Consider the following 288,358-nt stretch of genomic DNA (forward strand, 5'->3'; position numbering starts at 1 on the left):
CAGAGCAAAGCACTGCCCTGGTGGTCTGCCCATGCCCTGCCTTTACCGCTGTAAATAGACCTGCTGTTAAACTCCCCCCAAATTCTCCTAATTCAAATGTATCCTGTGTTACTTGCTGGGACCCTTAGGAATAAAATATGAAAAAGTGTGATGGGGATGTTGTGTGATGGTGGGAAGGAAACAGAGAGAGAAGAGAAGGAAACCAGTTTAGAACATAGTTGAAGAGAATAAATGAGGTGGTCGCATGGAAGGATTATATCATCAGCAGGATTGCCAAGACCACAAGCACTTTGGCTTCCTCTCCTCCCTCCTTCAGGCACTTTTCAGGTCGGAGTTTCATTGTAGACCTGCAAGAAGAAGCAGTTTGGGATGGTCTCCTAGGTGGTAATGCCTCAGCCCTGGGAGTTTGGAGAGGAGGGGGATGGAGGACTAAAAGCTGGAGGCCAGTCAGCCTGCACATCCCTCCAGCAACCCCTCACCCCAGCGGGTCTGGGGTGATTAGCCTGCATTTCTGCAGTCTCTTATCTGCATCCTTTGAGGGGGGTATATTTAAGAACTCAGTTTTCTGGATTTTAGAGAAGTCATGCTGTGCATATACTGGGTAATACGTATCACTGAGCAGGGTTTGGGGCAGAATCCTATAATCAAACCTATTAATATTTTTCAGTGAAACATGAGTTTTCAGGGGAAGTCAGGTTAGTAAGGCCAGTGGGTTCAAATTCTAAACAAGGGAGCCCGACTGGTCCCTAGGACAGGAGATGGGACCTAATCTTAGAGGCTGAGCCAAAAGGGCAGGGTGGAGCTGAATGGTCCCCACATCCAAGACGCACGCTCTCCATATACTCCTGCCCCTGGCTGGAGGCTGCTGCTGCACTTCCGGTGCTGTCTTGAACCGGAAGTCTTACGGTGGGACCTGCTGGTGTTGGGGGCTGGGTGGCTCCCCAGGACTGCAGAAGGCATTTCAGATTTCCCGAACGGGGATGCACGATTTGCTATGAACTTGGTTTCTGATAAATCCCTGTCCACCCCACGTGTTGGGGTGATATCGGGTCCCTCATTTTTACAGATGCGGAGAATATCTCATGGTGGGTTGTGAAGCACCTAGCGCTGGCCGGGCACATGGGAGGTGCTCAGTAAACATTCTCTGTCTTTCCTCCCCTCCTTCCCCTGTAGGCGCCCAGTGGAATTAAATTTAGTACAACTCTCTCATCTGCCTGGAAGCCTCGCTTCCTTTCTTCCCAGGAATTGCCTGACAGTTGGCGTGTATTTACTTCCATCTGGGATTTTAAATTCAACTGCATAGCAACCACCATGGGGAAGACGCAGGCCGGAGGAAACCCCTGTGTAGGAGAAATCACGGCCGTGGTCCACGCGTCCACCTCAGCTGCAGGTGAGAAGGTGGGGAAATAAAACATCTCTCTTTTCTGAAGGGTACACACAGAGGAAAAAAAATAAAGTGGTGTGCGGCCTATCTATAATAATTTTCAATTTGAAGGGGTGCTGACCTGCAGCCGGCTAATATAATGGGAAAATTTGATTGTGCTGAATCTGGAGAAATAAGAGGCCCAGAAAAGTTGTAAGTGGGTGGAGGAGGGGCGGGGTGCTGCTTCCAGGGGACAGAGGTTGCTGTCATCCGGGGCACGATGGAATGAGGGACGGGATTTGCAAGTGGGGGACACACAACATTTTCGCTGCAGATCAGTGGCGTCAGTGGGTCGGGGCTCCAGGGACAGGACGGACTCGCAAAGCATAAAGGGAAAGGCAGGAGGCCGAGACTGGCACATGGCGTCGTGCTTGGGAGTCAGACAGACCTGGCTAAAACTCCAGCCTCTTCCTCTCTGGGTGACCTTGAGCCAAGTTCCTTACCTCTCTGAACCACAAATTTTCTTAACTGGAAAAAAATAATATTCTAAAGTCTACCTTGCAGAATTAGTTTGAGGTTCAATGTGATAAAGCCGGTAAAATAGCTTATTTGTTTGGAGCATTAAAGAGTCTCGAAAAGTTGTTCACGTTAGAGTTCATTTATCAGGGGAGCCTGGACACTGCACATAGAAACAAGGAGAGAATAGGAGTAAGGTGCCAATTATGGGGAAGGAGGTGCGTCTTAAGAAAGAGCCTCTTGCCTCGCGGTTAAAGGCCAGATGGGTTTCTGGGAGGATGCTTACTCTCTACAGAGTACGGTGTTATCACTGGACTTTTGTCTACTAGAGAAAGGTGAAACAAGCTTTTTTTCAGGCAGGTGTATCATACGTACCAGTCAAAGGAGAGGAATCTTGGCTCGCCTGCCCTGTAGGCTATTTCCAAGCCCATCAGAAGCTAGATTTAATAAATTCAGCAAGGCCGTCTTATGTATTAGAAAGAGCCTGGAGGTTGAGGTCAGAAAGACAGAGGTTCGGATCTGGCTCACCATCTTTCAGCCTTTAATTTAATACATATTCACCAAGGCTGGCTCAGTTCATGGTATTGGGGGGTGGGGCAGAAGATGGGGGAAGGCATACAGAAATTAATTGAAGCAGTCAGTATTTTCAGATGATCGTGAAAGGAGAGGAAGATCTATAAACAGATGCATATGACATGCTGTGCAAGTTCAGAGATGGAGGGATGCACAGGAGATTATGGGATGTGCCAAGCTCAGCTTAAGATGCTCTATACTAGAAGGTTTCCTGAAAGAGATAATACCTGGAAATAGTCTTAAGAGATGAAGAGGATTTGGGATTGGGGTTGGACAATTTAAACAGTCAGAGGCTTTATCTTCTTGGAGCCTCATTTCCCTGAATATGAAGTGGAGATCACATCTGTGTAGGGTCATTGAGGGTACTGAGGCATTAGTGCTTTGGAGATTGTGTTTTGCTGAATGTCAACAGCTGGGAACTTTCACTTAAAAAAACTTTGATAAGTGAAAGAAAAAATGGTATTTTCGTGTTATTGTATGAGTGCAGTTAAATATTTTTTATATAATTTTATCCATTTGTATTTTTGCCTTGTTAACTTCCTGCTCTTGCCCTCATCACCTAAAAGTTCAGGCTTTAGAAGGCATTGCCATGCCTAGGAGAGTGATAGAGAACATGAAATAAATGGGACAGAAAGAAGGAAGCATCAGGTCATACCTTTAGGTGATGAGGAGGCTTATATACATGGGACCAAGACACAGAACTGAGTTTCTGTGAAGTATCGTGAGTTCCTAAACTAAAGAAGAATTTTGGGCTCGTTTCCCCCTCACTCCGAAGACAATCTTTTAACTGCAGTCGTCGCACACTCACACTTGAATGACCTGCTGGGTCTCCAAATGCAAATGCTGCTGTGGCGCTGGAGACACGAATGGCAGCGGACAAGCCACTGCCTCTGCCTTGAGGATCATACTGTGATGGAGAAGACACACATATGGGCAGATCTTTTTAATATAGTGTCATGTCTGCCAAGGCAGGGCTGGGCCAGGGGCTGAGGGAGGACTTCTTAGTGCCCACCATGGGGGTTCAGGGAGGTCTTTTTGGAGAAGGGGCCAGCCTGGGTTTGCACCTCAGACTTGCAGAAGTTACTACCAGAAATGTATGGTGGCAAATGCTTTCCCCCAAGGTGGGACAGAACTCTGGTGAAATATTCTCCCCTGGAGGGTTGGGCTCTGTTGTGAATAAGGGGCTGGGGGTATTTCACAAGGATTACTCTTCTTTTCCACCTGCCAGGGCCCCAGGGTACCCTTTCTCAGCTCTACAGTGTGAGAACCCAATGGTGTTGTTGGAGGTAAAAGCTGCAAAGGTGTGGGGGTCTCCCTAAGACACTTAGGTTACTCCCTCTCAGCCTCCACCAATTTGTCAAAGTTATCATTTAAGTATCCCCACCCGTTGGTGGCTTCAGATGCTTCTGTTCTCAGGTAGGACTCTGCATTCACCCGTCTCTCCAGGTTTTAGGGCTGTAGTTTCCCAGTCATCCAGGTTCTCCGATCAGAGAAATCACTGATTTTCATGGTTCAGTTTTTTTCTTGTAAAGATGGGAGTGACAGCTTCTAAGTTCCTTACAAGTTGAGCTGAAACCCGGTTGTGCTGTATTTGCACGCTGGAACACTAGTCAGGAATAAAAAATAATGAACTGCTAATTCACTCAACACAGGGAGAATCTTGAAAACTTTATGCTCTGCAAAATAAGACAGATGGGAAAGAAAATATATTGTATGATTCCACTTGTGTGAAGTGTGCAAATAGGCAAAACTAATCTAGGAGAGCAGAAGTCAGACGAGTGGCTGTCTCTGGGAGAGGAGCAAGAATGAACTGGAAGAGATCATAAAAGAAGTTTCTGGTGTGATGGACATGTTTTGTGTCTTGTTTGGGATTTGGAGATATCAGTTATGCAAGCCCATGTATTTGTCAAAAATCATCTAACCGTACACTTAAGATATGTGCATTTCACTTTACGGCACTTTAATTTAAAAAAAACTTGGAAAATAGATGTCATTTGAAGTCATGGGAGTATCGGAGGTCAGCTAACGAGTGAGGGTGATGAGAGGTGAGTGGGTCGGAGGGTAGAGCCCAGGGGCATCCCAAGGCTGAGAGGTGAGGAGGAGCAGAAAGACTCAAGCAGAGAGCCCGAGAAGGAGAAGCAGCCCAGTTGCTTCCCCCGCAAAGTGATGCCAAGGCTTCTTCCAGATCCCTTATTCTCAGGTTCGATGAAACAACTACAGTAAAACTTGGAGCGGACCCTGCTCTAACGCAGTCCTGTGTCCACATCAAATCCCGCTGGTTTGTAGGTTCCCCAGGAAACGGAGCATCTGTGGACTGAGCTCTGTGAGCCTCCCTGGTGTTGTCTCAGCCAGTGTCTCCCGGTGCGGGTTACATGGAGCCCTGGAGCATGACCACACGTTGCTGGGGTTACGTGAGGAGGAAGATGCCGGGAAGAGAGAAACTAAGCTCTAACCCACGGCCCGCAGGGCTTGGGGGAGGAGGTGTGTGAATGCACCTGTCTTACTGCCAGCTCTGAGTTCGTGATCAGACCCAGTTCAGCCCCGACCCCGTGCAAGAGCCCGCTGCCTGATACACAGGAAGGGTGTGTAAGTGACTCTGATGAATAAGCGTAAGCAGAATGTGAATTTCTGTTCATAATCATTAATGGTGAGCCTCATCTAAATGTATGTTTTGTGTTGAGATATTAAGTAATGGTAATGATAAATCTATATTATACAACTCATAAATTATAGGTAGATATGGATAGTAGATAGGTAAATAGATGATAGATAGATGATAGACAGATACATAGATAGATTGATGATAGGTAAATAGAGATTGAAGGTGAGAGAGCTTGCTGAAATATTTTTTACTGTTGGGGTGAAATCAGATATAATCATAACTTAGGAGACCGTTGCCATAGCGAACGGGTTGGAGAGAGGTTAAGACTTGAGTGAGGTGATGTGCTGTCATCCAGGTGAGGCACTTGAAACGGGAATGGAGATAATGGTGAAGTTTCAAAAACTGTTAAGGAGGTTGACTCACGAGAGCAAATTGCAGAAAAATGTGCTCCTCTTCTGCAGAAACCAGGCTGAGTCTAGATGGAAGGTACAGACTAAGGCAAAATCCTTATCTGTAAGCAGATAGAGGGTTAGTGGATCACAAATAGATCCCATGTGTTAAGACCGGTCAGCAAGGATCCTTTTGATGTTCAAGATGAGATGCTTGGACCAAGAGTCTGGGAAGGAAGAGGGGGAGTTTTGAGTGTTCACCCTGGACCACATGGAGAGAGCCTTTTCAGGGGATTGTCTACTCCCTGATGACAGCATTGATGAAGGTTATATTACATCCTTTGATTAGCTTCCAGGGGAAAAGAAAATGACAAAGTACAGTTTGGGGAAAGAAAAACTTTATTTCGTAGAGTGGGAACAAACCCAGGCTTCAATAAGAGGAGCCTGGCACAGGCAAGAAAAGAAATGGGAAAGACATAGAACAAACTTTTAGTGATGCTTGAAAAAAACAAGAGCAAATCAAAGTGTAGAATAGTTACAGGCAAAGCAAGGAACAGAATCCACGTGTGGCGCAAAGGGAATCTCAGTTGTATACATTGCAAGGGTATGAATTAGCAGAGCCTGCAGAAGGGCTGATGCCTGGAAGTACACAGGGTCATGAGCAGACAGTCTGAGGTTCGGCGATGCCCAAGATAAAGCGTTATCATGCGCTCCATTGTCTGCTCCTCTCTACACACCGTCTAAGGATGAACCTCGGCTACTGCCTTTAAACAAGGATTGACTATGAATACAATTCAATTTAGCAGCTATTTATCGATTGCCTACTGGATGCGATGCATTGTACTTAGGGCTGTGGCAACTAAGGGGATGAACAAAGCATGGATTCTGCTCTCTACGAGCCCACAGCTGAGCTGGGGGACACATGCGAACAAGCGGCTCTAACAAAAACAGAAAATAAAATGACCGCTCCACAGAGCACCCGGCAGCCCACTGTGAGGGATCCCGCAGGTGGAAATCTGTAATTCCAGTTGGGTGTGTTAAGGAAGGCTCCCAGAAGGTTGTATCTGGACAGAGGGAAGGGGTAGAATCTGGGCAGAGGAAACACTAAGCAGAGGCAGGAAGGTAGGAAACTGGGGGGTGTGCCCAGAACACATCTGTCAGTGGCTGTGCCTTGTTTCCCAGGTCATCCCCAGTGACTGTCGGGAGGAGGCTTTCCTCCTTTTGCCTCCAACAGCACTTTCTCCCGTAAGGCGTCTCTCCCGTGGGGGCACCTATAGCCTGATAGTAACGTGCTCTGTTGACTGGTCTTCTGCATCTCCTCACTCAGAATTTTTGCTTCTGGACACAAGGACCAGGCTCCGCTCACCCCTTCATTCTCTGCCTGGCACGAGGCTGGTACTCAAGGACTCTAAGGAAGACTATGAAAGAGTTGATCTTGCACTCAGTAGGCAATTATGAACCATCAAAGGTTTCGCATACTTTTGAAGGATGTCTTGAACAAATTTGGTACCACTTCTATGAGAGAGGAGGTGGAGGAGGTATAGGATGAGTTGTCTGGAGGAGAGGGCAGTGATGGTGTCTCTGGGCTGAGGAATGGTGAGACGGTGTGTCACTTATCACTAGGGTTAGTCTTAGAGAAGTTGTGAAGGTGAGCCACTTGGAGGGTAGAATGGAATTTTGTCTGGATTTCTTGATTAGGGTAAGCCAAAATGAATTTACCTTAACAAAACTGATGATCTTTCTTTCCAACATGATTCAGCACATCCTCACAGGTGTTGAATCTGCATATGTAATCCCCACCCCCCATCAGTTATTGTCAGATGTGCTTGACTTTTGCAGGAAGCTGTTTTCTTTTCTAGGTTAGTTTCCACCTGGTACAGTGGTGATACCCAAACACGCATCTCCAACAGGAAGCATCCCACCACATCTTCATCTCTGTCAGAACTCCCTTTACACTCTGTCTATAACACGCTCTCTGGAAATGGTCTGGAAGGGAAAGGAGAGATCACTGGGCTAAATGTTCATTTTTTAAAAATTGGAGTAGAGTTGATTTACAATGTTTCGTTAGTTTCAAGTGTACAGCAGACTGATTCAGTTATACGTACGTATATATCTATTTTTTTCAGATTCTTTTCCTTTGTAGGTTATTACAAAATATTGAGTCTAGTCCCCTGTGCTGTGCAGTAGCTGCTTGTTGGTTATCTATTTTATATGTAAAAGTGTGTATATGTTAATCCTAAACTCCTAATTTATCCTCCTGCCCCCTCCCCTTTGGGAACCATAAGTTTGTTTTCTATGTCTGTGGGTCTATTTCTGTTTTATATATAAATTCATTTGTATCATTTTCTTTAGATTCCACATGTAAGCGATATTACATACTTGTCGTTCTCTGGCTTACTTCACTCAGGATGATAATCTCTAGGTCCATCCATGCTGCTGCACATGGCATTGTTTCATTCTTTTTTATACAGCGGAATATTACTTAGCCATAAATGTTCATTTCACAGTAGCAAAATGAGACTTTACTTTTTTAATTAACTTGCCTAAAATCTCACAGGCTGTTAATGGCAGAACTGAGGATAAAGACACAAGTGAACAGACCCAGTCATTCAAAACTTACTCAACCCAGTGGGTCCTCACTAAATGATTATAACAATGGTGTTGAATTAAATCAAGATATAATCTGGGCAACTGTCCCATGTGCCATCCACCATCAGAAAGGAGGCTCCGCACAGATGATTTTTTTATGTGATAGATTGTATATATATTTATCAATCACACAATATGCAAGAAGAAGGAAAAGAGGAACTGACATTTTCAACCACCTGTTTTATATCAGCCATTCTGTAAGGAAAGTTACAGGCAACATTTCATTCTTGCAACCACCCCGTGAATTAGACATTATTCCCATTTCCAGAAGAAGCGGATGCTTAGAAACAGTGATTAACTCCCCCTGGGTCATACGCTAGCAAGAAATGGGGGCAAACTCAGGTTTGTCAGATCCCCAAAGCCTCTGCCTCTCAGATCACAGCTTCTTTGAGGTGTCATCCAGGTGTTAAATAATAATCCTGCCTCATGAGGGTCCTAAAGAAGTCTCGAGAAGAGAGCTGCTGGCTCTGGCAGGTTCTGGTTTTGTTTTGAAGGTTGGCCCCGTCTTCTGCCATTTTCCACGCTCCCTTTTGGGATGTGGATCTCGTGTTGCTTCTGTCAGTTTATATCAAACGTGGGCTTTCTCCTAACAGAGCTGATGTCCCAAGAATGTAAAATTCTTCTTGGAATGATGTAAAGTTCAAACCGCACGTTTTGTGGCTGCATCTTTCTGCTGTCTTTCAAAGGTTCTATGTCTGTTCCTATTTGTGACTCGGCAGATCTATACAAATGCTGGGGAGGTGGTATTTTTTTCATTTTTGCCACGACGCCTGCAGCAGCTGCATCTGTTGAAGCCACAATCTGCCTCCTCCTCTGAGCTGATGAAGTGTGAAAAGTTTTTCAGTATCCTTGGCCTTTGAGGTAGGAGAATTACTCTCAGGCAGGGGAACCTGTTGCTGTCCCAGGACCCAATGGTGTTCCCCACGATGGCCATGCTGGGTCACGTTCTCCCTGGTGCATCCCAAGTGCCACATTTGGGTTTTGACGTATATATATGGGTTTTCAAAGAACCCCAGGCATAAATATTTCTGCCAGAAAACAGGAATGATTTAATGAGTGTGAAATTAGTTTATAAATGAGGGGGTGGTCTATCAAGTTGCTACTGCTCTCAAGGACAAGGATTCTGGTCGTTTGCGTTTCCCTCCAGATGTTGTTCTGTTACAGTGCACTGCTGGGCTACATTACTTTTCTTCGAGTGTTTCAGTGTATTTTTTGGGAGAGGGCTGGTCAGTGAGATGAGGGATGGTTAGTTCTTACTCGCAGAAAGGCAGGCTTGCCCCCAAAAGAGGCACTCTCCACTTCTGAATTCAGACTGTAAGTGCCAACGGGCATTTCATTGATCAGGTTTGTGGCCGCATCTGGCAGCGTGATACATGAGACCCCACGCTGCAATAAACGGGAAGAAGATGGCAGCTCGCCTGGTCACCTGAACTTGATGGTGGAGCTTGGCAAGGGGGTGGGGCGGAAGCAGCCAGGGGTCCGGGGGTGGTGTCAGGCATGGAAGCAGCAGGGAAGGACGGGAGCCCTGTTTGCTTTCCTTCTTCAACAGTAGACACTGACTTGAGAATCCCATTACAGAGCATCAGAGTCAAATCAGAAGGCATCACAGAAAACACCTCAATTTGCTTGTTGGCCAATAGGGTTTCACTGAGTCTTCACGTCCCCAGGAGGTGACTTGGGGATAATTGCGGGGTAAAGAGAGCACAGACAGAAGGGACTTCAAGTCCCACTATCTGTCGCCTGAACAAGGGATTTGTATCTGTTTTCTATACTGTGGTTCCAAAGAAGGTTTTGCTTCATCTAAATAATGATCGCTGCTTCTGAAGATAGTTTGGAAACTACCAATTTTGTCCAAAATAGCCAGAGTAGCTTTGAAACTCTACAGACACTTCCTGAACCTACAAAGCATTGTAAGACATTCATTGGAAGGGTGTTAGAGTGATAGGGTCTGTCTGAAGTCACTTTCTTCCAAGAAACAGACTTCAAGCCAATGATCTGAGTGCAAGGGATTTTTGAAGGAAAGCCTCTAAGCAAAAGAACTGATGGGGGTGAGGGGTGCAAGATAGGGAAGGGGTGGGAGGCAAGTAAGGTTGAAATTTCAGGAGGAGTCCCAGCCTCAGCGTGATCCCGCACGGAGCTCTGGAGCATAAGAGGAGGCTGGGTGACCTCCCGTCTGAGAATGGGGAGGCTCATTGTGTAGCTGTGGGAAGGCTGCTGCCACTCAGGACAGGCTCCCTCCCCTGCAGAGCAGAGGAGGAGTGGCTGGCATGACCTCCGAGGCCCCTGGGAGCCCTCACTTCCTTTGCCCTTGGGGTGACAGGGTGCCTCTTTTTCAGACTCCAGCTTTACACTCATTCCTTACTGTACAAAACTCGTCTGAGGCTTTCCAGCGTATAAGGTGCAATTCTGGGCACTGTGGAAATAAGAAGGGTGACGGGGGCAGAACAACCATTCACACCGAGATTTCACATCTTTTTTTTCGTTTAATCCTCACAACAGCTTGCACGGTAGGCAACTCTCCTCATGCGTCCGGTGCGGCTGGGGGCACCAGCTTGGGGCAAAAACACACTGGTGTTTCTTACATTTTTTGAGTCATTGCTCTGGGATCTGTCTACCTGGATTTGAAGAAGAGCTGGTGTTTTCCTCTCGAGGTCTCCCTGTGTCCTGATTTGCTACATGTTCTAAAATTCACAAAGCGCATCTTGCTCTGTCTTCACCACATCGCTGTTGATGAGGTGCCCCGGGAAGAGGGCCTTTCATTTTTTTTCTTTCATCGGAATGTGGACATTTTGGGGTCACTGATAACATTTGCTTCCTGCAGTTGGGGAAACAATTATTTTCAGAAAGTTACTGATGAGTGCCTTTAGTTACATATCAAGAAAACCCACCACCTGTGGTTCCACTGAATGGAGCACTTGGCTTTTTGATGTGAGTTGAGTGTGTCTTTCTCCTGACTCAGCCCTTGAATTACTCCTTCTAAATGTGAATTTATGCCGGGCTCTTGATGTTCTCAACCTGTGCTATTTACGTTAAAAGACAAATGCCAACAATAGCAACTACCCTGTCTGTTCCAGGCAACCAGACTCCATCCTGTGGGTGGAAGGAAGAGCAAGGTGTGTCCCCAAGAAATGGGTGGTCCCTGCTTTCTCAGATTCTGGGTCAGAAAAGAAGGCATCATGAGATGGATGTGGGCAAGGAGCTGGAAGGGACCTTCTTTCTGTGCACCAGGGAATGGCTGTCTGGTCTCTGAAGGAGGAGTTGGCAGGGGAGTCTCATTGGTGAGGGTGGATGCCTCCTCCACCAGGAAGCCCTCCAGCTGTGAAATGAAATCCTGAGTTTGAGTTAGCAGTTGTGAGACCCAGGAGCAACCTCGGGAGAGACTTACGCCACTCGTTGCTTTATTCTTTGCTACTCCTCTAGCATGGAGTAAGCTTTGCCAAACCCCAGGCAATGCTGAGACACTGCGGGGGAAGTGAAAGGAGAAGATTGTGCCCAAGTTTAGAACAAACCAGGATACTTTCTGTAAAATAAATTGTGGAGCAATGACAACTTGGAGTGTGGATGGCTGGAGAAAGAAGAAAAATCTGCAACAAGAGTGGATTAGTGGAATTTATAAACAATGTTTGGAGAGTCAAGTAATTTCGGGGAGAGGGGAACCCCAGGAGAAAGACTAAATGTTCAGTCGATTCATGGTCGTGGGGGTGGCAGTTTTTCTAATTCGAATATTAAAGGAAATATGTCTTTAATCTCTTTCCCAGGATAGTGAAGTGGAACAAACTGATAATATTTTTGAGTTAGGAGTAACAGCGACGCTTATTACATGCCATATATTTTGTTTTACATTTATTAGCTCATTTAATCATCATCACAATCCTATGGGGAAACTGAGGCACAAGGAAGTTAAATGCCTTGCTGAGAGTTGCAAGTGCTCAAGGTGGGAGTCAGTTCCGTATACAGCTGTTTTCTCCTTTTATAGTTGAGGATTCTGAGTCCTAACCCGTTTGATGAATTACCAGAGGTGAGCTGGGATTCGAGGGCTGATTGTGTCTTCAGATCTGCGCTCTTTTCTCTCCTTCTTCGTGATGAAAGGGAGTGGCTGGAGTCAGATCCTTGCAATTCTGTCCTGTGTCCACTTCATGGTTGGAGACTTTTCTGTCTCGTCTACACATCCCAGTCCCTATGGCTTCTCCGTCCGTAGGATTTAAACCACACACACACACACACACGCACATGCTTCCACATACACACAAACCACACGCATACATAGATATATACACGTGCACGGATGCACTCACATATGTGCCCACCCATGCCTACATACACACACATGTCCACATAGAGCAGATGCATATATTCAAATGCATGTACACACATGCATTCACACATGCTCCCACATGTGCTTACATACAGAGAGACAGATGCACATACACACATACCCATGCACAGACATGCATACACACACACATGCATATACACACGTACACATGCACACATGTGACCACACAACTCTCATTGCTGCAATAGCGCTACTCAGGCAGTGACAGGGAATATAGGCTGATCCACATTCTGGCTGATTTTCTTGGTTTTAGAGGATTTTGAGAAGTTTGAAAGGATGTTGTTGGAGACAAATAGACATTTTTAAAATGTCAAGTCACCCTCAGAATGGAGGCTCCTCCCTTGAGAGACTCATGCTGGTCGCTTAAATGCTACACTGCCTCCCACGGACAGGCGCCCGCCCTGCTCTAGACATTTCAAAAGGCTGAGGAGGCTGCTTCTCCCACAGAGGCAGTGCTCCAGGGACAGTGCTCACGGAAATGACATGGAATTAGGTGATGGGCAGAGGGAGAGACTTCATTACTCAGAGATGACACAATCTATGGAATCAGTCGCGGGGCTGGCATGGCCTGGGGAGTGGAGCAGGTGTGGATTTGGACCTCTCTTCTGTGCTGGCTGTGCAGCCTTCGCGTCTTTGACCTTGAGCATCCTTGCCCAAGACGCCCGGGGTCAGACGCCTGCTTTCCGCGGATGGTGCGAGGGTTGGTGGTGCTCATTGTTGGGTCTAACCTGGTGTGGAGGACGTAGTTGGAGCTGAAAAATGGCAGCTGAAGTTACTGCAATTTCTGCTTTTAAAAATGGAATAAAATGATCAGCATGCTCTTGACAGTTATTTGCCGAGTATCTTAGGACTGAAAGATTCCAGTGGTCTCCTAGAAGCCCTCCTAGTTCTTCCCAGGTTTCAGTGCAGCCAGCCTCCACTGAGTACTTATGACACGACTGAGCAGACATTGTGTGTGAGTCCTGTCTCCTGGCAACATGAAGCAAGCTGTACCCCCATTTTGCTCCCATCTTTTGCCCCGATGCTGGTGTGTGGCGGAATGTGGTCCTCTGGTCTTCTGAGTCTCTACCAGGTGCCGATGGCCCAGCGGAGCCCTGACAGGAACATCAGAACTTTGTTGGAATTCTGCTTACCCACTAGGTAGTGGAGGAGAAGCTTTGAGAATGTAGGACTCACACCCAGTCTGAGTTTGGGGCAGAGGTTCTCGACTCCGGCTGCATGTGAGCATCATTTTAGGGAGCCCTTAAACCACTCCCCCCAAAACAACAACAACAACAAAATCCCATTCCAACTTAATCTGATTTTCTGAAAAAGGCATCAGGGTGTCAGGGATGCTAAATTTCCTGGTGCTTCCCACGTGCCCAAGCTCGAGAACTGAGGGTCTGGGACCTGCAGATTCCACACGCCACCTTCAGGGCTACACCCCTCTATCCTGGCGTTTCCCAACCTGCGTGATCAGGAGAAGCCCTTAAGGCGTTTGTTTGTTAAGGGACCCCTCAGCCTCTTCTTGTAGATTATTGTTCTTTCCATCTGGGGTGGCCCCTGAAACGTGGAGATTTTAACATTTTGAATTCAGATAATTCTCATTGTGTCAAACTGGGAAACTCGACCTTTAACTGAAGGCTTTGGCTCTGTTTTAACAGCAGATACATGTAACAGTGAGTGTTGTTGCTGACAGTTTACGTAGTGGCTTAAATAATAGGACCATTGATGGTCTTTCTAGAAGGATCACCTAGTCCTATACTCTGATTCATATGTGAGGAAACAGGCTCAGAGGGAGGTGATGTCTCCCAGGTCACTTACCACGTTGGCTCCAGCGGAAGCAGGGAAGCCAGGCTTTGTCTCCCCTCTGTCCTCCCTCCTCGGGGGCAGGACCCGCTCTGCAAACTCACAATCACCAGGCAGCCAGAGGGGTCAGTGTTTCTGAGCAAGCAGCCAGAATTGCTTTCCCTTTAATAGATCCTTATGACAAGGTGGTCCCTGCGAAACAAAGTCCCCGTAGAAGCATAAAGCAGGGCTCCCCTGGGGGCCACACCTGCTGGAGGAGGCTAACCCATTTAGGTGGGCGGCTCCCTGCTGCTCAGGCTCCCAGAAAGCTTCATCTTCATTATTAACTCATTCATCACCATGACCAGCGGCAGCATCGCGAATCCCCAGGGAAAGCCAGCCTTAAAGCAAATGCTGATGTTGGTTTCCATGCCCTTTCATAAATCTGGTTTTCAGGCAGTCTCAAGCCTGATTGTTAGCACAGGACCTTAGGGCTTGTCCACCAGGATGCCACGTGGTAGGCCCACAGGTGCTCTATGAGGAAGGAAAGTTCAGGATAATTTGTGCCTTTTGACGGAAGAAGAATGCAGCATGGAGCGAGAGGCTCTGGGGAGGGGGATGAGAAGTGTCTCTGAGTGAATGGGCAGTGAAGAGTCCAAGTGTTAGGGCTGATGCTTCCAGCTTCGTGACGTGGGAGAGTCACTTCCCGTCTCTGGACCTCAGTTTCCTCATTTTGGAAAACTGGTCTATTGGACGCACCTTCTAGCAGTGACTTGGGAGGATGGACCAGCCAGTGAGGTGAAAGCAGTGAGCTTTTGTTGTACGTGGAAAGGCTAGACCAAGACCAGGTCCACCTCCGTGCAGACTTGTAACTTGGTTCCTCCTCCAAGCTGATATTTATTGAATATATGCTTCACAATCACTAAGCAATAAAACAGTTTGATAATAATAATAAAAAATAATAATAGATTATATTATTTATAAATAAAAATAGTAATTATTATGATTGTTATTATAGAGCAATATCAGTAAAAGGCTGGGTCTTGCATCCTAGAAAGGTGGAGGAAGAGGCCAGCCTACCAGGTGCTGCACTCAGATGGGTGGCTTGGCCACTGAAAACTCAGCCCAGCCTGACCCACTGTCTCTCTCTGCAGAACAAGTTCTACAGGGACTGGATTTTATTCTCGTGGGGAGACTATTTGGTGGCCATCGGGAGTTTCAAGATCTCTGGGGAGATCTCCATTGGTCCCCTAAATGCCTTACCAAAGTATTTCTTCCCATAGCATTTTGGTAAACAGTGTATTTCCAGTGATAGTTGCTGCGCTATAGATCGTTACCAGGCACTGGCTGGCTGGCTCAGCCTTTAATAAGAGCCCAGGCATTCAGTGTGTATAATTCTCTGTCCTCTTCACTTGCATTTTATAAACGGAGGTCATCAGACAGCACAGAGTCCCTCCCCGCCCCACGGACACCGCATTCTTCCATTTCACACGCCTATACCTATCTTGCTTCCCCTTCCACTTCTCTGGGTGAGATTTAGGATCATCCTTGAAAACCCAACCCAGACATCTTTTCCCCGGAAAATTTCTCAAACTTTCTCCTCCCTAAGAAGTTGTCGCGTCCCCCTCCAAACTAATGGGCACCCTAAACACGTCTACTGCGGTACTTCCCATGTTGGTAACCAGTAGCTCTGACTTTTCACTGTCCTCATTAGCACCTGTGCTGTTTGTCAGCAGAATCTTGCCTTACACGGCATCTGTACACAGTGTGCACAAAATAATACATTTCTGTGATGGGTACATGTGTGTGTGCACGTGTATGTTAGTGTGTTTTTTGCGCTCAATCTCTGTACAGTTGTTAAATTGTCCTACCACATAGCAATTAGTTAAAATGATTTTTTGCCTTTAGAGTAGCCCCTCTTTCCCCTGTTTTGAGGAATTTTTTTTTTTTGCATGTTGAAATCAGAGCTTCATAAGGACAAGGAATTAAACTTTTCATAAGCATAACCAGACTCATGGGTGGGTGGTACACGGTGGCTGATATTCCATTAGTGTGAAGCAGCGCCTTTCGGCTGGGAGGGCTGGGACCAGGTACACGTCCTGGGCTCTTCCACACTCCATTTCTCTTCTCCCTTTAGTATCTATTTATGGCCATTGACATAAGTGAAATATTTCTGGTTTTGAACTGGGGAAGAATGAGAAGTTCAGGTTATGGAGAAATAAGGCCAAAGGAGGAGGATAAAGGAAAGACGTCTCCCTGCCTTTGTTCACAGCTCTTCTCACAAGAAACGATACTGTTGCTCTTGCCTGTGCCTGCTCTCAATTATACACAACGTTATGATAGCAGCTTTAATATTCACGTCTGCATTATCATGTCTGTAATGTGCCATGTATTTAACAACTATTAGTGAAATAAAAAGATTTAATTCTCCCCCAGTGTTTATTTTTGCCTTGCTTGATGCCAACATTATGTATCATTGGGGAGTAGGGCGTAGTCAGTAGAGCAGCCCCTAGGATCTCTCTAGAGTCACGTGGAGTTGAATGTCGCTTACATCGCCGAGAAGAGTGATCTGTTTATGGCTAATTTCGCACGTTTATCTAGTCACAGAGGGAGCCTGTCAGCAGGAGGGGCGGTCGGCATGGCAGACAAGTGTCAAGGACAGCCCGCCTCTACTTGTGCTGATTCCATGCTCTGTCACAGTGACCTAGGCAGCCGTTGACTTTGGTCACCCGGGATCCTTCATTCCAGTGGTGTGGGTGGGGCTTGACTGCCTAGCTCTGGGGTCCAAGCACAGCTGGGCGTTACTTCTCCCTGGTCGCTTTGTCAGGCTCAAGGATGAGCACATGATACAATCAGAGACAACAGAATTTTGGGTAGACTTCTGGAAAAGGAAATCACGTTCATCTGCAGGACTTAATTTGAGAGGATGCCAGATCTGAAGCTGCCAAAGCCTTCTTGTGTCTAACGGGGGGCTCTTCTCTGAGGAGGGAACCAGGTCCTGCCCCTGGTCAAGCTATGCCTGAAAATGACCTTCTGAAATAATCAGTTACATGACACAGTCACATAAGTCATTTTGGATCAGTTTTTCTGCCATTTGCAACTGCAAGTCTTGAGTCATAAATCTTCTCATTATTATAGTGGCTTTCCCTGTATCTCAAGAGTATCCTGGGTAAGAAGCATAAGGATTCTGTTTGCTAAAATGAAGTCTTTATTGTGACTTAATACATTGTTATTCTTCTGCAAAACAAATGTACGTAAACACATACATGCACGCGTGTGTGTATGTGTGCACGTGTAGCTGGTCTCTGATGCTCAATGCACTTACCTTTGCTGTATCAGCATCATCTGTATTTGTATGAAAGTTTCATGGACCTTATTTGTAAAGCGCGAGTTCTAGTTCATAAGGTCTTGTGCCTTGGCCTCTCTGGTTCGGCCCTGGAAGTTGTCTCCATGGGAACCCCGGTGACTACAGCGTCTATGACTCATGACTGCCAATCCCTTGGAACACCCTGGCAGGTCATCAAGGTGCTCTACTGGACCCAGAGGATTTTTACATCTTGTGGAAAAGAGACCCAGGAAAGTTCCAAATCTTAAAGACTTAAGGCTTAAAGATGTGTATTTTGAGGCTCTTTTACACTCAAGGAATCCGGTTCATGTTTTCTTCCTTCTGAATTGTCAGTGAATAGCTGTAATGGCAGAAATATCTTCCATAAGTTCAGTCTGCTTGATACTAAAATATCTGTATAAAAGATGAGAAATGACCTGAGCTTTCACGTGATGGTGAAGCCAAGGACCCAGGGGTATTATTGCAAATCTGGAGCAGGATGACTCGATTTTCTCCCTTTTAATCTGACTGTTTGGTGCTTTAAAAACTGTCCCAGAATCCCAGAAGTGAGATGGTCAGGCTCCTCCACTTCTCTTCTTGCTCCAAGAGACCTTGTGGGTGGGCTTTTTTCCATTATTTAAATTCCGTCATGGAATCCAACTGAGCCCAGAAACTGTCAAGCTGAAATACTGTTAGCAGAACTAGTCTCACACTTCTTTCTTTTTGTTTAATGAAAAGCTTCAGAAGTTGAAGATTTGTAACTATCTCCCGACCTAAAAAGTTCAAATGTGGTCTTTGGCTTTGGATTTTCATCGTTGGTGTTGCCACTGGGCTCACACCGAAACATTTTTAACTGATTAAAATTGTACTGCTGGCACTTATACCATTTTTTAAAACATGCATTTGACGACTCTTGTGGCCAGGCACTGGGCTAGGTTCCTCAAAGATGCATAAGTAAAGGTCCTTGCTCTCAAAGAACTCACAAGACTAACTCAAAAATTAGTTTCATGGGAGATAGAATGAACTAAGTGCTAAAAGAGGCACAGGTCAAGGGTGTGGGCGCTCAGAGGAAGAGGCACAAACTCTTCCTGGTAAAATCAAGAGGGACTTCTCAAAGTGAAGTCCTAAAGGATTTCAGAGAATAGGAAAAGTAAGGAAGATTGAAAACCTACAGGGTGCCATAAACAGGGACATAAAAACAGACTGTAGATATAAGGATGAGACGACAATAAACCCAGACGATCCAAAAGTTCATGTCTATTAAGAGCAGCTTAGAGCAAACATTTTCCCGTCTGGGTATATGTGAGCTTTGGGAGATGTGTGTGTAGGAGAAGGAGGAGGCATCTCTGGACCTCCCCTCCATCCTCCGCTCCCCAGCAACCTACCACACATGCGCACTTGCCTGTAGACACTCATGTGGTCTACAACATTAAAATACCTGTGGTTCCCTGGACATTCCCTGTTCTTTCATGCCTTCAAGTTCTGTCCATTCCTCCGTGCCTGCAGTGTCTTCTTCTTCTGCCCCTTCCACCTGGCTAACGTACTCCTATCACTCTTACCAGCTCAAGATCGAGTTCTAGGAAACATTATTTTTCTACAAGCAATTGTATATCCCTCTTGCTCTGTATTCTCATGAATCTAGTTATATTAGGATCCTTCTGGATGTGATAGAAACCTGCTCAAACTTGTAGAGTCAGAAGAAGGCAATTGTTGGCTTATGTAACTAGGAGAAGGAGATGATGGAGATGATTTTAAGGTTCAAATGTTATAATTAGGGTGTTGATGTACTTTCTCTCTCTCTCTACCTTTTTAGCTGTGCTTATCCCAGTTTCAGTCTCACCAGATCTTTGAGGTGGAGGCAGGTTGGCCCTTGGCAACACTGAGCCTTCATTGTCTTTACAAGTCCCAATCCTGAAGAAGAGACACCCTCTCCCTTTCAGCGTATGTACGCTAACTCTCATGCTGGGGACTCGGTTGCCCCTGATAGATTTATGCGTCCAAATTTAAATAACCTTTGCCATCAGGGAACAGATTTGTTTGCTTATTTTCACCCAAACCACATAAGATGGGCCTTCCCCAGGAGGGAAAGCTTCTGTTCTCCAGAGAAAGGGGAAAGGGAAGCTAGATGGGCAAAAACAAACCAGCAAACAAAACATTCACATTACCACTCTACCCGTAACACTTATCACGTGAATGTAGCGGTTGGTTCCCAGTCTCTCCCCTCCACTGGACGATCACCCTTGACGGCAGTGATGGGAGCCTCTCCATCCCTGTAGCAGGGAGTTAGGTGCATTCAAGGAGGGGTCTAGTGGACCACGCTGAATGGTGGAATGAGTGAGCTGGGCCGTGGGCGAAGATGAGTAAACACACACGTGAAATAGAAGAGTCAGTTAAAATCATTTCCATATTATAGTTCTAGTCCCTCATTTCTAGCCTGGACAACTTTAATAGCCTTTTCATTAATCTTCATATCACCTGTCTTGGCCTCCTGTAATCCATTCTTTACACAGCACCCAAAGGGATATTTTTAAAAATGCAAATATGATCATTTTATTCCTCTGCTGAAAGCCCTTCCTTGCATTTGAGAGACCGAGGAAACATTTTTGCAGGGCTTCTAAAGACCTTTAGGATCTGGTTTTTGTCTGCTTTTCTAGTTCCAGGTCTTGCTAATACCAGTTACCACCTCCCATTCCCAACCCTAAATGCATGTGCACTTTAAATTTCAGTCATTTTGAGTTGCTTTTACTTCTTTGCTCTCAAGGCTTCGTTCCGTCCTCCTGGGGTACTCTTTCTCTCCCCTTCCCCTTCCCCTGGCTCTTTTTGACTCTTGCCTTGGACCCCTCATAAATGAGGATTTCTTGAACTTTTAACGACTCTCCTTCCCATGTGCTCCTGTGCGCCCCCCCCGCCCCCAATAGAGACACCTACAGCACTCCACTGCAACTGTGTATTTCCTTGTCTGTATCCCTGCTAGCTATACTGTGTGCTCTGAGGACGTGGGATCTATCTGTTTTATTTACTATTATATCTCCACTGCGTACATGGGACCTAACACTGATGAATGAATGAATGGGTGAAGGAACGCATGCCCCTGTTGAGTCCCAACTGTATACTAGGCATTTGGTATGACCTGAAGCCAGGGGTGATCGTGGCACGACCCCGGCCCCAAAGGCGTTCCCTGTCTTCACGCAGAATAACTGCAGTTCACAGAGGTTATAAGTGGCACAGCCTGGCGTGGCGCCAGCCTTGACTCCAGATTTAGGCTCCTCAGGTGTCTCTGTGTCGGTGCTCAGCCTGGATCCGTTTGGAAAGGACAGCACGTGCTGGGGGATGCCTGCACTGCTTTGGGTGGTGCGGGAGGCCGAGGATCTCATGACGGAGTCAGACCTCTGTGAAATCCTATTGAGGCCAAGAGCCGTGTTCCAAACCGTTGTTTTCCCTCCATCCGGAGTGAGGATGTGTTGGTAGTGTTTGGCTTTGGGAAGCACATTGGGACTAGCACTTTATTCCTATGTGTCCAGTAAAATACGGGCCTCAAAGAAATTTAGTGAATGATGAAAACTGCTATCCAAGTTGAGCTGTTGATTTGCTGGTGGTGTTTTATGGTCAGACGTAGAGTCCTGGAGCTGAGGCTGTGGTCACTGCTGGGAGGACTCGGGAGACCCAAGTTCTACCCTCAGCCTGACTGCCAGGATTTTTGCAGTGATTTTTAGGAAAGGTAGTGCCACTCTAGCCCCTGGAGAATCAGTCTTCATTGATCTAAAGCTGCTGTGGAAATCTCATATTCTCTGCCAGTGTTTGGTCTACTGTATAACCCAGTTCTGCCCAATGAGACCACGAGGAAGTCTGCTAAGGGCTCAGTTTCCAAATAAAAAGACAGACCTTAAGAGAGAAAGCATTTAGCATCTCCTCCCTTTTTCCTGAGAGAAATATCATTGAGAGGACCTGATGTCTGGAGTTGTGGAAGTTTTCTTGTGACCCTAAGGCAATAAACAAAGAAAAAGAAAAGGTCAGGGCCTTAAGAATAGTTGGCCAGGAAAATTAGAAAGAGTCTGAGTCTTTGCTAACCCAGTTAAGTCCCAGGACAAAAGCTCTGGTCTTCTGGTTCCGTGAGATCATTTAATGTCGTTATTGCTTAGAACCATTCTACCGCAGGTTTCCTGTTACCTGCAGACAAAAGCATTCCTGATGGATAGGCATGGAATCAATTAGGTCAGAGCTGTTATGTTATACCAAAGGCAAAACCAAACAAAAATGATCTGCTGATTGGAACAAATTGATGACCACTCTAGGCTTGTCTGCATTTGCTCATCTGTTAAATGGGGAAAATACCGTTGACCTTGGGAAATGCCAGTGAGGAAATGAACAATGGTGTTAACTTTTCAGATGCCGGGGTGGTACTTTAAACCTCTGGGGTGGTTTTTTAATCTGCCACTGCTCAATCTGTTTCATGTGGACCCTACTTGAAATTTATATTTCTGGACAACATGTCATGCAGGGAAAGAGCAGGGCCATTGGAGTTACACCTGGGCTTGTATCTTAGATCTTCTGTTTAACAAGTTGTGTGGCCTTAACATAGTTATTTCAATGTGTTCCACCTAAGTGTCTACTTAGTTTATGAGATAGCACATCTCATACCACATTTCCAGGGATAACGTGTTGCTCTCTCCGTTTTACTCTCTTGCCCATGAGGGCTGTCGCATGGGTAGTGATGCCACACTCACGTAACCTCATCTTTAGGCACTGATTTTACCCTCCCATTCCCCTAACCTCTCACATCCAATCGGTTGCAGAATGAGGCCTTCTTTTTCTGTGTGTTTCCAGAAAGGGAGTTTGGCTGGAGCTTTAAATGGAGGGCAGCGATGTGAAGTGAGACTGACAAGGTCAAATGGATGCCAGAGGGCAAGAGGCCTTTCATGCAAGTTAGAGCTGTGGTTTCATGCTGCGGGCACGGGAGCTGTGGAGGAGACTCCAGCAGCAGAAGGGAAGACAGAGCCAGGACAGAAGGAAGAGCAGCAGCGGGGCTGCGGTGAGCCAGTGCACCCACCTTTCTTCGCTTTACGGATACCGCCAGTTCAGTATAGCGAATCTCACAAAGTGGTTTGTGGTTACAGAGACCAAAGAACTACCAATAAAATACTAAAGAAAATTCCAGTGTCTCATTTGTATTTTGAAAACATAAAAATTTGCGGAGGGGACATAAAAGTAGTCAGCCAGGGCAAAATGGGGCTTTTGGAAAGTTTTCCCTTTTCTGAATCACCTCTCCTCCTCACACTGGGTGTATAATAAGATTTGGAGTGGGTTGTAGATGAAGGGACATAGACCTGTTGAATGTTATTACTGGAGAGAACAACCAGGGGTCAGAAATCAGGCACACTGAACCACAGAGAGCCATTAAAATAGAGATGGGAGGATATTAGGGCCAATGGGGATCGTGCCCTGTTCCTATAGATGGGAAGATGGAGAAACCCAGAGGGGAAGCGGCTTGTCCAGTGTTCAACAGAGCCATGTTTTGTGTATTAATTTGTCCATGTAAAATAGCAGGAAGAAACATTTAAGGAAAATACCAGTGAGTATTGATTTATTTATCATGAAGCTGTCCCCTGACTCTCTTTCTTGCAACTTTATTGAATAGCTATTATTTTCAGGGCACCGTAATAGATTCTGGAGATTTAGAAATCTAGATGGTGAGAGTCCTTCAGCAGCACCTTCACTGGTCTATGCCTTTGTGGATTCTAAGTTGGTATAGTTTCCTTGGAATGTGAGAGAGAGATATTCAAGCAATATCAAACCCCCACCTCTCCCCACAGCTGCCAAATGATCTAAAGTGTCACACGAGAAACAGGTGGAGGAGACTCTCTGAAAGAAAACATCACCATTGATGACTGTTTCCTGTAGGGAATTCCAACACACAGAGTTGGATTGGGTTCAAAGGAATACCTGCATGTTGCATGTAGTCCAACCCAGATAATGAAGGAAAGAGACCATGTCTTCTTTAGGCCACAGAGAGCTGTCAAAGGGCTGCTTGCTCCCCCTGGGACCACTTCCTGCTAGGCATCTCCGGGAATGAGTGAGGGTCCTTCTCCTGGTCTCTTATGCCACAGCAGATCCCAGTGTGGGAACAGAGGACAAAATACATCCTAAAGGAACAAAAGATGTCCCAGAGGGAAGATCACACCACCCACATGTAAGAGCCTTCATCTAACTTTTGCTGCTTACTCTAAAGTCCCTGCTCCTGTCCCACCCCCAACACCCAGCCAGCCATGCCCATGCCCCAGCTTGGTGGCCAGATAGCATCCTTGGCTTTGATCCATCTCCAAAACTCCTTCTCTGGCAGATGTTGGGAAGGGGTGTTGGAACTTCCCTAGAGACCAGTGTCACTAAGCATATCAAGGAGACCACCTTTGGTCACAGAGTCACGACAATCCTGCTAAGTGATTTTAGAGTTTTCTCTGGTTGGAGTTTTAAGAGAAGATTCCTGTGGATAGTTCTTTTAGTCGCATTTGCATATAGAATTTATTTATTCAGTTGCTTCATTCATTCCATAATAATGTATTAAATCCGGTGTGTGCCAGGCATGTCCAAAAAGCACAGCTCGTTCTTCGTTCACCCACCTTGGCGCATTAGGTGCTATCGTGGAGACTGGCTTCTCGTGGCAGAGATGCACAATAAGTAAGAAAAGTACCATCTTTCATCAAGTCAAAGGCATTATTGAATATTGATTGTAATTTGTGTTATTATTTTATGGGCCACTAAGAAAAAGTGATACCCAAGAAGTTAGGAGGGACTGTAGTTGCCACTTGTGATACCTGGGCAGCGGTGGTGGGTCACACCTGCACTTGTCAGAGGCCTGCATTCTTTGGGCACCATAGTGATTTTTAGGATGCTACGAGACGCTGCTTAGCAGAGACCACAGACATACCCCTGAATTTGGGGGACATGGGGGTATGGGTGTTGGCATTCAGTGCCTTAGGGGAACCCAAGCCAAGAACTCACCATCAATTGTAAAATACATCCTGACCTCAAAGATGTTAAAACAACAACAACAAAAAGTCATCTTAGAATTGACGAAGCATGGTAAGCCTTAGTACTTGGTGCTAAGGAGGAAAATTAGCAGGGGAAGACAGGGAGTTCAGAGAAAGCCTCACTGATAGATGGCTTTCAAGAAAAGCCTGGGAGGCAGCAAGACTTATGGATGTTTGTGGGAGGAGCCTTCAGGGAGGGGGGCAGGTCGGGCAAAGCCTCTGAGGAAGGGGCGCGCCTGGACTGTTGCAGGGGTAGGGAGCAGACCTGTGCCTCAGGAATGTGGCAGGGGAAAGCACAGAAAGAAGAGGAAGTCAGAGAGGAAACTGGAGGTGAGCTTGTGCAGAACTTCTGGTCATTCTGAGGATTTTGGTCTTACTCTGGGTGAGACAGGAAACGGTTGGAGGGTCCTCAGTGGAAGAGTGATATGAACGGACTTCCATTCTAGCAGGCTGGCTCTGCCAGGCTGAAGAGGGCGGGAGTGGAAGCAGAGAGACCCGTTAGGAGGCAGCTGCAGAGCCGGACAAGCGATGCTAAGGACTTGGGCCAGAGCCGCAGCAGGGAGAGTCCCGAGAGGTGGTCAGAGCACGGGATGTGCTTGGGGGTAGAACTGAGTGTTTTCTCGTGGACCACGTGCACGGAATGAAAGAAAGGGAGGAGGCAAGGGTGACGCCACCATCACTATTTTTATTATATTTCTTGTCACCTTTACATCAGATCACATGACTCCCTGCACACACGTACACACACTTTCACACCTTCATGAGCTTCTGGAACATTCCGTAAGTCTCTGAATCACAGACCAGAGAGCCTCCCTGTGCCTCAGTTTCCTTCTCTGCCAAACAGGGATGATCTTAACAGTGCAGACCACGTGAAATTTTCATGAGGGTTGAAACAAATAATAGATGCAACATCGGTAAAGTATGCTAGAGGTTTTTCAGTGCTGCTTCAGTACGTGTTAGCTGTTACTTCTATTATTTTGTTTTCTTACTTCTATGTATGAAATAGCTCACTGTTGCCTGCCTCTGGATGCCAAGTGTGGGGGAGGTGGGCTCCTAGCCATCTGCTCCTGCCAGCTGCCCACCCACTTCTTGGCAACCGCTTTGGGCAAGGGAGGAGGAAACATCAGATTGGTCGGAACCCAAGACAAACATTGGGCGGCCTTGGGCCGGGGGGCAGATCTCCTTTGCATGAGGGCAGGAGCCCTTGTGTTCTTTTCTCTTGTTCTTCCTCCCACTTGTGCTCACGTAGAAAGTAAGCAGACCCAGGCAGGGCCTGTTTCCCTGGGCCAAGGTCCGGCAGAGGTGCTCTTTCTTCCTGGTCCTTTGTAAATGAGGGAGACAGGCAGGGTTCAGGACCCTTTTGTTCCCCAACTATCTCTCTTTGGCTGTCAGGCACAAATACCACAGTTCTGAGAAGCCGTCTGAAGGCCCCATCTGGACACCCAGGAGGCTTAACAGGAGGTCACACTGAGCTCCACATAGCTGCCCTCCTGCACACCTCAGGGCCTCTGCCTCCCGGCCTCCCTTCCCCTCCCTGGTGTCTTCCTAACAAACTCTTCTCTCTCTTCTGATTCCATCCCCAAAACTTGAAATCATCCGGAGCATTTCCTCTTTGACACACAGAAGGGGTGAGCAGGGCCTCGTTTTCAAGCACATTCAGGGTTGCACACTTGGTTGTGCTCTCTGTTCCCCACTCACTCTCTCACTCGAGCCTTTGTTTCACTCCTGTAAGTGACTGGATTTTTTACCCTAGAGGAGAAAAGGCAGACTCCATCTGAGCTTCTGAGGAGCTCAGCCATGCTTTGCTTCTTAAATGGGAAGACCATGGGGATAGGACTGGAAATGCTTAGCTGATTGGTACGCAGAGGGACAGATGGCAAAGAGGAGAACTTGAAAGCCTGGGGAGATGGGGCACCGCTCACAGGGCTGGGGCAGCATTGGATGACAGCAGCTCCTTGGTGTCCAGTGAGGCACACTGAGTGGTTTACAGCCGAAAGATGCTGGCTCTACCTGGCTGGTGGTCATGTCAGGAACCCAGTAAAGGCGGAGTGAGTCAGTGATGGGATGTGTGGGGCGTTTGCTTAGGAGCCCACTATTTAGTAAGCTCTGCAGCTTCAATGAGTAAGACTCAGCTCCTTACTGTCTCTCCAGAAGTAACTTCCCATCTAGGAGGGGAGATCAGGTGTGTCTTTGTGCAGGTCCACTCTGAGTATCTCTCTGGCCTTCCCCTCATGTTGTTGTAGCAGCTCTAGTTGTGATGCAGCAGAAGCACGATCCTAGTGAGGTGAGCTCTGGGACCCAGGTTGGCAAGAATTAGCCCCAGACTGAAGCCTGGCGATCACTCCCCTCGTGAGGGTGAAACTGTCAAAAGACCTTTCTGCCCCACAGAGTTCTTACTCTCCTGGGCTTCCCTTTGTTCCCACTCACACCTCTCTCTCTGCTTTTTCCCATGGCTCTTTTGAAATTTAATTTAAACATGTTTTATTTTATATTGGAGCATAGTTAATTTGCAATGTTGTGTTAGTTTCAGGTGAACAGCAAAATGATTCAGGTATACATATATGTGTATCTATTCTTTTTCAAATTCTTTTCCCATTTAAGTTATTAGAGAGTATTGAGCAGAGTTCCCTGTGCTATACAGTAGGTCCTTGTTGGTTATCTAGTTTGTATATAGCAGTGTGTATATGTCGATCCCAAACTCCCTAATTATCCCTCTCCTCCCACCACCCCCGTAACCGTAAATTCATTCTCTAAGTCTTTGAGTCTGTTTCTGTTTTGTGAATAAGCTCATTTGTATCATTTCTTTTTAGATTCCACATATAAGTGATATCATATGATAATTGTCTTTCTCTGTCTCTTGTTTTAGAACATTCCGTCAGCCTGGGGACAGCAGAAGTTCTGAGGGGCAAAGACCCACTTCTCTGGGCCTTAGTTTCCTTACACAGGAAGTAGGCTAGTGAGGGGCCTGGGATGCGTGCGTGTTCACATCTCTCCTGGCCTTGACGTCTTGTGAGTCAAAGCCATCCTTTCGTTCTCCATGCCTCCAGGCGTATTGACATCTAAACGTTTTCTATGTTTTGGCTGAAGTGGACCGGACGCAGATGCCACAGTTTTTCTCAGCAGCCCGTTCTAGATTCCTGTTTACCCTCCTGCGCTGAGAAGATCAAGAGGTTCTTCCCTGTGTTTAATTAAGATCTCTCTTGTTGTAGGCAATTTCCTCCTGAGCATATTTCATAGATGTGGAGAACAATAACTAAATGCCTTTATCATATACAGCATTTATATGCTCACATATACAAGTTAATTTTCTTTTACAACCCTATATTTAGCCCCTTTGGGGCCTCATTTCCATGCATTTGCATGTTAATATTCATACTTATGTAGATATATTCCTGGATTCAATGGGAAAGAATATCCCACACAGAAGGTTGGAAATGACAATTTATTCACAGAACTTGATCCTAAGATTCAGGAGAAGTTCATTGGGCAGGATTGCCAAATTAAATACCAAGCTGCTTTTTCTGTACTGTGTGAAAATGGCTCTGAATTCTATTTTCTCGTTTGTCTTCTGCCAAAAGGAGAGCAGAGGTAGAAGCCACACGTGGAAGACATGTTCTGACGAATGACATAAGGTCTCTAAGATGTGACAGGCATCTGGGAGGAAATGGGCCACCTGGGTGCCAGAAATGTCAGTCCCTTTCCATGTGGATGCCATTCTGAAAATGTATTGTCCCTGGCAGCCACCACTGGTCTCTTGTGATATATGGCTTCTCTGTATGGAACTTATACAGAAAGAAGAAGCCAGAGAGCTCTGGTTTTAGGATATCCACGGTTTTCACAATACCTAGGAGTTAGGACCCCAAACTAGGAAAGATAATATCTATTGACTGCCTATCATGTGCTAAGTGTTATATTGGTTCTTTGTATATTGCCTGGCTGCCTTTTAAAAATGGCCCTATTAAACATATACAATTGTATCCAGTTTCTAGATAAAGATACTGAGGTTCAGAGAAGATAAGTAATCTTCCAGGTTAAGCAGATGGCAGAACCGAGTATTGAAATTAGATCTATCCATCTCAAAGCTCATATTTATTTCTGCTTAATAGGATCCCACTGGTTGGGAATGAAGAATATCTTGGATGCCTTCAAGGTGAAAAGCTTTGGATAACCTCTCTGATTATTTGTTTCGGGTTAGCCTCATTTAAGATTAATGTTCAGACGGGCGGTTTCAGCTCTGTTCAACACTAGAAAACAAAAGCTGAAATAAGCATTGCATGTTAAGACTCTATTGGGAGACTTCCCTGGTGGTGCAGTGGCTTAGAATCCACCTGACAATGCAGGGGACATGGGTTCTTTCTCTGGTCCAGGAAGATCCCACATGCTGCGGAGCAACTAAGCCCGTGTGCCACAACTAGTGAGCCCCCATACTGCAACTATTGAAGTCCTCGCACCTAGTGCCCTGCTCCGCAACAAGAGAAGCCACTACAATGAGAAGCCTGTGCACCACAACAAAGAGTAACCCCCACTCACTGCAACTAGAGAAAGCCCCACGCGCAGCAATGAAGACCAAATGCAGCCAATAAATAAATAAGTAAATAAATAAATGTATTTAAAAAAAAGACTTAATTAGGTGGTGCAATACCAGAGTAGTGAGAGAGGGAAAATGAGACACAGAAGGAGGGAAAGCATAGAAGGAGGTTCATTACCAACCTGGTCATGGGGTCACAGAAACACACAGCTCAAGAATGGCACAAGGGACATTGTTAGACAGACTAAACGGCATTACGTCACCTCAGAGCGTTTGGTCCAAGGAGGATGGAGAAATGTTTATCTCCCAGCTTCTTCCCATCTCCTGGTTTACTGGTCCGTGTGTGCCTTACAAAGTGTTAGCTCACCTACACTTCCAGGTGTGGCCATGGAGAAAGCCAGACCCATGTCTCATGGTGAAGTCTTTCATCTGAAATCAGAAGCTGTGAGAAGAGTCAGATGATCTGTGGGTCCAGCAGGGCTGGACCTGGATGTCGGGAGGAGAGGGGCAGGTGCGACAGAGGACATGCCAAAGCCAAGCCCTCAGCTAGGTTAGGATGGGACGTCCAGCAGAGTTAGGAGATGAGATAATGGGAGCAAGTGTCTAAACCTGGGGGCAGGTGGGGCCAAGGGTATCTGATGAAATATGTAAACAGGGTTATGTAAATCTACCTCCTGTGCCGCTCAGGGCCACTCACTATCCGAGAACACCTGGATTGCACGCTGTGAGACTAGGACAATAAAAACTCACTTATCTACTTTTTCAACATGATGTCCAATTGCAATCTCCTCAAAAGATGGGATTAACAAACCCAGCTGCAATCCTTGGTGCTGCAGCTGATCCTGGAAACATAAGTGACATTCTCTATCTCACTCCCTCTCACTCATTTGAGATTGTCCTCACCTTGGACAGCACTTTGGCTATTCTAGGTTGCTTGCTTAGTGACCCAGATCTTCATTCCGGAGGGATCTGAGCCCATAATTCTTAGCCCTTAATAGGTCTTGAGTACTCCAGTTGACTACTAATAGTACACAAGAGTATCAAAGGACACCAGAGTGAATGCTTGGTATCTGAATAAACTCTTCCCTTCCCCCATTGTGTAGCAACCCTGGAAATCAGGGTCAATTACATTCAGACATTTAATATCTCCTTTCTTTTCTTGCTGGTTTATTGGCACGGGGAGCCCGGAGTGGACATGTGGTCGTCATAGTTTCCTATCTAGTTCTCTTTCTTCGAACTAGGACATTAACTTGGGTTGAGGGACGGGAAGCATACATTGTTCCAGGTGGGTCATTGCGAGTGATGGCTTCAGGGGCCAACACTACTCTCCAACTTGTGGTTTCTAGACCCATTTATTCTAGCTGTTGAGGATGCAGAAGCACGTAGTGGCTATTTCCTTTCCCATGTTAGGGAAGTTTTCAACTATAATCTCTTCCAATATTTTCTCGGGTCCTTTCTCTCTCTCTTCTCCTTCTGGGACCCTTATAATGCGATTGCTGGTGCGTTTAACATTGTCCCAGAGGTCTCTTAGGCTGTCTTCAGTTCTTTCCATTCTTTTTTCTTTATTCTTTTCCACCTCAATGATTTTCACCACTCTGTCTTCCAGGTCACTTATTCACTCTTCTGCCTCAGTTAATCTGCTATTGGTTCCTTCTAGTGCATTTTTCCTTTCAGTTATTGTGCTGCATATCTCTGTTTGTTTGTTCTTTAATTCTTCTAGGTCTTTGGTAAACTTTTCTTGCAACTTTTCGATCTTTGCATCCGGTCTTTTTTCAAAGTCCTGGATCATCTTCGCCATCATTATCCTGAATTCTTTTTCTGGAAGGGTGCCTATCTCCTCTTCATTTAGTTGTTTTTCTGGGGTTTTATCTTGTCCCTTCATCTGGTACAAAGTCCTCTGCCTTTTCATTTTCTCTATCTTTCTGTGGCTGTGGTTTTCAGTTCCACAGAACGAAATACTGCTGATACTGCTTGATACTCCAGAAGCAAGCAGTAGTCATTGATTTAGAATAGGAGTAGGCACAGTTGTCCTGGAAAGGGCCAGCTAGTAAATATTAGTAAATATTTTGGACTTTATGGGCCCTACCCTCTCTGTTTCTCCTACTTATATCTGCCATTTCAGTGTGAAAACAACCACAGACAGTATGTAAACAGATAAAATGGCAGTTTCAATAAAACTTTATTTACATAACAGACATTGGGTCAAATTTGGCATGCAGACAGTGGTTTGCCAACTCTTAATTTAATGTATATACCAAATCCTGGAGGTCAGTATTCAAGCTCCATAATGTGTTGTCCCCAGGTGGTGTTTTAGCTATGCCTTTGAGCTTTTAAGGAAAGATTCTTTTAGATAATTGACTTCTGGGTGATGGGCACACAGTTAGACCAGGGACACTTGTGGCTGTGGGCCCTTTGTTACTTCTGTATATTAAGTGGCTCCCTTGGTCTGAGCAGTGTTGTGTGGGATAACATGGGTCAGGCATCTTGTAAGTGCTGGGAATGATGCTGGAGGCATCACAGTAGTCAGGAAAGGAAAACTGGTATCTGGAGTTTGTATCCGTTCCAGTGAGGACAAACCAATGTTCCTTCAGCATAGAAAGTGTCTACTGTTAATCAACCTCCCATTTAGGGGCTTACCTGTCTTCCTGAAGAATGATGCCACACAGAGGACTTGTGCTCATCTCTGAGGGCATGTCGGTCACCCGGCAGTGTCGGGGCTGTCATCCCAGGCAGAGGAGACCTGTGTCATTGAGCTTGTGCATGAACCCCATATGTGCCACCATAGACAGTGTGTTCCTGGGTCCGTTGCAGGATTGGCATATCCAAGGGGAGAGGTCGCTGTCAGTCGCAGGACAGGTTATCCATTCACTTGACTGTGTAGTGCCTCCTGTGTAGCAGGTGAGCTCTGAACATTAATTTGAGACATAAAGATCCACCTCATGTGTAGCTCATTTTATTGATCTGTTCACATACATGTTTCCCAGTCTTTTCTTTTCTCTAACTTTCTAATCGCATGCCTACTAAGCCCCTGAATAACTGTCTAAGCCGCTAACCACTGCCCAGGACTCAGTGTCTACTCACACCTCGCACACTCTGGCAGGCGCCTCTCACAGCTCCTGACATGTTTCTGAGCAGCGGGTGTACTTGTCCAAAGCATCTCCTCTTCTGCCGATCATATCACCCCTGTTTCTCCTCCCAGCCTGCAAATGGGGATTATTTTTCCAGGGAGCAGTGACATTGCCCCTTAGCTGTTGACTAAGGCCTGAGAGTTTTAAGTAAGAAGTAACTGTTTGAATAATAGTATTTGACCTACAGATTGGTTCTGTGTATTAAATGAGATAATACATGGAAAGTGCTTAGCTGAGTGCTTGACATATAGCAAGAGCTCTGTTCCCAGTCGTAGTTACTAGCACCATGGTTGTAGAAGTTGCCAGGAATAATTATTGAAAAGGGACAGGTTTTCCATTTTATAGAGATCTTGGCTAAGGCTTCATACTGGCTCGTAGGGAACTGGATCTTTGAACAGTTAACCAAACCTGGACACTGGATTGTAGAATGTTCTTTTTTAAATATTTAATTAATTAATTAATTTATTTATTTATTTTTGGCTGTGTTGGGTCTTTGCTGCAGCACGTGGGATCTTCGCTGTGGCGCTGGGCTTCTCTCTAGTTGTGGCACACAGGTTTTCTCTTCTCTAGTTGTGGTGTGCAGACTTCAGGGCGTGACGGCTCTATAGTTGTCGTGCTTGGGCTTAGTTGCCCCACGGCAGGTGGGATCTTAGATTTCCCAACCAGGGATTGAACCCATGTCCCCTGCATTGCCGGACAGATTCTTTACCACTGGGCCACCAGGGAAGTCCCTAGAATATTCTTTCGAAGCCGTTCCCCCAGTGTGGCCTGCTAGCATTCATGCGTGTTCAGATTCTGGGCTGCGTTATCTTCCTTCCACTTTGCAAAGTGTTCCTCATCCCTCAAGGCCTAGGCTGAGTCTGGGTTCCGCTCTGAAAATTTCCTCCCTGCTCTAAGGAAACTGAAGTTCCTTTTCTCTCTGGCCCTGTTGAATCCTATCCATCATTGCCTTCCATTGTATTACATTTATCTAAATTCCGTCTCCTCTAATTTTTGAACTTCATAGGCACAGGCATGTATATTAATCATCCTTAAATGCTCAGGGAATAGCAGAAGGCTTGACATAAAGTAGGTGTTCATTAAACATTCGTTGAATAAAATCAATGAATGAATTTATGATGTTAATACATGAGTTTATCTTTATGACATTCAGGCTATTATCTTTTCTGTTCAAAAACAGTCATGAGAAAGGACTTTATTATAATCTGGGATATCCCTACTCTATCTGAATAGAGTACCAACTAAATTAAAATGACAAGCTGAGCAATTCGGGTCCCGGGTATAATTTGACTCCAGGAAATAGAAGGGGAGAGGAGGAGGTACTATTTGTTTCTAAAATTACAGTAATTAAAACAGTATGGAACTGGCACAAAGACAGACATATAGACCAATGGAGCAGCATAGAGAGCTCAGAAATAAACCCATGCATATGTGATCAACTGATCTTTGACAAGGATGCCAAGAATACACAATAGGAAAAGGATAGTTTCTTTAACAAATGGTGTTGGGAAAACTGGGTATCCACATGCAAAACTATAAAATTGGATTCTCATCTTATACCACATACAAAAATCAACTCAAAATGGATTAAAGGCCTAAATGTAAGCCCTGACACTGTAAAACTTCTAGAAAAAAATATAGGGGAAAAGCTTTTTGACATTGATCTTGGAAATGTATTTAATGGATATGACACCAAAAGCACAGGCAAAAAAAACCAAAATTAGACAGATGGGACTACCACTAAGGAACCCAACTGCACAGCAGAGGAAACAAGCAAAAGAGTAAGAAGGCAACCTATAGAATGAGAGAAAATATTTGCAACCCGTGTATCTGGTAACTGGTTAATTTCCAAAATATATAAGGAACTTCCGGGACTCAATAGCAAAAAAACTAATAACCTGATTTAAAAATGGGCTAGAGACTTGAATAGACATTTCTCCAAAGAAGGTATACAAATGAGAAGATGCTTAATATAACTAATTGTCAGAGAAATACAAATCAAAATTACAATGAGATAGCATCCCACACCTATGAGAATGGCTTTTATCAAAACAAAAGACAACAAGCATTGGCAAGGGTGTGGAGACATTGGAGCCCTTTCACACTGTTGGTGGGAATGCAAAATGGTACAGCTGCTATCAAAAACATTATAAAATGTTCTCAAAACATTACAAGTAGAACTACTGTATGATCCAGCAATCCTACTCCTGGGTATTTATCCGAAAGAATTAAAACCAGGATCCCAAAGAAGTATATGTACGTACTCCCATGTTCATTGTAACATTATTCACAACAGCCAAGCTATGGAAACACCCGTCCACAAATGAATGGATGAAGAAAACGTGGTAAATACACACAATGGAATGGAATATTTTATTCAGTCTTATAAAAGAAGAAAATCTTGCCACTGGTGACCTCATGGATGAACCTGGGGGAATTTGTACTAACTGAAATAAGCCCGTCACAGAAGAGCAAATACTGCATGATTATATGAGGTAGCTAAAATAGACACATTCACAGAAGCCAAGAATAGAATGGTGGTTGGCAGAGGCCCAGGGGAGGAAGAAATGGGGAGTTGCTATTCGACACATAAAATTTCAGATACGCAAGAGGAGTAAGTTCTAGAGATCTGATGTGTCTATAGACAGTATTGTCTTGCACACTTAAAAATCTGTTAAAAGGGTAATATGTGAGGTGTTCTTACCGTAATTTGTAAAAATTTTAAAGTTTTAATTAAAAATAGAGAAACTGAAAGAAGAATTTTAAGTCACTCATAAGTGGCCTTTGTTTACGTGAACCTAGCTGAAATCCTTGCTACTCAAGTCACTTGGGATCTGGTTTTCTCATTGAAATTGTGACCTTTTAGCATATTCTGGAAGGAAGTGTAGCAATTTGGCAAGCAGCAAATTATGTGTATGTGGAAGTGGAGATGGAGGAGGGCAGGTATAGGTACAGAATCCATGCAGAGGGATATTTCTGAGATGCACAGAGGGAACTCCCAGTATTTCAGAGGGAACTCCCAGTGGCTTTGTATAGCTGAAATTTAGGATAAAAGGAGGGGGATGATGAGAGAGATGGGTAGATAGGTGGAGAAGGGCCGTATGAGAAACATCTTTTATCCTTATTCTAAATAGTTTTAATTTCATTCCAAATTTAAGCCTTGGGAATATATTCAAAGATTTTAACCACCAAGCGATATCTTGGGTATCAGTGGGGAGGATAAATGTGAAGAATTTGTGGATGCCAACCACCTACCGCTCCTTCCCACTGGTTTCTAATGACTTAAGAATTGGAAGATACGGTACATATATACAATGGAATATTACTCAACCGTATAAAAGAATGAAATAATGCCATCTGCAGCAACATGGGTGCACCTAGAGATGGTCATCCTGAGTGAAGTCAGTCAGACAGAGAAAGACAAGTATCATATCTTATCACTTATATGTGGAATCTTTAAAATATGGTACAAATGAACTTATTTATAGAATAGAAATAGAGTCACAGATGTAGAAAACAAACTTTTATGATTACCGGGGGGAAGGCGGCAAGGAGGGATAAACTGGGAGATGGGGACTGACATATACACACTATTCTATATAAAATAGATAGCTAATAAGGACCTACTGTGTACCACAGGGACCTCCACTCAATACTCTGTAATGACCTGCATGGGAAAAGAATCTAAAACAAGAGTGGATATATGTATATGTATAACTGATTCACTTTGCCGTACAGCAGAAACTAACACAACATTGTAAAGCAACTATATTCCCATAAAAAAAAAAAAAAAAGGAAATGGACTTGGAGGTAGAAGTGCAATATCACTTATTGGGCGAGATGCTTCCATTATACCCCAGTGTTCAGAGCTCCGCGATAGAACTAAACTCATGAAAGTACTTTGAACCCAAGTCAAAAAGAGGCTTCCTCCTCCCTCCCCACACCTCACAGAGACAGAGAACACATGGTGAGAGCATGATCTGCTAGGAAGACACTGGTCCATCCCTTGGACCACAGGTCACGCTATGGTTCACACCCCCAGTGTCTTGTAGAGCAGAGGGGCTGAGATAGTCAATGTCCAGGTCTGCACTGGCTTTTCAGGGCAGTGGCTCTGCCCTTAGCTCACGTGGTCCAGCGTGTGTCACGCCTCAAAGCTGCATTAAGCAGATGGGGGTCCTCCCTTTCACATGGGAGGACCAGGTGGGTAGGTGGGACCAGATGACCTGAGGTGCTCAGGCCCACTCTTCTCCTTCCTGGGAGTGAAATGAACATCTCTTCATCTTTCATATGGAAACTGAGCTGTGGGCAGGGGGCGAAAGAGGAAGGGTGGGGGATGGATAAGAGTTCCCACCTTACAGTGTACCTAGAATCAGGAAGGCCAGTCAAAAGATTATGACATCAATAGCCTGCCTAAAAGATGATGAGACCTCCAATCAGGAAATGTCACTGAATGGAGAAGAGGTTGTCAGGCAAAATGGCAGCCACATACATTCATAAAAGCATTGTGCTTAGAACCTGCTTTCCTGGATGATAATCCCATCCTCACCATTGCTTCGCCGTGGGACCACCACGGCTCAGGTCCCCACTCTGAGCCTCAGTTTCTTCATCGACACCACAAGCAGGTTGGAGCTGTTGCTCTGTGAAGTCCCCTTCAGCTTGTTGATATTTTTTTCCTGGAGTCACACTTTTCAAATTTTCTTCTGCCATAAAAAACTGCACAGCATAAAACTTAAATGACCAAGAGCCTGTTAAAAAATTAATAGTTGTAACCCCAAGGAAATTAGAAGTTTAACAAGAGTGCAGCCAGAGCTGGTGTCCCAATGGGGCGGACCCACTCACATAGAACCCTTAATTGGTAACTGGGGCAGCTAAGAGTTAGGCAGCTAACAAGCTAAACAATTTTGATGACATAAAATTAACACCAGGACAGAGGAAAAGCCTGTTTTATTTGCTATTTTATGCGTTATGTGACAATTTAATTAAACTCTGAAGGAATCCAAGCAGTTAATTCCCCAGAGAAATAAACCAAGAATGACATTCAGGCCTGTCTCCTAAGGAGTTAGGCAAAGGAGTCCTTTTGCATTTTACAGCGCTATAAACCCAACTTTTACCTCAAAGTTAATGAGTGTGATTCACTAGTCCTGGCCTTGCCTGTACCCCTTCTCCCCTCTCCTCTAGGGATTGACTGGAGGCCATTTGGGGTCTCCACGTGGCATATGGCAAAGGGAATTTGAATCACACTTCATGGTCTGTGTAATGAAACTTTAACATATGCAGTACGGCAGGCTCGCGCCGGGCATTGCTGTTTTTCCCTAACAGACACGAGTGGGGGTGGCAAAATATAATAATAACGATGACATCACGACAACTGCTACCAATGATAATAATAACAAACCAGCAGAAGCAGCAACAACAGAAACATTGGCCAAGAGAGGCTAGGTTACAGTGCAGTGACAAACAGCCCCGACGTCTCAGTGCTTCACACAGCAAAGGTCTATTTCTCACTCCTCCTTCTTGTCCATCCAGCGTGCTCCAGGGATCCTGACTCGCGTTGCCATCTCTCTGGTACCCAGGCTGATGGGGCGGCCATTGTCTGGGTTATTTTTGTTGTCAGTGTATAAGGAATGCAAGAATCCTGAAGGAGGTACCAACGCTGAGAGCTTCCCTCTGGAACTGACCTGTCAATTTCACTCACACTTCGTTGACCAAAGCCAGTCATGTGATCACCCCTAGGGAAGTACAACTCTCCCAGGAGCCCGAAGGAGGGCAGACTAGAAATGTTTGGTGGGCAGCACTTCCTGTGTGCCGGTCTTTGTCCTGAGAACATATGTATGTGTGTGTGTGTGTGTGTGTGTGTGTGTGTGTGTACCTCTACATCTCTTACATGTACACACATATAAATATATTTATACATAGATATGCATATATGTATTTATTTAAATAATCCAAATATTATAAAAAATATCTGTAGTGGAATCCAAAGATCTTGAATCTGGCATCTCAGTTTGGGCCAGCATTATACTTTTTCAGCTGTGTGTCTTGGACAAGAAATGCGCTCTTAGCTTCTCCACTTCTCATTTGTGAAATGGAAGGATCAAACTGCCTGTCTCAGGGCTGGAGCAAATGTGTAATGCATGTGGCATTGTTTCAAAATAATCAACAAGTGTTAGTTATTTTTATCTGCAAAGAAGTTTCAACACATTATCCTACCAAAAATGAGTGGAGACTGATTAAAATGAAAATCTTTCTACTCTGGTTATAAAAGGTTTTATTTGGATAAATAAATAAAGACTTTAATTTACTCTGAGTTTCATGGATGCTCTACTTCTACTGGCATCTGCATGTTTGCCATCTCAGCTTCTAAGTTCCTTCTGTGCTTAAGCTGTGCTTTTCTCCACAATTCTGTAGCGTTTACTTCCTGCCCCATGGGTTCTAACAGTGTATTTTTATTATTACAATAACCTAATAAATACTAGAATCAATGTATGGATCTCTAGTTCAGTTTTAAAGCCCTGGAGAGTAGCCACCAAGCCCAGGTTCATGGAGGTGGGAAGGAAACTGATATCCATGGAGTATCACCATGTGCTTAGTAAACAATGTGTTAAGCTTTATAAATATATTCTCTAATTTGATCTTCACAATAACTCATTGAATTATATATGATCACTCCCTTGTTATATGAGACAAATACTCAGGGTTCTCAATGTAATAATGAAAGCAGCTACTATTTATTGAGATCTCACAATGGAAGAAGGACCTGCTGTTTGTCAGATGGTGTCATAATCACACAAACACACACACACACATGTATATCACTGAGCACAGTGCCTACACATTAGCCTCTTAATGAATGCTAAGATCCGGGTTGGAAGAGAACATGAAGGCACTTGAAGAAGAGGTTAAGGAGCAGGTACTAATTTCAGTACCATTCCAGAAGCAGTCTGACACTTGGGCATCAGCCTCACAGATTGGCACCCGTCTGCAGGATGAGGGGTAGGGAAAGGGAGACACTGCAGACAGGGAGATCATTTAAGGGATTGTTGGAATAGCTCCAGTGAATGGTAACAAGCTGCAGGAAGGACTGGGGGTGATGATGGAAAGAGCACTGGCAGTGGTGAGGCCCCATAAGAGATGCTCTGAAGTCAGTGTTGAAAGAACTAAGCAAACTAACTGGTGTGAGGCCCAAGGAGGAGAGAGGCATCGAAGGTTGGTCATCTGTAGGCAGACTTTGGGTGCCCAGAAGGATAAGCGTGCTATTTCTAGCAATTGGGTGGTCCAGAAAAAGAGCTAGTTTGAGGGGACATAAAGGATTGATTTCTGGATGTACTGCATCTGAAGTGTAGAAAATGATCAGATAGAGCTACCAAGCAGATGTCGTATACTCCAGAGTTGGGGATTCAGGAGAGAGGACTGTCTGGACCTGAACATTTGTGTATACACAGCAGAGAGTTTGATGTTCAAGCGTGGGGAGTGGGGAAGAGTTCCCGAGGGCGGGGGGACTGTGTAGAGACAGGAGACAAGAGACGGGAGAGTGAGGTCTAGAGGAAATGGCAGATAGAAGATGAGAAGCCTTGTGAACGTTGGGAGGAATGTGGGAGTCGGGCTACTTAACCTGGACTCAGCTTGCCAGGCTCTGATGAGGCACTGAAGGTCTGCTGAGTAGGAGATGGTCGTAAGGATACTGTCAATGACAGATGTGCACTGAGGCCAAGGAAGGTGCTGATCAGGAAAGGTGGCAGCCAGTGAGGGGCATTCTTTCTAGATGTCTGGATGTGAGGTGAAAGGGACACAGGAGAGTCACTCAATAAATGGGGGTGGAGGATGGATCGGGGGGGAGAGGCAAAGGAGACGTGCATCTTTTAAGACAGGGAAGCCTGAGCACTTCTTAAAGCTGAGGAGAAAAGTCCTAACAAGAGAGAAAAAGAGTCCAGATGCAGGTGAGAGAGAGGCATAGACACTGCAGGTGGCACAGACAGCACTCAGGCTGGCATTGAGGTGCAGGCAGGAATAACCCCACAGGCTTTGTTAACAAAGGGGCAGAACAGACAGAGGGAGGTGAGTGGACACTCCTCATCACGAGGGGATGAAAGTTGAAGTTTCTCAAGTGTCAGAGTCTCCATCTCAGTGAAGGAAGGGTCCAGCGCTTTTGCCAAGAGGAACAGCCTTGGATTAAAATTAGGTTAACTTGACAATGACAAAATAAAGTTTTATCTGTCTTTCAGCTCTCTAAATTTTTTAATTAGTTGTTTTGGAGTATAGTTGCTTTACCATGTTGCGTTAGTCTCTGCTGTACAGCAAAGCGATATCTTTCAATTTTAGCGGAGTTAGAAGCACATAGAACCTGCAGTGAACCCAGGATCAGGGCTGGTGCATAGCAGTACTCCATCAAGGCACTGTCGGTAAATGTCTGCTTTTAACACATGCCTGAAGTTGAGTTATCTTCTCTCTAACCTTCCTCTCTTTCCTAACTCCCAAGCAGATGCTAAAGTGAGAAAAGAAAATTATTTCTGAAACACCTACTCTGTGCTACAATCTTTTATTTACAGTATCTTAGACTAGAGATCTCCCAAATTCTCAGAGTCACGTGGTGAGTCCTTGGCACACCCAAGGTTCAAACCATTACTCTCACGTCTCCAAAAAGCATGTATGTTCCTTCCAGAGGAGGAGCAATTCTACAGTATAGAATACTGTGCTGTTAGTCTTCATAATCAGTGCCCTGTCTCACATACAGTTAATCCTGATGCATGCTTTTCAACCGATTTGGAGCTCTTTTTCTTTTTCAGGTTTGTTCTTGGCCTCTCTCCCTATCCCCACCCCAACTCTAATTTCCTGAATTTCCAGGAAGAGCTGACCATGAATTTATTACTGGTGTTAAGAATCATACTGTGTCAGCATGTGCATCTCTCTCTCGGCTTATCGAAAGAAAACAGCTTTTATTTTTAATGCCGAGGCAAGATTGGGGTGGCAAAAAGAGAAGGAGGGGAAAAGGGTGGAGGGAGGAAGGAGATAAGAGTGCTGGAGAGTTGTGAGGGAGGCTGGGGAAGGAGGGAGGGAAGAGGGAAGAGGTCCAAAAGGGCAGGGGACATTGGGCGGGGACAGCAGGATGGGGGCGGGGAGGAGGAGAGGAAGAAAGGGGGGGGGGAGGGAGGAGGACAGGGGAGAAACGGGCGGTGGACAGACATCAAAGACAAGGGAGAAGACCAGTGAGGGTTGCTGGGGTTTTTTTTTTAAAGCTCTTTAATGGAATATAATTGCTTTACACTCTTGTACCAGCTTTTGAGGTACACCAAAGTGAAACAGCTGTTTTTATAAATGTATCCCCATATCCCCTCCCTCCCACGACTCCCTCCCACCCTCCCTGTCCTGGCCCTCTAAGGCATCACCCATCATCGACTTGGTCTCCCTGTGTTATGCAGCAGCTTCCCACTAGCTATCTGTTTGACAGTTGGTAGTGTATATATGTCTATGCTACTCTCTCACTTCGTCCCAGCTTCCCCTTTGCTGCCCACCTGGCCCCCAACCCCGTGTCCTCCAGTCCATTCTCTGCATCTGCATCCTTATTCTTGCCCTGTCACTGGGTTCATCAGTACCATTTTTTTAAGATTCCATATACGTGAATTAGCATATGGTATTTGTTTTTCTCTTTCTGGCTTACTTCGCTCTGTATGACAGTCTCTAGGTCTATCCACCTCATTACGTATAGCAGGATTACTGTTTCCAACTGGGTGAGGCAACCTCGTTCCCATCACTGTGAATTTTTGCTACTTAGGCACCCTGGCAGACCAAGTCTGTGAAGGCAGGAGACAGTCTGTTGGACACTTAATGATTTATAACAAGTACACGAGAATGCCATTAAAAACTAATTCATCACCAACAGGCTAAATGATTTGCAAACATCTGCTCTGCACCAGGACCCTCTTGGGAAGAGAATTTCCAAGGGTTGTAAAGTTCCTCTAATGTGGATACTGCAGATGGGAGTTAAGATACAGACGCCAACATTCAGGTCACCAGCTTTCCATCCAAAGTGATTAATTGTGGTGATGCTTAAGTGTTGTTTTTTGACCTGCCTAGTTCATGTGCTGAAACTTTCTCTAAAGCTGGGTCCTGTCCCGAGTGAGATGCAGCTTCAGATGTGGCCATCTTCCACCCTGGCAGTTCGGTTCCCTGAGATGATTGATTTTCTTAGAAATGGTAGATCACCTCCATTACATCTGCTGACCTGACCCTCCTATCAGACAGCAAATCCCAGTATGAATGAGCTCTCAGGCTAAATATGTTCACATCTTCTTGCTGGAGACCTGATGTTCTTCTGTATCTGGCCTTGGTTCTCCTCCCATCCTTCAGGTAATCCTTCAATTTACCATTCCAGGTAATAACCTATAGCTGTTGATACCTTGTCCTACATAATCCGTGCTTACCCCTTAGTTAACCTGTAATCATGGTAGAAGGTTTTCAGTCTAGGCCCACACATGGAATTATGAGAAATAATGGGCTGTTACTTGAAGTCACTAAGCTTTGGAGGGATCACTTGTGCAGAAATAGGTAACTCCACAGACACCCAGCAATCCTGTAGGAGCTTAGATATCCTCCCCAGCTTCAGGCTCTCACCTCACCCCCAAGTTGCCATGTGCTTGCAATCAGCTCATATCCCCTAGGATGAAAATCTGTTTTCCTCTTATTCTGGATGGTCTCTGTGTCACCTTCAGGGACCAGCTCCAACCTCCTAGTGTCCATGAAACCTTCTATAGAAGACATAGCCTCAGATACTCTGCGGACTACTGAGATCTGGTGGAAGATGGTGGAATTCAGTTGAGTCAGAGCAGCTCAGCAACTGGGAAATAATCACAACCAACCTCCCTTGTCTCACAGGTGAAAAACCTGAGTCCCAGAGAGGTGATGAGACTTCTGCAAAGTCACCTGCAGTGGTTCATGGATGTACAGAGAAGTGGTTAAATGCTCAAGTTGGAATCCTGGCTCCTTTGGGGACTATATGACCTTGAGCAAGTTACTTAAATTCCTTGTGCTTCCATTTCTTCATTTTTAAAAGGATATAAGGACAGGTAGCTTTGTTATAGGGTTGTTATACTCTATAAGATAATATACTTAATGATGCTTAGCTCAATGCCTGGCAGATGGTAAATTCTCAAAAAATATGAATTAATTACAGAATACCAGAATCTAGTCTAGGTGCTGGGGGTAGTACTGAGGAGAATAAGACAGATAAAGTCTTTGGCTCCGTGTAGGTTATATTCCAGCAGGAGACAGACCATAAACAAAAAAGAAAGTATATGTAGGATCTAATGTTGGTGATAATAACTGCAGTAAGAAATAAAGTAGGTGGGGCTTCCTAGGTGGCGCAGTGGTTAAGAATCCACCTGCCAATGCAGGGGACAGGGGTTCGATCCCTGCTCCAGAAAGATCCCACATGCCGCGGAGCAACTAAGCCCATGCGCCACAACTATTGAGCCTGCGCTTTAGAGCCCGTGAGCCACAACTATTGAGCCCATGTGCTGCAACTACTGAAGCCCACGCGCCTAGAGCCGTGCTCTGCAACAAGAGAAGCCACGGCAATGAGGAGCCCTCGCACCACAACGAAGAGTAGTCCCCACTCACTGCAACTAAAGAAAGCCCGTGCACAGCAAAAAAAGACCCAACACAGCCAATAAAATAAATAAATAATTTCTTAAAAAAAGAATAAAAGAAGAAATAAAGTAGGATAAGAAATTAGAGAGTGAGACCTGCCTGGGTAGGCTGGTTAGAGAAGGTCTTTCTGAGGAAGTCACACTCGATCAGGGACACAGATGTCACCATCACCAGCAGCGTCCTCGTCCTCACCATCACTCTCATCACGGCTGGGACTGAACACGGGCTCTTGAAGCCCAGGGCAATGCTCTCTGAGCTACATCTTGCTGCCTCCCAGTGACTGAGCAGAGGAGGAGAATGTACAAACAACAAACAAACAAATAACGAAGGCTAAAGTATAAAGCTAGAGTTGCTCCTCTCACCCCAAAGTCAGGAAAAAGTTACACAAGTAAGGTCCATAAACATAAATCCTCTTTTCAGAATATATAAACTATTAATGTTTGGACAAGTGGCCGTTTCTGATTTCTGCAGCCATTCAGCCTGATTGCAACTTGCAGACGTCACTTTGGACGTCTTCTCCTTCCTGGCTGACTGTGTGTGCGGAGATGAGGAGGGACGGGACCTCTCGTTGTGCGGTATCGTCACTGAGGACGATTAGTCGTAAGGCTCATAGTTGGAGAACTAAATGTTAATCCTAGTTCTACCACTGACCAGTGTGTAATTGCGCAGGAAGATTAACTGCTGAAGTGTGAGCTCCAGGAAGGCGGGTCCCACTCACATGAAGAACAGGGCGTGACACAGTGCGGGCACTTGGTGGATGGATGAGCGAGGGACTGCGTGCATTCACCTCATCCCTAAGACTCAATTTTCACGTATTTAACATGGAAATGACACTACACATGTCAGATTTGTGTCAATTAAATGGGATACTGATTATACAGCACTTCGCACGATCCTTGGCACGTGGCAAGCAGTCCATACGTGGGAACTGTATCATTCCGTGTTTTTAGCACAAATACAACAGCGAATGAACGAAGGCTCTTCATGCTGATGAGAGAATGTAACGCGCACCCCTCTAACGGACAGGAGGACCAAAGCTAGCACTATCTTTGGAAGTAAGTATAAAATAAAATGCAGACCACCGTCAAGGGTCCTCGGTCCAAGGTATCTGAGAAAGGTCCCTAGAATCTTCACGTGAAAATAAGAGTTCAGAGTCAGATAGCATTTAAAGTTTTCACCTGCTTGTGCCAGAAACTGTGCTATATATGCCTCTGTGTGATTTCATAAAAAATCTCGAAACAATCCAGTTGGGTGGGTATGGTGATGGTCAGGCTTACGGGTGGTTGGGAACAGAGGTGGGGGGTGAATCAGTTCCTTTACCTGGAAGATATGAGGGGGGCATTGACTTCTAGGGTAGGTCAGTTTTCACACCAGTGTTTCTGGATGAACCTCATCTCATGGACTTCAGCTATCTGCACTGCATCCTGAACTCTATTAACAACCTATCCTTTGGATTTTCTAACCCATCAAAAGGGGAAAAAAAAGGAATAGTGTGTACTATCTACCTCCAGAATTGTTCAGAGAACAGAGAAAAATCAGTAAAGAGTTATGAAAAGGCCAAATGTAATAATATTATTCTCAGTTCAGATAATGATGAGTGCTCCTTATAATTTTTAAAGAAATGTTGCAAGGTAATTATTGTCATGACAAAAGCGTACGTGGGACACAAATTTGAGACTTCCCAGAACCTGCCGATCAGTTGCAAAAAGTTCAGTTGTCCATCAACAATCAATAAATGCACATATAGATTTTGCAATGTCTGAAGTGCACTTGTATATGTTTTCTTTTTTTGTTGTTGTTTTGTTTTCTTATTTGTAATTCATAACAACATCACTATGGCTATTTCTATGAGCAGGTGAGGAAATCGGGGTTGAGAGAGGTGAAGTGACTTGCCCAAGGTCACAGGCTCCTAAGTGACAATCAGGGCTCACACACACCCCTTCTCACTCCTGGCACCAGGACTGCCACTGTCACTACCCTGTTTCATCAGCCTTTCTTAGGCTCAAGGGGCTTCATTAGGCTAATTGGTAATGCCTTTTTACATGATTTCATTTGTCATATTGTCCCATATTGCCTCTTTTCATTTGTTGTGCCATACTTGCATTTTTTGAGAAAAAAATTAGAGAAAATAAATCCATGAACCCTTTAAGGGCATATTGATCAGAATGCATCGTGGAATTATAGGGCTTTACAGAGATGTGACCGTGTTCATTGGACGATGAAGGATTTGCAGGGCTTCGTCAACTGGGTTAGTACCGTTGCTAAGATAATCCTTTACTTATTGGAAATTAGGAAAAGTTGGTCTGAACGTCACTGTAAGAAGCGAGCACTGGATTTTCTCCTTTACTACCTTCCTGCTTCTCTAGCCTGCTTTGTGCCCTGGGAGGCTGACCCCCGAAGGACCGCTTCAACCTCACTTCTTTGTCCTCCTGTTTTCGCTTGAATTCAGCCAGTGGAAGCAGAGGCAGGAGATGGAAGATAGAGATGGATAGGGAATTTGGGGCGTTTATACACCCTGGGCTGCGTTGGTCATTGACTGTTCCTGCCTGAGGCCACAGCTCCTACCAGGGGTGCTTCCCTGCAGCTGTAGGGCAGCTACAGCACTCTCTAGGTCCCATAACCATTCCCCGCCCTGCCCCTCAGCCCTAAGATGACAACCACGCCTGTCTCTGCTCTATCTGCCGTCATTAGACCAGAGTGTTTCATTACCCTTTGCTGGTTGTCCTTAACCTTGTCCGTGTCTTTGTAACAGTTCTGGCATTGAACACTTCCATTCTCCTTATTGATTATGACACGTACTTCCTGCTGGGCATGGGTAGTGATGGTAGATGACAGTTGTAAAATTATCTTGCCTCAGTCACGTGTGCGCTGACCTAGGAGAGGAAAGTCCCTTCCCCTCCAACACACCAATGCAGGTGAATAGGCGGTGGGGGTCATCGGGGCTTGATCCGGTCATCGGATGCGTCTGTGATGCACAGAGGGATCCACAGGAGACAGAGGTTCCAGCAGTGGGGCTCAGTGAACAAGATGGCAGGAAGAATGTCCACGAGGACATTTGTGCCCCAGCTGCTCAAGTCTGTCAGCCACTATCGATGGTCTTGGGACCCAGAGCTCTTCCATCTAAAAGCATAGGAGGTGAGAGAAAATTACAAGCAATCCCTGAATGTAGAGAAGCAGCCAAAAAGTTGGTTCAGTGGAGATTGAAAATAGAGTAGGAGACAAAATTTATGGCTCCCCCTAATTTTTAATAGCGTTTTTTATACACATCCTTAACTGTGTATGATGTTGTATATAGTGAAATTGTTTCTGTTGTGATTTTAATAAAGAATTGTGTTTAAAGAGAGAAACGATGACCACTGGTTAGCTTCTCTGGTGACTTTGTAATGAGCCAGTGGGGTCCAAATGTACCACATTGTCCAGAATCCTCTTTCTGGTATGTTCTAGGTGAGGGTGGTCCACAGACAGATTCTGGTGCAGAATTAGGAGGCAGGGTGACTGACCATCTCAGTTTGCTCAGGACTGAGGGTTTTCCCCGGTCATGGGATTTTTCAGGGCTAAAACCCGGACAGTCCAGGGTGAACAGGGAGAGTTAGTCACCCTGCTGGGGAGGGTGCAGGTCAAGCAGCAGCTCACACACTTGGTCACTTACCGGCTGGCTCACCTTGATGGTGTGGGGCAGTGGCAGGGCCTCGGGCTGCTCCACCGTCCCCCCTCCTTCTTCAGCGTCTTCAGCGGTTGGGCCAGGCGTGCTCTTAGCTCTGGGACGAAGGGCATCCCTTCTCCGGACACTCACAGCACCAAGATCAGCCAGCTCACTCTTGTGAGCTTGTGTTCCCCTAGTTTACATCCGTCTGCTCGCCTGACTGTCTGGTCAAGCTCCGGAATCAGATGGCGAAACAATAGCATTACCAGCACCTGCAGTGGCGTCAGTTCACACGTTTACAATCAATTCCATGTATATGTATTCTATATATATAAATAGAGAGAGAGAGAGAGGCAGAGAGAGAGACAGAGACAGAGACAGAAACAGAGAGACAGAGAGATAGAGACAGACAGAGATCCCTGAATAACATATCTCCAGGTTCTGCTATTGCTATTCAGATTCTGACGGATACACTTCCATTTCCTAAGTTTCATGCATTAAACACTCCTTGGGAAAGAGGCTCATAGTTGGACCCCCATGGCCATCCCACGCTGTTTCTTACCTGTTGCCAGCTGCCGGAATCACCACCTTTGGCTAAAGGCAGTCACCCACTAGATGCTCACAGTAACATTACAGCAGGAGAATCTAGGAGGACAAAGAGAATCCAGGATCCTAGTTGTTCTACTGCTCAAAGGGCAGCTTTTCCTAAATCTCTTCCTTTAAGAATGGCGAGGTCCTTGAAGACTGTGCCCTGACACGTCTACGGGCCGTACCTCCCCTGCTCTTGTCATCACCGTGCACCTCATCCACGAAGAATGATTTGCTATTTCCGTTGTGTCGACAACTCATTTTCTGAGTGATGTTTGGCAAAAACAAAGCAACAAAACGAAGAATCCCACAAGCTCTGCAGCCCTTAGCTGCAGTGTCTGTTATAACAATGATGGTAACCGCGTATCTTAGGCTGTTCTTTCCTCTCCCTGTTTATCTCCTCCACCCTGTTTATCTGCTAAAATTCCTTGATGTCTGTGAATTAACCTCCTCTGTTAGGTCTCCTCGACCCCCTCAGGTATACCACAGAGCTGCTTCCTCTGGGTTACCTCCCGCTGCTTCTACCATGGCTACCACTGAACGATACTGCTGTTACTAATGGCAAGGAAAATAATAGTGATGGTGATGAAACAGGATCAGGAATCACCATTCACTACCAGGATCTGGGATGAACTCTTTACCTGTATTATTTTAGCCAGTCCCCATAAAAGCCCTAAGGAGTGTAATGTGACCACCAGCATTTTATAGTTGGGGAGTGCAGGTTCAGAGAGGTTAAGTAACTGGCCTCATGTCTCAGAGTCTGGTAAGGGTATTCCTGGGGTCTGAATGTGGTCTCTCTGGAGAGCTCCAGGTGATGACCGTTACTCTGGTCTAGACCATGCAGGTCACCTGTGTGGCAGCTGATTTACATATCTGTGCCTCATCTACCTGGCAAGTTTTTAGAAAGCAAGGAGGGGCCGTGACTGTTGATTTCTGTTTCTCTCGTCTTTCCCATTGCATCTGGCACAATAAAGCTTTGCAGAGGGATGCGTGAATGGAAAGCTGGATGGATGGATGACTGCAAGTGACCTGAGATCATCCTGTCCCACCTGAGGTGCCAAGGTGATACCACTTGGCAGAGCTGGCCTGAGAAACCACATCTCTGGGCTTCCAATCCCATGTCTTTGCTGGAAGAGGACGTGACTGCTGGTTGACCCCCGAGCTGGACCAGGGCAAGTAGCAGCTCCTCGCCCCCTCCCCTGTCCTTGGAATGTATGCTCTGCCCATCGTTCCCACACTAGAAGCTGTTCCCAGGGTGCAGCCTTGAGAGAGTAAGGCTTTGTTGAGACCCTCTGGATGGTGTATGTGACCGAACCCCGTTAAGGTCTCTTTACAAACTTTTAGACTGTGGCGGGTGGGTGCGGAGATCTACTCACCTTGCGGCTCAAGGCAAGCCTCATTTATAAGTTCCGTCCTCATTCAGTCTGCCACCTACCCATCTGGAGTGGCCAGCTCTTTCTTCCATCTCTCCTTGCCCTCCATGTACGAGGACCAGTTTGCGAACCAACAGTCTTTGCCACCACAGCACAGCCTGACATCTTTTAGCAAAGGAGGGAACACAGGAATTTCACATACAGCACAATATCTGAGCATCACAAATGCCAACAGAAAGGGGTGAGCAGGCTAGTACTTTTCCCCTTCAGGTTAATAATTTATGGCCCCAAACAGCTCTCTGTTCTTACACATAATGCAAAAATATATGCTGACTTGGATAATTAACCTACTGCTTTTAGCTATGGGCTGTGCAAAAATATCAGAAGGGAAAAAGCATGCTGGGATTTTCCATTTTCTCTCAGCATTGTGCCTTTCTCTTACTGAAACCTGGGAATCAAATTATCTGCTTTTTTTCCCCTCAAACAACAAAACATTTGCCCAATTAATCTCTGCCCTGAATTTTGTTGTTCTGAGCCTGAATCCATGACATTATGCATCCTTCAAATCCTGAAAATGCAATAGAAGTGGAGACTAAAAGTGTATTTCAGCCTCCATTGATCAAAATAATGATTCTAAATGTGTTGGATATAAAATAAGGTACTAATTTTGCTTGCTCTTCGTTTTCCCCTCACAAACAGAGAAAAACCACAGTGCCTCAGCGGAACTGAAACTCTGCACACGTGAAACATGTAATGAGTTTCAGCAATGATTCCACACAGCCTGGCAGTAAGAGCACTGGGGCTCGTTCCTCTGCATCGGGTTTTGCCAATGACCATGTCGGAGCCAGGGACCAGACGCCAGCCAATCGGGAGCTGGTATAATGAGCTTGTGTTTATTGGTTTACTCTCCAAATACAGTATTTGTACCACGTAATTTGGTGCCACAGACAACACTCCATTAACCAACTGTCGGATGAATTTCTGGTCATTTGGTTCGTTGGAAAAGAGCACTGTGCTAGGAGTCCTAACACCTGCCCTCTAGAATTTGCTCCACCATTAAATGACTCTGTGACATTGGGAAAGTCATTCACTTTTAGAGTCTGTGTGTCTGTAAGCCGAGGTTGATGGTACCCAAGTGTTTTATACACTGTCATTCATGGATCTACTAAGATCGGGGAACATATTTTTGGAGTAGTTGTGTGTTCTGTGAGAATTTTCAAATTCTGTGTGTTTATTTAGATGAAGATGTGTGAAAAGCTGAAAGTGAGCCTCAGTCGTGTATATGAATAACTAAGAGCCCAGGTCTTCTTATAATTTCACCCCAGCGTTTGTATGTGAATTAACTACCTCAAGTGAAAAACTTCAGTATCAAAGTTTGACTTTTCTTGTCCCATTTTTCTTAGGGTTGCCTAAGAAATTTCAAGCTTGAAACTCACTGGACTAGATAACACATATCTTGCTAAAATTTGGTGGATTTTTTTTTAAATAACTGAGAGTGGTTGCTTCCATGTGTTTATGTATTTTTTAATTCACTCCTATGTTTGTCCCATGTTTTATTGTACACCCAAGACAAACCAGACATTATTCTAGCCACTGAGGCTCCCAGAATGAAGGAGGCTCCTGGTGCTTCAGGAATCTCACAGGCTGGTCGGAGAAGCACACATGTCCACAGGGAGTGACTAAACATGTGACTCTAAATTGAAAATACGTATTTTAAATTTTTTAATGTTTTTTTTTTTTTTTTTTTTTTTTTTTGTGTGTGTTGGGTCTTTGTTGCTGCCCGTGGGCTTTCTCTAGTTGCAGCGAGCAGGGGCGCCTCTCCATTGAGGAGCACGGGCTTCTCATTGTGGTGGCTTCTCTTGCTGCAGAGCTCTAGGCGCACGGGCTTCAGTCGTTGCAGCATACGGGCTTAGTAGGTGGCACACAGGCTTAGCTGCTCCACGGCATGTGGAATCTTCCCGGACGTGGGCTCGAACCCATGTCCCTTGCATTGGCAGGCGGACTTTTAACCACTGTGCCACCAGGGAAGTCCCTCTAAATTTAAAATATTTTTAAATGACCACACAGTAAATCAACCTGGATAGTTAGCGTCATGTAAACTCTAACCCTTTGGTCCACTCATTCTGAATCAACACAGACCAGTCAGGGTTTCGGTAACTTGAGAAATTTCCTCACCCACCTTCAAATGTGTCATGAGGATGGAATGAGTCATTCTGAGCAAAATGGTCTTCAAAACAAAAGACTTTATGCTTCGTTGCAGGGAGGAACAACTTCTGTTAACTATTTTTTGGTATTAAGTTGTATCTTTCTCAAAAACCATCTACTAATATAGAACTGATCACACCTGCAAAGGAAAGAAAGGGAGGAGCACTTGTTCAGGCTCCTGGCGAACTAGGTGTGAGATTGGTTGCAGAGTGCTCAACCTTGGAGTCCTACAACCCGGGTCTCACCTCCGGTCCGTTCGTCCACCTCCATGACTTGAGACATGCTTTCTCACCTCTCTAAGCCTCTGTTTTCTCATCTGTGGCTTGGTTTAATCATTTCTACTTCAGGGGACTCGTGAGGATAAATGGTATGTAAATGCAAAACCTCAGTGCGTGACGTTCACAAATCCTCATGTTTGTCTTTATATTTTCTTATTCCTGGACTCAGAGATGAGACTTCTCTGGGCTGACCCCCCGTGTTCTGTCCCGCTTATTCACTCTGACCCGCAGACCCCTGCCAGTTCAGTGCCTGTCATGGGCTTGCTCTAATCCCTGCTAGATAGGATGAACCACTCAGAATTAATATGAGGTAAAAAGGAATAAATGAATACACCTCTGAATATCCTCATGTTGTATGTGGAAAATTTGTGTCTTTGGGGCTTTATGCCAATCAGTGGTCAGATGGAGACTAAATCTAGGGACTCCAGTACCCTCTCCCCTGTCTCCCCCCCTCCTCCAGACTTTATTGGTCTTGTGGAAGCTGTCCGACCGGGAGACCAAGGCTGCTCTGCATTCCTGACACTCTCCATCTGCTGTAAACATGGAATTTCTCTTCTGCTCACGTTGGCTTTGGGATGGGACATGGTCCCCAAATTCTCTATTTCCTTCTTCTTCCTGATATTTCCAGAGGTAAGATAAGAGTCTGTTTTTGTTTAAAGGTTCTAATGATCCAAATGGGTAAAGGGACAAGATCAATAGGAAAGAACCAACAGCGTGCCTCCCTACCTCTCCAGGAGTGGAGATGACAAGGTCCTCGAATCTCACAGGATTCTCACCATCGTGGTCCCTACAGGTACCTTCTAGGAGCTACGTTCCTAGAATTTCCATTGAAATTTTCCTCTCTTATTCTAGGATGAGTCTTCACAAGCCTTCTTCCTTCTCCAGGTCATGGTGGACATTTTTACCATGAAAACCGAGTTTAAACGATAGCTATTTTCTATATGTCAGGCTATTTTAGACATAATTTCATATATTCCTTACAAAATCTTACAAGCCTGATAAAATCAGCCTTGCTTTAAAGGCAATCAATTATAACTGATTTATTTCTTTTAACTAAAGCTTTCATTTTTTTTTTTTTTTCTCATGAGCCAGTATTTGTTGGGTAGCAGAAAAAAAAGTGGTGGGCAAATTGCGTCCGAGCCTAATGCAGAGAAACATTTTAACAGCTTCTTTAGCCCGGATAGTGCTCAGGCTTACAGATGACACCCATCCCTTGCTTCCAGTTTAGAGAGGATTTGGTTGTAAGAAGGGGTGTGTGGCTGATGTGACCTTGTGGTTGTTTAGAAAAGGGGTTCGAGAATGTCTTCTGGTCATTGCAGCCCATGGTAGACAGAACAGCCCCCCGATATGTCTTTGCCCCCACCCCCAAATCCTGTGAATATGTGACTTTACACTGCAAACGAGACTTTGCTGATGTAGTAAATGTTATGGACCTTTCGATCAGGAGAGAATCCTGGGTTATCAATCTAATCACATGAGCTCGTAAAAGCAGAGAGGTTTCTCCGGCTGGAGTAAAAGAGATGTGGCAGAAGGAAAAGTCAGAGAAGTTCAAAGTGTGAGCAGGACTCGACCCGCTGTTGTCAGAGGGGGTCACAGGGGATGCATGAGGAGGGCTGTGGGCAGCTGCAGAGAAACAAAACCTGGCTCCGCTGACAGTCAGCAAGGGAACAGGGGCTTCAGCTCTGCATCGGCGAGGAACTGACCTGGCCAAGGACCTGAATGCAGTCAGAAGGAGGCTGACCACCAGAGCCTCTGAGGGAGGAAGACAACCCTGCTGACACCTTGATTTTGACCTTGTGAGACCCTAAATGGAGGACCCTGCTGAGCCACTGCATCTCCAGGCTTCTGACCTTAAGCACTATCACATCATAAATGGGTATTGTTTTAAGCGCTGACCCTCTGGTAATTTCTTCTGCCAGCAGTGGAAATTTAGTACAGCACCCCGGAGTTGGACATTCTCTCCTACAGTCTGGGGGCTGCCTTGTCATGCTTGGTCCCATGTGGCCTTTTGCAAGGAGGACTTGGCACCCACTGTGGGAACCCATGTTCATGACCGTTTTCTCCTGGACCTGCTGGCCGTCCTAAACCTCCCCAAAGACAGAAGCCTCTGGCGCAATAGGTAGGAAATCATTTCAAGAAAATACCAAAGAGAAGAAAGTCCCTTCATGTTTCAGAAAATATCACCCTACTACCCAGCTAACTGCCACGTGTGTTTTAACTGCCACGAGAAAAGTGACAGCAGGAGCACGGAGAAAGGACACGTGTGTGGTGGGCTCATGCACTGGCTTGCGTATTTGTGTTGGGCATGGAAGGGCAGGCGTCAGGGATCCAGTTCTAACATGAGACTGGAGAGAAGAGATCTGAGGGAGGGAATTCGGGGCGGAAGGAAGGGCGAGGCAAAGGCCTGGAGGTGAGAGCACGGGTGTGGCGGAAGACTGGCCATCATGAGACGGCGGGAGCAGAGCTGCCTGAGAGCTTCTGGGCTTTATCGGAAGCACAGGACACCAGTCAGGTGTTTTGTGGCCAGAGAGTGGAGTGATGAGACCTACGCTTTAGAACGATTACTTCGGTGACAAAATGGCCTGGAGGCGACAGAGGAAAGTGAAGGAGGACCATCATCTTTAGAGGATTCTTGTGTCTTGTTTAAAGAGAGAGCGTTTGTCTCAAAAAGGGGTTATTACGCCCAATTACCGGTATCATCGCCTGGCACTCAGGCCCCGCTTCCTGCAGGAGAAGCAAAGGGGCCAGATCGCTTTAGCTAAAGCTGAGGTCAAAACTTGAATAGCAGAAGGTGCTTATTGTTGTTTCCCTTTCTCTACGGTAAAGACAGCGTTGCAGCAGACGAGAAAGAAGGGAAAACAGATCTCAAATCACCCTCCGTCTCGTCACCGCGAAATGATGATTTTTATTCTTGCAGGTTCATTTCTTGGCTTGTCCAGATGCCTATATAATTTTCCGCTACCGCAGTCAGACTGTATACAGTTTTCCATCGCTCTTTGGGGACTCAACGTGGTAATTTTTTCACGTTGTCAAAAGATTTGTCTGTAGCCCCTTTGTAAGAACGTTTCCTGACGCCTCCCTAACGTGACACGGGCCTTAACGAGCTCTTCTCTCTCTGTTAGACGTTATGTTTCCTCCAAGAATTTTTGCATTTATGTGTAACAACGCCAGCGCCTAGCGTGTTTTATGGCGGAGTTGGTGCAGCGGGGGAGCATTTCCTAGGATAGATTTCTTCCCATGTTATCCCTAGGCTGATGGTGAGGGATGTTTTTGGCTCTGGATACCAACTGCTAAGCTGCCTAGGAGGCGCTTATTGGAAAAGTTGCTCATTCGCCCCACCCCACCCACTGGAGCTCACCGCGGGGTCAGGGAGAGGAATTAACTGCTTCTCAGCCCTCCCCACAAAGTCCCAGGCACTTTGTGTTCCTTTGCTCACTGCATCTTTACAACAACATCATGAGGTGTTTTAGTTATTGAGGTCGTATTTCATTCAGGGAACATTGTTGAATGCTTTTATTTCTTTACCTCATTTAATCATCAAAAGAGCTCAGTGAGGAAGATGCTCTGTCTCCACTTTACAGAGGAGGAAAACCGAGTTTCTGTTTTTTTAAAATTTATTTTATTGAAATTTAGTTGATTTACAGTATTCTGTGAATTTCTGCTGTATAGCAAAGTGATTCGGTTATATATATATATATATATTCTTTTTCATATGCTTTTCCATTATAGTTTATCACAGGATCTTGAATAGAGCTCCCTGTGCTATACAGTTGGACCTTCTTGTTTATCCATCCTATATGTAATAGTTTGCCTCTGCTAATCCCAAACTCCCAATCCATCCCTCCCCTCCCTTGTTGGCAACCACAAGTCTGTTCTCTATGTCTGTGAGTCTGTTTCTGTTTCGTAGATAAGTTCATTTGTATCATATTTTAGATTCCACATGTAAGTGGTATCGTATGATATTTGTCTTTCTCTGTCTGACTGACTTCACTTAGTGTGATCATCTTTAGGTCCATCCATTGATGAGGGACATTTTGAAATCTGTAAGAGGGACATTTAAAAATCTGTAGTCTAAAGCTTGCTGAGCAGGGTTAGTTAATCATTAATGAATGTATAGCGTGTGTAGGAATGATTCTCACAGAGTGAATTGTAATCGGCTGAATACTGGGAAAATGATCAAAATAGTCTGATGATTTTTTGTGTGCTTGTTCTGCTTAAATGTTTTGTACCCAATTTGCTTTGATTGAAGGAAACTATTACTCATTGTAATTAACTTGCCACAATCTGTAGCCACTGTAGCCAACCTGAAGAATATGGGAATTGTGCAGTCCAATCAATAGATGCCAATTGTATAGCCTAGTATGATCTACAAAAAGGAAAATCAAGTTTGTAACGGGGCGCAGAATTTCAGAGCGTTAGCTCGTCTGGGTCCGTCGACGTAAATAAACCTGAGTTCTCCAACTCTCTGAGTGCTCTGCTTGGTTTCTCGCGGAACCAGTTTTCCCGCAACACCATGTTGCTGCAAATGGCATTATTTCATTCTTTCTTACGACTGAGTAATATTCCATTGTATATATGTACCGTGTCTTCTTTATCCATTTATCTGTCGATGGACATTTAGGTTGTGTCCATGTCTTGGCTATTGTAAATAGTGCTGCTGTGAACATTAGGGTGCACCTATCTCTTTGAATTATAGTTTTGTCCAGATATATGCCCACGAGTAGGATTGCTGGATCATATGACAACTCTATTTTAGAGGAAACTGAGTTTGAAAGATGTTAAATAACTTCGCAAACCAAGTGCGTAGAAAATAGCCGAGCTTGGAGCTGAACCCCAGTCTAGCTGACTTTATAGTTTTTAATCTTTACCACCACATTGATAAACAACACGCCCTCTCTGTATCTGTTTATCATGAGGCTCATATTTGCAGGAGAGTCAAGAGGCATGAGTAACAAAAACAACCTAAAAATGGAAGAGTAGTGTCCTGAGCGCCAGTTAAAGCTGTTTTTAATGCGTCATAATTACTCTGTGTTGTCCAGCCTGGATCAAGAGGTTTCAGGACTGCTGTCTGCTGTTTATAACTTGTACCCTGGGGGGCTCATACACCCGGGCTGTAGACAGTTTCTACAGCATCTGCGTGAAAAGGTCATGCATCTTGGTGAGCCCTGGCAGACTGGCTCGTATGCCTCGGTGCAGGTGACAGGGCACAGGAACATCTATTGGTACTGGGAATCTCTGACCTCAGAGGCTGGTGGCGGGTCATGATGATTCCACGGAGGAAGATGAACGTGAGCATTTTTAGCTCGGGTGGGAAGGGTGTGAAAATAGCAAGTGCGTGTAATTACGCTGTGATTGGAGTTTGCACTGGATTCAGACTTTGGAGGAAGCAAAGGGTGCTACAGAATCCATCTGCTCCCGTTGAGCCCGCCAGGAGCAAAAGTGTGCACAGAAGGCGAGAGAAGGGAAAACCGCAGGGACTTGGGGTAAAAAACCCCTGTGGCTATTTTGCCTGATGTCAGGACACTTTGAAAAAGACGAGGTTGTCGTCTTTGGAAAAGATAGTAATTTTGTGACGATGCGAACTTGTGAGCTTCTTTGTCTATCTCATGGCTCTGTGTGCATTTAAGGCCTGTCTCCCCAGGGTATTTGAGGGGCAGAGTCTTCCTTCTTGCTTTCACGCACTTCAACAAAGTGACTGAGCACAACTTCCGTGCCCGCCACGTCTCTGTGTGGCAGGGACCCGAGGATAAAGACAACAGAGTGATAGGTGCGGTGGTCTGAGGTGCTCAGAACTGGGATGGTCAGCCCTTCCTAGGGTGGGAAAGGATGGAAGAGGTAAGGTATGTTTCCAAGGAAGTGGCAGAGATAGGCCTCGAAGCTTTGTAGAATTTGCCAGAGGAGGCAAGGAGGCCGTAACGTTTCAGAAGAAATGGCCTAGGTAAAGGCAGGGGTTTTTAAGGGGTATTGCAAGTCTTTTGAGGTGTTAAAGCCTAGCCTGTACAGTAGTGATGGTGGGAGTTTGGAAGAGGTGAGAGAGGGAGTTGGAAAAAGGATGGGCTGAGAGAGGTGGGCCGTGAAGGGGTCTTTGTAGGAGGGGCTCTGGATTGATGTCAGGCAAAATAGCAAAGGGGGTTATCGATCTCAAGTTCCCTTAGATATCCCTTTTCTCACCTCCTCTGTATCCTTGGAAGCGATTTGACCCTACGGTGCCGACCACACAGAACTCTGGCCTAGAATGCTGACCAAGGAGAAGCGGCATTAGGGAATCAGAGTGAAGACCAGCGGGGCCATCCACTAGCCATTTCTGTTCTGTTAGACAAAGTATTTCATCTCTGTGAGCCTTAGTCTTCTTATCTTTAAAACGAGAACATTAGTATTTATCTTACAGTGTTGTTCTAGCAGATTAAAATAAAATATCCAACGGCATAAAAGCATTTCTATGACCCATTCCTGGCATATAAGTGTGTCTTTCTTCCCCAGGCATACAGTTGTTGCCTAGTCAATTCAGACTGAATATAATTTCATGAAACAGATATACACAAATTAAAGATTATCGTGATCATTCACAAAGGAAAAATCGTGGAGAAAATTGTTATCATGGAAGAGGAATGCTTCCTACAGGATGGATGGAAGGTAATTCAAGGCGGAGAAGTGGAGGGACGGAGAGAGAAAGAGATGAGAGACAGGAGACTTGTGGCTGAAAATGTGGATTCCAAACGGGGAAGGGCTTCAGCTGGACTCTCGGCTCAAAGACCTAGTAAACAGAGACACGATCAGTAAGTGCCCTTTGGGATTGTGACCTCCCTGGACACTGGAGAGCAAGTCACAGCCTCTGTCAGCCTCCGTCACAGGTTCCTGTGTTCATTCTTTTTCTCTGTCCCCCTGAGTCAGGGAGCAATCATTCTTTCTAAGCTGGCCCCTGAACATGCAGTTAATTTAGATCTATTGAGTTTACAGGGATTACCTTGCTTCCTTTGTAGTAAATAAAGCTGTAAACAGCTGGTGAAATTGATTAATGACTCTGGGCGAGCAGCAGCATTTAATCAATGGCAAAAGCAGTTCATTGGCTACAATCTGGGGGAGAGAGGAGCTCGGGGCAAGGACCACAGCCTTGGGGCAGGACAGGTGTGCCCAGGCAGGAGCTGCAAGCTCGGCAGGGCGGGTGCTTCCCTCACAGAAGAAGGGTTGCTAGGATGTACTTATCCAATCTAGATGATGGCCTCATGTGTTTTCTTTTTGCATTTGTTTGGTTGGGGATAATTGAATTATTATTATTTTTTAAACTCTATAATTACATAGAAAACATGAAGAGAATTTCTAACAGAGAAAATTTTAAAAAATCACATCTCATCTAAAATGAATCAAAATAGTTTCATTTTATGTTTGTATCTTGTCGCTGATGGTACACGTGTCATTTTTGCATTTTCATTTTGCTCCCCTATGACCGGTTCTCCCCAGGCAATCGGAGACATTGTCCTAACACGTAAACCTGGTCATACTCTGCACCGCTTACACTCTTCAGAATCTTCTTCAGAGTCTTCAGAATAATATCTCAAGTCCTTAAGGGGCGCGGCAAACGCAGACGTACGCAGTCAGGCCCCGCTCATCTCTCTGACTTTTTCTCCCATCAACACGCTCCTTATTTGCTAGATTCCTACAAATGTCCCCTGGGTTTGCTCTGAAAGCTCAATCTCTGTCCTGCTTCATCTTGTCTGGGACGCTCTCCCCCTGTTCATTGCTTGACGATGCCAAGGCATCCTGCACATGTCAGAGAGCTTTTCTTGGCTGTAATCTAATGTAGATTCTTCTAGCTAATCTATACCCGAGTACCCTGTGCTTTCCCACTTTTGCTTCCTCCAGTGACTATAGGTGGGGTAACCTTTGTGCCATGTCCTTCTCCCTGCTTAGACTGTAAGCTCCTCGAAGGTGGAGAGCATCTGTTTATTTGTCACTGCAGATGGTGAATCTGCAGAAGACCTGGATCATAGTGGCATCAGTGTTGATGACTGAATTTAATTATAAAGACTCACTTTTACATTCTTCCCTTCACACTTAGCACCGCGTCATAAATGTTGGACGGCAGTGGTGCATTTGATTAACCACTTACCAGTCCGTCAACTAGACTTAACGGAGTTTTGTGCATTGTTTCATGAGCCTCAATAAGGCTTACCTTTTAACTTCCAGTGACTTGTACACTTAAGAATTATTTCTAGGGAAAATGGGTTAAATTGAACAGAGTATTTTCTTTGTTCCATAGGTAGTGAGAAACACAATCTTCAAAGTACGTGTCCTACAGCATGCTGAGAACTCCTGCATGAAGGGAGGAAAAGTGAGGTCTGACAGGCAGGTTTGGGAACTTGGCAGCAGGCGGGCCAGGTAGAGCAGCTCTCTCCTAAATGTGATGGTTTGGGACAAACTCAAATTCTAACCTATGTAGTGAAATCCACCATAGACCATATGCAAATAAAAGGCCGTGGCTGTGTTCTCATAAAATTTATTTACAAAAACAGGGCAGACAGCATTTGGCCCTTGGGCTGCAGCTTGCCAGTCTTTGTTCCAGAGTGTTGTATCGGGTGCTATTTGTAATATGCTCAGCTCAGTGTCCGGAACACAGAAAGTACCTAATAAAATAATAGTGATTATAGAGATGAGGAGGAGGAGCACTATGATTGGCATCTGTCTGTCTACTGGACTTGGCCGCCTGCCATTAGTATCCTGAGGTTTCTCGGATTCTGACATCTGTAACAACAAACACTTCCTGCCAACAGAGCTTTGCAGAGCCTAACACTTCCCTTGACAAAACTCAGTAACTCCCATCTCTTTAGGTATATTCCATGATCGTGCAAGAATTCCTAGAGCCCTTTGCAAATTCCAGCCCTTTCAATTGGACACATTAGTTTAAAGCATATAATTACTTCTAATTGGATTCACGGTCAATGTGCGGCAGTGCTATTAGAGGCATAATCGATACCCACTCCACGGAGCCATTGTAGCTTAATACCATCTCCTGCCCAAGCTTTCTGATGGGTTGAGATTTGGCCACATATTAGATAACACCCAACCAATGAAGTCTGTGGCCTTGCACTCAGCCTGTGATCACTGCTGTGTTTTCCATCTGCTTCGGTGGAGAATTGTTGGCCACACGCACAGAGAAAGCACCTCTCAGCGAGGTGTAGAAACAGGAGGGTTGATGCCCGCCCTTCTGTGTCCTCATGGCTCCAGGGGCAGAGAATAACGTGGGTGCATGAGAGAGGAAAAGGCCACCGTTATGGTTAATTATGTATTTAGCTTCAGCAGACCTTGGGGAGGCACTTGAAGGTTCATCTGGGCTAATTCTAACCCCCTCTCAGAAGCACCAGGATATACAGTCCTTTCCTCACTCAGAAAACTGTGTGTCCAGGACATGGATGGACGTAGAGACTGTCATACAGCGTGAAATAAATCAGAAAGAGAAAAACAAGTATCAGATATTAACACACATATACGGAATATAGAAAAATGGTACAAATCAACTGGTTTGCAAGGCAGAAACAGAGACACAAATGTAGAGAACAAAGATATGGACACCAAGGGGGGAAGCGGGGGTGGGGGTTCGGGTGGGATAAATTGGGAGATTGGAATTGCCATATATACATCACTAATAAGAAAAAAATTCAAATTGTACACTTAAAATATGTGCAGTTTATTGTATGTCACTTATATCTCAATAAAAGTTCTTTAAAAAAAAAGAAAAGAAAACTGTATGTCCAGGAAGAGGGGCTCTGGCTCCGTCAGCTGTGTCACCTACATTCCAGCGACCTTCTCACCAAAGGGCTTGAGGATGTAGCTCCGTGATCTTGTCCTTGGCTACTCTAGCTCTGCGGTCCTCTTACTTTTCTTTCTTCCAACAATCACGTTTGAAACATTCCCCACAGAGGGCTGGCACTTAAAGACAGAGGAGAGAGTTGAGGTCCTGACTCTAACATTCACCAGATCTGTGGCCTGGGTGACCCACCAGCAGCCCCTGTTTTGGGGGTTAGGTTAATGCCAAGGTCGCTGAAGCTCTAACCAGCTGGGTTAATGAGTGGTGCCTGCACTGCTGTGTTGGAACCTTCCTTGCATCCATAAGGGGGTTTATGTCCCTCCTTCATGAACTGTCCTACCTGGAGTGCAGATTCGGGATTGTCAAATGCTGTTGAGGCTAGTCGATGTTTAGGGCAGTTGGAGGTATAAATGGTTTTATACGTTAATTCATTCCTTTATATAAAAAATTCTTACATAAATAATTTCAATGAATTAAATGCAGGACTTCCCTGGTGGTCCAGTGGCTGAGATTCCACACTCGCAATGAAGAGGGCCCGGGTTCAATCCCTGGTCAGGGAACCGGACCCCACATGCCACATGTCACGTGACATTTGTGGGCTTTCTGACTTGCCTCACTTACTGTGATTATCTCTAGGGCCATAGGTACTGCAAATGGCATTATTTAAGGAAAAAAAGTTAAGTGGAGCCAGAAAAGTAAAGTAAATGAAAGATCAAGCCACACGTTCTTTCTTTCTTTTTTTAGTGCATCAAAAAGATTCTTTTTTTATTAAAGGATAGAATTTACAGATAAAATGATTTTCAGCTTAGTGTGCATTTATTTCTCTATATTAGATTTTCTCTTCTATTGACTTTTTCTCACATGTTATTTCTTAAGCTCCTAATATAAGCGTCCTTGCGGTAAGTAACAGAGGAGACAGACAAAGAATGTGAGGCATCGAGCTCATGTGAGTGCTAAAAGGTATACCCACCAAGTCCAAGTCTAACTCCATCCAGTCTTAGAATGAGTTCTGATCAAAGTGGAAACCACCGTAACGTTGCTGACATACGGCAGGTACCCTGCTAAGCTCTCTCAACGCACTAACTACTAACTCACTGTGTCATAGCTCACCTCCCATCATGAGATTGGTTCCATCCTTCTCATTTTACAGATAAGAAAATCAGAACTCAGGCACATTAAGTAATTTAAGGACACACTGCAGGAAATCAGCAGTAGAATCAAAATTAGGCTCAGAGCTGTCTGACCCTGAGGGCTGTGGTCTGAGCCTCTGTCCCGCAGTGCTTCTCTGCCATCTGGAAGCTTGACCACCTCTGTCTCTATGGGCCTGGTGGCTGACTTACCCCAAGGGATGGGGACACTTTCCCAGAAACCCTGCCATATGGCCTGGCTCCTGCCTTGGTTTCTTAAGTTTCTCTAGTCCTCCACTGGGACTGAAATTTTCACTTTGGATTCACTTAATTGTCTGGAGTCTTGAAAAATTGCCTGTTGCTTGCTGGTCATGTTTCTGGGTCTCAGACTCTGGTCCTTGTACCACCAAACCCTGCGTGAGCTCAGCCACAGAGACTGGTCAACCAGAATTGATGGGCTTGGGGAAGAGCCCCGCTCCTCCATGCCTGCTTCTCCATTTGCCTGCTAAGCTGCAGTCACCCTCTCAGGGCCACCTGTGCATAGGCCTGAGTCCCATGTGCCTCCCCAGACACTCGATCCTGGGCAGCTGTCCACCCAACATTGAGGCCATCTCTACAAGAACATCCTGGTAGGACAGAAAACAGTTTTGAAGTGACTTCCTCGCTGTGAGATCTTGAGCAGACCCCTCACCTCCCCCGAGGCTAATCGCCCATAGCTGGAGTGGACATGGCATTGGCGCCTTCCCCACTGGGGGCTGGGGAGGAAGAGAAGTCAGGGATCCAGTGACTGCCGAGTAAGCAGTGAGTTGGGTGTAGTGGCGGGTGTTGTTAATTGCTCCCTCTTGGGGTTCACGCTGCTGTGGTGGTGGTGGTGGCCATGACCTATTTTTGCCCCTTTGCTGTAAAGTCCGCCTCACTCTCACGCTTCCAAAGCTCCCCAGTTTACACAGACACAAGGACACAAGTCTGGCAGGCACATACGTTAATTAAGAAAATGAACCAAATCAAAGGAGGCAGAGGTAGTTAGGAAGAAAAAAAACAAGAGAACTGGGTTCAAAGTGTGGTTGTTAATTACTTGCTCTGGATTTATAATGCCAAGAGCCAGAATTCAGAATGAAGGAAGGAAATAAACTAACAGCGAAACCTCACCTTGTGTTGATACTCTGTCATAGGCCAGAGTCCTTGCCAGTAATTAAGAGCAAGTTAGGAAGCCAATTTCTCCGGCAATCGAAAGAGTCTTTGTAGAAACCTTTTAAGGATAAAAGCAGAGATGGTGGAGGAAACTGGGAGCTTCATCACAGGAATGAATCACTGTTACTAATTCCTGAGGGAAGTCACACGCTAACGTAGGAGTTCCTTGACATGCAGGGCGATTGTGGACTCGGGGGCAGCAGAGAACGGAGGAGATGCACTGAGTGGAGAGCGTCAGACCAGAGGCGGATTCTGGGTTCTTCTGACATTTGCTCTGTGACTGTGGGCAGCCTCCTAACCTCTCTGAGCCTCACAGTGTTACTGTGCAAGTGAAGGGCGATACAGACCCATCTGAATCTCAGGGCTCTGTGACAATCAAGTGGGAGAAAGGACTCGGTAAATTTTTAAGAGCCTTGAGATCTGAGCAGCCAGTGTGATGAAGATGGTGCTGATCATGGTGATGATGCTGATGAAAATGCAGAATCATGTGAGGTAGACGTTAACTCCTAGATGTTTTAAGCTAAGACATCCTGCCCCGAATGCCTTCCCTCTGGCTCCCGGATGCCTTCACTGGGCACTTTGTTATAGGACGTCTGTCGTCCCTGATGGCATGTTTTCTTTCTTTTCATTGCAGTGCCATTGTGTTTTCTACGCATTCACCAATATCCCATTATTTTGTTTACCAAAATCCACCCCAGTTTCTCTTGAGTGAGTGTCAGGGAATTAGGTGAATAGATCTATCGTGTGTTGTGTTGCTTCCAACGCCAGGAGCTATGCATTCTCCATGTTACTACATCTTTTTAGCAAAATCCTGAGATATATCTTATTAATTCAGTTCTATTGAGAGAAGGGAGGCATGTCCAGGATGATACAAATATTAAATAACGGAGTCCAGAGTTAAGACTAGATCTGTTTAATTCTTTTCAATATATAAACTCACCCTCAGTGTGTTTAACCTTGTTTGTTCAGCTAAGCTATGTTTTAAGCTTTTCCTAGGAAAGTAATCATGGCTGCTGTAAAAAGATCCTATTTCAAGGCCCAAAGCTACAGCGCGTGTCCTCAGGTAAAAGAAATTTTAGTCTAAGCTAAAGGTATGATCATTGTAGTGAAGGGTTAGCCCCCATTCCCAAATTAGCCACCAGTGCTAGTAGGAAGCTTCCAGGTTAACTGAAGAGCGTGTTACTCTGGTAGATGCTGGTGGTGTATTTTAAACCTGTGCTGTCTCTGTCACCCTACTGGTCACAAGGAGCAAGGGTGCTATTTTCAGAGTTAGCAATCGTATTTGAGTTGCGCTGTCTGCCAGAAGAAGTGGTGGCTTTTGGAAGCAGACTTCATCTGGATGTGTTTTGTAGACACACAATTGACACCTTCCCTCTGATAAAGGTACCACGCAGCTTCCAATGCCAACTGTATCCAAGACTCGGGAAATTCAGGACTTAAATGTGATTTTCAATTTCCGAAAACGCAGATGAGATAAAGTAACACTTTCCAGAGAGGAGAGAATAGAAAGATTTTTAAACGTAGTGATTGACAACAAAGGCTGAATGCAGTGTTTCCCCAAGCACGCAGACATTCTGTGGTGGGATTAACAGGTGTTATATGCAATTGGGGGTTCTGTATGCATGTGGACGTGATGAAACTCGTATTTAAACAGTGTGAGGCATTTTCAGTGCTTCAGGACTGAGAGTATTCCTAAATTCTTAATCACTCCTCATTCCCATCGCTCACTGCTCTCCCCAAAACATCCCTCTGCTGCATCTCTGCTCTAGTGGTCATGGGAGGTAATTGAGATGTTCTCTGTACCCAAGCTCTGCTAGGAGGGGAGAGTTAGCTGTCCCATTTGTTGTTTTAAATAAAATATGATTCAGAAAAGAAAATATCATATTTATGTGCCTGGATTTTGTGTTATTTCACCCCTTTTATTTAGGCATTCCTATAGTCAGCCTTAGAAACCTTACCCTATAACCTTTAGTTTATGGAGGACACGCAAAAGCACATATCCCCTGCACGTGTCCTTTAATTTTCTTTCTGACAACATTTATTAAGCAACTACGAAGTGCCGGATCTCTGATAGGGACTGTGATTTGAAAACAATAATGTATGATTGCTAATCTTAAGGAGCTCAGGGTCTAGAGTGTGTGGGGGCAAAACAGAAACAAGCAAAAACACAGTGTTTACGTGCCCTGATGGTAATAAGAGTAGAGATAGAGGAAGGCTATACAACCCACTCTAGGTAAGGATATTCTAGAAATGAGAAACTGCCTTCACCAGTAAGTTGAGAAAACAAAAACCAGAAGACAAAAAAATTATGAAATAGTTTTGAGGAAACTTCTAGATCCGTGTAATTATGTTCCTGATGTGCTATGTGAAACTGTGAGGTCTTCCTGATGGTATTCTGAAGATTCCGTGCTAGCCTTCAAGCTTCCCTGACTTCCTTCTCTGATTTAGGTCTTGCATCGTAGGGCACATAATTAAATTGCCCTTATGTGTAAGTAACTGAGTCTGGTGAAATAAACCAAATGCAAGCAGCTATTGATTTTTCTATAAAAATATAAGTATTTTAATTGTTGCATAAGTTGTTAACAATCTATAAGCATTAGTTTTGTTTAAACAATGAGCCAAGGAAGAGTAAGATTTAGACGACCACCATATCTAAGTAGAAATACATTTCCCTCTTTCCTAAATACCACTGCTATCAATCCCTGTTTGATATTATAATAGGTTTATTGCTAAAGTCTTCGCTGACTTCAGCCTGTCCATCTTCCTAATGATGAACTTCCTAGCTGTGCCTACACTGAGGGTTTCCAGAGCTGACTTTGTTTCCATAAAAATGAACTTGGTGCAGTTTACAATGGAATATAACTCATCCATAAAAAGAATGCCTTTCTGCTATTTGCGACATCGTGGATGGACGTGGAGGGTATTATGCTTAGTGAAATAAGTCAGACAAAGACAAATACTCTATGTTATCATATGTGGAAACTAAAAAATAAAAGAAATGAATGAATGTAACAAAACAGAAACAGGCTCACAGATGCAGAGAATAAACTAGTAGTTACCAGAGGGGGAGGGAAGGGGGAGGGTCAAAATAGGGGTAGGGGATTAAGAGTTACAAAGTACTAGGTAAAAAAATAAATATGCTACAATGATACATTGTACAGCACAGAGAGATAGAGCCATTATTTTGCAGTAACTTTAAATGTAATGGAGTATAATCTATAAAAATATCGAATCACTGTGCTGTACACCTGAAACTAATATTGTAAGTCAACTATATCTCAATTAAAAAAAAAAAAACTAAATTAGTGCAGAAGCATTTGAATTGAAGATGATGCCCGGGTGCTTACACAGAAATGTGAATGAATCCCACTTAGAGGAACATAAAAAAAAGTTCTTCCCATATTTTGTTTCCCAAGCAGAAAGTGATTCTCAGGGGAGGATGGGGCTGTGTCAGTAATATTGGGGAAGAATAGTGACTTGTGATACAATAGGAGTAGTATAGATGGAATATGTAACCCTCCTGGGAGTGAACATTCTACAACATATGCATCGCACATTTACAGTGTCTGATATAGACTAGGTGTTCAGTAATCATTTTAAATGAGTAAAGATGGATTGCATTTATAGTTCTTTGATGATTACAGCTGACTGTATTGCACCACTCTTATTTATCAGAGACATTCTCAGAGATTAACTCGTCTGCTCCTTTGGTGTTTTGCAGTTTGGGAAAGTGTTGGGGGAGACCCAGCTGCTTTCTTTTCCAGGCATTTCATTGGAAATCATTTTAATAATTCCTGTGAACACATTCAGGAATAGGTCATAGCTGTTCTCAGACCTCCTTTCCTTCCTGGCAGCTGTAATTACCTAACCGGTGCTACAAGGAAGCCAGCCTCTCCTTGCGCCTCTCACCACGGCGTGGCTTGATTCCCTGGCTGGGATCCCAAATATCTTTTCATCTGTCCTGGTGGCTCTGACTCTCTCCAACTCCAAACTCTCAGGCTGCACCCTAAACACTTGTGCCCTGGGTTGCACTGCATGTCACTTCTCAGCCCTTTCCAGGCCTTCTGTCATTCACTCTCTGTTTTTTAGTTTCTATCTACTCCTGAGAGCTGATATTTGAGACAGTGAAGCCACTTCTGAGTCTGCTCTGCCCCGCTTGTGGATTGCTCCATTGATGGCCCCCGATTTGTTCACACGTCTCTGTCCACACCTGGGAGTAGTTCTTGCCACACTGCCACTGAGCTTGGCTGTGCAACTTTTCAACCAATGGGATAACAGCAAACACGAAGGCTCCCAGTTTAGAATCTGCCTTTGGACTCACCTTCCTACGTCCACATGTCAGAGTCACCCACCCCTGATCAGCTGATTTTGCCACAGCCCTCACTTTTGCACCATCTTAAGTAACTGTTTGGACCCTCGTCTCCCAGCTTCATCTGGTCTGGTCCATCCAGCGGTTGCCCTAGCCTTGGTTCTGTCTTGGTTAGATGCTGCAGACAATTCCTAATAGCAGAGTCCCTGCCATGTGCGGCTGGGGTGGCCTCTGGGAAAGAATCCATAGACCGGTTAGGGAGAAATAGCTTGAGGAGCAGAGATGCCTCCACTCTCAGAACACTGAGAGGATGGTCTGGTGAAGAGTAGGTTAAGGGAGCAAGAGCAGAAATAGGTGTGGAGGAGGATGTGAACTATACACCACCGGTCTTAGAGTGAGAAGAGCCAGCCCGCTGCTGAATGCAGCCTCGCACACGGATGGACTCACAGATCCAGAAGGGGCAGGCTTGGAAGAGGCGTGACCATCACTGGAGACAGACTGCGGCACCCAGAATCACCAGACGTGGACATCTTGCACAGTCAAGCAGCATAAACTGGGTTAAACCCTCACAAGTCCTGGAAATCTGTGGCACAGGGGAAGCCAGTGTCCCCAGTGCCAGACGCCAACGAATGAGTTAATGCTGCTTAATGGTAATTAAACATATTAATATAGTTCAGCTGTAAGGGAAACGTATAGCTTCTCAGATATTCCTCAAAAGAGCTGAGAGAGGAGAAATTGCCAACTCAGAAAATGTTCCTGAAGGTAATTACATAACGACAGAAATCCAGGCGAGATATACAGCCATGAGTGTTTCATAAGCAACTTTAAAAAAAAAAAATCTGCGTTCATTGCCCTCCATTTTATTTAGTCTCACCCCCACATTTGTGGGGGACACAGAGACAAATACCAATTACATTTTTGGAGTAAATGGATTTGGATTTGAGGGTCAACAATGCTATGGGACAGCGTGAGGCACTGAAACAGCTACTTCAGCATCTGAAGCTCGGTTTTCTCAGAACATGAGAAGCAAAGTTATCTCACAGAGCACGTCTGAGGACTGAAGTAGATTTAAAAAAAAAATTAAAAAGCAACAAGTACGGGGCCTGGTACAGTAGGAGCACTGGCCATATGGTGTTACTGCTATTACCCTGAGCATTTTAAAACAGCTGGTCATTTCCCCATCATTTGCAGGAGAGGATCGTAAAAGGAGAGCAGCATTGTGACCTACCTGCCAGCCGTGAACGCGCCTCACCCTGGATGTCTATTTGTATGACCACCATATGGGTTCATTCTTTCTCATTTCTCTTGAGAACAAGAACCAAGATGATCAATCACCCTCATCTATGACAGAGCTGAGCGGAGGCAACTCGAAGATGAATGGCGGGAGGACATGAAGAATAATGATATTAGCATATATGTATATGAGGAACACTTTAAAATTGCTTTCAGAACAAAGGAGAGAGAGAGAGAGAGAAATTCTTCTATTGAAAGTTGTAAAACATGCTGACTCTTTTGTAGCAGAATCATCCCCGGGTTGATGCGATTCATAATGAATTATATGGTGGTGATTTATTTATACCAAGTGTTTAAGAAACTAGCCAGATTGATGAAAAATGCATAGGTGTGCACTTTAGTCTGACGCCAGACAGAAGATGGGGGAAGAAAGAATCAATTTGGAAAGAGAGGGAGATGGAAGGACCCGTAGGAGGCTTATGGGGTAGTGAGGTGAGGAAGGAAAAAGATTTTATTATCAAGACCACACACGTAACACCAGCAAGAGTTTCATTTGAATCTCCCTAATTGTCTGTTCCCAAGATCTTGATAAGCTCTAAGTCTCGAGGTGAATCCAGGGACAGACTGAAAGCGGCACCGTGTGAATGGGAAAGAGCACAGGGTTTGGATCTGTGCTGTCCTGATTCCAATTCCAGCTCTGTGAGCATCCGGTGGTAGGACTCTGGGGGGTTACTTGCCTTCCCTGACCCCAGTTTCCTTGTCTTTGTACCACTGGCCCTAATTATATTAGTGAAACTAAATGAAAGTTGAGTCAGAATTCTCAACACAAGCTTGGATTAGAAGCTTAAACAGCAGAAGTAAAATCCAAACAGAGGCCTTTAGGGACCCAGGAATCCATAGGGAATTTCAAGATCAAATCAACCAAGGGGTGACCTGGAAGGCAGAAAGCCACGAGAATTGTGGAAGAGGCCTTGTGTTTAAATCCAATTTGCGTGTTACAGCATGACTACCTCTTGCCCTCTCTTTCAGAGCTTATGTATGTGTGTGTACAGGGCAAAACCAAGACATGAATTAGCGAGCTCTTTAAATTGTACAAAATAGTGAACCAAACATTCTTTCTGACCCTGTCTAACCCCATACTGCTGTTTCACACCCCAATCAATCACTATTAGTGATTGCTCACGTACTTTTCAAAGATTTAAAATCGTATACAGAAAGAGACACATGTAGATGCAGATGAGATGTAGATACAGATGTATGTGTAGATATAGGTTCAGGTGCAGATTTAGGTGCAGGTGTAGGTGCAGATGTAGGTGTAGATATGAATGTAGGTGAGATAAAGACATGTGTAGCTATAGATGCAGTTCAGATATAGTTGCAGATGTAAATGTAGTTGTAGATGTAGGTAATCAATAGATGTAGGTGAGGTATAGATGTATGTGTAGACATGGGTATAGATGTGGAGGTAGATATAGATGTAAGTGGGAGATGCAGGTGTCAGTGTAGATATACTTGTGTATGTAGACATAGATGCACCTGTAGATGAGAGGTAACTATAAATATAGATGTAGCTGTAGGTTTAAGTGTGCAGATAGGTGTAGCCATAATGGAAGGTGTAGGTCTAAGTGTAGATGTAGGTGTACTTATTTCACCATATGCCCCTCTTCTGCATGCAGCGTGTCGCACACTGTTCTCTCTTTGCCACAGCTTTCTCTTCCCCTTTCATCTTGGGGATGGTTCCGTAGCACTTATACTTTCTAAGCACTCACAGTCCTCCACTGTGTGCATGAACTATTATTACTTTTTTCAGTCCCCTACTGCAGAACATTTCAGTTACATCTATTTTTGCTTTTATAAACAAGGTCACAATATTTTTGTTTTGTACTTGCATTTTTGGAGTATGTGTCTGTTAACAGATTCACTGAAGTAAAATTTTTGTGTCCAATAGTGTGAGTATTTAAAACTTTTACAGATGTTATCAAAATGTAAGGCTCCAAGTCAATGACTGAATTAGCTTGGAAAGCGCAGTACTCCAACCCTGGCACCTGACAATAGTCACTGCAAATAAGTCTGGGTCACCTCTTTTGTGTCAAGCTTTGTCTATTTCTACAATGAATTAATGCTTAATTACCAGAGACAGCCATCTGACCACAATCATCATTGAGCTATATATTCTCTCTCTCTCTTTTAGAAGGAGCTACTCCATTATTCTCCGTCCTTTAATATATTAGCTCTGTCTACATTACAGTCTAGAGATTTATAATGGAAAATAATGTTAGTTTAATCTCAAATGCAACTCTTTTTGAAAAGTGCAAATATTAAATAATGGAGATGTTAATTATATGTGGTAAACCTTGACAGAAATAATCACCTAGGTAAATATACATTTTTCACTAATTCTTAAAATGTCAGTGATATGGGGATTGAATACAGGTCTTATACAAAATAAAACTCCTTTCTAAATACGATTGTGGATCCAGGTGCCTTTCACTATTAGGATATAGCTCGTGGATTTTAGGCTGAATTAAATATAAAATAAAGCAATAGAAAACTCTTTAGAGAATGAGGTAGCCCATTTCCTTTGATCAAAGGAAGCTAGGGCCGCCATGAAGTGTGTATGACTTGTTTGAATTCATGCTGTGTAACTTCAGGTCGCCCTGGTTGAATGCCTACTTACATTGTAAGAACTTTTGAAAATGTGTTTTTAAATTTGTCTCTCACTCTGCGATGTTCATTGTAAGGGGCTTAGCGAGATGATGACTCCATAAGGCAGTGGTTCACAAGGTGTGGTCCCAGAAGTAGCAGCATCACCAACTTCAGCATCACCCAGGAACCTGGTACAGATGCAGACTCTCAGTCCCTGCTCCAGACAGGGGACTGAGTGAGTCTGAGATGCTGGGGTGGGGTCCAGCAATCTTTGGTTTCAGCAGCCCTCCAGGTGACGATCATCATAGTAATGTTTGAGAGCCAGTTCTCTAAAGCCTCCACAGGAAGATCGGGCAGAGGCTGGTCTCTTGCCTCCAAACTCAGAGCTCCTCCAACAAAGCCCTTGGAGATGCTGAGCGTGATCAGGGACGGGTATTCACACTTAGGGAGTCGTTTCTGCCTTACCTGCTGTCACACCTTGCAGTGACAGTGCTCCTCATCCGTGGACCATTCTTAGATTCTCACTTTTCCATCCTCCAAATTTGAGAAGATGAAGCAGAAAAAAAAATAGGCCCATACTGCACGTATACCATGATGATGTATATTTTATTCAATCAGAAGTATCCACTTTTTCCTTCTATTATTAAAAAGCACATTTTGTCCCCTACACATTTTTACACGGGAAGTTTGGTGTTGGCCAAAAGTTAAAAATGACTCCCTAGCAACAGCGGCAACTTTCTAGCTATATTTACAGATTGCCTTTGACACAAATGTTCCCAGGCACTGTTTGTTAATGTTCTAAAGCATAAATTCAAACAAGGACATCGATTGGAGCTGGTTTATCCACAAAAGCAAATGACACACAAACGGATGACATCGGGGTGGGGGGGGGGCAGAGTTTCTCCAGCTCACTTGGACATACCAGGCAGAAGAGGGCTGTGAAACCCAGATGACTTCTGCCTTAGACAGGATTGCCTTTTATACTTCCTGACATAGGAATTCGGAGGTGGGAGAAAAGGGAATAGAATCACGTACAGCTGGTCATGCCATTTCTTTGCCTGAGCTCCTCAATGGCTGCCTTCAGCATATAAAATGCAAGCCCCTCTCATGACATATGAGGTTCTCCAGTGTCTCAGTGATGCTTTTCTCTCTCTTCTAAAGCACTTCCACATCTACCTTTCTGAGTTGTTTGTCAGTTACTGGAGAGAGACCTACTCTCACGCTGTTCTCTTTGGAATTCCCTTCTTGCCTTGTCAGTAGAATGAACTATATCACTCACCCTGAGACGTGAGATAAGACATCCCACGGCTTTCCCCAAACTAGCCTGCTTAGCCAAGCCCATTGGTCCCATCAGCAGCTTCGCATGCTGCCCCGATTCCAAACTGAAATGGGTCTTCTATTGTTTGTTTTCTGCTTTTGGCAGAAGGTCATGTCTTTTTTTTTTTTTTTTTTAATGTGGACCATTTTTAAAGTCTTTATTGAATTTGTTACAATATTACTTCTGTTTTACATTTTGGTTTTTTTCACTGGGAGGCCTGTGGGATCTTAGTTCCCCCACCAGGGATGGAACCTGCACCCCCTGTATTGGAAGGAGACGTTTTTAACCACTGGACCACCAGGGAAGTCCCAGAAGGTCATGTGTTGCTTATCCTTGAGCTCCCAGCACCTCTGCCAGACGTATCACGTAGCAAGAGCCCAAAAACGTGTTTGCTGCACAAAGAAGCAGTTTCTTAAGTATGGGATGTGGAAAATACAATCAGAAGTCAGAGCGCATCCTTTATTACTATTCTCGAGGCGATTTCTCTAGTGGTTTCACTGCTGAGGGCCTACACCACATCATCAATAGGATGCGGCGGAGAGCCGACAAGTGATTCAACCAGAAAAAAGCTCATTTTTCTTTCTCATTCATGGATCCAACCCATTTGGAAGCTCGTCAGAGAGCAAAATTGGGAGACATGGTACCCAGAGCAGAAAGCTCAGTTTGTTGGGTTAGTTCGCTGAGGATTTCATGGAGGAGTAGAGAACTGTAAGAGGGGCCACGGGCCAGCAAGGAATTGCCTGGGAGCAAATTTATGAGCAAGCCCTGGGATCAGTGGGGCCAGGGAAGCATTTTATTTTCATTCCAGTAAATTCCACAAAGATGTGTTGAGATTTAAAGGCTTAAAATAAAGGGTTGATACACACTCACACACGCACACATGCACACACAAATACGTTCTACACGAGTCTGTACCCATCGCATCTCACTGCACCAGTGCAGAGCACCTGTGGTTTACATACGCGACACGATGAACAAACGATAAATATCCCATCTGCTTTGCACATCACCTGCAGGCCTCCAAACCCAGAGCCCACAGCCTCACCCCACACACGCATTCACATACGCACACCTCAAATTACACATGTGACTTACACACATGTATCACACCAGCACACCTATTTGTACTATACACAGAAGTTTCCCACACTACTCTTATCATACATATGCACTTGTACAAAAACACAATAAATGAACATCTGCATACCACAGACAGAGGGACCCTCACTTTCATCATGACCCCTCATCTCACATATTCATATTTCATCCCCCGACCCCCACGTTCCACACCCCACGCAGCCAGTCCCGCACCCCTCACTTGCTATACAGATCTATACGGTCTGTGCTCATGTCTCGTTCCTCAGTTGTGACACACACTCACATACACACACATACACTAGGGAACACACACACATGCTTGTTCACCCACAAGGATGCTGCTGGCAGGTTAACTGCATTGAAGAGAAGTCTTTTGATGCTATAACAAGCGAGATTTGAAAACAAAGGTTTTGAATAGCCACCTGCTTGAAACCAGGTGTGTGAAACAGCCACACATGTCCAACTGAAGCTTTTCTGCTGCTAGAAGCTCCTAGAAACACAAAGAGAACCTAATACAATAGGCATCTTTGTTGCCATCAAAACCATCACTGTCCCTTTGTCGTGTGTTATAATTCATGGAATATGTTGACACATTGTTACGCTCAATCTTTGTGACGTGTATTCAGGAGGGGACACTGAGTGTCTGAGGAAGGAGGTGACTTATAATGTGACACCATCCAGAGGGGCCAGAGGCAGGGGCAAAGGCCTCCTTGTTCCCGAGACCAGTGATTGTCAATTGGGAAGGGAAGGCGATGTGCCCCCCCAGGCGACATTTGGCAGTGTCTGAAGACAGTTTTGGTTGTCACAACTTTGAGGGGGTCACTACTGGCATTTAGAGAGTAGTGTGAGGTGCTCTTGAGAGCTTGCAATGCCCAGGACAGCTCCCTCCTACAAAGAATCATCAGACTCCAAATGTCAATAGTGCAGAGACTGAGAAACCCTGGGCTTGACCCCGGGGGCTTCCTGACAGCCGCGTGCAGGCTCTGGCTGGCCTGGGCTCCCTTCAGATAAACACTGAGAAGGGAGACACTTTGCTCTTCTCAGAGGGTCATCTGGGCATACACCCTGGCTGAGGTGAAAAGCCAGGGATACGGTAGACACAGAAATGGCTTCTTCCTGCGGACCTTGTTTCTAGACGTGCCTTCCAGAGCCATCCCTCTAAGAAACGGGAGACTTTTACTAAAACAGAAGGACTGAAACCTCCTGAACGTGGGCTATTGTTGAGCTGATGAATGGCTGTCCTTCCTCTTAAAGTGACACGCCTTCCCTTCAGTAGCAATTACAGGAGAAACCAGGAAGAGCAAATACGCGTTTCTCCTGGCGTGACATAAATCAGCTGGACAGGCCCTCGTGGGGCTGAAATCCATCTATCAGAGTCTCCCATTAAATCAATTAGCCAGCAAGAGGGAGGGCAGAGGGAGCCGGCCCAGCTCCCAGCAGCCTTCCTAATCAAAGAGCCTGCCATTCTGGAGTCCAAATCCTCCCCTTGTCCTTGTTTCTTTGGACACAGAAACTCCTGGGAGTTAGGGGAAATGAATCATTTTATAGGAGAAAAAAACCAGAAGCCAGCTGTTGTTTGATTCATTAGAAAGTCTCTGAACAATGAGAGTTGTTCTCAGGCTCCTACTTGAACCCAGAGCCTTCCGTGGTTTGCCGTGAAGGCAGTAGGGGTCTTCCTTGTCAGAAGATAAGTAGTTTGTCTGTGTGTTTATTTCTGGAAACGGGAATTATTTGCTTCAAACCACCCCCGTTCTTTCCTCTGGGCTTTCTGCTGATTGAGGAATCTCAACAGGCGTGGTTTAATAACACCCTAAGGTCCATGTAGCAGTGTCCTGTTCACAGAGACCATCCAAGTTGATCTCACGGCAGTCCAGTAAGGTAGGTGACGTGACTATTATTATTCCTACTTACTAGATGATGAGATGGACTGAGGCTGTGAGATATCCAGTGACTAGACCTCAGCTACTCAAAGTGACAGAAGAGGGATTAGAATGTAGAGATGTTACGGTTTTGAGAAGAGACCAGCTAATTTCTTATGTTCATGGTGCTAAATTAGAGGTTCTGAAAATAGAGGAGGGCTTAAAAAAATGCTCATGCCCGGGTCCTACCCCCAGACATTCTGATAAAAACCAGTGGGGTTAGAGCATGAGGGCTTGTGGAAGCTCTCTAGGTGATTCTAACGTTCAGCTAAGTGTGAGAACCGCTGAACCAGGTTTTTAGTGCACTGCAGGCTGGGAAAAGGGACTCTGGGCCTCCAGGGATCATTGCAGTAGAACGGTCAAAACTTGAGCCCGAAGAGTCTTACTTTAAGCTCATGTTCTTCCAGTCTGCTCATGAATAACCTCCAGCACCTGCAGGGCACCCAGCGATTTGCACAGGACTTTCATGACCAACATCTCTCCAATTCTCATGAGAACTCTGAATCAGGAGTGAGACGAGCATTGCTTTTGTCATGTTACTGATAAGGAGGTTTCAGCGTTTTTAATTTTCAGAAAGAGGTACTGACTTTAAATCCTATTCTTTCCATTCTTCGCTCATGAACTTTAAACCCCAGGCTGCTAACTACACAATGCTCTGAGGTCTGGCCACGAGCACAGTAAAACTACAGTGTGATCCCCAAGGCTTTGGGAAGAGTTGGGAGAAGATGCAGCTGTGGTGGTGGTGGTGGTGGTGGTGGTGGTGGGTGTGGTGGTTGTTGCCTGGGGCTATGGGACTCATGGTAATCCAGGGAGGCAAATGGGGGACAACTAGAGTCCAGTATCCCTGCACTGTGTCTCATACCACAGCTTTATCCTAAAGTGACCCAACAAGGACATTGATCTAGTTTGAGAAGGCAGGGGATGAGGGCAGGGCACAAAATTTCCTTTAATTTTTATTTTATATTGGCGTATACTTGATTTACAATGTCGTGTTAGTTTCAGGTGTGCAGCAAAGTGAGTCAGTGATGCATACACATGTCTCTATTCTTTTCCAAATTCTTTTCCCATTTAGGTTATTACAGAATATCGAGTGGAGTTCCCTATGCCATACAGTAGGTCCTTTCTGATTATCTATTTTAAATATATGTATATGTCAATCCCAAACTCCCAGTTTATCCTTCCCCCCTCAGTTTTCCCCTTTGATAACCATAAGTTTTTTTTCTAAGTTTGTGAGTCTTTTTCTGTTTTGTGAATAAGTTCATTTGTATCAAGTTTTTAGATTCTGCATATAAGTGGTATCATATGACATTTGTCTTTTTTTGTCTGACTTACTTAACATAGTATGATAACCTCCAGGTCCACCCATGTTGTTGAAAAATGGCATTATTTCATCCTTTTTATGGCTGAGTAATATCCCATTGTGTATCTGTACCACATCTTCTTTATCCATTCATCTGTCGATGCACACTTAAGTTGCTTCCATGTCTTGGCTACTGTAAACAGTGGTGCAGTGAACGTTGGAGTGCGTGTAGAAAGTGATGGGCTTCAGAATATGAAACATAAGAAAGAGAAGCAGAGAAGCTGGTTATGCAATTTACATTAAGAGTGACAGGTAGAACCTGAGTGATGGGTCGACCTTCCAGGTCAGAATGTCTTTGCTTTCCAGATCCAGAGGGAGATCACGCAGGATAAAGTCACAGGATGGTGCAATTATGCAGTTAGGTGGACCAACACATTTTACTAACTGATTGACTTCTTGCTTCCCATCTTTCTGTCTTAGAAACCTGGTGTGTCTTCATTTGAGTTTGGATGGAGCTTGGGGACTTGGGATTAGCATGGCAGTCATTGAATCCTTCTGAATCCTTGGACTGTTCTTTTGTGTTTGTATCCCAAGGGCCTACAGAATTCCTGATAGTCACAGGCTCAGTGCATGCTTCTGAGTGAATGAATTGCAGGACAGCCTGAGCACATACTGTGCATTTCCTTAAAAAACAAAGTTGGGGATAAACTTTCTATTGTTTGCTTTGACCCAAATTTAGTGTCAGCTATCAAGTACATCATATAGTGTGTTTTACTTTTTAAGGAACTAAGAACAGTTCCTGCTCTTCTACCGAAGAAAAGCCGTCACTATCATCATAGCAAGAGATGTTGGTCAGTTATGACATCTGTCTTCAGAGAGTATGTTCCTCAGCAGAGTCATCTCGGAAAGATGAATCAAAGGGTCAAGAGACATGTCATTGTAGCTGCATTTCTATTTTACAAAGCTAAAGACTGCAGAAAAAGGGCTTTTAGATTAAACAGCAATAATTAAAATGTGTGTCTAGCTGGGTGCAGGGCCCAGCACTGCAGTACGTGCTACTTCATGGATACAACATTAGGCCATTTCTTTTTTTTTTAAATTAATTAATTAATTAATTAATTATTTTATTGGTTATGTTGGGTCTTCGTTGGTGAACACGGGCTTCCTCTCGCTGTGGCAAGTGGGGGCTACTCTTCATTGCGATGCGTGGGCTTCTCATTGCAATGGCTTCTCTTGTCATTAGACCATTTCTACTCACTGAGTTGGAAATGATCAGTGATTTTTCTTTAAAAAAAATCTCTTATTACTTCATTGTTGATGATCCCTCAGTGATTCCAGGATTAAGTTAAGGGATCTTCAAGCTCTCATAAAGCACCTACCTGCCTTCTCCAGTTTCAGCATCTTCTTCCCCGGGCGGCCCTCATGCAGTCCCTCGCGGGATTACACGTGCTCTGATCTGCACAATGCTTGCACTTCCAACCTGCTCCTACATTCTTGGAGGTGAAATAACAACAAAAATGTTTATTGATACTGAATACGGACGAGTCCCTCTTATGAGAGCCTAACGTGCATTTATTCATTTAATTCTCACAGTAACCTCAGAATATGTATAATTTCACATAGTTTAGAGCAGAGGACACTGAAACAAAGGGTGGATAAGGTAACATGTTCAGGAGATGAACCCTCCAGTCCAGCTCCAGAACCCACAGTTAACAAGCAGACTCACTGCTTCTCTGAGAAGAGAGAAAAGAGCAGCTGGCTCTTACTCCCCAGCTCACACTTTGTGATTGCGTGCAATTCAGATGCAGTTAACATGTGCTGCATACCGACTCTGCACTAGGAAACACGCTAGGCGTTTTACAAACACGTTCTCATGCATTTCTCATGAAAGTGCTGGGAGGTAAGCATTATCTCCATTTTTTCTACTTCTCAAATCAGGAAACCAGGGCTTAGGGAGGCTCGGTGACTTTTAAGTGCTGTGTGGGCCACAGAGCTGGGATTCCAAGTCTATGTGCTCCTAAAACAAGTACTTGTAAATAGTAGTTACACTAGGAATACATGATAGATTTAATTTCGTTTGTGCAGATAAATTCTATTTACTTATACTCCCAGCCCTAAAATGAACATTAAACACATTTATTGAGTGCCTACTCTAGGAGATTCTAGTAAATCACAGTCTTGCCTAAAGCAGGGAGGATGGTCACAAGGAGAGACCCTCATAATATTCGTGGTCAGTGTCACTACAGAGGCGAGTGCCGGGCGTCACGCGCGCCTGAGGGAGGGGAGCCCAGTCCAGTCTGCGGCATCAGGGATATTCCTGGAGGAGGTAATAATTTAGTTGAGTTCTGAAGAAACAGTAGAAGATTCCAGGCAGGAAGTAGGACATTTCAAGAAGAGGAAGAACATACAGTGACGTGATTCAGTTATACACACACATACATCCATTCTTTTTCCTATGATAGATGTATAATACCATCTATTAATGGTAATAATCATATAGGTTATTAAAGAATATTGATAATCATATAGGTTATTTTTCTGCAATAATCTGTAATTATCTGTAATAATCATGCAGGTAATTATCTGTAATAATCATATAGGTTATTAAAGAATATTGAGTAGAGTTCCCTGTGCTATCCAGTAAGCTTTGGGAGTAGATAATAAAAATTCTTATATGGGAGGGGTTATGCTGGGAAATTCAGCATCTAACAAAGATATGCACACAGGAGGCACACAGTCTCTTTGTTGTTGTTGTCTTGTGCAAACACACTAATGGTCAAGAAGGTTTCTATATGGGGGAAATCCATGTTGTCCTCTCTCCTTCACTGATGCCTAGCACCTTCTTTTTTTATTTAAAATTTTTTTTTATTTTATATTGGAGTAGAGTTGATTAACAGTGTTGTGTTAGTTTCAGGTGTACAGCAAAGTGATTCAGTTATACATATACATGTGTCTATTCTTTATCAAATTCTTTTCCATTTAGGTTATTACAGAATATTAAGCGGAGTACCCTGTGGTATATAGTAGGTCCTTGTTGGTTATCTGTTTTAAATATAGTAGCGTGTATACATCAATCCCAAACTCCCAATCTGTCCCTGACCCCCCCCTTTCCCCTTTGGTAACCATTGTTTTCTATGTCTGTGAGTCTGTTTCAGTTTTGTAAATAAGTTCACTTGTAGCACTTTTTTTTTTAGATTCCACCTTTAAGTGGTGTCATATGATATTTGTCTTTCTCTGTCTGACTTACTTCACTCAGTATGGTAATCTCTAGGTCCATCCATGATGCTGCAAAGGCATTATTTCATTCCTTTTTATGGCTGAGTAATATGAAAAAAATAGAAAAAAAAAAAGAGGAGGAAGAGGTTGAACAAGGCTCAGAGGTGAAGAACAGAATGGAGAGTCTTCTGATGAAACATGGGACAATTAACTCATGTGCCCACTTACAATCCCTCCCCCAACCCACTAAAATTACAGAAAAAGGAATACTTCAGGAGACGTAAACCCACATTAATAGATTATCAGGAGAGGAGACATCAATGACACTTTGTAGGTTGAGAGAAAATGGATGGGGGACAATTTTTTAGTAGAACTGAGAAATTGGGGGAGCTGCAGACTCTCCAACTGATGTAAAATCTTCCAAAAAAACTTCATAATATACAGGGTCGGGTACCACTGTTGAAATTTCCTTTATGAAGCTATCGAATCCCCATATCTTCTCACGCCAGCTCCAATGGAAACTGCCTCCCCATCACCTGGCAATAAAGACAAAAGATTTATTCCCCCCAGGAAGGTTACTCTCTGACCCTGGGAGAGAGATTCCCAGGACTAGGGGTGAACCATGGGAGGACAGGAAAATTGAGTACATATTTGCACACAGGGGCTAAAACCATGGGCCTTTTCCAATCTTTAGTTCTTGAAATTGTGGCAACCAGGGCTTCAGCCTCCAGGAAGTAGATTGCAAGATTCTTTTCTGGAAAATCTGACCACTTCAGGTAGAAAGGCATAAAATCAGTGAGATTGTGCAAACGCCCAAGTAAGCAGCTGAAGGGGTGGAAGTTGTTGTCTCTGAGAGCTTGAGAAAGGGGTGCATTGGACACCTCTTTGTTGCTCTTCATAATCTTGTGAGGAATAGGTTGGAGGCAGGAAGGGCCATCAGAAAGCATTTGCTGTGGTCCAGGAGAGAGATGACAATGAGAGTCTAGACAATGGCAAAGGAATAGTGATGGAGAGGAAGAGGCTGACTCGAGGACCATCTAGAAGAGAAAACAAGAATGATCCCCACGTATCTAACAGGGGAGAACAAGTGTTCTGCCACCAGAGTCGAAGATCTGGAGAGACTAAGGGAACAATGGGGGAGTGACCAGTTAAATTTTGGACTGTTGCACTGCTTCTGGACAGAAGCACTGAATTTCCGGTGTAAGACACAAAGCAATCTCTTTATCCTGTAGTGATGATCGAGGAAGCACAGAGGTGACACGGACAACATCAGCCTGAGTTCTTGACTGGAACAAAAAGCCCTGCCAACTTAAATCAGGTGTGTTGTGAATGAGGTTTTTACCTTAGTTGTGTCAAGTTGCAGAGACTGGGGCGCTATGATCTCAGCCTATGCTAACTGCTAACCAAAGAATAAATGAAATATGGACACTCCTCTCCAGATTCCTGAGATCATTGGTTCTATGATCCAATCCAAGTGTTTTTACTTCTCTGTGGCTCAGTTGTTTTACCTGCGAAATGGATATACTTCTGACGTCATCACTTTGTTTTGAAGTTGAAATTCGTTACTACATATAAAGCTTTTAGAACAGTGCCTGGAGCATATTCAGTGTTTATTATTCTTTTGGTAGTAATTATTACCACTATTAATATTATTGGTGTTCTGATATTATGATAGGAACAAATGTGAGGCCATCTTAAGCAGAGTAGAGTGGAAACCATGAAGTGTGGAGGGGAGACCACTGAGCTTTCAGGTAGGTGAACCAGAATCAGGCCCAGTTCTATGACTGGCTTTTGGGGGGAAGGTACTCCCACGCTGGACAAGGAGCTCACCTCCCCATTCATCTGAAAGTGAGGAGTTCATCCTGATGACTTTTGCAAGGTCATGGTGACTGTTTCCCTCTGGCCAGCGCGGGATGCTGAGGAGGTGCTAGGTGAGAGGAACAGGTGGAGAGTACATGTCACCATGTACTGTTCTAGGCTGGGATGGTGGGCGGGGAGACGGGCCTCACTCAAGACAGAGTGTGGTGTAGGTGCCCCATCAGTGTTTGGGGACAAAAGGCTGCAGGCTCTGTATTCATGCTAAGGTGTTCCTTTTCTGTGATGCTAGGAACTGCTTTGGTTCTAGACACCTTCTCTCTCAGCTCTTCAATCACACACAAAGGTGAGGGCATAGACGTGGAGCACAGTGAGAGAGGGATTTGTAACTTCTTAAAATTTGAGTGTCAGTCCCTTTAAATATTTGTATTTTATTTAAAAAAGAGGTGAGGCCAGTGATCTTTTACATCGGATGTTCCCTATACAATCTGGAGGCCTTTCCAAGTCATAATGAACAATCGTGAACAACAAAGGAAGCAATTATGGTCCTCGCCCTGTCGGATACATTTAAGCTGTGATTTACTGCTGTCAGCCAACTCGAAGTCTGAGTCTCCTCATCTTCTACCCACAAGTAAAGGTGCCGTAAGCAGTTCTGCGCCACTTCTCCTACTGCCAGGTTTTACGTCCGAATATCGTTCATGCTTCATTCATACCTGGCACGGGTCCTGGAAGGATTTAAATTGGGAGGCCAAAACAAAGCAGCAGTTCTAAAAATAGCATCTCAGACAGCTCCAGGACCATCAAAACTTGGAGGACAGGGTGTGAACACCTCTGTTACTGACCTGGGTTCTTGGCCTTCCTCATTCAACAGAACTTCATAAGATGCCAGACGAGAAACTCGGGCAAGGCTTTATTGGGGCTCCTGCAGCCACAGGAAGGAGTGAAACCAAGTAACAGGTTCCCTCGCAGGCTCACCAAGGGGGTGAGGCGAGCTGGTTCCTCATATGGGGTGAGGGTAGGGGCGGGTCCAGGGGTCGGCTGGAGGGGTGGCTTGGGTGGTTTGCCCACCCCTTTGGTGATGGTGTGTGCAAGGGGCGTGCACAGGACCCTGCTTTTGCTCCCCACTCTTCAGAAGTGGCTGTTGGGTTTTTGGTCTTTTTGTATCTTGTTGTCCATAATTTGCCCCAACTGCCTGTGTATGCTCACAGCTATTTTTAGTCCCTTACAGTTTCTTTGTATTTTGTTTGCTGAAGGAGAGGTCTGTCCAGGTGCAACTATTGCAGTATTGCAGCAAAGGGTCCCGGGTCCCAGCTCCCAGCCGGTCTCACTTTGAGCTGGACTCTGTGCTCAGCAGACGGTGAACGTCATCACGTTGGTTCCCCTGGACCCCGTGGGACGTGAACACCCTCCATCCGTCTTTATGTGCAAAGAAACCAAGGCTCAAAGAGACGTTGACGGACTCAGCTTTGCTTGCCTTGGTTTCGGCTCTGAGTCCATTAACTGCTCTTAACCTCTCTTCTGTCTACATTGGATCATGTGCTATGGACATGGGCTTGACTTTGGGCAACTCACATGATGATTCTATGCCTCAGTTTCTTTGTCTTTCAGTAACCATTTGCAAGTGGATAGTGAGGACTAGATAAGTTTTGATAAGATATAAGAAACCCGATACACGTAAATACTCAAGCATCGGCTTTTATGTCTGTCCTTTCTCACCTCTCCCCCCGTGTCTTCCTTCTTTTCATCCACATGCATGGAGTCCTTATCTGTATAAGTCAGATTCCCCATATTACAAATGCATCTTTTTTTTTTCCATCTTTTGCCCTGGGACAGAGAAGCTCTTATTAGCCAGAGATCTGAGCAATTCAGCCTCTTCTGCTTGAGAAAAAGCAGAACTGACTGCATTAAACCTAACGCACAGAATTAGATTTTAAAAATAGTAATAGCAAATCATGACGTTTGTCCAATCAGCCCTCTTGCAAGGCACACTGCAGAATCAGGTGATCGCCTGTATTTCCTGCAAACAAATCTGTGGCATACCTTGGGTAATTTTAGCAGCAGAATTAACTTTCAATTTGTTGACAATTTACCGAGGAGAAAAAAGTGGAGAAAAATGAGACATCGAAATTAAATTAGCTACCGATGCTGATATTCTAACCTTAATATCAGGCACACAGTGTCCACACACCCACGGAGCCAAGAGTTAATCAAATTCCTAATAATAAAATATTTGCTTCAGGTAGGAGAAATACCCAGTGTCTTCAAATACACACAGGAAAATAGACACATACCAGTTGCCACTCTCCATTGCCTTCAGGAAATGCCCCTTTTTTGAGGGAGCAGGTTCTCTGCAGGCAAAGTCCTTTGTAGGTCTTGGACTTATAAAGATGTAACGTGGTGCCTGCCTTCAAGGTCTACACGGTATGTCCCAGAAACTGACGCAAGAAAAATTCCATCACGGAGTTTGCAAGCTATAACAGAAGGTCAAGGGAAAGAGGACATGTGTATGTCCTGGGCATGTAGGAAGTCTTCTCAGTGGAGGGGATGATGCTGTGAGGAAGAAAGAACCAGTTCAGGCAGTGAGAAGTGTTAGCTAGCTTGCTTTCCTGAAATCTAAGAGAGCGGAACTCAAAGGTTTCGCCTTCGTATAACAAGTCTCCTGGGCTACCTCCACTCCCTCCCAACACCAGGGAGAGGAACGTTTTACTCTTCTTATTGCTTAGGGCATCTTGGATAACCGAAGACTTTCCTATCTCAAAATAAAAATCCCTACTTGCCTTTCTGTGGTTTAATTGTATAGTTTCCTTAGGATCTGCCCTTTTGCTCTGCACCATTGCTGTCTCCTTAAACTTTACATCTCCAGAGTGGGACCATCCTAGACCTGGCTATATCAGGAAGCTTTCCTCCCAAACTACTTCCGTGAGCCTGGCTCAATTGGCTGCTCTTTCCCTCCTTCCAGAATTAAGGGCAAGAATGATGGCTAAGCTTTGAGGTTTTAAGCTCAACAGATATCCTGAGATTCACCATCACTTATCTGAATATTATGCTTTCCCTCCAAAAAATCCTTCTTCCTGGACTTCCAGGTCATCCAGACTCCAAACACGTTCATTCAAGGAAAGACTTTCTGAGCTGACTTAACCCAGTCTTGTCTTTCAGGAACTTGCTTCCCTGTATGCCCCACTCTGCCTGTCGTATTCTTTTATATTGCAAATTAGCTTATCAGTGCCTCTAGGAAACAAGAGAACTCACCTACTGAGTCTTAGGACACTGATCATTTTTGACATTAGTCTGATTTCATCTCCCTCTCCGAGTCCCAGATTCTTGACTTTGAAGGTCAAATCCATTCCCACATTTGCATGTATAATACGATCATCAATGAGCTAAAGGACTGGTCACGTGCATGAACTGATCACATAAGAAGGCTTTAATAAAATGACTCACTTCCACCAAAATATTTGAGGACTGTTCAGGAAACTCAATTATTCATCATTTAGTTTGTGTCCCAATTCACAGGTCACACTCTTTAGGTTAAAATGTTCTCTACTGAGACCATCACCCCATTCCCATACCATGACATTTAGACTTTCTCAGGTAGAGTCTCTCTTCCTTGAGAGCCGTACCTTAGTCAATAATTCATATCCAGGAATATGGGAAATCATCAGTCAACTATTGGCACATTCATTTTAGAATTAAGAAATAGGTACCACAATAATACGTTGGCTCAATGATGTCACATTCTGAACTTCATAATAATCCTTTTTATTGCAACTGTATCTGTTTGTAAAAGCACAGGTTCAAAGCCTGCGTATTTAAACTCCTTGGAGCCAGATGTACTCTGAAATTCTTTTTAAAAATTTTTTTGAAACTAATGAATGGGTATACTCTATCACATACACTCCATAGGGTCTGGGAGAGCATTCTGCCATTAAATACAGCAATATTCTTAACACAAACTCATGAATGTCGACAAGTAGGGTGAATAAAGATTATAAAGACCTCCTGCCAGGCCAGATTAGCTATTGCTACTACAGAGGCTCAGGTCGAGTTACATTGTTCATTAAATAGTTTTACAAAAAGCTTCAGATTTCAGAAATGTAGCTATGGAATTTTGGACTGTATTCTCATCACTGTCACTGCTGAAAAGCAATTATGTTGTACTGAGCTCTTTATGGTTGACGTATATTGTACTACTGATTCCTCTTGAGGTGGTGATGTTGCCATGGTACCGATAAGGATGCTAAAGTTTAAAGGATGTAAATGTCCTCATGCACATAATAACAGGCAGAGTCAAGATCTGAACTCTGGACTATTTGACTTCAAAGCCAGTAGTCTAGTCATTGTATCATAGTGCATAACCCACACTAGGGGAATCTCAGTTTTGAGTGGTTTTCATTTCAGAGGATCTTTTGTCCTAGGCTAGAGCTATTTCCTTAAGGTAAGAGGATTATGGTTTTCTCTTCTGACAAAGAAATGGAAGTGAAAGTCTTCTCTAAATAATCACTATAGTGCAACATTTACAGATACGTCATTTACAACTCAAAATCTGACCACCGAAACCTCATAGAGTTGGTTCCTTATCTGCCCAACTTATAGGATCTGCCAAAATATTCTTTAATATTTAGATAACCTCTCCCGGTTGCCATTTTGTTCATTCATTCGTTTGACAATTATTTATTAGGTATCTAATATATTCCAGGCATCATTTGAGACACTGGGGATGCAGTAGTAAGCAAAACAGAAAAAATCCTTGCCTTCATGGAATTTATGGTAGGGGGAGGGACAATAATTAAAATTAAATAAATGTGTGTGAGTGTGTGTGTGTGTGTGTGTTTGTGTTTAGATGTTGAAATGTTATAAAAACTTAAAGCAAGAAGGAGGATGTGGATGCAGAGGGCTCCTAATTGTAAGTAATGTATTCTTGGAAAGCCTCATGAAAAGGTAACATTTGGAAGAGAAGGAAATGCCCAGCCCCTAAGGGAGGCATGTACTTGCAGAGTTTGAGAATTAGTAAGAAGGCCAATGTGGATGAATAAAATGAGAAGCAAAGTCAGAGATACGGCCAGAGAGCTGAGGGACGATTCTGTAGGACCTGGTCAAATGTTGTGTTTCTACTCTGAATGAAATGGGAGTCTTTAGATGGTTTTGAGTAGAACAATATTGGCCTGCTGTGTTAAGAAGAGAGTAGAGGAAAATGAGGGTAGAATCAGAAGACAGCAGAGTGAACCTGTCCTGACCCATCTGCCTGACTCTTCATCCTGCAGGTAGAACATAGAGGGAGCTGGCTTTAAGTCTGGATCTCGGGTGAATGTTTCCTACCCGAGGTGTGCCCAGATATCCACAGCTGGAGAAATCAGATAAGTCAAAGCCACAGAGGACAGATAGGATTTAAATTACAGGAAAATCATTCATCATAGGAAAATGACTCAGAAATGACATACCCCAAGTCTTGGTTCATAAACAGAACCAAACTTGGATTTCCAAGCCAGCACTCAGGGTCAAGTTTGGATGAGACGAGAAGAGGTCTTATGAAGACTTTGCATTGTCAAAAAAAAAAAAAAAAAAAAGCAAATTAGAAACTAAGGGAAAAATGTTCATTTTATAGATTAAAATGAAGAACCCTTAATATGCAAAGGATATGAACAGAGAGTTTACAGAAAAAGGTTCTTAAACATGAAGGGTTGATTTAGCATCACTTAGAATGAGGCACATGGAAGTTAAAATTATACTTACTATTTTTACTCCCATATTGTCAAAGATTGAAAAGGTAAGTTAATTTACTCTTTGGCAAAACTGTGGGGAAACAGACTCTTTCACATATTACTTGTAGAAATGCAGAACCCTATACGAAAGGCAATGTCTATCAGAATTATAAATTCATATGCTTTTTGTTCCAGAAATTCTACTTCTGGGAATTTATCTTATAGCGTTAATTACTCATGTGTAAGGTGATTTAAGTATAGGATTATTCACTGCAACATTGTTATGTTGTACAACATTGTTGTACGGTAATTAATCATGATACTTTCATGCAACCAAATTCCTAGTTGCTATAAAAAAGAACAAGAAAATGTCTATGTGGAAGTATCTCTAAAATATAGCAGTACATTTGGGAAAGCAAATGATGTAGAGTGGTATCTTTTTGTGTAAAGATGAAGAAAATCAAGAATACATATTTTCATTTCCTTTTTTTATGCACAGGGAAACTCTGGAAATATACATAAGAAACTATTAATTACAGTTACTTGTTGCGGCTGGGACAGGGAAGAGAGAGAGATTTTTCACTGTGATACTTTCATATATTGGATTTTGAACAAACTTAATAGAAGACTTATTCGAAACTAATTATATAATTAAGTTTAAAATGCAGCACTCTATTCATATCTGCTATTATAATTATTAATATTAAAATTGATATTAATATTAGATACCCTGAATTCTAGTCAGATTCTGATACAAGCTGACTGTTGGATTCTGGCAAATTCTCCTAATTAATCTAAACTCTCCTAATTCATAAAATGTGAATTTTTGAGGGCACGTGCTCATTTAACATCATAGTGGCAAGAAACGAATGAGCATTTGAAGAACAAGATGGCATGTGTTGGGGCTTTGAAAATGAGCACTTTGGTAATGTAAAGTATTTCTTTTTCTTCATTTTAGAGATGAGAAAATCGCAATGCAAAGAAATTAAATAACTGTCATGGAGTCCCAAATCCCAGGGGTGTCAGAACTGGGATATGGACCCATGGCCTCTGTGATTCCAAAGCTCCTGGTGATACCGCTACTGGAGGGATACTTTCTGTCCTAAAAAAGTCTGATCAAGCATCAGAGGCCTGCACCAAGTAAAAGATAGAGGCCACTGTTCCAGGCTTCCTTCCTGCCTTGGTCCTGCTCGAATTCAAAGACGGACAACCAGCCCTGTTAGGTTTCTGTGTCTTCCTATTGGTCATGCCAATTTACTGACCATGTCATCAAGGGCAGTAGGGCATGTACTTAGAGAATGTGGATTTAGTGGGTTTTTTCCCCCTTGAATTGAATACCTGTATTTTGAGCGGCTCCCTGTTTCAGAATCAGACAAAACGTTCCTAGAACTTAAATGACGCCTTAACGGTGCCGGGCAATTTCGATGCACTTAGGAGTGACAACACCTGTGTGTCCAGCCGTAACTGGAAGGGATGTATCATTTATCAAAATGGCTTCCAAACTGCTCTGTTTTGTGTAAGCACAGCCCACAGGTACTCATCAGTGTCGAGGCTGAGTGGTGTGGGGAATGCTTCTGAGAGTGGCTGCAGAGAAAAGAGTTTGCTAAACTTCCACTGGAAACTCTGGAGTAATTTTCTGTTGGTGAGTGGGGGCCCCTATGTGCTGTGACCCTTTGTGGGGGCAGTTTGCTGGTGCTTTTTAATCTCAGCCTCCAGCATGTTTTGGAAACCAGCGTACGATTAATTTCCCGATTGCTACAGGGTTGTTTTAGGACTTTTTTTTTTTCCATTTTAATTTTATTTTAAAGCTGGGACACTGCAAGCCTCTGTAAACAAAGTAATCGATCAATTGCTCTCAGCAATTCTTGTGAGAGGGCAGCATAATTTGATGGATTCCGGACAATAGGAAAAGACTAGTGCAAGCAAGTTGAATAAATTAATGGACATTATTATCAGCGGAAATGGGGGTTCCCACAGGTGTTCTTAAAGGAGCACTTTCATTCTTGCTCTGAGGCTGCTACATCTGTCAGCCCACGTGGAGTCCATCATTGGCAGAAGTTGCTCATTACAGCCTCTAGTCCATTTCTGAGTCTTCTTGCTTTTGTGATGAGACTCTTCCCCTGGACTGCAGGTGGCAGAAATTTAAAATGGTTCTTTGATCATTTTTAATTTTCATCAAGCCACTGAATGTTAGTGCTGGGAGAAGATGTGTCTGTTTTCTCGTACCCTGACTCCCTTCTGCAAGAAAGACTCTGGATCCCAGAAAGGAGAAGTGATTTACTCAAGGTTACAATTGCTTGTTGTCAGAACCAAGCCTTAAGTTCAAGTTTTCTGCTTTCACGTTCAGTGCTCTTTCCTCCATCATTCGCGCTGCCCCCTAGGTGTTATTTAGGTCATTGCAATGTGAACACCACTGTGGTTGTGACCTTTTCCTGCTCCCTTCCTCTTTACTTCCTCTTTACTTCCTCATCCACCCTTCGTATTGTCTCATGTTCAGGTTTCCCCAAACACAATTTTTGTCCTTAACGGGACCAGAGAGTCTTGAACCAGAGTTCAAAATTCTTTGATATTCATTTATTGTTGACTACTTTGAATACTATCTATAGTCTGTCTTTTCAATACTACATATGGTGGTTCCAATATCCAGGCATTCATCATGTGTTTTCTAAACTCCAGCCAGAACTTTCTGCACCTGTACAGAGAGTTAGGTTGGCTAATGCTCTTACCATTGGTATTAATACCCACTACCCACAACATTGATTAAAATCTCACCTGGCTTTCAAGATGCTTTTGTTTTAAACTTTTTATTTTATATTGGAGTATAGTTGATTAACAATAGTATGTTAGTTTCAGGTGTACAGCAAAGTGATTCAGTTATACATATATGTGTATCTAGTCTTTTTCAAATTATTTTCCCAGTTAGGTTATTACAGAATATTGAGCAGAGTTCCCTGTGCTATACAGTAGGTCCTTGTTGGTTATCCATTTTAAATATAGAAGTATGTACATGTCAATCCCAAACTCCCTAACTATCCCTCCCCCCCCACACCTGTCCACCCTGGTAACCATAAGTTTGTTCTCTAAGTCTGTGTGTTTGTTTCAGTTTTGTAAATAAGTTCATTTGTATCATTTAAATTTTTTTTTAGATTCCACATATAAGTGATATCATAACAACATTTCTCTTTCTCTGTCTTAGTATGACAATCTCTAGGTCCATCTATGTTACTGCAAATGGCATTATTTCATTCTTTTTAATGGCTGAGTGATATTTCATTGTATATATAACACATCTTTATCCATTCTTCTGTTGATGGACATTTAGGTTGCTTCTATGTCTTGGCTATTGTAGACAGTGAGCGCTACAATGAACACTGGGCTGCATGTATCCTTTTGGGACTTCCCTGGTGGTCCAGTGGTTAAGATTCAGTACTTTCACTGCAGGGGGCATGAGTTCAGTTCAGGAAGTAGGATCCCACACGCTGTGCAGTGCAGCCAAAAAATAAAATAAAATAGGTACCAAAAAAAAAATCAAGATGCTTTGCTAAGTGGCATTTCCTTTATGAAGCTGTGACTGTGACCTCCACACCCCTAGCCTGTACAGAGTCTCATGTGCTTTTTTTGTTTCTGGGATGACCTTGGAATCCACATGTTGAAGATTCTAGAGCCACAAGATGGAAAGAACCTGGGTGCCTGAATGAGCACCACTTGAAGGAGATTCGCCCTTAGTCAAAGCAACCATTTAGGACTTTATATGAGTAAGAAGTAAGTTTCTACTTTGATAGCCACAGAATGTTCATGTTTACCTTAACTGATATAAGACTACACTAAACAATAGAACAATGGAATAAGAACTGAACAAGAACTGAACTTCAGAAGGCAGGGTAGGGGATTACCTGACCAACGACTATGACTTGCTCAAGAAATGGTGAATTATTCTCTTTATTCAGGGCATGGGACTGGACCCAATGATGCATGGTCCACATTTGACCTGCCATCTGTTTATAAATAAAGTTTTATTGGAAGGTAGCTACGCTCATGTGTTTACAGATTACCTGGGGCTGTTTTCCCACTACAACAGCAGAGCAGAATATTCATGAGGGAACCTATAGTCCATAATGCTGAAAATATTTATTATTTGGGCTTCTACAGAAAAAGTTAGCTACCCCCTCCTCTAGAGTTCTGTGAAGGCAAAGGAAAAAGAAAGGAGACAGGAAACAGGGCTCTTGATGCCACGAAGGGATTTGGATTTGACCTTTCTGTGCTCCTTTCTTCCGTCAGTGAGTGTGAATGGTACCTACCTCTTGGATTCTCTGAGGACAGCGTGAGTTAATGCATAGAAGGTGGTTACAACAGGGCTTGGGATGCCACGGGCAATCACAAATGTTAACGATCGATATTACCTCGAAGCAAAAAAAGAAAAATCAAATAATTTAGAGCAGATGAGTTCCAAATCATTATTCATCGTAAATCGACTACTTTGGCTTCGGCCAAAAGTGGGGTTAGAAATTTAGGTGGGGAGAACGTCCCTGGTGGTCCAGTGTTAAGACTTCGCCTTCCAATGCAGGGGGTGCGGGTTTGATCCCTGGTTGGGGAGCTAAGATCCCACGTGCCTCACAGCCAAAAAACCGAAACGTAAAACAGAAGCAATATTGTAACAAATTCAATAAAGACTTTAAAAATGGCCCACATCAGATAGACCCTCCCGGTTACAGAGGTCAGACCAGCTCGGGTCGTGTGTACCACCACAGAGGCTGCCAGTCGCAGAGGTCCAGCTAGAGCAGCCTGGAAAATGAACTCTTCAGGAAACAACAAAAATTGTGAGAGCAGTAACTCCAGACCTTTCTTTTACGTGCACCCCACGGCCCAACAGCCTCTCCTGGGTCCCTGGTACCAGAATCCCGCCTATAATCCACTCTGCGTTCCTGGGGCAGGTTTCACAAATGGAAGTCTGTACTTTCCATACCCTGTGGTCCTCAATGAATATCCTGGCTTTGTCGTCCCTCAGTCCCCATTGCCCACTGCTCTCAACCAAAGACCCCTGGTTCCTGTGTTTTATAACACGGCACAATTGCAACAATATGGTGGCTACTGGAAAGAAATGAGAACAAAAGACACACAAACAGACACTGAACCTCAACAGGCTGCCAACTTGAATGAAAAACAACACGTGCCCTCAGAAAGCAACAGCCATGACATAGGAAGGGTGACCAGTATCCCTGTGGATACATTCTCCCTTGAGAATGTGGGTGTAAAGGACGAGGTAGAGAGCATTAGCTACCCTGAGGGAGGTATTCCCTCCCCAAGCTGCTTGGCTCAGGTCAGCAGAGTAGATGAGGCCACCCACGGGGACATGGGTCAGTGCTGTGATGGCCAGCCTGAGCCATCGTCAGAGAGCAGTGAAGGACCCTGGTGGAAGTACAGGGACCTCTCGGAATTTGAGGATGCTGAGGCTGATCCTGATAGTTGTGAGGAGTATTTTTATGCCCCCACACTTCGCCCTGCCCCCCCTGCCGAATGAAGTAGGTGAGGGCATACAACTGGAGGAATACCCCCAGCAAACGCCCTCTGGAGGTAACTCTCATATCCTCTGTGAGGGGTGTCATTATTCCTCCCCTCCTTCCACCCTGTACAAAGTAGGTGAGGACATCCAGTGGGAAGTGAGAAAGGGAGCAGAGCAGCTGGAGAGTAGCAACCAGGATGAAGATGAAGATGGAAATGAGGTAGAGAACAATAACTGTGAGGGGCACGGTTCCTCCCCTACCTGGCTGGCCCAATTCAGCACAGTAGATGAAGGCATCCAGTGTGACATGAGCTGATATGAAGCACAGGTAGAGAAATCCCCCCAGCAAATGCCCTCCAGAGGTGAAGGGACCTCACCAGACTGCAAAACAAAGGGATCGTGGCAAAAAACAGTCGTGAATAGAAAATTAAGTGCAGATAAAGATGCAATGATCATGAATGATGAGATTGGGGAGGTGTATAATGAGAACTTCAAAGGGTATGCAAAGATAAAAAAGACTGTGAAAGGAAGGAAGCTGAAAGACCTGAGCAGCTTCTCAATGTTAAGACAGCCTATTTATTGAAGAAAAGTGCTGCCTTGACCATTGTGTTTCCTGAGGATTCAGAAGACTGAGTTGGAAGAGGAAGTTGAAATGGAAGAGGTAGGTTGCCTCCTTGAAGAAGCGAGACCACAGGGCCCTCTGACATCTTCCAGAGGAAGGTCATATCGCAAGGCTGGCAGCATAATCAGGATGCCACCTGAGATCTCTGTCCCTCCCCAACTTACAGTCTGGCCCACCAGAAATAAGTACAAGTTATTATGAGCTCATGGTGAATATGAGCATGTCCCTGTGGTTTACCAGTTGAAACGACAGGATGGCTGTGGAAGCACTGGTGTCAGGCTCTGAAAAAAACACACCATGGCCAAGCCGGAGGGACTGAAGTCCAGGAGAGCCTCTCACACATCATTGAAATGTGACTAGTGGGTTCATCATACGTGGTTGTCTGGCAGTTCCATACCAGGTCCTGGATACAAAGGCAGCTGTGAATCGATCGTATTTCTCCATTTTTAAAGTATGTTGTCACTTTGGTGCCCGTATTTATATTCAAAGAGACTCCTGTTAGAATTCCTGCATTCTAGGAAACTGCAATGTAATGTGAAACAAAGTGCTCTCGTAGAGGCTTGTAAAGAGCTGGGGGGTGGTGGTAAGGAGAGTTGGGCTGAGATAGTCAGGAGGACATTGATCCAGCTGCATTGCTGAGAATGGGCAGTCCATGTGGAGGCAGAGAATTTTCACAGTTTCAGTTTCTGTAGCTTGGAGATAAGAGGAGAAAGTTTGGAGTGGGAATGGAGACAGTAGCATGAGCTCAAATGGGCTGCGAGGGCAGGATTCCACTTGAGACCATCCTGCCAGAGGGAAGACTTGTGAGGAATCGGGAAGGAGGCCAAGGAGAATGGGGGAAAGTGGTAGTGTTTCTCTTCACTTAGAGATTTTTATCCTGTAGACAATGAGGGGCTAATCCAGACCGAGTAGAGAAATGAGACAAATGTGCTGTAGCAATTTCAACCAGCAGTATTTTATAGGAGAAATTAGAGTGGAGAGTGCCTATATGGCTGAAAACCAGTTTTATTCAACAAAACAAAGTGTTGAGGGTTCTGATTCACATGGGAGTAAAAGATATATGAGAGGATTAACAGAATTGAATCTTTAAAAAAAAAGACTGGTGTTTGAAGTGGGAAGAGAAGATGTTTTACTTTTCCATGTGGGCTGTGGGTGGGAAGCGTGCGTAAAATGGTGAGACTGAGGCACGGGATTAGCATCCCGTCCACACCTGACTGAAGCTTGAGTTTGGACCTATGACTGACAGGAGTAGGGAGGGAGGGCCCTGGGAGATGATTTCACCTGGGGTGCAGAGAATGAAGCAAAGCAGGTAAATGAAGAATGGGATGCATAAGGGCCCCAGGGAAATTTAAATAAGTTCCAGTCTTAGTCCTAAAGCCATTAGACTCAAGAAACGTTTACGCCTACCCTTCTACTTAAAGGTGGTGGTATTATCACATCTTAACTCTTGGCTGTTACCATGACTTTGATTCATGCTTAGTGATTTGGAAGGGATTTTTAAAAACAGAGTGAGTTGGGACTTACCTGGTGGTGCAGTGGTTAAGACTGTGCTCCCAATGCAGGGGGCCTGGGTTCAATCCCTGGTCAGGGAAGTAGATCCTGCATGCTAAGACCCGGCACAGCCAAATAAATAAATACATATTAAAGGGAAAAAAATGTGAGGCTCACGAAGGTCCAGGGAAGACTGAAGAACTGTTCCAGATTGAAGGAGACAACAGAAACACAACTGAGTATAGCTCATGATCCAGGAGTGGATCCTTTTCACTGTGGACACGTGAGGAAACTGACAAAACTTGAGTGGGGTCTGAGTGAGGATAGTAAAAGCTCTTTCTGATATTCTTGCAACTTTTCTTCAGTAAGTTTGAAATTATTAAACAAAATAAAATTTGAAAAATGTCCCAAGGGGGGGAAAAATGGCCCACATCAAAAACATATACATATTAAAAAAAAAAAAGCTGTCACTTGATTTAAAAAAAAGAAAGAAATTTAGGTGGAAGGAGACGCTGCTTATAGAACATTTTCGATGGCTTCTTTCTTTCCCAAGTAGTCTCTTAGATGAGCTTTACTTAATTATTTGCTGGTTAAACAGCACCTAGCTATTCTTAAAATGCAGTGATGATGTGTAGAGCTGGCTTGATAGGTGCGAGCTGGTCATCTGCTCTCCGTACACCTGCATACTTCTGCCTGCCAGGAGAGAGTTTGCGCTTCTTAAAAGCCCTTGTATTTGTATCAGTTGTTATTGTATTTATACATTGAATTAATTGCCGTGTAAATGACGAAATGTGAGTGCAAAGATGAAGAGAGTCGTTTCTATGAACACAAATGTAATTGCTTTGGGAAGAATTTGATGAAAGTGAGTTGTTTAAAAAATGATGGTTAAATCAGTAAAAGAGTGGGGATAAAAAGTAAAAAAGAATCCAGATGTCTGTATTCACATTGCTTTCAGAGTGTCTTTATATTTTTACTCTACTTTCAAGAAACTTGTATTGAAATCACAGGCATACATTATGAGTATGATTTACGCAGAAAAGACCAGGGAGATTGGAATGGATCAGGGACCCGTCTTCAACTCAAGGCCTTGGTGGTACATCCGAACCTTGGCAAACGAGGCCCATTTTTATGTTTTAAGTTAATGCAAAATGTTTAAAATATGTATGCATCATTTTTATGATTCTTTAACTGATTCGTTTGATTAATTAGCCCATGATGATAGCCTTATTTTATTGGCTACAGAAGCTTCTTTTCTTTTCATAAATTTATTTATTTATTATTTATTTATTGGCTGCGTTGAGTCTTCGTTGCTGCTCACGGGCTTTCTCTAGTTGTGGTGAGCGGGGGCTGCTTTTCATTGCGGTGCATGGGCTTCTTATTGCAGTGGCTTCTCTTGTAGCAGAGCACGGACTCTAGGCGCACGGGCTTCAGTAGTTGTGGCACTTGGGCTTAGTTGCTCTGTGGCATGTAGGATCTTCCCTGACCAGGGCTTAAACCCGTGTCCCCTGAATTGGCAGGCGGATTCTTTTTTTTTTTTTTTTTATACGAACTTTTATTGAGATACAGTTAACTTACAATAAACTGCATATATTTAGAGTGTACAATTTGGTATTCCAATCTCCCAATTCATCCCCCTCCAACTCTCCCCGCTTTCCCCACTTGGTGTCCATACGTTTGTTCTCTACATGGCAGGCGGATTCTTAACCACTGTGCCACCAGGGAAACCCTGGCTACAGAGGATTCAAGTGAATTTTGAGACATTTTTGAAGCCACCGCTTCTTTAAGAATTCTGCCCTCAGCAGGTGCTCCTTCTCTGTGCCCTGGGACCCCTCACGCAGGCACAGCCCTGCTAGAGCAGCTGCAATACCTCCTGTTCATTGTGAGGCACTTGGAAGCAGGACTCAGTCTTTTAGCTTTATTTTCCTAGTTCCCAGTCCAACGTCTGGTGCATTTTAATTCCATTCCTAGGGAAGTAGTTCAACTGACGATCTCCTAAGGGACATTGTGACCATAACTTACTTGACCTGCTCTTCACATGGTTTTCCCAGCTCCGCTAGAGCTGACTCCTGCCTTCCAGTTGCTCAGACTGAAATCCTTGAGTCATCCTTTGCTCTCCTCTCTCTCCTCTCCCTGACATTTGATCTCTTAGCTCACCCTGCCGCCTACGCTCCCTTCATAACATAACCAGATCTGACCTCTTCTCGCCGCCACCACTGGCTCCATAGTGGCCAAGACCCCTTCCTCTCTCACCTGAATTATTGCAATAGCCTCTTATCTGGTCCCTTTGCTTTTTGCTCAGAGTCATAGATTTGAGACGTAAGTCAGAACATGTCACCCCACCCCTGAAGCACTTCATTAGCTCCCCAGCCAAGGAACTCCAATTCATCATGTAACACCCAATCCATCGTCCATCATCTCTCTGTGCCTTATTCTTGTGTAATCTATGGATTGCTGTTCTTCAAAGACCCCTCAACAGATTCTGACATTGGGGGCTTCACTGCTCTATCTCCACCTGAACTGCCCTTCCCAGAGCTTCCTGTGGCGTGTTTTTTGAGGTCATTAAGTTTAAACTCAAAGACCCCGTCTGCAGAGAAGGCTTTCCTGTTCTTCCCCTGTCTTGGGAAGCACCCGCTTCCCATCAGTCTCTGCCATCAGTTTCTTTGGTGTGAACAAACATAAGTATTGGCTGAAATGGTATCACTTATTTGTTTGCTTGTGTTCCTCCCCCACTCAAGTAGGAGCTCCACAGAGCAGAGACTTTTTAAAAACATCTGTTTGCTGAGTGCCCAGCACATGCCCAGCACATAGTAGGTAAACAATGACTATTTGAGAATGAATACATTGCAGAAACAATGTTTATTGGATTTGGATGCTTTGATTTGAGTAGCTATTTTTTCCCTCTTTAAATGTATTCAACATATTCTTGGCAGGGGAACACAGGAGAGTGAATATAAGTCAGATGATATATGGGAAAATGAGAAAATAAAAAGGCAAAACTGCTGAGCTACTGAAGAGCCAATCTTAAGGGGAACTTTCTTGTTTTCAATATCTTTATTTCCCGGAATAGAAATAGAATATCTTCGTTTGGAAAGGAAATCCCAGTGGAACTTGCAAAACATGAAAGAGAATTGCTTTGCCTTTTTGGGGTTTGTTTTGCTTTGCATTGCTTCAGTGTATGAGAAGAGGTTTCTATGCATCTTTATTAGGTCAATGTTTGCAATAACATTATCCTCAGGGCAGTGGGAGAGAGATTGGAAACATTAGAAAAGAACATTGGGCAAGAAAAGCTACTAGTCTTTCAGACCTACTCTGTGCTTATTGCTTTACAGTAATTATCACAGTGGCTGAAACTGGTTGAGGAGTTCATCACTGTCCTGCGTTACATGCATTTTCTAATTTGGTCCTGTTTAATCTTTATGGCATCTGGATAAATTAGTACCATCATCATGATTTTGTTGATGATGAAACTGACTAAAACTAAGTCACATGGGTTGTGAGATCCTCTGCTTGGTGTACCCATGGCTTGCACCCTGGTCCAGGCTTCCTGTCCCCTCAGAGGTTCTGTAGCGGCTCCTTGAGCTGATTTACTTTTCCCAGACTCCCTTTCTTTCAACACTTTCTCAAGACTGGACCGACCGCATGTCACGGGGTGGTTGGTTGTGTTCTCTGATTCCTTCTGACCGACCAGCTTCAGGACATGTGATCCTGCTAACATCCAGGCCTCCACAGGACCTCTGCGGTGCAGCAGAGAGAGCCTGAGCCGTCTGATTAGAGAGATCAGAGGGCGCTCCGACAAGCTTGAGGACAGGGCATGGGCCTTGCACTTGACATGGTGCCAAGAACAGAAATTTTATCTTTCCCATTAACCTGTTTTTTAACTTTATCTCTCAAAAATCGGCTTATAAGCTAGTAATGGCACATATCGTGGCTAAAAATAGTGTGTCCTCTCTATAAAGCACTCACAGACCATAGACCAGAGGGTTAAACTCTCTCACTTTCCTCATGTGTAAAACGTAGATAAAAAATCATACTTACCATATGAGATTTCTGTGGGATTCAGTGAATTACTGTGCAAAACCCCTTAATGTTGTACCAAGAGTATAGTGAGTACTTGATAAATATTAGTAAAGTTATTAAAGTTCTTACAAAAACCTTGTGAAGAAATCACTATGCATATGCCCATTTTATGGATGCTATCACTAAGGCTTGAGAGGTTAAGGAAGCAGAAGTCCTTGGGTTTGCACTGGTATCTGTTTGTCTCCAACCCTGTAGTACATTGAGTCCTCCAGAGGACATTTGACAGTGCCTGGAGACATTTCTGATTGTCACTAGTGTCAGGTAGTGCTATTGGGATGCAGTATCTAGAGGTGTAGGATGTCCTGAGCATCCTGCAATGCACAGGACATACTTTACAACAAAGAATTATTCTGCCTGTATGTCACTAGAGCCAAGGTTGAGAAATTGTGCTTTGACCAATGATCAATTAAATTGATTCACCACAGCACTATAATCACAATCAATAACCACAGAGCAGACACCCATAGGCAGCACTGCAAACCTCTTTGCCCAAGGGATCCAGTCAACCTCAGCTGCTGGAATCTGGTGCTGTTAGCAAAGCTGATTCAATCAGGGCAGCCAAGGGCACCAGCTTGTGTTTCTAAGTAATAATGAAACTCCCAGTAACAGTGTCATCATTCGAGGAGAACATTTCTGTTTAGATCACAGCCCCAAGATTATACTTTGTGATACTCGTCACACCTATAATTCATTAATCCATGATATTGTCTCTTTACATGTCATCTTCTTTTTACAATGTAAACTCTTTGGTGACGGGAGCTGGGCTGGGCTGGTCCACTGCATCTCCTTAGCTCCCAGCAGAGGGTCTGGATGACAGTAAGTCTAAAATAGATCCAGGCTGGAGATATACTTGTATAAATAAATAAATAATCCAGGCCAGCAATCAGAAATATAAATTTATATAAATATAAATAGCAAGCGGTCTAGAGCCCAGGAGAAAAGCTTGTGCTATTTAAGATGTATTAGACAGTATAGAATGTTTAAAGGATTTGAAATCCAGTGTTCATTCATTCATTCATTCATTGCCCAGATACGTGTCGAGAACCCACAATGTGTTAGGCGTGATGAGATTGCAGGCATGTAGCCAAGAATCTGGAGATGGGCCTGGTCTGAACACTTCCTAGCCCTGTGAAGTTATGTAACTGTTCTGCACCTTAATTCTCCTCTAAAATGGGTAAACAGTCATTGCAATGAGCTTGCTAAGAGGATTAGAAAAGATATTATAGGGTTAGGTGTAGCTTCCGGGCATGGAAGATGTTCAGTGAATGGGTAATCATATGTGGTGGCTTGAAAACATGTCCATACAGTCTTCGACACACCATCCAGTAAGAGGGAGCATCTCTGTCCCTCCCCTTAAACCTAGGCAGGCTTGGGGGTCTCCTTGGCTAGTAGAATGCGGCAGAAGTGACACCATATGACATCTGAGGCCGGGTTGGGAAAGCCCAAACCACAAACTTAACAAGCTTGTAGAGAGACCAGCAAGGGAGAGAGACAGAGAGATAGAGAAAGGGAAAGTAGAGAGAGAGAGAGAGAGAGAGAGAGAGAGGCCCAAGAAGCCCCAGGTATTCCAGTCCAGGTGTGAATGAAGATGCCTGGGAGCCAGACACAGCCTGGCTACAGACACATTTCCTGCTCCAGGGACGTCAGATAGGGATGGCTAAGCAGAGGGGTGAGGTATTTTGGAAGCTGAGTCAAGAATGCTATATTGAAGTCAGATTTTTAAAAAGTATTCTGAAGAGTGTTCAAGAATTGGGATTTTTTCCAGGGGGTGGAAACACAATAAAAATTTAAGAAGATTCAAAGCACTGCAAACCATGACTTCAATATTGTATTCCGTAGAATTCGGGTTAATTACAGGTCGTAGAGAGTGAAGTATCATTACATGATCTACACTGTAGAAAGGCAGCTGGATGCCTATCAAAACCATGCACGGTTCATGCAGTGGTTTTATTTTTATTGTTCTAGAAATAGACTATCACTATACTCCTAGACTTTTTTTAATTAAGGTATAGTTGTTGTACAATGTTATATAAGTTACAAGTACACAATATAGTGGTTCACGATTTGTAAAGGTTGTACTCCATTTATGGTTATTATAAAATATCGGCTATAGTCCCCGTGTTGTACAATGTATCCTTGTAGCTTATTTTATACATAATCGTTTGTATCTCTTAATCTCCAACCCCTATATTCATTTGCCTCGCTTTATTCTTCCGGTAAAAATTTATAAAATGTAATTAGATAACATTTCAGACAGCCACTTTTTATTAATGGTGAAAGCAGCTATTTCAACCAATATGCAAAGACTACTTTCATTTTTAAAAAATGGAACATATTTCCCATTTCTTCTGTTGTAAAAGAGAACAAGAAAAAAAAAATGTCAAGAGATGGAGCCAAAGAAGATTTTCCTGAGGCCATGATCTTCTTCTCGACAGCAGTCAAGCGTTTGGTAGCATGTTAGGTATCAGGCGAGATCACAGATGTCTGCATCAGAAAAGCAAGATTTCCTCCCAGTATTTTGACATTTGGCTCCACCTTCTGACCTTTGGATAATGTTCCAGTGTGATCTGATGTCATCTACCATTGACGAGTGTTTATTTTTACTTCTTCTCTTGCAGGAGAGAAAATACTATTCCAGGTTTAAGTCTGTCTGCTTCCCACCTGACGGAGAAGCGGTTGCCTCGACAAGACCACAGAGGGTTGCAGGGCTGTGCGCCGCAGAATGAGCAGTTTTTGCAAAACAGCAGACACTCTGCTTCTCTGGCTACTTGAATTATTGATGGCAGGTTCGCCACGGGGCTAGCGATGCCTGGAGCTTTTACGGCTCTGGGCTAGAGGAGCTGGAGGAGCTATGTTTCAGAGCCAGGCACACGGTTTACTGCAGTCCGAGCTGGAGGTGCCTGTGCCTTGCGGAAAACCCTTGGGGGTGAGCAGGGAGAGCGCTGCATCTGAGAAACTCCTATGAAATGTGCGCTGTTGCGGTGGGCACATATAGGGCTTGGAGAAGCCAAGCGCTCTACATGTGTTCGTTCATTCATTGATTTATTAAATTCCTGGGGCACAGAGGACGCATATGGGCTCACATGTCAATTGTCACAGGTCAGCTGTGTGACTCGATCGGGGTCCTTGAACCTCTCTGAAAATTAGAAATGACCACCAAATGACTGGGTCACCATTGTATGCCTGGTATTGGGATTGGTAGGTCGGCAGATGCAATGCCTGTCTTCCCTGAGTTCTAAACCAGCCGAGGAATGAAAAAAAGAAATCTAGATTGGGATAGGAAAGTCAAAACATCCCCCTTACCACGTAAAATATTGCCCCCATCCCCGTGGAGAGAGACTGCAGGACTCAGCATTAGAGCCAGTTAGGCTTCTCACCCAGATCCAGGGAGTGAGCCGGGCTCATGGAGTGGGCAGCCTTCCTTAGACTTTACTGCCAAGTTTTCCCATGTCCAAGAGCTACCAAGGCCCCCAGCTATCTGTTGGCAGCCAGCTCTCAAGAAGAGAAGAGAAAATGCACGAGCTAGGCAGACTCGAGTTTCTTCTTATATATATGCTACTAACATGTCTCTAGACGTCTCTGGAAGAGCCATGAAGGAGACACTGGAAAGAGAAACCAGGGGTGTGACCCGTCTCCACCTGGAGGGAGGGAAGTGTCAGGTGTGGAAAGAGGCTTTCCCTTCTGCCCGTCAACATCTAGTACAGTAAGAGTCCCTTCATATCTGTTATTTCATTGGGATGTTAGAGGATTAAACACAATACTAATAGCCGTATGGAGAAACACTGTGCTTGCTAGAAAACCTTTACAACTATAAGATGGCATTGGCTTTATTGCCTAGAAAGCCCTGTGCAATAGCTCTTTGTAAAATAAAAAACTGCATCTAAACAGATTTATATCAAAGTATTTTATTGACTTTATATCTTCCCTAAGTGGGTGGTTACTGGAGTCAGATTTCAAAGCTTGGGATTTTACTTCTGCTACTTATAAGCTGTGTGACCTTGGGCACATTGCTTAACCTCTCTGTGTCTCAGACAATAATAGATTCTTAGGCGTGTTGTAAGAATTTAGATGTTAATATAAGCTTAAAGAAATACCTGTCATAGCAAGTATACAGTAAAACGTAGTGATGATGATGACTGATAATAGTGTCATAGAGTCAGAGTGGTAAAGGTTAATCAGATTATAACGTCCTGATGCTCGAAACCCTTCCAGTGCTTTCTGTTGCTCTTAGGATAAAATCCTCAAGAGAGTCTCTGCATGACTTAGCATCTGCCTGCCTCTTCATCCTCAGGTCACACTCCCAATCGCCTTGCTCAAGGTGATCTGGATGCATGGCTATCACATCTGTTCCTTGGTTAAGCCAAGCTTACTCCCATCCTAGAGGCATACTTGCTGCTCCTTCTGTCCGGAAGGCTCTTTCTCTGACTTCTCTCCTACTAGGCTTTTTCTCATCCTTTGGGTTTCTGCTCAAGGGTCGTGCCCTTGAAGAGGTCTGTTCTGTGTAAAGTGGTTCTGCTCACCAGTGACTAGAGCCTGACATCTTCATAGAATGTTTCACAGTCTGTTTTTTTTTGTTTTTTTGTTTTTGCCAATTTGTTGTCTGTCTCTCTTCTTAGAACATAAACATGAAAAGGGCAAAAACTGAGTCTGTTTTACTTGCTTCTCCATCCCCAGCATCTCTCACAGGGCCTGGCCACAGGAAGTAATCCAAACCAGCACGTTGGTTGAATGAATGGGAAGAACATGGCCTTTGGACTCAGGCATCCAGGAGCAGAGCCCGAGTCCTGCTGCTTGCGGCCATTGGAACCAGCAAGTTATTTCATCCATGTTGCTGAGACTCTGTCTCCCCACGTGAGAAAAATGAGGGATTGAACACCATGTTCACAGCAGCACTATCCACAATGGCCAAAAGGTGGAAGCAACTCAGGTGTGCATTGACAGATGAATGGAGAAACAAAACGCAGTCCATCCATGCAGTGGAATAGTATTCAGCCTTAAGAAGGAAGGAAACTCTGACACGTGCTACGACATGGATGAACCTTCAGGACGTCATGCAAAGTGAGAGGAGTCAGTTACCAAAAGCAAGTGCTGTATGATATGATTCTACTTGCATGAGGTATCTGGAAGAGTCTAATTTATAGATGCAAAAGGTAAAATGGCGGTTGCCGGGTCTGGAGGGAGGGGAAAAGGGATGCTGTAATTCAGTAGGCACAGAGTTTCCCTTTCGTAAGACAAGAAAGTTCTGAGGGTGGATGCTGGTGATGGCTGTACAACTGTGTGAATGCACTTGACATGACTGAACAGGACACTCAGAAATGGTGAAGAGGGTCAATTGTATTTATGTGTTTATTTTTTCACAATAGTTAAAAATAGGAAATAAAAGAAAAACTTAAAAAATAGAAAAGAGGGAAAAACACTTTGTCTTACCAAAAATAGAACTTGGATAATCAAAAACCTCATGGGGGCCTTTGTGTCCAGACAGGTAAGCAAGTAAACGCTCCCAAGGATGGAGTGAGTAAGTGCAGGATTTGAAATCAGAAGAGCGAGGCAATGAGAGTTGGGTTATGAAAACCATTGCTCAAAACAATGCTACAGGGAATTCCCTGGTGGTCCAGCAGTTAGGACTCTGCACTTCCACTGCAGGGGGTGCCGGTTTGATCCCTGGTCTGGGAACTGAGATCCCGCAAGCTGTGTGTCCCCCTCCCCCCCAAAATTAAAAACAATACTATAGCATACACTTGCAATTAAATACATGATATTAAAAACAAATGGATAAAAAAATGAGGGACTTGGATTTATTGCTCCTTCTGTATGTACACAAAGCATGGTTTGTTTAGCTTATTGCACATTTCAGATGCTCTTCCCATAGGAATCTAGAGAGGTCATTTGGCGAAGTTCCTGCACTGCAAAAAAACCTCTCTAACGCATATTTTTAAAAAGCTTCAGGGAAGAAAGCCCAACACCTGTTCCAACAAGTTGTCTCGTCCCCCAGTTTAACAATTCCTCTTCGTTCCCCCACCTACATGTTGAAGGTTTTTTTGTTTTAATGTGCGTTTTGGTGATAATATTTATAATGCAACTGTGGTGAGGCTAGTCTTGGCTTCAGTTTATGTCTTGCTATATTAAACTCACTTGTCACCTCATTTATTTGCAGCAGCGACTGCTGCTGTCTGGTCCCTTTCTCTTCCTCACTCACCATTTCCTTACCCTGAGGCCTTTCTGCTGCAAATACCTGGAACCCTTTAGCTGAGCCCTTTGCCAGCCAGAACTGCAAGGCAGAGGCAGCCAGAACGCTGGAGAGCAACTCCCCGGAGAAAAACCCTCAACGAATGACAGGAGTGATGCATAGTCACCTCAGTGTCCCTAGCTTTGGGTGAGATAACCCAGCAGTGGATTCTGTCCAGTCTTCCCAGGTCCTCAGTGGTATGGACCCCCTGACTTGCTTGCAAGTTGCAGCAGTGACTTGCTCATCAGTGCACGTGTTCCTTCCATCCTCACCTCAATTCCCCATTCATTTATGGTGCTTCTTGAGAACTCTTCCCTCTTAAATGAAATGCATTCAAATCTTTGTCCAGGGTGCTCTTCTGGGACTACCCAGCTGCAGACATTTGTCCCATTCAAACCTCTTCTGGCTTTTGCAGTATTTTAGGCAGATTGCCTTTTCATGGCAAGTACTGTTAGGGTCTTTAGCCTGACTAGGGTGAGGTTGATGAATGTGGATGGCGTGGTTCAGACAGACCCACTCCCTCCAAGAGCGGCATTTCTGCAAGAATCCCTGTCTGACTATCAAACCAAACGATTGTGAGAACAATGAATGTGTTATCTTCATTTCTCCTCTTCTCTTCACATGGGTAATTCTATTTAAAATTTTTTTTTGAGTTGGAAGGTTCTACCAATAATAGAGGTATCAGTTGTGAAGACTTGATTCCTCAGCAGAAGGAGGAAAGGAATGAATATTTCCCGAGTGCATGCTGTGAGCCAGAGACATTGCTTGGTGGTTTAGACTTAATTAATGTATATTATCCTCAGTCTTTGGAAGATATTGTTGCCTGGCGTGATGGTTAATTTTATGTGTCAACTTGACAGGGCTAAGGGATACCCAATAGCTGTTAAAACTATTTCTTGGTGTGTCTGTGAGGGTGTGTCTCCAGAAGAGATTAGCAGTTGGATCTGAATCTGTAGACCGAGTGAAGGTCACCCTTCCCAAGGTGGGTGGGCGTCATCCAACTCATTGAGGACCCAAATAGAACAAAAAGACAGAAGAAGGGCAAATGCACCTTCTCTCCTCTTGGTCTGGGACTTCCATCTTCTCCTGCCCACAGTTATCAGGCAGCAGAGGTCCAGTTTCCTGAGCCTTTGGACCTGGACTGAATTATATCACTGGTTTCCTGGGTTTCTAGCTCACAGGTGGCAGATTGCGGGACTTAGCCTCCATAATTATGTGAGCCAGTCCCCATAATAAAACTGCTCTTATCTCTCTCTCTCTCTCTCTCTCTATATATATATATATATATATATCCTATTGGTTCTATTTCTCTGGAGAACCCTGACTAATATACCTTGTTTTGCAGGCAATGGAATTGAGACAGGGTGTGTTACCCAATGCCTCGATATGTTCCTATGTAAAATGGAGATGTTATTATGACTTTATTGCCTTGTGAGAATTACAGGCAATAACACAAAGGTGCTGAGAACAATTCCCAGCACATAGCATGACATCAACACATCCCAGCCATTGACTTTCTTTTTACGATGACACGAATGGAAAGTGACAAGGGCAGGAATCTCTCCTGGGTCTTTCCAGAAGCCCTGTGTACTTTCATCATTTCCATGAGGGACTCTGAAACTCCAACCTTTGGGGAGGGAATGGTACTATCTAATGAACATCAAGCCAGATGTCACCCAGTCTTACAAGTAACAAGAAAGGGGTTAAAGAACTGTGTGTTGCAGCTGCTCCTTGTTTGTAAAGGACAGTGACATCTACATCTCAGGTAATGTATCCTGGGAGTGGTTTGTGTGTGTGAGCCGTGAGATACCCATGCACAGGATGAGCACATATTTACATTGCTGTGTGAGGGGACTCAGAATGCACTGATTTTATTTTTTGTTATTTTCTTTGTTTTTAAATTTTTTGAGAATGAGAGTTATTTTTGTAATACTGTAACTGCTAAAAGTGCTCGCCACATGAAGTTTGCATTAGAGACAAAATAAAATATTCTTTGGCTTCTATGTATGAGACATGCTGGCATTGAGACCCTCTCCTTGAGCCCATCTGCAAATAGATGCTATAAAGGGAAGATCCAAGTCACCATAGGGCTTCATGTTTTTATTAATACTGAGAAATACGCACCCCAAAAGGAGCCATTTTCCATATCTATAAGTGGAACCACAGTGATGCTTAAGATGATGTTGAAGTCTCCCAATAAATAATGCATTGAGCTCAATGACTTATTTCTAGATTCTGTCGAATAATTGGCCTCAGGCCACAACATAATTCCCATCTTGATCGGGGTTGGCCTAGGGCCTAGAACAAGCCTGGATGCGTGCATCCAATTCAGCCGTGTGTCCCTCTCTTACAGAGATCTGACTGTCAGCCAGCAGAGGCCTGGCACGTGTGTGGAGCTTCTCTGTGCCTCCATCCAGTCCACAGAGTGAATGAGATGGAGGTTCTGAGATTCTGGAAAATGTGGTGAACCAAGAAAAAGTGTTGTATTAAAATGCACACATAATTTATAATCCCAAAATTAGCAAGGAGAGAGAGAGAAAGAGAGAGAGAGAGGAATCTATAAATATTATCTATTGACAAAGATGCGAGGAAACTAGTGTTTTCCTAATATGCTATTGGAAGGATAAAATGGTGTCAATAATAAGGAAAACAAGTTGCCATTATCTAGTAATGGTAACGAGGTGAATAATACTTTAACAGACACAGACACATTTGCACCAATTGATGCACTGTGAGAGTGTTCATTCTTTATGTCTTCAATAATCTTCTCTTTTCCCAATTTGATTACATGGACTGATATTATAATCACTCCCTTCCAGGTACCCTCAACTCTTTAGACCTGGGGCTGGTCATGTGTTTTGTAAATAAAGTTTTATTGGAAACAAAGAGACATGCTGTTTGTTTACATATTGCCTGTGGCTGTTTCCATGCTGCAGTGGCAGAGTTGAATAGTCACTACAGACACCCTCTGGCACACGTGAGGCTTAAAATATTTACTGTATCTCCTTTTACAGAAAATGTTTGCTGACTCCTGACACCATCTCCTCCTTTTTCTGAAACAAAACTAAAATAAGCCTGGCTAAATCCGAGTCTTTGCCTCCTATGTCATGCAGCTCAGTATGTCTGAAGAAAAACACACAGGCATAGTTTTGTGTCTCCCTCTACATTTTCAAGCATTAATCCCAACTAAGATCTTTGTATAAGTTATTCTACTGAATTCTACTGTTTGTTTTCTCTCTCATTCTAGATGAATAAAGTATGTCTTCTTCTCACTCAAAAACCTCCTCAAAAGCCTGATACCTAATCCTCATCCTTAGTCATTGACCTTATTTTCTATTTCTGTGAACAAATAGAAGCAAACAGAAAGGATTCCCACCAACACATCTACTCTTCTTCATATGTATATCAGTTAGCTAATGCTGCGTAACAGACTACTCCAAACCTTAACACAATACTGATTTACTATTTTTCATAAGCCTACAGATCAACAGAGCAGTTTTGATTATTTGGACCTAGCTTGGCTTATTTCACTTCATGTGTTTGTGGTCAGCTGGTGACTAGCTTTGATGGCTTGGGCTGCGGTGACTCAATTCTCCACATCTCTCATATCCCTCAAGCAGGCTCAGCCAGGCATGTCAATATTATGGTGACCAGAAAGAAGAAATACATAAGCAGGTTTTCAACCTCCTGTTTATCTCAAGTTGATACTATCCTATCCTATTAGCCAAAATAGGTCAAATGTCAAGTCCAAAGTCAGTGTCAGAATGGACACAGGGAGGTATGAAAAATCAAACCTGCTAATACATCAATACACTACTGTATTTATGTAACTGCATTACTTCTTGCTATAGTGGTACAAGTCGCCATCATCCCTGAAGTCAATTTTCACAATACCCCTTCAACCAGGCTCCTTGATTCATCTCTGGCTTTTATAATGTTCACACTCAACACAGCAGCCAGAGTGACTCTATTAAATGGTAATTCACATCATGCCATGCTTTTCATCAAACCTCCCCAAAGACTTCCAGTCCCACTTAGAGCAAAAGCAAAGATCTGTATCTTGGCCATAAAGTCCTACATGTCTTAGCTTCCCTGTAACATTTTTGACCTCATTTTCTCCACTTTCCCTCAGTCACCCTGATCCAGGTACCATGGTCCACTTAGCATGCCTCAAATGGTCCAAAATCCTGCTTACTTAAGGCCTTTACCTTCTGTTTGGGATACTTCTTCTCCAGAGAGCTCCAGATTTAGATCTCTACACAAATGGTAACCTTATCAATAAAGATTTCCCTGACTGTGTGACATAATACATGACTAAGCTACCGTCTCCAACCGCAACCATCCTTATTCCCCGTATCCCACTATACTTTTTTCCACATTTGACATACCGTGCATTCACATTCATTTTTGTTTGCTTCTTTACTCAAGAATGTAAGCTCCCTAAGGACAGCACTCCGTTGGTTTACTGCTGTTTCCAAAGTGCTTGTCACTGAATAGGCCCTCAATGACTGTTGAATATATGAATGGATAAGTGAATTAAAAAAAAAAACCTGATATGTACTGGCTATAAATGGATTAATTAATCATGGTACACGTTTATGATGGAATACCATGCAGCTGTGAAACAGAATAAATCACCTCTGCGCATATCAACACGATGAATCCCATTATATGGTATTGAGCAGAAAATGTCAATTGCAAGAGAACTGTGGAAATTACCCACACAAAGAATCAGGTTGGATTAACAAAAGGCTTAGATTCCTTTCTTGACTGTATCCTGGAGGATGAACAGCAGATTTGCAGTAATTGTGTTGCAGCATCGGAGGTGGGGTGCCTGGGGAGGTGCAAGCCCCTGATAGAGCAGGGTTTGGGGCCTTACTTTCAGCTGACTGTCGTAGTAGCCAGTCAAAAAGTTATCCTTCAAATTAAAAATAATACATTCTCTTGTGTTTAAACGGCAATTAGTTTTAGATAATATCTTTCCTCTTGGAACATGCATAAAAAGGAAAGGTCAACAAACAAGGTCAGTACAGGAAACAATAGGTCAAAATCAAAGACCAGGGCATAATTCCTTAACCGTATCAGGCAGAGTTAGGCAGGAGATTTCTGTGTTCCTCTGAGTCATCTAATGGAAGAAATGAACAATATGTCTAACTACTTATTTAAAAACCACTTCAATAATGCACTACAGCATGACCAAAACAAAGCAAATAGGACAATTTGTCCCCCAAACACTGTGTAGTATCCACAAACCATGGATTTTTGGGTCAGAAAGACCTGGGTTAAAATCCCAAGTGTACAATTTACAAGCTGCATGTCCTTAAGTTGTCTAAACTCTCTGAGCCTCAGTTTTCAGTTTTTCTTCAATGAAAATAGAGACATTAATATTCCGTTAAAGGTTTTTGCCATGATTAATTAGAAAACAAAATTATAAAATTACCTAGTATAAGATTGGCATTAAAACTTGAATAATTGCATGAATAAATAAATAAATAAATAAATAAATAAATAAATAAATGAGTAAACTCTACAATCAAGTAGGGGAGACATGAATTAGCTATAAGTCAAAGTTAGAATGTGATAAAGGTACCTGCATTGTTCTCCTGGAGAGCAGTGCAAACTACTGTGTTAGGGAAACGAGGAAGATGTCAGAGGAGTGAATTTGGGATTTGCAATATGGTGAGACTTTTTGGTTATGGAGAATAGAGAGGTTTGCTATGCTGACACAGAAGGGAGCCGAGGTTGCCCTAGAGACCAAAGACAAGGCTGGGGTTTTTACCAACTTTGCAATTGGTCATCAATCTACCAATTGAATTCGGGATTTAACAGTGATTAAAACTACTTGTATATCTGTACAGTGCCATCAACATAGAGGCACGGTTTCTCAATCAACATCAGGAGGCTTTAGGGCTTGTGCTTTAGAATTCTCCCCATCCCTCCCCTCCTCCCTTCCTCCCTCCCTTTTTCTTTCTTTTTTCCTTCCTTTTCTCTCTCCCTCCCTCCCTCCTTCCTTCCTCTTCCCTTCTTTCTTTCCCTTAATTTTAGAAAGGTCATGTCCTTGGTGGGGTCAGGGACAATAAATATAAATATTTATGCAGTAACCAACAAACCCATCCACACTAAAGGGACAAAGACTAGAAAAAGCCTCATGTCAATTCAGGTTATGTTTTACTGCAAAATGCTTATAAAAAAAAACCTCCAGCATTTAGAATTTTGGATTTCAAAATTGCAGATAAGAGACAGTCTGTATGGGCCTTGAGAAAAGAGCCTGACCACATGAAAACACAGTTGGCCACATCTGAGATAAACATCTTATAAAACCACTTAGGGTAAGGGGTCATACAGAGGAAATGTTAGGACCATGATTGCTTACTGCTCAGTAGATTCGCTTCTCTTTGCTTTAAATAAGCCACAAGAATTGGGAGGCCCTCTGGAGAAATCCAAGCTGTCACATACTAATTAACACAAATAGCAATCCTCACATGGCTGGATTATGTCTGAAAAATCATCCTTGACAGTGCACATCTAAGCATCATAGGAAAGTGATGACAAATAAGTGTTTTCTCTCTCTAATGGCTTGAAATGCAAGATATTTCAAAAACAAGATCAACAGAATACCAATTTGTCTGACAAGGGAGAGAAAATGTGAGGCATGTTTTTCTGCCTATTTTTTTTTTTCTCTTGAGATGTCAAAGATTTAACTCAAATCTGCAGCTCCTCAGCTTATTATTAGTGTAATTCCAAAAGCAAGACTTAATGCACTGGTCTCTAATGCAGTTAATGTGAGGAGAGCAAAAAAAGCACCATCCCATCACACTCATTTCAAGAAGATTTCTTAATTTCTATTAAGAAATCTTTGCAAGCGAACCGGCAAGCAGGGTCTTGCCAGTTGCTGGCTCTGCTGGATGTGCCCATCAAGACATTGGATTGTCTGAGCTTCTATCTTTTGTATTAAAATTAAGACAGTCTGCACTTAGTGTAGACAACAAAAAACCACACGTGGACCCTGAAAGCCCATCAGTGAATGTGTCTTAGTAACTTGGTTTCACCAACCCAGTTACACAAACATATTCTCATGTTTTCCACTTGGAATGAGAATTAGAGTGGACTTGGTTTTAGGGCTTCATGATAAAAGTCAGGAGGACTCTGCTCAGGGTGGCTGAGAGCACAGGATCCAGATGTCAACTCCAAGCCACAGTCCTTGGGGAAGAAAGAGTGGGATGAAATGAGTTTAAAAAATTCCAGAAGGTAGTGATGAGCTGGAGTCCTGGAGATCCAGTCAATAATCAGGAAATGAGATAATCTGGAATAAAATGAGAGAGCAGGATTGCCTTGTGGAAAACACTGCCTTTGGGTTCAAGCAGACCTAGGCTTGAAACCCACTCCCCCACATCTTAGCTGTGTGATTTTGAACAACCCATTTGAATTTTCTGAGCTCTGAGCTTCAATCTCTCCATCTGAATAATAAAGAAAATGGTGTCAACTTGCTCTCATTGTGAAGATTAAAAAAGAAAGTGGCAGAATGTCTGGCACATGAAATGTGTTTGATAGAAGCAGCTATTATTATAAGATGGTGGTATTGTTTGTGTTGATAAAGATTGCTGGTGGTGGTGGTGATGGTGGTGATGATGATGGTGATGGTGGTGATGGTGATGATGGTGGTGATGGTGATGGTGATGGTGGTGATGGTGGTGATGGTGATGGTGGTGGTGATAGTGATGGTGGTGATGGTGGTGATGGTGATGATGATGGTGATGATGGTGGTGATAGTGATGGTGGTGGTGGTGGTGATGATGGTGGTGGTGATGGTGGTGATGATGATGGTGATGGTGGTGATGGTGATGATGGTGGTGATGGTGATGGTGATGGTGGTGGTGGTGATGGTGGTGATGGTGATGGTGATGGTGGTGGTGGTGGTGGTGGTGGTGGTGGTGATAGTGATGGTGGTGATGGTGGTGATGATGATGGTGATGGTGGTGATAGTGATGGTGGTGGTGGTGGTGATGGTGGTGGTGATGATGGTGATGGTGGTGGTGATGGTGGTGGTGATGGTGGGGATGGTGAAGGTGGTGATGATGGTGGTGATAGTGGTGATGATGGTGATGCTGGCAGTGATGGTGATGTGGTGGTGATGGTGATGGTGGTGGGGGTGGTGATGGTGGTGATGGTGATGATTAGAAACAGTAGCAATAACCAGATGAATTCAGACCCAAGATGGTCTGGGATTTAAAATGATCATAACTTCATTGTCTCGCAAACTTTTGGCTCATGAAGATTTAAAACCAAATGTAAAAGTGAACAAATCAACTTGGGAACCTAAATGTTGACTGGAAGATTTGGACGAAATACCCACTCAGTGGGTAACCAGACTAAAATTTCCTCTCTAATTTGTGCCATAAATTCTTCCCTGTGCTGAGGACGCAGAAGCAGATTAGACAGACAAAATTCCTGCCCAACGAAATTTAACTGCTAGAGAAGGAAAACAAATGACAAGCACGTAGACAAATGAATTCAGGAGGTATGTCTGGATACTGATAAAGTCTCTTAAAATTATACCAGGAATTATGTATAGAGAGAAACAATTTTTGTTCTGTGGAGAGGGAGGATCCAGAGCTGTTTTATACCTAGAGTTGTTGGAAAAAGTCTCCCTGAGAAGCAGGTTTTCAAATGGAAACTGAAATGGTTAAAAAAGGAGAATCTAGTTTATGTAGGACTGTGTAAAGCAGGATAAGGATTTTGGATTTTTTCCCCCTAAGTAGAAAGAAAAATGATTCGATGGTTTTAAGCAGGGGATGACATAATCTGATTATGCTTTAGAGAGATTACGGTGCTTGCTAAGTGCAGGGCGTTAAGCTGGTGGGGGTGGGGAAAGCAGTTTGGGAGGCTGCTGCAGAAATCCAAAAAGAGACTGTGTTCGGTTCACGGTCACGGAGAAAGAGGATATGGGAGAATTTGGGGATCCATTTTGGAGGTAAACTGTCATGACTTATACGCCTGAATGACAGAACTCTTTGAATCAGGAATAAGCCGCCTTCCAACCTTGGAAAAATCCAATATCAGACACCAACTAGATAAGGAACGTCTACAGCCTTTCAGGGACTTGCCTTGCATGAAGTATACATTCTGAAGTCCATAACCGAGCTTTGAATTCCCTTCATGACTTTCCCCCTACCTGCCTCTGTGTCTTTCATTTGCATCAATATTTTTGGTGCCTAAGTTATTGTTCATGGGATCCTTTCTCCTTGGAGTGCTCTAAGAAACATGTCCAGAACTCTTCACCTGGCTAATCCCCACGCTTTCTCCCGATCTTACTTGGGAGGCTTTCCTGACTGCACACGCTAGGTCTAGCCCTTGATATACCCAAGCATGACACCCTGGACTTCTTGGTAATACTAATGGCATGATTACTAGGTAACTTTTCCTGAGGGCTCACTAGCTGGCCTCCACTTTTGGCCATTTCTCATGAAACATCTACCTTAATCCTCACAGCAGTATCATAAAGTAGGTAGTCACATTAACTTCGTTTTACATAAAAAGGATCTGAGTTTGGGGGCAACGCACAGCTCATGGGGGGTGGGTTGGGGCTTGAGCAAGGCAGGCTGACTCAATATTGTAATTCTATACGACTTAACTCTCTCAGTCCCTTTCACAGGAAAAGCTGAACCATCATCTCCCTGCTAAGCAATGGGGGCATTTGGATCTGGAAACTCCTCACATGTGAGCTTTCCTTCCTGTGTACAAAGCTGGCCCTGCTGATGACCCAACGCCATGCAGTGCCGCGGACGCCTGATCTTCGGGGCAGAAGAGCTGGGAGGGATGGGTTGGGAATCTGGACTCCCCCGCTTAACCTGCTGCATGTGTACAGTTTTGAACCAGACTGTTAAATGCTCTGAAGCACAGACTCCTCACCTGCACCGGGAGATGACGTCATCCGAGTTGCTCTGAGTATTAAAATAGATAGTGTAGAAAACGTCAGCAGTTGCATTCAGAAGAGAAAAGCTCTTCACTTTTGCACATGACTTTTCAGCTTATAAAATTAAATCACAACCGTTTCTTCATTTGTCCTTAGCATGGCAACTAATATTCTAATTTTAGGATTCAAGCAATTATTTATAACACTTATTTTGACCTATGGGATTAATAAAGAAAAGGTAAACTGTGGTATAGTAACGACAACTACAACAGCAGCCTAAAGAAACATAAAACCTCAGTGGCTTAATACAACAGAGGCTTATTTTTGCTTCCACTGTAGTCCTAAGCAGGTTGAATGTGGTGAAGCAGAGACCCAAACCACTTCTAACTTGTAACCACCACCTCGGGGCCTCATTTCCAGTTTCATGAATGGGCGAGTGGAACAGTCTAGATTACTCTTTACCGCCTCTCCCCGGAAGTGACCCATCACCTCTGCTTGTGCTGCACGGGGAGGGCAGAGTCACGACATCACCTGGCTGTGTGGGTGCCGGTAAAATAAGGATGAGCATATGGACGTGTGTGGGCATTTGCGGCCTCTGCCATCCCTACTGTGTGCCAGGTGCTAAGAAGACAGACTTTCACGAACAAATCATATTTTCTCAGTAGAAAGTTGCACATTGTTTTCTGTCCTAATGTTACGAAATTGGAGTGTGTTTTATAATCAATGTTTATATTTCATATGGAAGAATTTTTTAATCAACAAAAAATTGTTATTAAACTCATGATGCATGTTGCCATTAGTGAGATATTAAAATTAAAAACATTTTTTTCCTTCAAGAAGCTCACTTCTAGTGGTAGGAACAGAAATGTAAGATTTTCACCACAGAGTTGCATAGAGTTTGCCCTACAAGAAAGCAAGGTGTTATCAAGGTGGTGTCATCTCGCATGAACCCCGTTACTTACCAAAGACATTTCACAAACCAGACCAGACCAGACCAAGGCCAGAGCCTTGTTTTCGTTTTTGTTTGTTAACACAGAATTGAAAGCACCATGAGCTAGCGATGCCTGGTCAGTGGCAAGCATCTGGGACTGTTGCTGAGACAAAGATGCTCGGGCAGGATCCAAGAGCTGCCATTGGCCAGGGGCCCACTTGGGACTGCTGTCCCTTTGTGTTGCAAGTTTACGGAACCAAGCTTGGGTCTACTTGCCCAAGCAGAATAAAGCCTATTGACGCCAGATTGTGGTGAAGGAAAGTGCAGCGTTTATCGCAGGTGCCAGGCAAGGCATGCAAGCAGCTAGTGCTTAAGTGACCTGAACTCCCTGATGACTTTCAGGGAAAGGTTTTTAAAGACAGGATGAAGGAGGGGAGTGGTTGGGTGCATGATCAGCTTGTGGTCATTGTTCTGACTGGCTGGTGGTGAGGTGACTGGGAGTCCGCATTACCAACCTTCTGGTTCTAACCAGTCTGGGGTCTACGTGCTGGGGGTCAGTGTGCAGTTAACTTCTCCCACCTGGTGGAGGTTTCCATATCTGCCAAACAGCTCGAGAGATATGGCTCAAAATATTATTGATAGGCCTTGAGGAGGAACTAAATGTCCTTGACTTTATTTAATGGCTAAACAATTATTATTTTGTCTTGCTTGACTGTTTTCCTTTGTTTTTGCATTTTCTCACTTCTCTGATTAAATTTATACTTTGGAACTCAGGGAAGGCCTAGGAGGCTAAACCTTTTCTATAAACAAGAGGCAGGATGAGGATGTGGAGGTGGTCTGTCCTAGGAAGGACATAGAGTCCCGCTAGGTTATAAAGGTGCAGCACGAAGGAGCTAATCCAACCTGGAAATGATCAGAGGGGGCTTCCTGGAGGAGGTGGTGTCTGAGATTTAAAGAACAAATAGCTATGAAAAAGAAGGAGGCAGACTTCATAGCCATGGAGGCAGGTAAGAGCACGGCTCATTTAGGGAAATGCAAACAATTCTACACTGTTAGAGAACAGACGTAGAAGTGAGGGAGTGTGAAGGATGAGGAGAGAGAGAAACAGAGACAGAGACGCTCAGAGAGAGAGAGACCAGCACACACAGTGATCTGAGTCTGGATTCAAAATGAAGAAATTAAGGGCTCTTATGTCAATATTATCTGAGACTGAGTGACAGGTCCTGGTCTCAGTATAGAAGAGATATATTGCTCCCATCCTAGGAATTAAGTCCTGGACCCTTATGTGATCTGAATTCCCTGCAGCCTGGGATGCGAGTAGGAATGGAGAAGGGCGGGTATGTTTGAGGGTGATGGGGGGTGATGGGGAGGGGGTTTCTTTTTTTTCAAGTCGTCTCACAAGAGCCAGAAACCCAAACAATCCACCTTTTTAGGGAAGCTGGGCTTGTGCATCAGAGCCTTGTTCTCTCCTTCAGGGGAAATGCACAGACAGTGGTGGAGAACGAGCACCGGTCCCTTGGTTTATAGCGATGCCCTTGCCAGTCCCCTTGGAGAAGGCAGCCCCCACCACCATCCCTCTCCTGGGCAGTGATGGTGGTCTCCACCCCTTTCCACTGCCTCTTATTTTGCCGCCTTCACCAAATTATGTCTCCACCCCTCTCTTTTTCTGAAAGCCCCAGGAATCACTAGGAACCATCTCAAGAGAGAGGAGTAAGCTCACATCCAGATCAGAGCAACAAGGGCTAGTGACACCACATGACTGAACCAGACCAGCTCACACACGTGTTGCACAGATGTCACACGTGCTTTTTTGGAGGCTAGATAGGCTGGGATGCCAGACTCACAAAGCAGCCGCACCACGCCCCGCAGGCACCTCCCACAGAGGTTCAGACGTCACTCCCCAAGCCCCTGTGCCGGGAGGCCAGAGCTCCGATGCCGATGGCAGGCTGTGCCATTAGAAGTTGTGATCTGCGAGTCCCCTGCAGGGACCTCCTCTCCCCCACACATCAACTAAGCTCACGCTTAGGGAACCTCAAGCAGGGCTCAAAAAAGAAAATGAGAAAATTTGGCTTCATTCAGGTTGTATAGAACTGCCCACTTTGGAAAAAACTTAGGCATTTTAATTGTACAATAGATGTAGGTTTTCCACTTTATGTCTATATTGTATTTATATCTACCTTTGAAGTATAGCTAAGGGCATGGGGGAATAAATAGTCTTTTCGGGGTCCAGGGACTCTATGGGAAGTAACCCTGGTCTGGTCCATCCATCCTCATCGATTTGCATGCATCCCAGTGTCTACAGGGCCCCTGCTCCTGTCTCACCCTTTTCCAATCCACTGTCTCCACTGACACCAAAATCACTCTCCTATAACTTTTGCCCAGTGGCGCTGCCCTTCTTCATAAAACCGCCAGCTCAAGGCTAGTGCTCCAGGTCCTTCACCTGGTGCACGGGACCACCTGCGTGCCTTTCACCTTCCTGTGCCTCTCTCACACACACCTGCACCACCCGGACGAGATGCCTTTCCTTCCTCCATCTCTCCTGGTCTCCCTGGTGAGAGTTGAGACCTCCTTTTTCTCAGCTTTCATGTAACATGCTGGGCACACCTCTGTTATCAGGCTCACGCTCTGTGATCACGAGTTTTGATGTACCTGTCTTGGGCAGGGAACTATTGGGCACTCAAGGAGAAAGGTAAGTTCTACTTACCTTTATGCTCCAGCATCTGGGTGCGTGACATAGAGTTACATTTACTAAATAAAAACAAGTAAAAAGCATGGAAGGAAGGAAGGGAGGGAGGAAGGAAGGGAGGAAGGGAAACAGCATCATGGCCTGACAATATTTAGCAAAATCCCCGCTGTCATCCCCTCTTCTATTAGGAAAGCTGGGGACTACACTCTGGCCAAGGGACCCCGAAAGAAAAAGTTCTTTACACTGAAACAGATGCGTTTCTGGCTGCGGCTGACACAATTGCCTCTGACCCGAGGGTGAGATTCCATTCTGACGCCAAATGGAAAGGAGACAGAAGGCAAAAATAGCAGTGCGGTTAATGAAGTGTGAGGACACAGGGCCACGCTCTCACGGCCGCTGTGTGATGACAACGCTGCTCCTCTCAGGGCACAGGCTGAGTCTGCCCAGCCGCCAGGAGCACATCACTGCGGCTCTGGGAAGGGCTCTGATTGCTCATGTCAAGAGCTAATGGCGTCAGCCACACCGTCTCCTGTTGCCTCCCCAGACCTCAGGGTGCAGAGTGAGAGCTTGATTCTACAAAGCCAACTGAGGAAGATACCGGGTGTCCTACAAGCCCAACTCTCACTGAGCCTTAAAACATCCCCTCCACATCCTCCTCCAGGTACTTGGCACCCGCATGTGTTCTTAAAATAACCCAGGCTATCTAAACACAAACACAGGACAGCACAATTGACATAATAGCAGTTTCTCATTGGCTTCCATGGATTGACTTTTTTGGATAAAAATCAAGGAATCAATTTATATCCTGGCTCTGCCACTTTAAAATCCTGTAGTCTCAGGAAATACCTTTCTACTCTCTGAGCCCCTGAAAATAACAATAAAAAAAAATATGTTCTATCTACCAGTCTCATAAGGTTGTGGTGAGAATCAAGATGGCAAGGGTGGGATTGTTCAGTGAAACTATAGAGGGCTACTCAAAACAGCCGTTATCACCTGATCTCTTCTCCTGTGTTCACTCTGCGTATTTAAAATCAAACTTGAAACTCGTCGATTCTGACTTCTCCCAAGCATCCTGGGAGATGGAGGGAGTGGTTTGGAAACCCACTCTGCTGTGGGAGCTTTCTTCGTAACTACCATTTATTGGCCACCAGCTCGGGTCTGGCCCGGGGCTCATTCTCTGGAGATCATTGGAGATGATCACACACAAACTTCAGATCAATATGCTTTGTCTAAAATGCTGTAGGCGCTCAGAGAATGTTCGAAAATTTAATGGAATCGACCTTCACCTGGAAATTTTAGGCATAGGTCTGCAGAGAAGCAAAAAGTTTTGCAGTAATAACACTTTATCTCACAGAGAAGTTGTACGTGAGTAGGGGTTGAAAGTTTCACCTTTCTTCCTCCCTTCTTTCCTGCCTCTCTCCTCATTTGTTTATGAATCCTACTTCCTTAATCACTGTCAATGCACCTGTCTATACTGCAAATTGAACCTTTGAACCCAGAGAAATGTCTTGGTCAAGTGGAACCTCTTATTAGCCACCTCCTAGGGCTGTTGTGAGCATCCTGTATAGAAAGCACTCAGCCCAATTCCTGGTGCTGAGTAAACACCCAGCCCAATTCCTGGCGCTTAGTAAACACCCAGCCCAATTCCTGGTGCTTAGTAAACACTCAATAAGTTGGAGGTGAGGGCAGCTACTGGCCCAATCTGCTGTCTTCACTGTCACCTTCCATGTGGCAATGACATCAAAATATACAGATCACACATTATAGTTCCAAAGAATAATTCGCTTGATTTTAGTGGCTAAGACAAAGCCACAGGCAGAAGCAGAACCCCAGAAAGAGGAGGAGGGGAAGGTTGGAAGGCAGACCTTTAGTCCGGCTCCAGGAGGGTTTACATGGCAGGTAAGAGAATACATCCTCTTTTTCATTGACCCACGAGGCAAAGAGTAAGAGAGACGTGCATGGTGGAATTTATCTTATTTTTTTTAGGCAGGCGATGGTAACTTTGTCCAATGAATTAAATGTTCTTTGTTGTCTTGGAGACCGTGGAGAATGGGATGTGAGAGAAAGTGGAAGCGCACCCTTTTCCAAAAACTTCAGCATCCTTCCCGGTACTTCAGTGTCTTCCCCAGTACCTCTGAGAGTGTGCAAGGGGTCAGAGAAGATCCCTTTTGTATTGGCCAAGGCAGGGAATGTGGGAAGGGGTAAAAAGAGTTCCCCTTAGGAAAAAGAAAGTTTGATTTCTGAAACAGAGCTGCCAAATGAAAAATACCAGGTGCACAGAAGATGTCCAATAAATTGTGGCTATTAGTATCAATTTCAACCTTACATTCCAGTGATTCATATCTCTTATCTCTCCTGCTTGAATTTAAGTGCCCGACAACAGGATGCATACTTGATTTATCTTTCTGTTGCCTAGGGAACTTTGCACATAGAAGGAACTAAGTAAATATTTGTGTGATATGTGATGTGTGCGTGTGTATGCACGTGTATAATCATAGGAAACCAATCGCCGCTTTGTTACTCATCACCGAATACGAACTAAAACTCTGAACTGAGACCTCACATGCCAAGCATTGATGGTAGGCATGACAAATTCAGAGTGATGGGTTTGGAGGCAAAATTTTAAATGACCAGAAATCTCAGACCTTAAGATTTGCCACCAACAGTTTGTCTCAGAGTCAGCTAAGATTTACTGAACTCTATGTGTTAAATGTTATAAGAGATTCCATATGATATTTACAGTTAAAGAAAGCTCTGAGAAAAAGATGTCACCACCTCCATCTTATAGATAAGAAAATTGAAGTTTAGAGAAGTGAAATAATTTGTCCAAGGTCACATGATTTGTCCAAGGTCACGTACCTAGTACCAAGTTGAGCTGAGATGCTGAACTCAAGCACATATGTTGCTTGGGAAAGACTACAAATTTGATGACTGTATGGAATTATCTTGTTGACTATTTTTTTTTAAATCAGGAAAAAGTGAATAGGCAAATATACATCAAATGATTATTTTCTGTGAAAAACAATTTCTTAATTTTCTTTTTTTTTTAGATACATCCATACATTTTTTTAAGAACTTTTATTGAGATACAGTTAACAGACAATAAACAGCATATGTTTAGAGTGTACAATTTGTTATCCCAATCTCCCAATTCATTCCCCCCCACCCCTCCCTGCTTTCCCCACTTGGTGTCTATGTGTTTGTTCTCTACATCTGTGTCTCTATTTCTGCCTTGCATTTCCTCTTTCATAGTTGTTAGCATTTGCCTTATATATTGAGGGGCTCCTATACTGGGTGCATATATATTTATAATTGTTATCTCCTCTTCTTGGATGGATCCCTTGATCTTTATGTAATGTCCTTTCTTGTCTCTTGTAACATTTTTTATTTTAAAGTCTATTTTTTCTGATATGAGTATTGCTACTCCAGCTTTCTTTTGATTTTCATTTGCATGGAATATCTTTTTCCATCCCCTCACTTTCAGTCTGTATGTGTCCCTAGGTCTGAAGTGGGTCTCTTGTAGACAGCATATATATGGGCCTTGTTTTTGTATCCATTCAGCCAGTCTGTGTCTTCTGGTTGGTGCATTTAGTCCATTTACATTCAAGGTAATTATCGATATGTATGTTCCTAGTACCATTTTCTTAATTGTTTTGTTTTTGTTTTTGTAGGTCCTTTTCTTCTCTTATGTTTCCCGCTTAGAGAAGTTCCTTTAGCATTTGTTGTAGGGCTGGTTTGGTGGTGCTGAATTCTCTTAGCTGTTGCTTGTCTGTAAAGCTTTTGATTTCTCTGTCAAATCTGAATGAGATCCTTGCTGGGTAGAGTATTCTTGGTTGTAGGTTCTTCCCTTTCATCACTTGAAATATATCATGCCACTCCCTTCTGGCTTGCAGAGTTTCTACTGAGAAATCAGCTGTTAACCTGATGGGAGTTCCCTTGTATGTTATTTGTTGTTTTTCTCTTGTTGCTTTTAATAACATTTCTCTGTCTTTAATTTTTGTCAATTTGACTACTATATGTCTTGGCATGTTTCTCCTTGGGTTTATCCTGCCTGGCACTCTCTGCGCTTCCTGGACTTGGGTAGCTATTTCCTTTCCCATGTTAGGGAAGTTTTCAACTATAATCTCTTCCAATATTTTCTCAGGTCCTTTCTCTCTCTTGTCTCCTTCTGGGACCCCTATAATGCAAATGTTGGTGCGTTTAACACTGTCCCAGAGGTATCTTAGGCTGTCTTCAGTTCTTTTCATTCTTTTTTTTTATTCTTTTCTGCATCAGTGATTATCACCATTCTGTCTTCCAGGCCACTTATTCGCCCTTCTGCCTCAGTTAATCTGCTATTGGTTCCTTCTAGTGTATTTTTCATTTCCGTTATTGTGTTGCATATCTCTGTTTGTTTGTTCTTTAATTCTTCTAGGTCTTTGGTAAACTTTTCAATCTTTGCATCCAGTCTTTTTTCAAAGTCCTGGATCATCTTCACTATCATTTTTCTGAATTCTTTTTCTGGAAGGGTGCCTATCTCCTCTTCATTTAGTTGTTTTTCTGGGGCTTTATCCTGTCCCTTCATCTAGTACAAAGTCCTCTGCTTTTTCATTTTCTCTATCTTTCTGTGGCTGTGGTTTTCAGTTCCACAAGGTGAAATACCGCTGATACTGCTTGATACTGCTGTCTTCCCTCTTGTCCTTAATTTTCTTGAAGTAATTTTTATAGCTGTAGGATTGCTTCACTTATTAGTATTATGAATTTGGGTGAGTATAAAACATTCATAGGATCATAATGATTGAAATAAAGGGATTCATTGACCTAGGCTGAGAAAATTTTGAAAAAAGCTGTATTGCAACGAGATATCCCATAACATGATGAAGAAACATTTGAAGCAAAGCTCCTTCAGAAGATCCTATTAGTGACAGTTGCTTTATGGTCTGGATTCCATCATATGTGAGTTTTCTCGCCCAATATAGGAGACCATCTTCTTGAATCATTCTCTGATTAGGTTTCTCCTCTCCCCATTCCGCCACACTTTGTACCTCCAGCAACCACTCCTAGCATCCTGGCTGACTGTATTCAAGTAAGACAGGATGTTTTTTAGACACAATCTCTTTACAGGATATAAAGGTGATACATGTGAAACAGAGGCAACTTACATAGTTGAGATTAAATGCTACATTGTAGAAAAAGACCTTTCTGGCTGGTACTGAGAACCAAGATTTTAGCTTTTGATGCTAAAGAGACCCAGACATAATCTCCATCTCACTCTACCTGGGGAATTTGCCAAAGTGCTGTCTTCCTCATCTATATGACTGGCATACTAATACCTAAAGAGCAAAGTGCTTGTCGTGATGATGTGAGAGCCTTATAAAAATATCTAGCTCAGAGTTTGGTTCAAAATAGGCCCATGAAAATACAAAGCTTCCTCATTGCTCTATCTCTTTCTGTTCTCATTTTGGGAAAAACTAGTCAATAGTTGAAGAGGTTTCTTGAAGGGAATCTTACAGAAGAAAGTTGTAATAGGTCGGAGAGATTCAAGATTAAATTATGAGAAGCTGGGCATTTGAACACTTAGCCAACGTAGGCAACACTAGTGGTTTGTTCACAGCCACATGTAACCTGTTTTAGAAGCAATTAAAAATATTTGGAACCATACCATATTCAACTCAGCTTAAGTATGTAATGAAGTATAATGTCTGCCTTGCTTTATTCTAATAACTAGTCTTGCTATCCCAGACCTAGTAAACATTTGATGACGTGGTCCTTCCAGGTCTGGTCCCTAGAACTGTAAGAAGGGGTGTGTGAGGGAAGCATTTTATTTATCAACTAACTCAGAGACAGCAATGGGTGTATCTTAGAAACTGAGATGAAACTCCAAAGGCAGCAAAGTGAGAAGGATGGTGTAGTTTAGTCTCTTATCCCAAAAGAATAGCTGCTGAGCTAGAGCTGCAGGTATAATTCGAGTCCCCCAGTAATTGGTAGGGCAGCTCAATCAGCTGACAGTGCCATTTAGCAAACTCGAGAAAATCAAGTTAGATGTGCAGTGTCTGTTGAAAGAACCCACAAGCGTTAGAGGGAAGTTGGAGGTAAACTGGAAAGTACTCTTTATTCCTTAAGTGACGTCATAGGATATGAAGTGTTTGACATTTCTCTTCCCTCGGGGATTAGGGAATAATAAAATTTAGAGTAGAAAAGGGCACCAAGAACCCCAATTCCAGTGACACTTTCTGGGAATCCTTCCGTGGCATTTGTGACTGTATCAGACCCATTTATCATGCCATTAAAACAGTACATTTCTCTTTCACTGTTCTTATCTTCCCCACTAGGTGCAGAACCTGTTTTAATTTTCCTCTCTCTTCCCAGCACCCAGAGGAGCACAGGCCCATGATAGGTGTTAAATATGTGTTTGTAAAAACAAATTTATTAAGTTATCTTTGATGGGGAATATGAAGCAGGGCTGTTTTTTTAAAAAAAATCAAATCAAGTGATACTTTTTTTAAAAAAACAAATGACGCAAAGCAAAGTAAAAATATATCAGGCAAAAGTATAATTATTTTGGATAAATTAATTAAAATCTGGAAAGCAGTGCTGCAGCTTAATGTTATCAGTAACCAAACTGGAAACCCAATGAGTAGCGATACTTTTCCTTCCTTTAATGCCTTCTGCTTCTTCCCGTAGAGGAGCCATGGCCCCTTTCTCTCTGAAGATGGGACAGGAAACCTGGGCACTCCCTAGGCTAAGTTATCTCTGTGTTGGACTAGTTCCAATTCTGAAAAATCCCAGGGAAGTGCTCTGGTTGGGAAGCATTGGGTCTTGAGTCAACACATGTTCAAGGCTTGGCCTTAATGTTTTCTGCCGTGAACTATAAGGTAGGAGGGAATAGGATTGCTCCCCCAAGGGAAACAGTTGCTGATGTTGAAGAGACAAAGAGTACTGGGCAGAAACAAAGCCAAATGAAGCAGTCTGACTGCTAAGTCAGCCTTAGCCAGGGGCATTTCCCTCCCTCCAAGAGAGAAGCTCCTCCGGAAATCAGGAGAAAACCTCCTTCTTCCTCAGACCATGTGTCTCTTTTTTACAAGTAAGGATTTTGTATGGTGCCCTCTCTTTGGTGCTGCCCTTTGGACTTGACAGCTTTTATAAATATATGTATGTATGTGTATATCTATTTATGTAACACATACACACATGCGTGTATAAATGCTCTGTCCGGTCCCCCTTCCTATGTGCTCACCATGTCCACGGTGCCTTACTTTACAGCAGTTCTTCTAGGCAGCACGTCATCACTCCCGATACAATGGGTCTTCCCTACGGGAGTATACTCCACAACAAGGATAAGGTAACAAAGACTCCGTGCAACTACAGAGTTACACTTCGGGTGCCATTGTAGGACCCAAGAGTCATTTTCCTGACTCAGTGGGAATTCCTTGAGTACACGGACTGTGAGTCCTTATCTCTGCATTTCGCACAGCCCTTAGCGTAGAACATAGAACACAGTAGATATATCATTAGTGTGTGAATGAATGAATGGGTAAAATATGTACAGCTAAAAGTCACATGCTTAAAGCTTAATAATCATGTATATCTGGTTTATGATTTTTATCGTCAAATCTGATCATGTTTTATTATAATTAACCTTTTTAGTTTCATAATTAACAAACTTTATTTAAATTTTAATAAAATTTAATAAACCTAATCCTTTTAATAAAGTTGATTAGTTTCTGCCGTTGAATTTGCTAATTGAATTAAAAGCTGATGACTCTGGCTTTTCTACAATACAATATTTAGAAGCAATACTTAGTCCATAGGAATTTGTTTCTTATGAACACACCTGTTACAGAGAATAAAGCTTGATCCGAATAAACAAAAATATAGAATTTATACTGAATCTTAAACTAAACATGGACTTGTTAATATCCTTTTCCTGTAGTTGACAGTGTCTTGGATTTTGACTTTAGAAAATATACTTCGGCTTCAAATGACCAAACTTTGGTGAAATTGATTTAGTTAAAATTTTAGGCAGTTTTTGATTGGAGATAAGGTCGTGCAAATTCACCTGGGACTTATTTTTCAGAAGACATGAGCTTCTTGGTTGACACTTGTCAGCATGAATGAATTCACAGAGCTGTGTGAACAAGATTGGCTGATTCTGCAGTCTTTAGAAAAGGAGTTTTGGGGGAATCAAGTGTCTGTCTCAGACGTAAGGGATGGTGAACAGATTCTCAGATACCAGTTTTCTGTCTACCTCCTATTCGCTCTTTGAAATAAAGAAAGAAATTTGGATAGATAGCCAGACAGAAAAAAAAAAAAAGAAAAGGAAAAGAAACAACTACTCAAACGAACTAGCAACCTAAATTTCAGTATTTGCTATTAAAGACCTGTGAGGTATTTTGTGGAGCTGAACAATGAGGGCATCCCAACTAGCCTTGGGATAAGAGCATTTGCATTAGCACCTATTTCTAAGGAAAGCTCACAGGATAGAAAACTGTAAGAGGTCAATGAAAGCATGCACATTTGACACAGTTTCTTTCTCCGAATACAAAAACTAATGTATTTATCAGAATCGCCAGAGCCTACCCCCGAACTCCTTGGATGGTTCTTTGAGTGTGAATGGGGTGCATCTCCTTACAAAGAGTGAGCACCAATATGTCACGCCTGGCGAGAGGACAGAGAAGGGTACAGCTGGAGTCTAGCATAATCCAGACACGACGGAAGATTAGAACCAAGGGAAAAATTTGAGGCAGGGCAAGAGAACAGCGCAATGCCTTAGGAGCTCGAGGCCTGTGAGAGGCAGGGTGTAGGAGGCAAGGACAAAACTAAAAGACTAGCAGGTGAGCAGCGGGTGGAGCAAACCAGGAAGTTCCTTTTTCTTGGGGTTGGCAGCTTGAACTGGGAGTTACTTAGTCTAATCTAAAAGCCAAATCTTACCCCCATCGTCATCTGATACAATGTGCCCTTAGTAAGTGTTTGCAGAATCGGATTGGACTTTGGTAATAGTTTGATTTGTACACTAGACACTTTACACTCACAATACTTTGGTTTAAACATTATTTCCCCCGTTTAATGCATGAGAAAGAAAAGACTGAGAGAGCTCATCTTGCTCAAAATCCCATAAGGAACCAGCCTTTCAGCCGTGATCAGAGCCCACTTCTATCTGATTCCGAATCCTAAGCCTGCTGCCTGCGCCGTGTTGACCTCATAGACTAGGAAGGAAGGGGCATGGGTCAGGGACCACAGAGAGTGAGTGGAAAGTGGAACGGAAGGGAAGGGAAGATGGAGATTACAGCTGGGGGAAATTGTGTGTGTGTTTCGGGGGTTGGGGGGAGATTCCTTTCCAGTTTCTGGGAAATGTTTGCTCTGTCAGGAGTCTGTGAATTCTCTGAGTGTATAATAGAAGGGCAGCTGGAAATTAGTCTCAGGTTTTATTTTCTCGGTGCCTGGAGTAAGCAATCTACTCTCCTGGGACCTGAGTTATCAGAGCTCAAGGTCCTCAGTGGAGCTGTGTGAGTGGACCCCGCAGTTACCAGGAAGTGGAGCCAAGAGTGAGAAGCTGGAATTTGGAGTCAGACAGATTTGAGCTCAAGTCTTTGTTCTGCTGCTCATTGCTTAAGGGAAACTGGACACACTTAAACATTCCATGAGCCTTAGTTGCAAAATAAATTAAAATGGATATAATTTGTTTCTTAAAGAGTTATTGTGATAATTCAATTAGATAATGTATGCCAATGAGCCCAGTACAATAACTGGTACATTGCAGGCTCTTAATATGTTAGCTCCCCACTCTTTTTAATAAAATGATGTAATTCTAACCTCAGTGCCTTTCCACCACACTCTCAGCTGTTCACATCACCTAACGCAGCACTCACATGCCAACTATTGGGCTAATAGGATAACAGGAAAGATTACCTAGATCAAGAGCTTGGTGAAGTCACAGAGTAGGCAAAGATTGATTCCAGTACAGTAGAATGCTTTTCGCGAATTTTTTTATTGTTCTTTCAAAGACACTCCCTCCAACCACCTCATTTGAAGAGTGTGTTTCTATCAGGCTCTGTCTTAACTTCCACCTAACCAAAACCACCAGAAAGACACACTTTTCTATTAGCCTTACACACCTTCGTTTTCTATTGTTAGTGTAAACAAGGACTGTTCCTGTCATCATCTTCTTCATTCTTATTATCTCTGTGGAAAGAGGCTCTGTCTGTAGTTAAGTACTTAATATATCTTCCAAAAAATTAGGGAAGCTGTGTGTGTGTGGGGGGGGGCAGCATACTTTCTTTAAAATAGTGACACACGGGGGTGCTCACCCAGCAACACTAAATGCTGACCCCACTCAGAGTGAATGCACTTCTTTCTGCACTGCTCTCTGTACCATTTCTCGTCCTTAAAGGCAGAGCAACCTGGAGGATCAGAACTGAGTGTAGCAGTGATAATGCTTTGAAAATCCCATGCCAATAAAAAGAGCAGATTTCCCCCTGTTTGAAATGAGGACAATGACATCTTCCACGCTTCTTTCATAAACTGATATCGAGTAACAGGTGTAGGAGCCCTCTGCACAATTGGATACATTCCCAAACCTGGAAGGAACAGCTTCTTCCTTGATGATGAGATTATCCTTCCCTCCTCTGACTTCTAGTTCTTGGACATCTGATTAAGAGTGGCCTCCTTCTGCGTTTGTTGGCAGGGAGTAGAGGTTAGGTATCACTGTCTACCTAGCTAACCTTATCATTAATTGGTTAACTAGCTGTTTGGCTTTGCCTTAGGACCCTCTATAACCCTGCCTTGATATGGGGAGGGTGGAAGATCCTTCATAGGAATTTTCACAACCTGAAGGACCCAAAGTAACTCACTGTAAAAGCATATTAAATGTACATTTTATTTTTATAAAGCAACTGGGCTACAGCAAGGATTTACAAAATCTTCCTGCGACAGGGAACATAGAGAAGGCTGAAGCATAGTCAAGGGTGGTGGGTTTCGAAAGGTTTAAATGATACTGCTGCAATAATTAAAAAAAAAAAAAACCCACTGCGTTCAATGATCCCTGAAATCCAGGATAGATTTTACTCATTTATTCACTCACTCAACAAATAATTACTGAGCTTCTACTATATTCCAGTAACTGTTTACCAATATCTCATGGGTCTATATCAAATTCATTGGTTTGGTTGAAGCCCAATTTCCCTCCTTGTCATTCTAGGGCTTATTTGAACAAGCTATTATGTCTTTTGTGCAGCGGTAACTAGTTCTCAGGAAGACTGTGGCCTCCAGGGCTGCACCTGAGCCAATCACCATGCACTCGGAGTGGCTGAGAGATTGATGTGTTGTATAAATAGAATGTTGAAAACACAATATGGGAATAGGAAGAGTCAAATGTCAAAAAAAACGGGCCCTGAAAATAACCATTCAAATGTATGCAAATTGCCTAATTAATTGACCTCATTTGTGTATGCAGATATCCTTGGCCTTTCCCTTTGTGAACTGGTTATTTTTCCTTGTGCTCCAAACAATACTCCAAGGCTAATTAAATCCTTTCAAGCTATAGGTTAATATTCAATTCATATGTAAACACATTTATAAACATTCATCAAATTCAAATTACTCATTTCAGAAATACTGTTTTCTTCATTTTCAGCTAATAGATGTGTTCTCTGTATTTATTCAGTGTTGGTCTTGAGGAGTTCATGTTGGGGGGGGGGCGGTGATAGTTATTTAAATGGCAACCTAGTGTTTACTTTCAAGTTAAGACTTTTCCTAGTTCCCAACTGTTTGTTTCTGTAAAGATTTAACACAAAGGCTTCATTTGGAGTGTTGGTGGGTGAGTAAAGTTAAATGAGGATTATCAGAGAACTATTCATCCCAGAGCATTTGCTTTAAGGAGATGTCAAAGGGAAGACTCACTGTCTGTTTAGGCTGGATTCAGGAAAGAGTAAAATGGATCTTAGCGGGGTCAACATAATCTCAGATCTAGCCTCAGCTTGGCACCGTATTTATGTGTCCATTCATTAATCAAATGGCTCATGGATGTGTTTATTCATTGGTACCAACCTGCCCATCCATCCACCTAACAGTGACCCATTCAACAAACATATGCAAGATATCTTTCAGCATCAAAATTTGAAAAATGCTTGATCCAATGCAAATTCCTGGGTGCCATCACAAATCCATGAAATCTGACACAACTACATTTTAAATAAACTTCCAGAGTAATTATTATACACATCAAAATATTTCTGTCTCACATAAACATATATATTACACATGCTTAGTGCCAGGTGCTGAAATAGGTGACGGGTTCTCTGGGTGCATTTGTGAATGAGGCAGACACTCCCTTCATGAAGACATTGACATTTACAATTAAACACAGTACATACTATGACAGGGGACATATAAGTAGTTATGAGACTGTAAAACCAGAGATCCTAAAGGAAGAGTCAGGAAAGGGCTCTCTGAGAATGTCCTATTTAAGTAAGTATAATCCCTGAAGGTTGAATGGGGTTTAGCCACATGGAAAAAGATTAATCAGATTGCACGGTCTATGCTGGTGTTTTGGGTGCAGGATGCATAATTTGAACCAAAAGATGACACAGACCTGGAGTTTATCATTTGCTCTGGAAGACTAACAGTGAGAATTAATTACATTTTTGTTATGAGCACTAAGTCATGATGAAACAAACAGGTTCTGGGGTCAAAGTAGGAAGCCAATTCAGCACTGTGTGACACTAGGAAAGTCAATCTCTTTGCACCTCAGTTTTCTTATTTTTACATGAAGGTACCATATTCCTTCATCACCAGAATGCGCTGATATCATCTTATGTAACAAATACTAAAGGAGCATGGAGAAACCTGGTCTTGGGGAAGGCTTCTCAGAGACCAGAAGAAAGTATATATGGTAGTACCTGCTTCCCAGGGATGCTGCTGGGATTGGCCACAGTCAGTGCTTCAGGAGTCACCTCTCTCCCCTTAAATGCCAATGGGGGACCAAACCTAGAGGAGGCGGAGCCTGGAAGCAACAGGAAGTGGCTTCACAGGGGTTTGGTGGAGCCACCTGAGCCCGTGGCTCCTTGAAGATGGACTGGGAGACAGCAGAGTCTCACCGGAGACCCAGGCAAGCAGCTAAGGCAGATATGAGAGGAAAATGGTGGGCACCACGTGGTTACGGAGAGGAACAGACCTGAAACTACAGGTGAAACGTCTCCAGGGAAGCTCCAGTGATGTGGGTGAGGTTAGAAACCTCCCAGCAAGGGTGGATCTACAAGATTTCCATGTAGCGGTCATCACCATACCCAGCTTTGCACAGTGTCTGGTGGGATCCGGCAGCACAGGCGAGAGTGCTTTGATTTGGAACCATATTGGACATGGTGGTGGTTCAACATTTAAATGGCATTGCTCCCGGTTTTGTGTGCTCCGTGACTGCCCTTTGTGAGAACATCAAAAAGTCAGTGCACCTAGTATGATAACCTCCAGGTCCATCCATGTTGCTGCAAATGACATTATTTCATTCTTTTAAATGGCTGAGTAATATTCCATCACATTGTATCTGTGTACCACATCTTTATCCATTCATCTGTCAATGGACATTTAGGTTGCTTCCACATCTTTGTTATTGTAAACACTGCTTCAATGAACACTGAGGTGCATGTATCCTTTCATACTAGGTGAAGTAAGTCAGACAGAGAAAGACAAATATATGATATCGCTTATATGGGGAAACTAAGAAACATGATACGAATGAACTTATGTACAAAACAGAAACAAACTCACAGACTTAATTTAGGATTACCCGGGGGGGAAGGGTGGGGGGATGGATTGGCAGTTTGGGATTGACATGTATACACTACTTTATTTAAAATAGATAACCAACAAGGAACTACTGTGCAGCACAGGGAACTCTGCTTAATATTCTGTAATAACCTAAATGGGAAAAGAGTTTGAAAAAGATACATATATATATACACACATATATATAAAACTGAATCACTTTGCTGTACACCTGAAACTAACACAACATTGTTAATTAACTATACTCCAATATAAAATAAAATTTTTTTAAAAGTCAATGCAATTGATCACTGAACACAAAGATTTTTAAGTGTATACTTGGTCATGATTTTATTCCAAACTTATTTTACAGACAAAACATTCAAACCTTTGCTCCTCTCCGTTGACTGCCTCCTCTTTCGCTCCCCTTTCTCTTCTTCTTTTGTTCTTTCTTCCTGTTTTCTTCTTTCTCCACCCAGAGTTCTGATCTAAGATCTTTCTTCAGCTTCTTACAATCTGTGCATGAATGAATTCCTTACCAATCTGCATAAGGCATGAAGAAGGAAGGGTTATCTGCTACCAAGGCAGACCTTTTTACCCATCCTGAAGTGTTTTCATGGTCTTTGTTTATATTTCGTCCAAGTTGTGGAGAGACGAGAACGTGGTCAGGCACGATTTCTGGGTGAAGCCACCTGCTATCATTTCTAGTGTTGAGATTTTTAAGAGCCAAAGCTTTTTCACTCTGCACGCATCAGTGTGTCAGCAATAAACACTTAATTATTTGTTTGGGTGTCAGGCAAAGAGGCAGGCCCAGCAGGGGACAAGAAAGAAGAAAACACAGATTTCCTGTGTGAGAATTGCTTAGCAACTAAGGCTGGGGAGAGGGTGAAGGCTGGGATCACAGACACATCATAAGACACGGGAGAAAACCCAGGCACGCGTGTGTGGGTGCGTACGTGCATGTTTGCGTACATATGTGTGTGTGCATATGTGTGAGTGACTATTTGTCACTGTGTGTTTTCCTGCACGGGCACACGAGTGTGGGAGAGTGCACTTGTGTGTGTGTGTGTTTGCAGAGTGCCTCCAGCAACTGCTGAGTGTGTACTGAAAACTGAGGACTCCAAACTGCATTTTGAGGCAGGAGAAGACACTCCAGTTTTTCTTTCAACGGTGAAGTATAATATATATTAAAAATAGTACACAGGGACTTCCCTGGCAGTCCAGTGCTTAAGACTCCCTGCTTCCACATGCAGGGGTGCAGGTTCAATCCTTGGTGGGGAAGTAAGATCCCTCATGCCATGCAGTGCGGCCAAAAAAAAAAACCAATTAAAAATAAAGAGTAGTACACAAATAATCAGGATGAATTTTCACAGGTTGAACACCTTTGTGTAACCAGTACCAAGATCAAGAAACACAATATGATACCAGAATGATAAAGGCCCTGTTACCCCCATTCGATCTCACACCTCTCCCAAAAGGTAACTATTTTCCTGATTTGGAATAGTACCTATGTGTTTTACCTGTTTTTTAACTGGATATAAAGTGTATACATATATCCTGTACTTCTTCATACCTGGCATCTTTCACTCAGTATAATTTTTGTGAGATTCATCAATGGTTTGAGGGAAGTTACAGGTTTTTAAAACAATTCTCGTCATTCTATAGTCGTATTGTGTGACTCTACCAGCGTTTCTCCATCCGTCTGTAGCGGAGCCTGTGGGCATTTTAAAGCTTTCAGTTAGTCCTGCTCCCATGGATGTTCTTGTCATTATCTTTGGTGAATAAAAGTGTGAATTTTTTGGGCGTAGAATTGCTGGGGCATGGTATACGTACATGTCCATCCTTAATACATACCGCTACACAGTTGACCCAAGTTATTGTACCAATTTATATTTCCACCAAGAATCAGCTCATCAGTATGGGATTGTAACTGGGATTGCATTGACCCTATAGATGAATTTGGAGGTTCCAACGTGGAATCTTATAACCCACAAAACAGTATCTCTCTCTATTTACCTAGATCCTATTTGGTTTATTTCATTAGGAATTTGTAGTTTTCAGCCTATGGACACTGCCTACATTACGTTAGATAAATATCTAGGTATCTCCTTTTTGGATGCTATAGCAAATAGTACTTTTAACATATTTGACCTCCAATTGTTTATTTCTAGCTTATAGAAATATAATTAACATTTTGTGTTACCTTTGTAAAATGTGACCTTGCAAAACTCAATCATTCATTTTAGGAGCCTTTTTTGTAGATTGCTTTCGATTTTTCTACATAGGCAATCATGCCACCTGTGAATAACGACAATTTGCTTTCTTTTTCTCCCTCAATGTGTACACTTTTTCTTTCTTTTTCAAGGGTCACTGTTGTTGGTCTGGGTTTACGGCATCACCTAGACTTAACCTGTCCCTCATGAGTCTCAGATGATGGCTGTGGATTTGTCCATTTCTCTTTTTAGTTCTACCAGTTTTTGCTCCATGCAGTTTGAAAAGCTGCGTTTCTATTCATGCACATTTAGTATTGTTACGTTTCCTTGAGGTTATGAGTTGAACTGTGTCCCCCCAACCACCCCAAATCCATGTGTTGAAGTCCTAGCCCTCAGCATCTCAGAATGTTGCCTTATTTGGGGGTAGGATGGTTGCAGATGGAATTAGTTAAGATGAGATCGTACTGTAGTAGAGCGTGCTTCTAACCCAACACAACTGGTGTACTTGCAAAAAGAAGAAACTTGGACACAGACATGTGCACGGGCAGACGGCTATGTAAAGAGGAAGCCAGAAATTGGAGTAATCCTTCTGCAAGTCAAGGAACACCAAAGATTGCCAGCACAGCACTGCAAGCTAGGCAAAGGCAGGAAACAGATTCTCCTTCAGCCCTCAGAAGGATTCAACACTGCTGACGCCTTGCTTTTTAACTTCTAGGCTCCAGAACTGTGAGACAATACATTTCCGTTGTTGAAGCCACTTGGTTTGGTTTGTGGCACTTAGTTACGCAGCCCCAACAAACTAACACACTTGGTGAATTGTCCGTTTTACCATTAATAATGTTTTTCTTGATCCCTGGTAAGCCTTCCTATTTTTTTTAAAGAAATAACAAACCCTTTTTATTTTATTTTATTTTTTCTACTTTTTGGCTGTGCTGCATGGCATGCGGGATCTTAGTTCCCCGACCAGGGAACCCACGCCCCCTGCAGTGGGAGCCCAGTGTCTTAACCACTGGACCACCGGGAAGTCCCACCTGGTAAGTTTTCCTGATCTAATAGTAATAACCATTCCATTTTTTTCTTTTAAAATTAGCATTTGCTTACTATTTCATTTTCCATCTTTTTACTTGTAATTTATCTGTATTATTATATTTAACAAGGGTATTTTATAGACAGAAATAGTTAGGTTCCCCCCTGACACAATTTAATTTGGCAATCTGTCTATTAATTGGTGTGTTTTGACTACTTACATTTAATGTAATTATTGATATGACTAGATTTAAGTACATCACTTTATTCATTTTCTATTTGTCTCCTTTGGTTTTTGTTCTTTCATTCCTCATTTACTTCCTTCCTGAATTATTTGAATAAGCTTTAGCATTTCATTTTATATAATTAATCTGCGGGCTTTTGGGTAATACTTTTTGGGGGGGTTTCTTAGTGATTGCTTTAAGTAATACAACATTTATACATGCCGTACCTTTTCACGGTCAGTTTGGAATGAATATGTCAAGTAAAATAGATATTTTTACCTCCCTCTCAGGTATAGTTCTCATATGTATTACATTAACATACATCAAAAGGAGACTAAAAATGACTGGAGTCTTATCGTGTCCCAAAGGCCACCTCTCAGCAGACTTGATCAGGTGCTGCTGCAGTTTTTGCCTACTATACCCTGGTGCTCATTTGCTCTGCCACTGCAAACTCATTACTATTGTCATTATTTAGGATTACTCCAAGACCAAGGGTCATCTATCAGGTGCAACAATGGCATTAGGAAAGTCACATGTGTTGTTAAGGAAGTCAGAAGCAAGTGAAGATGCTAGATTTTAAAAGGGCTATAGAAGTACCATCCCTTGTGCGAATGGCTTAGAATTTGTCAGGAATTCAGGACATCAGCCAGTCAGGCTGTTACTCATATCAAAACTCTATTCCCAATAGAGTTTGCAACACAAATCAGGAGTATAGGAAGGAGAACCACATATGTATAGACCAATGACTTGCAGCGGACAGAAGGGGAGACTACAGTTCTACAGGTAGGAAGTTTTCAAGGGGCTCAACTCTTGTCCACAGGAGCTGATTTGTACTGGGGGTCAGTTTATAAGACTCTTGAGTCCTGCCATGCCCACAGACACTTTCCTAGCCCAGCATTCCTTGGGAATCACTTGCTCATAAATTATACCTCATGTCATGTGACTTTTGTCCTGGCTACTTCTGACTAGACCACGAACCTGAAAGCACATATAAGCTAGACACAAGAAGAGCAGCACTGTCCTTGTCGTGGGCTCCCATGAGAACTCTGTTAGTAGGGATGCTCCGTATTGAAATATGATTGAGTCCCAATCAAACTTTATCTTGGGACGATTTGAATACAAGATCCCAAACAGGAGGCCAGAAAAGCAGGAACAAAAAAGAATCAGAGACAGGGAATTCCTTGGTGGTCCATTGGTTTGGACTCTGCACTTTCGCTGTCAAGGGACTGGGGTTCAGTCCCTGGTCAGGGAACTAAGGTCCTGCAAGCCTCATGGTGAATAAGAAGAAGGAGAAGGAGAAGGAGAAGGGGAAGGGGAAGTGGAAGAAGAGGAAGAGGAAGCACCAGAGACAAAGAGCAAATCAGATCAGAGTGGGAAGCTGGATGCAGACCCAGGCTCAGAAGTTAAGTAATTGTCAATTTAAACCTGACTCTTAGCAGGACAATCATGGGTAAGTTACTGAATACCTCTGAGCATCTGCTTCATTACTTGTAAAATTTGCATGATGAAAATAATACCCGATATAGGGTTGTTGTGAGGCTTAGGTTATGATACATTTGTAATGTGTTCACAATTCTCAGGAGAATCTCAGAGTTCACTGCTTTGGTTGTTTGATTTCCCAGTGCACTGTGCACGTAATTCAGGGTCATGGTGTGCTGCTGGCACCATTTCTTATCCATCTTCTCCACTTGTATGGATATTTCTCTGGCTTTAAGGCCATGCTCAGATGCCACTCTTCCCTTTGGTTCTCACTGATCTCCAGCTCCAATAGCAAATTTATAATGTCCTCATCTGTGTTTCCAGAATGCTTTGCACTTATCTCTCCTCTTAAATCTTTCTCCTGATCTTCATACTGTGAGTTCCTCAAGGACAGAGATTGGGTCCTTTTCATCTTTGTGTTGCTAGACAACATAAGTAAAGCTCAATGTTTTCTGTATTATTAACATGTATGAAATATTCCTACAAATTATTATCTTATCAAGGGCCCAATGTATGTCACTGCTATTGCCCATGAAATAGGCATGGTCTTTAGTCATGCAAGTGGTTTCCTTTATTCTACTCCCACGTTCCCACCTGGATCTTTTTCATTTTAATGTTATTTTTTTCCTTTAAAATTCTGTATTTTTCTCCTCCTATATATGTTGCAAGAAATCATTGAACAAGGCTCGATTCTGTGTCCTTCTCTGTTAAATGGTTAAATGATTGTCTATTCTGAGTACTGATACACAGCTGTTTCCATAGATACCTGATCATAATAGCTAATTAACCGAGCATGTTTTCTGAAGGCTTTGGAGTGACATTTTTATAATAAACATCCAGCTTTTATTCAATTAGTGCATTTCTCATTTCTCTTTGGAAACATTCAGAAATGTTCCATGATACTCCAACAGATATAATGTGAAAGGACTCAGGTAATTTTTTTTGGTCCCTACGTGGAAGCCATTCCTGTTCGCTGCTCCCCCTGGAAGTCACCTTTCTCTGCTTAATGAACTTCCAGAGCAGGAGTCTCAACAACGATGCACAGTTAAAAACCACTTTTTAGTTTACAAACGTGCTTTTGAAGTTGCTGTTTCATTAAAACTTCACAAAGAGCCGAGGAGTTCAGTACAGCCACCACCCTCATTTTACAGACGGGTACGTTGGGGCGCCTCCATCATGAAGCCTGGTGCACTACCTTGGATTCCTGGGGCATCGTGGATGCTCAACAAACACCGATGAGAACTGACTAACTTGCTCTAGGCTGTGCAGGTGAAGAGTTTTGTAAATGGCAGAGAGGAGATATTTTATAAATATCTCCCCTTCCTCCTGATCTATCACGCTTCTGGTAGTATCCCATCGCTCTTCACTTGTATCAAATTCAGAGTAGTGACCACCTTCTACTAATGCATTTTCTTCTAATGCACTTTTTTGCATTAGCATTTATTTGCACACCTGTTTTACATAAATGATAAGAATCAAGTTGAAGCCTTTCCTAGTCTGTTCATTCCAAGCATATTTATTCACCACCTACTGCCTGACGGATAATAGTGGATAAACACAGTCCCTACCTTTAAGGCATCAGTTCGCCCTTGTGTTCCCCAAAGTGGCCTGCACAGTATTCGCTAATGGTAACGACCAGAAACTGTTTCTTAAAACAATACCATTTGCAGAATGCTTCATCTAAATCAGCATTAGGTGAAAATTCTCCATCCCCTGCTTTTCAGCAAATGCATTCAATGGGAATTAACAATCTTACTTCTCCTTCTGTTGAGGTGCCCTCACGCGTTGACCATGAGGGTGATCAGACACTAACCACGCGAACCACGCTTCACTTGCTCTAAGGGTAAATACCCAGAATTGAGGTGAACGTTTATATAAGAAAAACTATTGGCAAAAGCTTTCCTCACCATATAGTCTCAGGTTTAATTCTCATGCTATGAGGTAGATACCAAGACGACATCTATTTTGCAGATGAGGAAACAGTATCAGGCAGGTTAAATAACCTAGCTAGGTTCACAGTGACTGACATGGCCAGAGGGTGGACTCCTTTTTTGCTGACACCCAAACCTATGCTCTTAAACGTCAGCAGGTGATTCACCTGTACGAGTGCTCTGTGCTTCATATCTCTTGTTCTGATAAAACCATATCTTAGTCTCTCAAAGATGTGAATTAAAATACCTGAGGGGACATCCTCATATATGGTTCCTTCTCTGCAACCCCACAGTCTGGAAGCCAGAGAGATGATGGATTCCTTGTTAAACCTGGCAGGTCCGAAAGGAAGATTGTTTCATATCTCTTTTTCTTTCCCACTGCGATTTCAGTTGCTTAGGTTGGAAAGAGGTGCCTTCATGGAGAGGTAGATAGCATGCCCAAGAGAAATAGCTGTGTAGGTCTAAAGATGCCCAGGACAACACTCTCAAAGGTAAGAGAGGCCAGTGTCAGGTCAACTGGGATCAGGACCATCTCTGAGCATCAGAGACCATGAATGTCAAATCATCATAAGATTTCCCAACGGTTCTACAGGTGCTTGACACCTCAATCCTTATCTTTGTGCCTAAAGATACTTGCCCTCATTTTGAAGCTGGTATTATTTAAACAAACGTTTGTGGTCAGATTTTTGGCCACTTCTGGATGTTCAATAGAATAAAGAACTGACAGGGAAAACAGAGGTGCCTCTTTTCTGGAAGGCTGCTTTGACCCGCCCCTCCCTTCAGGCTACATAGTGAGCACTTCTGTTCTCTCTCAGTTCTTTGGAGACACCTCTCTCACAGCACATTTACACTCTTATGTTACCATTGTGTCTGTGATTCTTTCCCTCTACCCCCACCCTCACTGTATCGTCTGCACTTAGTACTAGGGGCATTTACCCAATGTACAAGTCTGGTGTGTAACACAGGTTGTGGCTTAAAATCACTGTCAAACTGTTTGCTGAGTGCTCTGGTATGCTCATATACAACTGGGCGAGAGAAGCAAGAGATGTATAGCTCTGTGCAGTGTGATGTGTCAAAATGTCCTAGTACAAGAGAAAACAACAGCAGCAGCAAGACAAACATGATGAGTCCTAAACTGCAAAGAATAAGTCATACACAATTATTTTAAAGCTTTGGGGGTTTTCCTATGCATGGGTAGGAAAGAGAAAGAACAGTTCCAGTGAAGACCTGTCTCTGACAAAGGCAGAAGCCATGCAATCACATAAAAGTGTTTGGTTTAAAAATTTACCAATCTGCTCTGGATTGACTGGTCACAGTAGAGCTGGTGCTGCCAATGGCTGAGCCCAGAGTCTGTGTGTTGAGTCCAGAGAGCTCAGTCAACAAATTTATCAGTATGTTTTTCTGCTGTTTTTGGGCAATTTAATGAAAGTCTTGGGTTTCTTCTTCCAGAGTCACTTGGCCTATGCCTGTGTGAGTAACAATCTTGTGAAGTACTTGTGTTTACTTGTATGGAGTGTTCTGAAATTCCATATCTCTAAAGGGAAAGACCAAGACTAACCATTCACAGGTCACTTGCCAAAGCAACCACCCCACCACCGTGTATTAGAGATGCACCCATGACCATGGTCTGCTATCAGACCCATGAGTGACGCAGCACATGTTTCTATTACAGCAGTGATCCCCTCACTTCACATGGTACTGATAAAGCTGGATGGAGTTGGGTGGGAGGTGCCTGAGTCATGGTAGCTCTGTGCCTCCTTTTGGTTACTGTCTGGGTCCAAGGAACCCTGGAAGTCCCGGCTCTGTCCAGCACCATTCGGAAACCATCCCTGTATGGCTCCTTCACATCCTCTGGCATTCTGTATGGCTCTGTTGATTTGACTGGAAAATAATCCCAGGTCAAAATCCAAGACTTGTTAAGTTTAACTGTGCATAGCTTGAGCCTTTTGTAATTAACTTTGTTTTCCTGGTACTCTTATTGTTTAGTAGACTACATTTAAAAAATCTGAAATAGCACAAAGAAGGCACATGTTAAAATAATCATATATACATGTATAATACACACACGTATCAAAGATAGGACAAAACAGAGAGAAAGCATAAAATGTCCCTTAGAAATTGGACTTTGCAAATACAATGCAATGATCCTGTCCTCCTTGTTGAAACATCCACTGGAGGTTCCTTTGCACTAATGGAAGGTCAGAGAAGAAAGCAGCAAACTGAAAGATCTGACTTTAGGATCAGCCATTATTTTGAATTTTGTCCTGCCATTGGTTAGCTGTGTGATTTGGACAAGACTGTCCTTCATTGATTTAAATATCCAAGCCTCAGTTTTCTCATATGCAAATGACGAGTGCAATATAGTATATTGTATCTATATCACATCCTTCTTTTGACAATACTCCTACCATCTCCATTTGGTCCTGATCATGACCCTACTTCCTTCCCACCCTTAGATACCATCCTCACCACCAGTAGAGGATGACATTTGACCTCATCACCTTGATCATGAGAAAATGTTAAAATAAAGTCACCTGCTCTAAGCAGGGCCAATGAGTGTCCTCCTTGAGATTGGTCTATGGACACTGGGAAAGAAAAAACCCTTTAATTCTGGATTATGAGTCATGAGGGTCTTGGGGCTCCAGTGATGATGTTTCTTCTCCTGGGAAGATTTTGCCTAATGCCAAAGCCAACACAGAAGGATAAAAGGCAGAAATATTGAAAGGGAAGCAAACGCTAAAGTCAAATTCAAGGTCTCATTTGAGCTTCTGAATCCATCCATGCCTGGTTTTGGTCCCAGCTTTATACTTCACAGTCAGGACTTCACAAAATTGTGTCTTCTTGTGAGTTAGAGTTGAGATTCTGTCATTTACAATGCATGGAGTCCCAATAAAAACACTTAACTTTCAGGGTTATTTTAAGGATTTGAGGTATGACATATGAAGTTCAAGGCACATAATTATCATTCCAAAAATGGCAGGTCCTTTTATTGTTTCTTTAGGTAAATGAAGGGGAACGCTTCCTTGACTACTTTGCCTTGGATTCATCTTGATTTTTTTTTCTTTATTTGTTGCCATTATTAATCCTCAAGGCCCATGGAAATGGGTACAGTTTAGCATACTACTCACACACTGAGGCATTTTTTTTAAATTTACATATTTAAATGCATTTAATAGAACTCACACATATTGTGATGTTCAAATTTCTCTTCATACTCCATTACTCTAATAAAATGTATTTCCCTTAATTTGGAAACGAGGGCTGTGGAGTTGATAATAGCTCTGATAGCACTCTTGTTTATAATAGTCTCCAGCCTCTTTAATGAGGAAGGAGAATAACTAATATTTATGAGGTGAACATTATGTATCAGAAAACTTACTAAATTTTAATAAATGTTTACCTCCTTGGAGTCTTCCTTTAAATCTCTAAAGTTGAGCTCTTCATCCTTATTACACAGATGAGGAGACTGAAGCTGAGAGATTTTCCGTAGTTTGACTAAGTTGATAGAAATAAAAAGAGGTAGAGTTTATATTCAGACCTAAGCATGTCTTCCTCCAAAGCCTGGGTTCTTTCTAATGTACCAAAATGTTTCTCTAAGGAATAAAAAGAGAGGCATCTACTGGGACATTAAGAAGCAGTAATGTTCTTCTAGAAGAGAATTTTGGAAACAAGATCTAGCTTCTACATGGGTGTCCAAGACAATTTACCGCAGATTTCTTGCGTTTAGGAAAGCTCGTTCTCACCTTGGGGTGTCTACATTAATTAGCTGCACCCCCTGGCTAAAAGGCTTTTCCTACTGACCTTCTCAAGAAGCAGATTGACCCCGGCTATTTCAGCTCTAATACCTCTGCTCAGAGAGGTCTTCCCTAACCACTCTCCACCACTGCCTTTTATCTCTCTTTTTAAAAATTGAAGTATAGTTGATTTACAATGTTGTGCTAATTTCTGCTGTACAGCAAAGTGATTCAGTTATTATATATATATGCACATATATATGTATGCTTTTTTTATATTCTTTTTCATTACGGTTGCTCTCAGGATATTGAATATAGTTCCTTGTGCTGTGCAGTAGGACCTTGTTGTTTACCCATTCTGTATATAAGTTTGCATAACCCCAAACTCCCCTACTCCCTCCCTCTTGGCAATCTACAGATATAATACGATCCCTATCAAGTTATCCATGACATTTTTCACAGAACTAGAGAAAATAATCCTAAGATTTAATATGGAACCATAAAAGACCCAGAATTGCCCAAACTCTTCATCTCCCTAGGCTGTTTTATTTTCTTCCTAGAACTTAGCACTAACTGAAATTTTTGTTTGTTCATGTCCATCTTTCCCCACTAAAATTTTAATTTTAGGACCCAAAAGAAACCTTTTCCTCCTCTCCTCTCTGAATCTCCAGTTCCTTAAACAGTATCTGGTACACAACACGTGCACAGTGCATATCTGTTGCATGTTGAACAAACCACATTTGTTGTGAGGATTCGGTGAGACAGCGAGGGATACAGATGTTATTATTCTGCCCTCCTGGTGCCTCCTCCACGGGGCACAGGTACACACTGTGAGCATCACTTTCCCTTCACCCGCAGGGAGCATGGACACCCCCAGAGCAGTGGTGGATTGCGGGCTCTGCCGGGGCAGCAGAGCAGATTAGGTCCTGAAAACGTCCCTCTGAGCTATGTGGTCTCCAAGAGAAATGACCGTCCCATAGTCTTCAGGGAAGATGGAGCAAACACAAGGCCATTTGGGACATTAACACTGTGCACAGCTCTGGTCAGAGTCGCTCAGACGAGCCTGGGAGCCTGGCTGGTGGGCTGGGATCAGGTACCCCTGGATTCTGGTGCCTGCTAGATAGGACATCTCATACGAGGCAGTTCACAGCAAGGAGGAAGACTGGGTTATCCCACCTGGGTTCACTGAGGAGACGCAGAGTCACCAGGCAGAGACAACAGAAGCAACCAGGGAATCTGAGAGGGTGGGATGAGATGGGAACCATGAGATGGAGCCCAGGATCCGGAAGCTGCATGGGACCCCAGATCTGTGAGTAGGCAGGTCGTGAGCAAGTGCAGACGGTCCTGCGTGATGCTGGCCCGACTTGGTCACCATACACAACCTGGTCAGGTCAAGGAACAGTGGTCGGTGGGTCCTGATGTTCACATGCAGCCTGCTCTGATACAGAGAGCAATGAGTGCTGGGCTGGAAACAGTACCTTAGGGTTCTACACGTGGCACGAATGAAGAATACCATTGCCCTGGATACCTCTCTCTCTCTCAACACCCTTCACCCCAATGTTATCATTAATTATCAAGATCAACCTCTTAAAAGTTTTAATCTTCTTTCCCAAATTTCCACTGTCTCTGTCTTGGCCAGACTTGCCCTCCTGCGTTGCTGCAAAAATCTATTAACTTCCTTGCCTCCTACACCAGCCTTCTCCAACAATCCTGTAGTTTCCAGAGTGATACTCTCTAAAAACTTTGACCTTGTTCCTCCATGACCCTGCATAAATGCCTTCAATAGGTTACCACTGCCCACAGGATAAAAACTAAGCCTCTTACTTTGGCATAAAAGATCCTTCAAGGCCAGGATCCTCCCGCTTGTGCTGTGTCCCTCTCCCCACTGAGTAATAAATTGTCACAGTTCTGTGAGCACAGTGTATTTCGTGCTTGTAATTTTCTATGCACTGTTTCTTCCATGGGATATTCACTTCCCTCCACTTCTGTCTGGTACATTTCTAGCACTCATCCGGCCCAGTACAGCCATCACTTCCTCTCGGGCCTCTTTCCTGAAGATCTCCCCTCACTATCCTGGTTTACGGGTTCCTGCCTGGCCTTTCCAGAGTCCCCTGTGCACACCTCAATCGCAGCCTTTCTCACTTTCTTCCATTAATGCTCATTTCCATGTCAGTAGACCTCACCAGCCCATAGTCCACAGCCTGCAAGAAGCACGGGCTCAAAAGAATGTGGTTAAGTAAATGTGTGCTTATTCCAATTGAGAGGGTGGGGGAGATGGGGGAGTTATGGGCAAGAAGTGAGTAGGAAGCTCCCCAGGTTCAAAGTTCTCCACGGGACCTCAAGTCGTTACCAGGAGAAAGGGCGCTCTGAAATCCCACACTAGGGAATTTCATTAGTTTCATTAATTCAGTGTTATTAGCTTCAGTCGACAGCCCTGCTGCTCAAAAGTCTTGTCCTCCACCTGCTGGTTCCAGGGCTGTGATGGGAGTTTCAGTCTGTGCTGGCATCCATGCGATGTACCACCTCCTTGATTGACCAAGCCTTGTCATGAAAAAATATGCCACCTGCAACATGACAATTGATTGCATTCAGGCACAAACCCTTTTTCTCACTGCAGAGTGAAAACACGCTGTTCGGGGCTGGCAGAGTCTTTGGGACACACTTTTAGAGTCTTCTGACTGAGTTTAGTGACCAGGAAGGATTTTAGGAGGAGTCAGTTTTCACCCAGTATGACAGCTTGGCATAAAACGTAAAACTATCATTTGTTTACTTATTTCTTCCCATGGCCCAAATTAATATCTACCTCCAGGCTTTAAAAAAGTGAAAAAGAGGGGCCATGCCTAAAAATAAAAAGAATAACTCAAAGTTTCAGCCAGCTCTGCCCTTCTCTGTCTTTGTGACCTTGGCCAAATCACGTCCTCTCCTTTTTGCATTAGGAGGACTGATTAATCCCTGTCCGGTGTTCTTTCCTGGCATTTGTGAAGATTAAAGGTGATAATGGTTGGAAAAGTGCTTGAAGAACTGTAAATTGATGTACAAATGGAAGGGATTAAGGGATTAACTTCAATCCAGTAAAGATTTTCTCTTTTATAGAACAACCCGCTAAACATTGGTTCCTTTGAGTTGCCAGCGTGTACATGTATCGCACCCCCGAACGTCTGCCCTAATGTCCCTTTCTGTCTCCCTATATGGTTTTCTCAACCTTCCTCCCACAACACCCTTCCTGAACACACCAAGATCTTCATCCAACATGACTTTAGGGAAACTGTATAATGTTAAAGGCTTCTCATACCTGAGGACAACGTGTATGATGAAATGTTTTTTTTGTGTGTGTGTGTCTGCAAGTGTTTGTATTTTCCTTCATTTCTCGGCTGTTCGGGTTGTTCAGTGGAAAAGCAACCCCAAAGGGAAAACTCTGAGAGAAACAAGAAAATTTGCTCTTCTATTCTTCTTCACTAGGATTGTTTATAAACGGAAGGCTGATTACAAAATAGTATCCCCGTCCTAAGCTACTTTGTCATGTTCCTCATCTTTTTCAGAGGATAGTTATTAACTGACGCTTTTCAAAATTTTAACAATTTTCCTCCAAGCATCTTGCAAATTTTCCCTCTTGAAAGAGGACTGCTGCTCTGACCCATCCGTTTGACCATTGCAGAATGGGAGAAGACTTTTCCACCGATTAGCTGTTTGACCTCAGACATGAACTGGTCTAATCCTGCCAAGAAACGTGGGGGCCCCAATGGATTTGCAGACGGTCTGAGAAAACTCTTAAACTAGTTTACATCTTGTGTGTGTCCATCTGTGTGTTTATCTCCCTTCTGAAAAGTGAGCTTCTTGAGGGCAGGGACTGTGTCCTTCCTCTCTATATCCCACACCTAGTCCTGCTTAACATAGAAGTCTTCTTGTTTATTACGTGATTGAAGCAATAAATGTACCTTTTATTTACATACACCTAGTCTGTCCTTGTTCTCACATTTTCAGTGTTTATTTTTCATATTATATATGAAAAATTTACTCTGTAATAAATAATTCTATCAGTATTTTTCTATAGAAATGTGTACTCAATGCATAATTCAGAGATTATTCCTTTTACTCACATATGTATCTTTGAATTTTTACAGCAAAATATGCATTAGCTACAAGAAATGAAAAGCAGGAACAGTGCAATTTCATTCTCATGTGTTTTCAATTTAACTCTCATGGAGTAGACGCGAATTGATTGCACAGTGGATCCTGAGAAAGAACTCACTTTGTGTTGCTGCGTGACTTGACATTCTATCTGCTACAGTTGGGCCGGGCAGGATGGGGAGGCTAGAGGTGGAAGATGAGGTGGTAGGAGGAAAAATATTTGAAGGCAGCAGATAGGAAATCAACAAAATGAAAAGGTACATTAGTCATGGGGTGTGCATTCTGGGCAGCAGTCAGCCGAGAAAATGATTTTTTTTTCCTTGAAAATCCGGGGAGGGTAATTAAACTCCTCCCACTACAGTTACATAGCATTTCATAGAGGTTATTGTGATGTTTTTGCATTCAGGGAGAGCCACGCTTGTTGAATTTTGTCAATTTCATGGATTTACAAAATAGCTATTTGGGACAAAAATAACTAAAGGGCTAGGTAGACTGTTTATAAATTCTGGGTAATCAAAGCACAGTTCCTTTAAAGGCTAATGGTTGAGGAAATAGATCCTCAAAAACTAGCATTTTATTCAAGGCTAAGCCCAACAAATGTGCACTGTAAATAAATATAATGTTAGTATTGGATTACAAAGGTGCTGCCTTTATCATTCTAAGGTCACACCCAGTCTCACAGGGAGGTGAAATTGGTAAATAGTATGAACCCACACTTAGGTGATTCTTATATATTACCTTTAAATAACAATGATGTGACTTCATGTTTATGAAAGCCTGTATACACAAACCCTTATTGCATGTGTGTGTGTAAAGGCACAACATTTGTGTTCCACATACAGTTAAGTGTGTGTGGAAGTTGCTCATAAATATTGGTTGAACATCCACAAATCACAAGTTTGAGCAGAACATAGTTATTTCTATAGACTGGGTTCACTCTTCTTATCTTTAACATTTTTCAAGTAAAAAATGACAACGTAAGGGAGGCAGTGCTGCTGGTATTTGTACCACCGTTTTTCAGGTTCTGTAGAGGAGTCGGGGAAACAATTCTACTTGGCGTGTGCTAGGCTCCTCCAGGATGAGGACAGGGGCAATGTCTGCCTTTGATTCAGAAAACTGAGCCCAAATTTCACCCCATTACCAATTATGTGAGGTTGGCCAAGTCACAGATTTCTTTAGCCTTTATTTCCTTATATGTGTAAAGTGAGTAAGCTGACACCCGCACGAAGTTGTGAGGATTACATTAAGAAAATTTAGATGTTTCGTCTCATCTGCATACATGACAACCTATTGATCTGAAGCTCCAGCAAACCCAACAGCAGTAAGTACTTTAAGCCAATTGCCATTTGTCGTCCTCACATACACTCTGAGAGACGGACATTATTTCTCCCACGTATGAGAGGGAAGCGAAAGATTAGAAAGGTTGAGTGACTTATCAACACTCAGGTAGCTATTAAGGGGCACAGTGTAGATTTGCAGTAATATATCTCAGGACCACAGGAAACTGAACACTTTTGCCTTCTCCGCTTTCCTAGGTGGTACATACAGTTGTCATATCACCTCCAGATGTTCTCCCTAAAGGACAGATACAGGATGTCTGTGTTTCAGGTGACCAAGCCGAGGGTGTGTCAGCTCTGGAAGGAAGGGCGCGGCCCCTACTCTACTGGCCTGTGTGGTCTCAACGGAGGAGGCCTGACCTACAGGGGGAGGGATGGCTGGGTTCCTTGAAGTCTCCAGAGACGCTTCCCTTCTGCTTATGTTAGAGTCATGTTTGGGCTCACTGACGCAGGCATGTCATTTATGTGTTTTGAGTCAGAGAAGCAAATAGAAGCATGAAAAGAAACACATATGAAAAGTCACAGATTATATATGTATATATATAGTGTGTATATATCTGTAAATATATGTATTTATTTAAAGTCCTAATAGTTGCTCCTTGGTGATGTGCAAACTACCATTCTTCATCTCCTCAGAGTTCATCTGCTTAATACATCGACAGTCGCAGTCAAGTCTATTTTTAGAAATGCATTGTCATTCTCCTCCTGTTATGACTTTGTGTTTAGCACAGGCAATTAGGCACAATCTTAACTTATTGCAAGCATAAATTAAAAGCAGAATTACATAAGTTTTATTTTTTTCTCATGCTGTGCAGTTGCTTCTATACGTAATAATTAAGATGGGGAAATGGGCCACCAGAGATTGGCTTTGCAAAAGTCCCACCTGCTCCGGCCCATCTTACCTGGGGCTAGACTCTCTCTTGGGGCTAAAGGAGGCAGACTCAAGAATAGCAGGTGATATTTAAATCCATAAGTCAGGAAAGTGCTGCGTAAAAATTATAAACAGTGTAATAAGTTTACTCTGTCTTCAGTGTATCATCCCTAAATTTTTAACCATACTCTACAGTGTGGATGATGTGTAAGGATTTTAATGGGTAGAAGTCCCCACACAGAATATCCTGGGGATTTCTGCTTGCTGTTTGTAGGGGAAACTTAACTTGCTCCACACAGAGAAGGGAAATACAGTTAAAATAAACATCAAAATCAGAGAAACAGATTACGGTATTTAGCTGTTAGAATTTCATGTGACCACGAATGTCATATTGTAAAATATATACAATATATTGTGAAGTACAAAAGGTTATAAAACAATATTCAATCATGTATAAATTGTATAGATTACATTGGAAAAATACATGTATAGAAGACAGGGGAACAGATATTTAGTTAAATTCTGGGAAGTTACCTTTGGGCTGTACTCCCCGCAGATGGGCAGCAAGTCTTTATTTGAAAAGGGATTAGGACAGGACAGAGCCACGTCTAATATGGTCTAATCCTTATCTGCTAAATGTCCTTTTCCATATGGATTTGGGGAACAGGACATCTAATTTGAAGAGCCCATAGATACAGGAATGGGGAACTTGCACTTCTTTTGCGAGTGCCATGTCTACCCCTAGATTCCCTGACCATACAAGCGTCCTGTTGGTAACACAGTGCCACGTTGAGATTTTTGGTTCAAAACAGAGACTGTTTCCCAGAGGATGGCACCCAATGCTCCTCAAGTATTGCCTCCAAACTATTGTTTTCAGCTGTGTTTCATCAAGCCAGGTCAACCTTCTACCAAGTCAGAAGCTTTTAGGAGGTGTGATCTGCTACATCTGGGGGTTTCCATAGCCGCGCATCCACTCCAACAGCATCTTTTCTGTTAGGTGAATTGCCTGGATTCACATAACATGATATGCTCCATAATCCCTCGAGGCTTGGGAAAGCAAATCTACACCTGGAGTATGTGTCTATTACTGTGACAACAAACTGCTGGTCCTTTCAGGACAGAAGGGTCCCAGTGTGTCCGACTGTCACCCAGGGGCTTCAGGGTTTCTTTGAGAAACTGTGTCCCATCAAGAGTTCAGCATTGGTTTCTGCTGCTGGTGGGTTTAACGCTTGATGGTGGGACTAGACCAACCTTGGTGGGCCTGTCTTTGTGAAAGGATTCATGAGTCGCGTCTGTCTCTGCCACTGCAGCCGCTCCACCTGCGTGCCTTTTGTGGAAGCACTCGGCAGCCAGTGACAGAGGTCAGCTGACAGATGGCTGTGTCCTCTTGGTACTTGGCAGGTGCCTCTTCCATAGAAAGCGCTCTCTGATGGCCATTAATACGTGATACTAAGAACTTGACAATTCATTACCCCACCATACATCCCTCCCAGACTTTCTCACTACCAGCATTCTAATATTTTCTCTTGAAGCTCCTGAACAGGCAGTCAGAGCACTCACTGCTGCCCTGACTCCTTATTTAATCCACTTTTAGGCTACTTCTTTCCCCATACAAATTGGGAGATCATGAGAGCCGCCTGAAGCTCTGCCCATGGGGAGGGCATTCCCTCACCTTTACCGCTGTCTACAAGACCATGTCTGAAAGATTAATTTTCACATCTTTACGGGATTTTGTACATGAAAGAGAGAGAGAGAGAGGAAATATATTATAAAGACTGTATGTGGTCTGAAAATCCTAAAACATTTACAGAAATGTTTTCACAGAAAACATTTGTCAATCTCTTTTCTATATCCTTAGTATTTTTTGTTTGCTTGATTTATGATTTTCTTACCAAGATGTGTTAACATCTTTCTATTGAATATTCTTCAGTGAATCAAATGTCCTTTTTACTTTAACTTTTAGCATCTGTGTTTTTAAGTACTCATAAGTCCAGGATTATATTATCTTTCTGGTGAATTATTCACTTTATCATTTATAAAGGTCACCTTTATCCATATTAATGCTTTCTGTATTCACTTAATTAGTATCTTATCTTGCCTATATTAAAAGAAAGCTGATGTTTAAATATTGATATCAGAATAAAATTCTCATAAGGGGTATTTTTATTTGGGGTATTGATAGGAGAACCTTAGATTTTGGAAATGTTGTCCCAGAAAAATTTTGAGTTTCCTTCCCCTGGATGTTTCAGGGTGTTTCAGGTTTGAGATAAGTAAATTTGTTAATTTATTGGTTTAGAGATTACTGAGCATTTCAGATAGAGTAAAATCAGTGCTCCATGCAGGTTTGGGTGTTTAACAATTTCTCATGAATGTCCTTCCTTGTTTTCCCCCCGGTCAGAGCTCTGGCTAGAGACACACTTCAGTCCCTCTTTCCTTAGCTGTTGAACAGTATTTCTCTGGTCCCTCCTTCACTTAGGCATTTGGTTTGCTCAGGTCCTGAATCAACATAGAATACCCATTTCAAAATCTCTGGATACTCATTTCAAACTCTCTGGATATCCTGGCCAAATAGCAAACCTTCTTCCCTTCTATGAGGTTAGCATCCCTTAGCTCCTAGAACGTCCATTTAATGTGTATCTCTAGGCTCTGAAGACTTCAAGAGCAGGTCATGAACTGATAGCTTTGGTTTCCAGCACCTGGATATTCCCTTTCCCTTTTGGATTTTATGTTCACTTACATGTTTAATCTTTAAATTATTTTACTTATTATTTCTAAGTAAGATATAAGAGGGGCGTCTATGTGACAGTATAAACTCAATCCACCGTATGTCAGAACTTGAATCCAGCAGTGTCATGTCTTCATCCCAGCAACCATGCACATCGTTATATGTTTAACCACACGTTCAATAAAGGGACACAAGCTTTGCGATGTTAGATAATATATCCATGGTCACAGAGCTGTTTACAAATAAAACTCCTGTGTTCTTTCCATTTTACTATGTTGTAACTCTGACATATCGCAAGACAAAGAATCATATGATAAGGATTTTTGAATAAACATAATAGGTAGGTAGGATTACATTCACCAGGAGTCCTTAGATTGCATATGATAGAAATAGCTCAAACTATTTAATGGAAAAAATGGCTTATGTATCTGAAAATTCCATAATGAAGTGACTGCCTCAGTTCATCTCTTAGCCAGTCCTGATTTTCTATGCAGCAGCTTTGCTCTTGGGCAAGCTGGTCTAACACAGTAGAAGAATAACCATAAATTGACCTACGTCTGCATCATACAGCTGAATAGCTAGAAAGTGTCTCTTTCTCAACATCTCTAGGAAATTCCCAGGGATGTCCCTCATAAGATCAACTTTGCCCAATGAGCACTTTGATGGGTGATAGTGGAGAGGGTAGCTTGTTCCATGGATTTATTTGGAAACCCAGACCAGTGGAGAATCCAACATCATAAAAGTTTGGCTTTCGAGTTTACACAAATTATCAACATTCATCTGGCAATGAATGAGGAAGTGGGAGGATAGAGGGTCATCCAGAAGGGTGCTGAGCGGGGTCAAGCTAACACATGATTGGTAAATTGCCCCCACTATTGGCCAGAGCTTGATGATGAGTTCCTCCCTACAACAGAATCTATGTCTCAGAAACACCTCTCCATCATGGAACAGAAATACAGTTTCTTTTTTTCGCAGAGGTACTGATCTTTGTCACAATAAAATTTGTTGACTGAATTAATAATCTTGGCACACTTTGTTCCAAGTAAGATTGAGATATAAGAAACTCTGGAGAAAATTCTATTTCCTGCTTTTATTTTTGGTTTCTTTCCAACCCACCCCCACCTATTTTTTCTTTTTCTTTTTTTGGTTTTTATTCTCAGAATGAAAATTTGGATAATATTCTTGGATGTGGAGGAAACTGGGTGTCTCAGAAAATGTCAGGAAGAACAGGGCACTGCCAGAGCCCCTCTGTAGAATTTAAAAACTGCCTTAGGGTTGCTATAGTAGCCAGTACCATTTAGGAATGCTTTAAAGGGGCTGGTAATGGTTTCCTGGACCAGACACTTGTTTTCATCTATCGGTCATTGACATATCTTTCTACTTTTTGGAAGATGTCAGAAAACATGGGAAAGGAAGGGAAAGAAATGGAAATAGCTTTTATTGATCTTCTACTATGTGTCTAGTCCCATATAGTTACAATGCATAGATTACCTCATTCAATCACCTCCATAACCCCATGGAGATCCATTAGAAAAATGATTTACATATAAAATAAAATACAATAACTGCAACAATAATGAGTTAACATTTAAAGAGTTCTTACCATGTACCAGTGTTTTACATGCATGTTCTCCTTTAATCTCCTTGATAACCCAATGACTCTGGACGTCCAAGGGGTTAAGAGACATGTTCAAGATCATTCATGTGGTGAAGAGTAGAGAACAGGGATTTCCCTGGTTGCTCAGTGGTTAGGACTCTGCACTTCTGCTGCAGGGGGCATGGGTTCAATCCCTGGATGGGGAACTAAGATCCCACTTGCTGAACGGTGACAGAAAAAAAAAAAAAAAAAGAGTAGAGAACAGGCCAGAATGTAGGCATGTCTTTAAGAGAGTTAAAAACCAGACTTGGGATTCGGCCAAGTCCTGCCCCAAACAGGCTGGCATCTTTGGTCTTCAGTAACCACTTATTGTTACTCGTATGCCCCCAAGTGGATGAAAACTGCAGGCCACATGGCGCATGAGTGGAATTAGCTGCAGCAAAAAGGAGTAAATGGCAAGAAGGAGGCACGAACAATATAGGGCATGTGCTGGCAGGAAGGGTCCCTGAGAGCCGAGCAGGGAGGAAGAGACCGCCAGCTGTGAGATGCAAGGACAAAACGCTCTTACTCGGGTGCATTGTGCCGTGTGGTGTAGGAGCTCTCAGGTGACATATGTCTTTGTTTGACTATAATTCCACAACGTCTGTTAGAACTTGTTGGTGCCCTGGTTTCAGGGTGATAAATCCATGCAGACAGCTCACTAGACAGGTAGCTTCTGTGTATTTAAAGAAAAAACACACATCCTTAGGCAATGCAACACACTCACTCTCTAGTTTGGTTTCAGGGCTAAATGTGTATGTACCTATACAGGTACAGGTGTGTGTATATATATGTGTGTACACACGCACATAACTATGTGCACATATAATATGTGTGTACATACAGGTGTACATGTGTGCATAAGCCTTTATGTTTGCAAGTGTACACGTGTACATGTGTGTGTGTATAATCATTTGTGCGTGTGTATGCATACGTGTGTACACACACACACACACATCTTGCATCTCTCAGTTACTCTGCTAGGACAAAAGATGCTTTCTTATTCTCAGTAATAACATTCTTTCTGAGGATTGAGAGGTTTGGGTAGGTACTCTTGGCTCAATCTTATTTTTCCCCTCACTGTCTACTTTTTGACCTAAAACAGAAAAGTACCAGGTGATTGCCTTTTACAGTGCTTGAGGGAGACAACAGTAACCTTACATTCCTCCAGGCTTTCCGCTCTAGTAGTGTTGCTCTTGTGAGTATTAACATATTGTTAATCAGCGTTCTCCAGAGAGACAGAACCAATACTAGATAGATAGATAGATAGATGATAGATAGATAGATAGATAGATAGATAGATAGATAGATAGATAGATGATAGATTTAACAGGAGATTTATTATGGGAAATGGCTCACAGGGTTTTGGAGGTCAAGAAGACCCATCATCTGCCATCTGCAAGTTGGAGAAATAATGCCTCATCAGGTACCTGGGCGTCCCTTAGCCCAGTCAAGTAGACACAATAAAATTAACCACCACACATGCAGTCCTGGTCTGAGGCCAAACCCAATGGGCCAGGGAGAAAATGAAATTTTGTTGAGTCCTTACTACATGCCAAATACCAGTCCTTTTAGCTCACTTATCTTAATCCATCCTGCCAATAATTTTGAGAGGGTGATAGACTTCTTCCCATTAATATATTTGGGGAATGAGGCTCCAACAACTTAAGCAGCATGCTTTACATCACACATCCAGTATTTGATGAAGCTAGGGTTGAACCCAGCTCTCACTGTCCCAAAGGCTAGGACATTTCCATTGAGTCTATAGATTTCAAACTTTGGTTAACTTCAAAATCACCCATGCAGCCCTTTGAAAATGAAAATCTCTGAGTCCTGCCTTCACCCTGCTGAATCTCACTCTCTTCATAAGGCACCATGAACTTTTTAGAAAAAAACAAATGCACAAAACAAATATTGGCCATTAAAAATTCTAGTACATTAGGATGGTCAATTTCCATATTCTTGAAGATTACTTTCAGTCTTCAAAATTTGTATGAGTTATCTATTGCTGTGTAACAAATTGCCCCCAAACTTATCAGCTTCAAACAACAAGCATCTATGATCTCATGTGTAATGTGGGTCAGGATCTCAGCATAACTTCACTGAGTGCCTCTGGCTCAAAGCATCTCATGAGGTTTCAGTCAAGCTGTTGAGCAAGGCTGCGGTCTCATTTGAAGTCTTGATTTAGAGAAGAACATTCACTCCCGAGCTCAAGTATGTGGCTGTTTGCAAGCCTTGATCTCTTATCCTATGGGCCTCTCCACAGGACGCCCACATAGCATGGCAGAGAAAGAGATTTAAAAGAGTGAAAGAAAGGGCCTAAGTTAGAAGCCACCGTCTTTAAAACCTAATCAGGAGCAGCACCCTGTTGGGTCAGCTTTGCTGCATTTGTTAGAAATGAGTCAACAATTCCAGCCCATGGCTAGATGGAAGGTGTTCTACAAGGTCATGAACATAGGGATGGCTGAAGATTACCTTGGAGCCTGCCTGCCACAACACAGCTCGGGCTTCCTTTGGTGGGGCAGGTGAAGGAAGGATGGAGGCGGGGAGCAGTTTGAACTCCTCTGGAGATTGGCGTGGGGCCAATAAACATTTGGATGAAAATAATGTCTGATTCGAAACGTTTTATCTTTGCAAAAGCAAATTTGCATTAGAATTGGAGTAGATAGTCTCTGCTTAAAATATTAAAATAATAGTGAAAAATTGATTATTAATTATCTACATGCTACATTCTAAACTCTTTAGAGAAACACTGAAGATGTTACATGATGTGGTTCTGATTACTCTTACGGCCTATTCTTTCATTATTCCCCCCCTCCCCACATTTTATTTTGCTGGTTTGTAGAATACCAAAAAGCATCAGATTTGGGGGTAGAAAGCTTCCAGCTTTGACCCTGCCATTTTTGGCTCTTTTTCTTCAGCCTCAGCTTCCTCATATGTAAAAGGAGAATCAAATCCCTTGTTTCACCCATCTTGCAGGATTGCGAAGAGGATAAGAACATAAAATAAATTATCTGGAAGTGTTTCGTGAAGAACTTATCACAGTAGAGAGAGTGGTGTGTAGTGGTTGTGGTAACAGAATCAAACAGAGTCTCTCTTCTAGCAAAACTATCCCTTGGATACGAATACATCTCTCTATCCAGGAGTTTTGAGCTGGTTTCTTTACCTAGAGGTTCTTTTTCTTTGTTTTGCTTCCTACTGAAATTCTGTTTAATGTTACAGGCTGGTAGAAAAGGGCTCACCCAATCACATCCTACTCCTTGGATTAGAATTCACCTTGTATCAACTTTACTTTGTTTGTTTGTTTGTTTATTTATTTATTGGCTGCATTGGGTCTTCATTGCTGTGCATGGGCTTTCTCCAGTTGCAGCGAGCGGGGGATACTCTTTGTTGCAGTGCGCCAGCTTCTCATTGTGGTGGTTTCTCTTGTTGTGGAGCACGGGCGCTAGAGCACAGGCTCAGTAGTTGTGGCGTGAGGGCTCAGTAGTTGTGGCACACAGGCCTAGTCACTCCTCGGCATGTGGGATCTGTCCGGACCAGGAATTGAACCAGTGTCCCCTGCATTGGCAGGTGGATCCTTAACCACTGCGCCACCCTTTACTTTGCTTAGAAGTCTCATGCTACTTTTTTCCGGCAGGCTCACATCCTGGTATCCTATGTAACATCTCTACCTGACTGTATACATCCACAAGAGGGGCTGTCTCTTACTCATCTCGGTATATCCGTAATCTCTTATGGAATTAAGTATACCCTACTTCATTTCAACAAGCTTTGGGAGTAGATAATAAAAATTCAAACCTGGGAGAGGTTAAAGGAGTCATATTAATTTGTGAATTTCCCAGCATCTAACAAAGGTATGCACACAGGAGGCACACAATCTTTTGTTGTTGTTGTTGCCTTGTGCAAACACAATAATGGTCAAGATGGTCTCTGTTTGGGGGAACTCCATGTTGTCCTCTCTCCTTCACCAAAACCTAGCATCTTCTTTTTTTTCATTTAAAAAAAAAAGTTATATTGGAGTATAGTTGATCAACAATGTTGTGTTAGTTTCAGGTGTACAGCAAAGTGATTCAGTTATATACATACATGTATCTATTCTCTTTCAGATTTTTTTTACCATTTAGGTTATTACAGAATTTTCAGCAGAGTTCCCTGTGCTATACAGTAGGTCCTTGTTGGTTATCTATTTTAAATACAACAGTGTGTATATGTTAACCCAAATTCCCAATCTATCTCCCCACCCCCACACCTTTCCCCTTTGGTAACCATAAATTTGTTTTCTAAGTCTGTGAGTCTGTTTCTGTTTTGTAAATAAGTTTATTTGTATCATTTATTTTAGATTCCATATATAAGCAAAATCATATGATATTTGTCTTTCTCTGTCTGACTTACTTCACTTAGAATGATAATCTCCAGGTCCAACCATGTTTCTTCAAATGGCATTATTTCATTCTTTTTAATGGCTGAGTAATATTCCATTTTGTACATGTACCACATCTTCTTTATCCATTCCTCTGTCAATGGACACTTAGGTTGCTTCCATGTCTTGGCTATTGTGAACAGCACTCTTATGAACATTAGGGTGGCCTAGCATCTTCCCTTTGCCTAGTGCCCCAATTTCCATGAACTGATCCTGGCAAGTAGCTGGCAGTGATGTCTAGATGGGCATCAACAGCTTCTGCATTCCCTGTACTCCAGGGCAGCCAACTGAACCTGCTTCTTCATCTCAGGCTTTATTTAGGTTTGTTAATATGACTTTGGTTGCTTTCATTGATTTGGCCTTTGGAAATACAGCCTCTGTAAATTCTCCTTTGATTTTGCATTTCCCAATCTGCAGTTCGAGGCACCATCTTACTCCCACCACCCATTTTCTCCACCACTTCAGGTTCTAGTTCATCGAGGGCAGGAGATCCAACTAAGTGGGTATAGATTTTACAGAGGTACTTCTTACTAATTTGTTCTCTTTCCTTTCAACCCAGCTCTAGGAGTGGATGAAACTATTAGACTGTGAATGTTTTGAATTAACTTACCTAATTATGAAGAATCCCTTAAACTTTTCCTTTAAATCTAATTCAGGCTTCTCTTTCCAGACTGATTCAATTAAGATTCATTTTAACTGCGGAACCCTGTCTTCGTAATTGTTCTTTTTAAGTCCTTTAAAAGACATGTATCAAATTCCCAAGTGCTGTCTGGCTTCTCAGTTTTACCTCCAATTCTCTGCTTAATGAAGCTGGAAAGAATGGGTGATTACATTGTTCCTTTATTTTTATTGGACCTGCCCAGGAGAATTTGTCCAATTCTGCTGAAATACTACTAATTTGAAATTTTCACAAGGACTTAAAACACAGTCTGTGTGTATGTAGAATGTGGGAGAGTTATTTCCAATGATTTTTATATTCAAAATATATTAAGTGCCCATTATATGCCAGACACTTTTCAACATGTTGTTGTTTCAATGGTGAAAAAGACAGTTGTGGTACTTGCCTTTGGTCCTCACTTCAGTCCAGGGAGAAGGATGCTGGGGCAGGCTGTGGTCCTGTGATGTGTTGTGATAGATATACACCCAGAAGATCGTGTTGACAAAGAGATGGGACACATTTCTGCTTAGGGAAGAGGTATCATGAAAGGCTTCCCGGAGGATGTGACACTTAAGCTTTTCCAGAAGGAAGAATGTGAGTATAAAATATCCAGAAGAATTAATTGAACATCTCATACCTGGACATACCCAGTTGCTGGGTAGAGATACCGAAAGAATACGTTTAAGCACAAAAAAAGAATTTATTGGCTGTCATAAGTGAGGGGTTCAAGGGACAGTCCAGGGATGGATGGAACCCTGGTCTAGACTATGTCTACAATTCTCTTGATCTCACACATATATTTTCTTTTCTTATTTAAAACTTTATTCTATTAAAGTATACTTGATTTACAATGTTGTGTTTAATTTCTGATGTACAGCAAAGTGACTCAGTTATATATGTATATATATACATATTTTTTTCCAGCTGCATTGTGCAGCATGCAGGATCTTAGTTCCCTGACCAGGGATCAAACCCATGCTCCCTGCAGTAGAAGTGCAGAGTCTCAACCACTGGGCCACCAGGGAAGACCCTATTTTATTTTCTTGATGATTCTTTTGAATTTTTTCCCATTCAGGCAAGTGGAGTACCCTAAGCTGACCCAGGCTTGCCTGGTCCTCGTACAAGTGAGCACTCTGCAGGATCCACGTCAGTTCCCCAGAAAAGATTCTGAGTGGTCCTGTTCAGGTAAAATTCCTATTCTCTTGCTCGCTCATGTATTCGCTCAGCCACTGCTGTTAATTAGAGGCACGTTTCTCGAGTTTATCTGTGGACTCTGAAATTTGGGCACCCAGGTCAGCCTGAATCACCAGACTCCCATGAGGTGGGGGGACAGGCATGTGATTAGCATTCCCACTATGCTGGAGAAGGGAATCTCTTTAAAAATATTCCTGGGCAAATTAAAAATTATGCTACATGTATTACATCATTCAAAGATAAGGAGGGTACCTCCTGTATGAAGTCCCAGAGTTCGAGCCGGCGTGGTCTCCATTAGGGCAGTGCTTCCCACGACACTATGCGCACAGGAATCATCTGTGGATATTGACTCAAGGTGGATTTGGATTCAGTAGATCTGGGGTGTAGCCTGAGACTCTGCACGTCTAAGCTCCCTGTGATGGTGATACAGCTTGCCATGGACCGTGCTTTGCGCAACAAGGCGTTAGTGACCCAAGTCACTTTAGTATCGCTGGAGGTTAGGTGACAAGAAAGGGTCAAGTGGTGAAGAAGACTGAAGCAATGGGAAATATTACAAGGGAAAGAGTAAAGGCTGAACCCCAGAAGGCCTGGACTCAAGTCTCCTGTTTGGCTATTCTCCATTTGCCCGACAGGTCCATTTGTCACCTTACCTGGTGACCGGGGAGGCTGCCCCTGTGGAGTACGTCATCTGAGCAGCATTTCGAGTTTCTACTTGCTGGAGGGAGGCACCAGCAGAAGACTAGAGTAAAATGTGGCCACAGTGTTTGCTCTCACTGTTCTGTCCCTGTCGGACCAGAGTCTGGGTAGCAGCTGGTGCTTCTACCTATGGCCCCGGCTCCCAGGGGGGAATCGTTCCCCTGCAGCTCCCATCAGGTTCCAGAACACTGCATCCTCACCCTGACCCTGGGTCCAGGGGTGGTAGCTTGTTTCCCGCTGTGGCTGTTTCCTGGGTGGACGTCACCCCTTGACGTTGTCTGAGCCCTGCTGGAGTGCACCATGTGCCCTCTGCTGGGACTCTGACTGATGCGTCTCTCATTCCCTGTCTGTAAAATGGGTCAATAATGGCTGTGCTGCCTGGTTTTTGTGAGAATTATAGAAAACAGCTTATTGCATGTGTTTTCCATGGTGCCTGGACGGGTGGACTCAACAACTGAACACTAGAAATTCTCATTGCTCCTCAGTGTTCACACAATCCTTCCTAGATGACATCGTTTACCCTTCTCCTGAGAATGTGCTATTGGGACCCTTAGGCTCTGGCCCCCAGGCCACAGCTGGTTGGGCCAAAGGTGACTCAGTAGCCCAAACAAGGCCAATCGGCCTCTGCCTGCAGTGCATCTGGGGTCCAGGTCTTGGAGCCCTGGAGGACTTTGTCCTGCTCTTCATCTGGGAGACCAGGTGAAAGCTATGGATGTGGGGGCCTCGCTTGTTTTCAGAGCAGGTAAAGAAGTTGGGAAGAGTGAGGAGGAGAGGTGAAGAGGTGAGGAGGAGAAAGACAGGGAGAGGTGGGGGCGGGGGGAGGTGCCTTGGTGTCTGATTGAGTTCTTATTCCTATTTGTAGTCCCTCATGAGGCCCAGCCTCCTTTGCAGGATGCGAGACTTTCCCAACATCCTCCAGGCTCTGTGAGTGACCATCTACACAGAGAAGTGGGTGAAGTGGTCATTTCCCCTGAACCCTGTGGCAAAGGGGTAGCCCCCTGAACAGAGCCTCTGTTGGGTTAGGAAGGAATTAGTGTTGGGGGAAACACTGACTGAAATAGCCTGCCCCAACCAGGTTAAGACAGTAACAATTTGCATGAGTTATTTTACAGCAGGAGGTCCTGGTAAGGAACACGGAACTCACAAGCCACCACCAACTGGTAGAATACGGGAAAGGTCAAAAGGGGAGAAGGGACACTGGTCCACCTGTCCTACCTGCCTCCCAGAATCCCCTCTTTGGAATCCATCTTGGCTGAATGGATGTGTCCACTACCAGAAAGGACCCTGAGTCAGAATGATTGGCCAGAGACAACACGGAACATACTCCCCTCACCATAAACCCCGAGACTGTGAGCCACGTGGCAGGGCGTCCTCCTGGGCTCCCTCACCCTCCTGCTCTCCGCCCGGGAGCCCCATCCCAGCAAAGTCTCCTGCTTTGTCAGCACATGTGCCTCCTCGGACAGTTCATTTCTGAGTGCTAGACAAGAGCCCACTCTTGGGCCCTGGAAGGGGTCCCCTTCCTGCAACGTTAGGGGGTAGCTGGTAAAGCAGAAACAAAGACTGGTTAAAGCGAAGGGAGCACTGAATTCAGTGTAATTCAACACTGCAGCCGGGAGACCTGGGGAAACAGTCACTCCCCCGGGGTTTTTCCTGGGATGTTTGCTGGGCCCCAATTAGAATGGAAAAAAAAAACTAGAAGAATGAGTTGGCTGACTCAAAGGGACAGGTTTCCTGCAACTTGTCATTTCTCAGCATTCCTGTGATTCTGTGTTCAGCCAGCTCCAGTTCGAAGTGAGTCTGTCTTTGGAAACAAAAATTCAGCTCCAAGTCTGTGAGTGTAAATGTAGCTGCTCATCGAGCCCTGAGTGTCCATCACCCTTCCCGGCAGTGTCCTGGTGGCGTGTCTGGAGCCCCATCCTGGGGACCAGCAAAGCCTCTCAGCTTCTTCAACATTACTGAGGACTCTCAAGGAGAGAAGAGGGCTCACATCCTGCCTTCTGATTTTTCTCTAAAGATCTTTTTTTTCTTGATTTTGCCATCACTCTGCTTTCCATATGGGCTCCAGAAACTGCTCTCCACTCTGTGTCTTGCTTTTTTCCCAAATGGAGACAATTCACATCACTTACACTTTCCAATATTACTAACACGAAGCCATTGTATACCACAAAGTTTCCTGAGCACTGAGGATGATGGGGGATGATCACGGCTCAGAATAGAACAGGTGAGGCATTACCATAGGATGGGCCATGACTTAGATGCCCCTGTGAGCTGACTCTCATTGGCTGTCTTTTTCCATATGACCTGGTGATCATCCTGCCACTGGTGCCATCCCTTTGCCCTTTACCCTTTAACCTCCAGCCCTTACTGAGCCTGTACCCTTCTTGTCCAAATGCCCTTGGGATTTTCAAAATTCTTTGTTTGGGGAACTGACAGAGACCTTATTAATTTGTTATGCAGAAAAAATTCCATCCTAACGTACGTGTTGAATCAGCTTCTGGCTCTCACTTTGTATTTTGAAACAGACCTATTCATGAGTTTTCCTAAACCAATGAACAATTGTCTTCCTAAGAGAGTTCTTCTATCTTCCTAAAGCCAAGTGTCTAAGCTACAGCCAGCTTAAAAAATCCAACACATCCAGGGCACACAGACACACACAGGCTCAGGACATCCTGCTCTTTGCTTCACGTAGCATGAGTGGGTTCCAGCCACTTCCCTTCCAGCTTTAGTTTCTCATGAATTGATGCATGAAAAGCAAAAGTGCTGTTGACAACCAGTAACTATGCTCCGTCCACCAACAAAATGGAACAGTGTCAATCAGGCGATTGCCTCACGCCCTGGCCAGGACATATCATCCCCTAGGCCCCCGTATTTTAAGGGAAGTTACACAATATTTAGTGGGCGGATTCTTCCAAAGGAAGGAAGAAGTGACCTTGCATTCCTGGGCTTAGTTAGCTTGCTTGCTTGTTTTCTTGTCAGGCCCTAAATTTTCCCAGGTTTTTACATGAAGACATATCCCTGTCTTTATTGTGAGCCGATTATGAACCAATCAACTAGAGAGACTCAGGTGAGCAACGTGTGAACAACTTCAGCCTCACCGTCCTAGAGGGTCAGGGAATGGTTGTGAAGTGACCTGAGGGCCTTTATCCGGGATCCCAGGGTCTGCCTTCGGACGGAGGTGGGTCTCCGCCTGCTGGGTGTTCTCTGCTTCCTCCTCTCTCTGTTTCTCCCTCCCCAGGGTGAGAGCTCGGCCTCACTGTCCCTCCAGCTCCTCACGAAGACCAACGTTGTCTCTGAACCGTAGAACGGAGCCCAGAGGCCACGCTTAGTGCTTTCCAGATTCTACTCTCAGGACTCCTCCAGTCTCTACGGTGCCCCCACCCTTGCTGGGCACACACACCAAAGACCATGGGAAAAGGAATGAGTGTCCTCCTCTCCGTATTTACTCTCTTAGAGTGTACGTCGGCCCTGACCCACTCCTTATACGGGTTCCAGCTCCTCACGCCGCATCGTCACTCTTGCCTTTGCCCTCAGTGAACTTTAGTTTGGGTCATCAGGGCTGCCACGTAGTCTGGTTAAAGCTTTGACTATTTTCCACCCAATTTGGGTTCTCCCTTTGCCAGTGTCTCCTGAACCTACAGTGGAGTTTGATTAGTCCCCAGTACCCACTTACTTTGGTGTTATTTTGCCTCCGACGTGGGTCTCTCCATCTGTAGGGTCAGAACCGGACATCTGCTTCCTGAACTATCCAGATGTACTGAACTGTCCAAAGAGTCCTCTACCCCAAATGGAGAGATTATTAGAATAGCAGGTCAGCTTCCCTTCTGACTTCAGGTGTTACCTGTCACCTGGCCTTCTGTCACTGCCCTTCTAGGTCTGCCAAAGCATCTCTCTCTCTCTCTCTCTCTTTTTTTTTTAATATTTTGGCCATACCATGCGGCATATGGGATCTTAGTTCCCCGACAAGGGATTGGACCCGTGCCCCCTGCATTGGGAGTGTGGACTCTTAGCCACTGGACCGCCAGGGAAGTCCCTCTTTCTTGCTTTTATCCTCTGCTGGAATCAGGCCTTTCCTTGATTTCTGCGCTAATGTCACATTGTAATGTGGCTCCAGTTAACGTGGATTATGATATTTATTGCAATTCAAAAATATATCTGACTTTGTCCTTTTGAGTTCTTAGTAGAATTACGCATCCCTTCTCCCTCTGAAGTTAAACATGTGACTTGTTTTAGGCAACAAAATGAAGCAAAAGTGATGAGCATTGCTTCTTGGAGGAAAGTTTAAGACCCTGGGTACAGTTGGCATTGTGCTAGTCCTGCGGTGATGATATGGTAAGCCCCCGTGGGAGGAGAGCCTCTTAAGGCCTATGTACCTGGTTGACTATGGTTTGGATCATGTACCCTAAGAGAGAAATAACTCCCCCTTTTTTTTAAGGCACCGAAATGTGAGATTGCTTGTTGCTGCAATATAACCTTGCCTTAAACTGACTGATACAGTGGTCACATCCTCTCTCTAGGCTCTAGTTTATCCATTTGTAAAAGGATGTAGTTGGACAAATTATCACTTAAGTTTCTTTCATCTCTGACATTTGAGGACTCTTCATCTTATCTGACAGCATCCAGGCAAGAACAGTGACCCCGTTATTTGTTCCTCTTGGAATGTTTCCACGAAGCTCATGAATGATTAAGATATGTGTCTGGATAACACCCAGTGGCAAAAGAAATGAGACAGCTGGCTAAACAATTGTAAACTGTAATCAGGGTGTGTACTCCAGATGCTCAAATATTATTGTCAAATGTCCAAACAAATGCCCCTCACAATTTTGAGGCTGAGATTTTTCTTTTTCTTAACACGATTTTTACTGGCTGTCAAACTCATTTATGGAAAGCCCATAATGCAAGTGCCACATTGTTTTATTAGGGACATATGAGCATTGTGGGAAGTGCTTAGGAAACCAAGCATGCAGGATAGATAAATAATACACCAATAAAATACCAGAATTGCAAGAGCAATTTTTCAAGTGGAAGCGCCTTATTATTAAAACATCTTTCTTATAATATTTACAAGTATGATTGACTATGTTTTCCTTGCACTAATATTGTTATTATTTTTTGACTGAGGAAGAGTAACGTGGAAAAAATCTATTTACAGACTTCCTTGATTTGATTATTTTACAGCAGATTCCATACAGAAATTGTGGAATCAGACTGACTGACTTGGAATTTTGACTTTGCTATTGTTCATAATGTGACTGAAGCTCTCCGAGTCTTAGTTTCTTGAGTTGTAAAATGAAGATGCTCTTAGTTGTATTTCAAAACAAATTGTGGATGAAATTAGAGCAGGCATACAGTCACCAGCAGAGCCAGACTGTCATGGCCCGTGCTGTGATCACTGTCCCCATAGAAAAGGCATACATACTGGTCTCTGATGGCTTCCCTCGGCCTTGATAACATACCTTAACATTATCAGATTCCAGTGACATCAAACCGCCACAAGCTAAGATTAACTGCCCTTGGTGCCGTACTCTGTCATTTTCAGCGCGACTTCACCCGCAGATGTCACAGGGGTTTTCTCATAAAACCCAGCTTAGTGAGTTAATCAACCTTCGGGAGGTATTAGAGGACAGAATGGATGTACATTTCAAAGGAGCTTTATCCCTAAATCGTTCCAAATCTCGCGTCTGAACAATTCTCTTCTCTATCACAGTTAACTTGTTTGGTCACAATGTATTGAACAGCTTTTACCTACTTCGCTCCTGGGATAATCCTTGCATCCATCCCTCATCAATTTAACAAGTGCTTCCCTCTCTTCTTAAGGTTGTCTGTCTGTGAAAGGAGAAGGACTTCATCTCACTAGAGTTGTAAAGGTTTAAGTGTTTGAATGGTGATATCTTCCAGAAGTAAAAAAAATCGTATCCTTTGGAAAAAGAATCATAAAGTATCAATGCTTATCATGGCTAAATTTTATCTGGCATCAAAATAGTATAATAATAGCTAATAATTATTGAGTTCTTACTATTTGCCAAACACTGCCATGAGCTTTATGTAGATAAATCATAATTGCCCTATGAGTTTCAATCTAGTGATATCCTTTTTATTTAAAATTTATTTTTTACGAGGTTACATTGATTTATAACATTATGTAAGTTCCACACGTACAATATTGTTTTTCTACTTCTGTATACACTGCAGCAGGGTCACGACCAAAATTTTTGTTGTCATCAAGCACCGTATGGTGAATCCCCTTTACCTCTTTCACGCTCTCTCCCACCCCTTCACTTCTGGCAACCACTACTCTGTTCTCTGTATCTATGTATTTAGTTTTTTTTTTTGGTTTGTTCACTTAGGTTTTTTGTTTGTTTTTTATATTCCACATATGAATGAAATCATACGGTATTTGTTTTTCTCCCTCTGATTTATTTCGCTAGTGTAATACCCTCAAGATCTATCCATGTTGTCACAACCTGCGAGGTTTCATCTCTCTCTACATAAATATATGTTATCCATTTATCCATTGATGGGCACTTAGGTTGTTTTCAAACCTTGACTATTGTCAATAATGCTGCAATGAACCTGGAGGTGAATATATCTTTTTTAATTAGTGTTTTCATATTCTTTGGATAAATACCCAGAAATAGGATATCTGAATCATATGGTAGTTCTACTCTTAATTTTTTGCGGAATCTCCATACTGTTTTCCACAGTGGTGGCACCAATCTACATTTCCACCAACAGCGTGTGAGGGTTCCCTTTTCTCCACATCCTCACCAATCCTTGTTATTTCCTGCCTTTTTGATCATATCCATTCTGATAGGTGTGAGGTGATATCTCATTATGATTTTGATTGGTATTTCCCTGATTATTAGTGATGTTGAACATCTTTGTGTGTGCCTGTTGGCCGTCTGTATATCTTCCTTGAAGACATGTCAATTCTGTGCCTCTGCCCATTTTTTATCCTCTTTTTCAAACTGTGGAAACAGTTCAGTGGGTTTAGGCAACCCTTCTAAGATCTTTTAGTTGGTAAGTGAAGAGTTGATTTTCAGACCCAGATTGGCTGGCTTTACAGTTTTTACTTTAATCCGTGTGTATACATCTGTCCCAAATGTAAGCAATGTTCCACAGTGGAAGCAGTGGAAGCAGCCAAATTCAAGTCCAAATGCCTGGGACACATCATCAGACTTGGATTGTAATGAATTATGTATATGGTAAGATATATACTAATATTTTATATTATATTATGTGTCATGGTATATATATATCACTATGCTATAACTTTTTCATCTTAAGAAATAAATAGAAGACACTGAATGATTGGTACATCTCTGAACTTTTGAGTATAAGGTGACTCCCAGGTATTTTAGAGGAAGCATACAATTTATAGGTAATTCATTAGCTGCAAGTTCTTTCCTGGATGCTGACTTTCAAGTATCCTTCAAGGGTCTTTTCTTACTGCAATATAAATTACATGAAGGCAAAAATTTTGGGTCTATTTTATTTGCTTATGTGTCACTGTGCTAAAATAGTGCTTTGTATGTAGTAGGTGCTCAATAAATATTTGTTGACAAAATAAATACGTTGTCTCTAGCTCTTCCTGTTTGTAGCTTCTGCTGTCCCTCTTAGTGGTTACTGTCCTCTCGTGGTTTCTCATTTCTGACTGTGAGCTCACTTTTGGTGGGTGTTAAGTCTATTGGAGAATTATCTGGGCCCCCCGTGGTGGAGCATTCATTTAGACAGATTTGTATCTATACCTGCTCCAGAGAATTGGGAGAGTATGATTTCATTGATCCTAGAGCAGTTTTAAAATATTAATTTATTTAATATGCAGGCCATATACTCTCACAGGGCAGGCCTGAGTTTTGACCGTATTAGTCATGATTGCATGCTTTCTCTCTACCTTCTTTTGCCAGAGGGTAGTGTTTTAGTTCCCTATTTCACATAAAGACCGGACACCTGTGGGACAGCTCAGTGGTTAAGAATCTGCCTGCCAATGCAGGGGACCTGGGTTCAAGCCCTGGTCCCAGAAGATCCCACATGCCGCAGACCAACTAAGCCTCTGTACCACAACCACTGAGCCTGCATTCTAGGGCCCACGAGCCACAACTACTGAGCCCGAGTGCTGCAACTACTGAAGCCTGCGTGCCTAGAGCCCATGCTCTGTAACAAGAGAAGCCACTGCAATAAGAAGCTTACACACCACAATGAAGTGCAGCCCCCACTCTCCGCAACTAGAGAAAGCCCATGCAGCAACGAAGACCCAGCACAGCCAATAATAAACAAATAAATAAATTAAAAAAAACAAAAGACTGGACACTTGTGTTTTTGATTCTCTAGCAGGTAGCTCTTGTGTGCACAGGAAACATGGCCTGTACTTTATGACCTTTCCTGATGCTAAAGATCTCTCCCCCGGGCATGGAATTTTATATTTGGTTCTGATTCTCCCATAAATCCTTTAGGTTTGTCATCTTGCTACCAATGCATTTGCTCTTCATCCCTTTATTGGATTAACCTCACTTTATGTGTGAAAAAATAATAAATTTTGGCTAGGTTTTATCCAGCATTCTATTTGTTTTAACTTGGAGATAGAAAATTCTTCTGTCAACTCAGTCTGTTATATTGAATGGAAATCCTCAGCAGCATAGCGCATAATGAAAGTCTTGCTGGGGATAATAGTATTAACATTGTCAGTTTTCTTATTAGCTCCCACCTCCATTCAACCCTGTTCTCATGATGGCTGGAGCTGTGTTCTCTCCCTGGAGCACAGCACTGCCCTCGGCATATTATTGGTCACAGGGAACGTTGACAACTGGGTGAATCAGCATTCATCCACTCATTGTCTTTCAATTTTACCCGTTTGCAGATGCCCTAAGCTTCCCTCCATTAAGGCTTCAGTACCTACTGCCCCGCCCCCAATCCAGCAGATTCTGGGATGTGTTCCAAGGCCTTGAGTATTTTTATTCAATCTTTTCTATTTTACCCCAACCTGGTGTTCAAGATACCATCTACTCCTGCTGCACCATGACTGCACCTCCCTGACTCTTCGGGACCCACCACGTTGGTTCTTTTCCGCAATAACCCATGGCTTGGAATGACCTCCTATTTTCAGTGCTGTATCTTGGGATATCAGTGCTCACGGCCTGGTACTCTTTTGATGGATGGAAGCAAACTGGATTCGGAAGTACAGCGGGGTGCAGAGAATACAGTGTCTAGGTGGTATACGGGATACTAAGGGGAAATGGCAAAAGGTGAGTCCAGACATCAGTTAGAAATATACGAATCATGCCTAGGATGGAAATTCTAAGGGTAACGTATTATATGTATCTTGAGGGCACTGGGAATTTGGGGCTTATGCACAGAGAAGGAAACTGGAGTCTAGTTATTAGAACTGGGGTGTACACTTAAGGCTACTGTGGCAGAAAATCAGTTGACAACAGAGGTAACTAGAGTGTGTGTGTGTGTGTGTATGTGTGTGTGCATGTGCTTTAACTTCTTGCCTGAAGCAGAATATGTACACACACATAAGTATACACACACATACACATACATATATATACATATATAAATATGTATATATTTTTCTTTCAAGATTTTGATGGCCAGACCTTCAGGTGATGGTATATCAGTCTCACTAGTGGGAGTAGAAGGATGTAAAACCTGGGAACCAGGTGGGCCTATTTGCGCAGGGTGCTGTGGATAATTTAGTCAGGTGAAAGCACGGTTCCTTCCCTTCTCACCTCCAATCAAAGGTAGTTAGATCCACTTATGTGTGATTAGAGGAGGCCCTGGCTGGAAAGAAGGAGGAACTGCCTTTACATGTGGGCTGAAAAGAAGAAACTGAGGGTGCATTTCCCCTCCCTGTCTGCCCTGATTTTGCTGGGGAAACCTTATTAGGCTGTTACAGTCTTAGCAGATAAATCTGAGAATTCATTTTTATTTATATGTGTTTTCTCGGCATTTCCTGTGATAGACTTCAGTTATAAAGAGAGTTATAAGTGCTGTTTCTGTGGGCTGTTTTTACTGCACTGTATCTGTGTTATTTCAGAAGGGCCCACGGAGACTTGATTCCAAAAGGTCTTGTTGTTGGATAGAGGACTGCTCCTTGTTAGCTGCAGCCCAGAGAATTCCTGATTGGCATTCTGGAGCAGTTCCAATCACCCAGGGTGGTCAGGGAAAGCAACACGCTGGCTACAGCTCAGCTTGTTCACTTCCATGCGCTCAGGATCTGTGAAGTTATTCATTCATTCACTGATTAATAGGAGTGTGAATACAAACCTAGAGATATATTATATATATGTGCATATATACATATATACACATACACACATACACATCCATATCATATCACGATATGATCCAAACTGTTTTACAATCCAAACTATTTTAAGCCTCTGGAACATAATATAAAACAAAAAATAGAAACATTCTATCCTCTTGGAGCTTACGTTATTGTAGAAGTTGGGTGTGGAAGTAATACACTATCATAAATTATTATATCAATTGATCAATACATAATATAATTTCAGATAGAGATGATTGCAATGCAAAATAATGCAGAGTAGCGGCTTGAAGAGCGATGGGGAAGAGGAGAGGGAGTGGGAGGCAGGAGGCTGTTTGAGTTGGGGTGACCAGAGTAGGCTTCCCTGAGGACCTGAGATTTCCCTGGAAACCTGGGAACAGAGGGAGCAAGGTGTGCAAGAGAAAGTTCTAAGCAGAAGGGAGAACCAGTAGAAAGGCTCTGGGGTGGGAATGGGCTTGACATCTTTTAATCGAAACAAGATGGCCACCGTGGCAATAGTGCAGTGACACCTGGGCCTGGGTGAGGGGTTGTAAGAGGTGAGTAGGGGGAGAGAGGCAGAGACAAGATTATGCTGGATGTTGTAAGACCTTGTAACAAATTTTGTGGATCTTGAATTTTATTCTAATGGTAAATGTTCTGAGCAGGAAAATGACATGAAAAGATTTATGATTTTAAAGACTGCTCCGGAACTTGGCTGTAGGGGAGAAAAGTGCCAGCAAGGAAACAATTCAGAGACTATGACATTGATGCAGGTGAGAGATGAGGGCAGTTTGGGGCCAGGTTAGCAGCAATGGGAGTGAACAGTAGTTTTTTTTGTTTTGTTTCATTTTGTCATTGTTTGTTTTTGCTTTATTGGATGTTTTAAAGGTATAAGTGGAAGGCATTATTGGTAGATTTCTTATAGGTAGCAGATACACGGAAGAGCCAAGGATGATTCTTTGTTTGTTGCTTGGAATGCCTGGGTGAAATGTCACCACATGCAGAGATGGAAATACCAGAGAATGGTAAACTAGAGAGAAAAGTTGACCACCATCTCTGTAAATATGTTATTTAAAAACACATGATTAAAAATCTAGAAACAATAAATGCTGGAGAGGGTGTGGAGAAAAGGGAACCCTCCTGCACTGTAGGCTGGAATGTAAACTGGTACAGCCACTATGGAAAACAGTATAGAGGTTCCTTAAAAAACTAAAAATGGAACTACCATATGACTTAATAATTCCACTACTGGGCATATACCCAGAGAAAACTGTAATTCAAAAAGATACATGTACCACAATGTTCATTGCAGCACTGTTTACAATAACCAGGACATGGAAGCAACCTAAATGCCCATCAACAAATGAATGGATAAAGAAGATGTGGCACATATATACAATGGAATATTACTCAGCCATAAAAAGGAATGAAATTAAGCTATTTGTAGTGAGGTGGATGGACCTAGAGACTGTCATACAGAGCGAAGTAAGCCAGAAAGAGAAAAATGAATACCATATGCTAACTCATATATATGAAATCTAAAAAAATGGTACTGATTAACCCAGTGACAGGGCAAGAATAAAGATGCAGATGTAGAGAATGGACTTGAGGACACAGGGTGGGGGAAAAGAGGAAGCTGGGACAAAGTGAGAGAGTAGCATTGACATATATACGTTACCAAATGTAAAATAGATAGCTAGTGGGAAGCTGCTGCATAACATAGGGAGATCAACTCCATGATGGGTGATGATTTAGAGGAGTGGGAAGGGCGGGGGGCAGGGAGGCTCCAGAGGGAAGGGATATGGGGATATATGTATAAATGCAGCTGATTCACTTTGTTGTACAGCAGAAACTGCCATAACAGTGTAAAGCAATTATACTCCAATAAAGAGCTGAACAAAAAAGACAGACACGTGATTGAGTAGGATCTTCAAGGGTGTGAATATAAAGAGAGAGAAGAAGAGGTCCAAGGATTGAACTCTTGAGGTCTCCACTCTGGAGGTCAGGAAGGGGAAAAGGATATAGAAAAAGAGACAGTGAGATAAAGAGACAGCTGGAGGAGTGTGTTGTCCTGGCAATCAAGTGCTGAAAATGTTTCAAGGAGTAGAGAGATCAGTGGTGTGGAAATGTGCTTGTGGGCCAAGTTAAGGAAAAGGGGAAGCTCAGTCATCAGGTATGGCAACACAGACATCGTCACTGATGTTGAAAAGGCCATTTCCGTGAAATACTGGCCATGAAAACCTGAATGAAGAGGTGAGACTGGGAGGGGAGAAAGTAGAAACAGTGAGCACAGCAACTCTTTCACAAGTGTGTCTATGAATCAAAGTGGAAAATAGGAGAGAAACTTTCTGGTTTTCAGTACCTAAATTATAGACAAATTTAATCTCATTTATTAGATAATCTTTTTTTTTTTTTTTTTGAATGAGTAAAGTTAAGCTTAAGTTCTCAACCAGGATCATAAGGGGAGAAGTTGGTAGAACAGGATGGAAAGCCAGGTCTAGCAGACGGTTTTGTTTCCACTGCAGCATCCCTGGAAACCTAAGTGTTACCACACGGGAATATACTTATATGAGCAAAGACCAAGCATCCTGGTCAGTGTGGGCTGCTACAGCAAAGCATCACAGATCCGGTGTCTTATAAACAACAGAAATTTGTTTTTCAAAGTGCTGGGGGCTGGAAATCTGAGATCAAGGTGCCATCACTGTGAGGTTCTAGTGGGGTCTCTCTTTCAGTCTGCAGACTGCTGACTTCTCCCTGTATTCTCACATGGTGGAAAAAGGAGAGACAGAGCTCTGGGGTCCCTTTCATAGAGGACACTGACTCCATTCATGAGGGCACCACCCTTGTGACCTACTTTCCTCCCAAAGGCTGCACCTCAACACCAGCACATTGGGTGTTAGAATTTCAAACTATGAATTTTGGGGGGAGCAAAAAAAAAACATTCAGTGTATATGCCAAGGATGATATTATTTATATATATCATTTCATATCTCATTCAGCTAAAGGCTTACTGGTCACCTCTGGTATGATTGACCTGACAATGACATAGGTCAGTGTGGACACTTTCGATGTTTTTTATTCATTTCCTCTGCTTTCCTCCATCTCTCTCTCTCTCTCTCTCAGAAATAGTGCCATGCTTTTTCTTCCATGGTGGCTTTAACTCTGTGTCTCAGGCATGGAGCCCTCAGAGTTAGCAGGCAAACCCCCACCCTTTCGGGTGCTGTGGTTCCCCGGTGCTGTGCACCTTGGCAAGCTGCACCTTCACAGATGCTCACAGTACACTGTGCCAGCAGCTCATGGATCGAGTGCTCCCTGGACAGTATGTTCCCTGACGTGATGGATCATTACAGTTTCATTATAGTCTTTAGAGTCAGTGATGTGGGAAGAATGGGCTATGGTTTTTAGCCCTTTGGGAAAAGAGCGTTTTGGCCTCCCCAGTGGAACCACCTGCCCTGTATCCATATCCACCATGTTAGAGTTTCTCCCTCAGGCTCTAGTACCTGCACTGGGCTGTCACCCCCAAGGAGCCACATCCGTTACAATTTTCAGTGACATAACCGTTACCTTAGCGTTTTCCAGTGTATTTATGGTGTCAGGAAAGAGCACTAAACTGACAAGTCAGAATAGCTAGCAGTTGTTTGGGAGGCTGGTCATGCCATTTGCTCTCTTTTAGAAGAGTAACTATTTAGTATTTATTGATTGTTTTATGGGTAGACAGAGATGGACAGATATGCACACAAACACGTGTGCCTGTGCACACAGGTACACATGCACACACACGTATGCATACGTATATGTGTATATATGTATGTATGTACATATCTATCATCTGTATCTATCTACCTATCATCTATCTATATCTATCTATATCTATCTATCTATCTGTCATCTATCTATCATCTATCTAACTACTATCTATACGCAATTTACATCCTCAAACCATTAGTAGCATGATGTTTGACTCCTAGCAGGGATACAGATAATCTAGCCCTTTTTTGTGTGAAAGCGTGAATTGTATCATTGTCCCTGCCTACTTCACAGTGTTGGTGTGAGACCTGACAAAGGTAGCCATGTGAGAGTGAATGTAAATGTTTTTTAAAAAAGTACATACGTGTAAAGCACTGGGTTGTTCACTGGAAGTATTGTAATTCAGTAGAATCGTCTTCAACGCAACTTTCTGGTAATCTATTACCTGCCTGGAAGTACGCAGGGCCCTGAAGGTAGGGGGCCATGTGCTCAAGGTTCTTGAAGTCTAAATGACAAGTGCAAGACTTCCTCCATTGGGAAAGGAAGAAAACGTGGTAATCTCCAAAGCAAGAGTGGATTCAGCTGAAAGACCCAGAAATTCTGGTGACAGAGCCTCTTGCTTGCCATAAGAGGATATTTGGTAGTTTAGGGTGGCCTTTGAAATACAGCTGGGTTTATTCTTTTATCTCATTGGATAAATGTTTCTTTGAGTTCTCTCTTTTAAGAGTAAAAATAGAAGCTCTTCACAGTTGTAGAGTATTGTTAACTTACTGCAGTGTTTTCACATAATTAGTTCATACAGTGCTCATGATAACCCTAAAATATCTTTGTCGTATTTTTCACTGATGAAGAAGCAGTCTCAGAACCATGAAGAGCCTCACCCAAGGTGGTTAAGTCAATCGTGAAGCTAGAACTTGAACCTGGGTCTATCTGATCCTGTCTTGGAAAGCCATGCCCATTTGTGTACCTTCCCAGAAACTCCTAATAGCTTCCTAAACTTGCCTCATCACCAGACGCATCGGATGGGAGGCTAATGGTTGCTACTGGTATCACTGGAGCTGGGTCTGGACCTCTCTTGCTGAAGTGGACATTTACATGTCACTTACTAGACCCTGAGAAAGTCAGAGGGTTCAGAGAAGTAGGGTACTTGGGTGGGGAGGGGTTTGAGACAGAGGCTATTTACCAAATATCATGGAATAATTTCAATATCTTTACAAATAGTACAGCCACACCAATGAATTTCAGCTCTTCTTAGGGTAACTATTAAAAATACACATCTCCAGACACCTGCTGCAAAGGTTTTGATGAAGCAGGCATCCAGTAAAGCTAGGAAATAAATCTGCTCGTATGCTTATTTTAACACAATTCTAGTAGATTCCTGGGAACAAGCAAGTTCTGGAAACAGTGGCATCATGTTGAATGTGGGTCTGGAATCAAACTGCCTCTATAAATCCCAGTTATGTAACCTTAAGAAAATTGCTTAACCTTTGAAAATCTCATTTTCTTCACCTGTATATTTGGGATAATTAAAGTGAGTATCTCACAGGGTTGTTCAAAAGATCAAGGTTAACCAATCTAAGTAAAATGCTAAGTACAGTCACCAATGGATCCCTATGAGCATCCAATAAATGTTGGCTATAAAGACATCATGTTAGCTGTATAAGTGCCTGTCTTCTAATGCAGCATTTATCCACATTTATAGAGTGTCTTTGAAGCTGAGTTTCTCACATGAAGATGACTTGCTGTCCTTTCATTATTGTGAAATATTATGTGAGTAATTTACCAATGATGAAAATGATTTAGAGCCCTAGTTCATGGACTTAGATTATCTAGGGAGAAAGTGTACTGCTGTCATCCCCGCTTTAGAGAAAAGTACACGTGCAGCAGCAAATGAAACTCTCTGTACAATTTTGGGAGACTTAAAAATTCCTGAGTCTTTGATTTATTAGGTCTGAAAGGTACTTGAGAAGCCAATTAATCTCTCACATAAGTTGAAAGATAAAAACGTGAAGACTACAACAATTGGGAGATTGTTGGGTTCTGTGTACCACCCCCTGTGTGGTCACTTCCTCCACACAAAGTGGATAGAACCATGCCCTCCCAAAAGCTCTACCCATTGGGAAGACTTCATCATCACTGTCTACAAGACCATCTCTGTGACACAAACAGCGTCAACTTTTGACTTAGAACTACATACAGAGCTGTATATCTGTTAATCAAATTCAGGCTTTTTTCTTGCTACTTTCACAAGTCACATAGATATTTTATGATTTCTTGCTCTTTTATTGATCAGCCTTAGAAGTTTTATCAACTTAATTCATCTTTTCAAATAACTTATAGTTGTTGGTTTTTTCTGTTTTTATTTGTTTTATTTCACTAATGTCTACTCTTATTTTGATTGCCTTCTTTTTTCTATTTTGTGTCAATGTGCTTTGTTTGTGTGTATGTTTATTAAGTTACAATCAGACCTTTGCCTTTATACCATTCCTCTTTTATACTGCAACAAAGTCATTCCTCCTCCCTTTAAATGCTGTTTTAGAAAAATTTTACAAGCATTGATATTGTTAATATTGTTTTTTATTTTTTTAAACTCTTTATTGGAATATATTTGCTTTACCCTCTTGTACCAGTCTTTGAGATACACCAAAGTGAATCAGCTGCATCTACACGTATATCCCCATATTCCCTCCCTCCCACAACTCCCCCCACCCCTTCCCTGTCCTGGCCCTCCAAGGCATCTGCCATCATCAAGTTGATCTCCTTTTGTTGTACAGCAACTTCCCACTAGCTATCTATTTTATAGCTTGTAGTGTAAATATGTCTATGCTACTCTCTCACCTCGTCCCAGTTTCCCCTTCGCCCCTCACCCCAGTCCCGTGTCCTCAAGTCCATTCTCTACTTCTGTATCTCCACTCTTGCCTGTCACTGGGTTCATCAGTACCATTTCTTCAGATTCCACATATATGTGTTAGCATACAGTATTTGTTATGTAAGCTGGTACAGCTACTATGGAAAACAGTTTGGAGGTTCCTTAAAAAACTAAAAATAGAACTACCATATGACCCAGTAATCCCACTACTGGGCATATACCCAGAGAAAACCACGATCCAAAAAGAAACATATAGCATAATGTTCATTGCAGCACTATTTACAATAGCCAGGACATGGAAGCAACCTAAATGCCCATCAACAGATGAATGGACAAAGAAGATGTTAATATTTTTATCTATGTTCTGTCACTTATCAAAAAAGGGATGTTGAAATCCCTGAATTTGCCTATATGTCCCTTTAGTTCTGTCAATGTCTGCTTTGTAAAACTTTTTGAAACTCTATTATTAGTTTAACACAGTGTGATCATTACACTGTCTTGATTAATGTAATCGTTAACCATTGTTAAATGCATTTGCTTAGTAATATTCTTTTTGAAGTATACCGTTGATGAATATTAATAGTCACATCTGCTTCTCTCAATGTTTTTACAATGTATTTTTTTCTATCCTTTTATTATCAGCCTTTTTGAAGCTTCTTGTTAATAACCTGCAACCAGGTCTCTCTTTGTATCCGATTTTACAACTTCTGCCTTTTAATTGGGTTGCTTAGTCCCTTTATTTTTAATATAAATATATATGCTTGGGCTTAATGCTACTGTAATTCATATTTGTTTTTTATTTATCCCATTTACTTTTTGTTTCTCTGCATCTCATTCCTCTCTTCTATTTTTGAACTTTTAGTATTCCATTTTACCCCATTGACTTATTTACCATAGCTCATATTTTTCATTGGTTGCTCTAGATAGTACAACATGCATGCTAAGATTTTGCATTTCTTTTCAAATAAAATTATACTACTGCATGAAAAATGTAAGATTCCTATATAGTATATTTCCATGTTACCTCTCCCACTCAGGGTCAGGACAAAGGTGAGGTGAGGGAGGTACACGCATGACCCTGAGGGTGAGCGCCTCCTTAAATTTTGTGTTCAGGGTGCCTCACTCTCGTCACCCTAGTCTCAGCCCTCCTCCTGCACCGATTGTCTGATATTTTATGCTATGGACCTACAAGTTGCTATGATGCAAATTTTAAACCATCGATGGTCTTTAAAGAAATTATAAAAACACATATCTCTGTGTGTATATAATAAAAAGGTATATTGACCCTTTTGTTCCTTTTTAATTTTTCCTTTGATCTTTCATATGGTATCTTTTAGCATTGTTGCAGTTTAGGTCAGCTGCAGACAAATTTCTTCACCTTTTATCCAACTGAAAGTGTCTTTACTTTGCATTTATTTTTGAAGAGTAATTTCACTATACAAAAAGTTCTGAGTTGACATTTTTTTCTTTCAGTACTGTAAAGATCTCACAGTTTGACTATAAAGTGTGTATGTGTGATTTCCTTTGTATTTATCTGGTTTGTGATTTGCTGAACTTCTTGGATCTGTGAGTTGATGTTTTTCAAAAATGTTGGAAAATTACTGGAAACTTATCAATGCTCTATCTTCTTTCCATCTGATACACCATTTACATGTGTTATATTATTAATTTTGTTCCAAAGGTCTTAGATGCTGGAACTCATTTTTATTGAATCTCTTTCTCTCTTTGTGTCTTATGTTGGGTAGCATCTATTGACCTGTCTTCAGGTTCAGTGATCCTTGCCTTGACGTACTCAGACTGTTTTGAAGCCCATGAAAAAATATCGTATTTTTTATTTCTAGCATTTCACTAATTTTTTTTAATTGGTTTCACCTCCCTGCTGAAATTCTCCATCTGTCCATGCATGTTAAGTTTTCCCACTAGACCTTTTAATATATTTTTCATACCTATTTTGAAGTCATAATGTATTAATTCGAATGTTAGTGCCAACTTCAGATCTGCTTGTATTGACTAATTTCTCTCTTGTTCATGAGTCATATTTTCTTACATTTTCATGTTTCTAATTTTTAATCACTTGCCAGACATTCTATATGAAACATAGCAGATAAGGAAATAGATGCTTTTAATTCCAGGAAAGGGTACACTCTCTTCCATCAGACCACTCATGAGTTGGCTTGAGTCAAACTACTCTGAAGATGAACTGAGTCTGGCTACTGTGTGGAGAATGAATTAGGATTGCAGGAGGATGAGAGTGGCATCAGTATGGCCACATGAAAGACTTTTCTGTTCCCTGGAAAAAAAAGAGAAGGGTGGCTAAAACCAAGGTGTTAGCAGGGGAGCAGACAGTGGTCGAATTTTAGGGATGAACAAGTATGGACAGAAATGAGAGCACACTGTGAGTACAAAGCACCCCTAACCTGGGACAGAACAGATGTTCAAGTGAGAGGATGGAAGGATTGAGGAAGGATGACCTCAGGGTTTACCAGCTGGTTCTGCCTCTTCAGGACTGGTCACATGGCAAACACATCATCCATTTCACCCACAAACCCAGACACAAAAGATGGCACCTAGTAGGTTCACACAAAAATGTGAACTGAATAACTCACATCCAGCCTGATTTGCTGTATCTCTCAAGTCTACCTCAGTGTTCCCTGAGATGTAAAATTATTTCGAGACAGCGGAGACAACAGAGGGAGTGATTTTAATATCCTGTCAAAGAAGCTGCAGCCCAGTGAAACGCTATGGCTTGCTTTGCTTAATTCTGGGAGAAGAAAAGCCACAGTGACCTTGATGAATCCTCACCTGTAGTTCTGAGACATCTAAATATTTCAAACCCTTTGTGCACACCATAATCCTGCCCAGTAAGTAGCAAATAGTCCTCAGTATTTTCTTTGCTCAAACTGCATTATACATTTCTGGACTTACAGATCATAACTCTGCAATGACTTGCTACCTATGCGTGACAGGCAGGAAGATTAGCACAGAAAGGAACTGACAAAAATGTTTGCAGAGAGACATGCTCATTCTTAGCAAGGCAGAAGGCATTTAGGCTGTGATTTTCAGTGTCCAAAGATGGAGGGAGAGGCAGATGGAAACTAGATGGGGTGTACAGGGTCTGGAATTATTGAGCTGCTTTAAGTTATACACTCAGTTTTCCTCCATTTACTGCCATACCTCAAGCCACTGGGTTTCCCCTCCTCATCTTTTTTTCTCCCCCAGGTATTAGCAAATTACCCAAGGAAGGGCAGTTACTGGGCTCATGACAAAACTCCTTTAAAACCAGCAAAGCCGCACAATGAAGGAACTGCCACCTCTCTTACAATCAAAACCAACATCCTCAAAGCTGTCCACGAGAGACATCATTATTCGGGAGGTCTAGTGCCTCTACCTCCACTGGCCTCGGGGTAGGTTCAGTGTTGCTTTTTTGAGCCTCTGGACCAAGAATGGCTGTTCAGTATAACCACTTATATAGTAGAACAAAGCTGACACATTTAAGTGAGAGCATACAAAAGGCTTGGTGTTAACCAAGAAATGAATATCAAAAGTCACGTACCACTCAATAATCTGATCTTCAAGGTGTAGTTTGCTTTCTAGGGCTTACGGGCCAGATGTTTCTCACCATTTACAGACTCCCTCTCACTTGGTAGGTGTCATCTCTACACCATCTCCCCAGAGCCTAAGTATCTAAGGTCCTGGCAGTCTGGACCTAAAAGACAAGCACAAATCCATCGAGAGAGGCAGGATCTCTGTCTCCCATCTGCTGGAGGATTCCCTTCTGAAGTCAGCGTTATTTCTTGTGGTTCTGACCTCATTTGTTCAAGCTATTCTCATTCTTCACCAAAACTAGGTTCTTTCAACATGAGTATATCCAGAAAAACACAGCAGAAACCGGAAATTTACCCTAGAGCTACTACAGATGCTGCAAGGATGAGGATTGAGAGTGAGTCTGGACCTCTAAGAGTGGCTCTTTTTAATGTAACCTGCCCACATATTCATAACTCTCCACACTGACTAGCATCTAATGAGTACTGGTGATGGAGTGCATGTCCTCCAGCAGAAGACGACCGGGACCACTGGTGTCTAACAACGCTGGATTTATGAGTTGCTGAAAGATGGGTACCACACGCCTTAGGGAACCATGGGACCTCCGTAAGATGGTGTTAGGGGGCACTGTTATAGAATTTGGACTTGTGTTAGGTGATTTGGGGAAAGTTCAAGGGATTTTCTCTGTTGTGTCTTGCCGTCAGGAGCTTAGAGTAATACAAAGACTGGATGCCAATAATTTTTATCTAGGCAGTAGGAGGAATGAAGTGGTTCACAGATGAAAGCTGAGAGCTGTCACAACTCCTCTTTTTTTTTTCCTTAAGTTCCCTCTTTTGGACAAGTGTAGATCAGGCTGCAGGCATTTATTCAGGGTATCCAGATCTCATTGTTGCCATCTTCTGCTGATCGTGAATGTTTTAGAGAACGTTTTTAGGTAATTGGGCTGGAATTTGTTCCTCCTAGTTGTTGGTTGCAAGATAAATCACTGAATCATCTGGTATAAAAATGGCTTTGCAGTTGCATGGAAGTGTCTGAACAAGAGGCATTGACCAATCGTAACCCAAGTGATTACCAGAATCAAAATGGCTATTAGTTCTTGTTGGAAAGCCAGGAGCTTAGATTAGCAAACCCAAGCTGCAAGAACATGCTTCAAAGTCCAGCGAGGGGTGTTTTAGAGAGCCAGATGGCTTTGTCTTTTATCCTAGCCAGACTGTTCTACTTGACTGGCTATATTTATATAGGCGCAGTGAGACGTGTTTCTAGGACAAACTCCTTCTTGGCTAGCTGTAAGAACAAGTGTCTATGTGATCCTTCATCACAAATTTTGTTTGTCAAACCTTCAGGGAAGCTGCTGTGTCATGTATGACTTTTGAGTGGGTCAGAGATGACTTTTGAATCTCTTTTTTCCAATTGTAGTATTATTTCTATCATGGGAACCCAAGCTCCCCATGAGAGAGCTCAAGGTGAATCCTTCTTCTTGGACCATGGTGTTGTCATGGAAAGGATCAGTCAGCTATAGCAACATGAGTGATCCCATGCAAGAAATCTCTCCAGACTTTTCTGGAAATTCTGGTCTGTGCTTGCATAAACACTTTTCCTTTAAAAATACACACCTAACACTCAGCGCAAGCCACGGGACTGGTTGATCTCGACAAAGCTAAAAACGTGAGCTGGCACCTAACCAGAAACCTTCTGTTGCCTGTTTAGATAGATAGGAAAGCGTGAAACAGTGCATTTCATTTTTAAACAAATGAAAGAGGATGGACTTTTTGAACACCTACTCTGTGTTACCCACTGAGTAAGATAATTTGCAGTCATTTATTTTAATTCTCCCAACAACTTTATGAGGCTCAGATGCTAGATTTTGACAAAAAGAAATAGGTAGAATGGACTCTGCTCTTTGTTTCTGCCCTGTGAATTATGCCTCCGTCTTTTGGAAACGGCACTCATAATTCCCTTCAGGAAATTAATCTTCTCCTTGTCCATGGGATTCTGATGGAGTTAATCTCATCCCTTACTTCTAGGGGTGGGTGTATGGCCCAGAACTGACCCATCAGAGTGGTTGGTTTGATGTGGCACGTGAGACCCAATTTGGTCTCATCAGAATGAGTCTTAGAAATGTCTTTTTGAGCAAGTAAGAGAGTGAGGAATTTTTCCTTGTGGAATTCTAAGCAATTGGGATAATGTACATGTGGAGATACCAGAGGTCACCATCTAGAGAAAAACAAAGGGAAACAAAGCAGTGATGGAGAAAGAGTGACACTGAATCATCTCAATATATGGGAGTATGAAGACAGCTGTGCTCGAAGCCATTTCCCCCTTGACTTCTCAGTCCTCGCAAGCCAGTGAAACCTTTCTTTGTTTTCCCTTCAGCAATTTGGGTTGGGTTTTTTTTTTTTTTTTTTTTTTGCACTGAAAACCTGTAACCATGAAGTTGTTACAGGGGGCGGTGGGGAGGATTGACAAGGTGCAATTTCTTGCCTAAATCGAAGTTAGTATTAGCACAACCAGGGTCTGACAAATTAGTTTGACTCAGAGGCCCAGGTTCTGCCCGTGCCTGGCAACACAGAGAGTGGAGTGGATGCTCTGAAAATGCAGGAGAAAAGGAAGCTTCGTGAAGAAGACATGAAGGATTGGTAAAGCTTTGATGAACTATGGTGAGTAGAATGCCCTTTGGCATTTTTTATTGTGCGACACTGTCCCTGGTGATCACAATTAAACGTGTCTCTCTTTATGGCAGGAACACCATTCTAAGGACAAAGGCAAGTGTTATCAATAACTTGGGAGGCAAGCCACATTACTCACGTGTTTGCAACCCCTGGATTTCAAGATGGTCAAGCCTATTCAAGAGTCATTTAAAAAGAAAAAAGAATCATCCCAGGGAGAAAGACAGTTATCACAAACTGACAAGCTCCCCAACTATTCCGTTAATTTTATTTTATATCCCAGTATTTAGTATGTTGCCTGACATATAGAATATCCTCAATAAATATTTATCTAGTGAATGTATAGATTAATTAATTCTACCTGGGGCATAACCTCCAAATACCTGTTTCTCAGCTGTTTGCTCTCAGTTTCCTGAGTCCAGACAGTAGCAGCTCCTTTCACTGATCAATGGTCTCATTGTTCCTTCCACTGTAGATCAAAGGACATCTGTCTTATAGGAAAGCAGAGTCAGTCTCCTAACAGTCCAGGTTTCCTTTAAGCTCCCAAGAGCAAGTTTGGGTCACTCCCTAAAATGCTATGGATAACAATATGCTCTCCCTTCATGATGCAAACGGGGAGGGCAGCAGACTTAAAATATAAATAACGACCTGAAAGCCAGGTAATTTGGAACTATCTCATAGCTGATGAGCCATTATTCCTCCCTCTCATCAATGCCTCTAAAACAGGCTCTCCTATCACCTTGTTCAACCTCCATCATAAAATTAATTGCCTCTGGATAGACCCCATTTTAATTGCTCATAAAATTGATCTTACTTCTCAGATTTTATGGCAACTAGTATGTCATCAACAAAAGTGCCTGGAATAAATGGGACGCTCATTATCTACCTTGAAATAAAATAAAATAAACCCATGATGGATGTAGGAGCCTCTGACACCTGTGTCTCTTGTACTATAATGGGTAATTGTACAGCACGCCAAAGATCTCTGCTGGGATGCTTCTTCATTTTCAAAAAATAGTAAAAAGACATGTTCTTTCCATTAGAAAATTCAATGCATTTTATTCAAAAAAAAGAAGTGCTCCCAATGGGTTTGTTTGTCTCTCTATTCATTCATTTATTCAGTCCAGAAGCAGCGTGGTTACAGAAAGCGCGTGCAACTTGGAATGAGAAGAACCTGAATTCTAATCTTACTTCCTCCATGTAATAACCATTTACCTTAGAAAAATTACCTTCTCTCATCTGTAGGTTTATCCTCTGCAAATTAGGCACCATGATATTTATTTTATAGGCTGTTGTTAGGTTTAAGGGAGAGGATGAATACAGAACACCTAATAAAGGTCCTCATCCAAAGAAGACATTTAATCAATGTTACACGCTACTATATGACTATCGTTGCTATTAATAAACCAACCAGGAGACAAACACGTCTTCAGTGAGGCAGTGTGATACAAAGAGGATGAGTAGATCAGTGCTTAGATTCTGTGACTTATAATCTATATATCCTTAGGTGAGTTATTTAATCTCTCTTATCATCCACATCCTAAAATATAAGTGGGAATTTCAACACTGAACTTGCAGGATCAGATGAGATGGTGGGTGGGAGCGACCCCAGAGCAGTGTTTAGAGTTTGTAGAGACCCTACATGTGCTGTAGCCCTGGCCTCAGCCCCATACCTCTCCCGCTGTGTCCATCCTGAGTGGCACTGCGGAGGCTCCTGATATGCACCTGGAGTTTACTTAACTTGCTGAAGATCTGGGCAGAAGGGCAGGACTCTGACCTGCAGCAAAGATCCTCAGTGCCTGCAGCTGAACAGAGCTCATGAATCTGATGTTTCCTCCCCATTCTCAGTGAGGGCCCAAGAGGCTGTCCTGGCCAAGTGTCCACCCCTAGGCTGCTGGCCCAGGGAACATTTTCTTTCCTTTCTTCTGAAGCCTCATGCCCTGTTACTCAGCTCCTCAAACTACCTGTTTCAGTTCATGGCACTTATTTCTGTTCTAAGATCACCTCTCTCTTAGCTCAAAATTTACCCATGTGGCTCCATCTGGAAACCAACACTCTGCTTCCACGTCTATGTTCTTTCACTTAGAGGTTCCTGTTCACCCCGTAGTTTATTAGAGTCCGTGCTGTTTCCTCCTTGGGATCTTCTGCCAACCCCCAGGTCTGGGTTAGATGCTCTTCTCTATCAGCACGCATTCCCTTCCCATAATGCTTGCTGCACTGCCTGTTTGTCTAGCTCTCATTTATAAACAAACTGTAGGAACTTACAGATCTGTCCTATTCATCTCTCTACGTTCAGTGCAGGCTCTCAGTAAAGACTTGTTGAATTGTTGGATAAACTATAGGCCAACAGGTGAAGTTCTTAGGTCAGAGACTAGGTGATGAGTCTTTGAAGGGTACCTCATTCAGCTCAGCCCAAACCAGATCATCCAAAAAGCTTGGTCAAGTGAGTCAAGGGAAATATTCCAGCTAAAGAGCAGAAGTCAGAGAAGCTAAAGAGAGGTAGAGCAGGAAAAGCAACGGAAGCATCCTGGAGAAAAGACTTAGACGGGGTGTGGACCTCTGCTACCCATATGACAGAGTCTCCTGTTGGTCGTGGTGTTGGACAGATAGGGCAAGTTTTAGAGGTTTTACATGAAGGGCCTGAAGAAGGAGCTGAGAAGGAAAAAGAAATAGCTTCCTATTGGCATTTTCCACAGGAAATACATACACAGTATATTTTATTAAGGCCATTCATTATAGAGAAAAGATGGTGTTGTGACTAAATGAGTTTGGAATTTTCATTGACAGAATAAAGCCAAGTTAAGTGTAGTATCCCCAGACATCTCAGAATCTTTACAATGTTAACATGAATTTCTAAGCTCAGGCATTTTCCAAACTACATCATCATATCATCATTTTTTTAAAGGATAATTTCACTGGGCTTGTAACCCATGAGGAATTGGTTTAGAAAATACAGCTTTATACTGTTCTTGGTGGTTTGTATTATTTTTATGGCTTCTATCATATCAGGTATTTATTTATACCTTGCCTTGTTTTTATTTTTTAAATTTTTTTTATTTTTATTTTTTTTAGGTTGTTTATTTATTTATTGGCCATGCTGGGTCATCGTTGCTGCACACAGGCTTTCTCTAGTTGTGGCGAGTGGGAGCTACTCTCTGTTGTCGTGTGAGGCCTTCTCATTGCTGTGGCTTCTCTTGTTGTGGGGCACAGGCTCTAGGTGCACGGGCTTCAGTAGTTGTGGCATGTGGGCTCAGTAGTTGTGGTGTGTGGGCTCAGTAGTTGTGGCACACGGGCTTAGTTGCTCCGTGGCATGTGGGATCTTCTCGGACCAGGGATAGAACCCGTGTGTCTTGCATTGGCAGGCAGATTCTTAACCACGGCGCCACCAGGGAAGTCCCATAACTTGCCTTGTTTTAAGAAAAGATCTAAAGCAATGAGTGCACTAATGATCATTATAGTTTTGCTTTGTTTGGGACTTTTTACACTAATGGTTTTGTTTGACCTGGAATTTAAATCTTTCTTCGTGAATTCTACTGAATGAATCATAGGTTATTACTTCCCTCTGGCAAAAAGAAGTAGAGGGAGCTACCTCTGGAAGGCACAGAGTGTTTGCAGAATCTAGTCTGGGAGCTTTTGACCTAGGATGTAACACATCCATGTTGCCTCATAGGGCAGAGCTGGGGAGGAGAATGGACATAATGTGGGAGATTTTGAGTCACAGTGACTTTGAAAAACTTGCTTAACCTTCTGGGATCTCAATTTTATTGGGTGCATGGCTTAAGATAATAATATCTATGTCAAAAGGTTATTGAGAAGATTAAATAAGGAGAAGGTTGTGGACACCCTAGCACGGAGAAGCCCCGTGAGGGTGGGTAGGATGACGCTGTTGATAACCGCACAGATTCTCATCTCTAAGATTTCCTTACAGCAGAGCTTTGTGGCTCCTTTCTATTTTGGTCAATCTCTTATTCTTCCCTGAATATTCTCTTCCTCCATTTGCTAGTATAAAGTTTCCTACCTTTTCTCCAAGATGTTCCCCAAACCCTGAGGAAAAGTACAAATTTTGTCTGTACCTGTTCTGTTAAGGTAGTGTTCCCAATTCTTTAGCTGAGACAAGCTGAGTGTGGGGAGAGGGATTTAACAAAGCTGCCCCAGGAAACACTTGTGCAATGTACTGATGGATAGAGACAGCTTTGTGTCTGATCCCTGGTGTGGCAGGGAGAGGGAAGAAGGGGAAGGGACAAGGAGGAGTTTTCTGTGCAGAAATAAAAGTAAAATAGAATAAAGTAGAATAAAATAAAATAAAATAAAATAAAAAGTACATTCCTCCTATGAGCTGCACACACCCAACTGGTCTCAAGGAAGTCACAGAGAGACAGGTATTGCATAATTCTACTTAAATGAGATGTCTAAAATGGCCAAACTCAGAGAAGCAGAGAACAGAATGGTGGTTGCCATGGGCTAGGAGGAGGGAGAAATGGGGAATTGCTTTTCAATGGATATAAAGTTTTGTTATACAAGATGAAATTCCTGACCTCTGCTGTACAACATGGTACTGAAGGTTAATGATGTGCTCTTCAATGTTAACCAGACAGATCTCTTGTAAAGTATTCTTACCAAAGGGGGCAAAAAACACAATAGAGTTCAAGGGCATTTTTGGAGGTAATGGATACGTTTAGTACCTTAGTTGTGGTGACAGTACACGTATGTCCAAACTCGTTGAAATATATACATTAAATATGTACAATTTGTTTATAATATATTCCAATAAAGCTTAAAAAACCCCACGGATATGCTCACGTTTTTTCTAATATAAAAATAATATTCTCTATTCTGTTTCTCGCTAGTGATGTTGTCTGCCCACTATTTGAGTAAAAAAATTGATCAAGGAAAGTCTGACTCTGCATACCACCCACACTGCAGAGTTTTCTGCATTTACCCCCTCCTGGAGACACGGAACCACCCACCGGAGGGTTGTTAAGAGAAAATGCGAAGAGGTGTTAGCAGAGCATCTGGCATTCAGTTAGAGCAAAAGAAATGGCAAGAGTTGCTGTTACAAAAATGACATGGGATAGGGTATTATTTTCTATCACCTCGGGAGTAGAAAGGTATAGAAAGTTTGTGCATAGAAAAGAGAAAAAAAAAAGGGAAACTGTACTGCAGGACCCAGGCTGTGAAACTCAATGTACCTAGCACTTTACTTCTATTACCAGAAAGTTGAACTTACATGACTTGTGGAGTCAAATGAAAACTGCTTCATTGTTTTGCATCTAACCAACTCTTTTTAGCCTATCTGGTGTTGGCAACCTTTCCTCTGCCCTTGGATGAAAACTTAGTTTCCCTGACTTATTTGGGTTACCTAAAACCCAATGTCTCAAGACAGCAATTGAAAATGCCCAGTCCCAGTGGATTATAGCTTGGAAAGTTGAAAGGGGTCTAGTGCTCGCTTATATTCAGCTGTATCCTTCCTGGGCACATAGGAAGACAGCATTTCCCAGCCTCCTGTGCAATTATGTCTGCTACCGTGTTGATGAATTCTGGCCATTGGGATGTGGAGAAAAGCCATTTATGCCGTGTGTACCAATCCAGGTCATTTTATAAAAGCCCATGTGCAACACTCCAGCTCTCTCTTGCTGTGCTTCAGAAACCATTTGTTGAGATAGAAATGATGAGATTGAATCTCAATCAGTGAGATTTCCTGTGTGAATATGTGAAACAGAACCCCTGAACCCCCAAACATAGACATACACACACCCACTGTCATAACTGAGACTTGTGGGTAAGAAGAAATAAAAAATTTGTGGTGTGAATTGCTTGGACTCATGGACTTATTTGTTACCTTGTTATAACCTATCCTATCCTGACCAATTTTCTAAACCTGATTTAGTTTTAAATCTCTGCTCTCTACAAGCTGCCAATGGGTTCACGCTGCTCATTGAAAACAAGAGAGGTTGGTATAATCTTCCTACTCTTTCTTCTACCTGGAATTTCCCCTCCTCCAGACTCATGAAGTAATTTTCTGACCCCAGCAAGCAGAGGGTAGGGAGGAGACATAGGGGAACAAGAAAGTTCTTATCTAGTGTTGTCCTAAGGTTTTCTTCCTCAGCGGATGATGAGGGCTGCCCTTTGTTTTGTGAGAGCCATGGTGAGTTCTTCAGAATCTCCCCTGCTCACACCTCCACCACTGCAATTCCTATGATGTGACTTTCTTCCACTGTCTCCTCCCAAATCGCCTGTACTAGCAGAGAACTCCTTATCTCATTCCTGCTGAGTCTTATCACCCTGGAAGGTGGCCTTTTGGGGCAGGAGTCCTTTGGAAATTCCTCCAAGCTCCCATCCTACCTCATTTGGCCCAAAGCTCCTTGTCTGTTTGATTGACTCTCAGAAGGAGTGCAGTTACTTCCAAGATGTTGCTCTCCATCCTTGAAGCCCAAGGTTACTATAACTTTCTCAAGCACAGATCAGTACCCATCCCTGGGTACATATCAAATCTGACTGTGCTCCTAAAGCCTTCTTATCAGACTCCGAGGCCTTCACATTCCCATTGGCCCCAAGGTCTTTCCCCAAAGCCCCCACTGCAGAACCCTCCTAGGTCACTACTCCATCCACTCTTTTATATCCACATTTTGTGATAGTCATAGAACCAGTTGTTTTTCCATGGTGTTCTGTCTCCAATTCCCTTTGGAATGTAACATCTGTTGAATTCATGCCTCATGAAGCATGAAGAGCACCATTTTCACATCCCTTTACACATACATTGTCTCATTCAAACTCCATACATGCCTTACGAGTTAAACTGACCCTCACTTCATAAGTGAGAAACTGAACTTTCAGGCAGGTTAATCAGGTCACATATGTAATAAGCCAGAAAGTAAGTGCCACGAGGGAAAGGAATTTGTCTTGTTCATGTTTGCATCACTAGACACAGAACAGTACCTGGCACTTAGTATATGCTAAAGAATTTTTCATGTATGAATACATGATATCAGGGATTTACAAATCACTTGCTATTTACTCTGTACCAGGTTACTCGATGTTGGCACTATTGATATATGGGGAGAGTTAATTTTTGTTGCCGGGCAGGGGGAGGGCTGTCCTGTGCACTGCAGGGTACTCAGCAGTATCCCTAACCTCTACCCATGAGATGCCCGTAGTGGTCCTCACCCTAGCTGTCACAACCAAAAAGGCTGCAGGCATTGACAAATGTCACCTGGGATATAGTTGCCAGGTTGAGAATCCCAACTCCACACTAGTGTTTTGCCATGTGTGTCTGAGGACCATGGTGGGTAGGAGGGTAGTTTAAGGTGGGAGTCAAGAGAAGAGAGTAGATGATTGACCTCGTTATCTTTAGAGATATGGGTTACAATCTAAATTAGAATATAGCTTTTCAACTCATTCAATGTACGAGGAAGATGAGTCTCAGAGCAATTAGAGTCAGGATGAGAGAATTTTTACATCCTCTGTGTTCCACCAAGGTGGAGCTGGGGCTCAAGATTTCAGAGATATATCAAGAATTTATTGTATTTATCTTATTTATATTTATGAAGCGATGTTTGTGCCATTGAAGCTTCCTTTTTTGGGGGGCAGAGAATGTTAGTTGATCACCAAACCCACTTTTCTCCCTTCAATCCCCCCTCACCCCGCCGCCCCCTGCCATCTTCTTGAAAGATACTTAAGAGTATCTTTCCTTGCAATTAGTTTCCTTGCAATTATGCATATCCCTGGGACTAGTAAGAGAACTGCTTCAAGCCCTCATACCTGGGAACTTCTTACACATGATTCCTCATTCCCTTTTACCCACAGATTGGCTGATATTGAGATGAACATCAGGTGATTTTGGAAGTTGTATGCTGAAGGCCACTGAGATACAAGTGGGAAGAAATTGGATCCTAAATTAATGCGTGGAGACCAGTTGCACAAGAGAGTTTCCTGGAGAATATCCATCTTTGGAATGTTTCACAGGTAGAAATACACTTTTATTCTAAGCCAAGGAGATTTGAGGATTTGTCACTTACAGCAGCTGGTGTCACCATAACTAATATACTCTTCACATAGATTTACATAAGTAAAAATGTGAGTAGATATAAAGAGAAAATATTTATTTAATTATATCTTGGATGATCCTCGGAGGTGGCAAAACTCTCAAAGGTAATACCACAAATGGATCAGTTAGACTCAATCGAGACAAGGATGTGACCAAGACCATCTCACCTATCGGGGTTCTTTTCTACTGAAAACTATCCTGGTTGACTTCAGAAAATTAGGAAAAATATAATAAAACTCTTTTCTTTGACAAGACCCTCTTGATATATTTTTGCCACAAAATAATTAAGATGTGCCTTACACAAGGTAGCTATATTCCATTTTCTATTGCTACATAACAAAGTACCACAAAGTAGCAACTTAACACAAAGTGCATTCATTGTCTCACAATTTCTGTAGGTCAGAAGTCTTGGCATAACTTAACTGCACCCTCTGTTCAGGGTCTCCCAAGGCTGAAATCCAGGTGTCAGCCAGTCTGTGTCCTCACCTGGGGGCGCAACTAGAGTAGAATCCTCTTCCAAGTTCCATCAGGCTTGTTGGCAGCCTCATTTCCTTGTGTCTATAGAATTCACAGCAACTTGTGTCTTCAAAGCCAGCAGTAGAAAGTCTGCTACTTCAAGACTCTAACATCTAGACCCCTGTATAAAGGATTCATGTGATTAGGTCCTTCTCACCGAGGATAAAATCTCTTTTGATTAACTTAAAGTCAATTGATTAGAAACTTTAATAATTACATCTGCAAAATTCCTTCCCTTTGCCAAATAGCATAAATCACAGTCCAGTGTGGGTTAGGAAGAGAACTCTGCATCGCTAAAGATATTTGGGAACCAAACTCTTCCCATTTTTGGCTCCACTTACATCCAACTTCTTCAAAATTTCTAGCAGATGGAAACAGAGAATTGAAAATTATCTATGGAAAATTTATATGTTAATGGATCAGACCTAAAAGTAGAAGTAAACTATTTCAGTTCATATTCCACTGGCTGATTGCTGGGAGGGTGAAAAATGTAGTCTAGTTATGTGCCCAAGGAGAGGAGAAAACATGAAATTGTTTTCAGTCTACCCTCTGGTTACTGCCAAAAAATCTGTTTCATTCTTCTGTCACACAGAAAAGCTCTCACACCCGCCTCAGGAGAGCCAAGCCAGGCATCCTCTGTCCCACTGCACCCGGCTCAAAGTCTAGTGCATGCCCAGTGTTCCAGTGGTTCCCCATGGGTATGTCTCCTCATGGTTCAATACTTTACAGATTAAAAAGGCAGTTGTCTGTTTCTCCTCCCTTGCAAAGAAATGCTTAGTCAGAAAATGGAAGAATGGGAAGCTGCAGCAGGCACTGGTCTGTGTCACTGCCGAAGTCCTGCAGGGCAGGCTCTAAGAAGGTCCTCTAACTTGAACATGAGGATGTTTCTTAGTTAAATCCTGCTCTGCTGTTTTGGGAGAATCCTCATTTTCCCTTGTTATCCATGGATCTTTGTTCTGTTCTTTGGAAATTCTATTTCTGTTTATCATCCTCCAGGGTGCATATAATAGGTCTGCAAAGTTTCTTTTAAATCTGTAAAGCCCACTTCCGCTGCTGCACATTTGGAGTCTGAAAGGCCGTTTTAGGTCTCAAAGAGTCATGGGATCTTTGGTAGTGTTTTGACAATGTAATTTACCCTCAAACTTAGGAAGCTTAGGGTCTATTTGCCTCCACTCAGTTACATGTGCAGGTCATCACAACCTAGACACAGTTCTGAAGCTTGATACTCTTCCTTGCTTCCTTTTTTATGTCTCCCATCCTCCCCTTACTAGGCTCATACTCTGAGGCATGTTGCGTAAAGCTTCTCGGAAGGTCTTGTGGTGACTGGGCACCCGACACCCACAGGAGTGGCCAATATTCTTAGATAGGGTTTTCCTCCTTCCCTGCATGGCTTTCCAAGTCTTTCATTCTTACTCAAATAAGACAAAAGGACATAAAGCATTGTCTTGGGCTCTGCTTTCAAGACAACTAGGCTGAGACACTACTACTTTTTGCAGAAATGCTGAGTCTTGATGTGTCTTTGTCAATCCAAGATTTTCCAACCTTGTTTCCTACTGTTGAGAGCCTAGAAATACTCACTTTGCCAACTTCCGATGTTTCAAATTTCTGAACTCTCTTGTCTCTTTCTTTTTCCTCTTACATACCAGCCAACCATTGACCAACCTTATCACTTTTTTTAATCATTTCCCAATGTCGGCCTCTCACACTGACCGCTTCTAGCTACTTTCTCTAGAGCTCCGCCAGCCCATAGTCTGCCCCAAATTAGAGCAAGTAGTATTTTTCCTTGAAAGTTTTATTGAGAATTGTAGATTCACATATAATTGTAATAAATATCAATACTACACAGCTATCCCTTGACCACTTTTCCCAGTTTCTCTCTGAAGCAAAATTTTGCCAAACTATATTAAATATCATAGGGCAATGGCTTTAATACAATCCTCTGATCTCATTCCGATTTCCCCAGCTCTACTTTACACATGCATGTGTATGTTACGTTCTATACAAGTTTACCATCTTTGTAGGTTCCTGTATCGACCACTGCAGTCAAGATATTGAATGGTTCCAACTACTGCCTCACGTTGGATCTCTCATGTCGCACTGTTATAACTATGCCCATCTCCTACCACGGCTGCCCCACTCGGCTCTTAGCAGTCCTGACCACTAAAAAGCTTTCTGTTTCTAAAATCCAGTCATTTAAAAGTTATATAAATGGAATAATACAGAATATAGCCTTTGCAATTGACTCTTTTCACTTAGCGTAATGCCCTGGAGACTCATCCAAGTTGTTTGTTCCTTTTCATTGATGAGCAGTATTCCATGAAGCTTATGTAACACACATTGTTAACCATTCACCTGCTGAAGGACAGCCAAGCTGATTCCAGTTTTTTCACCATTGCAAATAAGGCTACTATGAATATTCATGTACAGGTTTTTGTGTGAACACAAATTTTCCTCACTCTGGGATAAATGCCCAGGCATGCAATTGCCTCGTCTTATGGTAATTTTATAATTTAGCTTCACAAGAAGCTGATAATTGTTTTATGGGGTGGCTGTATTATTTTACATTTCCAGCAGCATTGTGGGTGTGATTCATTTTTCTCTGCAGAGTCACCAGCATTTGGGGTTGCTGGTATTTTTTTGTTTTTAACTTCATCCATTCTGATAGGTGTGTAGTGAGAGCAAATTGCGGTTTTAATTTGCATTTCTCCGATGGTCAGTGACATTGAATACCTTTTTCATGTGCTATTTATTATGTGTATACCTTTAGTGAAGTGTCTCATTTTTTTTTACTGTTGAGTTTAGAGAGTTCATTATACATTCTAAATACCAATTCTTGGCCAGATATGAAGTTTGAAAATATTTTCTTCCAGTCTATAAACTGTCTTTTCTTCCTCTTTACATGGACTGTCAAAAAACAAACTTTTAAAAATTTTTATGGGGTCCAATTTATCAATTTTCCCTTTATTGGAACATATATTTTTCTTATTTATTATTTTTTTGGGGGTACACCAAGTTCAATCATCTGTTTTTATACACATATCCCCGTATTCCCTCCCTCCCTTGACTCCCCCTCACCCTCCCGGTCCCAGTCCTCTATTTTTAATGTCAAGTCGAAGAACTCTCAGATTAGCCCTAGTTCCTGGAGACTTTCTCCTTTGTTGCTATTGTTTTTGTTGAAAGTTTTATATTTTTATATTTTTATATTCATCTGTGATCAACTTTGAGTTAATTTTTATATACTGTGTTGAGAGTAGGGTAAGATAATTTTTTCTTTTTTTGCCTATGAGTCCACAAATGCTCCAGCACTATGTGTTTAAAGGCTATCTTTCCTCCATTAAATTATGTTTCTACCCTTGTCAAAAATCAGTTGAGCGCATTTATGTGAGTCTATCTGAAGGATCTCTGTTTTGTTCCATTGAGTTGCGTGTCTGTCCACTCATTAATACCATGCAGTCTTGACTGACAAGTCATTTCCACTTTACTGTTTGAGTTCATCTGGTGAGACTTTATTTCTGTTATTGCATTTTTTAGTTTCTTAACTTCCATTTGATTCTTTATATGTTTATATAAAACTGCTATTCCTTTTATGTAGTTTCTATTTTTTCATTTGTTCAGGAGAATTTATAATCGAATTTTGAAGCATTTTTTACAAGCACTGCCTTAAAATCCTTCTCTTACAGTTATCTAATCCCCGCGTCTGATTCACCCTCGTGTGGCATCAGTTGACTGTCTTCTCTCATTGAAGTTGTGATTTTCTTGGGTTTTAGTATCATAGGTGGTTTTCAGTTGTGGCCTGGACAGCGTCTGTGTGTTAGAACACTTTGGGTCCTCTTAAAATCTTTTATTTTAGCAAGAGTCACCCAGTTTAGGTTTAGAATGCAGGCTTTGGCTGACTTTGTGGAGTATGGTTCCAACGGCAGTTTAATTCTCGGAACGTTCGCAGTGTTATTTTCATCTGCTTGGTTTGGTGCTGCTGGGGCTTCCCTGTCCCGGCTAATGCTGCCGAGGGTGTGAAGGGGGTCTCCCCACGGCTGCTGTCAGATGTCTTCTTCTGGTGAGGGGTGTGGTTAAGGTCCACCTACTGGACCCCACTCCCACCTCTTCTGCTCGCCTGGTGTATCTGAGTGGGAAACGGGCATCTTAGGTAGGATGCTGTGAGGACAGAGAGACTTCCTGGATATGGTCACTGGTTTTACTGTATTATCATTGCTTTCTGCCTGACCCCTCAGAACATTTCAGCAGAAAGAGGGAGTCTTAGGCCAGTGGGGAAAGAGTTCTCTGCTTATCCTCTTGGTTACTCATGGTGTCTGAGTAACTTGACGTATTCAGAGATACTCCTGTTTGATCCAGGGACTTAGAATGGGTCTGCCTGCACGTTCTTCTGTTGGTGGGTCAGGGAGTGGTGAACGCCAGACCTGGGTGACTTTCTTCTGTTGGGTGAGAGAAGACAAGATGCTCTGTCAATGGGCTGTTCTTCCGGTCCTGGAGCCCAAGTGTACTGGCCTTCATCTTACACCTCTCGGAATTCTCCTTGATTGTTTCCTGCACCTGTTATAGGGTTTATGATGATGCTTAGTGGGGAGGGACAAGGAAAATCACATATATGCCACCTGTTCAGACCAGAAGACTGAGCAACATTTATACCAAGATGTCTCACAAGCAGATCTTCATTTTTCTATTTTATCATTAATTCCTCCCACATATGCACCTATGGAATTACTGATTTGCTGAACTTGACTTTCTTGCCTTTGTTTAAATTGTCCCCTCAACGTGGAATGCCCTGTGCCCTCCACTTCTTTAGAAATGCTTATAGGATTTCACAGAGGGTTTTCCCTTCACAGATTGGGGAAGTCAGGGCTGGCTTATTTAAGGGCAATGGATGCCAGGGTCAGGTATTTGGACTTTAGCCTATAGGTAAAAACAATCCCTTGCTGGCCTCAATCCTCTGAGAACTCTTATTAGTGGTTACTGAGGCTGTACTCTTCTGGGTTACTTGATTTGTAAAGAGAGAAGCACGCCTCACTGCTTTGTTGTAGAAGTTGGTTGACATTCAGTTATTAGACTAATCCAAACTGTGTTTTCCAATGAATGTCTCAAGGGAAGGCTTCCAATTCACTTTGGCTACTTAAAAGTAGTTGTCAGAGTAAATTAAGGGCTCTGTTCTTACTCCGGCAGTGGATGTCTCTAGAATAACACCTGTGTCCTCTCTTGATAGGCAGAATACTCTTGCTTGCAGTCTGATTTGGCCACATAACCATAGAGACAGTGGTTCTTTTTTGTTTTATTTTGTTTTGTTTTTTTTAAGCTCTTGATTGGAATATAATTTCTTTACACTCATACCAGCTTTTGAGGTACACCAAAGTGAATCAGCTGTATTTATACACATATCCCCATATCCCCTCCCTCCCGCGACTCCCTCCCGCTCTCCCTGTCTGGCCCTCTAAGGCATCACCTATCATTGAGTGGATCCCCTTTTGTTATACAGCAGCTTCCCACTAGCTAGCTATTTTACAGTTGGTAGTGTTTCTATGTCTATGCTATTCTCTCACTTAGTCCCAGCTTCCCCTTTGCGCTCCCCCTCAACCCCGTGTCCTCCAGTCCATTCTCTGCGTCTGCATCCTTCTGAGACAGTGGTTCTTTTGTAAGAAAATCACAAGCCATACAAAAAAAAACCCTGCGATGCATTTATGCACCTATTATAGTTAAGACACTAGATGCCAGGAAGTGAATGAGAATGCTCACGGAAAAGCTCCTTGCGCAGCAAGTGTAAAATGTTTATCCATTCACTTGTGTATTCACTTATTCAACCACCTTTGCATTTATTGATTTAATGTTTACAGTTAGACGCCAGTGATTTGGCTAAGTGCTAGTATCATGAGAACAAGATATTACATCCCTCTGAAGCTAACCACCAAATCAGAAGACAGGCTTCTAAAGAGATTCTTACAAAACCATGTGATCAGGGCTGTGGCTTACTGCCCTTCCCCCTGCCCCCAGTCACCATTGGCACATGGAATCCCATGAAAATATAGAGGAGATACCTACGCCAAAACGCAGGAAAATGGGGCATCATGGAAAAAGTTCTAGAGGAAATTTTAAAAGGTGAGCAGGGATGAAGTCAGAGAAGAAAGGACTCAGGGCAGAAGGAAAGAAAGGCATCAAGCATGTTCTAGGTATTGTATAGCAGATGCCACTGGGGGGTGGGGGTGGGGAAGAGTTATCTACAAACCTTAATGGCTCTGATTTGCATAGTGTTTTACTGTTTACAATTTGCATTGTTTAGCACACAAAAATCCTTGATGGTTAATTCCACTCAGGAGTCCCAATACACCAGCATAATATGAGGCTGCATTAGATCGAGTGCCTAGCTACCTGTCTTCTTTCCTTCACTCTTTTGCCATCTCATTTCCCTCTCATTTGTCCATTAGTTTATTTGTTCCTCCCTCGTTCACTCTTTCTCCCTCCTTCTCCTCTTCCCTCCCACCCACCTTTCTTTCCTTCCTTCCTTCCTCATTTCCTTATCGGTGTTGCTTTTCCCAAACACATATTTAATGATTACCTTCTAAGCACCATGAACAATGTTAGGTAATGAAGACAAACCTGAACAACAAGGGTAAAAGAAATCAATATCTGACTTTATATATTTTGCATTTTAGCCTAGAAAAAAATATGCAAGCAAACAGGCACATATTTATGCATTTAAAATCATTGTGAGCTAAAATACGTTATCATGAAGGAAAAAATAGAGGTTGAAATGGTATCCAGAAGAACAGGTTTTACTTTGTCATGGCTGGATAAGGAAACCTTTCCAAGAAAGTGACATTTAAATTGAGAGTCAAAGGAAGAAAGGGAGCCCCCATGAACATGGCTGTGGAGGGAACTGCCTGCTCTGAACGTCAGCATGTAGAGAAAGATGATCTGGGTGAGACTGCTGCAAACCCAGATGGTTCATGATATCAAGTTCATAATATTATTCTGCCAAATGTAAACCCAGGTCTATTGACGGCACAGTCCTGGCTATCGGTTTTATTTCAGGGTAATGATCTGTTACTGAGTCTCTCGTGGATACTCAGAACCTCCGGTATAGTCACAAACCAACAATTCAACTTATCCCAATCTCAGCTACACTGGGGGAGGAAATCCCTCAGAATTCCCTCCCTCCCTGTCTCTCTCTTTCTCTCTCACACACACACCCCCTTGCACACAGAGGGGCAGAGAAGGGGAGAGAGTGGTGGAGAGAGAGGTTAAAAATATAGATGAACTTATTTAACTGGATTATAGATGAAGTACTAGTAGGTATCAGTTTAGCTAAATCTATCATTTTGTCAGGATTCCTTGGATACGCATCGGTTTTAGAAGAGGGTGGGTAGCAGGAAGGGTCCTGGTCTAGAAGAGACATGGTGGCATGAATAAGCATGATGTGCTGAGATGCTAGGTATTATAGTTTAAAGCTGCAGAGGGACGCAGCAAAGACCGAGTTTACATATACTTCATAGAGTCACACAACGAGCGGCAGGTGGGAGATTTGAATTCAGCTCTCTTGACTCTAAGTCCAGGGATTTTGCCACGATTGATGCTTTTCTTGTTTTCAGTTTTCTTACAGGAATAAAGATGAAAATTTATCCTCCTTCAGCAGTATAACTTGAATTTATCAAATTTTTTAAAAATGTGGCTACTCAAAAAAATCAGAAGTATGTATATGACTCCAATTCTATTTCTTTTTTTTTTTAAGAACTTTTATTGAGATACAGTTAACAGACAATAAACTGTGTATGTTTAGAGTGTATAATTTGGTATTTTTTTTCTTATTAGTAATGTATATATGGCTATCCCAATCTCCCAGTTCATTCCCCCCCAACCCTCCCCACTTTTCCCACTTGGTGTCCATATGTTTGTTCTCTACATCTGTGTCTCTATTTCTGTCTTGCAAACCAGTGGATTTGTACCATTTTTCTATAGTCCGCATATGTGTGTTAATATACGATATTTGTTTTTCTGTTTCTGACTCACTTCACTTGGTATGACAGTCTCTAGGTCCATCCATGTCTCTACAAATGTCCCAGTTTCATTGCTTTTTACAGCTGAGTAATATTTCATTGTATATATGTACCACATCTTCTTTATCCATTCATCTGTTGATGGACATTTAGGTTGCTTCCATGTCCTGGCTATTGTAAATAGTGCTGCAATGAACACTGGAGTGCATGTGTCTTTTTGAATTATGGTATTCTCTGGGTATATGCCCAGTAGTGGGGTTGCTGGGTCATATGGTAGTTCTATGTTGAGTTTTGCAAGGAACCTCCATACTATTCTCCATAGTGGCTGTATCAAATTACATTCCCACCCACAGTGCAAGAACATTCCCTTTTCTCCACACCCTCTCCAGCATTTACTGTTTGTAGATTTTCTGATGATGCCCATTCTTACCGGTGTGAGGTGATACCTCATTGTAGTTTGGATTTGCATTTTTCTCATAATTAGTGATGTTGAGCAGTTTTCATGTGCCTCTTGGCCATCCATATGTCTTCTTTGGAGAAATGCCTATTTAGGTCTTCTGCCCATTTTTTGATTGGGTTGTTTGTTTGATATTGAGCTGGATGAACTGTTTATATATTTTGGAGATTAGTTCTTTGTCTGTTGATTTGTTTGCAAATATTTTCTCCCATTCTGAGGGTTGTCTTTTCATCTTGCTTATAGTTTCCTTTGCTGTGCAGAAGCTTTGAAGTTTCATTAGGCCCCACTTATTTATTTTTGCTTTTATTTCCATTATTCTAGGGGGTGGACCAAAAAAGATCTTGCTGTGATTTACGTCGAAGAGTGTTCTTCCTACATTTTCTTCTAGGAGTTTTATAGTGTCTGACCTTACATTTAGGTCTTTAATCCATTTGGAGTTTATTTTTTTGTAGGGTGTTAGGAAGTATTCTAATTTCATTCTTTTACATGTAGCTGTCCAATTTTTCCAGCACCACTTATTGAAGAGGCTGCCTTTTCTCCATTGTAAATCCTTGGCTCCTTTGTCATAGATTAGTTGACCATGGTTTATCTCTGGGCTTTCTATCCTGTTCCATTGATCTATATTTCTGTTTTTGTACCAGTACCATACTGTCTTGATCACTGTGGCCTTGTAGTATAGTTTGAAGTCAGGGAGCCTGATTCCACCACCTTCATCTTTCCTTCTCAAGATTGCTTTGACTATTCGGGGTCTTTTGCATTTCCATACAAATCGTAAAATTTCTTGTTCTAATTCTGTGAAAAATGCCATTGGCAATTTGATAGGGATTGCAGTGAATCTGTAAATTGCTTTGGGTAGAGTAGTCATTTCCCATTCTATTTCCATCTCGTGGTCCTGCACTGTGTTGCTTGCTCTAGGACAAAATCTGTCCACTGAAAATCTGAACCCTGGAATGTGCTCTGCTCAAAGCCAGCCCTGACACCACTGGGGTCAGGGGCAAAGTTTATCAGAGAGTCTGGAATTCAAGTCCCTGCCCAGCTCTCTGATAGTTCTCAGACCTTGGGCTCTCTTTCCTCATCTGTAGAATTCAGGTTGATGTGAAGAATAAATAGATATTTTGTAAAAGCAATTAGACTAGTACCTGTTATGTTAGCTCCTGAAATGAACAAGAGGTGGGGCCTTAAGGATGTGATCCAAAGTCTCCTGGTCTTTATAAAAAGCCTGGGGTGAGCAGGGGTGCAGGTCTATCAGTCTACCATCCTGGCAGGAGGACAGGTTAGCTTCCTTCTGGGTCAGTGAGCCCAAGCTAGTTGTGTGAACTTGGGCAAATTACACAATTACTCTCTCATTTAGTTTTCTCATCTAAATAAGAGGATGATAAGACCTCAGATGGTTGTTGGGAGAATTAAATAAGGTTCTGCAAGGGTTTATCACAGTGCCTGGGGGCAAGCACTGAGTAAATGTTTGTGATAATGGTGGTGATGATGGTGATGACCATGGTGATACCAAAGAGAACTTCAAAGTTACACAATTCCATTGTTCCTACTGCCTCTTGATTACAAAAGTGATGTAGCCCCAACTGGCAGGTACGATTGTGAAGCCCAACCAGCATGGCAGGTCCCAGGCCGAGCAGATGGCCTCCTGCCCAGTGCAGAGCTGCTAGTGAGGCTGTTGGGAAGTGACAGGGCATTTGCCACCGGGGTCAACACCTGGTGACATCTCATGCATTAAGCGCCTCTCCACAGCTTGGGATGCTGTCATGTCATGGCAGTGTTTATGGGAGCAGCTCCGACTAGAGAAACGGGATGACCTGAGGAATCAGGAGTACGCAGACCAAGTCTAAGAGACCCTTCGCCTCCTCCGCAGCCTGCACCACGCTGGGGAACATCAGCGCGCCGGACACCTACGCCGCCTGGCTGCCAGTCAGAGGGGCTGTCTTTCTACGGAAGGCCGGTGAGCTCCATGTTCCTCTTTGCTGCCCATCTCCGTGGCCGTCCTGACTCAGGCCCTCCTGCCTCGGATGTGTTGGCATCAGTACAATGTCACCCTCCCCACCTGCAGCGGCTGCCTGTTGCTCAGGAATGATGAAGCGATCCGGGACCCAAAGTAAAACCTGAATAACATTTGGATGAAAGCTTGACCAAGAAACATAGGAATATTTTATAGGTCCTTATTTGATCTAGTCTCCCTCTACCTACCCCTGCTGATTTTCCAAATGTATTTACTACCTCTCTCCCTGCTGCTGAAGCTGTTGTAGCCACACTTGCCTTCTTGCTTTTTCCCCCAGGAAGCCAAGCACATGCCTGTCTCAGAGACTTTCCACTTGGTCTTAGGCCTGAAATCCTCCCTCCCCAGAGTCCTCAGGCCCTGCCCCCTCATTGCAGTCTCTGTACTCAATATTATCTCATCAGTGAGGACTTACCTGACCTCCTTGTGGTGTATAACAGCAGCCCCCAGGCACGGTTTTCTCTCTTTGCATGGAATCATATTTACTTATTCCTTGGTTTCTTCTACTAGAGTATAACTTTGTGTAGGCAGTGACTTTGATTTTCTCAGTCACTGTGTCTCCAGAGCCAAGATCAATTTTACCAAATAAGCACATGATAAGTATTTGTAAAATAAATGGGTAGGATGAACAAGGGACCCTGGAGCAACGTCTTAGTGGGTTTCTCTGCCTTTGGTGACCTCTATACCATGTCTACTCCCCATGTGTTTTTTTAAAACAGATCTTACTGTATCAGTCCCCACTTAAGCACCTTCAATGGCTTCCTATTGCTCAGGAATGATGGCAAGATTGGGGACATCAGAGTACTAGAACTACTATTATATAGTCTATATTTTGACCAAGCGACATAGGAGTATTCAAATCTCCCTTTACCCCATCACTCTCCTCCCTGTGATGCCCTGAGATGGGAACACAGGCAGAAGAAAATAGACAAAGAAAATTACCCTCTGTGATGGTCCCAGACGTCAATGCAAACCACCAGACAAAGGACTAATATACAAGGCTGAACTTACAGAAAACTTCATGTTGCTAAAACTAAACATTTTTACCAAAACTAAGGCCAGCTCTGGCTATTTCCCAATTTGTTTCCCAATCTCCGTTTTCTAACATCCAATCTGATGTCTTAGATTTTCTAACCACAGCATGAGGAAATGTTAACGCAATGCCACCAGCGTCAGGGAAAAGAAGCCAGAACCATAAAATGGCGATTAGTGCTCCTGGGTCTGAACCTTCACCAGAACCAGCTACTGTATCTCACTCGGGGTTCTCCACGTGTATTGTACTCTTGTGGTTCAGACTATTAAGTACTTTAAACACTTCACTTCTAGTAAAGGTGGGCCTCCAAAAATGTCCTCAATCTCATACCCTATCTGGATCAAAAAGGCCAGAGTTGGGGGTGGGGTGTGATAGCGACGAGTGCTTTCTAGAAGCCATCGTGTCTTTGAGTCTTCGTTTCTCCTGTTAACCCTCTGGTCTTAATAGTGAGGTTTCTGGTTGATTGGTCAGAGTTGGCTGCTGCTCTTGCTGGAGGAGGTCAGAAGGCTGTTAGGAAGTCCTGCTCACCGCCTCTGGTAGCTTTCTCCAACCCTTCCTGTACCCTGCGAATCCTGCTGTGGTGACTGAGGTGGATAATTTAACCTCTGTGACCTTAACAATGTCTTTTAGATAATAAGGCACATAAATATCTTAATTCAGATGGCTCCTAAAAAGCACTATCCAAAAATTCACCACTCATCCCACTTAGCCGCTTGAAGTATCCAACGTAAGCCATCCCTCAAGGATATATCAAGTGTATAAATTTGGTAGGGTTGCCATAACAAATACCATGGACTGGGTAGCTTAAACAACAGATATGTGCTTTCTCATAATTCTGGAGGCTAGAAGTCTGAGATGAAGATGGCAGCAGGGGTGGCCTCCTATGAGCCCTCTCTCTGGTTTGTCAGTGGCCGTCTTCCTCTGGTATCTTTGCATGATTTTCCCTCTGTGCGTGTCTGTGTCCTGATTTCCTCTTCATATAAAAACATCAGTAGTATTGGGTTAGGGCCCACCCCAGTGACCTCATTTAACCTTAATTACCTCTTTAAAGGCCCATCTCCAGACTTCCCTGGTGGTGCAATGGTTAAGAATCTGCCTGCCAATACAGGGTACACAGGTTCAATCCCTGGTCTGGGAAGATCCCATGTGCTGAAGAGCAGCTAAGCCCGTGTGCCACAACTACTGAGCCTACATGCCACAGCTACTGAAACCCAAGTGCCTAGAGCCTGTGCTCTGCAACAAGAGAAGCCACTTCAAGAAGAAGCCTGCGCACTGCAATGAAGAGTAGCCTCCTGCTTGCCGCAACTAGGGAAAGCCTGCGCACAGCAATGAAGACCCAACGCAGCCAATAAATTAAATAAATAAATAAATAAATTTATGTATATATAAAAAAAAGGCCCATCTCCAAACACAGTCACATTCTGTGGTCCCATGTGTTAGGACTTCAACATATGAATTGGCGAGGTGGGACCCAATTCAGCCACCAAGGGGTTTCCTGTGTCAAAACTGCAATGTGAACAATATTAAATCATCCATTAGTGATATTTCATAGTAAGATCAAACTCTCCAAACAGAAATGGTCCATTCTTTTCAGAGAAGTTAAACTTTCCAAATCCCTTGTCCTTCATGTACTCTCAGCTCCGGGTAGTAGAGTCTTGCCCAGATGCCCACGTGGAGTCTGGGATCCATTTTCAGCATCTGAAGCTATTTCAAAACCATTTCTGCACAAATGATGCTCCTTCATCGTTAAAGCCTGGTTACTCCAAACCAGGCTTCTCTACCTCTTCAAACAGAAGTCACTTAAGATGGGGGTGAGTCCCTCATCATCCAATCATTCCTATCTCTCCACCCTTCTCTCTTGCATTCCTTATCCCTCCCTATTTTCAGGATCTCTTTGTTTCTCACCTGGATCTTTACAGACATCTCCTCTGTCTGCTGTCACTCAGTCCACCCATCCGGTGCAGCCAGAGGTGTCTCAAAAATATAAACAAGAGCTTTCTTTTTCTTTTTTTAAAATTTACCTATTTATTTGTTTGTTTATTGGCTGCTTTGGGTCTTCTTTGCTGTGCACAGGCTTTCTCTAGTTGTGGCCAGTGGGGGCTACTCTTCATTGCGGTGTGCAGGCTTCTCAGTGCGGTGGCTCCTCTGGGGTTGCGGAGCATGGACTCTAGAAGCGCGGGCTTCCCTAGTTGTGGCTTGAGGACTCAATAGTTGCGGCTCTCGGGCTCTAGAACACAGGCTCCATCCGTAATTGTGGCACACAGGCTTAGTTGCTCTGCAGCACGTGGGATCTTCCTGGACCAGGGATGGAACCCCTCTTCCCTGCATTGGCAGGTGCATTCTTAACACTGTGCCACCAGGGAAGTCCCTAAACAACATGTTTCTAAAGACATTCTTTAATTCTTCTTTACCTTTAGAATAAATTTGAAGCATTCCTCCATAAGAGGCTCTTTATTCCTGAATGCCTGTCAATGTCTGCAGCCCCACTTCCTACTAGCCCCTCCTCAAGACATGTGCTCTGGCAGTTCTGAGCTACTTCCCTTTCCCCAAATATTCAGCATTTCACTCCTCACGTGCCCCGTATCACTTAAGAAACTGACAAAGTCCCAGATTGTTGCAAGACCAAACCCTGGAAGCAATATCAATTTCTGCTTTCCTTCCTTACTCCCTCCACAGACAAGAGCTTTCTAAGACCTCTAGACTTTATCAAAACTCTGTCTTTAGAACTGTCTTTCCTCCTCATGTTTTCTGCCTTCTTCCGGTGTATAAGACTTCATTATTTACTTTTTATGAATTGTTGAAACAAGAGCGAAGTCGGACCCCGTCTTTCCATGGTTGGTATTGCCACCAGAGAAACCAGTTTATGGGTCTGCATTGAGTGAGTCCCCATTGCCTTTGGTTAAGGACTTACTGCACCTACGGTGGGGCCTGGGGTGAGGCTAAGCAGCGCTGATGCAAGTCTGGGCACTTGGGTGAACAGGCAGGGCTGGCCTGCCACAGCCTTTTTGTGTGAGCTTTGAGGAACCTACTGAGAAAGAACTCCGGCTGAAAAAACAAGGCATACGATGAACCTGATCTAGTAAGACAGCCTTAGCCATCAAAAGGAAGGCTGATTCTGAGACCAGCATGGTGGCTGTCTGTGACCAGACCAGACCTACACCTCCTCTGCCTTCATCTCTCACTCCACCCCTGTATACACTCAGAATCACACACATACACACTCTTCACCCATGCCCTGGTGTCTTTCTGTTCTCCAAGGTCAAGGTATGCTATTCTGCCTCCAATGCTGTATGCAAAAAGTGCTCTCTGCATACCCTCTCTGCCCCAGTTTTCAAACCCAACTTTGCAGCGAATCTCCATACATTCTGTTTACCAGTGAGAATTAATGTGACCCCATTCTCTGGGGCAAGACGGATGGAGGGCAGGGAGGGAGGAAGGAACATACATTGATTATCTGTCATATATCAAATTCATTGTCTACATTATTGTATTCAGTTCTTGAAAGCCTGCCGTCCAACTGTAATTCTTTCCCCCATTTTCAAGGTGATCAAGCCAAGAGTGAGATATTACATTGTAAATGTAGCTACTAGAGCCAAGAGGTGGAAGAAAGGGAGTAAAATCTAGTCTTTTCACAAGCAAAGCCGATGATACTCTCTTCACACCTTGCCTCCGGCTGTAAGTTGGACACGAGTTTTCTCTGTGTTTGTGGAAAGCAGTGGAGCAGACACTGATGGTAGCTAAGCCAACACCTGTTCCACACAGCCTGCTTCTCCTTTCTCTCCAGAGCTCTGATCCTGCTTCAGCCTCCGCTTCTACCCCTTCTAGTGGATGGTGACTCCATGACCTGCTCCAGAGTTTGGATTCTGATTCCCCTGCACCAATCAGTGTATGGTGTTCCCCTGTGATTGCTAGGACTCAGGGAAGTGACTTAATTATTCCAAGAAAGCTGAAGGATGGGCCCAATCACTCATGACTGAGGGAGGGATTTCTGGGCTGTCCCCCTGAACATGAACAAGGAAGCATGCACAGAAGTCATGGTACCTCTGGAAGCCCTCTTGGTTCTACAAGAGATAAACTAGGATCTGATTCAGGAGGAATCTGGAGCTGAGGCTAGGAGAGAGGGAGAGTGAGAGAGAGAAGGAGAGAGGCTGATTGAAGGGCTCCGAGTCTATGTTCTTTTACGGATGTGCTTCTCCTAGAGGCTGCCCAACTTCTGGATTTCCAGTCACATGAGATAATAACTTTCTCTCTTGTTCATACTCACTTGAGTTTGTCCACGGCTTCTGTTATTTGTCTCCAAGGCATTATGAGAGTTGTCATCATGGGTCTTATTTGTCTCTCTACACACACGCCACCAGCACTGTGACAGAGGACACAGGTGCTCCTCCAACTAGAGAACCCACCTTGTCCCCTGGTTCCCTCCACCTCATCCTCATGTCCTTTCCTAAATATCACTTCCTCAGGGAGGCATCTGCTGACATTCAGACTGGATGAGATCCCCTGATTATACGTCCTTTTCACACTCTGTGTTTTTGCTTCTTGTGTTTATCAAATCTTGACTGATTATTTGAGTGATTATTTACTGTGTGGATCACTGACTAGATGATGAGCTTCCTCAAGGTAAGGCAATGTTGGTTAAGCTCTACCCTGTTTCCGTAGCACCCAGCATGTTTCTGGGCACCCAGCACATTTGTACAACAAGTGATGAGTGAATAAATAAATGAAGAGCCAGTCTTTAATAGTGTGCGTTGAATTGGAATTGAGATTCAATATATCTGTACGTAATGTGGAGCCAGGAGTGACGTTGCCAATTAATACAGGCTGAGCACCTCGGATGTCTCCTGTGAACCTCGTATATTGGTTTCACTCTGGTGTCTTTGAAGGTGGTGGCTGGAGTTCATTTGAAATAGTGTTTTTGTCAATTTCACTTTATTTCCTCAGCCTAGATTTCAGAGGCAAGCATCATGCCTTTCATTTATCCAACTTACCCAGAGCCTATTCAATAGAATAATCAACTCCCAGTGTGTTCCACACTTGTTGCTTGTCAAAGTCTCTTACAGTCAAGGAAGGTAAGTAATCGGTGCAGTGTACTTGGCAACACATGGACTGAGAGGTTCAGAATTTTAATTTTGTTCTTCCTTTAAGAATGAGTCTCTGTCTGGGCTAGCCTTTCTGCTTTCATCTGTACAACGAGAGAGCATGGGATCAGCCTCTAAGTGAAGCCTCCCTCTGCACTCCCCTTGTACTCTTCCCTTACCTTCCTCAACTTCTCACCTCCAGATGCTCAATGATGAAAGCTTGGACTTACTCACCTCGATCCCCAGTATCCCAGACACGGATTACGGTTCAACTCAGTTCCACATAACAATGTTTCCTGGAGGCTTGTTGTGGACCAGACACCATGATGGGCATAATAAAAACACAACCAAGACATGAGCCTGCAGCAATGGTGATCAAAGAGACTTCTTGTAGGAAATGCCTGAGGGAATGAATGAGAGTTGCGCAGAAGACAACGTAGAGAACTCAGGACATATTTGTGGTGTGGCGTGAATCAAGACGTGGATTAGATGCGTGAAGGGACAGTGGGCTGATGCATATGAAAATACTTTGAGCAAAAATGAGCCGTCTGTCAAGGCTCAGCATATGTCATATTTAAAAGAGACACCAGTCTGACTTCTAAAAAGATATAGAAGTAATTAAGGATTTATTAATTCTCTTAGTATAAGAGAAAAGGAAGATTTGGCAACACAGTCTACTTATCTTGTCAGAATCCTACATACAGTATAGTTAGGACCACCCTCTCAAGCATCCCACGTTCAATCTAAACAAATACCTTTTTGTCTTGTCTCTGTTGCTCCCAAATTCTCCTCGGACTCTGTCGCTGTGCTCTCATGTATCCCCTTCCCCTTCCCATAAATCCTGGATTAATTTGTCTCTTTTAGGGGTGGCTTGATGACCTTTCTCCTCAAACAAATGTAACCCCTACTACTAGCTTCTGAAATATTGACTCTTCATGTTTTTTTTTACAGCATAATAAAAGACCTCTGCATCTAATTGGCAAACACACAGCATTCTTCAGAAAGATGGAAAAGAGCAGAAGAGCTCGTTACCTTTTTGTCCCAGTGATGCTAGAGAGAAAATTAGGTGTGGAGTCTGAAATTTAGTTCCTCTTAACTCAGTAGTTAATTGCTGTGTCATTTGGTGCCAGTTATTTTTGGTGTCCTTTAGATCTCACTTTTCTCATCTGAAAAATGGGACAGTGGGATATGGGGTTGGGAGAAGTCCAGATTATGTCAAAAGTTCTTTCCTAATTCTTCTATTTTTTTTCCTTGCAAAAGGTAAGTTAAAGTTCCTATGGACTTTTTTCCTCTCTTCATGCCACTTTTCACAACCCGATGTCAGGAAAAGAGACTCTACCCAGGAGGAGGTGCACAAAGAAGAGCTCGGGGTCTAAGCTGAAGTTCACCCTGACAGACGCTGACCTTGACAGCATCCAGCTCAGCCAGAATCTGAAAGGGAGTGACTGGATAAACAGTCCTCCTGTTACTCAACAAAGGAGTGCCTGTATTGTGCCCAGCTCCTGTGCTCCGGAGGTGATGACAACAACACCATAATCCCCTGGGAACAGGAAATGCAGCATCTGTAACGAGAAGGGGTGGGCTTCACAGTGCAGTTTCCAGTCTCTGGAAAACACAGCTGGAGAGAACTGAGGTATTTGAAAGAGCATTTCCTCTGGACTCAGGCAGACCTGGTTTGATTCCCACATCAGCTGGTTACTAGCTGTGCATCCTTGGGCAAATTACTAAGCTTCTCTTATCCTCTTCTGTAAAAGGAAAACAACTGCTTGCCTCATGATATCTTTACTAGGATTAAACAAGGTAACTTGGGTGAATATCCTGGTACAATACCTGGCTTATGAGTAGGTAGTTAAATGTGAACAGAATGATAGCAGATTAAAGTTACTTTAGTCTCAGTTTCATGTATGTCCTAATATAACAGATGTTAATTTTTAAAGGAGAAGCAAGAGAGGACTGTGCTGTGCCTGTAAAAGAAGGGAGCAGAAGGAGGCCCTTGCCTCCAGCCCAGAGTTCACCAACTTTTCCTGTGAAGCACCTGACAGTAAACAGTGTAAGCTTTTGGACCACGTGGTCTCTGGTACATCTTTTCGACTCCGCTGTTGAAGAGCAGACGCAGCTACAGACAATATGTCCATATGAATGAGCCTGGCTGTGTTGCAATAAAACTTTGTTTATAACAACAGGTAGTGGGCAGGATTTCGTTGGAAGGCCATAATTTACTGACGCATGCTCTGAACTGTGAAAGATGTTGGAGCAGCTGAAAAAAAATGCTGGCGATTCGAAGAGGATTTTTGGATAAAGCCTTCCATTTACCTTAATATCTCACCCCATCCTCTCCACAACCAGGCTCAGGGTGGGTGGTGTGGGAAGCATCCTCCTTTCACTTCGGGTGAAAGAAAGGATTTGAAGGGATCACTCAGGGAAGGACTGTCAGTGCGCTAGTGTCTGACTCACACCTGAGACACATAAATGGCAAGGGACTAGCTAACTCACAGCTCTAGGGGAGGAGAAAGTGACTGAATTGGGACTGACTTGAATTCTCAGAATTTCTAAGGATGTGTCCTGGTCGCCTGTAGACCCACGTGGGCTCCTGCAAGAGAGTTGCCTTAGATCTTGCTTGAGAGGAGCGCGTGGACTTGAGTAGAAAGAAACTAGAGGCATACCACAGGTGGCTTAAGACTAAAAGAGAAGCCCTGTGTGATCAGCTGAAACAGAGATGCATTGATGCACATGGAGGGAAGGGCAAAGAGGGGAGCTCCAGCCACAGACAAGAGGTAGCTTCTCTGAGAAGCTCACAGCTGGTTCCTGAGAGAGAGGCGTGCCTACACACTCACCAACCCCAAGGAGGACCTCCCTCCTCACTCCACAGTTCAGTCAAGTGAAACAGTTCCTGCCTTTTTCCTCCTCTCCATCTCCCCCGTCCCTATTCCTGAGCCCAGGAGGCAGCGTCTGGAATCAGGACTATGAAGATGGGATAATAAAAGAGCAATGTGGAGAAAGAAAAAGAGTCGACCGTGGATCTCCCCCACCAGGTACATGCGGCTAGCCGGCAGTAAGCCAGTCCCAGGAAAGGCAAGTATTAGCTGCGACTTGAATGAAGTTTCAATTCTTGATTATTTCACTGGAACAGACAGGTTGCTTCCTGATTACCTGTGTGTGAATTACTCATACATGACCAGAAGGAGTATAAGACTGACCCTAAGTATAATCCAGGAACAGAGCATAACTGCCTTCACTGGGTATATGTAGAGAGACAACGGGAGACAAACAATAACGTTACCTTATGATTTATCCCACAAGTTCGTTGTTTTCTGTGTAATGCACATAAATTTTAGTAGCCTCTTTATATCCCAGAATGTGCAACTTAGTCAAAACTGAGCCAGTAACTCTATATTGCATCATGGATATTGAACTTTCAACCCTTGAAAGAAGCATTTCAATGGAACTCTCCATTCCTCAAACATCATTATTAGATTGTAAAAGCAGGTTGTCAAACAGCTTGGGAATCTAAGCTTAAGGATAACACCTAGTTCCTCACCCTCGACACAGTAATTTCCATGCTCTGGACACACTGAACCTATAAATGTACATTACGGCATGTTAATATCTTAGAATGGCAGCATTATCGTAAAACCATAGAAGTCATATCTTAGAATAGAGTTTATTAGAAACATAACCTCAAGATGCCTTAGAATGTAAGAGGAAAGCCTCTTAAGATCTTAGCATCATAGGAGCTTAGAAAAGTAGTCTTAGATTTAAAGTACCTTAGAATAATAAATAGAATCCCAGGAATTTAGAATTGTAGCTTCTTAGAATCATAACACGTAAAGTCTTTTAGATCATATAATCCAGGGATCATAGGATTGTCAAAGGTCAGAATCCTAGCATGTTAAAAACCTGAATAATAGAATTTTTGAGAGATGCAATTCAAACTTGGTGGGATCTTAGGTGTTATCTATTTTAACTTTTAAGACTACAGAGCTTCCCTTATGAGGGTATTTCTCAAATAGCATTGCAATTGACATTTTGGACCAGATAATGCTTCGTTAGACTGGGAAGGAGGGGTTACCATCTTGCTCACTGTAGCACGTTGAGCAGAATTTCTAGCCTTTACCCAGCAGTTTGCAGTGGCCCCACCTCCGTCATAAGAATGAAAATTATTTTCATCCATTGCCAAGTGTCCTAAGCACTGCTTTATAACAGCTGTCGGGTGATCATCCCTGAGGGAGGAAATTATCCTCCGAGGTTTTCCCCAGCACTTACAATTTAGTATGTACTCTCTGCTGGGTTTGATCTCATTTGAACTTCACAGTTATTATCTATCCCCTTTATAAGCGAGAAGGCAAAGGTTTAGAGAACTTGAGCTCCTGAGAGTCACACAGCTGATCAGGGGTTGGGGAAGGATTTGGAGTCACATTCTGGACATTTCTCTAAATGCTGGAACTTCCCTGCCCTTCGTGTTGGCAGCTGTAACTGTAAGAAAGCATTTCTTTCGCGGAACCGATTCTGACTTCCTTTTCCAGTCTTATTCAGAAGGTAATTATCATATGGTTATGGAATTTCTGCTGAAGGGCAGTATTGTCAGAGTCAGACTGTAGAGGCAGACCCCCTGGAGTCCAGTCCGAGATCCATGACATGTCATCCATGTGATCTTGGAAAGATCTTCACTTTTTCTGCCTCTGTTTCGTCAACTGGTATTTGGATTCTTTACTGCTGTGTGCAAGCTGTCCCCAAACTGTTGCCTTAACATCTATTTTAATATATTGCGTAATTTTGTGGGTCAGAAACATAGGCAGGGCTTGGCTGAGTGATTCTTGTGTTCCACATGGTGTCAAAGGAGGTCATTTGATGGTATTCAGTTGGCAGGTGGGCTGGTCCTGAGGATGGCAGATGAGTTTGCTCATGCGTTTGGCACCTTGGCAGGGGTGATGGGGATGCTGGGTGTATGTGGAACTGTTGACCAAAAGGAGGGCACAGATTTTCCAGCATGGTGGTCTTTTGGAGTGGTCAGACATCTTCCATGGTGGTTCTGGGCTACAAGAGTGAGACTTCCGACAATCAAGGTGGACACCGCGTGGCCTTTATACGACACGTTTCTGGAGCCTCTGAGCACCTTGTGTCATTTCTCCATTGACCAACACAGTCAGAGCCCACCCAGATTTGAGGGAAAGAGCCAGAGACCCCACCTCACCATGGAAGGACTAAGAATTCACAGCCATGTTTAAAAACCACTGCACCCGTAAAAAGAGACAAGAATAATTCTTATCTCATCGGGTTGTGTGAGTCTTATAAAGGTTATACTTGCAAAATGCTTAGCATATAATAAGGGATCTAAAATATGAGTTGCTTTTATTTACACACAGACTCTAAATCACAGGGTTATCTCTGGGCTTGCAAAACCACTGAATCCTTCTCCCTTTCCTAGAGCAGTGGAAACCTTGAGGGTCGGGTGGGAGCCAGGGCGCTTAAGGACACTGAGTTAATTTAGACACAGCTCCCATGAGAGGGGCTGTGAGATAAAAACATTTCCATTTTAGAGGGTGAAAGAGCTGCTTCCATAAGTGATGGAGGCAGAAGAGCTGGCCTGGATTTATTCCTGTCCGTATTGGAAGTGACGGCACACGTGTGCTCGCCTTGCTTAGCTCCTGTGCTGGGCACAAGCAACAAATACACCGGGGAGGCAAAGTAATAAATCATCAGCAACTGTGAGCTTCTCTTTGCATGGAACCTTGAGGGGGGAGGAGCCCCCGAGCGATTCAAACTCAATTACTCTGCTCACAGGGTGTTTGAAATGGAAACAAATGAAGAAGGTGACTGCAGAGGCAGAGGGCATTCATCAGTGCGGCTGAATGCGTTTTTGTCCTGGGCCACTGGTTAGATTTGGTTAAATGAAAACAGGAGGAAAAATAATAAGAGGATCCCCTCACATTTGTAGAGCACGTCTGAGTTAGCACCGAGATTTGCTGTCTGTCATCTGCGTGAGCTGTCCTGGAAGGCTAACTCCATTTTACCAATGAGGTGACTGAAGTTCACGTACATCAGTGCCCTGACCCAGCTTTACAGGCTACCAGCTCTCAGGCCTAGAACCCAGGCCCCTGGGTCCTCGTCTGGGCTTACTTCCAGTGTTCTGGTGTGGGTAGGGTACAGTTATAAAGCACATAAGGCATTTCTTCTGCTGGAGACTCTGTCTTCCTTCCATCTAAGCGCCCTCTCTTCTGCAGGGTCTCTTACTTGCTGGATCTGGTGGAGGGCTGTTGCCCTACACTAGTGGCCCATGGAGTTCTGGAGCTTGTGACACAGGGACCGTGTCATTTGTTAGCACTGCCACAACACAGTGCCAAAGACTGCGTGGCTTAAATGACAGGGGTTTATTTTCTCACAATTCTGGAGGCTGGATGTCCGAGACCAAGGTGTCGGCAGGGTTGCTTCTGCAGCCTCTCTCCTTGGTTTGCAGATGTCCATCTTTCTGTGGCTTCACGTGGTCCTCCCTCTGTGTTGTCTATGTCCTCATCACCTCTTATAAGGACACTGGTCACATTAGATTACAGCCTGCCCTAATGACCTCATTTTAACTTAATCACCTCTTCAAAGACCCTGTCTCCAAATACAGTCACCTTATGAAGTGCTAGGCAGTAGGACCTCAACATACGAATTCTGTAGGACACAATTCAGACTATAACAGTGACCTTCAGAGTGAACTTACACACCTGTCTCCACACTCACCCAAGCACGCTCATTCACGTGTTGGGTGCTGGTCCTAGAAGCAGTCAGCCTCCGTGTAAGGCAGGCCCTCAGGAGACAGCAGGGCACAGTGAAATCTCTAGCTCCACTTTCTGAAACTCGCTCTGTGAATAATAGGCACCTCTTTTTTTCCACTTTGTAACCCAACCTTTAGAATTTGCACCTGCAAAATGAGGTACTAGGAAAAGTCTGTTCAATACATAGTGAGAGAACTGCTCAGCTTCTGCTCCTTTTCACAGAAGAGAGCAACCTAAGTACGAGGACCATCTCAGAGAGCACAGAGCCCAGGGGCCCAGAGACAGCAATCGCTCCTTCTGGAAGGTCAGCTCAGAGGTGTCATTTGTAACTACTTCAGACCTACTTGTGACCAGAGGTCACCTGAAGAGACACCACGGGACAAGTCCAGTGTGACCCTGATTGCACCTTTAGAATCAGGTGTTAGAAACATCCTTGGTCAATACCTGAGTTAAGCTCAAGTCTGCAGAAGGGCTATCTTTGGTTGAGTTCAGCCTTCAGTGATAAGAAATGGAAATTGTGGACCTTGGGCCTTATCTGGGACCATAGCTAGGAGGGAATCAAGAAACAGTCATTGAAGGCAGAAGAGAAGGGACTTGTGAAACCAAATCAAAGACAACTCCATTGTTTGGCTTGAACAATTGATTACTTACTGAAATGTGATGAGGGGAGAGTGGGTTTTAGAGAGGAGAAGATGAAGAATGTTATTCAGGTCCTTGAGTTACTCTATGTAGAGACATCTACATAGAGATGCCTTGTAGACAGCTGGGTATAAGAATCCAGACTTCTAGGGAGAGGTCAGAGCTGGACGAACCACTAGTGTCACAATGGTGCTTAAAGCCCTGGGCTGCTGAGATTATCTGAGGACAATGTACAGAAAGAGAGTGGAAACTCAGAATGGGGCATTCCAGATCCTGTGCTGACACTCTCACAAGCAGAGCTGGAATGGAGAAAGAACCAGTGAAGAGGCTGAAAAAAAGCGACCAAAAGTACAGGATGTAAACAGGAGAGGGTGGAGCCTTGGAAGTAACCCCACAAAAGAGTGTTTTGTGGCAGAAGGGGGATTTACTATATTTAATGCTGCTGTAACCTAATAAAAGAACAGGAAAGCAACTGATGGGTTTGGCAAAATGTAGGACATCATGTCCTTGATAAGAACAGATTTAGTGGAGAAATAGAGGCAAAAGCCTGAATGAAGTTCCTTGAAAGGAGAAGTGAGGTAAGCAAGTGGAAATGGGGACTATGGTCAACTCTTTCGATATTAATTTTAAATAAATGGGACTCAGATTTCAAATGACCATGAATTTGGCTGCTGGCACCATCATGCTGCCATCTAGCAGCTTTGCATCCAAAGAGGGACAGCACTAGCCCTTAGTTAATGTTCCCAGTTCCATTTCATAACCTCCCCGTTGGGACCCCATGTTGGGTTAGTTAATCACGGCCAAGGACTCTGAAAGAATGTGGCAGGGTCCAGATACATCTCAGTCCGGAATGCAGGGAGGCAAGTGGGAGAGGGTTGTTCCCCAGAGAGGGAAGGAATGGTGCTGCTAAACAAAGCATGATATGTTAGCTGTTTAAATCCACACAGCAACCGTGAGAGGCAGACAGAGGTGTCACTCCCAGTGCACAAAGGACGAAACTTGGGCTCCTCCAGCTCATCAGGACAGGGTGTAAAGTTGTGCTCCGATCCAATGGGCTCCCAAGACCTCGTGCTAATTCCAAATCATTATATGATGCCATGCAGTGAAAGTCAATACTTAAATACTGAAGCAGTAGAAGCAGCTGTTTCTGGACGCTCGCCTGGCCCCTTTATGGTCGTGCCACACGGGCACTATCTATTCTGCCCACACAGAACTGCCACCTGAGGTCAGAAGAGCTGACATTCTTTGCCAGGAATATCAGACGAGGTCTTTGGGTCCTTAGATGCTCATATGCCCCTACGAAAAATGCTAAACCTTGAGAAGTGATTTTTGACTTAAAGAAACTCTTTTCTGCTTATGGGTTGGCCATTCTCTCCTTCTGTTAATTTAGCAAACAGCACAAGATGGTAAGTCTTCTAGACTTGGCCAGACACAGGTTCTTCTCTGTGCATAGTGGGGAAAGGGGGAAAGGAGAAAACCTGTTGGTAAGTTCTTGTTCATTATTAAGTGTCTGTGAGTATGTGTGTGTATGGGTGGGTGTGTTGGGCTGGGGGGTGTCTCTCTAGGCAACAATATTATAACGCAATCATTTACATATGAGAATGAACCTGTGACAGTGGCAGGATTATTTTAAAAGGGACCATAATGACAAGAGTGATTTTGTGTTATTTGGAGCCAATTTATTTTTATGTGACATAATGAAATGTGGACTCAGTTTTGATAACCTACTCCCTTACATCTGCAGAATTGCTAAAATGTCAGGCCTTCTTTTGTGTTTGTCCTGCCCTGGGAATTTAAGGTAATGCAGATTTCTGTGGGCAGCCTTGTAGGGGTGAAGCAATTATAACAGCGTTGGGTTTGTTTCTAACTTAGTAAATGTTCAGCCTTCTGGCTACATTATAGTCACGCTGAACCCTCTAATTTCCTGTGGAAGGCTAACTCTGTTTCTAACACCGGCCTGTATTTTGATTCTTGAATAATGGAATTGGTCAGACCAAGGGCTGGGCTTTTACAGTGACTGCTGTGCTGGTGCATAGTTGTCTATGGTCAGTATGGCATGAAGGAAGCCTAGTGTAGCACAAAGAAGACAGAGTTTGGATTCCAAGTTTGGAGTAAATCAGAGCTGCTGCTGTGACTTACTAGATCTTTGGTTTTGGGCAGATCATGGCCAGTTTTGGACAAGTTTTCGTATCGCTAAAGCTGGAATGATAATATGTAGGTTTAAGGGTCATTCTGAACTTCAAATAGATTGTGATACGCAGTTTTTAACAATAGCCAACATATGGAAACAATCCAAGTGTCCAATAATGGATAAATGGGTAAAGAGGATGTGAGATATATATAATATGCGTGTGTGTTTATACACACAATGGAGTGCTATTCAGCCAGAGAAAGGAAGAAATCCTGCCTTCATGAGTAATCTTTATGTTATTACTAGTAAAATAAGTCAGAGAGAGAGAGAGAGAGAGAGAGAATACTACCGCAAGCCAGGCACTAGCTAAATGCTGTACAGTCATTTCATTTTATCATCACAACAAACCTCTGTGGTAAGTGCTATCAGTAACATCCTTTATATAGATGAGAAAACCCAGGGCAGAAAAATTAAGCAAATTGCTCAAGGCCAATGTAGCTAATGGTATTATTCATTTTTATTATTTTTTAATCCCGTTATCACATTAAAACGAAGCAGAGTAGTTTAAAGGCTCTATTGGGACCTTAGACAAGTTCTATGGGCTTCATGTACCTGATTTATGAAATGAAGGGGGATTTCTATGGTCTCTGTTTGTAAATTAACTTACATCTGAGAACTTAGTGGCAGATGGGCTCAGAGAGTTTAGCTACTTTATCCAATGTTCTGTAACTAGCTGTAGATCAATGGTGGGAAACCCAAATCCCGATTCACATGTTTCCTAGGCAACTTCTCTGGATGAATCCCAAAGGGACCCAAAGTGTGGAAAATATAGTTCATATAGTTCTAGGACTGGAATCGTGTACACAAGGAAGACATTCAGAGAAATCGCCGTTCCACTCAGCTCCTGGTTTCGTGGATCTAGTCCCCAAATTAGGCATTTCATCCTGGCCCTCGAGGCACTGACTCATACTTTAAAAATAAGTCTCCATCACTTACCTCTTTCCCAGGATATGCCTTCTCATCAAAACTTTTCCAGTTAGCTTCCACTCGTAACTTGGCTTGCCAGGAGCACAAGAAATGATAATCTGATCATCTGACTACTGTGCTCTCATTAGAACCAACAGGAGATGGGTAAACAAAGATCCTTCATCCGCCTGTAAATCTGGTTTTCAAGATGACCTTGAAAACTGTCAAACCAGATCTTCAGTCTGTCTTAATGTGAAGAATCGGTTTCTGACTGCCTGCTCTTAAACTAATACTTGCTTTTAATCTACTTGGTGATGATAGCCATTTGCATAGCTGCATGATTTACAAACGAGCAAGACTGTTCTATTACCTAGTCATCTGGTTCCCATTGACTTGGGAAATTCTGGAGCAAGTTTGTGTGTAATTTCTATAGGCCTGATTCAATGCCTTTACATTCATTAACTGTACACTGAGAATAGTAAAAATAGCCCTAAGTTTGTATTAAGGAGAGCTTCGTTCAAATCCTGGCTCTCACATCTGCTTGTGTGTGATCTTAATTGGGTCATTTCATATCTCTAAAGTTTGGTTTCCTCATCTGGAAATGAGCAGGTTGAGAGAATCCAGTGAGATGATTGACAAGAAGGTGACTAAGAATGGCCAGTACAAGTAACCATTAAAAAATAAATGTGAATTGAACATGAAACTCAGGTTTATCTTCTCCGTTCCCACTCCCTGTTCTACTAACACGCTCATGATTTAAGGCAATGTCCTCTGTCACCATTTTGTTTAATATATCTTATGGGTCAAACAAAATACTGACCCATAATAACTGACTTTAAAAAATATCTAGGGTTTTAAATTGAAGGTCTGAGTTGGACTGGAAGACACATGTCTGGATTCAAATATCATTGCTGCCTATTGCCTTGGACGAACTATCTGTGGGCCGTGAAGGATCTCCAAACACAACACTTCCAGAGTTCAGACTGTGGATGCCTCATTTCCTGAGTCTTGTAAATGGTGAACTTGTTTCTTTCCATCATAAGGCTGCTTCTCTAGATATCCCAGGGTAGGGCTGGGGGTGAAGGGTAGCATTAGCAGCAGTCTCCAATTCCGGTAGACCGTTAGAAGTTTTTTGAGGATAACATTTTTTAAGTAAATATTTTCCGGACCTATTTCCCCTAATTACGAATATAACTCCTTATGTATGGGCTGGAACTGAGAACCCATTGCTGGTGGTCCTCTCTCTGGGTGATGTAGATGACTGGCTAAGTCTGAAAACTGCTTAGTCAAGTGACCTTTATGATTTTCTACTGAATCCATAAGTTTAAACAGCGATTCCTCAGCTTCCTCCATCTTCTTGCTGCCAATAAACCCACCACATTTTACTTTCAGCCGAAAATCTTACCTATACTTGACTGAGAAATTTGGATCCATCTCAGAAGAACTATTCCATCTTTCTTCCACCAAACTGACAGTGTGTACCAATATGCTGTGCCCTCCCTCTTGCTACAAGGACGCACTGTCCCTACATTGTCTGTTTTCCACACTCAGATGCTGCACATGTGATTATCCGTTCTTCTAAAGCAACAAATTCTTTTTTTCTTCTGGATCAGTTCTTCTCACATATGAATATACTGTGATATCTTTTGTCTTTAAATTTTCTCAAATAAACCTTGCTAGACCCCTCATTACTCATTTTCAGTTTCTTTTTATAGCAAAACTACTAACAAGATTTTAAGTATGTCAATTACGGGCTTCCCGTGACACAGTGGTTAAGAATCCGCCTGCCAAGGCAGGGGACACGGGTTCCAGCCCTGGTCCAGGAAGGTCCCACATGCTGCGGAGCAACTACACCCATGCACCACAAGTACTGAGCCTGAGCTCTAAAGCCCACAAGCTACAACTATTGAGGCCGCATGCCACAACTACTGAAGCCTGTGTGCCTAGAGCCTGTGCTCTGCAACAAGAGAAGCCACTGCAATGATAAGCCCTCACACCATAATAAAGAGTAGCCCCCACTTGGCACAGCTAGGGAAAACCCATGTGCAGCAACGAAGACCCAACACAGCCAATAAATAAATAAATAAATAAATAAATAAATAAATAAATTTTAAAAATAAATAAATATGTCCATTACTTTTGATTACTCTATCCTATACCTTCTGTTCTTTTCTTAACTTTTCTTCTTTTGGCTTTTGTAGTCTAGAATTTTTCTAATTATGCTCCAAAGACCTCTAAAGGATCCTGCATCCTACCAGTTCTCTCATTCCCAGTTTTTAGGCTGTCAGATGTCTCAGCAGTATATGACATCATAGGTCTTCCCTTCTATTTGAAACGTTTTTTCCCATTTATTTTCTGAGATGTCACACTTTCTGGATTTCCTTTCATTTTACTGATGAGTCCTGCTCACCCTTTCTTTTGCCTCTTGTTATGATCCCAAACACACCACATAAGAGCTCCACATGATGCCTTTCCCATCTCTAACATTCTTTGTTCTTATATTTGGCCCCAATTCTCATGTGTTACCAGGTCCTGAATAGCTCTGCCTATGAGACAGATAATCGTGTTCTTTGCAATAGATCAGTAAGGGTGGAAGTTGCTGGGTTATGGGCTAAGAAGGGGGTTAGGAGGAGATAGTAATTCCTCCCACAAACACCTATGAATCTATAGACTGTCTGAAGCTGATATTCCAAAGTTTTCCTTATCACATCTTTATTAAAGAAACAAATATAGTGGTGGGGGAGTTGAGGGAGGGAGGGAATAGGGGGATATGTGTATAAAAACAGATGATTGAACTTGGTGTACCCCCCCAAAATAAATAATAAGTAAATTAAAAAAAAAAAGAAACAAATATAAGCTTTAGATACATTTGGTATATGCAGTTAGGCCACTCTTCTCCCTTCCAAATGTCTCTTTTATACATTGTTTTTCATAGGAGTGATGGAATTTCCTTGTGGAAGTGGTACAGAGAGTGGCGGAAAGCTCAACCCATTTCCACTATTGGGGTTCAGACATACAGAGATCTACCCGGAAGACCTGGAGTGGACGAGAACTCGTGAGAAGTGATTTACCCTAAGGAGCACTGCAGTGATCAGATTCCTGATTGGCACCAGAGATTCAGAGAGGAAAACGGGGGCCCAGGGAGGGCTTTGTGCTGGTATTGAAGTCTTCTCCAGGCTAGCCACAGGAGAGGACGATTGTCCCTGAGGAGAAATTAGAGGAACAGGCAAATCAGTCATTCGCTTATTTACTCACTCAGGGAACGTGCACTAAGGACTGCAAGGTGCACCTGTAGTATGTCAAGGAACAAAACAAGTAAAATTCTTGTCCTCATGCAGCTTATCTTGTAGCAAAAGAAGACAGAAATATGACACATAAAAATTAGGTAAATTATTTACTATACAGTGATAAATGATATGGATTTTTTTTTCCAAATAGAACAGCATAAGGAGAGTGGGGGCAGGTTGCAATTTTAAATAAGATGATCAGACGGGCCTTCATGATAGAAGTCTTTGAGATATTCCCTCATCATTCAGGTCTGGGGAGTGATAGAGGGACTGTTTTGCTACAAGCACATAGTTTCTCACATAGGCTTTAAAGGGAGGATCAAATATCTGTCTACGATAGTCCAAGACAACGATGGTTAATGAAAGATGTACACCTAGGCTCAGCGATATCTCAGGGGAGCGACCAAACGTGCTATGGGCCCAGCTGAAGAGAATCTTCCCCGGAGGAGAAGCAGCTGGTCCCACTCTCTCGCAGCGTTCTGTTTATTTGCTATGACACATGAAGAGTGAAAGCACCAGTGGCCTGAGTTATCGGCTGGGAAGCAAGGGGAGGACTTAGCTTGTCAATGTAGCAGGACAAATGCGATTCCAGCTTTGAGTTCAGCAGCTGTAGCCCTGGCTTAGAAGAGAATTCATGCGGGTTCAGGTGGGATGAATTGGGAGATTGGGATTGCCATATCTACATTACTAATAAGAAAAAAAATATCAAACTGTACACTTTAAATATATGCAGTTTATTGTATGTCAAACATATCTCAATAAAAGTTCTAAAAGAAAAAAAAGAGAAGAGAATTCACTCAGTGAAACAGCTGGAGTGGTGTCGGCAAACCTAACTCTGGGCACATCCTCAGAAGATGACACCATACCAGTGCCACTGGGGAGCCACAGGGATGGGGTGTATGAGCTACTGTCTCTCTAGAGAATATCGAGCAAGGGGAAGGATAGGTCCATGGAGACTCTGAACAGCGTGAATTTGACCTGGCTGAAACTGTATTTAACTTTAATATAACATAATTTGTTCTCAAGGTCTAATGAGGCTTAGTGACACCTTGTTTACGGATACATAAAGATATACACAAAACAGAAGTGACATGATTCTTTGACCTCTGGGTTTAAATATCTGGAAAGAATTTCTAGTGATATATTTATCACTTAACAAATATTGAGTAGCTTCTGTATGCCACTTGTTAAGCAAGCTGAGGTTTAAGAAACATTTATCATTTTTAGTGTTCCAGCACCCAAGATTCTTCTAACGTCACGCAGCTTTGCTTTTGGAAAACAGCATTTCTCCAACTATATGCAATCCTGGTGAGCGAAAAATGCCTCCCCACCCCTGCCCATGCCTTTGGGAGACAGCCCCATTCTCCTCACAATGGTGAAACCAGGACTCTGCTGTGACAGTGGCCCTGTGTCACTCAAAATGATGTTCTCTCCAGAGTGTTATAAATTCAAGCCACTGGTGGAAGGACACGGGAACCTATGTAGTGACTGCAACAGTGTAGACACTTCCTGCTTCACAACCAACTCTGTGGTTCCCAAGGCCTTGCTCTGTGCACCTTTGTACCTCTAGCTCCTCAGCACCTCGGGGAGGTACTGACACCTGCACACAGGGGCTCAAAGGCTTTGCCTAGTTTTGTCTAGTTTTCATCATCCAGGATCTATTTAGTGTCAAGCAATGTGCCAGGCTCTATTGGAGGCATTAAACAGCTGACGGCATCATTTCCCACCCTCAGGAAGCACACAGTGTAAGCAGAGAGATTATATATTTGCAAAAACAATAACCGTAACAGTCACATGTTAAAAAGAGAGGTACTTGAGAACAGGAAAAAGTACTCTGGAAAACCATAGACGTAAATAAAATGTCCGGATACAAGGATCAGGGGAAACTGTGGTGCAGGTTTTTGAGATGCTCGTGGAGTGATTTCATCCTACTTGACAATGCAGGCGGGGGCCACGAGCAATGAGAAGAAGACAGGCCATTTTTATTTGCATGTCTGGTCACCACTCTTGGGAACAAAAAGTGTTCTCTGCACACACTGGCTTTTTAGAATCTAGGGCCTTGAGAAAAGCTTTCCTACACTTTAGATCATAATATGTATTGTTTCTAAAGTGACAAATGCTGTCTCTTATTTTAAAACTTATACCAGTACCTTGAAAGTAAATCCAAGAGCAACACAAGGTTGTAACTTTTCCAAAAGGCATAGATTCAGGCAGCCTAAGTAAGTGATTAGTTACAACAATCAGGCAAAATAAAGGAAAGCTCCTGAGTCTTTCTATAGAGGAGGGTCCTTTATACAGGGAGGTCCTGAGCACTAAATTTAACTACCACAGAAGACCCCCGGAACCAACACTTATTAGAAGGATGTTATGGGAAATGTTGAATTAGGTTTAAGAACTTGAAGTTGGATCTATTCTCACAAGACATACAACTTTTTCCCTCTCTTTACATTTGGGGAAAACAGAAACAATTAATATTCTGCGACTGTGGGCTATTTTTCTTACATAAGTCATATTAAAATATGGGTGGCATTGCCCAGAAGAGAAATTATACATGTCACAAAAAGAGAAGATAACTGGTAAAGTTTGCAACCTATCTATGGGTATACTTCCTATGCCAGAAATTAGACTTGGCTGTTTCAATTAGAGGATATAGAAAAATCTATCTCTTAGTGTAGAAAATGGTAAAAGAATTATGAATAGAGGTTTCTGTGGCACATTATTTCTGCTCCCTGTCAGGAGAGAAAGACCTCAGAACAGTCCCCCTTATGAAGGCAGCTGCTTATTCAAACCCATGGAATTCGGCTGAGGGTTATAGGCAAACTCTTCAACATTCATTCCTTATAAGCAGTTTAAGCTAGGCCAGGACCTAGTACATCTCCCATGTTTGAGATAACTTCCTCTTTGGCAGAGAGATGAACGGGATGCAGCAACATCTGAGCATCGCTTAGCAGTGTGTTGCACAAAGCAAAGGAACAGTAACCACCTTCTGACTGCTTCTTATACCTTAGCATCCCATGACTCTCCCTCATTGCATTTAAAATAATTTTTTAGAATGAGGCTTTATCTTTGGGGAAGGTTCTGTAGCTATCAGCTCTTCTGTCAAGGGGATGGGGCAGAGTTCCATAGAATCACATGGATTTTTCTCCAATGTCCTGAGCAATGGTTTGTCCTCAGTGCAGTTCTACAGGTGAGTTCAGGAGGACATGAACAGCACAACACCTATTCAGAAAAGCCAACATTGCTATCCCAAAGGATCCTTTCTAGCAGTAAGTCATTCATGAATATACACTAGGCAATGTGTCTCCGAAGTCTTTCTTCTGTGTAAGACTTCAGTCCTTTCTGCTTGTAAAAGACAAGCCCAATGAGTAGTTGTCCTGTGGTGTTTCATAATCTTCCCTTTATTTTCTTTCTGGATGAAATAATGGGATTACCAATTTGTGAATTGAATAATTGAAGAACCATTGGCAGCTCATGAGTCAGAAAACCTCCCTTTAGAAATGATTCTTTAGGGTAAATAATAGAGGCTTTCACTTCTTCCTCATCACCTGTCCTCCCATTGAACTGGGGAATTCCCTGAGGCCCTGCTCCCTTGGGGGTCTTAGACCAATCAGAGACTGCCTTCTTTTCTAGACATCAGAATGAAAAAAGGGTCATTGCTCTGTTATTGAAAAACAGGTAACTTCAAATATTTATGATTATACTTTGTAGTAAATATTATAAATATCTCTCCAGCCACAGACTAGAGACCATAATCTAAGTTTTTGAGATAAAGGGAGGCTAGCTTTTCAGAGAGAGGAAATATCAAGCAGAAATAATAGTAATTTACACCTCTGCAGGAATTATAGTTCACACCGTGATGTCACATATATTTTTTGATCTTTCCCACCAGTACTGAGTAAGGCAATCCGAGATTATTGTTTCAATTTTACAGCTACACCTCAGAGAGTTTAACAGATTTCTGTAAGGTCACACGGTCAATTGGCAGTGAAACTAGAACAGAAAAACGACAACAGCAAAATATCTTCTGGCCCGAAACCCTGTGATTTTCCTACGACTGCCCAAAAGTAGTGAAAGAAGTGGAACACTGTTTTGTTTTTAATATTGTTCTGTTGTGCCATCATGAAAAAAGGGAGATTAGACATTTTCTAAGGAATTCAATATTACTTAGAGGTAACTTATAAGCTGGGTAGGTTTTTGAGTTTTGATATAAGAATCCTTGGACTTAAATTTCAAATTCTATTATTCATTAGCCATGGAAACTTGAGCAATTTAAAAAATTTCATTAACCTTCATTTACCTTAGCTATAAAATTAGAATAACCATAGTACCTACCTCATAGGACCATAATACCTGCCTCGTAGGACCATTGTACATTCAGTTAAATAAAAATACATATAAGACACACAGCAGTCTTTAGTGGCAATGGTGGTGATGCTGGGGATAGGAGTGGTAATGGTAATGGTGGTGGTGCTGGTGGTGCTGGTGGTGATGGTGTTGATGGTGTTGGTGGTGGTGATGGTGGTGGTGGTGATGATGGTGTTGTTGGTGGTGATGGTGGTGGTGGTGATAGTGATGGGGGTGATGATGGTGATGGTGGTGGTAGTGATGATGGTGGTGATGGGGGTGGTGGTGGTGGTGATGGTGGTGGTAGTGGTGGTGGTGATGATGATGGTGGTGGTGATATGGTGATGGTGGTGGTGGTAGTGATGATGGTGGTGATGTTGGTGGTAGTGGTGGTGATGGTGGTGGTGATGGTGGCGATGATGATGTTGGTAATAGTGGTGATGGTAGTAATAGTAACATCAGTAGCAGCAGAAGCAATAGTCAGTATTTCAAAGGTGTAGAAATTGGTTTATTGAGAGAAGACTTGAATATAAAGTTCAGCAGAATATTGTGACCCCTAAATGTAATTTTTCCTGCTCTGGGAACTAGAGCCTCTGGAAAGATGGAACCTAAAATTATGGAGTCAGAAAGAATGAATTTTCCAATTCTCATTGGGTCATTACCTTTGTGAAGGGCTATTGTTTTTTATTTTGTTGTTGACATTAGATGGTGGAGATAATTTCATGGGTTTGTACTTGGTCTTTCCTACTATAATAGCTCTCGGGTAAACAGACGATGTTTTCTCTTTGCCAACTGATAAGTCTGACCACACTGATTATATTTTTGAGAACTAGGGAAGGTAGTGCTGGGAGGGTTTTTAGTTTTAGAGAACTCACTGTGGAAGATACAGTATATTATTGTTTGCCAAATCTCCCAGTTCCTTCCCTATAAAGTCTCTCCTTGTGGGATAATTTTCCTTCCCCATTGTTTTGGTGCTATCATGGCCATGAAATGCACATTGGCCAATGAAATGCTAGCAGAAGTGATATATGTCCCTTTTGGTTGTGTCTCTACGGCCACAAGAGCAGCAATTTCTCAGATAGACACTTTGCCAGCTTTACCCTGTATGGAAGACTATGTGAAGCAGAACTGAGGTTGAACTATGATGTGTACATAGCATGACTGAGAAATATACCTTTGTTGATTTCAAAGTTGTTTGTGCAGTATAATTTAAACTGACAGATGCATCTTACTAGATAATAATATACTTAGGGTGCAGACCATATTTTAATTGTCATTGAATACATATTATCTACCTTAGTTCCTAGTAAATATTCAATAAAGCTATTTTTTAATGACAAGTAGAAGACGTGTATCTATTAATATTGCCTTAGTTTGCAAACCCATAGATATTTCTGAATTTTGAAAGATCACTAAGTTTCATCTTTCAATTATTTTACAAATAATGGTAAATAACCCAAGACCTTATACATAGCAGACATTGAATACACACATTGATTTTCGAGAGCCAGCTATGCCTTAACCTTCCTGCCTCCTGTGGCAGTTGATAACCCTGAATTCCTCGAAGACAAGAATCTTGCTATGTTCACATTTATTTCCCCATAAACTAGATCACCCTCATCACATGTGTCACAGCTACGCAGCCAGGCATTTCATGTATACGTGGTAAACGACGGACTGAAAGATTATAAAGAAATATATTTCCAATGAGTATATTTTAGGTTGACAGGCATGACACTATTGAGGGAAAGAGTGGGACATTTCCATCTCAAATAGTATCCGTTTACTCTCTTTAACTAAGAACTAGCCGATGATCAGATATTGACCTTGTAGAGTCGGTCGTGTTCATGATATTGAGTGTTAGATTGCCTGTGGTCTTATTGATGAAAGGTATCTTGTAGGCTATAGAATACTTAAGTAATTTTGGATAAAGAATTTTGTCATTATTGTTGTTGGGGTGTATGTGACTACATGTGTTTCTACCTGATTGATAAGCACACCCTACAAGGGAGAACTGCAATTGGTATAATTTTGATGATTAATCTCTGCTAAATGTAATTGTAGGAAACACAAGTTGAGAGTGAATTTACGCACATTTATAAAATTTGTGGGTTCCATATGGGTGAACAGATTGCTTTATTCACAGGTTGTCCCATGTGGGGGTTATAGCCAGAGATAAATATCCCTACCTCTCTGTCCTTGATGTCAGAAAGAATCAGCTTGCAGCAGCTAGCGCTGATGGTAATTTGGGGCTAATCACACGAACGTCAGTTATGAAGGCGTACCTATGCCTGGGCGATTAGAATGGCCTCTAATCTGTCTCCTTGCCTCCTACCTCCCTAATCGAATTCCTTCTTCATTGTACTACCAGATTCAGCTTCCCAAATCACCATTTTTATAAGGTTATTTTCAGTCTTCAATGGCTTCACTTTGTCCACAGACTAAAACCCAGCACTTTGCACTGATATTCAAGGCTTTCTGCCAATCTTGCCTTAACTACTCTTCCTGGCTTACTCCTCACCTCTCACCTACACAAACTCCAAGATGCGGCTGAACCGGATCGCTCAGTGTCTCCTTCTGCACCTTATACTTATCTGTCTCCTCTTCTTGCTCCTGTCATTACCTCTGTCTAGAAAACGCTTTCCATCCTCTTCACAGTCATCTAAATATCGAGTATTGAGCTATGGGTCTGGCCCTGTTCTAGGCACTAGGGATACAGCAAGTAACAAGACAGCCAGGGCCCTGTACTCTTGAAGCTTAGAAGCTTCGAGAAATCTATTCTGATTTTTAAAATACCCTCAAATCTTCTCACTAGGGAGTCTCTTATAGGTTGTTCAATTGGAATGGGTCTTTCTTCTTATAAAAAATTTTAGCATTTGCTATATGACTCAACTGTATGTTTATTTTATCTCTACATTTTGGACAGTAAGCTCCTAGGAAGGAAAAGCTTAAACATACCTGTATATTTCCACAAACATATTTTCTTTTTTGTTGTTTTTTTTAAAATTTTTTTGGGGGGACTTTTTATTGGAATATAATTCCTTTACACTGTGTGCCAGTTTTTGCTGTAAAATGAAGTGAGTCAACTGTATTTATACATATATCCCCGTATCCCCTCCCTCCTGTGACTCCCTCCCACTCTCCCTATCCCAGCCCACATGGCACCTCTCAAAACTCTTTATTATTATTTAAAAATTATTTAAAAAATGAATCAATACTAGGTGACATCCTTTGAACATTTACTACATGCCTAGCATTGTACAGTATACTTCAAATACATAATCTCACTTCCACAACAACTTAAGATGGTACGCATTATTTTTCTGGGTTAATGAGAAACTAAGGCAGGCAGCATGGAGTTCGTTGGAAAGGGTGGAACATTTCTCTCTTAAATAGTGTTCAGTTCTTCTCTTCATCTATAGAACTAGGCTGTAATCAGACACTGACCTTATAAAGTCAGGTGTGCTCTTGGTAGAGGATGTAGGATGACCCTGGCATTATGGATCTAGGGAATCACATAGACTAATTCTTCTTTTAAAATAGTTTGCCTGCAAAGCTGTTGTGGCCAAACTGGGCTTCAAATTCAGGTCTTTTTTATTCCAAAGCCCACACACTTTCCCTATGCCACTCTGTTGAGTGAATGAAAGAATGGAAAGGACAAAAAGGCATTCACTGTAGCAGATGCTCTTGGTGCCTTGACCATACCCCCTAAGCAAGGACCTCTGAACCCTGAAAGCTATGTACTCAGTATTCTTGTGGGGATTTTATCTGGCCATGAAAGCAGTGACAAGCTGCCTGTGTCGCCGAGTTAATGTCCTCAAGATTGGTCCTCATCCACTATCAGACAGAGTTGCTACATAAACACCCCCGCCTCCTCCCTCTTTCGTTGGGAGAATTCTGAAGTATGTTCTACACTGTACCCCACGTTTCTTCAATGCAATTAGGCTCCCGTTTCCCACAGGCGCAACTTGCTGGATAACATACTCTGTATTGACTGGCTTCCCTTCCCTATCTCACTTTTCCACGTCATCAGTGTTTCTTGGAATCTACCCCCACACCCCCAACACACACACATGTGCCCACACACACACACACACACACTACTTGCACTCAAATTCTTGCCTCAGAATTTGTTTCCGGGAAAACCCAAACCAAAACATCTGCCTGATTTTCAGTTGTCGGTGGCCATCCTGTCACCCCCACCTGCCCTCTCCACTGCCGACACACCCACCTTCGCTCTTTATGAACAAAAGTCCTGTCATCTGTGTGCTGGGCGCTGCTTGGCTCCAGATGTGAGCTCTCGGCCAACGTGTGAAAATCTCTGTTCACTCATGGTCATGACTTTGGAAATGTTTGCTGCCCTTCTCCCGGTTTCAGGGAACCCAAGTTAGCCTGGTAATATGGGTTCTTTGGCTACTTTCCTCACATGTGGAGGCCTTACCCACGCCTCGGGCAATGATTTCATTTTCCCAATTCTGCTTTCTTTAGGGATAATTTGTAGGTCTGGTCACATGACTTACTGATGCGGAAGCTTAACCATGTTACTAGTCCTTCCTAGGCCTTTGCTGGGGAATCTGAGCCTGCTCTGCTTCTGGTTCTCCAAATGTCACCTTGGTCAGACTTAAAGGATCTGTAATAAGACAAAAAAAATTGTACGCAAGCCTTACCTACAGATTTGAATCCAGGGATAATCTCTCTGAGTGGAAGAATTTACTGCGGCCCTAGTCTTGGTGCTTTGATCTGGGGCACTTACAAGGATGAGCCAGTTTTTCTTTCCGGTGTATTTCCACTGACCCCCTCTCTGCCCAGGATCATGTACCGCATTCTGATTGACACTAATTATCTCGTTCTAAGAGGCGTCATGGCGAGGTGGCAAGGACACGAGTTTTGTAGTCCGACTTGGGCTCAAATCCTAACAACTGCCCTTACCAGCTATTCAACCTTGAGCAAGTAACTTCAACTTTCTGATCCACAGTTGCTTTATATAAAAACCAAGGTAGCACCAATGACCCCAAAGCACATTTTAAGGATAAAGGATACATTTTGCATGTTTTTGTTGATACATGTTGAACATTCAGTACTTGGGAGCTATTATTTAGTCATAGATCTGATATTTTTGGAATATCAGTCTTAAGTTTTGTTTTATTTTTAAGCATTTCTAATAACTCAGAGAGACTTGCGTCTCCTGGATAAGAAGACTTCAGAATTTAGATCAACATTTGTGGAAGACACAAGACCCTAGTTCAGCGTAGACTTGAGATGATTTCAGAGGTCAGAAGTACAGTCATATTCACCTCTGACACAGCTGAGCAGTGAGTAATGGCTGACTTAGGATGTCTTGCTGGGAGGCCACGATAAAAATTATGGAGTTGTCAGTGGCAGTAATTTGAGTTACATCTTTCCTTTGGTCATTGTTTATTGTGCCAACCTTGGATGATCTTCAGATCCACTCAGTCTGAAGCATCCATCACCTGACATCATGTGACATCATTCTGGGCTATGAAAGGGTATAAACTAGTACCTTCACCCTCTCCCTGGACATCCAGACTCATCACTACTCTTTCTCCCAGCAAACAAGTTACATTTTGTACCATGTCACTGGATATTTTGTTTTTATTATAAGGTTTTCCAAAAGATTAAAATCCTGCTTGCAAGATATATGAGCAATGAGTTTGGAAACACATGACTTTGCTTCTAATATCTTTTCTGCCTCTCCCTCGCTGTATGAACGTGGCAGAGACACTTACCCCTTATGAGGTTTGGTTTTCTTAACCACAATATTTGCTTCCATATGATGTAGGGTTACTATAAGTGATAAATGGGACTTTCATGATGTAAGTGTTTCATAAACTATAGTTACAATAAGGGGATTTTTTAAAAAGAGAAAGAGGAGGAAAATAATGAGGAGGGAGATGAATAGGATTGATGCAATGCAGACTCCTTTCTTGGTGGTCTTTAAACACCAAGACCAAGCTAACTTCCATGAAAGAAGATGATGGTTTATTTAATATTCAGATTCATTCTGTGCTAATTATTAGTACTAGTTTATTTTGTATAAATTTATTGATTACTATGTCTAGTTCTACTGAGATTAGATTTATGGAAAGAAGCACAGGTGCTTTTTTAAATATCATTTATCCTGTAGATTCCATTTTATTTGCTCTTAGATGAAAATTAGTTGCTCTTACAGATTGTCTGAAAGAAAAGTAAAGAACCATGTTGATAGGTGGTTCCACTTGGAATTAGTAACACTCCCCTAACCAGGCAGTGATGGATACAGTTAAATGCGTAGAGACTTTCATTATAGTCACCAGTGCCTGGTTATAATTAGATTGTGAAGAATGTACTTTAGCTAAAATGCATAGGGATAATATCAAGGTACCTGGGATTTAGGACCAAGTTCCTAAGGTAAGTATGTACTTGATTTTGAACCACCCTTTATTAGTGATAAATTTTTTTTTGTCAAAGCACCTAAGGAAAAATCTCCTTAAAGAGTAAAACAGACAAGGTCTGGAATTGTTAGGTCAGTGTATCTAGAGGAGTATTTTTCAAAATATGGTCTTAGAAGTACCCAAGTGTTAGAGAAATTGCCCAAGTATCATGTTAAAAACACAGATAATAAGACCTAATGAATCAGAATCCTGGGATGGGGTCTCGTGCCCAGATGCCTTGGATGTCTGTGTACTGAAGACCATGCTTTGAGGAACAGTATTTTGGAAGTATTGTTCCTAATAAGCACACTGTTAATATAATTAGAATGTTTTAAATGCACAAGAAACTGGAGACATACACTTACCTGTTTGTCAGATCTTAGATCTTCCTCTAGGTGCTGATGAGGAAATTGAAACTTCCATACTTGTAATTGCTTACTCTCTATCTTGCAAAGGCCTGCTCACCACTCTCAGTTAAACAATAAAATGAATTACTAAGAGTGATCAGATAAGGGAAGAATGTCTCGCTCTCAGGCACCCACCCCAAGCCTTTGTTTGAGACCCTGTGCACATAGACTTGTTAAGTGACCATTAACTTCAACCTGCAACCAACATGAGAATGCAGATTGTGACCTTAGTCCTGATAGGAATGGAATGTCCGGCTCCTACAAGTTCCTGTTAGGACCCCCTACTATGTGTGTAACCCATGGCAACTCCCGCTGCTCTGTAACTGCCCGTGACCTATAGTAATTTGTAGCCAATCAGTTTGTACCAATTATAGCTGTATGTTTTAACCTATATAAGGAGAAGACTCCCCTGAAACGGGGCCCCAGAATTTTGGAGCGTTAGCTCGTCTGGGTCCGCCGGCTCAATAAACCTGAGTTCTCCAACTCTCCGAGTGTTGTGCTTGGTTTCTCGCGGGATCAGTTTTTTTCTGCAACAGTGCCATCATCAGTTTAAATCCTATTTTGCTTACTTCTGGGTGAGCAGAGACGTACTGCCAAGCCCTTCATTCTGGATAATGAAGCGTGGATGTGTGATGATGTTGGAGGTGGGACACATATCCTTATCTCCAGACTCCAGGATCCAGTCTATCCTCTCTTTGGGACTTCCATCTGGTATACGATTGTGGGCTCCAGTACTTTTATCTACTACTGGTGTCCTGCCAGATGTGCCTTCCCAAGCCCACCCACCACCACTGCAGGAACAGCCAGCTCATCTCTGCCACCGCAACCTCACCAGCACTCAAGCGGAATTCACTCTTTAAATCTACTGTAGAATAAAGATGCAGATGTAGAGAACGGACTTGAGGACACGGGGTTGGCGGGGAGAGGGGAGCGAAGGGGAAGCTGGGACGAAGTGAGAGAGTAGTATTGACATATATACACTACCAAATGTAAAACAGATAGCTAGTGGGAAGTTGCTGCATAACACAGGGAGATCAACTCGATGATGGGTGATGACTTAGAGAGGCAGGATGGGGAGGGTGGGAAGGAGTTGAGGGAGGGAGGGGATATGGGGATATATGTATAAATACAGCTGACTCACTTTGGTGTACCTCAAAAAACTGGCACAGGAGTGTAAAGCAATTATATTCCAATAAAGAGCTTTAAAAAAAAAATTTCAAGGAGCTTCCCAATGCCTGAAGATTTGTGCTTCATAGCATGCTGGTGAAGCTCCTCCCTCTGTTAACAAACCCTCTTCCTTTTCATTGCAGGGTCTCTGAACAAGCTTCCGACATCTTTCACCTTCTGCTCTTTACCTGAAACTGTTTTTCATCCTGTAGATCTCAGCCCAAATGCTATCTCCTCGGGGAGTCAGGCTCCTAAGACTGTAGAACCTTGTACTTTCTGGCACTTGCCTCATCTACAATGACCTTGGTGGATTTCTGGATGATGATGTCCTTGGACTTTGCATCCTGAATGTGGAGTCTCTGTGAGGGGCAGTATCTCTCATTCACTACTGCATGCCTATCGTTTAGGTGGTACATAAACACTGCAGGAACAATGCTCCTGGAATGGTCAAACTTTACCTGGTTCTTACCTTCTGAACACTGATGAATGTTATGAGGTAGTGGAAAGTTTATACCATATTATCTAAAATTTATTGAGAACCTAATAATTACGTTTTAAGCCAGCGCCCCTTGTGCAGTACCACAGACATTCCAAAGCCCATACACCCAGTACTTGCCATGAACTTCACTAGTTGGTAACTGAAGTCTGCATCATGACTCTATTTTCCTAATCTTTATTCCAACCACCAAATGATTCTATACAGATTTTTTCTTCCTTTTTCTTTTTTTGTGAAAGTAGACATTTACACACTCTGATTCAGAGGTGAAGAACAAAATTTACAAAGCACCTTTCACTTATGTTTGATTATTGATCTCTATTTACTTTCAAGGCCCTCTTTCTGACGACAGTGAAATATAGGCAACTCGGACTCTTCTGATTCAAAATGGTCTATTTTGGATAAATCTGATGCCTTTGGGGGAAATTCCCAAGCATTTCAAATTTCAGTCTTTACATTAAGGCAATCTCTCCCATCTCCAGGGGGTAACTCCTGCCCATACGCAGGGGACATTAGAGACCCTCATGGGGTGAGGGGTTGACAGCTGGCCCACTGGGTCCTGATTTTCTCAGTGTGCTGTGTCTGGTCAGGCCAATTCCTTTGTGTTGTTTTGGTGGCTCCTACTGAAGCCAGTTATCCCCAGCATAACCCCAGACTCCATGCCCCATCTCTGAAACCTCCCCATATGATCTTAGGCCTCTCCATGATTCATGGATTCTCTTGGCTATTTTATGTCCTGATGGAAGATGCTGGAACACCTGGTTTCCCTGGATACCAAGTGCATCTGCAGGGTTATGAAGGCCTCTGTTCCAAATGCTTTCCTCAACCACTTCTGATCTTCTGCCCAGGAAGCAGCACTTTGCTCTTGAACCATCAGGAATGCAGGGTATTTGTATGGGGCCTATCACTTTCCCAGGCTATAAACTGGAAAGCAAAATAAGCCTTTCTGCACCAGGATTCTCTAAAAATGTTTTGTTTGACTTCAGTTATTTCCATCCTTGAAGTAAAGAGCAAGAGCAGTCCTGTCTTTGGCCTCTTTTTCCTTTCTACCCCTTTTCTCATTTCCCCCTCTTTCTGTACCAATTCTCTCCCTTCTAGTCTGATAGTGACTCCCCTTATGTCATATTTTCCCATTTTATATTCTATGGACTTCTTTGTCTAGATAGATTGCTCCCAATCTTTTCCAGAAACATGAAAGACCATCATTTTATAGGAGAAATTCATCAAAGTTAAAAAAAGAAGAAGAAATGAGGATTTAAAAACACTGACAAACAAAAAGAAAAAATATACTGAGAATTTCAAAATTATCCACCTTACTACCTAAACCAACTCTCAACTTGGGGTAATTTTGCTCCCCAGGGGACATTTGACAATGTCTGGAGACATCTTTTGTTGCCACGACTGGAGATGTGCTACGAGCATCTGGTGAGTAGAACCCAGTAAATATCTTACTATGCACAGGGCATTCCCACAGCAAAGAATTAACCAGCTCAAAATGCCAGTAGTGCTGAGGTTGCAAAACTCTAATTTAAACAGTTTAGGTTTCTTTAAAAAAAGTTTTTTTAGGTTTCTTAATCATAGTAGGCACCTAAAAAAAACCCTGTGAAACATAAAATAATTATAGGTACAAAAACAGGACCATAGAGGTTAAGAAGTATAGGTAAGATTACACAATTTTAACCACAGGGCTTTTTCTTTTTAACTCGAAAAGCACGTTATTTGAATCTAAATGCTTGTGATTTCATCAGACTGTTAACACATGCACACACACATACACACATGTTAATGTACATACACATACTGAGAAGTGGTCTTATAAGGTGATTATGTACAGAAGACTGAGAAACCAGCATCCTGAATTTGAATACAAGTATCAGCAAATGCCGTCTTACGGGAGTGGACAAGTTATAGAATCTCCCTAGAGCATACTATATTTACCTATGAGATGTGGTTAATAACACTACTTTCCTCAATAACCCAGGAAGAGGATTAAATAAGGTATTCCCTAAAAAGCAATTAGCAGAGCGCTTAGTGCATAGTTGCACTAAAAATGTTTGTTTTTATTTCCGTGACACATGTTAACCTAGCCATATTTGGAGCAAAGCTGGCGCACAATTACCAGCCATTAGCAATATTGGCTCCTGAATTATCAGGAATGTGGTAAACACCATCTTTGGAAAAAATGAAGTTTCCATTTTTGTCCTAACTAATGGATATCTGCATCTCATTTTGCTAATTAAACCAAGACATTTCCAAACCTCTATCATTGACCTATGGAACTAGCAACCAACCAACCAACCAGATATCACATAGGAAATATTTGTAAACTTGTTAACTCTGAAGCTGGCTCTGTCTCATTTTACTCTATAACCTATTGAATTAAGGAGAATTCTCTTGGGTTATAGACAATGACATTTTTCACTATATTCTTAGCTATCCCCTCAGAGTAGCCCTGCACTTGTTTGCAAGTCCGTTAGACTTAGAAAAGCAGCATACGGAAGGGGTTAGAGTGAAAAGTGCAGGTCCTGCTTCTGCTGATTTTCAGAAGTGTGGTTCTGGGCAAGTCAATGATCTTTTCTAAGCTTAGTTTTCTCATTACAAAAAAGGAGAAAATATTGTAGCTACTGCATAGATTCTTGTGACAATTGAGCCAATCTACATTAAGTTCCCAGAACAGAATTTACCACCCAGTAAATGCTAAATAAATGTAGCTACTCTTAACTAAATGTCTTAAAAATCTGGGAAAGCTATAAGAATAGGAATGCAAGTGAGGGGGATGTTTCTTAAAAGATTACATAAAGGGTGTCACAAGCTTGATGTCCAATCCTCTGTCTCAAGTTCTCTCCCCAGTTATTACTATTATATGTTTAAACCTAAAACCATTATGAATAGAGGTCCTATTATATAGGTGATTAAAATAAGCTGTATTTGTTTGAGTGAAATCCTGTCAACCATAAATTTAGAGCTGATAGTAATAAAAAATAGTGGAAACCCTGATGGTGCTATGTAAAAATAATAGGATCACTCAGTGACAGACATATAATCTGAAGTCCATCCTGAGAACGTATTACAGCAGCAACACGATGACTGCTGTGTGCGTGATCATATGTCATTACACAAGTGGTATGCCGTGCTCGGGAACTTCTTTTTTCATTTAGTTCTCATTAACACACAATATTATTTCAGTTTAAGGTATGTGACATAGTGATTCCATATTTTTAGATATTATGAAATGAACTCCACAATAAGCCCAGTTACCACCCATCACCATACAAAGTTGTTACAATATTATCGACTACGTTCCCTATGTGTACATTGCATCCCTGTGACATTTATTTTATAGCTAACCTTCCCCCAGCGCATGCCCAGCCAGCCTGCCAGAACCACCGGAAAAGTCTGCACAGAAGATGCTCCCATACAAGGCCACACCTCCAGCACTAGCAGGGGTAGCTGGTTTACCTAGTTCGTAGAAACGAAAACTGAAAGTGAAAAAAAAAAAAAAAATAGAGGATACAGAGAAATATGTTCCAAATGAAAGAACAAAATAAAAAGCCAGAAAAAACTCAACAAATGAAATGAAGATAATTCAGCAGACAAAGAGGTCGAGAAAATGGTCAAAAGGATGCTCACCAAACTCAGGAGACCCCTGGAGGAACACAGTGAGAACTTCAACAAAGACTTAGAAAATAGAGCCAGTCAGAGTGGAAGAATACAATAATAGAAATTAAAAATATATTAGAGGGAATCAATGTCAGATTAGACAATACAGAAGAATGAACAAGTGATCTGGAATATAGAATAGTGGAAGTCACCCAATCCAAACAGCATGAAGAAGAAATAATTTTTTAAATTAAGGAGAGTTTAAGGGATCTCTGAGATAACATCAAGCATTAACATTCGCCTTCTAGGGATCTCAGAAGAAGAAAGGAGAGAGAAAGGGGCAGAAAATTTATTTGAAGGAATAATGACTGAAAACTTCCCTCACCTGGAGAAGGAAACAGACATCTAGGTCCAGGAATCAAAGACAGTCCCAAACAAGATGAGCTCAAAGAGATCCACCAAGACATAGTAATAATTATAACCTAGAGCACTCTATCCAGTGAGAAGGAGAGGTAAAGTGTTTCTCAGAAAAACAAAAACTAAAGGAATTCACGACTAAACCAGCCTTACAGGAAGTGTTAAAATGGTCTTCTTTAAGCAGAAAAGGCCACAACTAGAAATAATAAATTATATGAAAGGAACTTCATTTAAGAAAAAGGCAGGGGATTATTCGACTTTTATAATGACCCTCACCAAACTACTAGAAATATTTAAAATGTCACTTTGTGAGTTATATTCTGCTTTTCTTGAAAAAAAGTATATAGCTTATTTCCAATTAATACTGGATAGAAAGTATTTGTTAATATACTTAAATTGTTCACTGAAGTTTTCTCTGATGCTAACGTTCAAGTTCAAGAACTGCTCATGTTGAAAGAGTGGGAGTTCTGTTTGTCACTTATGATGTTTCCTTTCATGTAAGGGCCATCCATCAGTAAAATAGTTCTATCTTCTCTCCATCACTTACGACTCCTTCCTGGGTAGAATGTTGTGGAAATGAAGCAGGTTACATGATTCACAATTTTGGGAGACGGCAAATATGGTTTTATTCTTTCTGTTACCCTTCCTTGTAAGCTTGCCTATCTATAGAAATCACGTCTCAGCCTTGTTGTAAACTAATTGACAAAGATCTCAAATGCACTAAGAAAGCCTCATCCATTTAATCTTTTATATTCACAAGTATCAGTTCAGAACTCTGACTGGGAAAATATATTATTTATTAAGATTTAGTTCTGTGCTTGGTGTCAGTCACTTGGGATTTTAATTTGAAGGGAAGATTTTCCATAAGAAAATATCCCAAAATGTGGAGATGAACCAGGACAATTCCAGAAACTAAGTTAAAAAAAGTGTTGCAAAAATTAATGAATAATTGACAAAAATAAGTCACCTGGAGGCTCATGGAGGTTGAAGTTTTCCAAATATATATAAACAGTGGAATTTATTGATGCCTTTGACGAGAATGAGTTAGTATAGCGGTGGAAGGAAAAAAATGGTGTGACAACAGGACAGAACGAGAGATGAGTGAGAGGAGAAAATTTATTTGAGAAAATTTTACTTTGAAGAGGCACAGGAAAACACGGCAGAAGAGTCTAGGGATGTGGACTCAAAGTAGCATTACTTTTTAGAAGGGAGACATTATGGCATATTTGTATACTGATGAGAAATAATTGAATGGAGAGAAAAAAATGATAACCTTGGGAGAGAAACATTAAACACTAGGATTAGTGAAAGAAACTAGTCCTAAAAGATAATACATTGTATGATTCCACTCGGTGTAATGTTAAGAACAGATACATGTATAGAGACATAAAGTAAAGTAGTGGTTGGCTAGGTTTGGGTGATGAACAGGGTAAATGTGACATGACTTCTGATAGACTCATGGCTTCTTTTTGGGATGATGAATATGTCCTAAAGTTAAATTTTGGCAGGGATTGCGCAGCTGTGAATAGATTAAAAACCACGGAATTGTACACTTTACACGGGTGAAGTGTATGCGTCGTGAATTATATCTCAATAAAGCTATTTTAAAAAGGAATGGATGGTGAGCAAACAAAATGTGAAAGATTTGAACACAGCTACTCAGGCACTGACATTTCAAAGTAATGACAATCTGCTTGATATGCAGTGTTGTAAAAATCAAGAAAGAAATGTGATCTGAGGTCAGATTAATATTTTCTTTGTAAGGAGGTGAATTGGCTTTAGTCTTAAAATACATACATTTTTTAGGAGAATAATAAAGATATTGCTTAAATTTAGATTTTTTAGGTAAAAGTACAAGTTAAATTTTTAGAGTCATCGACAAAATAATGCAAATATTATGTTTATATGCATTTAAGGTGAGTAGAGAAATTAAAGTTTAATAAGATAAAAAGAATCCAAAAAGAAAGGAAAATTTAAGACACTATCATAATAAAAATCAAACAGAAAGTAATAAATGAAATGTTAGAAATAAATTAATATGAATGGTCTGGTCATCCAGTTAAAAGAGATTAGAAAGAGTTAAAATATTGGCAGATTCAGTGAAAAAATTCAGCTATATACTGCCATAACAGATATATCTAAAACAAAAGAACAGAAATGGGTTGAAGTTAATGGATTAGAAAATATAAACCAGCTTAGAATTGTGTTCGTATGCAACTAGCAGAAATCCCATATGACAGTGGCTTACATAAAACTTCATTTCAATCTCACAGAAATTAATGTATCGTTGGGTGGTAGGAGTTTTTACAGTAGCTTAAAATTCCTCTGGGAACAAAAATAACTTCCGTATTCCCTTTTGCAACCTCTTGGGTGAGAGATCTAGTTATCTAGGCATGAGATGGAGTTCAAGCTAACACACCCACAATCGAAGCACAGGAGTGGAAGGAGGGTGGAAAGGGGGCAGTACCACACAAGAGCTTTGTTTAACAGGCAGCTTTCAGAAGCTACCCTAGGTCACTTATGCTTAAATTGCTTATGTTCCCTTATGTCTGGTGATAAATACAGTCTTTATTGATGATTAAATTCCTTTGGGGAAAGGATGATGAGGGACAGTCATCCATCCATGCCAAACCAAGGAAAAGATATAGTAAAAACCACCCTGCTGATCCAGATGATTATTATACAAGGTAAACTTTAAGTGATAAAGCACTGATAGAAGTAAAGACAGTCAAGTTTGAAGAATAACATCTTTAGATATTAAATTTGATGCAGGTAGACTACAGTTAGCTGAGCTTTATTTACCCGCGTGTGTCATCTTAACTTACTCAACAATGAATTCAAATGATGAAATAATGACATTTTACATTTTCAGCTCTCTCTCTCTCTCTCTCTTGCCCTCTCTTCTTTATTGTAGGTCCTTAGTCCCCCATTCTGAAAACTTTTAAAGGTGAAATAAGCATGAATTACTGCAGTGCTGGCAGAAGTAGATTAACAACTTTTGGAAATTAATAGTTGTTCTTGTCTCTCTAGTCATTCTGGACTTTATTTGGTTTTCATTTTCTGTATTTCTCCTTTTATTAAATGGTCATGGAACTATTTTATATTCATAAAGAAAAATCTAAATCCACTTCTTGCCACAAATCGTATACAAAAATAACACAGATCAAAAATCCACATGTAACTGCTAAAGTGTAAGACTTCTAGAGGAGAACATAGGAGGACATCTCTGTGATGATCTTGTTAGGCAAATATCTCTAAATAAGACAGAAAAAGCAAATACCATAGAAGAAAAACAGATACTTTTGACTTCATCAAACTTAAAAACATCTGTTATTTGAAATACATGTTTAATAAAATTAAAAGATAAAACCTAAACTAGGAGAAAATATTCACAATAGATATATCTGGTAGAGTATTGATATTTAAAATACATTAAAACTTCTATAATTCAATAACGTGAAGGCTAATATTTACTTATAATTATTTTTACTCATAAATAAACAAAATACCTATCTACAAATATTTTATGTATAAAGTTAAATCAATTAAATACTAGGCAAAGGATTTAAAGCATGGAGAGCACAGTAAAAAATACTCATTATTGTTATTCATTACACAAATGCAAATTAAAACCACAATGATATTACCACTACACAGACACTAACATGGCTACAACTTAAAACGCCTGATAATATCGTGTTGTCGGGGGGGGGGGGGGATGTTGCTATTAGGGGAAAGGAAATAACAGGCACAAACTACTAGGTATAAAATACGTAAGATACAAGGATATATTATACAGTACAGGGAATACAGCCAATCTTTTATAATAACTTAATAGAGTATAATCTATAAAAATTATCAAGTCACTGTATTGTACACCTAAAGCTAATATAATATTGTAAATCAGCTATATTTCAATAAAAACTTTTTAAAAATTTAAAAAGAATGATTAAGATTTTAAGGCAATTGTTTTGAGGTGTTTTTTAATGATCCTGATTAAGGTAAGGATTTACCATTAAGGGAACAGAATCAGAACACTTCACAGCATGATTAAAATTTTATATTTATATAAACGTAATAATCTACATTAATATCATATCCATATCAATGTTTATAGCCAACATGCTGTCTCGAACATCTGGTTCCCAGGTGTGAAACCGCCTGCATGACCACTAACTAGCCCCTCTTTTTTATCCAGCTGTGATTATTTATTCTAACTCTAACACTGGCTCTAGTTTTATAATCGCAACATTGCCTAGGGTTTGCTGGCTCAATTTCCCACCTTTCCTTTGAACTCCATGTACCTGTACTCTGGCCATGAGGGCCTCCACCCCCGCTGGTACCAATTTATAAAGTCTAAACACTGTGCGGTGAGGTGCCTTTCCTCCCTCCTCATTATCCCTATTATCTTGGAATAATTGAACAGCCTAAAGTCCCTAGAAAGCCTATCATAGTTTAAAAAAAAAAAAAAAAAAAAAACACTTCCTAGGAGGAGATGAGAGTGGATAATCTAATGGGTCTTTTTCATTTTTTACTGCACATCTCTGTGATAGAAGCAAATGTAATTTTTATGTAGTTATAGAAGGAAAATTGAAACAGGGATCATTTTGTAGCATTATATTCCTGAGCACTTGTTCCAGCTTCTCTCTGCAATCGCTGTTCACCACTCTGGTGTAATTGCATAGGTCATTTGAGGAAAAGCATAATTATACCTTAAGGTAATGTTCCCTCATGCATTATTAAGTTATGAATTTTTCTCAAGTAGATAGAGGGAGGAAACTAGGTGACTGGAAGAGAAGTCACAGTATTTTGGATAGGAAGGGGCCTGGGGACCAGTCTTATCGCCTCTGCAGTGCTGCACTCCTGCCTGGAACATCCTCACCAGAGGCCCTGACCACACGACATTGACATTTATGTTTGTATGATGGTGTCTTCTTTAGGTGGAGGGCCTCTTGAAGGTGATGCTTGGTCTCATTCCTCTGGATTTCCTCAGTACCCAGCATACTGCCCGGCCCAGTGTAGAAACTCAGTGTTTCCTCCTAAGTTAATGTTCAGGGCATTTCCAAGAAAGAAAATGTGAGGTGGATTTTCTTTGACAGATCACACTCCATTCAAAGACATCAGAGCCAGTGAAAGAGACAGCTTTGGAGCCTGCTCGAAGCTTAGTTTTCACAAATGAGGAATGAATGTGGAATGCACAAAACTTAGACATGGAGGCAGAGCTGGTTTAAATAACTCTGATGCTTGCCGGTTTGTCACGAAACCCATCTGAGTATCAGAATGTTCGCACATAAAACGTGGATCACAGCACCTGCTGATTGGGTTGTGTCAGGTTCAAGGGAAATAATGTGTCTGTAAATGAAGAATGCAATGTTGGATTCAGAAAGATGCTCAATAATAATGCCCATGATGACACTTGCCTACTGTCTTCCAGGCATGGGACAAGGTTATTTACATTCAGTGAAGCTTTCTGTTTTTCAATCAGTGACCATGCGTTAATCAGTTATGACGTGCCAAGCAGTCTTCAAGATTCAGGGGTGCAATAGTGACCAAGGCACAGTCAAGTGGGGAGTCAGCCAAGATGGTGCTGCATGAAAGACTGACAGCGGTTTGTTCCAGGTTTCACAGCTACTCTGTGATGGAGGAAGGACTTGGACCCACAATTCCTGACTCACCTTGTCATTCTTCACATAGTAACTGAACTCCCCACTTTCCCCCTCTGTTCACATTTTCCAACCAAAATCTCTAAATCAGGGTCCTCCTTCCTGTGTTTAAGTACTGAAACTATCAGAAGACAGTATACCTACAACCAAGATGTTAAAGCTCATAGAGCTGTAAGCCCTGTTTTCCACCCAGGCACCATATTTCCCTTTGAACAGACATGCTCAGTACAAATGTTATCAAAGAAAAGACATTTGATTACAGGGTGTTTAAGTTTTAATGGAGCAAGGATTTCTTTACAGTTCTTCATGTCACATCCTACTTTGGCCACCTTCTCCTTCACTCTGTCACAGCCCTCTGTGGAACAATAGTGTCTGCAAGGTTATGGGATAATCACAAATTATGGAGGTGGCCACCAGACTCACATTTCCTGTCCACGGGTGTTCACACTGGTGTATTCTTGGCAAAATGTGGCTTACAAGCAGTCCTCTGAAATAGCAGTGACAGAGAAAAATGCTTGTCATGTTTTGGTTCAGATGCTCTCAGGGATCAAAGGCTCCCCAGCTATGAGCAGGCTCCTTGGAAGCTGTGCAGGTGGCATTGCTGGACTTGATTCTTCCCTGAGGGTCAGGGATAATATGATCAGGGCATCCTTATGGAAGCACAGGGAGAGTTGTCTTTGCATTCTATACCCTCCCAAGGCAGAGTGAGTGAAAAAGGAACAGAAATATCTAAGTTTGAGCCAAACAGTTACTTCCTTTGAAGGAAGTATAATTTTGAGCAAGTTATTTAATTACTCTTAGATTCTGTTTCTACAATTGAAAGTAGACATAAAATGTCTATTTTTTCCTTCTTTCCTTCCTTCCTTCCTCCCTCCCTTCCTTCTTTCATCCCTCCCTCCCTCTCTCCCTCTCTCTCTCTCTTTCTCAACCTGTTTTAATTTCAAAACAAACTTTTTGGTGCATGCACTCAGGAAGTAATGGAAAGGTCTCCTCTTCCCTCAAGAAGTGAAAAACAGGCCTTGGGTTTTTTGAAGACCAAGCCCTCCCTGCCCTGAAGGACACCAGTGATTTTGAGAACCTTGTTTCTGATGATTTTTATACCATCTTTTAAGAAGATGTCATTTTGAACTAATTATAGATTCATATCTCAAAAATAGCACAGAAAGGTTCTATGTACCTCTCACCTCAATGGTGGCATTTTATATATCTGTGACAATAACACAACCAGGAAAATGGCATTAACATGATAAAATAAAATACCTACTTTCAGGGATCCTGTGTAACATTTTGGTGCCCGCATTCTAGCATCACTTTTTCTTTCTGTGGAATTCCCATCTGAGAGAGTTATATATAGAAATACTGAATTTATTAGTGTCTGAACAAATACCTAGTACTGCAAACGAGAGGATCTTGGGTAAAAACTGGATTGTAGAACATGGTTGAGGCTTGAGGTTTAAGTGATACTCTGTCTTCCCTTCCTTCTCTTTGGTGCCCATGCAGTTGCACTTACAAAGTGAATATAACACACATAGAAGTGTTAGACACGTGGCTGGGTCTGCCCTGAGGAAGTATGCCCCATCTCAAGTTGCTAAGCACGTAAGTGTCCAGAGTACACACACAGAAGCATCCTTTAGGTAGCCGTTCATTATCAGAGCAGAAGATGTAAGAGAGGGAGTGACAGTGACATTTGAAGGCAATAGCCCTGGTTCCTGGAAAAGTGTGTAGCCTGATAAGTATTCTGACTTTCAACTTCTCCTCCTTTGGGACAGAGAGTTCCAGCCCAGGGAAGATGTGTGGAGAGAAGGAGAGTGGGAGAATGAAGGAGAAGAGAGGATTTTCTTCATCACATACCTCATGGAATATCTAAGAGGATTTTATGAATCAATGCAGGCAAGACACTCAGCACAGTGTTCGGAGTATAGTAATTGTTCAATAAAAGATAATTTTGTTCTCCTAACTTATATCCTCTTCAAGAAGCTGATCCCAAAATAGTCAGAGAATCCCAATGTTGGAAGGTGACTTAGAAAGTATCTAGTCCTACTCAGTGCAGAAATCCCTTTTCTGAAATCCTCTCCAGGGTCTGACATTTTCTAGACTGACTCATGCTCCTGAAGTGGACCTCCGGGTGGAAGACAGAGTGGGCTGGTTCATTTAGCGCTCATCCTCAGTCTCCTAACAAATCTTGCTGTGCTGGAGAGGCTATAAAAATAAGGGCTACATTTCTGAGACACCCTTGCAGCTAGAGTTTCATGCAGCTCCGAGATTCTGCAAAGCAGGTGCATTTTCTGAAATCTGGAGGCTGACCTGAGTCACCTGATCTCCTACACTGAGAACCATGGCAACGTTTCCAGCATCCAGTTACCGAGTCACAGTTGCCCAAGGTGGGCAGTGAGGGCAGTGGTGTTTCTGCTGGACAAGCCTTGTGATGTGCCAAGCAGCTGTATTTAATGTGTGTAGCCTCCTTCCCCGAAAATCTGATGTCCCCAGAGATTCTGTGAGTGCTGAAATGTAATAAATATTTCTTCTCCTGCTTAAGATAGATTGATATTGTTTTTTTTTTAAAACAAGGACCCTGATTAATATACCCTTCAAAGGCTCTATATTATCTAAACAATAAAATGTGTTATATTCATGTGACAGCCAAGTGTCTACATGATTTACCCTCGGGGACATCTCCTGTCTCATTTCTCACCCCCGCCCACCCCCTGACCTTTCATTTCACATTCTGCCTCAGAGTTTCATGAATATCCCCATTCCATTTTGAGGAAAGTTTGGTTAGATAAATTTGACTTTTATTGAGCTGACTGCGCCCTCAGACTTTGCCTATTAGTGCTCTGCGTGTAAGTGTGCAAGAAATCATTATTGGACACATTATTTTCCAGTCATTTATCTAAGCTTTAGGTTTACAAAATAGTATGGGAGTTTACAATTAGATTAAATAAGAATGGAGAAGAGAAAATAAAGATGTACATTAGAAATATATAATTTTATATTAGTTTTCTTTGAAACATATCACTTCAAATGAGTCATTGGGAAAGATTTTCTCTCAGAAGGAAATGCTGGAGTAGGAACCTGAGTGTTGACCAAGAGTCAGTCATTTTAAAAGAAAGAAAAAAAAAAAACTATCTTTGCAGAAAGATTTCTAAGCAGAGGGAACAACAAAGGCAAAGACTCTGAGGCAGAACAAAGCTTGTTGTCTGTGAAGAATCAAAGCAAGGTCCTTGTGTCTAGAAGATCAAGCAGGAAGAAGATGTGAGTGGTAAGAACTACATTCAGAGAGAAAGGGAGGGACTGGGGGCAGGGAGAGAAGAGTGAGCAATGAGAATTTAAATTCTAACCTCCTGAGTGAGACTAAACAGCATAAATCCCTTCTCATGCGACAGTGCTCCAACATTTTGAAGGTCCCAAGCAACGTGGACTTGGGGCCTCTCTCACAGAAAAGCATGGTAGAAGATGGTGAAGTGGTGGACTGGGTGGGCCCAGTGCACCTTCAAGGATGTGGGAGGCTAGAGCATTTATTCTTGGAGGAGTGACAGTGCTGGGAATGGGGCTGGCTGGTTGTTCATCCTACCTGGAAAAATCTGCTAAGTTTGTGGCCAAAACCATTTTAAAGGGTCTGTAATGGATTCACCTCCTCTCTTTGAAACACATTGGGAACATCTACTCTAACAATTCCTCCTCCTTCTCTTCTTTTTCTTTCTCGTCTTCATCACTAGCTACCTCTGTATTTGTTTCGTTGGTACCAATATTATATCTAATCTTCACAACGGTGCAAGGAATGCATAATTATCCCCATTTTACAGTTATGGAGACTGAGTCTTAGAGAAGCTAATTAGCATGCAAATTACTGCAGTTAGTAAGTGGTAGAGTCAGGATGTGAACTCACTGCCCTTCTGGTCTCAAAGTCTGAGATTTTTTTCTGTGTATCATGAAGGTACATTCTCTTTCACATGAGGTGCTCTGCATGTGCAACTCTTTCTGGTTCATTATCTTTAATTTCTCTATGCATTCCTCTTTCTTACCCATCTGTCAAAACTCAGCTTAGACATGCACACTCCTACATGCCTTTCCTGAAGTCCACTTAAACCCTAGGTTTTTTAGGCACTTCTCTATGCAGTCCCTCACAGAATACCCTCTATGCGTGGTCTCAGTCTGTCAAACCGTGTATCACATTTTATTTAATCTGTCAACTTACTTACTAGACTGTGAGTTCTTTCAAGGCAATGATTATTTTCTTAATCTCTGAGCCCAAAGCCCAAAACTTTTTGAGCTTTCTCAATTTATTTCTCTAGAGCAAATGTATTCTCTAGAAACTGGAGAGGTAAAGGGGGCAGGAGCCACAGGTATGTACAGAAATGACTCAGCTGCGGCCTTCTAAGGGTACCAGTCATCTTCTGCTACCACTGCTGCATAGCAAATGGTCTCAAAACACAATGGATTAAAACAGCATTTACTTATTCTTGTTTATGAATCTGAGTGTTGGCTAGGTGTTGGCTGATCTAGGCTGAGCTTGGCTCCAAATTGCAAGATTATTCCAATTCTGCTCTCTGTGTCTCTCATTCTTTGGGGAACAGTGACTACTGGGCCATGTTATTTTCCTAGTAATTGCAGAAGCTCAAAAGAGAAATCACATTTCAAGTCTTTGATCAGACTGTGTTGGGTAAAAGCAAGTTACATGACCAAACCTAACATCAGTGGAAGCAGAGAATGGATATTGTGCCTACTGACAATGAAAGGAAGAGGGGAGTGGAGTGAATATTTACTTGATAATGTTCCAAAGCAACCAACTAAAAAAATAGCAATGCACTGATTTACCGTTTATTAAGATTAGGATCTAGGCTATAACACTTTGGGATCTTCTTTGGCGAGGATCTCTGTTTGGTGTGCTAGGGAAAAACTGTCATTTGGAATAGAGTAACACACAGTGGAGAATAACTATGATTCACTTCTATTGGGCACCTACTAGGTTGCAGAACCTGCATAGGAATTGTGCAAATATATGGGCTTTGTCCTCAAGATTCCTAGCCTGGGAGGGAGGATGGACATATAAGTCAGCCATTTCTCTGCTGAGTAAAGACTTATATTAAGAAAATGCTCAGGATTCCAAGGAACAGAGAGGAACAGAAATTCTGACTATGCATCCAGGAAGATGTCCTGAACAGGCAAAGTCAAAAGGGAGTAAACTTAACTTCTCATTCTTTTGAATTTCTTTAAATGACTTTCCAGAGAGTTTGTTTTTCTCTGCACCCCCAGTTCTTGTCTGACCACTCGGCACAGAAGGTGCACTCAGAGCGTGGTTATTACAGGATTGGTGGACGAAAAAATACTTTCAGGCTGGCTACAAACTCTCAACATAACCCTCATTCTTCTCCTTTTACAGATAAAGAAACTAAAACCCAGATGGCTGATGTAACTTTGTAAAGATCACACAAATATTTAATGATGAAGCTGTAAGTAGACCCTGAGGCTTGCGGTTCCCAGTCCAGTGATTTTGTGCTAAAAATTGCATGAAAATTACCTGATTCTAGTTTTCAATAGAATAAAAAATAAATTATACAGCTGGGAGCTGTCTAGCACAGTGACTGCAACACATCTGAACTCTGTAAATGTTTGTGGAATTGAATTAGAAATTAGAAAGACTCAGAAAGATTCTCTGGTTTATCTAAGCTCTCATTTTGCTCTGAGAGGGAAAGTGAGTGCAGGAGCTGGGAAGTGACCTTCGGCAAGGTCACATGGCTCATCGGCCACAGAGCTACAGTGAGAACCCTGAGCCCTTTGCCTCTCCATCCCACACTCCCTTGCTTATGTTTGCCACTGGGGTGTGAATGAGGTCCTGGAGGCTGCATCTGTGGGTAAAGAGGCATGACATTGTTTAAAGCCATTTCATTGTAAGCTCAGTCTGAGGCAGCTGAGTAGGAAAAGACGGTAATTCAAGTTGTCAGGGCCCTTAGAAACCTGCTCTGGGGTGTTGTATTCATAATGGAAAGAATTGTAATGCTTGAATGTGGTTACTCTTGGGCCCCTTCTAAAACCAAGAGTGTACATTCTCAGCAGGCTTAATACAGACAATTACAGTTAAACACAAACCTCCAGATAAGCTAAATTTCCAGGACCCGGTAGGTAATTCCATGTTCACAGTTACTGTCTACACACTGGGTGCTGTCGGCATAAGGCGGAGGGAACAGACAAAACCACTGCTGACTCTATTCCTTTACCATCATCTCTGGTCAGTCTTTGTCTTCCCGCGTCACTTGTAACTTTGGGCGGAGCATAGAACACTCCCCAAATTCTCTAATGGTGTAGAGCCAGCCTGAGCCACTCACTCTGTGATTTCTCGCTCTGCAAACTTATTTTAGTCCCAAATGACCTTCCGAAGAGAAAGACACTGAATCAATAGGAGGCTCTAATGGGCCTCATTTGCCACTGCAGTTATGTGGGAGGGAAGTGAGCAAATCACAAGTAGGAGGAAGCCCTGTCTTCTCTCCAGCTCCACACAGGGAGCTATCTTATGCCCTTTTCTGCATCTTCAACGCTTTCCTTAATTCCCACGTGTGCTTTTCCTTTCTAGAGAGAGAAGAGAGAAAAATAGATATTGTAACAACATTGAATCCATCCCAACTTTTCAGCAGAATATAAACCTAAAGCCTTACAGATGAGTGTTTCTGCAGGGAGCCAGTTTATTCAGCTGATATTTTCACTTTCAGATGAGAAACTGAGTTCTAGAAAGAATAAGTAACTTGCACATAGTCATGCTATAAGCCTAGTGCAGAGCAGTGTTTAGGTCTCAGTGTTTCTGTATCTACAGGGCTCTTTGTCCCACACTTAGCTGATGTCAAATTCCCCTAGATTATTCCAGTGTCATTCATAAGTATGTGGGTTGATACACATTGAACACTTACAGCAATGCTTTCAGAGCAATTTCATAAGACACCCATGAAACCCCTTCCATTTTATCCATAGTCCTTATTTCACTACAAAGACACTTGACCGCCCAAGTTACTCATTAAATGTGCTTCTGAGAAACTTGTCTTTTTACTCCTCTGATATCAAATGTTTCTTCAAGATAAGCAGATTGGAGGCCATGGAGGGATGTTCAAATCCATGTTCTGAAGATTCAAAGGAGCCCCCGGTCAGGCTAAGGAAGAGGTTTCCTGTGGAATCATCTCCAGTTAACAAATCCTGGGTGTGAAGCTCAGTGCTATGAGTTTCTTTTTTTTTAACTTTTGATTTTATATTGGAGTAGAGTTGATTAACAATGTTGTGTTAGTTTCATGCGTAGAGCAAAGTGAATCAGTAATACATGTACGTGTATCTATTATTTTCAAATTCTTTTCCAAATTCTTTCCCCATTTAGGTTGTTACTTGTGGATTCTGGGCAAAGTACTATTCTGCCTCTTGATTCTCTGGCCTGATACATGGAGGTCATAATAGCCCCCTAAGAGTTGATAGGATGCTATTACGTTATCTGCCCATCTTCCCTGTTCGTTAATCATCAAAGGCAGTGGGTGTACAAATTCATTTTTATCATGATCCTGACAGGCACTGACTTACAAAACGTAAGCATATATCAGTTTACAATGTGGGGTTATAATTAATAGAAACTGCCTTCGACTGGCTTAAGCAACTTGAAGCACTTATTATAAATGTTAGGGCTCTTTCATGCAACCTAGGGGTGGTTCATAGCTGAGCTTCAGGATCCTGGGAACATCAGACAGCCCAAGAGGACAGCTACGAAGGCTCTTTTCTGTGAGCCCCTACTCATTTGGAGACCTTAGCATTGCTTCTGCTTCCTTTGTGACAGTCCCTTCTGCTGTGATGGGGCACACAGGTCTCTCTTGTTCTTCCAGCCTGATGATCTCTGTATATATTCCTGTGACCTCCACAGAGATCAAGGTTTCTGGCCAAGCTTCTACTTCCCACCTTTAAGGGGAATGAGTACAAAGCAGGCTGGTCAGACCCTAGGACAGTGACCCGCAGAAGAGCTTCAGGGGTGTTGTTAGGTTAGTGCATGTTGTGTGGTCTAGATTAGGTGTGACTATTTCTCTCATTCATTTGCCCTTCGGTGTTGCTTTTAAACACAAGTGAGAGATCAAGACACTTGGGGCTGCTGAGTCGACTCTGGCTTTCCCACTTGCGCACACTCTCTGCCAGTCCCCTGGTGTCTCCTTGAAAGCTTGCTGCTGGGTCCAGGTCTGCGACCTCAGCCAGGCCAGGATTGGAGCAGACGGCTGCTCCATCTTCATCCGATGCACCAAGACAAACTCTCTGACTGCCTTGTGCCTATGGGGAAGTCAGCAGCAGCAGATGTTCTTTGGTTTTGCCTTTCTTTGCATCAGAATGGTGAGAACCGACTTTCTAGCTTACTCATTATGGGAAAATGCCCTGACCTGCCTTATGAATAACTTGTGTTAAGCAAAATGTAGGTCTTCCTGGTATAGACAAAGTAAGGCCGCCAAATGGTTTACTTGAGTTTAGTGATTTCTGCCTGGAGCTTGAGACATAAACACTTCATAATAAGTGAGGGTGAATTTATCATGCTCTGCATGTATTTCCTTTCCAGTAACGGAAGTGGTGGAGACAGATATATATATGTATATATATATATATAAAAAGAGGTTATTTCTAAATCCCTGGCCAGAATACCAACAGAGCACCTTTTTAATCACATCCCATCTCATTAACCACATCAGCCTCTATCAGAATAAATATCACAGTAAAGTGTTACTAGTTTTCCATTGAATGTTGAACTCTCTATTGCCTAGTGCGTTTTCTGGAAAAACGTGTTCAAGAAATGTTCATGCAATGGTGAATAAGTGAATAAATGAATAAAATTACCTAATTACCAGGATTTTTTTTCTTTTTGGAACAGGCCAATATGGCTTACTGGAAAATTTTTAACTCAGTGATCCAACTGATCAGGAATGTGTAATCATGTTTGTATTTGACATTTATTTTGAATATCACATTCATATGTTAGAAATTTAAAAAAGGGGAAAGAACACATAATTGAAATAAATGAGGAAGCATCTGAAATTTATCGATAATGATCAATACTTTTTTTATTAAAATATTCCATAGCCAGCTACCTACCTACCTATCTATCTATCTACCTATCTATCATCTAGCTAGCTAATTGGAGAACCTCATTTAGATAAAATGATTTAGATGGCATTTAAATGTATGGGCACAAAGGCCCAACATCTTGCCTGAGATCCAGCCAGGGCAAAACTCAGAACCCAAGGATAGAGATCTTTATGACTACTCTGATGACTACTTCTCATGTGTTTTCAAGCCCCCGACATTGACAATATGTCACGTTAGCTCATAATAAAAATGTTTTGAGCCCCTTTTACATAGTCCAAAGAAATTCAATGGCTTTCCTTTAATTCTTAAAGCCTTCCAAGGTGATGTCTTCATATTTGCCTCTGCTCCGATATCCTGAACCTGCTGAGCTCTTGAGTTTATGGCTCCTACCTCTCCTTTTGTTTCAAGGAACTAAAGGGAGGAGGCAGTGTGGAGGATGATTCTCCTGTCTTGGTTTTCTCCAAGATACTAGTAACACATTGCAGATCTTTCCTGAAGGCTTGAGCAATTAGAGGGTGTCTATGTCTCAACAAAGGAAAAATGAGTAATGTAAAGTTGAGTATTGGATAACTATACCCTTAAACATATCTTCATCATTTCTGTGAGTAGAACATTTCATCAGCTGACCCTTCTCTCCATGCCCTAGCCTCCAGTCACGGTGATCCCTTCTTATTCTCCTTCCTGTGATCCATTTAAAGTCTCTCTCTCTCTCTTTTTTCTTTTAATCAGGGTTTTCTCACCTCCCTTCCCAGCATCTTTTGGTCAAAGAATGTCGATGTGTATCTCTCCATGGGCAGTATGGAGGAGTGGTGAAGCACCTGGAGCCAGAATACTTGGGTTTGCATTCCTGCTCTGCCATTTCTCTGGGGACCTCAGGAAAGCTGTTAATCAACTCATGATTAATCTTCTACAACTATCCAATGGGGATATTAAAAATAACTGACTTCATATGGTTACAAAAATTAAAGGAATTTCATTGTATATAAGCAAATAATGTACCTACAAATATTTGTGGTTCACAGTAAGAGCTAACTAAATTGCTATTATTACCTATTATTATACAATGCATTCTAGTTTTTTGTCTGTTTTTTTGTTTGTTTGCTTTGTTTTGTTTTGTTGTCTTAGCTTGCTTTCCTCCCACTCGGAAAGTAATCTGAAGCCTATCTTCCATGGTTAAAAAGATCTGCCAGAATGTCTTGCTAAACAAAATATAGTCTTCTGATACAAGTTCTGATATTAGGTTTAAAGTACAATTTTTAATGTTCTCTTGTTTCTCTCTCTCTGCAAAATGCTTTTTGAGGGAGAAGAGGAAGAGAAGGATGGAATAAAAAGCCATTGCTGAAAGGGCACATCTGAAATCCTGTCACCAAGGATTCTAGGCTTTAAACTTCTCTGAATTTTCATTTATTTCATCTAGATTGGCGTAACTGTTTGCAACCTGCTAAATTCATCATGGCTTGTTCCCTAGTCCTCTATTATTATTTTTTAACTCCACCTCGAAAGTTTTTGTATTTTTTAAGCTTATATACTCTCTATACTTCCTCCTTAGTCTGACTATTGCAACTTTTTCAAAACTCCTCTGAAATGTTGGCATAAAAGGATCAGTGCATACAATGATAAATACTGCCAGGAATTCTAAGTCATCAGGGGTAGCAACCGTAGACAAAACTTGAGTAAGTCTCAGAGTCTCTGGCCCCTCCTGGGACCTCAGAATCCTTTGGAGTTAAAGAGGCATTACAATCCTAGGTTTAGCATTCTTGAGAATAATAGTTTTGTAAAAAGCTTGAATTCCTTGGACAGGCGAAATACGTGAGAGGTGAATTGTGGACAGAGTTAATATTTCATCTGAAAGAAAGCAGCAGAGAAAGGAAGTTCTAAAAAGAAAGAAGTAAAGACAGAATAGAGACAATATTATTACAGGCTCGAGGTGGAAAGTAAAGAACAAAGAAACTCTGTGCCTGGATTCAGAGGGAAGAAATCTACATACGGCAATGGGATGATGCAGGGCAGGCCTCAGGAGACACGGATTTGGGGTAGGCAGCACAAGAGCATGGAGAGTATATTGGATACATCACTGGGTCTTTCTTTAGTAAATTCTGCTTAGCTATCTTGGGCATGGATTCGGTACCACCTGTAAGTGGACTAATGGAAGGTGGGGTCTAATTTTAAAAATCCATTGATTATTAAATATTTGAAATCCCCTAGTGCTTTGGGATGATTCCATTATCCTGGGGTTAGTGGGAGCTGTAGGTGAGAGGAATCATGACTTGTTACAGTGAAAAAGGGTAGAGAGGAGATCAGCTTCTGGAATGGTGGCATGTGGGGCATAACAGAACTTCCACCAGTGAAACAATCACTTAACTGCTGAAAATTATGAAGACACACACACACACACACACACACACACACACACGCACAACTTTTAAAGTTTCTGGAAATTGTCCTAAGAGCATACAGCAAATGGAACATTTACTCCAGAAAATCTAAGTCTTGCTAAGAGCAGTGAGAGTTTGTGGCATTAGAGCCATGACATGCTCACACCCTCTCCATTTCCCCACCTCAGTGTGATGGACCTTCCACTCCAGGCACATGTAGCAAAAAGATGGGGCTCCCTCTCCACCTCACCCCCTGGATAGGACTGTGATCTCACCAGGGAGGGCAGGCTCCTGGAACATCTCATCCCCTCAGCTCCAAATTGCAGAAACTCTATTCCTGGGTCCTTACCTGACATGGCCCCCACTCATAGGGTGAAGGCTCGCTTTAGGTGAAACAGGCTAAGAATGCAAGACCTCGAGTCCACATTCCCTGCTTGGTTGTAGGGCAGGGGTTCCACACCAGGAGGGGTAAGCATAGAAGACCAGGGTCTGACATCCCCTCTCAGAGCAAGGTCGCCACTCTAGAAGAGGACTGCTATCTGATATAATGGCACAGGGGCTCTTCCCCTGGGGAGAGACATGCTCTAAAAACAAAGAGCTCCACAGGTGTGGTAGGCTGAATAATGGATCTCCAAAATATCCACGTCCTAATGCCTAGAAAATGTAAACATGTTATCTTACATGGAAAAGTGAATTTTGCAAGTGTGATTAGAGGACTGGGACGGGGGGGGGGGGGAGTCGAGGGAGGGAGGGATTACGGGTACATGTGTATAAAAACAGATGATTGAAATTGGTGTACCCCCAAAAGAACAATAAATAAATAAATTAAGAAAAAAAGATCTTGAGATGGGATTATTGTCCTCCATTGTTTGTGGGGGTGGGGCTTGATATAATCAAAAGATGGAGGCATAAAGATCAGCTGGAGAGACAGATATAGATGTGATGAGGGAAGCAAGAGGCTGGAGTATTTTGAAGAGAGATTCTCCTACCCCCACCCCTGGCCACCAAACCAAGGAATTCTGGCAGCCTCTAGAAGCTTAAAAGCAAGCAAACAAATTATCCATGAAGCCTCCAGAAGGAATGCAGTCAACATTCCTTGATTTTGATCTCATCTCCAGACTGTAGTGGAATAAATTGCTGTTGCTTTAAGCTAAGTTTGTGGTAATTTATTATAGTGTGGAGAGGAAACTAAAACAACACCTCTGCTTGAGGATATTTGCTTTATTTACAACAGTGTGGGGAAGGTCACACCTAAGGACATTGCCAGAAGTAATGGAGAGCATGGTGATAAGCAACTAAAGAAAGCTGGTAGTTACAAGATCTCAGAGCAACAAGAAAATTAATAGACCAGTTAAAGATAAACAGAGAGAACCAGGGAAAGAGACCTCCTGAGGTCTGAGTATCTGCAAAGACTGTTAGCACCATGCCCCCGAAAAAGGGCTCTACTTTAACTGGATCAAATGGTAGAGCAATGTATGCTCTAGGACATTGGTGAAAATGATAAAGCAATCAGATAAATGCCATCTATGAAAAAAATCTATATCTAACATCATAATTAAAGGTGAAAAATAAGGTGCTTTTCCCCTAAAATCAAGAACAAGACCACTTTCACCACTTCCATTTAACATTGTACTGAAGGTTCCAGCTAGAGGTATTAGGCAAGAAAAATAAATAGATGGTATCTAGAATTGAAATGAAGGAGTACAACAAACTATATTTTCAGATTGTGTGATCTTGAATGTAGAAAATTTTAATGAATCCACTAAAAACTACCAGAAGCAATAAACAGTGTCAGCAATGTGGCAGAATGAAGATCAACTGTATTCGTAGACATATAAGTGAACAATCCAAAACTTAATAAGAGAGTTCTATTTACAAGATCATCAAAAAGAATCAAATATATAGGGATAAATTTAACGAAAGAAGTACAGGTTGAGTACTTTGAAGACAACAATAACAGGCAGAATAATGGCCTCCCAAAGTCATCCAAGTCCTAATCCCTGGAAACTGAATATGCTAAATTACAAAGCAAAGGGCAATTAAGGTTGCAGTTGGAATTAAGGTTGCTAATTATCTGATCTTAGATGGGGAAATTATCCTGTATTATTTGAGTGAGCCTAATATAATCACAATGGTCCTTACAAGTGGAAGTGGGAAGCAGAAGAAGAGTCAAGGTCAGAAGGATTTAATGTGAGAAGGACTCACCCCATCACTGCTGGCATTGAAAGTGAAAATGGAGCCAAGAGCCAAGGAGTGCTTGAAGCTTCTGGAAGTTGGAAAAATAAGGAAACATTCTCCCCTAGAGCTTCTGGAAAGAAAAGCAGCCCTGCTAACATCTTAGGAATAGCCTTGTAAGATCCAAGTCAGAGTTCTGACTTAAAATAATAATAATAATTTAAAAATTAAAATAAACAAAAAAACCTTTTTGTTGTTTTAAGTCACTAAGTTTATGGTAATCGGTTACAGCAGCAATAGAAAACGAATGTAACTTTAAAACTTTGTTGAAATAAGTTAAAGAAGATATAAATAAATAGATACACCATGTTTGTGGATCAGGAAGTTTAAGATTGTTAAAATGCCAATATATCTGAATTGATGTACACATAATACAATTCCTATAAAATTTTCAATTTTTGTTTTTCAGAAACTGACTTGCTGAACCTAAAATTCACAGAAATGCAAAAGACCTGGAAGAGAAGTAAAAAGGTGGAGGGCTCATATCTCTCAATTATTACTTTCATGGTCAATTGATATATGGTAATAGTGCCAAGACAATAAAATGGGGAAAGAAGTCTTTCTAATAAAAGACGCTGGGACAGTTGGCTATTCATATGCAGTGAATGAAATTGAACCGCTTTCTTGCACCATAAACAAGCTATTCAACTGGACTACGCACCTAAATGATAGAGCTAAAATACGAAACTCTTTGAAGAAAACACAGGAGTAAATCTTCATGGCCTCAGGCTAGTCAATGATTTCTTAAATATGACACTAAAAGCACCTATGTAGAAAGAAGGAAAAAAAAAATCAATGCATTAGACTTCATCAAAATTTAAAACATGTGTTGCAAATGATGCTATCAAGAAAGTGAAAATATAACCTGAAGAATAGGTGAATAAATTTGTAAATATTATATATGATGAGACGCATTCAGAACATGTAAATAATTCCTACAACTTAATACTGAAAATGAATAACCCAATTTAAAAATGGCAAAGTGTCTGAGTAGACATTTCTCCAAATATAAGATATATCCGGCCAAGAAGCACATGAAATTATGCTCGACATCATTAATCACGAGGGGAATGCAAATTAAAATTACAACGGGATACCACCTCACAGCCACTCTGATAACTATAATCAAAAGGATAGACAATAGCAAGTGTTGGAGAGAATGAACAGAAATTTGAATTTTCATATGTTACTGATGAAAATGTAAAATGGAGCAGCCACTTTGAGAAACAGTTTAGCAATACCTCAACATATTAAACATGATTTTATCATATGACCCAGCAATTCTCCTAGGTATGTGCTCAAGTGACTAAAAGCGTATGTCCACACTATTACTTGTACACACATTTTCATAGCAGCATTATAAACAGTGGTCAATAACAGAAATAATACAAATGTCCATCAACTGATGAATGGGTGAATAAATGTGGTATATCCATACAATAGTATATTATTGGGCAATAAAAAGAAATAAAGTTCTGATGCATGCTACAACATGGATGAACCTTTAAAACATGTTGTTATATTAAAGTAAGTTATGAAAGACCACATGTTGTATGATACATTTATATGAAATGTCCATAATAGGAGACTCTATAGAAACAGAAAATAGATTAGAGATTTCCTAGGGCATAAGGAGGGGTGATGTAAAAAAAAGGAGACTGACTGCTAATGCACTCAGAGTTTCTCTGGCGGCTAGTGAAAATGTTCTAAACTTATACTGCAATGATGGCTACAAAACTCTGAGTATACTGTAAACCACTTTAAATGGGTGAACTGTTTGGTATATGAATTACATCTCAATAAAACATTAAGGGAAAAATGGTAGAGAAAGGAGAGACTGAGACATGTACGATATTCAAAGAATCTGAGAAGTTTATTGCTTCAAGGGTGTAGTAGATGTTTCTACTGTTTATGATTATCTGGTTCTATTCTTCCAGAGACCCAGGGATATCACAGTTTTCTGCTGGTTGCCTGTGAGCAGGGCCATGTGATTAGTTCTGGTCAATGTGAGAAGAAAGGATACATATTACTTCCAGGTCAATATTAAATTTCAGTGTGAGACCCCTCAGCAGTGTCTTCCCATGCTACATCAACCAAGGGGACTATATTCCAGAGGGTGCAGCTGCAGGCTGATGGAGGTTTTTAGAGCCTGCTTCACTGGATATGAAGATTAACTCAGACCAACAACAAAATTTGCATGAAACTTGGGAGAAATACACTTTCACGTGTGTGTTGAGTCACTGACATTTGAGGATTATTTGTTACTGCAGCATAATTTATAATATCTGACTAATGCAAAGGCAAATGGGAGGGGGAAATGCTGTAAATAAATAAGTATTGACTTGCTTGTTTACAACCCCAATTCTCTAGCATAGAACATGTACAGATTTGCCTAATATTTTGGCTAGTGGAAAACTGGCTATTAAAATCTCTCCCTCCTGGAATCTGTTTGATCTTCCGAGGGGTGGTACAGCCATGATCTTAGTTGGCTGAGGGTTCATTTTATACAATTTGATTGAGATTATGAGAAATGTTTTCACATATATATATAAGAAGAATGGTTTCACATATATATATATATTTCTTGATTCCAAAGGGCTAAAATTTAATTTATCACATTATCTAGTAAGTCTCCATTTTCTATTTTCACAGGTTTTTTTAAAAAAATCTTTCCTTTAGTCAATGGACAAAGGTTTATGACAGATGGGGGTTAGTCTGAATCAAAGATCTCCATTTGCTGGATGTGTATCTGAGACAAGAAACTGAATCTAAGATTCATTCCCTTGTCCTGTATAATAAAGATAATAATAGCCATTTCATAGTGTTTGTGTGGGGAAGTCAAACAAGGTTCATGGTAGACACTCAACAAAAGGCGTATGGTAAAAATAATGATGATGGCGACGGTGAAAATGACAATAGTTTGAGTATGAGAGAAATAGGGCAAAAACAAATAAATGCTTGGCAATGGAATAAGTATGGACATTAAAACTGCACAGAATCAGACGCAAATCTTAAGACCTCAGTTCTAGCTAGGTAACTTTGAGTGATTGTTTAAATGTTCTAATCCTCTGTGTTTTTATGTTTGAAATGGGGAATTTTTTATTTTATACATTTTTTAAAGACTACTTTCTATTTACAGTTGTTCTAAAATATTGGCTATGTTCTTCGTGTTGTACAACACATCCTGTCTTACACCCAGTAGTTTGTGCCTCCCATTCCCCCACCCCTATTTAGCCACCCCTCCCCCAGCCACTGGTAATCACTAGTTTATTCTCTATATCTGTGAGTCTGCTTCTTTTTATATTCACTAGTTTGCTGTATTTTTAAGGTTCCACATATAAATGATATCAGAACATTTATCTTTCTCTGACTTATGAAATGGAGAATGTTGGTAATAACATCTACCTCATGAATTTATTTTAAGAATTAAGAAGAACATATAAAAATGTCTCTAGATAGGTAGGTAGATATATAATAGATGATAGGTATAAATAGATTGGTATATCAGTATACATATATATACACATATAATCTGCATGTAATGCATATACATATAACTTGTAATTATATACATATAATTGTGCACAGTACTTTCATGCATAAGTGTGCTTTGTTTAGGGAAATGATCATCAAAGGATAAGTTCTCTTTTGGAAGGCGTATGTGCATTTGGAGTATTTGTTTTTCTTTTTTCTCATCCCATGTTCCTGAGATTACTGGTGAGAGGGGGGAGAATGCCTTGCTGTGCATCAGATACTTCACTCAAATGTCATGGTCACTATACCAGGTTCCATTTAATAAATTAGTGTTATGGGTACACTGAGTGGCATCACAGTACCTTCAAACCCATTAAGAGGCAATTTACTAATTCTGCAGGAGGATGGATCAGGGATAACAGTGGAGTGTCCCTGGAGTTCAGGACTTCTTCTCCCCACATCCATTTCATCCAATTAATCCAGATAGTTATTATCCGCATTATACAAATGGGTAAACTCACCATAAAATCAGTGAGAATGTGTCAGGTCCCACTAAAAGGCTATGTTGCTACCCAATATAGAATCCAAGTGGCCTTAACTTCTGTCTCTGTTCTTACTCTCAGACACCATAGGCTGTCCTGCCATGCACTCTGTAAAAGTCTGAGACAAATTTGAATCAACACAAAGCAAACTGATGCTTGGAATTACAGTTAGCTACTCTAAATACATTAAGCCTTAAAGTGGGGGACTGGGAAAAAGAGGCAAACAGAAACTATGTAATATTCAATATGAGGAAGAGTGAAGGAATTGAGAACATTTAGTTTAGAAAAGGAAAAATGTAATGCTAGAAATGGTACCCATGTAAGTAACACTCTGAAATTTACAAATCATTTACAAGTCACTGTCTCCTCATTTATCCTTCAAAAGAATTTATAGTTTAATCAAATCTTTTATTTTTACAGGTGAGAAATCTAAAGCTTGAGCTTGGTGAGGTCTTTAAGGTGACACTCCTAGGAATTTTAGGAAAGTCAATATCTTGAGGCAAGTATTAAGTAATCTAGTGTTAGTTGTTAGATAATCCAATTGCTCATATTAATCAAATCCAAAGCTCACCTTGACTAATTCCTGATCAGGCTCTTTTCTTTCCAAAGGCATTTCTTTTCACTTTCTTCTCGTTCACAACTCTCTGGACAAATCAGTTTTATTGCTGTTTCTACAGAGACCAAAGTTACTCATACCTCAAGGAATTTATACTTTTTTTAAAAAAATTGAGGTAACATTGGTTTATAGCATTATGTAAGTTTCATGTATACAATATTATATTTGACCTCTGAATACAGGACAGTATGCTTACCCCCAAAAATTTAGTTTTCGTCCATCACCATGCAGTGATCCTCTCTTCCTATGTTGGTCTCCCCCTGCCACTTCGTCTCTGGTAGTCATTACTCAGTTCTCTGTATCTACATGTTTGTTTTTGTCTGGTTTGCTTTGTTCATTTATTTTGCTTTTTTAAAATATAGATTCCACATACGAGTGAAAACATATTGTATTGGTCTTTCTTAATCTAACTTATTTCACTTAACATAATACCCTCAAGGTCCATCCATGTTTTCTCAATGGCAAGATTTTATCTTTTTTAATAGATGAGTGGTATTCCATTTTACACACACACACACACACACACACACACACGTATACTCCTCTGCCTATTTTTTAATCAGGTTGTTTATTTTCCTGTTGTTGAGTTGTATGTGATATTTATATATTTTGGATATTAACCCCTTACTGGCTATATGATTTGCAAATATCTTCTTTCATTCTCTAGGTTGTCCTTTCATTTTGTTGATGATTTCCTTTGCTGTGCAGAAAATTTTTAGTTTGACGTAGTTCCATTTGTTTATTTTTGCTATTAGTTCTCTTGCCTGAGGAGGCAGATCCAGAAAGACATTGTTAAGACCAACTTCGAAGAGTATACTGCCTATTTTCTTCTAGGAGTTTTATGGTTTAAAGTCTTACATTCAAGTTTTATATACATTTTGAGTTGATTTGTGTATACAGTGTGAGTTAGTGATCTAATTTCCTTCTTTTTTTTTTTTTTTTTTTGGTATGTGGCTGTCTAGTTCTCCCAACACAATTCGTTGATGAGACTATCCTTTCTCCATTGTATATTCTTTGCTCCTTTGTTGTAAATTAATTGTCCATACATCTGTGGGTTCATTTCTGGGCTCTCAATTCTGTTCCATTGATCTATGTGTCTGTTTTTCTGCCAATGTTATGCTGTTTTTATTACTATAGGTTTGTAATATAGTTTGAAATCAGGTAGTGTGATACCTCCAGCTTTGTCCATTTGACAAGATTCAACCCCACTTATGTAAAAATTTTCCATAAAATTATTATAGAAAGAATGTACCTCAAAATAATAAAAGACATATATGACAAAGCTACAGCTAACATCATACTCAATGGTGAGAAACTGAAAGATATTCCTCTAAGGTCAGGAATGAGATGAGGATGCCCATTGCCACTCTGATTCAACATATTATTGAAAGTCCTAGTCAGAGCACTTAGGCAAGAAAAAGAAATAAAAGGCATATCATTTGGAAAGGAAAAAGTAAAACTCTCACTATATACAGATGGCATGATTTCATATACAGAAAACTCTAAAAGCTTCATCAAATAACTATTAGAAATAATAAATACAGTAAAATTACAGGGTACAAAATCAATTTATGAAAATCTACTTTGTTTCTCTACACTAACAATGAACTAGCAAAAAGAAAAATTAAGAAAACAATCCCATTTATAATCACAACAAAAAGAATAGTTAGGAATAAATTTAATCAAAGAGGTGAAAGACCTGTAACTATAAGACATTGATGAAAAAAACTGAAGACACAAATAAATGGAAAGATAGTCCATGCTAATGGATTGGAAGAATTAACGTTGTTAAAATGTCCATATTACCTAAAGCAATCTGCAGATTCAGTGCAATCCCTATCAAACTCCTGTGACATTTTTCACAGAAATAGAACAAAAAAAATCCCATAACGTACGTCAAACAATAAAAGATCCTAAATAGCCAAAGTGATCCTGAGAAAAAAGAACCAAATGAATTTATATTTTATTTTTCCTTTTCCTGAAAAATTCTTCCTCTAGATCTTCCCATGATTGGCTACTTCTTACTATTCTCAGAGCTCAGACTACACACTACCTTTTTGGACTGGACTTCTTTGCCTAGCTCATCTAAAGATATTCCCCTGGAAACTTCTGCATATTATAACATTCCTCTCTCTTTTTTATTTTGGTCTTTACAACAGACATTTGTATCCTCTTCATTCTTTTATCACCATCTGACTCTTTCTGCTAGAATCTCATTCTAAGAGAGCAGGCACATTGTCCATTTTATTTACTCTTATATTCTCAGTATCTAAAACCTGATACATAATGGAGGACAGATGTTTACTGAGCGAGTGAAAGGGTATGTTGGCTTTTAGGGGGGAAAGCCAAGACGGTTGTCTTTGTAAAACATGGGAGAATTAATAAACTTACATTTAGCTTCAGGGGTCAGAAACAGGCTTGATGAATGATGTTCTACAGAGGTAATAGAGTTTAACCCTCCCAAAAGAGAGAACTTTATAAAGTGCTATATATCCTTATTAAAGAAATAGGCAGTCCTATACAGTGGTTAGTTAATGATGGATGAAATGTTAAAGGAGAAGAGAGACAAGCATCATCAAATGCAGGGGTGTGCGTATCAGGCAGTGGTTATACCAAGGGGGTCTCTATTCTACTTTCTCACTTCCAGAACCTATAACTCTAAAGGGGTGTTTTGTATAGAGAATGTTGTTTTATGGGGCAAAGGCAAGTAAGTAGGCAGACTTGCTAATTGTACTTCATTATTTTTCATAAAAATCCTACAAATCATAAGATGATTTTGGGAACTGCATATGATCTTCTTTGTAAATGCTTTATGCTGAAAGGGAAATTTTTAACAGCATGTTAGATTTTAATTTACAGTAAATATGCAATTACCCTCAATTAATCAGTGGTGTCAGTTGCAAGTAAACAAAACTGAGTAAAAATGGCTTTAACAAATAAGGGTTTATAATATCCATATAAATGGAAGTCTGGGGATAGTCATTTCCTAACATTGATTTAACAATGGTGTCACTGAACTTTCTCATTTTTATTTCTGTCTATTCCTCTATTTTCTAGATGGATAGCTCTGCCTCTCAAGTAGTTTCACAAAGAATAAGTTGCTAACACCTTCTGAGCGTTAGTCTCACATGTAAAATATTAAAAATAATAATGGTATCTCTTTTATTGCATTGTTATTAGAAGTAAAAAGGTAATGTATGCATTGGTCTTTGCCTTCAAGGGCTCTACCATTTCACCAACTTTTATGATCACTCCACTCCTCTTACATCTAACTTCTCTCTCAGCATGCCCATTTCATCTTTCATTTACACTCAGCTCTTTGCTTTATGGTGTAGGTCAAGTCATCCACCTGCAGAAGTTTTCCCTGACAAACCCACAGTATTCATCCTTCCATGTCCTGCCCCTCCCCCTCCAACACACCCAAACTTTACTTATAGTTCTGAATATCCTCAGTCTTGGGAAATGATTACTTATTTAAGACATCCAGCTTCAGTGTCAGTCCAGTTCAAGTCACCAAGTGTTTCCGGAGTAACTACTACCTGTCAGGCACAGGGAAACGTCTGTGAAGCCTCCTTCCAATGCCTGTGAGTAAAGTCAGTCACCCACACTTTTGAGTTCTAGCAGTAAGTCGTGGGTTGGGCTTTCTGGAAGCAGACAATAACCTGAAATTGTGTGGGACAAATGTTGATCGGGGATCATTGCCATGAAAGGAATGGGGTGAAAAGCAGAATTGTGCAGAGAAAGAAATCAAATTGTGATGCAGCCAAACAGAGTTTTAGCCAGTCTAAACTTGAGTAATGCCAGTCAGAATCATCCCATGTGAAACCGAAACAGCGGGAGCCTTTTATGCCTCCCTCACTCAGTCACGAAAGAGGGATGCTCAGAGGACATGATCTTAGCGAGGCAGCTCTGAAGGTGTCTACAGCTGGAGACACTCTCCTGACCACACTCCCTGCAGCTGGGCTACTTCTCATAAAGTATTGCCCCCAAGCTGGCACTTCAGCTTTGCCATGAGCAGGACATTTCTATGCTGTTTCAGGCTGGCATCTTCTGCATGGGACAGTATGTGGTATGACCAGTGGATTCCATTGCCTTGTTCCTATCTTCATACCTCCTTTGCTGTAAAGTGAGTCCTCTAGCAATGTTTGTGGGACTCCATGCTGGTGGATCAAAAATCCTCAGTGAGTGCTTACTGAGGCCCTCAGGGAGGTAAGGAAGCATCCTGAAAGTACCTGAAATAGACGTATTATAGCACATGGACAAACTCTTGTCCCTTCCAGGAGAGAAGTTAATGTAGTTAATTTTCCACCAAGTGGTTGGATCTCCTAATGGAATTGAGCTGTATAAGGACTGAAATTTTGCCTCTGTTCCTGGCTTGTTGGACAATCAGTGGCGAGAGCAGCTAGATCAGCTCTGGTAAGTGGGTGTCCATGATGTTAAGACCATGGGTAACCTTCATCTACTCAAATGTGGTCACGTGTCCAATGTGACAAGAATGGGGTGGCTGATGCCAGAGGCTGGGTAACATCAACTACTAGGCAGATTGTGTTCTCTCATCCGTTTAGTATCTTTTCAGCGGTTGATGCTCTCTGATGGGCATTAATACATAATAAATATCACACTTCATGTTTACTCCATCCATGTGTGTCTCCTGTAGTCCTTTGTCCCAGATCTTTCAATCTTTTATGACCAGACTCATCACTGCCACTGAGTGTGTGTGTGGATAGATAGATAGATAGATAGATAGATAGATAGGTTAGATATAGACATTCTAATCTCAGTCCAAGCATCTTCCCACTCACAGTAAATGATGAGGTGCACTGCTCAAAACTTTGCACATTGAGATGATCATTCTTCATCACTGGCTTTCAATGAAAACTCTGCCTGAAGCTACAGTGAAGTTTCCACTCACTTTAGCTTTCATTGCCATTCCACACCAGCAGATCCATAATCTATGCTTAGGATTTTTCCATCTCCTTTATAGGGTTAAGCAGATTCCACCACACCCAGTGCCGAGCTGATGGGGCAGTGCCCTTTTCAGGAGAGATGGGCGTCATGGGTGTGGAGGTAGACTTTTCATGTTTGTTTGTGCTCTGTGTCCACTCAGGATCAATCCTGGATGTGAAACTTTTATCTTGTAATGAGTGGTGTTGGGCTTGCCTGGCTTCATTTCCTAGTGTATCTGACAGAAGCCAGTTTGTATTGGGCAGTTTGGGCCCAGGCTATCATTTAACATGCTATAGTCAGATGTTTTGTCTCCATGTGGAGTTGTTTATCAAAAGCTTGTAATTATTCGCTGCAGGTGGTTTGGATTTGTTCTTGAATTCCAATGGCTTCTGTTGTATTTTTTTCATTGGATTTTGCCAAAACACCCCATGGCATTTTTTCCCACCGCTGATATTCTCAATACCACAGGGTATGCCAGATCGTACGGCCCAAGCAACAGGGCTCCTTACATATCAGCCTGGACCTGCTGCAGTAACCCTTTCCTTCTCCAGGTCCCACTTAAAGCTGGTAGTCTTCTATGTCACCCAGAAGGTGGGCCAAGGAAACATTTCTAGGTACGAATCCTGTCATTTTTCAGAACCCTAGGAGTGGAGGTTTCTTCTTCATAGTGGGAGGTATGAGACAGAGTAATTTACCTTTTACTCTGGAGGCCATGTTCCCAAAACATGATCTCATGACCTCTCGACAATGTGACCCTTAGAAGTGCAGTTATGTTTCTCGCCTCCAAATCTCTGTGGGGCTTATTTCCCACCCCTGAGTCATGTGTGTCTTACTAGCCTCCAGCTTGTTAGTCACTGTTTGCTCACCCAGCTCCATCAAACTGGTACCTTCAATGTTATTGACTGAAATGATGTTTGGTGGAATATTCAGAAAGTCTAGGTCACTTTGAACTTCATTATTATGGCAGTGAGCAGAAGAGTTAACATCATCTTGTGTGTGTGTGTGTGTGTGTGTGTGTGTGTGTGTGTGTAATTTCATGCAAATGCAAACTGTTTTGATATATTTTCTAGTAAGGGTAGGAGAGAACACGATATCAAAACCTACATGCGAGTACTTGAGGATGTATCAGTCTGCTCATCATAGACAGTATGCCTCTCATGGTGGCTGCACTTGGGGTTGTTCTTGGTTGAGCTGTAGTAGCCTTCAGTCATCCTCCAGGATTCCTTCAGTTTCTGTGTTGTGCACCGTGGTTAATTTGAGAATGGTATTACAGCCATCATCCCACTCTCCTATCTTTTCAGTCCTTTAGAGTGGTATTAGTCATGCCTTCCACTTCGGGCACAATGCTGTTTTTAATTTACCACCTTGGATGGGAGGAAGAGGACATTAGTAATCTCAGAGCTTTCCAATTGGCATTCTCCACTATGATAGCTTTTACGCCACAGACCGTGGTCTCAGTATAGAGATTGTGTCAGCTGCCAAATACGTCAATCCCAACTGCAGGGACCAGAGAGATGACCACCGGGTGGTCTTCTGGATGCTGTGGACACTGTAAGCCGGATGTTGCCCAGGACTTCAGGACATCACCTGACACCTGTGTGACCCTACTCTAACAAAGGAACCAACATGATCGTTAGTTTTGTCTTTGAATTTGGCCAGGTGATAGAACCTAGTTATTTAATCAAACAAAAATCTAGGTATCACTGTGAAGATATTTTACAGATGTCATTAACATCTATAATCAGTTGATTTTAATTAAAGGAGATGGGTACTATTTCCTCCATATATCTGTCTCAAATGACTAATACACTGTACTCTGGTTGTTTCCTTTCCCCTATATAACCTAATTCACCAGTAACATTTTTTTAAGCTCTTTATTGGAATATAATTGCTTTACACTCTTGTACCAGCTTTTGAGGTACACCAAAGTGAATTAGCTGTATTTATACATATATTCCCATATGCCCTCCATCCCGCGACTCCCTCCCACCCTCCCTGTCTGGGCCCTCTAATGCATCACCCATCATTGAGTTGATCTCCCTGTGTTATACAGAAACTTCCCACTAGCTATCTATTTGAGAGTTGGAAGTGTATCTATGTCTATGCTACTCTCTCACTTTGTCCCAGCTTCCCCTTCACCCCACGCCCCCCCACCCCGTGTCCGCCAGTCCATTCTCTGCATCTACATCCTTATTCTTGCCCTGTCACTGGGTTCATTAGTACCATTTTTTTTTTTTTTTTAGATTCCATATATATGAGTTAGCATGCAGTATTTGTTTTTCTCTTTCCACCAGTAACATTTTAAACAACTGGACCACAGCCTTATGTCAGGAACTGCCTGTACCTCAGCTTCTACTAGTGTTGGGCCCTCCTTGCCAGCCAGTCAGTGAACGATCTTGCTTCAAAATTCTGCTTTACTACCTGCTTCCCTGCACCATGCTCAGTGCTGAGTCACAGACTGAGTTCCCTGAAAGCAAATGCTGAGGTGGTGTCTGGAGCATAAATGTTTATTAGAGATCAATATCTGTGAAAAGAATAGGGATTGAGGAAGCAGGATTAGGTAGAGGAAAATGAAAACTAATGCAGCTTTAACAAAGCCTTAGTTAGCCGGGGGGAGCAGGGCTCTGGAGAGAATATTTTTCCAGCAGGGCCTTCCTATGCGGGAGGAAAGGTGCTGGGCCTCCCTGCCCACTGCACTCAGTCACTGGATGTGGGTTGGCCTCAGAAGGGCAAAGACAAGGCATCCTCTGCAGCCGAGACGCACCCTGAGGGGATGATGGCTGACACCGTCTGCTGAGCTCACGCTCCACGGATGGTGGCAAGTCACTTCTTGAAGGTGAGTCTGAGCGGTGCGTCTCCACATCTCCCCATCTACCAGAAAGCACTGTGTTCACTGTCTTACCATAATGCTCACACTACATCATCTATTGGCCTGCTGTGTTTTTCCTGGTAAGCCATGACACTTTCAACGGAAAATTTTTATTTTAGTCATTGTTGTATCTTCAGGTCAGCCACAATGTTTGTGCGCAACACGTGACTGTTGAACACATTAAATCCATTGATTTATTCTACAAACTCTACTGGAAAAAAACCTTTGTGCCAGTCCGAGTACTAGAGGTGGTATTAGATGTTGTGATGATATATTTTATATGACTTCTACCAGAATGAGGCTTATGTTAAGAAGGCATAACAACTACCTAAGGAAATTATGGTTTTGGAGCTGAATTCTAATATTGTTTATGTCATGTGCAAGTTACAAAACTTCAGACAAGTTTTTTAGCCTGACTCCCAGTTTTCTCACTTCTTCACTAACGATCATAAATTTAATATGCATGTTTATTCTGAGGATTAGGGCTACTGTATGTAAAATACCTAAGATTATTCTAAGCATTAGAGAGAGCAAAACAACCGCCTCATAATAGAAGACAGTCTCACCTTGGATTGTCCAAAGGCGGACACTGAAACAAGGACTCTAGGCAAGTAGACTTTGGGGAGGTGATCCTAGAAGGAGAGAAATTGATTCAGAGGAGGGAGAAAAGCCAAAGCACACTCGTGGGTGGGATTCCATTGCGGGCCTCTGGGGTTCAAGCCTCCCAGGACCCATTAAAGAAACTTAAATTGTCCAACTGCAGACCAGAAAGATTGGAGCTTTAATCCACTGGCTTCCATCCCACGTTGATTAAACGTTGCCCCCTGGGTTGTCTACTCTTCTGTCCACAGTCTGGGACGGCCTCTGGTGGAGGGCATTCCAGCTCTCACAGGGCTGGAGAAAGCCTGTAAGCAGAGAGGACAGATGTGAAAGATCTAGATGCTGGAGGCTGGGAGCTGCCCGCCTGCCAGGGACCACAGCTCCTGGCAGACTCAGATGCGCTGGGGGCTGTGAAGGGAGGCGCCCCTGGCATCTGCTAAGTTCTGTAAAGCGGAGCACCTCTTGTTACGGTAGTTGCTGCTGCTGCTGATTTTGTTGTCGTGATTATTACGATTATCGGCACCACTTTTATTATTATTTTACTTTTTAAGAGAGTCTTAGGTGGCTAAAGAAAATGACCTGCACCTGCAGAATAACAAAGAATGTGCCTTTTCTCCAGCTTTCCTTCCAGAAAATTGGGCAATGCCAATAAAGGAGATTCACTTCAAATAAAAATGGATAATTTTCAACATTCATTTTCCAAAGGTAACTAGAAGGTGGGCCCCAGAACAGACAAACTGGTCCTAGGGTTAATTACTATGGTTTCTCTGCTATTCCACCATTTTTTTGCAATTCAGTCTTCTCTATTTTTCTCCCTCTGCATCTGTTTGCCGGAAGCCAGTGGTCTGGGCATTGTGCCCAGTTTGATTTAATTTTGGTTTTCTACTTATGCAGCATCCTAGCTGTGGTCTGGAGATGACATATTACAAATTGTGTTTAGGCGTTTTTGTTTATTTATGGTGGAACAAGTACAGAAAGCTTGTGCCCAGCCTGTTTGGATAATGTTTAAAATAGGAGAAATAAAACTAGTAGCAAATGATAATAAATACAAAGGTGTGATTATACAGAACACTAGTGCATGTTTACATGCCTGCAAATGGAGCTCGAGATATAATAACGGGACATTGCTGTCTCGTTTCTAGCCTCTCCCATCTCCTCCCGTAATAACCTGGAAAATATGAGAGAGGACACTATCGAGGCATGTAGCCACCACGTGCCATCTGAAAGCACTGGGGAAGCACATGCTAGGACTGGCACTGAGCTGGGGATTTACAGACGGCTTTAAAAGATGCAGAGCCAGGGACTGAGCTGGGAGCCAACCAAATTCTCAAGTCGACAAAAGGCGAGCTGGTCTCGCAAGGAGGTGAGCAGACCAGCTGCATCACATTGTGTCTGTGAAGTCCTGCTGAAGCTTTTTCAGATTGCGGGTGGAATCTGCACTATATCTTATAATGTTTCTGGTAACTTTCAGGTATTAAAATGTCCAGTTCTACCCATGTAATCTTTGATCCAATTTAAAGCCTTTCTCTGCCCCTTAGCGTGTTCAGTTTCAGACTAGAAAGCTGGCATTTGGGAGGAGGCCGGAAGGGCGTCTTCACCTGCTCATTCTATTTTTCTTCATCTCCCCCTCACTCTCCCTGTGCTGCCTCTGATCTTCCAGGGACAGAGCAGGGAGAGAAGAGAGGTGACGGGAAGGTGGAAATGCTGTCTCATGGCCAGCGGGGTTGTGTTGTGCAGATGTTCAATGTGAATTATTCCTTCTTGGGGCCTCCCCAGGTGGAAACCTGTTCATAGTGGAACCTCCCCAAGCAAGAAGGTCCGGTGCATCCCCTTGGCATGGGCGGTGCCTCTCCTGGCTGCTGTGTCTGCTTCTATCCTCCTCTTCTTGTTCGGTTGTCATCCTAGTCACTCCAGCAGATACCTTTTGCCTTCAGATTTTTTTACGTTTGAATCAGGTATCAGACCTAAAGTCTCCTGAATTTCAAGGAACACACATCCAGTTCTCTGATTAGTTCCCTTGAAGCTCTTCCCTTGTTTTAAGGTGAAAGGGCAGAAAGCCCCCCTCTCCCCATGGTGAGCAAGAATTTACAGACAGGCAACCCTGCAAAGCAGGTCTCCCAGTCTTGCTTTGTGCTGCTCTCAGCCTGTCGAAAACCAGTGTTGTGGTTGGACCAGCTCTTGTGGTTCTTATTACAATTGCCCTCAAGCAACAACCATCAAAAAACTTTGAAAAAATAGAGGCCTATTACTCACGAGACCTGGAAATTACACAGTGAGGTTGTACAGAGACACAGAGAGACAGAGTGTGTGCGCGTGTGGTGGGTGCACTGGGTTTTCCTTTTATTGGGGTCAAGTTGTGGAGGTCTAGGGTTTTTCAGGCTCATTCTCTATTAGAGAATTTAAAATGTAAGAGCAGGAATTTAAATCATGGGAAGAGAAAAGAAATAGCCCAAATGGTTGGTTATCAACAGCAACCAAGATTCCTAAAATGAAGGAAGCCTCAGTCAGGGGGTGCATCTGGCTGTCTATCTAGACTGCGGTTGTGGTTGTGTTTATTATGGATGGTTTTGGCAAGTCAGGCACTTGCATTACAAAAAAAAAAAAAAGGAAAAACAAACAACAACAACATCAACAAAACAATGGTCAGGGCTGACACTACAGGTCTGCAGCCTCTGCCCTCCTCTACCTGTAAGATGGGCTAATTCTGATACGACCGCCACCTATGGTACGTTACATTTGCAAGACCTGCACTATGCTGGCATGCTTAGAATCAGTGATTCTGTTGTCAGCATTTGTGACTTCTGAAGAACGTCTAAGACCACAGGAAGAGTGGTCTTATCATGGTCATGTCTTATCACGAACGGACCCACAACGGGAATCAGAGGAGTGCGTACGTGGAGGGTCGTGTATATGTTGGCTTCACTCCCACAACTCCATCTATAACAGGACACCTTAAGCTTACTAGGATACTTTGAGGGGTCCTGCCTAGAATTCTGCAGCAGTACAAGGTCATGGTATTACCTGCCTGGAAAGCGAAGAAAACAGTAGTTGACTAAGAAAGGTGGTGTGTAGCATGGCTTCAAAGCACAAGATTGCTGAATCCTAGATTTGTTGAGTTGTAGCTCTGCAGGCTCACAACTGTGGGTCCGGAAAAGATATTTAATTTTTTTATATAAAAATAATTTTTTCAATAAAATGAAAATAATAATAGTACTCACTTTACAAGTGGTTCTAAACATTAATTGAGATAATGTATATGAGATAGAACAACACAGAATACATGCTCAATTAATGTTAGCTATTACTGGCTTAGGGTTTGAATACCATACCCTCCCCACCACAACACACACACACACACACACACACACACACACAGAGTTACCATTATTTTTAAGTTCAGGAAAGAAGGTCCGACTGACCTGATGGCCTCTCCTTAGCCCCCATCTCACGCTAGCTCAGCGTCCACTTTCTTAGTCAGCATCTCTCTCGCTCACCTCTGGCGATGATGCGCTATGATGACTTGTTTTGGAATATGTTTCTCCTACTCCCCGGAACACTTTTCGCACTATGGGAGTTGGCATCACCTGGGGGGGCACTTCAGGAAAACGGAAATGTCAGCATCTTGCCCCGATCGTCAAGCATTGTTCTGGGACGGACACTTTGCTCTGTGACTCTCCCTGACAATGGTGATGTGCCGTCCGGCTTGAGACGCACTGAATGTCTCATGTGTGTTTCAGGACGCCTGCTTTTCACAGAACGAGCACCTATCGTGACTGCGTTCTCCACACTGGAAATGCCTCACGACGCATGTACAAAAGAGATGGGGAGCCCCCCCGATGCTTTGAAATGCTTTGCTCTTGGGCCAAGCACTTCTTCCCACACAGTTCATTCTATTTCTTCCTGCGCTGACCTCTCAGCTTTTCTCTTGCCCCAGACCCATCTCTAGCTCAGAAATGTTGCCTCAGCTTTTCATCTTGCCTCTGATACGTGAAATTAGAAACATCTTTTTTTTCTAAATTTTCTCATTATTTTGACCTCTCTGGTCAGGATTACAGATGCTTTTAAGTGAACTGACCCTAAAGAATAGTCCCAGATAGCAACATCTTCTATTCCAGAATTCCATTTACTGGCTCGGTCCCTGTAAAATTACCTGTCAGTTACCTGTCAGTGGGTTTACTCTATAACTGTCTTTACCCACTGTTGGAAAATTCTATTTTTGTTTTGTCATTTTTCTGCACTGAGTTATGCTGTTGTTTCCGCACCTGTCTTACCTGGACCTGACCCATTAAAGCAGCCTTTCCCAAAATTTAATGTCATATGTGTGCATCACCTAGGGATCTTGTTAAAATGCATATTTAGATTCAATATGTCTGGGGCGGGGCTCAAGATTCTTGCTTTTTAACAAGCTCCCAGGTGATGCGGATGCTGTGACGCTCCACGGCCCACACTTTGAGTAGAAAGTGTTAAGGCTGCCGGCTCCCGGCTTCTAGCTCCCACTCTATTAGCCACCTGCAGACTCACAAGGGACCAGACCCTGCTTTGACCAGAGCTGACACGTGGATCATGGCTGTAAGTAAACAGCATGGCCAGGGTTTACCTCTGGGCGGCCGAGACGTTAGCATCTACAGGAAGTAGAAACATGTTTCTCAAGGCTTTGAATAATAACCATAGCTCATATTTACCAAGCATGTACAGACCACGCATTGAACAAAGCACTTTACACTGATGATTTTTAAAAAGAATTCAACCTCACAACAATTCTGTGAAGTAGGCTCTCCTGCTATCTCCATTTGGTACTTGAGGGCTCGGAGGTGAACTGGCTTGCATGAGGTTTCACAGGAAGTGATGGGGTTGAAATTCAAATCTAGGTAGTAAGATCATTTTTTCAGATAAATGCTATCAATTAGCTGTGTGTGTGTCTGTGTTCATAATATTGTTCCAAACATGTGTCCGTGGGCAGGGCGTTAGCTAGCTATGCGAATCTGAACCGAGGTTCGTTACCGTCGCTGCGCCCCTACACTGTCTGAGATGATATACAAACATGTATATTTTAAATTTAGGTTAAAAAAAAAACAACCTAAAACCCTGCACAATAACCTCAGGCCTCAAATCTTCCTCTTGCATTTTTTTCCTTTTTTTAATTTTCAAAAAGTGTGAGTTCGGTTCTCAAATTAACCGCTTATGAGGCTAGATCGCAGCACCATCTGTATTTGTTACAGAGGTGGGGATTCTACTGTCAATTTTAACCACGTCGGAGAAAACTAAGGACTTTTAGAAAACTAGACTTTTCTAAGTCTACACATGTGTCCAGCCCCATGAGATTCTGATACAGACAGTCTAGGCTGGGGTCCAGGGATCTGTCAGCCAACGGACCCACAAGTGATTCAAATGTATACTTTGGTGGAGAACTCCTTGACTAAATGATCTCTAAGCTATTTATTTTTACACTCAAAACTAGCTATGTCACTAATCCTCAGTAAATTGTGTTCTTGCTTTCAATGTGGAGCTTCTGTCTTCTCTGTAGAAGCAGGCGGTGCTGGAAGAAGCTTGTTTTCTGTCTGAAATCTTCTCCACTCAAGGTGAATGATGAGTGTGACTGTTGCCTCTCTTAAAGCAATCCCAATGTGGAATGCACTGTTGGTCAGGTGATAGGTGGCTTAATTAGCAGGAGTCAATGCACAGCTGCTAGCAGTCTGGGGCTCTGTAAGGCTGCCGAGCATCTGTTATGACTACAAAAGCTGGAGGGCAGGAAACCATGGGGAGTAGTCTATTTCTATGGTGTGTTTCTGTTGATGAAATTGTCTGCATGCAGAATGAGCCCATTGATCTTTATTTGGAAAGTCTTGAGAATCTTCTTTGCTTGAAAGCATGTGGCAGGATTTCACTGTTTATCAGCAGAGACCATAATGGGAGTATTGAGTGGCACAGGGTACAGCTATCTTGAGTCGGCCATGAAACTCTGTTCTTGTTCCTTAGCCAAAGAGTCATTCTCTCTCTCTCTCTCTCATAATCATAAAATATTAGGACAAGAAAGATCCTGAGAGGTCACCTAGTAGAGTGGTTCCTGATTGCTGATCAACAGATAATTACATATAATTTTCTCATGTTCAGACATTCCAGCAATATATGCTTTTAAATCACCAAAATGATTCTTATACACAGCACATTTGGGGATTCCTCATGTTATAGATGGTTAAGCTGAAGCCCAGAGAGGTAAAAATCATTGTTCACATCTAGGAAGTAGTATAATAGAGTCCAGATTACCTTTCCTTTTCCATACTCTACCATGTCCACTTCTAATCACCCATCAGGTACTGCACTAGGACCTTTCTGTAGTGCACATTAGAATTTTTCTCCATCAAGTGCTGCATTTTCTTGGGCAAGGTCTCGTCTCCTGTGAAGTACTGTGATTCCTGCATGATGACCAATCATGGGATCTCATCCTCTGGCCCCAGGCTGGGTATAGCGCAGACCCTGCTGCTCATTCACTCCTCTTGTCCCAGCGTGTGGTTCAGGGCTCTGCCTGTCATCAAGCTCGACCAACAGAACTCTTCCTCTGGGCTCTTCAATTTGGGGTGGAAAATACCTGTCTTTTAGGTTACAAGGATGGAAGATAAAGTTAGGGGTTGCCACAGTAGCTCTTTGGAATAAAGTGAAAACCTGGTTTATTATAACTGATTGATTCTTATTATTATAACTTTTATATTGGCCTATTGAAAAAGAAGTGACAGGAGTCAGGACTTGATTTTGTTATAAGCAACTTTTCATGTGAATGACACTGGCCAAGTCATTTTAGCCTCCCAGAATTCATTGTTAATATGGAAAACAGTATAATAAAATCTGATCTTCCAGGCTTATAGAGTTTTTGAGACAAGAAAAGTAGATTTTGTCTATGGGGGCATTTTGCAAAATTAGACTGCCCTCAAGATTTTCCCACCTAAGCATAGCAGTGTTCTCTGTAAAAGTCCCTGACCAAAACTGGGAAATAAACCTAACAATACAGAACTCAAAATCTATTAATAAGCAATGGAACCAACAGAAAAGAAACAACAAAAAAACACATCCTCCGGCATATTGTAATATAAAAGAAAAAGCAATTACCAGAAATGAATGTGTGTTCAGGATGACTTCCTTCATTCAAAAAGAAAATGGTCCACAGCCAACTCACCAAAACGTGGGATACACATTCAGCCACTGAAAGGCAGTGTGATTTTGCCCCTCTACATTTTACAGCCATGATTGATGAGTGATGACATTAGAATGAAAAAAAATGGCTGTAGGTGCACATCAAATGTTCAATGAGCCAGGTGGCTTGCATGGGTATTTGATTACATGCATTTGTTTGGAGTAAGTATGGGAGGGAAAGAGGAGAACAATGGTGCCAGAAGATAACGGACCTCGGGACAAGACGGTATTGAAGTTAACAGTTGAGAGAAAAAATACAAAATGCATGCTGCTGGGCCATACCACTTCACCTTTCTAACCAGCCTAGGGGCCAGCCGTTTGTTCTTTTTCTTCTCTTATCTCACAGCAGCATTTGGGAATCAACCTGTTATCCTCTCCTTTGTGGATGCCATTGGATACTATCTTCATTGAGAGTTGGTTTATCTGAAAATGACAGGCACCAAAATCAATTCCACAGGAACTTTGAATTGTAAGAGTGCCCAAGATATAGTAGTCAGGAATTTGATCCACTCTTCCTCAAAACCTTTGGAACTCCATTTGTTTTTAGAGGACTGGAGAGTTTGCTCATTCATGGAATTACAAAAGGTACAGAAGTTGCCCACAGGAGTAGGAATAGGAAGAACTCATTTAACTAAAAGAAAGAGAGAGGGAGGGAGGAAGGAAGGAAAGGAAGGAAGGAAGGAAGAAAATACAGAGTTTTGGACAAGACACTTCTGCTAAATGTTCCAAGGATATGTAAGTTGATTCCTTAAATCAAACCTCTGTAGAGGAACCACTGTACACACTGTTCTACATTTTGAGAATACAGAGCTGAATAAAGGGTCTTTGCCCTCAAGGGGCTCACCTTTTACCCAGGGGACAGATATAAGCACATATATCCAAAAACAACTGATAAGGACATTTGTAGAGGGAGATTCTGAAGGAAGGGTGTCTTAAAGCTTTCTGAAAGAGCTGACTTCTGACCTGAGTTTTGAAAGAGGAATAGTTTCCCAAGATGACAGAAAGAAAAATATATTTCTAGACATCTATTACCTTTTGAATCTTGAGCTCTTACAATTCAGAGGCCATCTTCGGTCATCTTTGTAAACCCAAGACCTAGTGTGTATTGTAGACATTTAATCAATGTTTTTTAAATTGTTCCTGGAAGTTTGCTTTCTACCCCAGCTCTGGTAGCTGAATACACACATGCACACACACATACATATAGAAAGTCTGAAACATTTGTCCGTTAAGACTAAGGACAGGCGTGCCCTCACTTCCCCTCATTTCCAGACTCTGTTTGCAAGGACCACGTGCCCTCACGGAATGCTTAGGCCCTGTTTAGCAGTGTCTTTCTCTCATAAAGCTAGAAGGTTGACAACACGCTTCCCACTTGCAAGGATCCTGAAAAGCCAGTTCCTATTAACCATTAAATTTCCCTCCTCCTCTGCACATATTTCACTTCAAAGAATTTGCTGACCTTTCTGTGATAAATGTGATTCACTCTGAAATTTAAGGGTCAGATGAAAAAGAGGAAAATCTGACATTTGGAGTCACCATCCATTAGGCTCAATAAGGCCAGAGATCACCTTTAAAGGCAACATATATCACCCCAAATTGAGAGTGTTTTGATTCATGGTGACTGTTTGGGCAATTTAAAAAAAACATTTTTTCCCCAACTAACTTGCAGCTGGTATTTTGGGGACTATTCCTTCCCTTATATACAAATCAGAGAGAACTCGAACTCAGATAGCTAAAATTGTGTTGCATTTGTTACTTCTATTAGGACTTAAAAAGAATTGGATTCTAGATAAGCCTCTGTCATTCATCCTCTAAACGACTTTGATCTGTTCCTAAATTATTTCCCTAAGTTATTTTATCATTAAAATGGAAATTGCTACAACAATTAAGTTTTGATCAGCTACTATATCTAAGGCTCTGGGCTAGGTACTGAGGCCCCAGGTGTGAGAGAGACAGATAAGAGCTTAGAATCTAATTGGGGAGCTAAACAATAAACAATATGATTTAAGATGGGACTGAACATTAACCATAATCCTATACAGGTACAACGTCGGGGGCATACATCGAAAACCTGTGTTAAAGCAATGATTCTTCTGTTTACAAGCTGCCTGAGCTGAGACAAAATGCCTCATCTTGTCTAAAATAAGGAAAACAAGACATTAATTCAACAAATATTTATTGAAATTCATCTAGATAATGGTGATATAATATTGAAAAAAGAGACAAGGGTATTCCATCCCTGGGCTTACTTGCCATAATTTATCTCAGTGTTTATTTTGAGGGCCATTTATGAAAATATATATGTGTCTAAAATTATAAATAAACTTAATTAGTAAATGACTTCATTTATTGGACCATGTTCCCCAGAGCATCATGACCTCTGTTTCATTACATTATATCTATATTCTTCTTAAATTCTGCCCTTTGCACCCATGAGTGATAACAGCTCATTTACTTGTCAGGAAATAGACATCAGTATTAACACAGCCTTCATCACAGCCTCACAGAAGTGATGTTTTCTGTCCACATTAGTGACCCTGAGAGTTACTGGTTCAGATGGGTCTTCTGAACCTTCAGGGAAGGAGAGTATGATACAAGTAGTTACAGTGAGTTCATACAGGGGCATTTTGTTTTTTACATTTGAGAGTTTTAACAAATCTTAGTCTATGTCTCTCATTAGTGGAAGTTTTCTATTAAGTTGATTTTTACAGAACAGAGACAGGGCAGGATGGGGTGAACTGAGTTCGCAGTGACCATTGCAATCATCTAGAACCAGAAGGGCGGAGACACGGCCCTTCACAATTCCTTGTTGACATCAGAGACAACGATGGGTCTACTACAACCTGAAAGTGGCCTCATATTTCTCAACAAAGTGCTCCAGGCAGACACTCCCCAATTCAGTGGAGGCAGCATGTGTCTTGAAATGTAGTTTTTGTCCCTGTTCTGGCGCAAAACTCTAATTTTGCAATCGAGGAAAGGTGAATTGTTTGTGATTACATATCAGCTGATGACAAGGAAGGCACTTGAACTCCAATCTAGTGATCATTTTTACATTTCTTTCAATTTTTGTTTCTTTCACCACAACACCTTGACCCTTAGTCACAATAGACAAAAGTGTTTATTAAACACACACACACACACACACACACACAAACACACAGACACACAGGATGGTCCAATATCATAGCAATCTAGACACGGCCTCTTCAGCTTTTGCTTTCTCCTACATCCAACATTAATAACATCAAATCATAGATCACGCATTTTCGAATAACTGAGTAACAGAAAACTCCGAGTCACAGAAATAAAGGTGATTTACACAAACTTCCTGATACACAATTGAAACTGATGCCATTGGTGCCCTGCCTATAATCTGTTAGTATTTTTGTGATGCTAGACCAACTTCCAACTGCCAGCACCCATGATTCTTCCCCTGTGGTCATTCCTCGGCTGCAGAACCTCCTTCTGTCCATGTGAGAGCTGGGCAGGAGGTGTTGGGGACCCAATGCCTCCTGGGCGAAGCCCTTAACCAACTGGCTGACAGGAGGGATTGGCTCAGTACCCCAGCTCCATCATGACTCAGGTGGGACAACTCTGAGGTGTGTCCTACACTGGCTCTCCCATTCTCCAGCAGGATTAAGCTGTAGTTGCCAATGGTGGTCATTACTTCCTTGTTTATACCCCTTTCCTTGGCTCCTTCCCTTCCTTGACTCACTTCCCCATTCTTCTACTGCTGTTTCCTGAGATCACTTTCCAAGTGAATTATTGACACTCAGATCCTTGTCTCGGAGTCTGCTCCTACAGATCCCAAACCAAGACAAAAATATATCCACACAGCAGATTTACTAAACGTATACACAACTTAATTCCTGTTCCGAGGCTGGGCATATAGCGGTAAACAAAACAGAACGAAACCCCTGCCTTCAGGGTGGTACATAAGTGCTTATGCTTTTTGCTACTTAGTGTTCTCTCAACTGAAGAGAGGAAGACAGAGAAGACTTGGCTTTGGACTCCTGCTAACAATTAAGGAGGGATCAAAGCACAATGCCCAGTGAGAACTTACTTTTTATAGCAGTGTAAAGTGTACACAATTTTCACCTGTAATACCTTAATAACAGCCAGAAAACCTGAAGAGGTAGGTTGGATATCTATCACTCTTACCATTTCACAGATGGGGAAATTGAGGCTTAGAGACATGATGTAGCAGGTTCATTCTGCAGGTAAGCCTCAGGGTCAGGACTCAAGTTCACTGCACTCTCTCTTCCAACTCACAGTTCACGTCATTGTAACCTCTATAAAAAGAACATGAGGACAGTGCTGCATATAAAACGATCGCTTCCAGTAATCTGGCCCGCGGCTGAATTATAGTTTCCTCACCTTCTTTTGAAGCAGGCGGATTAGGTCACTGCTGGGAAGAGTTGCTTCCATGGGCCATTGATTTGCTTTCATTGGTCATCTCTTTTCCTGGAATAATAGTCTGTCGATGATATTAGGTAGATGAAACTTATCATGCCTTACAGATGTCTATAACTCTGGGGACGTGAATGAAAACAAAGGGAAAAAATAGCTATCGCTTAAAATAAGAATCCCAGATGTTTGGTGTGTTTGTGTATGTAGGGGGAGGTTACCATGGAGATTAGGCCTGGCAACACATTTTGCGTGATAGAACGGAACGAGCCCTAGGCTGGAACAGGCCTTGATGCCTCTCTCTCTGACCGTCACAGTGACCACCTCCTGCCAACTGCATCTAATCATGGGCCAATCCATGCACCCTTATGCCCTCCAGGTTCATTCCAGCTCACGGGTAAAGTTTAACCTGGATGGGAAATTACCAGCAACTCAACCTCCCCATCTGGTACCAAATGGAAGTCGATGTTATTGGCACTATTTGTGGAATGCATGATCCCAAGGGTGACGGATGTAATGAGAGGACTAATAGCCACCACGCATTAGTCACAGCCTCCATGTGAGCATTGGGCTCTGCAACTACATTTGGTATTAATTCACAAAACTCAATGCTGAGGTATACATCTTTCTCTGCTTTACAGACAAGACGACCAAGACTCAGAAAGATGCAGCCATGTGCTCTTCATCACAGGACTCAAACCACAGCTCAGGCTGTGCTCTGGGGTTGCTTTACGTGTCTGCAGTCTCTCCCTCTCACCCTGTTGACCCAGTCTGTAGAGCTGAGTTTCTTCTCCCCTGAATGATTCCTTGTTGCCTTGCTGGCTTTTCTTCTCTAAGCATCTCACTTGCCCATTTGTACTGAGACCTTATCCCAAGGTGGCCCACTTAACTGAGACATGGATACGCACAACTATGTGAGTTTCCCAAATATCAGATTCCTCTTACCCAAGTCCTTAGTCCAGTCCAGGTCTTCTTCTCTATGCTTAGTTACTAGGTCACAGTATATACTCCTCTCCTGATAGGATATACGAAAACTAGGAGACACGGGTTCTCACGAATGTGAGTCATTAAGTGCTGTAGTCCTCTCTGCATCTGGGGACAGAGAGATATGTAGGTTGATTTCCTTTTGTACATTAAGGTGTATCTGTACATAAGTATGTATTGAGCACTTACTGTGTAATGGACTGTGCTAAAGGGAGGTAAAACTTACATTAAGTAGAATTGGCAAAAGAATAAAGTATTGTGAATGGAAAAACCTGGCAAGCATTTGACTTAAGATTTTAGCACTGAGATTTCAGTAGGTGGAGAAGATAGACAAGTGACCCAGCCTGAGTAAACACGATGGACAGACGCAGGGAGAACACGGAATGAGCTCAGATGGCAGAAGTTGTAGAAATGTGGTAGAAGATGATTGTTGCTCAAGAATGGGTAGGAACAGGAATCCCATCCAAACACATTATTTTATAGGTGGGAATGCTTGAGAGTAACTGGAATTTAGCAACTCATCCAAGGAACTCATAACTGGCTCATTGTAGGAACATAAGTAAATAGTCCAACCAGTTGTTTTTGCTGAATTGACTAGTTCGTCCTTACAGGATGGTTAACCTGAAAGCTCTTAGAGTAACAGTTAAGATGGCACCCTGCAAAGATTACAAATAATATAAGAAATCATGGCTGCCAGTGAATACAACAAGTATGGGAATAGACAAATGAAAGAAAAGGTAGAATTTAGGTGTTTCTGTGGCTGCCTTCGTTGGCAACATGGCTCATATAACTTATTGAGTTGTCAAAATTAGACCCTACCTTTCTAATTAACCACTCCCACAATCAAATTTCTGTCCGTGAATTCTGAGTACAGAACAAATAGAGACACTGATCAATAATCTAAGAAAATCTAAAGACTAGTTTGTATGAACAGGCTTTTTCCTCTTTGAGTAACCAGAGTTAATGCTCCTGCCATAACTGCCCCAGATTCCTTGTATCTCATACCATTTTACAGTGGGAAGGCTAGCTTTCTTTGCAGCAGGAAGGCTTTGAGAATCTAACAAAAGCTTTAGCGCCTACGTGGAGACAGAGTCCAAAAAAAAAAAAATGCACTTAATTAATTACACGCAATATATATCATTTGAGTTCACATCTATAGTACCTACAAAGCATATACCTCTCTATGGAATATCCCATCCACGTGGGATTTATAAACTCTGGTTAAGAAATCCTATTTTATACATTACAAAGTGAGTTCAAAAAATTCATGTAAAATGTACACCTCAGTGTAGCAATGAGAAAACTGAGGAATGATGTGTCTCTCCCTCATTCACATGGCTGGTACCTGGTGAGGCCAAACATGGCTCTAGGACTTTTGGTCAGGTCCCCTGACACTGTGCTATTCTCTCAATCATCCATGGAAAACTTTGATAGGTTGTGGCAGGTAAGAATAAGCAGATGTAGTGCAGAACACATTTTACATCTCTTTGTAAATGAAGCTAGGGTCGAAGAGATGAAAGCGCATCTCTTTGAGCTGCCTTTTCTAAAACTGGCAGGATGAGCTTTTGAGAGTGTAAATTGGGCACACGCAGAGAACCAACAAGAGCCCTGCATCACGTGTGAGCTCACATCCTGGTGTTCTTCAAATATTCATTTGCTTCCCTGTGTTGAAACATCAATTAACCATAAGTCTGTTTCACAATCCCATTACACTGTTGTTCCTTTGGCTACAGCTAGGTCTCTCTCTCTTTCAGGAGACAATCAATGAAAGACAGATTTGCCAGGTTTAATTGAATCTTCCATATTCAAGTCTGCCTTCTCCATTTGATAAGAAAAGAGATATTTAAAGAGGCTCTTGTCTCCTGAATGTCAGAATCTCTTAGCGGGGCTTGCAAAATTGCTCAGACAATTAGTGCCTCTCCTGGGCCACATATCAGCCTCTAACTCATACTCTGTACGAGGCCTCGAGGATCATAAGGACCCAGGGCATATCTTATTCATCTCTGTACCCCTAAATTCTAGGGAGAGAGACAGGCAATAAACAAGTAAATAGAAAGATAATTTAACGGCCGGTGGTAAGTGCTGTGAGGTCAGGAGATAGAGCGGGATGAGGAGTGGGGCTTTGTTTCAGATGGGTGCTGATGGGACTCTCTCTGTGGTGTTCTTATTAGAACCAAAACCTGAGTGAAAGGGAAAAGGTAGCCCTTGACTGTCTGGAGGGAGAACACCCCAAACAGGAAGTTGTGAGTGCAAATGCTGAAGACAGGAATGTGCCCGACAGGCTTGATGGAAAGTGAGGAGGCCGTGTGGCCGGCGTGTGACACATGGTAGCTCTCAGTAGACATGAAAAGAGCTAGCATCTTAAACAACACTTGGACGTAGTAAACCTGCAGCGAATATTTGTTGTTTGCATACGTCTGTACTCCCCCCACAACCTAAATGTACCTAAA

Source organism: Hippopotamus amphibius, chromosome 5 (genome assembly GCF_030028045.1).
Source record: "Hippopotamus amphibius kiboko isolate mHipAmp2 chromosome 5, mHipAmp2.hap2, whole genome shotgun sequence".
Classification (NCBI taxonomy): domain Eukaryota; kingdom Metazoa; phylum Chordata; class Mammalia; order Artiodactyla; family Hippopotamidae; genus Hippopotamus; species Hippopotamus amphibius.